At 39.1% G+C, this 288,358-nt stretch overlaps 3 protein-coding genes across 10 annotated transcripts in view; 2 read left to right on the top strand and 1 right to left on the bottom strand.

Moving 5' to 3' along the window:
* Nucleotides 1-18,081: 18,081 nt before the first annotated feature.
* clcn3.S (chloride channel, voltage-sensitive 3 S homeolog) lies at nt 18,082-65,409 on the bottom strand. Of its 4 annotated transcripts, XM_018234706.2 has the most exons (14): nt 65,158-65,409; nt 60,050-60,225; nt 47,090-47,247; nt 44,948-45,047; nt 43,572-43,759; nt 40,642-40,764; nt 36,245-36,451; nt 35,086-35,166; nt 34,266-34,811; nt 29,848-30,034; nt 27,794-28,192; nt 26,068-26,284; nt 22,095-22,170; nt 18,082-19,556 (listed from the first exon to the last, which is right to left on the bottom strand). In XM_018234706.2, exons 2-14 carry the CDS (start codon nt 60,207-60,209, stop codon nt 19,395-19,397), a joined length of 2,604 nt encoding a protein of 867 aa, XP_018090195.1. In that variant the 5' UTR covers nt 60,210-60,225; nt 65,158-65,409; the 3' UTR covers nt 18,082-19,394.
* Nucleotides 65,410-68,328: 2,919 nt separating this feature from the next.
* nek1.S (NIMA-related kinase 1 S homeolog) lies at nt 68,329-133,281 on the top strand. Of its 3 annotated transcripts, none has more exons than XM_018243209.2 (34): nt 68,329-68,589; nt 69,136-69,232; nt 71,325-71,422; nt 72,714-72,797; nt 72,925-72,992; nt 73,552-73,638; nt 74,920-74,974; nt 76,927-77,127; nt 79,284-79,353; nt 80,256-80,416; nt 82,172-82,231; nt 82,743-82,808; nt 83,220-83,267; nt 85,830-85,904; nt 89,256-89,434; nt 89,510-89,632; nt 91,951-92,053; nt 98,024-98,107; nt 101,413-101,496; nt 103,645-103,707; nt 103,862-103,957; nt 106,320-106,496; nt 108,084-108,149; nt 108,698-108,929; nt 109,320-109,463; nt 109,935-110,153; nt 111,481-111,598; nt 113,310-113,395; nt 114,691-114,905; nt 124,136-124,293; nt 125,740-125,981; nt 128,109-128,242; nt 128,580-128,712; nt 131,375-133,281. In XM_018243209.2, exons 1-34 carry the CDS (start codon nt 68,473-68,475, stop codon nt 131,386-131,388), a joined length of 3,957 nt encoding a protein of 1,318 aa, XP_018098698.1. In that variant the 5' UTR covers nt 68,329-68,472; the 3' UTR covers nt 131,389-133,281. The 3 variants fall into 3 exon arrangements, with proteins under 3 accessions (XP_018098698.1, XP_018098699.1, XP_018098702.1); XM_018243210.2 differs by having other exon boundaries at nt 109,947-110,153; XM_018243213.2 differs by lacking the exon at nt 98,024-98,107 and having other exon boundaries at nt 68,330-68,589; nt 109,947-110,153.
* A 63,923-nt stretch (nt 133,282-197,204) lies between these two features.
* Nucleotides 197,205-288,358, top strand: part of sh3rf1.S (SH3 domain containing ring finger 1 S homeolog) — a 101,678-nt gene continuing 10,524 nt past the window's right edge. Inside the window, exons 1-7 of one of the 3 annotated variants that reach the window (XM_018235930.2) lie at nt 197,205-197,505; nt 200,658-201,147; nt 260,722-260,997; nt 272,883-272,978; nt 275,608-275,904; nt 282,351-282,499; nt 286,735-286,905. In XM_018235930.2, coding sequence (XP_018091419.1) covers nt 200,725-201,147; nt 260,722-260,997; nt 272,883-272,978; nt 275,608-275,904; nt 282,351-282,499; nt 286,735-286,905 — 1,412 coding nt within the window. In that variant the 5' untranslated portion in view covers nt 197,205-197,505; nt 200,658-200,724. 3 annotated transcript variants of the gene reach the window in all.

Raw genomic sequence — 288,358 nt, forward strand, 5'->3', positions numbered from 1 at the left:
CCAAAAGGCCGAGAAACGATACTAAATACTAGATACAAAGTTTGAAAATAAAACAAACATTATTGACTAGCCCTATGAAGTATCAATAGGGAGATCAATACAACTTGTGGTGATCACAACCTAAAGGTTGGCAAATGTGTCATGAGTAGGGTCCTCAGCCCAAAACAAAGTATATGAAATAGATTTTGGCACTGATGAGCTCATGGTATTTACATAGTATTAACCTATTGAACAGGAGACACAGTTGACTACGGCGATTCTCTCCAGTCTTAGGGACATTCAGAGCCACTGTCAATCTTGTTAGCAAACTTGGTCATGAAAAGGGCACAAATGTCACACTCATTTTGCTATTATTTTTATTATTTGTGCATGCATCCCACAGCTGATTTCACTGGTCTCAAAGTTAATCTGCATGTTACCCAAGACCCAAATGTCTGGTTTAGCTCACCACACAAGTGGTTGAATCATGCAAAGGTACTCTCTTTTGGGAGGGAGAAGAAAAGGACTTTAAGGATAATGTAATAAAAGGTACAAAGTTTGCCCAGGTCTAATAACCCATAGCAACAAATCAGATATTTGTTTTGAAACCAGTTTTCTTTAAATGCTGTGGGTTGGGTGGTATTTCCTATTGATTAGCCTTTAACCCCGCGCTTGACCTTCAGCTAATCAAGTGATGCTACTACACTTTATGTAAAGTATCTAAAATTTGGAGAAAGAAAGCAGAGAAAAAGCAAATATAGGCCTGTAAGACTGGCTGAGCCAGCAACACATTGATAAGTGGGGTACAAATTAAAGGCCAATTCAAGATCAGGTCCCAGGCAAGGTCAAGATTTGAAACAACCAGAGGCACAGATATACATTCAAATACTCTACAAATGAGGCCTATTGTTGGAATAGAAGGAGTCTTACACTATCACTAAAGTATATCTAGTATAAGTAGTTCTAAAACAACTGGACTTGCTGAGTAATCATTGAAGACATTTCACTACTCATCCGAGCAGCTTCTTCAGTTCAACTGACTGGATTAGTGGAAGAGTTTATATGCTGAGGATTTCCCACACCAATCACAATGGCACATTGTAACTCTGAGAGGGGACATCTGAAACTCACCTAGGGTGATTCTGTAGGGTTACTGTGATAGGATTACAAAGATAACCTTCTGAACGTGCCAAATTTATGATGCACTGAATAGGCTGGAATCAATTAGCAGAAACAGGATCATATAGTGAACATAAGCCAGGCGACAGCCCTCTACACAATTACTAACCTTACAGAGATCAATGCAGTGGTATCTTTGCGTGTGTGTAGTCGATGTTCCTGAGTCTGAGTGAGCTTACTGCTACTACTATGCTGTTTATAAGCCCTTGTATCCAGCTACACCTTGTCTACACATAGGAACTTACTAAAAGTGACACATCAGCAAAAGATTGCATAATAATGGGGGCTGCAGAGACCCGTTAAACACGCCGTATACAGGCCAATAAGATACTGTCTGTCATTTTTATTGGCCAATACAGTACCATCTTTAATCAGTATACCAGAAGCAGTAACAACAATCTATACTGAGAGTATAATTAACTATTGAGAGATTAATACGGCAGTCTTGAGCCAAGGAAAATAAAGCAACTTGCACAGTCACAAGGAGCCGACACCAAAACAGAATGCAATGGTTCATCCAAGTGTCCTGTGTTCAATATATGAGAATAGCTTGGTATGGGGAATTATACTGATCGACTGCAGTTCACAATTAACGTTCAATCTCAGAAATTCTATGAACTCCCTCAGTGAAGTAAACTGTGAGCAGTATTTTTCCTTGATGTAAAATTAATAACCGGTGCTCTCCTGAGTCCCAGAACCTCCCGCTGTGTGTTCCTTTCTATAAATACAATCAGCTGCCCCGTTCCCACTGCACCTTATAACAAACACAGCACTGACATTATCTATCTAAGAAAAAGACTTTAGTTAATGAAAACATCACACGTCGAGGTAATGTATAGAAAGATGTCAAGCATTTTGTGAAATTAGAGAAATGTCAATTTAACTTAAATTCTGTAGTGCAGATCTTCCAATGCAATTCCTAATATAAGGTTATCACCTTATATTTTATTTTAAACTTTTACAAAAAAAACAATTGAAATACTCTGTGACAAACTGTGCAGCAGACTTTTTTTAATAGTCAAGAGCTTCTAAAATGATAAATGACCGTCTGGAAGGGGAAGAAGACAAGTTTATGAATATATATATATATATATATATATATATATATATATATATATATATATATATATATATATATCTATATATATATATATATACAGTATAGTGAATAAATTATATATATATAATACACAAAATACACAAAAGCCATGAATATCTTGTAAATTATATCCTTATAAACGGTGAGTTCTGATGTCATTTCTGTCACATGACTCACTAAAACTTGTGTATTATAATAAATAAAGTACCCCCAGTTGCAAAATATGAGGATATTATAAGTTACCGAGGAGTTTCATGACCATATAAAAACATGAGGCCGAAGGCCAAGTGTTTTTATACAGGTCATGGAACTCCGAGGTAACTTATAATATCCTCATATTTTGCAACTGGGGGTACTTTATTTATTATAATACACAAGTTTCAGTGAGTCATGTGACAGAAATGACATCAGAACTTACCGTTTATAAGGATATAATTTACAAGATATTCATGGCTTTTGTGTATTATATATATATAATTTTTCAAGGACCTGCACTCCAGTATTTAGTGAAAATATCAGTTTTTATTCATACTTGTGCATCAAGTATGCAGAAGTATTAATAAAGACTGATATTTTCACTAAATACTGGAGTGCGGGACCTTGAAAAATTCTGTCTGTCTAATTTTGACCCAGCACCCAAAGTGGACTAAGACTGGATATGAGTGCGAGCGCTTATAGGCTTACGATTAATTGTCAAACAAGGATACAAAAGCAGGATCAGCACTCACTGTTATTTGTGATATTGTGATTTCACACAAAATGGTCATCCTTGAAAAAGGTCTCCATGTGAGACCGAAACGTCAGATAAAATGCCATTTTGTGTGAAATAAATCACAATATCACAAATAACAGAGAGTGCTGATCCTGCTTTTGTGTATATATATATATATATATATATATATATATATATATATATATATATATATATATATATATATATATATATATATATATATATATATAGAAATCCGGTTGTAGTTAACAGCGCACACTGGAAATTTTTTAAAAGAATTAATTTATTTATCAAATGTTAAAATTCACATGTATCGACGTTTCGGTCCGGATCTTGGACCGTTTTCAAGATGCAACATGTGATCACAAACAGCATTTTTTATACCCACACCTATTGAAAATGGTTAACTAATCGTAAAACGGGATGTTTCAGATGTCCTACTTGTACATCTTGTAGGTACATGAATCCTAATCAGAGTTTTTTACATCCACATACGGGGAGAAGATTTGCCATTCGATTCCACATCACTTGCACTACCACCCATGTCATTTATTTAATCACCTGTCCATGCGGCCTTTCATATGTGGGAAAGACAGATCTTACTTTGCGGCTCCGGATGGATGCCCATCGGTCAGCTATCAGTACTGCCTTTAGGGACAACTGCACAACGAAACCAGTGGCAAAACATTTTTTGGAGAAGGGGCATCGTTTACCCACTTTCAAATATATTGGCATAGACCATATACCACCACCCCGGAGAGGTGGTGATAGGTCAAAAATGCTTCTCCAGAGAGAATGTTTTTGGATAAAAAAACTTAATACAATGATGCCAAATGGTCTCAATGAACAGTTGTCCCTCTCATGTTTCCTCAGTGAAAGATGAGGTTTATTTTGAAGTAATCATGCTTTTTTCTGCATTTTTGTTTTTGGTTTTAAAGAACATTAAGACTGTCGAATTATGTAATAATGATTGTTGAACTAAGGTATAATTGAATATTAATGTGCAACCATGTATCAACACCAACAGTTGGGTGGATACATCTTTGTGGAATGTTAACTATGAATTAATAACATTTAGCATTGAGACAGCCTTAATTGTTTTCCATGTGTGATATATGTTGGTGATTTCATTTCCTGTCTTTCAATAGGTGTGGGTATAAAAAATGCTGTTTGTGATCACATGTTGCATCTTGAAAACGGTCCAAGATCCGGACCGAAACGTCGATACATGTGAATTTTAACATTTGATAAATAAATTAATTCTTTTAAAAAATTTCCAGTGTGCGCTGTTAACTACAACCGGATTTCTATACAATGGACATGATAGCAGCACCTGGTTCCTGTTAGTTTTTGAAGGTGTGCGAGAGACCTTTTTCGTTTTTTCTATATATATATATATATATATATATATATATATATATATATATATATATATAAACACAATTATACATTGAAATATAATGATTCAAAATCTCTAGGCTAATGGGACATGGGTCAGTTTCCCCTGTCTATGTCACTGGAGAAAAGCCAATCCACAAAGTTCCACGCCATGTATGTGTAGTTATACAGACAGGATCAGAACAAAGTTTATTGAACACAGAATGTGGACACTGACATCTGCTGGTGGAAAATGAAACTACACATTGACACTGAAAGGAAGAGAAAAAGCAAATGAAAAAAACTTTGTTCTGATGCTTTATTTTGGACACATGACGTCAGTTTGGCGCCATTTTCACTAATGGGGGTGGGTATTTAATGAACACATCATTGTTACACAATATCCTTGAAAAAGGGCCCCAGGTGGGACCGAAACACCCGATTAAGATGTAAAATTACTTAGAAATAAAAAACGATTTTTTTTCATCTACAATATTGTGAGTGCTGATCCTCTCTACATCTACACTATATATATAAGCTGGGAGAAAGTCTCGCACTCACAGGGCTTAAAAATCCAATAAGTATTTTATTATTTTCCTCTGTGAAATAATAAATTTATATTTATATACATTTTTTTATATAATTGTTTTTTTATTTATTTACTTATATTTGTGTTTTTCGTTTTTGCACCCAGGCACAGCTGATCTATTTTTGACGTGAGTGCTGGTATCCCTTCAGAATATATATATATATATCTTCCAAAGTAAATGAGTGCACACTGGGAACCTATCGGCAGTTTAGTTTAAAAGCATAATTTTATTTAAATAATTAAAAAAACAGGCCGACGTTTCGGTCCGACTCTAGGACCTTTTTCAAGACCATTAATCTAATAAAGGTCCTAGAGTCGGACCGAAACGTCGGCCTGTTTTTTTTTAAATTATTTAAATAAAATTATGCTTTTAAACTAAACTGCCGATAGGTTCCCAGTGTGCACTCATTTACTTTGGAAGATATTGATTATGCGGATTCTGAGTAGCACCTGGGTTGCTTGCTGAATACAGTGGAGTGCGGATAACCAATGTTTTTATATATATATATATATATATATATATATATATATATATATATATATATATATATATATATATATATATACACACACTGTCAGTACATGCACACTTGCAGTTTCTTATGTTTAATAACAGTTTAAGCACTTGGCGGTGCCCCAAACAAAGCAGGAAGCTACAGAATGGTGATACTAATTATAAACATCATCACATTCAAGAAAAATGAATAAGGGGGATATTTACTAAACTCTGAAAATTTCTTACTATTTTCTTAAAACCACCGCAACCAAATTCCGTGCACTATGTTATCGTATCAATAATTCTTCATGAAAATATTCTGATGCAGGAAAAGACTCGATGAAAAAAAAACGAATCTTACATTTTTTTCGAATTTGTCACTGAAAACTGCGACTTTTTCAGATTTGATACCTGAACTGCGACTTTTTCGGATTATCGCCTGAAAATATAAAATGGGTTAAGACTTCCGGGATACCTTGGTAAAGGCAGATGTGGGTTCATTGGCGAAACCAGGACAAAGATTTTTAGGGGTACGTTCCCTTGTCTAAATTGTGTCAGTTGCAACAATATCACTAAAGGCTCCCAGTTTACGTACCCACAGACAGGAAAAAGGATTGATATTAAAAAGTATTTTACATGCAATTCAACTTTTGTGGTGTACCAAATCAAATGTCCCTGTGTGGGAGAAACCACACAAAAGGTCAAAGACCGTATTAAGCAACATAAATCTAATGTCCGCTTTGGATGTGTACACCTTCCAATCCCAGCACATTTTGCTGAAGCTAGACACACAGTGAGCCAGCTACGGTACCAGGTGATTGATAGCGTAGAACCCTTGAGACGTGGAGGCGATCGGACCCTACAGTTAAAGAAATTAGAGATGAAATGGATACAGAAATTAGGTACGCTGGAACCAGGTGGTTTGGACCGGGAGTATACACCAATGCTTTTTATTTAATATGGTTGACCTGATTTTGTGCTAACATTGTTTCGTATTTTCTTGTTTTTAGATCAATGCAGCTCACACCCTGGGAATGACTGTGTTCAACAATACATAGGCATTTTCGCCAGGGTAATAGAGCATACAAATTGTGAGTTATGATTTTAATATGCTGAATTGTTCATTCTTAACAAATGCTGAATTGTTCAATTCGATATACAATATTCGGCAAAGAGATGGACTTTTTATGAACACTGCACACTTCGAAGATGGATTTTAGACGCTTTATTGAATAATGATCAATTCACACAGTTTTAAGAGATATTTATTAAATATTTATTGCATTTATGTCACAAGGGTTAATATGAGGTAACACTAAATGGGAGGAGTGGATGTCCCCCTCCCCCTACCTAGCTATTTAAGGGCTCTTACTGACGAGCGTTTTTACCTGCGCTCCCCTGCGTTCCATTTTTCTGCATTCAACCACAGGGGAGCGCAGGGATAGACGCATTACATTTTTTCCAATGGGGCTTTACTCACACAGGCGCGTGTAAGCGCCGAACGCAGGTTGAGACGCAACATGCTGCATTTTTGCTGCGTTCGGCTCCTACACGCGCCTGTGTGAGTACAGCCTCATTGGAAAAAATGTAATGCGTCTATTCCTGCGCTCCCCTACGGCTGAACGCAGAAAAACCGAACGCAGGGGAGCGCAGGTAAAAACGCTCGTCAGTAAGAGCCCTAAGGGAGTTCATGTTACACTGTGGATAAGCTTGATAAAGGGCTGGTTATGCCCGAAATGTTGCTTCACTTGTCACACAAATCAATTATTTTTTCACTGAACTGGAGTGCTGCTGGAATATATTTTGGAGATTTCATTTGACCTGGGCAGACAGAGTCACAGTCGGCACCCGACGCTGCAAAGAGCGGTGAGAATGATCGTGTAGCACTACTTTCTATGTATACTATTGCTGTACACCACCACATTAGAATTTCAGTCTCATTACAGTTGGATCTTGTTGATGTGGGGCCATGTTGGCTTGTGAAGCAGGTAAACTCAACGGGGCCCAGCTAAGTAATTATTTTAATAATAATTCTTTTACTTGAGTGAACTCTAGGGTTTTAGAGTAGGGTTTATGTCAAACATAAAAGGGTCACCCAATGGTACCTCACCTTCACATTGGGGTTGTGGCCCATTGACAAATGTGTACTAAATAAATGCTACGATTGTGGACATGAACAAATTAATCTTTAATAATTTCTCAATTGCAGACACCATTAAAGGTGCAGCACCTAAACGAGATCGGGATCCAGTAGACCTTTAGCTGGTGATCAGTAGATCTCAAAACGCCGTCATCAAACAGCTTGACTAAATCACCCTCCTATTTCATGCTTTTCATCCAGATATTTATTACATTAAGGTAACAACAAATAGTTGTTTGATAAATAAATGTATTAAAAGTTGTATTTCGAATTCAAGATTTTTTTTTATAAAACTCCCCTAAACTCCCATAAATTTGACCAATCAAAATGTATTAATAAAATCAAATTATTCCAACTCAGACTAATTTAAACAACCTAAATATTTCTATGAAAAAAACTTGAATGTCAAACGACCTAAAAAATTTTAATCAAATTCGATCAAACTGGATTTGAGTTTTTCTATGAAAAAAACTTGTCAAGAAGGCTACAAACATCTCCAAATTGATCCCTGGACCTCTCTCATTGACTTAAAACAGCAATTCAGCAGGTTTTAGGTGGTGAATAGTCGAATTCCAATTACAGGGCCAGAATATGATAAATCTTGAAAATCAAATTTGAATAACTCCCTAGTGGAACTTTAACGTTTTGACCATTAAAAAAATTCTAAAATTTGAATTTTCAATTAGACCCTTAATAAATCTGCCCCTAAAAGTATACCAAGTATGGACACTCCTGACCTAAACCCTTGTGGGCAGAACCATAAAAGCTACATTATTATGGTTGCAATTCAGTGTATTTTCTCCAAGTTGGACTTTTTACACCTTGAACATGCTGTGGGGTCCATCCATATGACTCACTGCTCTGTTTTTATTGGTATTAGATTCGGCTGAATCCAAAATAGTGGATTCGGTCCATCCCTACAATAAACTGAATAAAACAATGTGCAACAATATACAACAAATGTGGAAATAGTTAGCCCTATAGAATGTCTCTCTCCTACCGTTCTTTTTCAGTCTCTCCACTGCATACTAAAATATCACAAAAAAGAAAAATATTGCTAATAAAAATATATATCCCAATATTTTCTTGTAGAACAGTGCCTAAAGCAAACGGAGAAAGCAAAAAAACAGGAACAAAATATGGTGTAGTATTTTTGATTATTCTTATAACACCCTTGTGATGAAAAAAAGAAAAACAAAAGTATATATATTTTGCTAGTGTGAGTTCCTTTTTAAAGAGACTTTTTCTTCCTGTCCAAAAATGTGCACAGTTTAGATTTGGTGTTTAGATTTGTTATTTCTGCAATGCCCCAGAATTTTTTGAGAAAGGAGTGGAAAATCATAATTTGTCAAATCATTGAAGATGTATTAGAGGTCACTCTATTAAAATCACCAGACATCAGGTCTCTCTACATGCAGAATATGTGCAAAAGGCAGTTATTTTGTAAGATTTTGTTTGTACTGGAATCAGTTATTTGAGTGAGCTCTAATACATCTGCTAGGAAAGGAGCCCCCCTATAAGATATATTGGATCTGTCAATGAATATCTGACACCCAACTGCTGCATGAAGACAGAATAAAGAGAAACAGATGCTGAGAGAGGAATCGTGAAGATAAATGATGCAGAACATGTAATTGATTGTATTTAGAAAGTTTTCTAAACTTCTAGAAAGTCTTCTTTCCGTATGATGAAGCTTATATAAAATTTTCATTTTGGCGATAGTTCCCCTTGAAACATCCAGCCTAGTTTGGCATATGTGGAAAAACCTAAACGTGACATTGCCCTACAGATTTGGCCTCCAGCTCCAAGGAATTTGACCAGATCCCTCATTCGACACATTGCCTGAGAAAGTGCCTAGATGAACTCCCCCCAGATTTTTTGGAATGCGTTTGTTGTCAGAACAATAAGTTGACTGAAAAAATGGTATTTTGGGAACGAGAGAGAAAAAAGTTTACAAAAAGAAGGTCCTAAAGGGTGGCAGTTTTTCTGTAAGTATATTTCAGGGGAGGGATGAGAATAGAAAGCAAAACCAGTGCAGAATGTATACAAGTAATTTGCATAAATGAACAACTATATCACAGAATCAACTTTTCAAACCAGAGGCACTGTGAATGCCACCCTCAGCATCAGGGCTGTAACTACAGAGTAGGGTTGCCAGGTCTCATTTTCAAAACCAGCTACAAAACCTGCCTACAACTAGCCAAGAGTCACTTCAAAAGTAGCCCAAAACTAGCATAAGATGTGCAGTGAGAAAAAAATCTAAAAAAATAAATATATGTGAAAATATGCCTTTTTCAAATTTTCAATGATTTGCAAATTTTTCCATGAAGTAAAATGCGACAGATTCACCCATCACCAGCGGCGTACTTACAGAGGGGGGCCCATGAGGTATAGGGGCCCTATAGGACCCTAATACATATACAATTTCAAAAAATATTGGTATAACAGGTCAACCTAAAGCCATTTTGGTGGCCAGTAGATTTTTGCCCCAAAATTGCCTAAAATTGAGAAAAGTCACCAGAAAATCTGAGAATGTTTAAGAGTAATGGGAGACTGGGGTACAGAGCCCAAAATCTGGTAACTTCCGACTTCTACACATGTCAGTCCCGTTGCATGTTGGGTATTGTAGTCTTACATTAAACTTGGCAGCCGGCAAATTGTTAGACAAAAACTATATTACCCAACATGCATTGGGAGATGCAGGCTTGGCACAAACTTTGGCTGGTTTCCAAACTACAAACCAGCCAAAGGCCGAAAAAGTAGCCCAAATCCATACTTTGGCTAGTTTGCAAAAATGCTGCTCCTGGTAATTTAAGAGCGAATTTCAGGGGGAGGGTGGGGCAGCAGCAACTGCTGCTGCCTCAGGCAGCGGAGGGGCCAGGATCGCCCCTGTGCTTCGTACAGGGCAAGTGATAGAGGAGAGGTGTATCTTACTAACCATCAGCCAATTGCCTGGGCATAGTAGAGCATGCTGGGAATTGTGCATATAAAGAAGCAGACGTTTAATAGGTACAATCTTGTCTGTGCGAGGCTCGAGGTGTCACTTTACATGGGAGTTAATTACAATACATAAATACCCTTACATAGTGATAAAAAAACTATAATAGACAATACACCTGGTGCTGTCAAACTATTTGTATTCATATTTTCTGGGCAGACGTCATTTATGTATGCCCAAGTATTGACATGTTGCTTGCCTTTTAAAGGGATCTAAATCCAAAATATGTATGTATAACTTAATATAGAACTAATAGGTTGTAAAATGCAGCACAGTTGTACAGTTTAGAAAAGTACTCCTAGGGAGGACAAGCAAGCATAACTATACAGAGATTAAGTTGTGGTAAGAGACAAAGTAGGAAGGAATCCCTGCCCAATAGAACTGTCTTACAGTGATTTTTATGTTTTGCCAGGTTTTTGGTGTTTACATCCCCTTTAACAAGACTTTCCTGAGATATTTCCCTGGCATTTATTCTTAAACTCTCAGGTTACAGATTAAACTCAGTATTTGTTTGCACACTTCCACATATTATTTACTTATACTGCCCTGAACATCGTCTAGAACAGGGGTAGGCAACCCGTGGCTCCGGAGCCTCATGCGGCTCTTCATCCTGCTTGCTGCGGCTCGGTCTTGCGGCTTTGCCTGTCATGCCGTCTATATAGCCCTCACACCTGCTGGTGGCTTCTTGAGTGTGCGACCACGGTACGCTAACAGTCAGCTTACCGCGGTAGCACACTCAGGAAGCCGCCAGCAGGTGTGAGGGCTGTATAGACGTCCCAGGAGTGACATGCAAGCCGCAGCAATATGATTCATCATGGTCCTTACATCGGTCACACACTCAAGACAATAGACGGAAGACCAGCATGGAGCTTCAGAAACAGAAGTCACATTAAACAGATGAGAACACTAGCATTTAATAGGGCTATTCATTGTTTAATTTATTTCAAAGTAGGCCTGCATGTACACACTGCACTTCTGTTTGTTGTATTCTGTTTGTTGTAGCAGTTACAATTAAAAAAAAAAGGTTAAAACTTTAAAAGTTTATAAGCTGTTATGTTTTACTGCTCCAGACTATTTTTCTTTAGTGGAAGAGGGGGCAAAATGGCTCTTTTGATAGTAAAGGTTGCTGACCCCTGGTCTAGAACAAATCTAGAAGTTTGCAGGCCAAATATGGCCCTTATGCCCTCTGCTTGATGCTGGTGTTTTAAAATCCATAACTAATACTACATGAGAAAGGATAAAAGGTGACAGCATGGGGTTCCTAAAACAGCCCTGTCCTAGAACACAGTGAGGATTTCAGCAGTGTTCGATGTTTAAAATGTTCCCCTTTACAGTGTGAAGAAGCACAAAAGGATGTCAAAAAGAGGCACTCGGAGAGGTCGGGGATACCAAAGGATATACGTCAAGAGGAAGAGACTCTGTATTGTCTCACCATGCCTGAAGATTTCTACCAGTTTTGGTCTTTTTGTGCAGATATTGACCCAGAAACACCCAGTGGTAAATTGTATTCCTGTAACTTTTCCAGTTTTATACCTAAAGTGCATTTATGAATAGTACAGCTGGGGAGGGGGTACAGGAGGGACTCCAGCAAGGGGGCTCCTTTACAGAGTGGGCTCAAAGAAAAAAAATGAGATTTCACAAAAGGACAGGGCTTGTCAGTGGAGTTTGGGAGGATCAGCAGAACAGTTAAATGAATTGTTTTGCTGGAGGCAGTTGAGGAAAAGATTTGATTAGTCTTGAGTCAGATGAAATGGATAAGAGCTTGTACAGACGACCACTTAAACCTTTGCTCCCCTGCGTTCAGAATCCTTCTGCCCAGCCGAAACCGAATCCTAATTTGCATATGCAAATTAGGGGTGGGGAGGGAAATCGTGTGACTTTTCGTCACAAAAAAAGGAAGTAAAATTTTTTCCCCTTCCCACCCCTAATTTGCTCGGATTCGGTTCGGCGGAATCTTTCACAAAGGATTCGGGTGTTCGGCCGAATCCAAAATAGTGGATTCGGTGCATCCCTAGGGGAAAGCAAAACCCAGTTTCATATGACTTAGTATATTGGTAGTATATTGGTATGTAGATTAGTCTACATTTACAAATAACTAAATGTTTTCATGTATACTGGAAAGTTTCATAGCATTCCATTTTCTTTTATTGTAAAGGCATTCTCCTTAATGCCAGCACTGGCTTACTCTTAAGTACAAAAACATCACCATTAATGTAACAAATCAGCCATCCACATGCTTTTATAGTTTTACAGAGACAAATTCATATTATGGAAATTATGCTGCTCTTATTTTCGTTCATTTTATTCAGGGACTCTCCCGAAGACCTCCCTGTCTTTGTTGGAGCCAATGAAGCGGCAAAAGGATGTTTAATTACTCAGCTTGGAGATCATCTATAAAGTAAGTTTCTTTCATACAACTGAGAACAGAATCAGCCCAATGTCCCTTTGTAGAACCATATAACATGTTTTCTACATTCTTTAGAAAGTAAATTGCCTTTGTTGTTTAAACTGATATTTTCATATTTGGCAAATACAGAAACCATTCATTTGCGGATATTGATATCAGTTTCAAGATAGTGACCCGTGCAGCTGTTATTATTCCTTTACAGCAATATGTAAAGGGGAACTCCACACAAACATAATTTAAAGGAGAAACAAACCGCAACATAAAAAACCCTACCCTTTGTAGACCCCCCCCCCAGCCTAGACAGTATCCGGGGCAAATGCCCCTAACTTTATACTTACCCCTCAGTGCAGATTCTGTCCCCCGCAGTTCACAACAGCCATCTTCTTTTCTTCGTTAAACTTAAGAAGCAGATCCTTCGTTTTCGGCGCATGCGCAGTTGGAGTAATTTTCCAGTCCCAAAAAACCGTGCATGCGATTAAAGCCGCGAACATTTCAGAAAAATGGACCAGAAAATTACAATGGGTAGGGGTTTTGTTTGTTACGGGTTTGTTTCTCCTTTAAGCTTTTTGAAAAGTAAATATAATTTCAAGCAAATTTGCAATATAAATCAATTCAAACATTTTTTTTTCTGTCTTCCAGGCAACATGCTTCCAACAAGCTCAAGGAAGTTAAAGATAGAAATCAATCAGGCACAATTAAAGATCTGATAGAGAAGCTAAAAATGTGGGTTACTCATTGGAGCAAAAGTCTGTCACAATGAAACGACGTGTGAAGAAAGTACATTGCGTTTCATCTCCAAACTGCTAAATAGTCCTTCCATTTCTGCTTATTAGACAAGTGATGATGCAGATATATTAATTTTATTAAGCTGCTCTTTGTTTCTTATTTAGGTTGTTACAAAGTCCTTCCATGGTGCAGGTCTTGTTGTGGATAAGAGTGATGTTGGGTATAAGGAGCTTCCAGAGACAGACGCTATGTTGGACACTTTTAATATTGGTCTACTGGAAACGTTGCCTAAAGAAAAGACATTTTATCCTAAGCAGTGTTCCAGTATACAATAAAAGAGATATAAAGTAATCCTAATATATGGTTTCTATGGACCTTTCACTGAAGCTGTGATACCCCCCTGTCTTTAGCAAACCTGAAAAAAACCTGCAAGAACATTGTGGAAGCTCCAAATGATGAGAAAAGAGTGAAAGCTTTTGCACGGATCCAAGAGATAATGACTTATGTTCAGTTTGCAAATGATGAATATGATATTGGATATGAACTTGGAATGGAACTCTTCTGTTATGGTTCCCCTGTAAGTAAATCAGCCCGAGACACTGAATCTTTACTTTAAACACAAATGAGGGTATTGGCAAAACTGGATATACCCTGAAATTGGAGTGAAGTCTTCTCACACGCGGTGATACGTTTTTTTTCTGGTCTTAACTTTTAGAAACTTTATACAGGTATGGGGCCTGTTATCCAGATTGTCGGGACCTGGTGTTTTACGGATAATGGATCTTTCTGTAATTTGGATCTTTATGCCATAAGTCTACTAGAAAATCATGTAAACATTAAATCGGCGGGTTTTGCTTCCAATAAGGATTAATTATATCTTAGTTTGGATCAAGTACAATGTACGGTTATTATTACAATTAAATTAAATTTTGGATTATTTGGATAAAATGGAGTCTATGGGAGACGGCCTTTCCGCAATTTGGAGCTTTCTGGATAACTGGTTTGCAGTTAACGGATCCCATACCTGTACCACTATTTGACATTATTCCTGCAAACAAAGTGAGGTAACTAAAACCAAAAGTTTACTTACCTGAAATTGTCTAAGTTTTTCTGACAGATCTTCTAATGTTTAAGGTTTCTGCACCAGCCACAATCCACCACAGGCAGCAGCAGCCAGGACAAGCTTTTTGTAGCTTGTAATCGTTCCCCCCACACCAATGTTACCTCACATACACAAAGTTTTTTTGAGCGCACACAGCAATTGATGCTGGTCTGGCTCCGATCACTCCAGCTTCTGCTCTTCTGGTGTCCAGGCTACAGGGGTGAGAGCAGGAAAAGTAGAAGAGCCGAGTACCGCATCAATCAAATGACAGACTTGCTGCCCCTAACTGATCTGAATTCCCTGCCCTCACAGACTCCTTTTCAAGTGGGAGGGAAATAATTATTTTTGACGATGGGCTCTGGACTTGCTAGCAGTTACTTTTCAGATCTAGATTTTAGATGGCATTGTCACCACGCTTATCAATAGTCATTATGTGGTTGGGAGTCCATCCAGCTGCTTACCATATATTTTCTAACTCAGCCAAAGGGACATGCCCCGGTTCAGAAGGCAATCAGCACAAAATATTTATATCAAACGAATTGTATCATATCCTTCACTACATATATTATTGGAAAATCCAGTAGACCTCTCTCCTTTCCAGAAGACTCAAATGACTCTGGAAAAGAGGGGAGAGATCATTTGAGTCATCTGGAAAAGGAGAAAGGTCTACTGGATTTTCCATCTAGGTACACAATTACCGTTAGGATTAAATTATGAATTTGATTTCACTTGTTATATCTGATCATCAGAGCCGGGCCAACCCGGCCAGGCGCCATAGGCAACCTGCCGGGCCACGGCGCCGGCTCAGTGCGCGCTCAACTGCGCATGCGCAAAACTTCAATCCAGTGCGCATGCACGAAACTTTGCTCCACTGCGCATGTGCGAAATGTGTTTGTGCAGAAGCACATTTAAGATGAAGACACCAGCGGCAGTCAGGGAGAGACGGGACCGGACACGGGGTAGGCGGCAGAGCAGGTACGTGCCTGGCGCCCCCTCAACTTTGCGCCCTAGGCACGTGCCTACTCTGCCTACCCCTAGTTCCAGCCCTGCTGATCATGGAGGTGACTAGTTACGTTTTTCAGGAGGTTGAGAGATTAATGGCTTACTGTACATCTGGAGGCTTTGGAGGGTATTCAGATACTTAATGTTTTTAATGGAACAAATACCTTAATCGGAGAATCGAAATTGGTTGAGTTAATGACGGCTTTTAGATTTATATATGTGCAAAGTGTTTTACTCGGAAAAACATTTTTTGATGCTCTATATATTTATATATTGTCTATATACACTGTTTTATATATAAAATACTATATAAAACCTTGATATGCATGTTGTATTTAAAATGAAATTGGAGCAAATAATATGTAGTGAAAAATATGATATGAATACCTCACAGGTGTTAATCTGATATCAGGATAGATGTGAGAGGGTTAATCCGTTTTGATCCTTGATTGGTTTTAAGTAAGAAATGGGAGGGATAACCTGGGTTTAAATTCTGGTGTGGAACATATGGCCATTAGAGACACCTATGACTGGTGCCGGAGGGTACGAAACGCGTAAGGTGAACCATGTGGGGTCAGTATGTATCTGTTTTTTAATATGTGAGCACTAATAAACAAATTGTTTTTACTGGATTCAAGCCTTGGGACATATATCTTTGGATATAAATATTTTGTACTACCCTTATCAAGACTAATGTTGTAGGGATCTGGCTAGTTCCACTCTGTTTTCCATAGTCACAACATTAACTCTTTCCTTTCTGTCATTAGTCAATTCAGCAGGAACAGTCCCCTAAGTTTGCTCATAGTCTGTACAGTGAGATCCCATAAAACTATGGCAGCATAGTAGGGATGGGCGAATTTGACCCGTTTTGTTCCGCCAAAAATATGTGTGTCTTTTTTTTTTGACGCACAACGCCATACAAGTCTATGGGCGTCATTTTTCCAGCGGAACAAGGCGAAAAAATTCGCACATCCCTACAGCATAGGTATTCCTCTGTACTAAGCACAATTCAGCAGGAACAGTCCCCTCAGTCTGAAAAAATTATTTGCTTTTCCTTGCTTTTATATCCCTGTTTTCCCTAATTTTACACCAACCTTTATTTATTATTATGGAGCCCCCCAAAATAGCTGGCAGTTCTCTGTAGATGTTGTTGGTGAACTTAAGAGGTCTCAGACATTTGCCATGGTTATGAATGTAATGTAACTGGCAGAGACCTTGCACATGCCCCCCATAGTGTAACATTAAAGGGGTGGTTCACCTTCAGGTTAACTTTTATTATGTTATAGTAACCAACTTTTCAATTTTTTTCTTTTAATATTTATTTATTTCTCTCCTTCTTTCCAGGTTTAAAATGGGGGTCACTGACCCCATCTAAACAACAATGAATTGTAAGGCTATACATGTGTTGTTATTGGTACTTTTTTTTCAGGCTCTCTGCAATTCATATTCCAATCTTTCATTCAAATCAATTCATAGTTGCTAGGGTAATTTGGTCACTAGCAACCAGACTGCTAAAAATGCAAACTGCTGAATAAAAAGCTAAATAACGCAAACCACAGATAAAAAAAAAAAAACTATTCCAAAGTTTCTAAGAAAATCCCTCTGTGCACCATATTAAAGTTAATTTAAAGGTGAACAACCCCTTTAATGCTGCACTGATTAACCCTTGTCATTTGCACAGCAAAAAATGTATTTCACACTCCTGTGCTTATATCCTTTGAGTACAGGTATGGGAGCTGTTATCCAGAATGCTCAGGACCTGGGGGTTTCCAGATAACGGATCTTTCCGTAATTTGGATCTTCATACCTTAAGTCTACTAAATCATGTAAACATTAAATAAACCCAAAAGGCTGGTTTTGCCTGTAGCGTATCGTTTTTTGTTTAATTCAGTGGAAATAACTTGGACCCACGTGGTGCAGTCATGGGTCAGGTAACTGTCACTCAAAAATACTGCCGACTGATATTTTTATGTTATAATTAACTGACCTGCAACAGAGCCACTAAACACTCCAAAACCAAAATGCCCAGAATTTCTGCATGTACCATTGTATTTAGGGCAATAGTAATTGTAAGCTTTTTGCCAACCATGTTTTTGGAAGCCAAAACACCCAAAGTGACCCTCTATAAAATCACTTGAAAAGCAACAATGTCAATTTTCAGATAATCATCCTTGAGGTTGATTTAAAAATCACCCAGAATCCCATTGCCCTTTCTACTCTTCTGTAGTCAGGAGGGGAAAAAATAGCTTGCCACCCACTTACAATTTGTTTTTAATCATATTACAGATTCACAATAAACGGATTAAATACACAATAATCATTTCCAATGTATTTGACGTTATACAGTAGGAACATACTGTTCTGAGATGACCATTTAGTGCAAATTTAATCATTTCTCTGTTCTAGTGTTAGAAGGATTACCAATTTCCCTGAAAATTCATGACTCGTTCAACTTCAAGTAGAATACAAAGCAAACACTTATGTCCAGTGTCCTAAGATGTTTCTACTATCATATAGGTACGAGTTGTCGTTATTGTTCTTCAATTCTAAATAGAAAACCTTGTTAACCAGAGAATTCTCTTTTTAGTTTTACAAGGTAAGAGAGTTCACAGAATGCAGATCTGCCATACATTACAGCCATGTGTAGCATTAGGGGGAAAAAAAAAATATTTCACAATTTTCAGGGCGGGTCCTGTGCAAATTGTGCCTTAGATGTGGATTATGACACAACACTGCAAAACATATGCAGATTCAAGGGTTGCAATACAAAAATAAAATTGCTAAACTTCCCACTTCACATCAATGGACAGAGCACAAATGGATGATCTGAAGCCACGCCATTGTTGTAAGCTGCTGAACTGACTAGTTCTATGCCCTGCGGGTATAAGCCACTTCTGCAGCCCATCAGGTACAAGCTCACAGCTATAGAAAGCACATTCTTGTGTGTGATGCTGCTTTTAAAAATCTACAGTCCCTCTCAATATGAGACATTACTGTTTTAAAAGCCTCCTCTGGGAATTGACTGAGGAATTGTGGGTAGGAAGAAGGGATAATAGAGTCTGCCTATCTAGGAATGTACGAAATAATCAAAGTGTAATAATCTGACAGCTGAAACATACTGATCTTTCCTCCAGTGATAAAAAGGGTAACAAGTCTTGAATAAAGATGGCTCAAACTCAGTGTAACCCCCATTAACAGGGATCTAATATGATGAGTCTTGAATAATCAAAGTGTAATAATCTGACAGCTGAAACATACTGTTCTTTCCTCCAGTGATAAAAAGGGTAACAAGTCTTGAATAAAGATGGCTCAAACTCAGTGTAACCCCCATTAACAGGGATCTAATATAATGAGTCTTAAACACTCCTGTGCATGGCCCATTCAACTGCTACATACAGTAATTACTGCTACATACAGTTGGCCTATTACACTTCCCTCTGGGACACAGGTGACTGTCCCATGTAGCCAAGGTAAGGGCTCTGCTTCTCCTGCAATAATAAAAGGAGTGCAACAATGCTGCGAAACACCTTGCTTTGAATTTATTCAACAATCCAGGTTACCCTCTGGTCAGGGCATTGAGTTCTTTAGCAAAGATACCTCCTCTTCACTTTCTTCCCTGTCTTCCTCTGAGATGTTGTTCAGTTGAACAAGATCGACTCGGGATCGTGATTTGCCATTTGGGCCATATGACGAAGGATATCTTTTTTTGTGATAATACCAAGGAGGCGCCTGGGAAGAAAAGACAAACAAAATCTCAGTAAGTGGAGATGTCTGCACAGCTAGATAGTCATTTGATGACCAGGACACCCCACCACCACCTTCAATAGCAAGTTTTGTATATTTACTGAAGAAACGCTCCAGGCCCTAGCAGCCAAAGAGGCTCCCGATCAAAAGGTGAGTTAAATGGAACAATAAAGAACATACTGAGTTCTACAAAGAAATGTCAAGAAAACAGTTTATAAAGATGAAATGCAAGTCAGAAGCCTGACCTGGAACAAAATATTTTATAGACCATTCCCAAGTAGGAAAATGGAACATCTGTAAATGTGCCATTTCTTCCAGTGTTAAATATAAACATTTTGTGCCCAAACAAGAGATGCAAGAAGGAAAGGAAGGGGTTGGGGTATAATAAGGAGCTAGAGAGCAACTAGGTTGTGATTAACAGTGAGTGATATTTTCCTGCTTGACATGGTTAATGGAATGTTATGATCAGCAATTCTTCCAATGCCACAGTTATATACTATGTATGTAATGTGATTTGGAGTTGGACAGTATACATCAAAGTGGCATGCCTGTAGTTAAAAGTAAACATTTCAGGGTTTCAGAGTGGGGGGTAAATATTGGAATACCTGCCACAAGGAAAATTTAGATTTCAAAAACGTTTCCCAGAGAAATCTAGCAATCTCCATTCCCCATGTTGCTGAAAGCATTAATGCTAACCAGGAGAATATCACAAAGTGGAACGAGTCGAGCAGATGCCCTTGCTACTTGGTTAGTACTGTTATTCTTCGAGAGGAAGCATGAAGGTCTTGTGAATTTAAGCACAAAGCAGAGAATGCCAAATGTTGTTAATGCTGGTGTGTAGCCATTATGTGCTACAAGCTGCGGCAACCAGTCCATTATCAGTAGCAAACAATGCCCGGGCTAATGCCTATGTGCTATTCATTTCATTACTGGTTATGTTTAACAGAGATGTGGAGCAAAATAGATACAGTTACAGCAAAATGCAAGCACCAGTTAGTGTTGTGGGGAACATAGTATATAAGAGAAAACATAAAAACAGTGTCTGTTTTGACTATGGCCTGCTGGTTACTGAAGCTCCTATCACCAAGTTAATTGGAGCATAATCTTACTGTATCTACTCATACGCAGTCAGATACATGTGCCACAGTTGTAGTGGTGGTGTGATTTTGGAGATCAGTAGAGAGGTCCCAGTATAAGCTTTATTTAACAATTTTTGGGGCACACAATTGTTTACTCATCCAAAGAATGGAAGCAAAGTACTGAGCCAGTGCAATGGCTGCTATGTTAGAGAACTATTGCTGTAGTATTGTTACAGAAGGCTGGGTACCCCTAATAGCAGCTATTCTGGGTTTCCTATACACTAGCCCTGCTTTATACAAAGGACAATCGCTACGGTTGGAGGGCTGTAATACTGGAAAGAACACCAGGCTGCCACAACAAAGCCATCAAGAATATAAAATGTTCGCTTACTTTTGAAATGAGTTTCACAGGTGCCTCAACCAAAGGCCATTTATTGGGTAAAGATACTTAAAGTAACAGTTCAGTATAAAAATAAAAACTTGGTAAATAGAAGGCTGTGCAAAATAAAAAATGTTTCTAATATAGTTAAGTTAGCTGAAAATGTAATGTATAAAGGCTGTAGTGACTGGATGTCTAACAAAATACCCAGAACACTACTTCCTGCTTTGCAGCTCCCTTGGTTTCCAACAAATTGGTAACCATGCAGTAACTTGAGGGGGGCACAGGATCATAACTGTTGCTTTTGAATCTAAACTGAGGATCAATTGCAAACTCATTGAACAGTTATGTCCCATGTGGCCCCCCCTTAAAGTCGCTGACTAATTCAGAGTTGGAGAGCTGAAAAGCAGAAAGTTGTGTTCTGTTATCTTATGTTAGACATCCAGTCACTCCACCCTTTATACATTACATTTTTGCCTAACTAACTATATTAGAAACATTTTTATTTTGTACAGCCTTGTTTTATTTTTACACTGAACCGTTCCTTTAACATTAAACAGATTATTACAGAAAAGCTTTAGGTTTGTTATAATAAAGCTCGGATGACTGTAATTAAAATTATCATCGGTAAATGGTACTTTATATTTCTACTTCCAGCATCCATTAGTACATATCCATATCCAGAGGCTGCAACAGGAAAGTGGTCAAAGATAGAAAAGACTGGTTTAGCTAAGGAAATATCATTTAAGAGACGATTGGAGATGGTACAGATGACACAGGCAATTATAACCTGGAAAATAAAAAGTCAACCCATCCTGCTGCCTACTGGCTCTTCCTATAGTCCAGATAACTTGACAGTCAAATGCGAATATGTATGGTGTTTGTGTTTTAGCAAAATGTAATGTAAATGTCTTTATCTTAGAATATAAAAAGACTAAACAAAATTTTAATGATAGAGGGTGCCACAGCTCAGCTGACTTTGGGATCACTAGGAACAGTTTACAAGTTTCATGCTTCCTGCCCTCTAAATAGTGTCTATAGATTAAAGGTGGTTTGTCTAATCACCAAGGGTTCCACGTGCTGCTTTAGGTGCTCGAGAAGTTCTAATATGTTCTTCTTTGTGATGATCCCCAAGACAGCCCTGAAACAGATCATGTTATGCTAATAACTGAGTTTGAACAACAAATGGAAAAAACAAAAACAATGAGACAACAGAAAATAATGACAACGTGGAAGTGGATGAAATGATATGATTGGCACAACAGATAGTTTAGCCCCCAAAATTAGCTAAGTAGGAAAAAGCCTAGCTTGTTTAATACAATGGGACATCACAATTAACAAGTGTGAGAATGCTCGGCAACACACTGTGCATGATATCTTTGCAGAAATCCTTCTGACAAACCAAAGTAGACATCAGAGAATTTAAAGCAAGATTATTAAACAGAACCAAATACATAGAATAAGTTATATGTCAAACTGCCAATACAATGGCAAATATTTCCTACTGATGTGGCCACTCCAGACCGAGTTGGCCCATATTTGAGGCAAAAATAACAGCTTGCCCAATGGATATCTATTCAGGTATTTGCCAGGTATTTATTGGCCAGTTTGAAATACCACTGTTAAGGATCACATCAAAATACTAACAGGTGTTATATCAAAAATACTGAAACCGTTGCACTTTTTTTTCTTCAAAAATGCAACATTTCTGTCAGAACAAATTTCCAGACAGATTCAAGCGGACATTCAAATACAATACCCAACAGTTGAACTCAGTGTCAAAAAGCTAGATTCGTCTACAGATTACGGTGCTCCAACAGGACAATGTTTCTAAGCACACATTAAAAAGGAATCAACTCCTTTCAAAGGGTGTGATTCACTACACACCGCTAGGGGTGTGCACCTTGCTCAGTTTGGATCAAAATCTGTCCTCCTCATCTCTGCACAAAGGGTGGCTTTCTCTCTTTAAAAGTCCCATTTCCCGGAAGGGCCTAAAGCTCTCGAAGTTTATGCCATGTTGGGCTGGGCTCATGTTGTCACTCATCTTCAGATCTTATAGCATCAGGGACCATCTCAGCACACATGATTCAGGCTACATGAAGGGCAGCTAGACATCAGTGAAACAGTTTTACAGAGAAGCTTCTTGGTTACTTGCTCCTCTATATAGTACAAACCTTTGGCTAAACTTAGCGTTTGATAGGTTCTCCAGGTGTCAGCAATTTAAGTTTCTGATCAAAACCCACCCCTCTTTAGAATGTCCCAACTGTGTTTGTGTCCTCCAAACCAGGAAAGAGAAAAGAGAATCATCAGAACTTATTTTAAGTTCCATTTCATTTCTATATTCTGGGGGCTGCACGACTTCTTTGCCTGTTTTGTCTTTCTAATCTGAAAAGGAACTGTGTATTTTATTCTGCATGGGGCATTTTCTTTTACTTTCTAAAGTTCCTTTTACTCATTATATTTTATCTTTGGCTCTGCATGGTTGCTATGGGCCTTGTTGTTATGGCTTTCCTTTTTGTTACTCCTCCTATGACATAAAATATGTATAAATGTATTTGTTTTATATCTGTACGTAAATGCTCTCGCTCCTATTTGCTGTCTAAAGTGATGTCAAGGTAGAGCCAACTTCTTGTTTTCTATGCATCTCACATACTGAAGTTTGCCATTGTGTTGCAAACAACAACATTCCAGATAAGAATTTTCGACATCTCCCTGTGTGATATAATATGACACTAGTTTGGTAATTCTAGATCAATATGGCTAAAAATCTCAGAGAAGGCTGCATCTAGAAAATAAACAAACTGGTAAGGCAGCTTTCAATGGTACAGGGCTCCCATTTACTCCCCAGTGGGACAAAACAATGCACTTCAATTGTGCCTTTAGTCAAAAACTATTGCTTAGGCAAGACCTCTTAAAACATTGGGCTTTGGTACCCAATAACATGTATATTGGATATGCATATAAACGGCTTCATAAAAAACACAAAGTTGGAATTACCAAACCACTTACTGGGCCACCATTGTTAATATGTGGGTCCTGAAGGCAGGTTTCCAAAACAAGTTTTAACGTTATAGCCCATTAATGTGGTTCATGTTTCCATTTACAAATAAACCTACATTTAATGTCATACTAATTATTTTCATGTTAACATGCCAGCATATTGCTATTCTAAGCTAAAATGTTTGCTAGAGAAAATGTTTAAAAACAAAAAAGGAACACTTGTACAGTAAATGTGAATTGTGTGCAAGCATTCATGTAACAGGACAGTGCATGCAGCAGAAAACAGCACACATTTTGCTTGTTAGTTATAGCAACTTCTTGATTTAGATCTGCTTAAGCCCCCTGAAATGCTGGTAAAGTAAGCAGAAGCCATGTGGTGTCTTAGTGTCCATGGATGTATGGAAAAACACAATGATTTTACCAAGAGAGAAGCAGCTATTTGCCAGTCAGCTGTTGCTAAGCAAGAATATCCTGAAGGCGTTCCAGTTCTTAAGCAACTGCTGTGCAAATGACTGATTAAGCTTTACTGCATTATATTAATAGAACTGGGGGTTAAAACAACAATGGCATATAATTGGAAGCTTTAGATGAAAAAAATTAAAATATGAGAAGTAAACCGTTTCTATATTTATAGCTGCTGCAGGAGCTGTGAAGATTATTGCTCTAGGAGGAAACTGCATTCAGGCCAGCAAAGTCCTGTAAACAGATGCTTGCAAGACATATAGCGTGTGGACCAAATCTCCCTAAATACAATACAAATATTAAGAGTGTAACAACAAGGATTCTGTACCAGTCGAAATTCAGCCAATACATGGCATGGACCATGTGTACAATTCTGCTCAGATAGCTCCATGGCACTACTTGCATACCCTGCTAGGAGGAGAAAGTAGCATAAACTGTGGTTATGGGCAAGTCCTGACTGACCCAGTGTGTGCATGCCTCATTACATCACCTGCAGATTATTTGCAACAGCAGTTTAAATGCTGATGTTCAGTGCATGAAAGGAGAAGGAAAGGTTGAATTTACTTGGGGTGCCGAAAGTTATGCAGCCCCAAGTGACTGTATTTACTTACCTGAATTCCAGGTTCGGTGCTCCTATCAGCAGAAAACTGTAACAGACTGGGGGTTCTTTCAGTGAGCACCATGGATCGATCTGATTCCTTCTTCTTCTTTCTTTCAGCGGGTGCTCATACGCAGTAGAGCAAAAAGTTGAACTTTAAAGAAGAAGTCGGCTATTTCATTCTACTGTGCATGCGTCTACCCCGGGAAATTTGAAGAAAGAAGAAGCAGGAAGCCGATCGATCCATGGTGCCCGCTGGAAGAATCTCTGGACCGGTGCAGGAGCACGGGCCCAGAGTTTCAGATATAATAACCCTAATTAGTTATTCACCATTGGTTATTTAAACTTGTTGTAATGAGAGGTGTGGTTGCCTTGAGAAAGGCCCTGAGAGGACCGAAACGTCACGATGGCTACATATGCACATGTGAATATATTGATTTTTCACCGAAACCCTGGTGTTGCTGGTCATTTCTGTATTACATATTATTTTACCTGGCACCCAGGTATAGAACTAGCAAGCGGTGTGCCACCCCACTGACTGTATGTGTTTTTGGCAATAATCATATGTGCCCAATCAAAATAAAGATTCTTCCAAAACAGTAGTAACACGAAAAGCCGAACTTTAACTAAGAAGTTGCCTATTTTGTTCTACTGCACATGCGTCTGCAGCGGGAAATTTGAAGAAAGAAGAAGAAGGAAGCCAATCGCTCCGTGGTGCTCGCTGGAAGAACCCCGGACCGGTGCAGTTTTCTCCTTATAGAAGCACGGCCCAGGGGTTTCAGGTAAGTATATATAACCACTTGGGTGTGCCTAACTTTTGGCACCACCAAGTAAATAGGCGTTTCCTTCTCCTTGAAGGAAGGAAGCACATTATATATGAGTTTGGGTATTTGTGTTTTTGCCAATAATCATATGTACCCAATCAAAATAAAGATTCTTCCAAAACAGTAAAGTATAAGCAAGTGGTTACCAACTCACCCATTGTGTGTCACAAGGCACTGTCTGAGCCCCAGCTTACGGAATATGTCCACCACTATTTCCATTGGTGTCTGGTCAGTCACGGTGAAAGGACTCATGTCAAGGATACTGCGTAGCTTAAGAGTGCGAGGACTTTCTGCAGGGAGGGATGGGGTGTGCTGGGCAAAGCACACTCGTGAGCTACCAACAATACCTTCTTGCTTTTTTCTTGCATTTTCTTAAATAAGAGAAATGAAAAGGAAGAGAGAAATTCGAGTTATAGCTATTTTCTTTTAATCAGTAAATGCATGAATATTGATAATAAAGAAGGTCATGTGCAGATGCCAAAAGGGACAGCGTTAAAGGTTCTTTGACATATTTTATAAAACTAAATTCCAGTTTTATCTCCCTGGTTTTTTTTTTTACTGTGGTCGGTACCATCTCAGTCAGGTACTGACCCAGTGTGTGCATGCCTCATTACATCACCTGCAGATTATTTGCAACAGCGGTTTAAATGCTGATTTTCATTGCATGAAAGGAGAAGGAAAAGCTGAATTTACTTGGGGTGCCGAATGTTATGCACCCCCAAGTGCATGAAAGGAGAAGGAAAAGCTGAATTTACTTGGGGTGACGAACTTGGAGTGTGTGCATCAAAATTCTGGACAGCACTCCAAGGCAACTTCATGTAATTAAAATTCCTTGATTTAATTGGCACATTCCATTACAGCAAAAGTTCCCTTGGAGTGCTGTCCAGAATTGTGAGGCTTTGTGACCTATGAAACAGTTGGACAAGAACCCATTTTAAAAGGGATTTAGTGTGTTGCCTAATTGCAGTTGCAGTAAGATAAAGTGTGAGCACCCACAGGACACATTGATTCCAGTTTTATCTCCCTGGTTTTTTTTTTTTACTGTGGTCGGTACCATCACTTCGGGTGCACATGCTTTACAGCTTGAAACTACTCACCACTGCATTTTTCAGTGATAAAGTGTGTGCATCAAAATTCTGGACAGCACTCCAAGGCAACTTCATGTAATTAAAATTCCTTGATTTAATTGGCACATTCCATTACAGCAAAAGTTCCCTTGGAGTGCTGTCCAGAATTGTGAGGCTTTGTGACCTATGAAACAGTTGGACAAGCACCCATTTTAAAAGGGATTTAGTGTGTTGCCTAATTGCAGTTGCAGTAAGATAAAGTGTGAGCACCCACAGGACACATTGATTCCTATGCTCTTCAATAAAGTATTTAAGTTGTTTTGTTGCATATGTGAGAGGTAATTGTGCACAGGCACCCCATCTAAAAAACAGATGTTCTGTAAGGCTACAAATGTATTGTTATTGTTACTTCTTATTACTCATCTTTCTATTCAGGCCTCTGCTATTCATATTCCAGTCTCTTGTTCAAATCAATGTATGGTTGTCTGGGTAATTCGAACCCTAGCAACCAGATTAATGAAATTGCAAATTTAAGAGCTGAGAATAAAAAGCTAAATAACTAAAAAACCACATATGATAAAAAATGAAAACCAAATGAAATATTGTCTCAGAATATCACTCTCTACATCATAAAAGTTTAACTCGAAAGTGAACAACCCCTTTAATGTAATATAAACACTGAATTACAGATCCTCTTTAACAGACACAGGGACTCACAAGTGCAGATCTGTGTTGTTAAATGTGTAGTACTAGTGTTTAGGAACGAAGAAAAAACTATTTACAGTAAGTTGTACTCACAAAAATCATCCTTACCAATGGCTAATGTCAAATCTCTTCTGAGAGCAAATCCCACAAGGCGCTGTGACTCCTTAGACATGATGACAGGGAAGCCATTGTAGCTGGTGTCATTGATTAGACTTTCAACATCATCAACAGTCATATCGTCTTGAGTTAGAACAGCCAATGGAGGATCGTTTCTTCTTGGTCTCATCACATCACGAGCTAGAGTTGTATGTGTGAATTCCTCCTTGGCATCCAAAAATGGATATCCATTCAGCCGTATATGAGCTTCATATATACCTTCCCTTCCAAAGGCATCCCCAACCCACTTACTGGTCATCACTGCTGCCATAAGGGGGACAATGTATTCCAGGCCCCCAGTTAGCTCAAATACTATGACTACAAGAGAGACTGTCATCCGGGTCACACCACCTATAAAGGAAAATATAGTATCATAAGTAAATATATATTGCTTTCCCATTCATATAGGTTTTAAAATCAGAATTTATAAAACTGGGGGATAACTGAAGCTGAAGTAAAGTGCTAAACCTGTTTTAAAGGGGAACTATCGCGAAAATGAAAAAGTTTTATAAATTTTTGCGATAGTTCCCCTTTAAGAACACTAACATGCTACAAATCTGACTAATCGTTATGTGCCTGGTGATGATGTGATCTTTGGGTGAAGCACAGTTGCAGAGATTGCAAGTAAGAATTTTCTGTAAGAACTAGGAATGCACCAAATCCACTATTTTGGATTCAGCCAAACCCCCGAATCCTTTGCGAAAGATTCGGGCGAATACCGAACCGAATCCTAATCTGCATAGGAAAATTAGGGGTGGTAAGGGGAAAAAAGTTTTACTTCCTTGTTTTGTGATAAAAAGTCATGCGATTTGCTTCCCTGCACCTAATTGCATATGTAAATTAGGATTCAGATTCAGTTTGACAGGGAAGAAGGATTCGGCCGAATCCGAAACCTGCTGAAAAAGGCCGGATCCCAAACCGAATCCTGGATTTGGTGCATCCCTAGTAAGAGCAGCACCGCTTTATGCACTAGGGTACACTCCAGGCTGCATCATTTACTTGCACAGGACTGATGCTAATGGAGCTTCATCTGTTTTAAGCTTCTAGTAGATTTACTGGGGAATTGTGACACTCCAAAAATACTGCAGTGTTAGCAGTGGTGTAACTGTAGTTGCCTGCAGGAATACATAACAGGCTAAAGGCAATATATAATTGAATGAAGACAGCAACATATAAAAGAATTATGGCAATGAGCTATCACGGACAACTAGGTATGACAGTTCTGAAAAGATTTAGATACTGATGGATCTATATATATTTATGCAAAGCAGAAGAACGGCACTCACAGGACTTGCTGAATCAATCTTCCAAAGGTTTATTTTGCTCAACGCTTCAGTCCCTGTTCTTCTGCATTGCTTGTGTTGTTTCTTAGCTCAAGCACCCAGGTGAAACAACTATGGTGTGACCTTATGTCTCTCTCTCGAGAAAGATTTATATAAATATAATTAACTGACAATGTATTATATTAATAGGTCTTAAAGGAATTTTCAGTATAAAAATAAAAAGTGGGTAAATAGGCTGTTCAAAATAAAAAATGTTTCTAATATAGTTAGTTAGCCAAAATGTAATGTATAAAGGCTGGAGTGACTGGATGTCTAACATAATAGCCAGAACACTACTTCCTGCTTTTCAGTTTTCAGCTCTATTGGTTTCCACTGATTGGTTACCATACATTAACTTGACTTGAGGGGGGGGCACATGGGCTCTAACTGTTGCTTTTGAATCTGAGCTGAAAGCCGAGGATCAATTGCAAACTTACTGAACAGTTTTGTCCTATGTGGCTCCCCTTTAAGTGGCTGACTAACTCAGTTAAGAGTTAGAGAGCTGCAAAACAGGAAGTTGTGTTCTATTCTATGTTAGACATCCAGTCACTCCAGTCTTTATACATTACATTTTTGGCTAACTAACTATATTAGAAACATTTTTTATTTTGCACGGCCTATCTATTTATTTATTATTTTCACACTGAACTGTTCCTTTAATATGTTTTTGGGTTAAATACATACCAAGACATGCAGCAGCACCAACCATAGCATATAGCCCAGGAGTTATACAGTCAGCTCCCACTTCACACCACTCCTTGAATATGAACCAGTCATGATGATAATAAGCCAGTTGTTCCACTGCAATGCCCACAATCCGGCCTGCTATGGCACCAATTGCCATGCTTGGGATAAACAGACCTGAAGGTACCTAAAAGACAGCGAAATTATGCACATTTAGAAAATAACTGCCTGATGTGTGCTTTGAGAATCCAGCAAGATAGTTCCCTGTATGAATATCTGAATATCTATATTCCAGATACAGGTATGGGGCCTGTTATCCAGAATGCTCGGGACCTGGGGTTTTCAGGATAACGGATCTTTCTGTAATTTGGGTCTTCATGCCTTAAATCTACTAGAAATTAATTTAAACATTAAATAAATTCAATAGGCTGGTTTTGCTTCCAATAAGGATTAATTGTATCTTAGTTTGGATCAAGTACGAGCTACTGTTTTATTACAGAGAAAAAGGAAATCATTTTTAAAAATTTGGATTATTTGGATAAAATGGAGTCTATGGGAGACAGCCATTACGTAATTCAGAGCTTTCTGGATATCGGGTTTCCGGATAAGGGATCCTATACCTGTACTAATAAATAAATAAAACACCTCTTGTGTCAATATGTACAAAACTGCATAATGGAAATAAAAAAAAATTGTGCATCCTGTTCTCAAAATATGTGTCCATTACCATGAGTGCACTGCTTAAAGGAAACATGCATTTTGACATTAGCTTATTGACTTGGGCTTACCGGTATGTAGAAAACGTTACATAAACACTATCTGAACTACCAGATATAAATATAAATGGATTTTTTTTCCTAACATACCCTATTCCACAAAGAAAACCATGATAAACTGTATGAGCAATTTCTCCAACATCCATTGGACACAAAATGTAATACAACTACATAACCATAACCTTGTTCCATTGAGAAGTGATGGGTCCTGAGACACCAGGCTGATTGTGCAGATAATTGCCGGCTGAGAATCAGCCCCTACTCTTACATTAGCATAATCCACGGACTGTACCAAAAGCCACCGTGTCGGTCTGGGTTCAGAACACGGAGGGAATTGTGCCACCAAAATTAATACTCACACCTGTGACCTGCAGATACACACAGACAGACTCAGCCTGCTGTGGCAGTGGGCTTAAAGGGATACTGTCATGTGAAAATGTATTTTTCAAAACGCATCAGTTAATAGTGCTGCTACAGCAGACTTCTGAACTGAAATCCATTTCTCAAAAGAGCAAACAGATTTTTTATATTTAATTTTGAAATCTGACATGGGGCTATACATATTGTCAGTTTCCCAGCTGCCCCCAGTCATGCGCCTGCAAGTTGGAGAGATATCATCCTCCCTTTTCCCCCCAGCAGCCTAACGAACAATGGGAAGGTAACCAGATAGCAGCTCCCTGACAAAAGGTAACAGCTCCCTGGTAGATCTATAGTAAAATCCAGGTGCCACTGCGACACATTCAGTTACATTGAGTAAGAAAAACAACAGCCTGCCAGAAAGTATTTCCATCCTAAAGTGCTGCAAGTTTTCGTTCTGAAAACTTGCTGGTTCAGGAGTGCAATTAGAGTGCATTATTTGCAGTGTAATTTAGAAATAAAAACGACACCATAAAAATCATGACAGAATCCCTTTCAGTCACTCTGGTTTGCATAGAATCTGTGCACCACCCACTACAGGAAGCAGAGGGGCTTCAAGTCCCACAATGGAACATAAAACATAGTAAGGGAGGAGTTGCATTGTTTGTGAAGCTTAAAGGAGAAGGAAACCCCCTGGGCGCAAAAATCCCTCCCCCCTCCCCTGTGTTGCCCCCCCTTCCTCCTCCACCCTGGCCTACATGTCCCCCCGGGACATGTGCCGCTAACTTGTTACTCACCTCTCTGCACAGGTCCTGTCCACGGAGTTCACAGGCTCCATCTTCTCCCAAGCGGTCTTCTTCCTGGATTAATCTGCATCTTCTGGCGCATGTGCAGTAGGAGCATTTACCGGTACGGATCTACTGCACATGTGCTGACTGTCGGAAAACTTTGTGACTTTTGGCGCACGCGCAGTATATCCGTACCGGTAAATTGCTCCTACTGCGCATGCACCAAAAACGCCGGTCAAAGCAGGAAGAAGACCGCTTGGGAGAAGATGGTGCCTGTGAACTCTGTGGACTGGACCTGCGCAGAGGGGTGAGTAACAAGTTAGGGGCATTTGCCCGGTGGGACAGGTAGGCCAGGGGGGAGAAGGGAGGGGGGGCAACACAGGGGAGGGGGGAGGGTTTTTGCGCCCAGGGAATTTCCTTCTCCTTTAAAGAGATACACCAGAAATTAAACTCAAGTGTCCTATAGAAGTAGTTTTTTAGTGCAAGTATCAATTTAAGGAGGATGGGGAAGTGATGCCTGTGAACAGAGATAGGTTATCATGGTTTCCTTCCCTGTCAGGTCAGATACGTTTGTGTAGAAAAAGAATACACTTATATTTATATCTGGAAGTCCAGATCACGTTTATGCACCTTTTCTACAGAAGCTCATGTCAAAACGCAGTGTCTATTTTCACTTTAAGTTACAGATGCCTGCACATTATGAGTAACTTTTTAAATTGTACTCTTCTGAGCAAGTCTTCTACTCAAATGGGCACATTTAAGTCTGCACTAAGTAGGTCTGAAAAATGAAAGATGGCAGCACAGTGAAACTTTTTTTCTAAAAGAAACAGCAGCCAAGAGAAAAAAACTAGCAAATTTATTCACTGGGGTGTGCCCAAGGTATCAGTATTCCTCCATGAATCCACCCCTCCCCCGAAGTTGACCGTCCTTTAGGGTTGGGGCAGACGAGCAGATTCGGGGCCTGGTGACTAATCACCTCTTCTGCGTGGTGACAATCTCCCCAAACTGCCTTCCGTCTGCTTGAATGAAGAATCGCCTGCGCTAATGCACTCACGACGCTTCGATTTCCGAAGTTGCCTCACGAGGAAAATTTGTGCAGAAATCGAAGCGCCGCGAGTATATTAGCGCAGGTGATTCTTCTTTGAAGCATACGGAAGGCAGACGGATGGCAGTTCGGGGAGATAGTCGCCACGCAGAAGAGGCGATTCGTCACCAGTACACTAAATCTCCCCGAATCTGCTCGTCTGCCCCAACCCTAAAGCTATAATTCTCTGAATGTAATCTACTACATACAGGCTATAGAAATACCCATGTCATACATACAAAAGTTTATTTTAAACACTATATTCATTTGAGTAATAAAGGTTAATCTTTTAATTCAGGAGTGACCTTTACCCTCTGTTTTTAAGTCAAGCACAATCTAAACAAATCACTGAACTAACCAGTGCCTGCACCCATGTAATGTTACACCTAATATTTTATTTAAGAAAAAAACCAAAAAGATTAGAAAAACAATGTCTACAAGATGTTTATTCAGGTCACGGGTCTATATTGTTCTCAGTAATGAATGTTTTATCCTCCACCTTCTTATTTATTCATGATTAACACATTAGCATTCCAATACTAGTCCTACATGTTGGTTTCTCTACTCTATTCAACTACAAGTGTCAAATATAAACAACTGTATTTACCACACAATCTCTGTGCAGTATATACCTACGTAACCACTGTTTAACTCGAACACAATAAATACAATGAATTAGAACTGTATTCTATCTATTGAATTGAAGTTCAACAGCCATTATTGTGGCACGATTCTGTGTCTGATTCAACTAGCGGCACTAAGAGCAGCATGAAAGTTGGATTAGTATCACAAAAAGTTGAATCCATTTTCACACCATAATGTGTATTTCTTTGATAAAGTAAATATAGTGTTTTGCACCTTATTCTAATATATATTGTTGCCTGGTTCCAATTTATTATGGAGGCAGCTGCTTTTATCATAAACTGCAGTACATAGACAATTCAGTCAGAAACACAGATCATAAGGTATTAAATCCAAAAAGAGTAAGATAGACCAAAAAAATGAAAATAATGAATAATTCATTACGAACAATTCATATCAACTTTAGATGCCTAGAAATCAAGCTTTGCATACTTGTGTGCATTGTTATCAATATATTTAAGACTCCAGTGTTGGACTGGTCCACCGGGATACCACCGGGATACCAGGAAAACTCCCGGTGGGCCCAGGTGTCAGTGGGCCCTCATGCTGCTAAACTTTTGGCCTATTTCATGGCCATTCCCTATTCTATGAGAACAAAGAGTGTAAATAGATAGAATAATAGAATATAGTATGTTAAGAAAACAAACTAAGAGAATAGAGGTTGATTGAGGAGATGAAGAATATTACTACTTAAGAGTGGGCCCCTGGTCTAAGGTTTTTGGGAGGGCCCCTGGAGTCCTAGTCAGACACTTTAAGACTCACAATATTTACCTTAATGCCAAAGGTGAAGACTGTCATAATAATCTTGAACACCAGAGCCAAGCACAGCTGCCAAATAGCGGAGTACACCCCAGTCCCTGCAGGGCGGTCAGGTATATCGTCCACAATTTTGCTGGCGTTCATATCATTTTTATAGTCACACAAAGAGGAGGATTCTAAAGGCCCACAGTCTGTAAATAACTCCTTTATCAACTGGCTAGTGTTGAACCGTGTGTACGGATTGGGAAAAGCAATAATCGCCGTGATGGCTGCCACGGCGATAACCTCCAATACTGGATACCTCCCAAATCTGGTTGATTTGCGCCGCCGGCACCAGGCAATATTCGCACGGATGAAAAACGCTCCCCAAAGTCCTCCAAATACACCCAGTAGAATAAATGGGATAAGTTCAAACAAATACCATGGGGTATGATATTCTACATAGAAAAGGACAAGACGGCTGTTCCCAAAAGGGTTAATTGACCTTAGAACAAATGCTGCTACTAAGGCTGCAAAGAATGATCTCCATAATGTCTTTAAAGGGAAATAGTAGCTCACCTGTAGTAAATAGAAACAAAAACAACAATTCTTAATTATTAAATATTAATATAGAAATAAATATATAAATATTATACATGTGTATAATATGTTTTTTGGGGGGTGCGATCTGGGTAAAATTACAGGAACAATGGAGTAACATTGGGATAGTCAGGAATTAGCTTTGACCAACCAGGTAACATAATGCTATATTACTTCTGCACTGCACTGGGGATGGGTAACCCATTTTCCAAAACATATGCACCAAACATTTATATATTTTAATATATTTTACCTCTTCCAGACTAAAAAGTACTCCACCTATGGGAGCTCCAAAAGCAACAGAAACACCAGCAGCTGATGCTGCTGACAGAACCTGTGAAAAGAATAAAACAGAACCGATGAACGAAGAGTGGACAAAACCAATATAGGCAGGAAAAATATACTAGAATAATTAAGAAATTATTATTGTAATTACCCAGGCCTTTATAATGCTTATGTTAAACACGTATCCTTATATTGAGGTCAGTGAACAACAATATACAGATAAATTTTACTGCTGCATTTCCCTCCTTAACACAAACATTGCTGATGAAACTATCCTTAGTTTTACGGACACGGACACACACATACACTCTCTCTCTCCCTCTACTGGCTTAAGTGTAAAAGTTACTGTAAGTGCAATTATACAGTGTTCACCAATGACTAATATAAGCAATGGAGCCAAACTGCTGGCTTTTATTTACCTATAAACAGATTACAAACTAGTGACTACGAGTAAAGATAGCCATAAATTAAGGCCGCTCAAATTAGAGGTTCTTTCACCGATATGCCCACCTTGAGGTGGGCAATATTGGGCTGACCTGATTGTATGGCCCTCAGGCCAACAATCAGATAATAATATACCCCAAACTCACAGATTTGAGTTATACTTAAAACTCGAATGTCTGGTATTTATTAAGCAGAAAAAAACTCGAAAATTCAAATGTCGAAATTTGCCATCTAAAAGCTGGCAAGGTCATGTGGAAGTCAGTGGGAGTTTTCCTAGGCAAAGCTCAAGTTTTTGTGTTGACTTGAGGGTTTTTATCCAAAAACTCGATCATTAGAGTTTTTTTCCCCATTGTTCTTCATTCTTGTTTTGTCATTCGGATTTTTTCATAAATACCCAAACATTTGAGAATCGAGTTTATCCAAGGTCGAAAAACCCTCACACAACTAACAAATTTGATTCTTGATAAACATATCCCAATGTATTGTAATGAATAATGCACCATTTTCTCCAAAATATAAGGATATATGAAGTCAAAATACAGTTCTTTGTTCTATATAAAGGTCAGGAGACTTTCTTGACTTATAATAACATTGTATTTATTATATTATAATGACTAATATCCTAATATTTAACAATAAGGATACATAAGAATTCATGCCATGGGTGCCAAAGACTGACTTACCTCTCTTTTCTTTGCCTCATTAGTGTTGTACTTGGGGAACAGGTAGGAAAATATGTTGCCACAACAGCATGCAACATGTACTAAGGGACCTTCCTTCCCTAAGCTTAAACCTGAGGCCACAGCAAGAACCAGCGTGATAGTTTTTATCATTAACGTCCATTTTCCCAGGTATCCACGGATGATGAATCCACTTAAAATAGTTTTAATCTAGAAACAAACAAACAAAATAAAACATTTGGTTATCACAGAAAAAAAACTTCCAGTTTGCCGCCCACGATTATTTGAGTGAACGTGGGCGACAAATCTCCCGAAAATGCCTCTCCATTGGAAATAATTGAAATCGCTGGTGTTATGACCCACTTATCGCTACGTCACTCATAAATAATCACAGGCGACAAATCTTCCCGTGTGCCACTGACCTTATTGTTTTCCGAATCAGTGCCCTAAATTAAGTTACAAATATTTTTATGGTGTAAAGATATAACTAGTCGGTGTCCACTTCTTTAATCATAGATCCAGGAAAGAAAACATACAGGAAGCACATACCACAAGACAAAAACTCCACACGAAGAAGAATCACTTTCTAGAATTAAGCTGGTAAACAGATTCTACCCAGGGTCAGTTTTGGAAACAGGAGTGGGGGAAGGAGGTGAATGTACGGTAACTACTAGTGTGTAAATTTACATACTTAAGGCAACTTAAGTCAACATACTTCAGTCTACATACTCTCCCTACAGTACTGTGGTGCATTTTTTGGGCTCATGTAGGACTCCCCTTGTTTACCAGCACTATGTAGTCTAAAATTTGGCCTCCTAATTCTTCCATTGCATTTATATCAGACAATTGATAACCCATATAAAGCAATCAGTTCAGCAGCACTGCAACCGTGTCACATAGTCCCTTTAAATTAGAGAAGATGTCATTTTGGGTCAGGGTGCACTTCACTGCTGGTTCAGATTCATCACACAGATGATAAGTACACAGTTATAAGAGCAGCCTTTCACAAGCTGATACTAATCCCATTTGTCCAACATGGCTCTGATAAGCAAATCTTTTAAAAATACTACAGTTCAGTAATGGTTTTGGTCATTTTATTTGTTGTTGTGTGAATAATGCAGGTATCCTATCATGTAAGCATCCTGCCAACATCACCATGAGCTAAAGCACTTTTTAATATTTTTTAATGAGTAGACATAAAGTATAAAGACTATTGAACATGGAGCTCACAGCTGTTCCTAGCCAGTTTGTTGCATCATAGGAACTATCTTTTTGAGAGCTTGAACCCGAACCAGTACCTAGCACAGGTCAGTCTCCCTGACAAATTATTACTAGTTCTAACAAAGGATATAAGAATAGGATTCCGTTGTTCTCCACTGGAGCATTGATGTAGCTTGTTTGGATAAGGACTATGCTGGGTAACTTAGATGTTCGTGTGGCCCTTGCCTTAAGGCGAACATACATAGAGAGATCCGCTCGTTTGGTGATGTTGCCAAAGGAGCAGATCTCTTCCCGATATGCCAACCTTTTGGGTGACAAATCTCCTCTACTGCGGGAGACTAATCTCCCAGAGCTGCCTTGGCAAGAATACGTATTGCCTGTGGGATCGTTTCGGATTTCCAAAGGCAACTTCAGAAATCCGAAGCGATCCCGCCGGCGATTCATATTCTTGCCGACCGGAAGGCAGTTAGGGGAGATTAGTGGCCCGCAGAAGAGGAGATTTGTCATTGGGCTTAGGGGTATATTTATCAAAAAGTGAAGTCTGAGATCGCCACAGTCTGCTATAGTGAAATTCCACCACTCTCCATTCACTTCAGGGATTTTTAAAAGAGTATTTATCAATGAGTGAAAGTTCACCCTATAATAAATACGCCTTTAAAAATGGCATAAAAATGAATGGAGAGTGGCGGAATTTCACTTTAGCTTACTGTGGCGATCTCTTACTTCAATCTTTGATAAATATACCCCTTAGGGTGAAGACACACAGAGCTACTAGTAGCAGCTACTTGTCACAACTATAACAAACAATAGTGATAATTGGCTTTACTACGCCAAGATGCTACATTTGTTTTAGCAGAGGCAATTCTCAGTATTGTCTATGGCAGAGCATTTTGTCGCCACAAAAAATAGCTGCTACTAGTAGCTCTGTCTTCAACCTTAAGCTGGCCATAGATGCAAAGATCCAATCGTTCGAATTCCCCATCTCCCGACCTGACATTAACCATCAAATAAAGTAGAAAAGAACAGATCAGCCGATGTTCTGCCCCTGACAGAAATCGTACGAAAGTTATGTCCGACAAAAGCTAGTGACAGTCTCCCACTGAAAATCATCTGATCGACAATACATGCAGAGATATTATTGGCAGCTGACAGAAATTTTGTAACCTGTCCGATAGACCAAACGACCGATCTCCGCCGGACGAAAAATGTCGGGACTTCTCAACACACGGTCCGAAAATCGTACGAATCATTGATTCGTACGATCGGATCTTTGCATCTATGGCCAGCTTAAGGGCAGAGACACACAGGAAGATTCTGGGAGATTTAGTTGCCCGGCAACTAAATCTTCGGACGACTAATCTCCCACAAAATGAATTCCCGGCTCTTCAGGCAACTTCAGAAAACGAAGCACTCCAAGTGCCATCTAGAATCTAAATCTCAGACGGGAAGACTTTTCGAGGAAATTAGTAGCCCGAAGGAGAGACGATTAGTCGCCAAATGCCTTCCTGTTGGCGGGATGGCATACATTTCCGAAGTCGCCTGAAGTTGCCTCACAAGGAAACTTAAGAAATCCGAAGCGATTTGTATGCCATCCTGCCTGCATTTTGGGGAGACTAGTCGAAAAAGAGAAGATTTGTCGCTGGTTGACTAATCTCCCCGTTTGCCACTACCCTAAAGGTTGGCTACTGATACGCTGGGCAACTAATCTCCCCCAGTACCTTTGTGTGCCCCTGAGACACACAGGAAAATTTGCCGCCGCATTTTTAAAAAGGCTACAAGTCACTCAGTAAAATACATGCAAAGATTTTTCTTCTGAGCGATTTCTATCCCAGTATGCACTGTAAGACTATCTCCGCCTACGGGGCGTACCGCAATGTATTAAGGGTAGAAGGGGCGTACCGCAATGCATTATAGGTATAAATCAATCAGCCTATCTGTATCAAAATGGTGCTTTATCAAATGCATTTTTTCTGAAAGTGTTGTCGCCAGAGTCTTTTTGTGTGGCGTTCTCTCTGAAACTTAGCTGGCGAATGATGATACAGCGCGTAGTCACTCGAGAAAACAATTAAAATTCGCACCCTCAAAATTACGTACGTACAACTTGACGCCGTAGAATCTACGTCTTGGCGTTCTTTTGTATGCGTTTCCACTGACGTCATTTCATGTGTACTACGTTTTGCATACTATCGCGGCTACTTATCTCCTCGTCTGTTTGCTATACTTTTTAATTACTATGCTATTTTTCATCTATCGCTCCAAAAAGGGTTTTCAGGCTACTGGCACTTTCAAATAGGATTGTGTGCATGGTACCTAGCGTTTTGCCCGTTTTCCTATGCTGCGATAAAACGAACGACTTGTCGGCGAGACTCGATTTTTTAAAACGTGGGCGACAAATCTTCCCGTGTGTCTCAACCCTTAAGGTAAAACCAGTTAACATTGCAACAGATCTCAGTAGCACATGAAATGGTGTTACTCCCACGACTGGTGCTCCAAAGAAAGGAAGCATTGTACAGCTCTGGAATAATAAATCTTACAACAGTGGCTATTGTTGTGCTGGAAGCTTTAGCATGTTTGGAATTTCAAAAACAGCTATACTGAAAAATAAGTCTACAGTCGCAAGTATTCCTCTGAAGTAGGCAACAATGCCTGCGTCAAATTAGTGTTTTCGTGTCTTTGCATGATAAGTATTCCATTTCAATAAGATACAGGTCAGAGAAAGAATTTTTATCAGCCCCACTCTTTTCCAGAAAAGCTGCAGTCATAAACTGATGAAACTGGTGCCAATGACCTTTCACTGTAGGAAAATGTATTCACCATTCATTCACCATTCATGGTGATTGCCCAGCAGGAAGACCCCTTACAGATAACAATCAATTGTGGAGAAAATATGCATAGTTATCAAAATACAAAAAAAAAATAAATGAATGGGGTTTGCAACGTAACCCTACATGCTAATACATATATTGAACATAAAAGTGCCAGCTCTATAGGATGAATAACAAAATTGGTGGCCTCTGAGTTCAACATGAATATCGGTTTTTAGTTATCACACGGATCAGTGCACTGTTCTGCAACCCAATAAGTTGGCAATTAACTTACTTAATCTTATAAGGCAACAAATATAATATTATATAAGTAAAAGCAGTAATAAACTAAAGGAATGTATTAAAATTACTCACCTCTGGTATTCCTGAACCACAAGCATAAGGGGCAAATACTTTCACAAGACACACAGCGAGAAAGGCAAAACTTAGGGCCCAAAAAATGTACATGAAATAATTCATTATATAAGATCCAGGACCCTAGAAACAGAAAACACTGATTTAGTCAATTGGTAGCTACTTCTATCTTATCTCAATTGATACTGGGTGAATAAAGAACTAAAGTTAAAAGAACGCTGTTCATTACACAGTTCAGAGACACATTTCCATATTTTTTATAATATATATATATATATATACACACATATAATATATATGATTTAATTCACCCCTCGCAGCCAACTCTGATGTGATACCTGGAAGTGCAACACCAACATGGCAAATACTTTATATTAAAGGAACAGTAACGTCAAAAAATAAAAGTGTTTTAAAGTAATGAAAATATAATGCAGTGTTGCCCTGCACTGGTAAAACTGGTGTGTTTGCTTCAGAAACTCTACTATTGTTTATATAAATAAGCTGCTGTGTAGCAATGGGGGCAGCCATTTAAAGGAGAAAAGGCTCAGGTTATACAGCAGATAGCAAATAAGCTCTGTCTGTCTAATGGTGTTATCTGTTATCCATTCGTTAACCTGTGCCATATAGCCGTTTTTCAATTTCCGCCATTGCTCCACAGCAGCTTATTTATATGAACTATAGTAGTGTTTCTGAAGCAAACAGATCAGTTTTACCAGTGCAGGGCAACAGTACATGATATTTTCATGACTTTAAAACACTTACATTTTTTGGTGTTAGTGCATTCTGTACCCCAAAGTCTATAAGAGCTAAGTAATAAAAGCAAACATCTGATGTTTGCGCCCTTCCACATATGTAATATTTTTCACTTATCTCTGAACCAGGAAAATATGCTATGCTGGTCGCTAACTTCTCAGCATATCTGCACCGTACCCAGGTATGCACCTTGCTGAAGACTTTATCTCAGACAGCCAATATTTATAAAAGGGGTTGTTCACCTTTAAATTAACTTTTAATATGATGTAGAGAGTGATATTCTAAGACAATTTGCAATTGGTTTTCATTTTTTTATTATTTGTGTTTTACGCGTTATTTCGCTTTTTATTCAGCAGCTCTCCAATGTGCAATTTCAGCAATCTGGTTGCTAGGGTCCAAATTACCCTAGCAACCATGCATGTATTTGAATAAGAGACTGGAATATGCAGAGGAGAGGCCTGAATAGAAAGATAAGTAAAAAAAGAAGCAATAACAATACATTTGTAGCCTTACAGAGCAGTTGTTTTTAGATGGGGTCAGTGACCCCATTTGAAAGCTGGAAAGAGTCAGAAGAAAAAGGCAAATAACCCAAAAACTATGCATAATAAGTAATGAAGACCAATTGAAAAGAAATAAGTAATGCATGGATTTGAATAAGAGACTGGAATATGCAGAGGAGAGGCCTGAATAGAAAGATAAGTAAAAAAAAAAGAAGCAATAACAATACATTTGTAGCCTTACAGAGCATTTGTTTTTAGATGGGGTCAGTGACCCCCATTTGATAGCTGGAAAGAGTCAGAAGAAAAAGGCAAATAACCCAAAAACTATACATAATAAGTAATGAAGACCAATTGAAAAGAAATAAGTAATGAAGACCAAATGAAAAGTTGCTTAGAATTCGCCATTCTATAGGATATTAAAAGTTAACTTAAAGGTGAACCATCCCTTTAAGGGTCGTTTAAAATATCCAGTAGCTACTGGATCATACCTTTGCATTAGTGAATCTGGCACACTCAGAAAATAAGGACAAGTTGAGGAAATGCTGAGAAGTGTGTAACCAGCATATTCATAGTAGAGTTACATAGACTCCACTTTACAGTCAGTGTAGGCAGAAAATGAGCAGCAAGCATGCTCTCTATTACAGGAGTTATAGCACAGCAATGTACTGTATGTGTTTCACAGTGCTGAGTAAGAGGACTGCTTATCGGTTCCAAATGTACGTTTTATTGTGCATTTGTTGGGGGTGTGAGATACCCCAGCATTCCCAGGCAGGCGAAAATAATGGAGATAATTTAGTTTGCTGTAGTTACAATACTCTATACAGGAGAAATGTAATGAACCATATTTCATAGTATTATGTTTGCTTTTCTCATGGACAGCAGTCCCAGTGCAAACAAATTACTTGGCAAAAACCCTCCACTGTGCTCCCAGGGATGCAATGTACAGTGTACATCAAATAACCTGCAACTTGTGCCACAAGAGTGACTATGTTCTGTTCTTAATGAGTGAAGAAGGGAAGATTATACCACTGCACTGAAGGACATTCAGGTGGCATGGGGCAGGATCCATTTTATGTGGTATAGGATGCTGGAGACACTGTTTAAGTGGGCCTTAAACAGGCACTAAAACATACATGTGTTGTAATATTTTAATAATATGGCTACAGGTACAATTAAACCACCACCAAGAAACGAAGTATGCAACAAATTCTGAATTCAGCTGAATCTGAGGATTTTTTTCTAATTCAAAGCCTGAAGCCTTAAAATCACATGAATATAAGACCACATGATAATAGAAGGTGTCTTTTTTTTGCACACTCAATATTTTTGGGGAATTCGCTGATTTTTATAAATCAATTAGGGTCTAGATTCGGTGTGGGATTTGGACAAATCCTTTGTAGAGGATTATGTATTGGGCTAAATCCAAAAAACTGGATTCAGTGCAATCCTACCTGAAACAGAATCTTCAGAGGTCTCATGGCACAAACAATGGAAAAATACACTATTTAAACTATAAATCAAAAATTGGCATAAAACACCTACAAAGCATGTTTACCAATACCTATAAACATAACAATTTATCTCCAATTTTAGCAAATGCCCCAGGTTCTACACAGATATTTTAAAAAAGAAAACAGAGCTAATTTATGTTTCTCCCTCATTCTAGATCAGACTTACTTCTGCTTGGCCAATTATTAGGTCTGCCCATGTCTGCCACTGAGGGCACTTGTCTCTCTCTTCAAATGTTGCCTCTTTGGAGTCCCAGCAGCACTGTTCATGGTTAAACCAAAAAGCGGTCATACAAATACCTTCTTTTAAATCTGCCATCCAGTCTGCAGCAATGTCTATAAAGCCTGCAAGGGCACCTATAGGCAAACATAGGGTTTACTATAATTAACAGTCATATGAAATATCAATGCAGCATAGATAACATTATTGCAAATTGTTAAAGGAGAATTAAAGCTTAATTAAAGAAGTGGGGCAAAAATGTTGTACATTATGTTTTGGCCTTCTGTACCAGCCCAAGGCAATCACAGCCCTTTAGCAGTAAAGATCTGTGTCTCTGAATATGCCCCAGTAGATCCCAAACTTCTTTTCTGCTGATTCACTGCACATGCTCTGTGCTGCTGTCACTTACTGGGCTTAGGGACCCACTCACAATATACAGTACATATAGAATAGAAATGTCACAATTTAAGGCTGATTAGTAATTAATACAGATTATTAGTAAATGGCAGCATAGAAACCAGTGCAACTAGCATCAGAATTTAAAGGAGAAGGAAAGTCTTCTTCCACTTGGGGTGCCAAATATAAGGCACCCCCAAGTGATTGTATATACTTACCTGAAACCCCAGGCTGGTGCTCATATCAGCAGAAAACTGCACCGGCCTGAGATTCTTCCAGCGAGCACCACAAAGAGATACTCTTCTGCCTTCTTCTGGCTTCTCGCGCCTGCTCATGGGCAGTAGAGCGAAAAGCCAAACTTTAACAAAAAAGTCAATATTTTGTTCTACTGCACATGCGTCTGCCCCAGGAAATTTGAAGAAGCCGAAAGAGGGTCACTCCGTGGTGCTCACTGGAAGAACCCCGGGCCGATGCAGTTTTCTGCTGATAAAAGCACAGGCCCAGGCCCAGGGTTTAATAGTCAGCCTTGTAGCATCAGCTTATATTAAAGGCCGACCTAATTTTCTGCTTGATAATTTACAACAACCCCTAAGCTTAGCTTCTCAACAGCTGCTCAGAGCCCACTGAACATGTGAGTGTCACAGACACTTTCCAAGATGGTAAACCCCTGTGACAAGTTTGAAGTCCTGGATCATTGCTGCTATTGACAAGCAGAAACTTTAGGCTGGTGCAATAAGTTCAGTATATAGAATATGGCATTTTTAGCCACATTCATTTTTAGGGTTTATTTCTCCTTTAAGTTAATAGAATGGACACAGATACAAAACACAGATATAGCAAATATGTTTATTTACATACCCACATGCACATACACAAACACACCAAGCTGCAATGCATGCATTTACAATTTTAGATAGAGCACTCTTTACCTGATGCTAAACCGGTTAGTGTGACTACCAGCCATCCAGACCAGGCATCGTACAGACTTTTTGCTAGTTCCCATGCAGATTCTTTCTTCTTGCTGTTTATCTGGTAAACAAATATAGTAATTGATTATACTACAACTACAATGATCTATGAGTAAATACTTTATTAAACAGTACTTGAAAAGCCCTCAAAGCAAGTATTTATAAAAAGTAGCATAGTGAACTGCTGTATGATGAATCAGTAAAAATATTCAGTATATATATATTCAGTATAAGTGTGTTCAGTATAAAGAAAATATTTACAAAATGTTGCTAAATTGGTATAATACCCTGGAGAAATTCCACAAAATATACCCCACAGTCTCAGACAGATGTTAATAAGAATGTGGACAGTTGGGAACACTCTCTCATATTCAATGGGACAGCCCCAAGACTGGCCCTTTTTGGGAAATGATGAGAGCGCTTTTACAGAAGGTCCTTTTGGCCAACATACAAAAGGCACCTTGGACTTTCATCTTGCAGAAACCCAAATTTGGCTATGCAAAAACAGCCAGAAAACTGATGAACCACATCTTGACGGCAGCCAGGAGGCTAATGTGTCAAAAATGGAACAAGAGGAACACTCCCTCAGGAATGGAGCTGCAAAATAAGACAGAGGAAGTAAAACGGATGCAATACCTGTCAGCTTTGCAGAATGGAACGATACCTAAATATGACGAGATATGGGGTAAGTGGAGTTATTGCTTTCGGAATGGATGTTAGGATCATAAACTGTCTTGGGGAATTGCATAACCTACTTTAGTACATTTATTAGGCTGTACTTTAGTTGTTTCTTTTTTTTATATGTTTATTTTTTCCTTTCTCTCTTTTTTTTATGTTTTAGATATCCTCTTTTGCAGGACCTATAATGGATAGTCACAGTGCAATAATATAACTGTACAATTAGACTGCTGATAACAGTAATTTCATTTGCACCAACTGTCATGGCTATATTTTCTGTCCTTGACTTGTCAAAAAAAGAGAAAAAAATTATTTTTTATTTTTAATTGAGGTGCAATCTTTAGCATTGTTGCCTTTCAGAACTATGTAGTAATGCTAATAAGGGCTCTATCTGCATGGAATATGTTTGCTCACCCTGTGTCTGCAGAGGATTCCTTGACCCCTGTGTGTTAAGTTTTTGTGTGCTATAGAGCTTAGAGTGACTTAGACTGTAAGCTCTACTGGAGCAGGGACTGATGTAAAATAGGTATCTCTGTAAAGCGCTAATAAATATGTTCACCCGTATATAAAAAGCATAACAACGTATTAAGGCAAGATTCAAGTTTCATTACTTGTGATCTATATTGTATGTTGAACGCAAACGTTAAATGTTCAAAGAATTCCAAAGGATGTTAAGAAAATAAGAATTTAATATGTTCCAGTGTCAGCTGGAGGGTATACAGAATCAGTTTATCATTGTAGAGTAGTGGTATATTGTAGTGCCCATTGTGAAGAAGCCCTCACTAAACTGGAACCTCCTCATTCCCTCTGAGTGTATAGCATTCAAATGCCACCAAATGTAAATGTATTTATTTAGTCCTTGAAATATACAATCCTTGCAATGCATGGAAGTATGAAAGTATTAAATGGCAACATTCTTAGCAAATTCTATATCCGTCTATGGTCAAAGTTTACGGATGCGTGTTCCTGCAAACATCATAAAAATTTCTGCTCTATAAAAAGCGACGGCTACAGATGATCAGCCTTTAGGGCCATTACATTCAGGAGTCACCATTCCCCAAGTAATGCAACAAGGCAGGGCAGTGCATATGAAAAATATGACAGTAAATAGACAAGACTGCTATATGCAGTTTACCTGTTTTTAGTTGTTTTAAATTTTTATGCATTTGCAAAGAAGAAATAACTAAATAAGCATTAAGCCAGTGAATTGCAACGCATTGATCAATCAATCCACTTTTCTTATGGATATGCATGTAATAATGAGGCACAATGGCAGCACATACCATTAGTTAAAAATCAATCCACCTACTGGGAGATTATTGCTGGATTACTCTAAATTCTACTACAGAAAACACTGTGCAAGCAAATTGTACTTGTTTTTGTATACACTGTGCAATATGAAAACAATGCAGCCCGGTTCCTTACCCGCCTGTGTCGCTCTCTGTCTTTGCATTTTTCCCGCACCCAGTCTATGGTATGAAAGTCATCATAGGTCCCGACTCCTGGGATAGGTTCATCTAGGAGATCCAATAGGTGAGTCGTGCTGTTAATTGCACCTCCATTTGTCACAGTATAATGTGTTCCTGGAAAGTAAAGCAGTAAATAAAGCACTAAACTTTGGAGACAAGGTAGCATAAAAACAAGAAAACACACCCATTTCATATTATAGCCTGTGCCTCTTTTCAAAACCCCTGGACCTGTGGACCATACAATGAATAATGAAAGTACAGCTTACTGTCTGTTTACTAATAACCATTGCTCCCCTCTGCTGGGGCATTTTCCATAAGTAACCACATACTACTTCTACAAGGAACACACCAAAATGAGCATGGAACATGCATTAAAATAGCATTCTTCCAAATGAATGTACTGTTTTTATGGATTCACATTAAAGGATAACATGGAAAAATTCCTTCCTGACTCCAAAATGGCAATCGGACTAGTCCCTGGATCAACTTGTACTATGAGCTATCTCCCATAACCCTGTATTCCCTCACTTGCTAAACACCATCCAACCCCTTCTTAAAGCTATCTAATGTATCAGCCTGTACAACTGATTCAGGGAGAGAATTCTTGGAAAAAGTCGTTATTTCTGGTGATCTGTCTGAAACCAACTAGTTGTTTGAAGGTGAACTACCCCTTTAAAAGGGGTGGTTCACCTTTAAGGTAACTTTTATTATGTTACAGAATGGCCAATTCTAAGCAACTTTTCAATAGGTTTTCGTTATTTCTTTTTTATAGTTTTAGATTTATTTGACTTTTTTTCTGACTCTTAACTAACTCTTAAATAACTTTTATAAACTTCAATAATAAAAAATTAAACAAAAATTAAAACAAATTGCGAATTGTCTCAGAATATCACTCTCTACATCATACTAAAAGTAATCTCAAAGGTGAACAATCCCTTTAACCTATAAATAGGGCTTTTGCTAACATAGGGTATATTAAAGGAGAAGGAAAGGCTAAAATTAAGTAAGCTTTATTAGAAAGGTCTATATAAATACACCAGTAAACCCTCAAAATAATGCTGCTCTGAGTCCTCTGTCAAAAGAAACACTGCATTTCTTTCCTTCTATTGTGTACTCATGGGCTTCTGTATCAGACTTCCTGTTTTCAGCTTAAACCTCCAGAGCAGGGCTTGAGCATGCTCAGTCCTCTCCCCCTCCCTCCTTGCTTTAATCTGAGCCCAGAGCTATGAGCGAGCAGGTAGAGACTCAGGCAGGAAGCGATGTCACTCCAAGCCAATATGGCAGCTGCTATCCTAAACAAAACAGAGAATACTTCAAGAGCTGTTTACTCAAGTATGGTAAAGCATTCTGCAGAGTAAATATAGTCTTATAGCTTGTACTATTTAGCTAATCTATTGAAATAAACTGCTTCTGTAGCTCTCCTTCTCCTTTAAACATGCTTTTGTTGAAACCATAATATGAGACGAAAAACAGCATATTTTCTACTTTTCAACAAAACATAAAAAGATAATTATTTTAGAACAGAGAGCACATTACACAAAATTTGTCGGCCATGTCTGATGTCAGGAATGCTTCTGCTAGAACACTGTATGTACGTGGTTTCTTATCAATCTGCCCTCTGTACAGACTCCCTTGTCTGTACTTTCACACACACAATACAATGCTGTACTGTGTAATAGTCTCATGCTGTAACAATACACTTAGCAGCAACTCTCAGCTTTCACTAGCAACAAGCTCCGTGTCAAGAAAAACATCATCCTCCCTATAGTGCAATGATTATCATTTCTCTTCCATATGTAATAGAATATGCTTTGCTGCCAAACAGCATGGCCTAATATAGAAGTGGTTATTTTTCACTACTTACTGTATGTAGTCTATGGTAGATGGCCTTTCTGTAATTCTAAGTTTTCTGGATAATGGGCAATTTGCACCCTAGAACCATATTGCTGAAATTGCAAACTGAAGAGCTTCTGACTAAAAAGCGAAATAACTCAAAAACCACGAATAATAAAAAATGAAACCCACTTGCAGATGGTCTCAGAATATCACACGCTACATCAAACTAAAAGTTATTGCCCTTTTACATAAAAAAACTTTATGGGGCAGTGAAAATAAGTATTAGATGTAGGTCATGGGGACACAGATAAAGAAGCAGCATAGGTGAAGGAAAAATAAGAACAGTACAAATGTTGATATATTCTGTATCAGAAGCACTTGAGCGTAATGTTACACAAAGGAGCTAAGTTTAGATTCCAAGAGGTTATGTAATAAAAGGCACTAAGCGACAAATCTCCTCTTCTTCGGGCGACTAATCTCCCCATAATGCCTTCCCGCCGGCAAGAATGTGAATCGCTGGTAGGATGGCACTCGGATCACTTCGTTCGCTTGAAGTTGCCCGCAAGGAAACTTCGGGCGACTTTGGAAAACTCAATCAATTTAATTCCCCTTCCGTCGGAGATTCACATTCTTGCCTACGGGAATCTGCGCGTGTTCCACCAAGTCATGTGACTTGTGCCTGCACTTTAGGAAAGACAATATGTCTAGCTCAGATTTCAAAATTGAATATAAAAAAATCTGTTTGCTCTTTTGAGAAATGGATTTCAGTGCAGAATTCTGCTGGAGCAGCACTATTAACTTATGTGTTTTGAAAAAAAAAAATTCCGATGACAGGATCCCTTTAACTAGAGGATCTGAATAGTTGTATGGTACAAGGTAGTGTAACACGATAGTTTAATGAGCTTAAAATAAACCAGTTTCTCATCCACTATGATAAGAAAACCAGGTAGACTGGACTGAGCACAATTTCTGAACTACCACAAAATTTCACAATAAAACCAAAGATCACACATTGACTGTGAGCAGGAATTCATTATAAAGCGATGTATGATCAGAGTACAGGAAAAAGAAGGTTGAATTTAGATAAAATAATCTCGCATTTCCTGCTGCCATTCTCTTTGTCTATGTGTGAAACCTGCTTGATGACCTGTACAGTGGGGCAGATAAAAACCGCTGTCCTTTGTAAAATCTACCCTTTCACCTTTTTATTCAACTTTCTACAAACAGCAAATAATGTAAATGCTCTGTTTTAAATCCAACCTAACCCACTCAACTCTCTCATTATCTTTCAGTCTCTACTGCCCTACCCCTTTTCCAACCTCCCCATCACGCCCCTCCTTTCTCTCCATAATTATTCACTCCACTCCCTCATTCCATACAGTTCTCTTCTGACCTTAAACACACACTTTTCTGGTAATTCCTATAGCTCTTTAAACGACACCATGGTTTCAGAAATAAATCAGAATAACATTATTATAGTTTAATATAGGCTATCTAACAATCAGTTGTTGGAGCTGGAGGGAATTCTGTTACAGGTAGGGGATCCGTTATCCGGAAATCCGTTATCCAGCTAGCTCCGATAGTCCCATAGACTCCATTATAATCAAATAATCCAGATTTTTTAAATGGATTTCCTTTTTTCCTGTAATAATAAAACAGTAACTTGTACTTGATCCAAACTAGGAAATAATTAATCTTTATTGGAAGCAGAACCAGCCTTTTCGGGTTTATTTAATGTTTACATGATTTTCTAGTAGACTTATCCAGACAACCCCAGGTCCCAAACATTCCAGATAACAGGTCCCATACCTGTAGTAGCAATTGCAAGATGCAGCAAGGCTGAGATTCTGGGTTCCTTGTTTTAGTACAGGTGTATATGAATATACATAATAAATACGGTCACCTTGAGAAAGTAACAGAATGTTTCCTATTAAAAGTGTTCAGAAATAACACTTTACTGTGATTCTAGTTGGTCTCAGGGAGATGGCAGGATTAGCCATCATCGCATTTTCAACATCCAATACTAAATGTAGGGCGTCAACACAGAAGCAGTGACGTTCTGGACACATTTCCATCACAAAGCTTGCGTCTGCCAGATAGCCCGAGCAGGTACCAATATACAAGGAATAGCTTGACTAAAATCAATAAAAAATGATTCCTGATATCATTATACCGATATGGAATCTATTATCCAGAAACCCATTATCCATAAATCTCCTAAGCAGTCCTACATAAGAAAGCAATCCTAGTTTTAATAATAAGACATAAAAAAATCCATATTCATGGAAAAAACATTTTTTTAATCCCTGAATGTTTTCAAATTCCCCAAATTATAGAAAAACCAGATGTCTGGAAAAGAGCAGGTCCCAAGAAAGCTGTATAATGGATCCTTCTAAACTATAAATATGTTTGTCAGAAAACTTGAATAAAACACCTAGTTATAATAATCTAATGTATGTCATTGGATTACAAGTACAAGCATTTGGAAGATTTATTTGAGAGAAACAGGGGCGGGTGGGGGAAGGGGCTGCTGCTTCATATGAAAATGGATTCCCAAGGCTAATGGAAGCTTATCCGTTGTAATCCACAAACAAAAGGGCAGCTACAAATAAAAAGTAGCCCTTATTTAAAGGTTTCAGGGAAACAGAACATAGAGAAAAGCAAACATGATGTGTGTTTATAATAGGAAATCCACACGAAGGAAACCCCTGGAGAAGGAGATGGAAAATCTACAACCCTACCTCTTTTATGCAGATCCCGGAGAGGAATATTGTCTCCACCTCCATCATAAGGCAGGTAGGGATCTGAAGAGATATCCATTGGTGAGTAGAAATGGAGAAAATGTCCTCAAATGCAGCAAATCATCCAGCTAATGTATGAGCAGCAGCCTGGGAAGAGCTTCCATGTTTGATCAGCACTAAGAGAGACTGCTGCCTCCTCACAGGGACTGCCTCCTCCTGCCACACTTGGTGACATCATCAGAGGGAAATGAATGCAGTTTGGTTGCTCTTGGCTACAGACTAGCTGTGACTAAGGGAAACAGCACTGCTCTATTCTACTGCTGCTGCAGAGCTTTCATAAGCTGATTGCACAAGTAATCCCTTTTCCCTCATATACACGGTATATACTGCTTAAGCAATAAACACACTGGCTCCTATAAATACCTGTGCAAGTTAACCCATTAAGGGACAGGGTTTAACTACTTCATAAAAGTTAATTCCAGTTATACTCCACTAGTCAACCATGCATTCAATTGGATGAAAACCCGAAAGATACGGTTGTAGCTTAAAGGGATACTGTCATGGGAATTTTTTTTTTTACAAAACGCATCAGTTAATAGTGCTGCTCCAGCAGACTTCTACACTGGAATCCATTTCTCAAAAGAGCAAGCAGATTTTTTTTTATATTTAATTAAAAAAAAATTTATATTTAATTTTGAAAACTGACATGGGGCTAGACATATTGGGGCAAATTCCCTAACCGGTCGAAAATACGACAGCGACGGCTTCGCAGCCATCGCAGCACTTCACCAGGTGTACATTCTCTAGGACAACGCTAATTCACTAAAGGGCATTCACCGAACGCTGGCTAATTTTTGCTAGCGTTACTTCGCCAATCAAAGCAAAGATGCGCTAGCTTTGCTTAATTTGCATACGCGGGAAATGATAAAGTTACATGGATGTATATGTTGCAGCAAATACATTACATTACACAAGTCCAGGGAACCTTAATAAATAAAATAGAGTTGTTATAATGCCTTAAACATGAGCCCACTGTATAGTTTATGTTCCATATGTTAGAAAATGGAGGGAGGAACCCGGTTACCCAAAAAAAATAATTTACGGACCTTTGCAGGCTACAAGGAAAAGACGTCAGCGTTTTTTGGGACAAAAATTTTGAAAGTCCTTTGCACTCCATTGTACCTCGCCTGGTCTGAGCTGGCGAAGGGAAGACTGACGAAATTAGGTAAAATCCACATTTTACTGAATTTGCGGAATTATGTCTGTTCGCCAGAGCGAAAATTCACCTGGCGTTAGAGTGCGAATCAATGCTAGCATCTATCTCCTTCGCTATTGAAGTGACGCCTGCTGCTGTTAGGAAATCGGCGAAGTTCCGAAATGACATCACGCTGGCTAATTTTCGCTAGCGTTAGTCACTTCGCCCTTTAGGGAAACTCAGTCATGTGACTTGTGCTCTGATAAACTTCTGTCACTCTTTGCTGCTGTACTGCAAGTTGCAGTGATATCACCCCCCTCCCTTCCCTCCAAGCAGCCTAACAACAGAACAATGGGAAGGTAACCAGATAACAGCTCCCTAACACAAGATAACAGCTGCCTGGTAGATCTAAGAACAACACTCAATAGTAAAATCCAGGTCCCTCTGCGACACATTCAGTTACATTGAGTAGGAGACACAACGGCCTGTAAGAAAGCAGTTCCATCATAAAGTGCTGGCTCTTTCTGAAAGCACATGACCAGGCAAAATGACCTGAGATAACTGCCTACACACTAATACTACAACTAAAAAAATACACTTGCTGGTTCAGCAATTAAATTTTATATTCTAGAGTCAATGATTTGCAGTGTAAACAGTGTCATTTAGAAATAAAAACGACATAATAAAAATCATGACAGAATCTCTTTAATTTATAGGAATACTGAATGGTTTAATATGGGTTCACTCATTCCATGCAACAGGGAGTCATGTTGATGTGCGGCCTGGCCATGTACATCTATCATCTTAGAGACAACAATGATAATTGCAATGAGACTGGGGAGCTCCTGCCATAAACCAAGGGGACTGGAGAAACTTGCCTCAGACAACAGTGCCTCACAGGTTACCAGAGCCTGCAATAAGCCACAGCTGCTAACTTTATCTCTTACCTAATGCTAACTGATGCTTACATTAGGTAAGAGATACATAAAGTATCTGCAACAGATGCACACAATCTGGACTGGGTTTTCTGAATTTCACACAAAACGAGGGCATAGTGGAGGGAGTATCATCCATTTACATTTTCCCAGATAACTGGATGGCATAGCCTGTGGAGAAATAAAGTAAAAGGTCTATATAAACCAATCAATAAGTAGCATTTACTTGTCACATGTTTCAAAACAAACATCTTATTAGCTGCTGTGGGTTACTGTACCTGGGCAAAATCTGTGCCTTTCAAAGGATACTGTTGCGGGAAAACATGTTTTTTTTTCTTTTTTTCAAAACTCATCAGTTAATTCAGCAGAATTCAGCAGTGAAACTTGTTTTTTAAAAGAGCGAAAATATATAATTTTTTTAATTTAATTTTGAAATTTGGCATATTGTCAATTTACCAGGTGCCCTCAGGTCATGTGACTTGTGCTCTGATAAACTTCAGTCACAGTGTAGAGTCCTGCGTGGGTCCATTTTCTGATACCCATACCTGACCAGTACCCCGCAACATGACCTGTATGTACCAACTACCCGGCCCACAATAGGCCAACTAAACTTCCTACCCAGGGGACAAGCAAAACCGAAAGTGATGTCACTCCAGTGCAGAATTTGCGCAAAAAAAGAAAAAAAAAATGCCAGAACCACAAGGGAGGGTAGGAGGGACCAAGCCTGCACCTTTGTTGGGTACCCAGCCAGGTTAGCCGCGAATTTCCCACACAGCCAAAGAAATGCAGACTTTCTGCCAGAAACCAGACATTTTGTGGGTATTCCGTGGGTGCCTGACCATATGCAAGGCTCTAGCACAGTAATCCCCAACCAGTGGCCCCTGAGCAACATTTTGCTCTTTGTGGCCTCAAAGCAGGTGCTTATTTTTGAATTCCTGGCTTGGAGGCAAGTGTTAGTTGCATAAAAACTAGGTGTACTGCCGAACAGAACCACCTGTAGGTTGCCAGTCCACATTTGGGCTAACAAATAGCCAAGAATACAATTTAAATGGTAGTATTGGAATAATGGAATTTAAAGAAAACAGTGTAATTTCAAATATAAAAGGTAAATCATAAAAATCATGACAGAATCCCTTTAATTGCACATTGGGATAATTCCTTCCCTGCATAAAATAGTTATAACCATTATGAAGACTAACTACTATAGGAAAGAACCCCAGGTAGCCAGAAATACATCATCCAGTTCTATAAAATTATAATACTATATAAGAAAAGATCCACATCAGGCACTCTAGCTCCCAGTGCAGGCAGCTAAGTTTGTGGGAAATGCATGCACATAATGTACGTGTACCAGCTCACTTGTTATGTATACACAGGGCCGCCATCAGAAATCACAGGGCCCCATAAGAATAAATTTCCTGGGCCCCCTGGGCTGCACCCACCACAAGCCCCACCTACAGGTCCACCCCCCACCACACACTAAAAAATAAAATAAACATTGGTAGCTATTGTTCCCACATGGGGAAAAACAATTGGTGGCCAGGCCCCCCCCCACTTGTAAGAAAATTGGTGGTCAGGGCCCCCCTTAAACATCCATGTAAAAAATCTTGCCCCCCCCCAGAAGTTAGTGCCCAGGGCCCCACCACACAACAGGGACCACAAAAGGTTACCTTTAGGGGGCCCCTGCCATGTTGTACTTACTTCATTAGTGTGACCCACCTGCTGTCAGTGAGCTACCAACTACAGAAGGGAGGAGGGGAGCACAGGTGGCTGCATCTTCTTCCAGTGACAGCATTTTCTTCCCTTATTGGTCACAGAATTTCAAGTCCTGGTAAAGCTGCATGGTGATTGGCTGAGCTGGAGGAGAAGTTCAAACCTCCGCTATCCAATCCCTGAGCAGCTCAACCAGGACTTAAAGGAAAACTATACCCCCAAAATGAATACTTAAGCAACAGATAGTTTATATAAAATTGAATGACAAATTAAACAATCTTACCAAACTGGAATATATATTTACAGAAATATTGCCCTTTTACATCTCTTGCCTTGAACCACCATTTCGTGACTCTATCTGTGCTGCCTCAGAGATCACCTGACCAGAAATACTACAACACTAACTGTAACAGGAAGAAGTGTTGAAGCAAAAGGCAGAACTCTGTCTGTTAATTGGCTCATGTGACCTTACATGTGGTTTATATGTGTACACAGTGAATCTTACGATCTCAGGGGGCGGCCCTTATTTTTTTAAATGGCAATTTTCTATTTATGATTACCCAATGGCACATACTACTAAAAAAGTATATTATTATGATAATGGTTCATTTACATGAAGCAGGGTTTTACACATGAGCTGTTTTACTCAGTATCTTTTAATAGAGACCTACATTGTTTGGGGGGTATAGTTTTCCTTTAAACTCAGTGACCAATAAGGGAAAGTAATGGACAGAAGATACCTCCCCTTGTGCTCCCGCCCTGCCTTCCCGAAGTCAGCAGCTCTCAGAAAGCAGGCTAATCAAGAAAGTGCGGCGTGGCTAGGCCCCCCTTACCCTCTGGGCCCCCTACAACTCTCCCCCCTGTCCCCCCCTGATGGCTGCTCTGTGTATATAGCAGGATTGGCTTCTGTTACCAAGTGTGTAACATAGGTTCAATATTCACTCTAAGCCAGCATACATTACAAATTCAGGTGTGAATTTTTTTTTTTTACTATTTAGTACTTATGCTGAGACAACCATTCTATGTGCACACAAAAATGTAGTTTTTGCGCACTGGGTTTTTAAAGTGCATATAAGAGATATTCATTTTTGCACAAGACCAAAACTAAATACAAACATCTATTGCCAAATCCCTTTCACTGAGGGGTTCGTTTATTAATAATGCCCAACAAAAGCCAGAGGGCTGACTGAGTACATAAAAAGTTGGTAAATGCTATTAGCAACGTATGTTTTTGATAAAAATGCCTTTTTGAAACAGGGTTTAACACATGGGCTGCTTTTTGCAATACAATAGAACCCCCATTTTATGTTTTTTTAAGGGGACCAGGAAAAAATTATGTAAAATCCAGAAAAATGTAAAATCAGGGAAAGTAATTTTTTCTTCAAGTACTGAAATGATATAAGCACAGGAGTCCGTTTTGCTTGAGATACAATATTTACTGTTAATAACAAAGGTTAAACATTGCTGTGTTACACTATGGGGGGCAAGGTCTCTCTGTCAGTCACATACACAATCTAAAGCAATAATTGGTGCAGGACAGTATCAGGGGCAGACTAATTGGAATGACCATTTACAGGCAGAACCATGGCAACATATACATCTGGTTAGTATTTTAACCCTCTTTATTTCACAAATAATAACATTCATAGAGGGGAAAAAAGCAGTTTTTTGGGTACATCATGACAAAATTTTGGGAAAACATTACTTAAAATTGGGGAAATGCACTAGTTGAAATGCATTATAAATTGGTGGGACCACAGATAAACAGGTAAAAGTGCAGGAAAACATAAAATCAGGGTACTCAAAATCAAGGTTTCAATATATATTTTTAAATATTTTTTAGATAGATAATGTTCAGAGGTATTGTTTCCCTTTAAAATTGTCACTTTGCCTAACTGCCTTTGACGAAAAATGTCAAGAATGCTTTAAAGAATATGTAACCCTTGAAAAAAGAATGCAAACTTGCTCACGGTGCTTTTCTAAGCACTTATACAACTTACATTTTTTTGTTCAAAAGCTATTACCGGTATTACAGGTAAGCCTTATTAAACTGCTAACATAGTGAAATATGTAACGCCACTGAATTATGTATCAACACCACCTGCTGTCAGTAAATATGCTTAGACTAAAAACAGAGAATTATTCTAATGCTGCTTTGCTCAGGAAAGAGATCACAAATCTCAGATTATTCTTCATGTATTTCCCCTGCAGAGCAATACAGAAAATTTCTGTTTTCCTTCTGAACATAGTTTTCTCGGCTGTAGGGTGAGAAAAATTGAACAGTAGGTGGTGATGTTGTTACAAAATTAATTATATGAGCTGGTGATAAACGACTTAACAGCTTTGAAATGAAAAACAGATTGCAAAAGTACTTACCGTACAAAAGCAACCTGAGCAATTTTTTTTAAAGGTTTACTTATTTGTTTTTTAAAGTGGACCTGTCACCTACACATAAAAAGCTGCATAATGAAAGTCCTTTGCAAATTAAATTTGGAACCCCAACATTTTTGTTCATTAAAACATCCATACCTGTTATAAAAGGTGTTTAAATATCTGAACTGTCAATCAAATATTACCTGCCCATCCTCTACGCCCGGGGCATAGAGGAGGGGCAGTCAATTATTTTTACTTTCCATTCAGCACTACCTAGATGTCACTGCTCTCCCCACATTCCCCCTTCCCTCCTCAGGCTCTATAATTGTGTAGGGCACTGCACATGGACATTAGGTCCCCCATTCTGGTGTATACACAAGATTTGGGGTGATATACAATTTCCCTTAATAACCATGTCCACAAAATGGCAGCTGCCTACTTGCTGTGATTGTATAATTCCAAGACAGAAGGAAACATCATTTAAATAATAAATACAGTGTAAGTAAAGTTTATTTTGCTCAACTAACATGATAGAAAAGAATTTGAAATTATTTCTTAGGGTGACAGGTCCCCTTTAATTTAAAGTGTTAGTGATTTTCAGTTAAAAAGGAAAATAACAGATGAAATGCAGAAATAGCTTTAATACATAGTCAATGCAGGAAGGGTTCCGTGGCAACATTTCACCAGTCAGCTGTGCCAGCACGAAACTCAGGTTACGATGCTATTGATAAAGCAGAGGTTTTTTTATATCCTTTCATGAACAATAAGTCAATAAGGATAAATAATTTGGTTTTGTTCCTACTTAAAAGGTATATGTTTAGAACTATTAAAAGAGCAGTTCACCTTTTAAAGGAGAAGGAAAGGCTAAAATTAAAGGGGTTGTTCACCTCTGAATAAGCTTTTAGTATGATGTAGAGCAGTGATCCCCAACCAGTAGCTCGTGAGCAACATGTTGCTCTCCAACCCCTTGGATGTTGCTCCCATTGGCCTCAAAGCAAGTGCTTATTTTTGAATTCCAGGCTTGGAGACAAGTTTTGGTTGTATAAAAACCAGGTGTACTGCCAAACAGAATCTCAATGTAGGTTGACAATCCACATAGGGGCTACCAAATGGCCAATCACAGCACTTATTTGGCACCCCAAGAACATTTTTCATGCTTGTGTTGCTCCCCGACTCCTTTTTCTTCTTAATGTTGCTCAAGGGTTCAAAAGGTTGGGGATCCCTGATGTAGAGAGTTAATTCTGAGACAATTTGCAATTGGGTTTCATGTTTTATTACTTGTAGCATTTGAGTTATTTAGCTTTTTATTCAGCATTTCTCAAGTTTGCAATTACAGCAATCTGGTTGCAAGGGTTTGATTTGCCCTAGCAACTCTGCATTGATTTGAATGCAGTTTGCATTTTCAGCAGTTGTCTGGTTTCTAGGGTCCCATTTACTAGAGCAACCAGTTAGTGGTTGGAAAAAGAGATTGAAAAATTAATAGAAAAGGACCTGAATGGCAAAACAAGTAATAAAGCAACAATAATAATAATAAAATGATAGCCTCCTAGAAAATATATTTTTGGCTGCCAGGGTCAGCACTTTGATGATTTTAGATGATCTATCCCTAGTTTTTCAGACTATTAGTCTAGTAAACTAGGCCCAGGCTCACTAACCTGTTACATTTAGCTACTTTAGTTGATATTTTATCTAGCAGCATCAGAGGAATGCCAGCAAGTAATACCAACAGTTGACATTAGTAAAGCGTGGGATTATGCTCACTTGGGTAGTTACCTTTCATACAAGACTCCAATTACCACAATGCCTAGCACTCTTCTGGGGATCTGTTAATCACAACATGCAAGACTCTATGAAAATTCACAGTTTGGTACAGTATGTAAAGCGGTTTTCACACATTTTAGCATTTTTAATTGTACATCTGTTAGTTAAGCATCTTGCATGGTGCAGTTTTATTAAATCTGTACTAATTATCGTTAGAAGTCTGGACCCCCCAGTTGAACTGAGTATAATCGAATTTAATAGAGTTTAAAAAAAACTCACATGAATTCGAAATGCGACCTTTAATAAATGTTTTCATCCACGCAAAAAAAAGCATTTTCATATGAACATAGCAAAAGACTCACCCATTGATGCATCACCATCCAACAAGTTGTCATCTTCCAACGTATGGAAGTCCATCATGCCACCGGCTCCATCCAAGAGCTCCTCGTCACTGCTTGCACTTGTAATGCTGTTGTAACTGTTGCGATAATAGCTCCGCTGAAACAGCTGCTCAGACTCCATTTAACAGCCAAACTACCTAAATGTGAATTTAACAACATTGTTACTGGCTACCATGTATGTAAAAAGGGCCGGTAAAGCCCTTAAAGGGGTAGTTCACTTTTAAATACAATTTTAGTATGATGACTGATATTCTGAGACAATTTACAGTTGTTCCTCATTTTTTTGTGGTTCTTCAGTTATTTAGGTCAGATTTATCTTAAAGGGATACTGTCATGGGGAAAAATTTTTTTTCCAAAATGAATCAGTTAATAGTGCTGCTCCAGCAGAATTCTGCACTGAATCCATTTCTCAAAAGAGCAAACAGATTTTTTTATATTCAATTTTGAAATCTGACATGGGGCTAGACATATTGTCAATTTCCCAGCTGCCCCAAGTCATGTGACTTGTGCTCTGTTAAACTTCAACCACTCTTTACTGCTGTACTGCAAATTGGAGTGATATCACCCCCCTCCCTTCCCCCCCCCAGCAGCCAAACAAAAGAACAATGAGGTAAGGTAACCAGATAGCATCTCCCTAACACAAGATAACAGCTGCCTGATAGATCTAAGAACAACACTCAATAGTAAAAACCCATGTCCCACTGAGACACATTCAGTTACATTGAGAAGGAAAAACAGCAGCCTGCCAAAAAGCATTTCTCTCCTAAAGTGCAGGCACAAGTCACATGACCAGAGGCAGCTGGGAAATTGACAAAATGTCTAGCCCCATGTCAGATTTATAACCTATGTGTTATGACACACGCATAGCTACAAGGCAGCCTTTCTCCAGCAACATCAAGTGGAAGTTCGTCCTTTAATAAATACAACCTACAAAACCCCATAGAAATGAATGGAGAGTGGCGGACTATCACTCTAGAGGACTGTACAATCTCTAACTTCACTTTGATAAATATACCCCATAATTGGGGGAAGGTTTTATATTAGGGATGCACCGAATCCAGGATTCGGTTCGGGATTTGCCAGGATTCGGCCGAATCCTTCTGCCCGGCTGAACTGAATCCGAACCCTAATTTACATATGCAAATTAGGGGTGGGGAGGGTAATCGCGTGACTTTGTCACAAAACAAGGAAGTAAAAATGTTTTCCCCTTCTCACCCCTAATTTACATATGCAAATTAGGGTTCGGATTCGGTTCGGTATTCGGCCGAATCCTTGGTCAAGAATCCAAAATAGTGGATTCGGTGCATCCCTATTTTATATCCACTCTCGAATTGACAATGGTCCTTTTAGAGAGCAACATGTGTCTTTTGACACCTAGGGGCAGATTTATCAAGGGTCGAATTGAAAATTTGAATTTTGAATTTTTTTATGGTCAAAACTGTCAAATTCGAATTCTTAAAAAAAAATTGAATTTGATTTTCAAAATGTATTATGCTCTGGCCCTTTAAGAACTCGAATTTGACTATTCGCCACCTAAAACCTGCCGAATTGCTGTTTAAGTCCATGGGAGAGGTCCAGGGATCAATTTGGAGGGCTCAGTTTAGAGTTTTCTGAGAAAAAACTCAAATCAAATTCGATTCGAGTTTTCGGGTCGAACTAATTCATCCGAGTTGTAATTTTTTTTTTTTTTTAATGGAATTTCGATTGGTCAAATTTCAAAATTACGGGAGTTTATGGGAGTTTTTAAAATCGCACATGAATTCGAAATTCGACCTTTGATAAATGTGCCTCCAAGTACTGTAATTTCAGTAATAACACCCTATTTCTGCAGTAAGTGACATTAATGGCACCAATTTGTCACAGCAGACAAAATTCACAGAGACAAGCTGATGCTATTGGCGTCACATAGGACAGACATGACTCCTACATAATATAATAATAATAATAGTCAGACGTCTGTCCAGGTGCAGTAGACCATAGGTTTTTAACCTTCTCACTGATTAACAGTGATAGAGGATTTTGGGCTTATCCACCTTTTATTACATGTCCCCAAACATGTGATATTAGCCTGTAGGCTTTATATTTAGTTCTACCTCCCCTTTAGCGGTCAGGCATAAAACAAATCATAACACTGTTTTAGACACTTAAAAATTTATTTGCGCTCATAGTAATAATATTCACCAGATATATACAATTCTCTATTCATTCTATTGCTGTGACAGGAGTGCTAGAACTCAGGAGAGAAGTATAAAAAGATGCTTTCTGCTTCAGTTTTTAGTGTCCCCAGGCTACAGGGTTGTAAAACAATAATCAGTTAACACCTTAACTCAGGGGTCCCCAACCTTTTTTACCTGTGAGCCACATTTAAATGTAAAAAGAGTTGGGGAGCAACACATGCATGAAGAAGTCCCTTGGGGTGCCAAATATGGGCTGTGATTGGCTATTTGGTAGCCCCTATGAGGACTGGCAGCCTACAGGAGGCTTTGTTTGGCATTACACTTAGTTTTTATGCAATTAAAACTTGATTTCAAGCTTGGAATTCAAAAATAAGCACCTGCTTTGAGGACCCTCGAGCAACATCCAAGGGGTTGGAGAGCAACATGTTGCACACGAGCTACTGGTTGGGGATCACTGCCTTAACTGAAAGGAGGGAGAAGTAGATTCCTCAAATTTTTGTAAAAACAAAATAAATGCATTCCTGTATCCATAGCTCCTGGCATTCTGTCTGGTCCACTCTCCAGCCAAAACTGTAGGGAGCACTCCTGTTACACAATTAAGATTTTAGTAGTGTAAAACTGCTAACATCATTTCAATTAAAAGAATAAAATAATGTAAATTTCAAAAGAGCTCTGAAGAGCAACTTGAGCAATTCTAAATTAAAGGGATACTGTCATGGGAAAACATGTTTTTCTGAAAACACATCAGTTAATAATGCTGCTCCAGCCGACTTCTGCACTGTAATTGGTTTTTCAAAATAGAACAGATTTCTTTATATTTAATTTTGAAATCTGACAAGGGGCTAGACAGAGTCTGTTTCCCAGGTTCTCTCAGTCATGTGACTTGTGCTCTGATAAACACTTTACTGCTAGACTGCAAGTTGGAGTGTTATCACCCCTCCTTTCCCCCCAGCAGCCTAACAAAAGAACAATAGGGAAGTAACCAGATTGCAGCTCCCTAACACAAGATAACAGCTGCCTGGTAGATCTAAGAACAGCACTCAATAGTAAAAATTCATGGTCCACTGTGACTTCTTCAGTTACACTGAGTAGGTGAAACAACAGCCTGCCAGAAAGCAGTTCCATCCTGGCTGAAACACATGACCAGGCAAAATGACTGGAGATGGCACATCCACACCAATATTACAACTAAAAAATACACTTGTTGGTTCAGTAATGACATTTTACAAAGTAGAGTGAATTATTTGCAGTGTAAACAGTGTAATTTAGAAATAAAAACGACACCATAAAAATCATGACAGAACCCCTTTAAGTTGTATGGGTAGGTATATACCCCCTTAAATATAGGCCTCCAGCACATTCAGTAGCCTTTACAGGTCTGGTCCAAACTTTCCCATGATGGAATCTATACAATCTTCACTCACTATCACTTATGTAAATAACATGGTTCATGCCACCTTACCCATAATATCCCCTCCTTTCTTTTTCTTACTTGTACCTACTTGACCAACAGTATGTGACACTACGTCACCACAATACAGTAACTATACAATTCACATACTATGCACTTTAATACTGTGTACTGTTACTGCACTTTTTATTTTTTTCTCATATTATTTCCTCATATTACTGTCCATTACATTTATTTCACCGTCACTTCATGTAATATGGTTATTTTATGTACTGTACTGCACAGCTGTGCTGTTTTTTATATTTTTACATTTTTATACAATCTTCACTCACTGTCACTTATGTAAATAACATGGTTCATCTTGCACTACATCTGCTCTGCTGCTATACTAAATTTAAACGTTTTCTTAGAACTCTTATTTTTTGGTAATCGTCTTGTACTAGTTCTAGCATTTAACTAGTATTTTTAATTTTGCACAGTCTACAAAAGTAGATCATGATGCATTTCACTGCATTTTATACCTGTATAACTATGCATGCGTCAAATAAAGAATCTTATCTTATTTATCATATCTATCTTAAATAAAAAGTATTCCACATTTCAATTGATTTGGACACCATTAGACACCACTGGTGGGTGCGGGTAGAAGGTCCAGGTGTGGGTATAGACGCGGGTCGGTTCTGCGGGTTTGCGGGTCGGGCCACGGGTCTGATCACACTTACTTCCGATGATGTCACTTTCGGTTTACAATGACAGTACTTTCTGATTCTTGATGGTCAGAGGGTCGTGGGTCCAGGTTGCGGATAAGGTACTTGCGGGTTGAGTCGGGTAGCGGTAAAAATGTGTGTTGCGGTTGCGGGTTCCAAAAAATAGACCCGCGCAGGACTCTAATGGCAGCATACAGTATGTACAGTATGTGGTTGGGCAACAGAGACAATGCCAGGACAGATGTGTCAAACATGGAGCTGGGAGTTTTTTTTATACAGTCGTAGCATCTACATTTGCAATAGGGTGGCACATAAACCTGTTTGGGCATCTCATTCATAGGACTTTATGTGCCTACTTAATATTTCAGCATGAGATCATTTTTTTCATCTATATGGAGCAGTCCTATACAGGGATTCCAAGCCAGGCTGGAATTTCAAGTACACATATGCCAAAACAGCCCCCCCCCCCCCACCACCAGGCCAATAAATAGTGACTGTCTATTTAGCAGAACTCACAGATTTCCAGTCCAGGCCTGCTGTACAGACTCAGAGTTCTATGATTTGGTATCAATAAAATGCAACCTGTTTAATAGATGTAGTGAATATTTCACAACACAATCTAATGCTGAGCTGAGATGAAGTTTGACCACAGCAGGAAAATCTCAGGCAAGGCCTCCATTCCTACAGGCTACATTTCATATATGTACTTTGTAAGGACTGTTCTTTGATAATATCCAACCCTATACCATTGACTCATCTTCTAAGCTCTCCTACCTGAGCTCAGATGCCGGAAACACCTCCCAATCCCTGTGGAGTAAAAGCTGCATCCTCCCTGGAGTCTCTCCGCTCCCAGACAAACTACAGCTCCCACTTCCAGGCCCACAAACAACTGCGCTCCGCTAACAGACTCAGCTTCACAATCCGCATGACCCGACAAACGCACCACTACCAGTCCATCTCCTCCGCTGTACCTGGAGGGGCGGTCGCAAACATCCGGGCACTGCTTCCGGGCAGCTGCTGAAGCTGTTGCTAGGGAGGAGGCTGCGTTGCTAAGGAAGAGCCAGCGAAAGAGTGACCCATTGGAGAGCAGCTGACTCTCACGTCTAGTTACCATTTCATCATCACGTAGGGGAGCGCTTAATTGGGAGACAGAGACTCTCATTCTACTACAAGTCTCTGATCCTTTCAACAAAAGTTTGAAGAACTAATGGGAACTGATGAAGAGTCTGTTTAGAAATGGTTTTTAAATTAAATATATTAAATACATTCATGTTTCTGTTGGGATGTCTTGTACTGCCCCGCCCAAAAAAACTGTACTTCACATCCTCTAAACTGCCCACAGGCATTCAACTGTGCTTGCACTACAACTCCCAGCAGCCCCTTCACTATGTCCCTATTACATTTGTCTGTGCTCTGCGGGGAACCATTGCCATTATTCACATGTATATCACAATAAGGAGCTTCTAATCAAGTTTTATGTATGACTGCTTCCAGTGTCGGACTGGGACACCAGAGGCCCACCCAAAAACCTTTAACCAGGGGCCCACCCAGTAATCTTAGACCAGGGGCCCACTCTCAGTACTATTATTCTTCCTCTTCTCACTCAACCTCTATTCTCCTAGTCTCTTTTCTTTACATACTATGATCTATTATTCCATCTATTTAGCCTCTTTGTTCTCAAAGACAGCACCGGATTTCTTCTCCGGCTGCCCCTAGGCCGCGCGGTCCAACCAGGCGGCCGCGCGGTCCTAGCGCCCGCCTTCCCAACGCGCCGGCGAAAAAACGCCGGCGCAGCTGGTGTAGTTGAACGGGGAAGCGAACGTCCCCATAATGCGGCTGGGCGGCATGCCGCCCCTATTTTTTGCCGCCCTAGGCCCGGGCCTATGCGGCCTTGCCGCAAATCCGGGCCTGCTCAAAGAAATAGGGAATGGCCATGAAATAGGCCAAATGTTTAGTAGCACAAGGGCTCACTGACACCTGGGCCCACCGGGACTTTTCCTGGTATCCCGGTGGGCCAGTCCGACACTGTCTGCTTCACTTTCATGTACTTGCCCAGACCATTCTGTAGTCACTGTAGGACTGTCTTATATCAGCTCTCCCCAGGCTCTGCTTGCCTGTAGTGAAGGGGCCGCAGTACTGACAAGGGAACCAGTTTATTGTTTTATCCCTTTTACTAGTCTATTGTAGGGATCTAGACCACACGAGGCACTGACAACCTGGAAGGTGTGCACTTTCAACTCCCCCTGCTATTACTTCAGTGGAGCCATTCTGTCTGTATCTGTTACACCTGTGACTGTACCTGGCATTATTCTAAACAACCTCATGTGCTGTCAGTATTTCTAACCCTGTGGCATTTTAACTGAATAAAGCCTGTTTTGTTGTTTTGCAAATAACACCTGGTTTCTTCTTTTTTTCCATTCCTTACCTTACAATTCTTGGCAGTATAGAGTAGGGTTGCCATCTGTTTGGTTTTGACCCAAACAGTTCTGTTTTTGTAAGGCCTGTTCGGGTCTGAACTTTCTGTTCGGTTTTCAGCCTTATGAAACCCCGAACAATAATCTGGCCAATACATCTGGCATTTAAATACTAAGATACTCACCTAAACATGGCTTAGTTACTAAAAAGTACAGTTCCTTTCTTATCATTACAGATACAAAAAAAAACAAATCAATCAAAAATAAGAATTTTTTTTCTAAATTGGCTTTGCTTTATTTCAGAGTTTTCTGGATACCGGTAACTGCTTTCTGTATAAAAGATCTCATACCTGTAATTAAAGGATTGGGCTTACTCATCAAGCAGAATATAGCTAGAGATAGGGTTGCCACCTGTGTGGTTTTGAACTGGGCATCAACACTTTAAGGGTAGGACTCCACAAGCGATTTTGTCGCGATCCGACGCACAAAAATAAGGCAAGAGATAGAATTGTCGCATGGTGTCACAGCGTTGATCCGACGCGACACGCAGCATCTACATCTGACAGTCGTGTCGCGTCGGATCAACGCTGCGACACCATGCGACAATTCTATCTCTTACCTTATTTTTTGCGTTTGAACGCGACAAAATCGATTGTGGAATCCTACCCTAAAACATTGAGAATACTGGATAGAAATTCAGCCAGTTGCATTTAAGTGAGTCAATAATCTTGCCCTGGTGTCATAACTCCACCAACATCACTGTGCCCACCTCTAATTTCATCATGCCTGTTCCTACATCACTGCCCCAGCCCCCATGTTATCTGCCTCGCCCGCCATGTTCGGGTTTAGCTATCAGCAAAGTTGGCAACCCTAAACCGAACTGTTTGGGACAAAAACCGAACAGGTGGCAACTAGGGTTGCCACCTTTTAATAAAATTGTCACCGGCTGGTGGTGGGGGCGGAAACAAAGGGGCAGCTGTGATGTTAAAAGAGGCGGGTCGTGATGTAAAGGGGCAGAGCCAGATTAGTGCGATTAGCCAGAAGGCAGCAAACAAGGTAAATTTTGAGTGGGTTGGGGCGGACAGAGGGCTTTTGTTAGGAGTATTACAAATTTACCAGCAGCTAAATTGCCGGTAAATTTGTAAAATACTGGCCGGGTGGCAACCCTAGTGGCAACTAGGGTTGCCACGGCCTGGCCAGTAAAAATGATGGTTGATCCCAATGTTATTAATAGGGAAAAAAGCTAAATATATAGGAAGGCCGGTATTTTTTTTCCAGAAAAGGTGGCAACCCTAAGTCAGAGACTCATTTGCTATATGGGGCTCTCAAAGAAATGTTTATTGCCTAATTTCCCTCAGAGCTCAATAAATTATTTGGCATTAACTGCAAGAACAGAATGCGAAGTCACGACCCTCAGCTCTATTTTACTTCGACTGGTATAACTACCAGGAACAAATATGGCTGCAGGTGCGCCACGATGAGTAATGGTGTGTGCAGCCAATAGACTAATAGAATTATGGAGCCGCTGTGACGCTAATTGTGTGCGCCAAATGATGGCGGGCCCGCTGCCCAGCAACAACTAACTTCACAGCCAGGAGGCAGTGACAGGGCGCTGTGCATTCCAGCATCCCACTCAGAGTCCTGCGAGCAGAGCCATGTCTTAGGGGCCCTGACCATGAACAAGTACGTGAAAGTCAACAAGATCGGGGAAGGTTCCTTCGGAAAAGCCATTCTGGTGAAATCTAAGGAGGATGGCAAGCAATATGTCATCAAAGAAATCGGCATCTCCAAGGTGGGTATCATTATACATAGATTTATTACCCTTCAGCTGTAGAATGTATCACAGTCAGTGTGATAGATTGTAATGTTTAATATATATATTACACACGTATTTGTGTTATATTTTATAATATATATATATATATATATATATATATATATATATATATATATATATATATATATATATATTATGAAGTAATATAAAACATCCAAGGCTGCAGGCAGTTCTTGTAATGAAAGTGTAAGATATGAAAGTAAACTGGCTACACCCTGACACAACTGAGGCAGAGATATCCAGCCTTTCACCAGGGAATCTTTACATAGAAATCTAGGCCTACCATTGTTGCGGGTTCAATATTGGACATTCCAGAATTCTATTATCGATGAATTGTAGACAGTAATCAAAAACGACACCAAAAAAAAAAATACACTGATCGTATTTCCATGTAGCTTGAGATAGTGACACAGATTGTTGCAATAATTGTTGCAACATATAAGGACTGAAAGAATTTCTGTTTGAGCTTATTTTCCTGACATTTTTTCTTTGCACTCCCAGATGTCAAGCAAGGAGAGGGAGGAATCTAGGAGGGAAGTTGCTGTGTTGGCAAACATGAAGCATCCGAATATTGTCCAGTACCAAGAATCATTTGAAGGTGAGGGATTCTTTTATGCATATTTCTTTGGCTTTCAAACATTGCATCTTGTAATATGCAGACTCAAAATATATATAACACAATAAGGCTTCAGATGTGTAGAGTGTATTTGTGTGATGGTTTATTTTTTTTTTTATATGTGTTACAATACTTCACAGCTCCTATGTTTATGAGAATGTGTATTACAGGTTTGGGATCCGTTATCTGGAAACCCATTATCCAGAAAGCTCCGAATTACGGCATTCATAGACTCCATTTTATCCAAATGATCCAAATTGTTAAAAATGATTACCTTTTTCTCTGTAGTAATAAAACAGTACCTTGTACTTGATCCAAACTAAGATTTAATGAATACTTATTGGAGGCAGAACCAGCCTATTGGATTTATTTAATGTTTACACAATTTTCTAGTACAGTTATGGGACTAGTTATCCAGAATGCTCGGGACCTGGGGCTTTCTGGATAACTGATCTTTCCGTAATTTGAATCTTTATACCTTACTTTTTTTCATGTAGAAAAATGATGCAATTTTGTATGCCGTGTTTAACACGACGATGCCTAGTGATGTGTTTGGGAATTATCCTGCCATTATTTACACCACATAATAAATCTGCCCCTAGGAGTCACCTTGATGTTCCATGACCTTTATAAAAGCACTCTGCCTGCAATCTTGGGCTTTCATATGGTCATGGAACTCCTTGGTAACTTATATCATCCTTTATCAATTTACAATAGGGGTACATTTTCCCCTATACAGGTATGGAACCTGTTATCCAGAACGTTCGAGACCTAGGGTTTTTCAGATAATGGATCTTTCTGTAATTTGGTCTGCTAGAAAATCTTGTAAACATTAAATAAACCCAACAGACTGGTTTTGCTCCCAAAAAGAATTAATTATCTTAGTTTGGATCAAGTACAAGGTACTGTTTTATTATTATTATTATTATTATTATTATTATTACAGAGAAAAGGAAATAATTTTTAAAAATTTGGATTATTTAGATAAAATTTAGTCTATGGGACACAGCCTTTCCGTAATTTGGATACCTGTAGTATGAAGATCCAAATTGCAGAAATATCTGTTATCTGGAAAACCAGAGGTCCCGAGCATTGTATTATTGCTCAATTTACTGTTTTATTGCCCATTTGTTTCTGTATATACTATGCATTAATGGATGAATCATGTATCCAAAAGTAGGGGCCTCTAAAGGAGCAATTGATACTTATATAACGTCTATTTATCATTTTAAAGGATCAGTAAAGTAATTGTGGCAGATGTGGCCAATTAAATCATTTATTCCTGATAATGTCTGAGCATTTAGGATGCACAGAAGGTGGGGGCTCGTCATTTCTCCTTGCAAACGTAAACCTTATCCTCTACTAATATGCAAATATTTAATTTTTTTAAATTTTTTAAACAACAATGTAAAGTGAGGGAAAACATAAAATCAGGGGATATAAATGGGGGTTCTACTGTATATAATGGTATATATTGCCCAAAAAGCATGAGATTGGAGTTTCCAGATAAAGGGGTTATCCCCTTGGCTTATCTTACCTTAACTCTACTAAAATATATTAAAACACTATCCTATTTAAATAGTAGGATTTTGTTTTCACCGATGTGAATTTATGTATCTTTATCATTAAGTATAAGGTACTGTTTATTCTTACAGAGAAAAAGAATAGATAGTAGTGGACTGCCCCTCTTGCCCATCTTGGACTTGTGGCAACCTTGTTCACTATGTATCACTGTATATTGGTGAGGATTAAATGGTTACTGTTAAGTCGCCTTCCAAGGACTAACTGTGGGTGTTTTTGACTAATCAAAATATTACATATGCTGCTGCCATGAGCTGCTGTAATTTGCATAACTGCAAAAAGCAATTAGTTCTGATTATCCAATTGTGGTAAGACTAATGAAATAAGAATGCTTCCTTGGAATAAGCTCACTGACTGAATGACCATTGGTATTTAGGTACAGATGTAATTTATATCATTTATGCTCTCCAGTAGTTACATTACTTCCTTTATTTCAAAGAATGCTAAAAAGTCTGCATTATCCAATTAGTATCCAATGATGTTTCTTTTCCAGAAAATGGATGTCTTTACATTGTGATGGATTATTGTGAAGGAGGGGACCTATTTAAAAGAATAAATTCGCAGAAAGGGGTTTTGTTCTCAGAAGATCAGGTAAACGGTATCTTTTTACTTTCTGTATTTATACATGCTTTAGTTTCATCTTACCCATAATCTCCCAAATCGCCCCCTTCTTTTCTTCACTTGCATCTATTTGATCTACGTGACACACTACGACACCACAATACAGTATTGCACTGCTGTTTTTTATACTGTCATAAATTGCACTGCTGTTTTTTATATTTCTATATTTTTTGTACAATTTTCACTCACTGTCACTAAAATAACATGGTTCATGTCATCTTACCCATATTCTTCCACCCCTTCTTCTTTTTCTCACTTGCACCTACTTGACCTATGTCACACACTACATCACCACGATACAGTACTATACAATCCACATACAATGCACTTTAATACTGTGTACTGTTACTTCACCGTTTCTTTTTCTTTGTTTTCTCATAGTACAGTCCATTTACATTTATTACACGGTCACTTCATGTAACATGGTTATTTTGTGTACTGTACTGCTGTTTTCTTTATATTTTTATGCAGTCTTCCCTCAGTCACTTATGTAAATAACATATTTCATCTTGCACTACATCTGCTCTGCTGCTATACTTAATTTAACATGTTCTTAGAATTTTTATTTTTTTGGTAATCCTTTTGTACTAGTTGTAGTATTTAACTAGTATGTTTTTAATTTTGCACAGACTAAAAAAGTGGGTCAGGATGCATTTCACTGCATGTTGTACCTGTATAACTATGCATGTGACAAATAAAGAATCTTATCTTACTTTATGATACTCACCTCAATCTGAGTGTCATAGTAAGAGTTGTACTTTTATGGAGTGCCAAAATAACACATGCAAGAAGGGTTAGCCATGTCCAAGTACTGGCATTATGATACTGTCAAGTTATTTTTGAGTATTGATGTGACTTTAACCCCCCAGGAGGGGACATGGCAGTTCTGTGAGTGAACTCCTATTCTCCTAAATCAGCTACTGTGTAGGATGACTTAGTAGTCTGTTTAGTGCCAACTAACAGCTTCTAAAACCTCAAGTAGCATATAGGGTTCATACAAAGACTATACAATGCAGCTAGCGTATAACTGCACCAATAACAGACAAAACAAGTGTAGTAGTCTTGTAGTCTGTTCCTTGTCGTTTTTTTTTTTTTATATATATTTCAAAAAAATGTTTACATTGTTATATATAAATAGCTTTTTTTTGCTCATGACATGGAGTGAGCAAGCCTAATGGTGACATTAGTATAAATCGTGTAAAAATTGACGTTTGGAACAAGTTGTATGTAGTAATGTAGATATTGTTCTCACCCCATCCAGATCCTGGGCTGGTTTGTGCAACTGTGCCTGGCTCTGAAGCATGTCCATGATAGGAAAATTCTACATCGGGACATAAAGTCCCAGGTAATGTGCACAGAATTACAAACAACAATGCAATTTAGTTAAATCTTCTTTTATCATTTATTTTAATATTTTTGTTTATGTATGGTTTGTATCTGTAGAAATGTTATCTTGTTCTCTTCTGTCCTAGAATATCTTTCTAACAAAGGGTGGTACAATACAGCTGGGTGATTTTGGAATAGCGAGGGTGCTAAACAGGTAAGCAACAAAAAAAAAAAAATGCAGTTGGCTGTGGTTTAGAAACAAAATAAGACTGAATGCAGGGAGAAAGATATGATATTGCATTACACTGCAAGTGGGATTTGGAAAAACTTCATCGTAGTATTTGGACCCCATGAATACAATGCTGCTTTATTCATGAGGGGCAGGTGGAGGCAAGTAGTTGTCCTACCTACTGCCCCTGCTGTTCCAGTGGTAAGAAAATAGCTGCCTTGCACCCACTGGTGCTGCAACCTCGTGGCAGCTTTTATACATACGACATGAGGTGCAGAGTCAGAACCCAGACAGAAGTGCTTCTTGAATGAACGCTAAGGGGCACCTTTCCTTGTAAACAGTCTATGTAGAATCCCTCTGCTGTGCTGAGCAATATGGCAGCCTCCACTGATAGGTATAACAAACATAGTATGAGAAGATTCTTCTGCACACTTGTTTTATTTAAGTGTAAAAATATACTTAGTAAAATGGTAAATCTTCTTGTTACTATAGATGTTGGAAAGAGCTATTTTTGTGATTTGCTTGTATTATTCCCATCATACAGCACTGTAGAGCTGGCTCGTACCTGTATAGGAACTCCGTACTATCTGTCTCCTGAGATATGTGAAAACAGGCCATATAACAACAAAAGGTTTGTATAAATCAAGTCTTAGGGCATAGTCTTGGTCTTGTGTTTCATGGCAGGTGCCAGAAGCTTAATATTATAACATTCCATGGTGTTTATAGACACAAAGCTCTCAAAGCTAAAATTGTGTAAAAGGCACACACGGACAACATGCTGAAAGCAAGCTTCCTAGAGGTTTTAAGGTCCTTTTCTAAGATTGGCCTTTAAAGGTTACTGTAAATAAAGTAATTTTAGCTTCATGACAGAAAGGAACTTTATATGAAGCAGATGGTCAGGTACAAAACAGGGAATCTGAGATGGCTTCTGAACAGGTGTATAGTAGTAGCCCATGAGCTCCTGGAACATAAAAGTTGACGCCCTATGTTGACTGAGTGAATTGGTGTCTGCTGAATTATTAATAGCCTTTATTCTTTACCTATGTAAAGACAAGGTCTTTTTATTCCAAAGAATTATTTGATTAACATCCTGCTTAACTGTGCCATTGGACAGCAGTTCTATAAAATATTATATATATATATATATATATATATATATATATATATATATATATATATATATATATATATATATATATATATATATATATATATATATATATATATATATATATATATATATATATATATATATATATATATTATATATATATATTTTTTAAAGTAGACTAGCACAGATTTGTACCTGGGCAATAACCCTTAGCAACCATTCAGTAATTAGATTTTTAAGACAATAGCTGGTAGAAGAATAAGCGCAAACATCTCATTGGTTGCCATGAGTTATGTGTAGTAATGCAAATTTGCCCAGTGGTTTTAAATGACCCCCGCTGGGTTCCACATCAAAATCTTTCACAGCAAAATCTGTCTTTCACCCAGCCTTGTTATCGATCTATTTTGTCCACACATACAAATTTTGTATCAGTTTGCTCTTCACTGGATGTGCATATACAATTGTTGTCGTGTGTCCTTAATCACAAGGAATCATGCAAATGCATCAGAAATATGATGTAAACACAATTTAAAAAGTAGTGCTTCTTTCTGTTTCACTATCTGAAAGATAGGCCAACGGTGGCATATAAAGAGGATCATGTTTAAAGCACATTTTTCAAAGCATTTAACTAGACATGACAAAGCATGTAGAGATAGTTCTGAGGGAGACCTGTAGTACATAAAAACCACCACAAGATGCCACACATACTTGCATATGGAAAGTAAATATATATGCAGTTATAGTAAGTTATCCTTTTATGCCAATATTAATAAACTGATGTTTCTGTTTTCCCTTTCATAGCGATATTTGGGCACTGGGCTGTGTTTTGTATGAAATGTGCACCCTCAAGCATGCGGTATGTATTTTTAAGATAACCTTTTTTCCTGGCTCTGACACTTTTAACCAATTCCCTGCTGCAGCGATTAGTAGCGTTATGAATGAGCTTAAAAGAATGCCCCCCCCATTCACTTACAGTTAGGTCCATAAATCTTTGGACAGAGACACCTTTTTTCTAATTTTGGTTCTTTACATTACCACAAAGAATTTTAAATGAAACAACTCAGATGCAGTTGAACTGCAAACTTTCAGCTTTAATTCAGTGGGTTGAACAAAAAGGAACTAAAGTTTTTTTGTTTTTTTTTAATCACAATCACTTCATTTCAGGGGCTCAAAAGCAATTAAACAATTAAAAAAACTGAAAATAAAATGTAATACTTGGTTGAAAACCCTTTGCTGGCAATGACAGCCTGAAGATTCTGGGTTTCCTCCTTTTTAATGCTCCTCCTTTTTAATGCTCTGCCAGGCCTTTACTGCAGTGGCTTTCAGTTGCTGTTTGTTTGTGGGCCTTTCTTTCCGAAGTTTAGTCTTCAACAAGTGAAATGCATGCTCAATTGGGTTCAGATCAGGTGACTGACTTGGCCATTCAAGAATATTCCACTTCTTTGCTTTTATAAACTCCTGGGTTGCTTTTGCTGTATGTTTTGGGTCATTGTCCATCTGTATTATGAAACGCCTCCCAATCAATTTGACTGCATTTAGCTGGATTTGAGCAGACAGTGTCTCTGAACACCTCAGAATTCATTCGGCTGCTTCTGTCCTGTGTCACATCATGGATAAACACTAGTGTCCCAGTGCCACTGGCAGCCATGCACGCCCAAGCCATCACACTGCCTCCACCATGTTTTACAGATGATGTGATATGCTTTAGATCATGAGCTGTTCCACGCCTTCTCCATACTTTTTTCTTGCCATCATTCTGGTAGAGGTTGATCTTGGTTTCATCTGTCCAAAGAACTATGCTGGCTTTTTTAGATGTTTTTTAGATGATTATGAGTGGCTTGCACCTTGCAGTGCACCCTCTGTATTTACTTTCATGCAGTCTTCTCTTTATGGTAGACTTGGTTATTGATACACCTACCTCCTGGATAGTGTTTTTCACTTGTCTCGCTTGAAGGGGTTTCTCTTCACCATGGAAATTATTCAGCCATCATCCACCACTGTTGTCTTCCATGGACATCCAGGTCTTTTTGCGTTGCTTAGTTCACCAGTGCTTTCTTTCATTCTCAGGAAGTACCAAACCGTAGATTTTTCCACTCCTAATATTGTAGCGATTTCTCCGATGAGTTTTTTTCTATTTTTGCAGCTTAAGGATGGCTTGTTTCACCAGCATGGAGAGCTCCTTTGGCCGCATGTTGTCTGTTAGCAGCAAAATCTTCCACATACAAGCACCCCTTCCTTAAATCAACTCCAGGGCTTTTATCTGTTTAATTGATAATGACATAATGACATTTTTATGCAATCTTTTTGTTCAACCCACTGAATTAAAGCTGGAAGGCTGCAGTTCAACTGCATCTGAGTTGTTTCATTTTGTACAGAACCAAAATTAGAAAAAAAGTTGTCTCTGTCCAAAGATTTATGAGCCTAACTGTATATGGTAAATACATCCCAGACATGTACAATATTTCTTAGGTTATTTGTTCAGCCAGGATTTGTTTTCCTGAATATTTATATAAAATAAAAGTGAAAACAAGGCCTTTTATTAACAAGACAAGTCATTTCTTAATGCAATTAAACGAGCGAGGAAGAGATGACTCCTCCCTTATTTATGTTGCTCTACTATGTTTTAGTGGCGAATCCAATGATTAGTTAAGCACTTACTAGGGATGCAAATATAGAGTTTTGCTGAAAACAGGGGCATTTAAAGGTGGATCAGAACAAATACTGACTCAACTATTAAGCACTTTCATTAAGTACTTTCATTGATTAATTAATAATTGTGTCTACCTCATGATATTTGTTTGCCTCCAGTTTGAAGCTGGCAATATGAAGAACTTGGTACTGAAAATAATCCGAGGTTCCTATCCCCCCGTATCTGTACATTATTCTTATGATTTACGCAATCTGCTCTCAATGCTTTTTAAGAGAAATCCTAGGGATCGTCCATCTGTCAACTCCATATTGGAGAAGCCTTTTATATATAGACGCATTGAGACGTTTTTGTCCCCAGAGGTAAGGTTTTTTTTTTAGTAATGACCATTTGCTTACAGTTTTGCTTCTTATATCTGATCATTCAAGCTTTTTAGGAATGTTTAATGATTCTTTCCACTGGCCCATTATAATTATCCAGGTCTTTCAGGGGTTTGATTTCTCAGCCCCTAAAAGAGTGAATGTGCTTAAATATTGAGTCTCATATTTAATTTTAGATAGATTCATTTTAATCAATACCGAGCAAATGAAGACATGGACAGCCTTTGCTTGCTGAATAATTTACATTTTGTATGTTGGAATAATTTCTTCTGAATTACTCTAATTCAGTCCAGTTTGTTTTTGCAATGGTGAATCCTTATGGATCCATCAAAATTAATTGATCCATAATTATCAGTACAGCTACATGATAATCTTCATCAAATCTCTGGGATAGTGATTTAAAGATGAGTTTCTAGAAACCATGAGACATTATTGCAGAGCCTAAAGTGATTGGGAGTTAATGACCCATGGCAGTCCTAAATTAAATATTTAATCACTTTAGTACAGGTTATAAAACAGTTAGACTTGTTTACGAACACTGAGCAAATTTTCAGTAATCTGTTGCAGCCAATCACATATTTGCCTTCATTGGTGTCTTCATCTGTCTGAACAAATTTATTGGACCTGTTATTCAGAATGCTTGAGACTGGGGGTTTTCAGATAAGGGATCTTTCTGTAATTTACAACTCCATACATTAAAGGGATACTGTCATGGGAAAAAATTTTTTTTCAAAATGAATCAGTTAATAGTGCTGCTCCAGCAGAATTCTGCATTGAAATCCATTTCTCAAAAGATCAAACAGATTTTTTTATATTCAATTTTGAAATCCGACATGGGGCTAGACATATTGTCAATTTCCCAGCTGCCCCAAGTCATGTGACTTGTGCTCTGATAAACTTCAATCACTCTTTACTGCTGTACTGCAAGTTGGGGTGATATCACCCCTCCCCCCCCCCCCCAGCAGCCAAACAAAAGAACAACGGGAAGGTAACCAGATAGCAGCTCCCTAACACAAGATAACCGCTGCCTGGTAGATCTAAGAACAACACTCAATAGTAAAAACCTATGTCCCACTGAGACTCCTTCAGTTACATTGAGAAGGAAAAACAGCAGCCTGCCAGAAAGCATTTCTCTCCTAAAGTGCAGGCACAAGTCACATGACCAGGGGCAGCTGGGAAATTGACAAAATGTCTAGCCCCATGTCAGATTTCAAAATTGAATATAAAAAAATCTGTTTGCTCTTTTGAGAAATGGATTTCAGTGCAGAATTCTGCTGGAGTAGCACTATTAACTGATGTGTTTTGAAAAAAACATGTTTTCCGATGACAGGATCCCTTTAAGTATATTAAAAAATCTTTTAAACATTAAATAAGATGGTCTTTAGTTTTAGTATTACAGAGAAAAAAGAAATAATAAAAAAAAATTAAATCTATGATTAAAATGGAATCTGTGGGCAATAGCCTTCCCGGAATTTGGAGCTTTCTGGATAACTGTTTTCTGGATAACGAATCCCAGATCTGTAATGATTTGTTGGTAAATTTAATTTGAGTCTAGCTACGGTATCCCTTTTATAACTTACATGGTTTTGTTTGTGTTGAATTTTTGTAAGGATGCATTAATGCATGAATTAAAAAGTGTTAAAAAACTGTCAAGGTAATTGTATGGAGCCATTTGGGCTTATTTGCTAATATTGGCCTAATTAACACCTAGGCAGTAAATTATAGCAGCATATTAGTTATTAGATTTTTTGAGCCATTTGCCAGAAGAATAATGAAAGCAGTGCAGTAACCAATCAGGGATTGCTTTTAAATTCTTACTTGACGTAGACTGTTAAAAACGAATTGCTGATTGGTTGCAATGACTTATTTTTACTTTTACTTGTATACAGGTATACAGCATGAAAAGAGACCTTCAAAGGCCAAGTTATCTCTATTCTATAGATCAGTTCTTCTTTTAGGTAGATCTAGGTTTTCAGCATCACTAGACTAGTTTCTACCTAGTTATTCTGCTATTGGAAATCTTAATAGTCATTTTATCTTTTATGTTCTAGAATTCGTCTTATGACCCTTAATTTTCTTGTTAATGTATATACTTAAAGTTTAATTTTTTTATTTTCTACTTCCCTAAATGCAATCAGCTTATTGCTGACGAGTTTGGTATGGGAGCTTTTGTGAATCACCCCAAACCTGGGATCCATGCTGCAGCAGGCAAGTACATGCATTGTTTTGGGGACAAGTGTTGTTTTTATCTGTCTTTGTGTTAACTCATTAAAACATATAATTAGACTGTGTTTATTTCAGTGACCTTCCATTATTCAGTTTGCTGTAACTGCCACAAAAGTTAAATCGTTACCATATTTAATGAGTTATACTTTTATGATGCTCTTGAAAAAAGAGCATTCGTCATGGGCTCTTTTACCATCACAGATTTACACTCATCTCTCCTCCTTTCTCTTTTAGACTACTAATATCTACATTATCCATGTAATTAAGTTATTTCATAAAACAATTCAGTGGAGCTTTTCGTCTGACTAGGTAGCGAGGAAACACTCAGCCAATGAACAACCAGTTGGACTGCCCTGTTTCATTATAGTTTATTTATATTTTAACTGATACACCTTGGAGTGCTCCCATAAACTCATTTGTAGACTGTGCAACAATTAAGGGCATTCTTTCTTTTATTTACTTACAGAAATGCTTTGTTAACCAGTAGATTATGAAGGGTCTATCTAAAGTTAATAAATAGAGGCAAAAGAAGAAAAACAATTGAAGGTGCAAAGGTGTTTGTTGAGAGGCAACCAAAGACTCACACAGCAGTTTGGAGTGAAGCCTTTCCTGTGTTGTGTTCCTCCACTCCTACCTGTATGTGGTGAAAAGGCAACTGATATCTGGCGAAAAACCAGGAGACTGCATTGACATGTTGATGTGGTTCTTGTCCAACAGCACTTGTGTGACCAAATGGAGCAAAGATCTGCTTGTTTGGTGCCCTAGGCAGCTTTACTCTGTCAACATGCTACATTTTACACTAGTCCTTTATCAGGGTTGGAAATAAAGACACCTACTGCCATAGCTTGATTTTAACATGCAGCATTTTTGTTGTCCTTAATCAGCCAAAAGACAAGCTCCAGCACAAGTGGTTCCTCCTACTTCCCCACCTGCTCACAAAATCACAAAACCTGCAGCTAAATATGGAGTGCCTTTAACCATAAAAAAATCTGCAGATGCTGCAAAGAAACATCATGATAAGAAGCCCCAGATCAGACACAGACAGGTGAGTGGTATTTTTTTACAGCTATCTACCATGTCTTGTTCGTACAAAACCTGGAGCTTTGCCTAATATTCGGCAGTCACTTTCCATTCTGCTAAGGCTTGTGCATTACAGGGAGTCCTCGAGTTACATACACCTGACTTACATTCTGCTCACACTTACAGACTGTAAACTCTACGGGGCAGGGACCTCCTTCCCACTACGTCTCTTACCACATAGCACTTAAGCTCCTTGTCCTGATATGATTCTATATATATTTATTATGTGATTTGTCTTCCCTGTGTATACTTAGCGCCAGATTTAAACACCTCACTGCAGATTTAAACACCTCACTGTGCACTGTGTTCTGTTTTTCCCTGAAGAAAGTTCCTGTGCGGAACTGAAACGTCAGATTTAATAAACCTGCTTTATTTGACACCTTATCTTGTTGCAAAATCCTTGGAGTGCTACCACCCTGCATTTGTATCCATTTTTATTCGGATTAGCACCCAGTTTGAGCCTTTGTATTTTCCGGAGTGCAGCACATGTGCATTATTTTTATATATAAATATATATTATACTTGCGACTCCTTAGCAACGCTTTACAAATACAGTTATACATACATACAGAAAGGGGCTGTTACAATAACATACTGTAGTTTGCTTGACTTTTATTAGCTTTAATAAACCCCCTGCCCTGATCCCCTCTGGTGTGTGTTGTCTACTGCAGAACACAGAAAGGTAAAAATAAATATGCACAGAAAGATAAAAATAAATATGCACAGAAAGGTAAAAATAAATACCATGTTAAGACAAATATCTGTCTAACTTGCATTTAATAAGTAAATGTACGTTTCAACTTACATACAAATTCAACTTAAGAACAAACCTACAGATCCTATCTCGTACGTAACCCGGGGACTGCCTTTACTACCAAATGTAAAGGTGACTATACATGGGGTAATCACAGCTGCCAACTCTACCCCTTCAGATTAAGTTGGCATTTTATTGGCTCATTATCATCCAGACTATTTTGTTGTTGGCTAAATCATTTGTTTTGTGACCTAACTAAACAAGGAAATCTTATAATGCATGACTAGCTCAAGATTTGTTTGCTAAAGCATCTCCAGTGCCATTCTGCTATAGCTCTTACTCAGCTCTTTTTCATATTCTCTACAAATAGTTTGTACGTCCCTAAAACTGTCTTTCAGGGTAATTGTGTTATCTAAATAAAATGGCAAATTATGTAGAAAATATATAACTCAACATTCTTTATGACTATTGGATAAATGTATACTTATACAGTTATTGTCTCATTTCAGTACTCACCAAATAACTGCTGATGAGCCTTTCTGTAGGAAGAGTATTTGTAAAACTGTGCTGGGTGCAGTGGGAAGTAGTTGGCGTTACTGCTTGTTTGTATTGTCTAAATACACAGCTGATTATGGTTTACTTGGTTTTTGAATTACACATTGGAATGGCCTATCTGTACATACCTTAAGCTATATTTCTGAGCTGAAAATTATGTTTTGACTACCATTGTGGTAACTGGAGCTTACTTAATTTCTGTGTTACAATGATGTTGATTTAATTATTGATTTCCCCTCATACTTATTAATTATCTTTTTCTATATGGTGGAGCTGTACTGAAAATTTGTGGCATTGCCAGTGCCTTTTTTTTTTTTTTTTTTTAATTATTCCAGTGTTTCCTATCTGCCATGAAGCATGCAGGGAACATTTGGAATTCTCACCTAATTTATAGTTTCACTCTTTGTCCAGGCCCCAGCAGTGCCACTGAAGAAAGGGAATCCTGTAGACGAAAGGAGGAAAATGTTTGAGGTATACAGAAAATTTCTTTTCAAGCTTGTCTGGTGCAAACTGTCTCAGAACCGACAGCTACCAGATTAGCTGCAGAATAAACTTTCAAACCTTTCCTCCTTGTTAACCTTGAGTCACTTCTTCTTTTATGAGCCAGCCATCACTAACCTGTTGGATTAGATGAAGTACTGGTATGGGACTTACTATCTAGAAATCTTGGAACCTGGGTTTCTTTTAGATAAAATATATTTCTGTAAGTTGGATCTCCATATCAAAAGCTTACTAAAAACCATGTAAAATTGAATGAAACCCAGTAGGATTGTTTTACCTCCAATAAGGATTAATTATATCTTTGTTGGGATTGAGTACAAGATACTGAGAAAAAGGAAATCACTTTTAAAATGTGAATAATTGGTTTAAAAGGGAGACTATGGGAGATGGCCTTCCAGTAATTCAGAGCTTTCTGGATAATGGATCCCATACGAATCCAGAAGTTGCTGCAATGAGTTATTTAGAATTGCATTTCTTGCAGGAAGTGGCTAAGAAAAAAAGAATGAATATCAGACAACTGGAGAAGGAAAAAAGACAAAGGGAACAGGTATCATTTGTGGTTCATCTCTCTACTGGCTCTAAGGGACACTGACATGTTCTCACTAAAAACATAATTTTGGCAGCAGAATCTTAAAACTTATCAAGGGAGATGGTAGCTTGTTTTGTCCCTTGACCTGTTAATTACTTTTTGTAACTAATTGGCAACTCTGTACTTTTTTTTTTGGCATCCACTAGGTGGAGTTCAGTGTCGAGTGTATACAAAGCATGTAATAACTCCACTGCATGTGATTGTTGCGACAGATATCATCTCTTTATCCTTACCCATTACTCCAGTTTAATACATAGACGTTGTCTAAAGCAGTCCTTGGACTTTTAAATAAAATAGATACACTAATGGTTCCTGTTTTAAAAAAAATGCTTCACTAAAAAGATTATGTTTCTAATGTTGCCATTTTAGATCGATCTGCTAAGGGCCGAACAGATGAGGAGACTAGAAAAGGAAAGGGTAAGATTATGCAAATTCTGCATCATGTTTTTAAATGTACCTATTTATAGACTGTATTTTTCCTCCTTGGACATGTGGGGCATTCTTGGTTATGTAAAGCCAGTTTCAGACTGAGGTGACGGGCTCACCAGATAATCGTAGACCGTGGACCAACTCTCTAAACGATGTTTCATCTCTGTTCACCTTCTGGGGGTTTATGTAAAAACAAAAAAACACTGTCTGCCCATGAGTAGTACCTCATAGCAACAAATCAGCAGGTAGCATTTACTGGCCACCTGTTTAAATGCAAATATGTTGTTGGTTGCTCTGGGTTACTGCTCCTGTGCAAACTTATTGCCTTTTATTTATTTTTTGTTCTCTAGCTTTACCTCCCCTCCATTTTTACTTTTTATTCTTATACACAAATGATGATGGTATAGTCCTATAACACCAAATTCATATACATTACAACATATGACAATACTTTACTTACAGGATTGTTTTTTTTTTAATCTTTATAAGTACTGCTCCAGGGGGAATATGTGCCACAAATACATTTTGCTGAATACTACTTTATATACTTTAGGTTTCAAGCTTGTGCCATATTTGTTTCTTATATACACTGAATTTTCATGACCAGCAGATGTCACCAGAGTTACAGCAAGGTCTGAAGGAAATGTGCAACTACAATATGCTTTATGTATGAATGTACAAAACTGCCTGTTCAAGTAGCATTCTGTATATTTTTAAAATATACATAAAAGCAATACATTAATGGAGTATTGGGGCAATACAATAATAGAAGATAAATAGCTAAATACAATATATACAATTCCATTAAAGAATAAGTGTCAAAGGCATGAACCACAGAGGTCTACTAGTGATGAACAACATTTTTTGCCAAGTTTTGCCACAAAATTGACACCCATATACGCTAATGGGTGGAAACATTTTTCACCCTTTACTTCAATGCAATGCTGTAAATTTTCACGTTTCGCAAATTTTCAACGAAGCGAAGCAGGTGCGTTTCGCCCATCACTAGTCCTTACTCTATACAGCTGACAGATATTGAGTGTATAACATAAACAACATACAAATCAGCTCATATTAAATTCTGCAATATCTGTGGTAGAAGCAATACCTCATTAGTACCAAGAGTGAAACAGATCTTATGCCAGTGCTGCAAGAGCTTCGAGTTTGAGGGAGTATTATATATATTAGCTTTTGTTATCCCATCTTATGCAGCATTGTAGGTACTATAGTACAATGTAAGCTGTTTTTATATTGAGGCCTGAAAGTACAGTATGATTCTCTTTGACAATTACAATTACTAGTATACATGTATACTAGTGATGTGCGGGCTGATAGATGCCCGCGGGACCAGCAGGTTTACCCTTGTGTTTCGGGTCGACCTCTTCTGGCTTTATAGCCGCGTGCCTGCTCACCCCGCCCCTTTTGTAACGTCATCGGCGGGGCAGGGCAGGTCTATAAAAGGAACCCGAGGGCGGGTTAAGGTCTGGTGCGGGTCGGGAAAACTCAGACCCGCACATCACTAATACATACAACAGCTCAGTGATTGAGAAGTCTATATATTTTTGATCTTGGTAGATCTGCTGCAGAGCTAAAGAGACAGATTAACTCATATACGTACCAACCATCCCTTTTGTATTCCATCAGTGCACTTAGTCCATGCAGCTTCTGGATTCACTGTACAAGTATTTTGATAGGAAGGTGCAAGGCTTGTAGCCACTTTTTTTTGAAAAAGAGGCAAGTGCACAACTTTTTAGGATTAAATCTCTTGTGAAACCAGGTACCATTTTAGGGCTGCTCCATTGTGTTGTTGGCGCCGGATTTACATAGCACGCGCCCGCTGTCGTTCGTCGCCTCGTCCCCTCCCTTTTATTCAATCAAATTTTCATCATTGGGACCAGAGCAATGGGGATTGGCGAACAGGAAATTCTAAAAACTATCGTATCTCCTGTGCTTCCCCAGTGTTTCTGAACCAATATGGGTGTGGTTGGGCAGCATGCCGTCCCCTAAGATCCTGTCTCCTCCTAAGATCCTGCCGCCCTAGGCCTGGGCCTTGGTGGCCTCTCCACAAATCCGGGCCTGTTTGGCACTTTACATGCTCAGCAAGCTTTGGTCTGTAGCTTATCACTGGGAAGGTTGCGGAGTTAACATTTTCTGCACCCAAGTAATGGCCACAGTATGCAGCCAAAGTATCCATGAGAATATGTTTGTTGGAAGAGTAAAGACTTGTATAGGCAGTTATTGGTCTGGTTGAACTGTGGTGCCTTAGTATGGGTTTTTAAAACATAGCAGACACATTTCCGTTACACTAAATAGTTGATGTAGCTAAAAATGAATCCTGTGGTTAATATTATTCAGAAACTGCTAGGAAGTATGGTTGCAATTAACGCCTCGTTCTGAACTGTCCTTCCAAAGATTATATGAGAACTTACTGCATTGCTAGCTCTCCCAGATGACATTTTTTCAAGAGTCTTATTGCTTGTTTATAAGCCTAGTTCAGATAAAAACACAAAATGTCAGGCTGCAGCACTCACACCATATTATTCTTTATAGCTGGATCGAATAAATCGTGCACGAGAGCAAGGCTGGAAGAATGTAATCGGCTCAGGAGGAAGTGGAGATAGTAAGGTATCTGCTTACAAAAGGGGACTGATACCTGAAACAATTATATATTTCATGAAATGTGTGCTATTGTGTAACCAAATATTTGTTAGTAAGAACATTTTTTAAACATACTTAGGACAAGGTTCACATATCACATTATTAACAACATTTAAAAAATATTATAGAGCCATTATTCCTTTGCATTTGTCTATATACAACCCCATTTAAAAAAAAAGTTGGGACACTGTAAAATATATTTTAAAAAAAAACAGAATGCAATCATTTGCAAATCATTTAAAACCTATATTTAATTGCAAATATTGCAAAGACATCATATCAAATGTTGAAAATGAGAAATTTTATTGTTTTAATAACAATATTTGCTCATTTTAAATTTGATGCCATCCGTATGTTTCAAAAAAGTTGTGAGAGAGACGTTTGCCACTGTGTTGCATCACCTATTCTTTTATGGATAAACATTTGGAAACTGAGGAGACCAATTGCAGTAGTTTTAAAGGGAAGTGCTTGCCTGATATAGAATGTCCACAGTTCAGAGTTTCCTTTGTCTTATTTTTCATTTCATAATGTGCCAAATGTTTTCAGTGGGTGATAGGTCTTGGATGCAGGCAGGTCAGTTTAGCGCTCTGACTCTTTTAATGTGGAGTAAAAGAGTCAAGGTACTGTTGTAATACTTGCAGAATGTGGTTTGGCATTGTCTTGCTGAAATAAGCAAGTTGTTCCCTAAAAAAGACATTGGGGTTGAATTATCAAAGGGTGAAGTAAGAGATCGCCACAGTCCTCTAGAGTGAAATTCCGCCACTCTCCATTCATTTCTACGGGATTTTGAAAGGTGTATTAACCAAAGGATGAACTTTTTTTTTTTTTAAGATAAATACTCTTAAAAACCCCATAGAAATGAACGGAGAGTGGCGGAATTTCTTTTTAGAGGACTGTGGTGATCTCTAAATTTACTTTTTTGATAAATATACCCAATTGTCTGGATAGCAGCATATGGAACTCAAAAACCTTCAAATATAGGACAGCATTAAAGGTGCCTTCCCTGTTGTGCAAGCTACCTATGCCATTTGCACGAATGTACCCACGTAACATCCCACATGTTCGAATGTACACCGATAACTAACAAGCCGGATGGTCCTCTTTAGTCCAGAGGGAGCAGTGGGCAAAGAAAAATTAAACCTTTGATTCTTCATACCACAGGACAGTTTTCCACTTCATCTCAGTCCACCTTAAAGGAACAGTTACACCAAAAATTTTAAGTATTTTAAAGTAATGAAAATATCAATGTTGCCGTGAACTGGTAAAATTATCTGTTTGCTTCAGAAACACTACTATAGTTCATATATATAAGCTGCTGTGTAGCAATGGCAGACATTGAAAAAAGGCTATATGGCCCAGGTTAAGTAGTGGATAACAGATAACACCATTATGTTCTACAGAGCTTATCTGCTATCTGCTGTGTAACCTGAGCCTTTTCTCCTTTGAATGGCCACACAGCAACTTATTTATATAAGCAATAATACTGTTCCTGAAACAAAACACAGTAGTTTTACCACTGCAGGTCAACACTGCATTATATTTGTATTAATTTAAAACACCATCGTTTTTGATGTTACTGTTCCTTTAAATACCCGAAGAAGGCAGTGGGGGTCCTGGATCATGTTGTTTATCTATGGTTTTAACAGACCGAGGTTATGAGAATCATCTCTGAGACCATGCAGTGATTCCCACCACAGAATCATGTCTGTTTTTCATGCTGTGCTGCCTGAGGGCCTGAAGATCTGCCATCCAATATTAGCTTTCACCTTCCCCCTTGTATACAGAGATTATTTACAATTCTTGTTATTACTGTATGTGCTATAGATGATGAAATCCCAAAATTCTTTACAATATAAAATTGCCGAACTTTATTCTTAAATTGTTGCAATGTGTCCCCGTGGTGGTTTCACTGAGTGGTGTTCACCTCCCCATGTTCTTCTGAGACTCTGCTTCTCTGGGATTCTCTTTTTATACCCAGTCATACTACTGAGCTGTAACAAATTGGAAAGGTGTTCCATCAGGTTTTTCTTTTACTGTTACATGATTTTTCCAGTTTTTTGTGCCCCTCTGCCAAAATTTTGAAACATGTTGTTAGAATCCAATTCAAAATGAGCACATTTTTTATACAAACATTAACAATAACATTTCTCAGTTTCTGCATTTGGTATGTTCTATTTGCACTTTATTATTTGCAATGAAATGATTTGCAAATGATCCCATACTCTTTATATTTATATTTTACACAATGTCCCACATTTTTTAAAAAAAAGGGGCAAATTTACAAAGGATTCGAGGTAAAAAAACTTAGAATTTCAAAGGTTTTTTTGGGTACTTTGACCATCGAATAGGCTACGTCGACTACGACTTCGACTCGAACGATTCGACCTAAAAATCGTTCCACTATTTGACCATTTGATAGTTGAAGTACTGTCTCTTTAAAAAAAAAACTTTGACTACATACTTCGGTAGTTTAAACCTACCGAGGTACAATGTTAGCCTATGGGGACCTTCTCCATTACTTTTCTAAGGTTTTTTTGATCGAAGGAAAATCCTTTGATCGATGGATTAAAATCGATTTTCCTTCGATCGTTCGATCGTAGGATTTGCGGTAAATCCTACAAATTCGATATTCTAATTTGTAGGATTTTACCTCAAGGGTCGAATTCGAGGGTTTATTAACCCTCGATATTCGACCCTTAGTAAATGTGCCCCTAATTGTCATCTTTGTTTGTTTTTTAGACAAAATATTTTCTTTTCTAATTGAAATGTATAGTATCCCTTTATTTAACCAAAAATGTAACATGCAAATAAGCACAGAGTGAATGTCCTGTGCATTGATATCCAGCTGAAACTAAGAATTAGGGTTCTGTGCACCCCTGATTAAAATAAGAAATTTAATTTAAAAATAGGGCACATTTTCTATGTAAGTAAAATCTCTTTCTTTACACAAATAAAACATTTATTTACAAGGTTCTATACCTGACTATGTTTGCCTTATTCTTTTGTATGACTAGCTGTAGTCATTTAGGGTTTGCTTTGAATCCATACATGTTATCTTCTACCTGATTCTTTATTAAGATATGATTAAATAATAATTACTGAGGGCATTTTAAAACATGACTGAATCTATGGATAACTCTGGTTGACACCTGCTTCAGTGGGTACAGTATATCCCCCTACATACATGTGGTGTTCTAGATAACCGATGGGACCACTCTGCTGTTTGTACTTATAAAATGCCTCCAAAGAGATGCCTCTATGTGTTAATATAGTATACTCTGCAGCAAGTATGATATTATTGACCATCTCTTTTTTCAGGCACCTTATTTTGGTGGAGGAGGTGGTGTAGCGCCTCCACAAGGCATGGGGTGGGGTCCCTATGACCATTACCATTCCATTTTGGATCAGAAGCAGCAGCAGAAGGAAAACATTAAGGGAGCGGTGAAAAAAGAGGGGAAACTGAAAGCAGAGATCCGAAATCCGGACCCTTTCAGCAAGTAATAATGTCTATTAGTTGGCTGGTATGCACAGTTGTGGAGAAATAGAAGAATCTCACATTTTGTTCTTTTCAGACCTTCTATGCATCAGGAAGCAGCAAACATCCCTTCAGTCCACTCTCCATTCCCAGACAGCAATGCAGTGAAAAGGGAACTGAAGAGACTGCAGGAAGTACACAATCAAGCCATTGGCAACAAGTTGGTTTTTTGCTTAATAAGTAATGATGTATTGTACGTTGAATATTCTCCTTTCCAGTTTTTTTCTTCTTAACTTCAATACAGTACATGGCTGTGTGCAGCATAATGCTGTTATCTGTAAACAGGGCTGCCATCAAAAATCACGGGACCCTGTACAACAAATGTTTCTGGACCACACATAACCTTAAAAAAGCCACAAAGACATGAGTTATAAAACCCCATTGGTAGCCAGGGTCCTACAAGTTAATTAAAACATTTGGTGGTCAGGGCTCCCCCTACAAGTTTAAAGAAAATAATTTGTAGTCACTACCCATTAAAAAGAAACATTGGTGGTCAGGGCCTCGCACAAGTTAAAAAAAAAAAATTGGTGGCCATGGTTTAAGATAAAAGAAGATTATTGGTGTTCAGTGGAACGTAACTGTTACGATTGGTATCCCAAAACCAGAACAATCCCCAATGTCCCGGTAACGGCTCATTTTTCAGCCTTTAACAGCCACCTTTCAATTTGGGAGGAGCCCTCCGCTGCATGGGTGCTGCCAGGTCTTAGCGTGAGAGGACCAGGGAGAGAGATCTGGGCAGGCAAGGGAACCGCTCTTAGTACGGAATTGGAGAACAAAAGGTGTAGTTGGAATCACAGGCCGTTTCAACACCAAACGTGCAGAGCAGTAGAGTTTCAGGAGACAAGAGCGTAGTCAGGGTCACAGGCCGGATCAGAATACAAAGTATACAGCATCAGGACGGAATATGAAAGAGTGGTCAAAGTACAGGCAGAGGTCGGGATGGGCAGCTTACAGGATTGGTCAAGATCAGGCAGGGTCAAACAACTTAGAAGCACACAGAAATATATATATATATATATATATATATATAGATGTGAAAATCTTACACACCCTTACACTTTACAGACAGGCACATCCCTAGTGATATGGACACCTTAGTGGGTCCTTATGGGGACCTTGTGCTTATGTAACCCCTGCAGTTCACACAGTGTACTCTAGAGGCACTGTGCCAGAGTATAAAAGGTTTAGTAACCATGTGCTCTGGGTCCATTGCTTTAGCCCAACCAAGCAGGCTGGAAGGGAATGGGTAGTGCTGACCCTAGGCGCCCTGGCCCTAGTAATTAGACAGCTATACTCGTTTTATAGATCGCTCTAGGAGTGATAGAGAGGTTATTTAGTTGAGCAGCTCAAGGCTCGGCCGAGGAGATTAGACGGATTAAGATCCCAGGGTATTACTGACGCAGAGTAAGGAACCAAGTGTTGAGATAGGGATGTCAGGAGTTCCCCTAGTCTGCCACTGGAAGATATCCTGAAAACTGGGCAATACCCATCACATGCTGTCAACTTACTCTCTGCTGTATATTCCCTAGCCTGTGGGGATTCAGCCTATACGTGCTGTGAGTATATGCTTCCTTTATGCTGCTGTGTATGTTCTATACTCCATTGTGGATCAATGTGCTAAATGATCTCTGTGCTATTGTTCAATAAATATTGTTCTTGGTTCAACTGTTAAAGAACTACTGGCGCCCATCATTGTGCTATCACACCAGGTTACAGTTACACTACACCCTTGCCTCCACCCCGCTGCGAGGGCTTACCCCTGAGAAAGAGAGCTCATCGGTGGTCTTAGCCCACCAAGGAAAGTATCTAAACTGCCCTAGCACAAGTCAGTTTACTATAGCGCTATATATATATATATATATATATATATATATATATATATATATATATATATATATATATATATATATATATATATATATATAATAAATATATATATAATAAATATATATAATAAATATATATAATAAATATATATATATATATATATATATATTCATACACTTTATGGGATACCTGCTAACCAAATCTAGTGCCCAACCTTTATAGAATTTGAATTACTTTATTACCCCTCCATTCCAAGTATCTTTAGGAAAAAGGAGAAAGGACCATATCCAATCTAGATCTGAGATGAGGCCACATCTAAAGCTTATGACTACTTATATTCATCTAATGACAGGCTGATGCAATTTAAAATACTCCCTCAGCTTTATTATTCGCCCAAGCCTATAGCCAAAGTTGGACAAGTGGAAAGAAAAAAATGATCCAAGGCCACATTTATACATGTTATTTTGTCATGCTCCTGTATACAAACTTACTGGAGCAAAATTATATGTGAACTCCACAACAAATTTAATACCACCAGGTAATTTCCCCAGAAGTGTATCTAATGGGAGTAATAATAATAATACCGGTAATACAAAGTAACCATAACAATAATGGCAATATATGTATATTCATAATTTTTTTTGTCTTTAGGCTTCAAGTGCATGTTTCTGCAGAAAAGGCAAGACAGGTTGAAGATTTCTTGCAGCGAAAGCGTCAAGCAATGCAAAATAATGCTCGTGCAGAGGGACATATGGTAGGAAAACTGCATGTTTTTACTTTACTTTATAGGGCTCATTTGCAAATGCAGTGCAAAATTAAGATGAAAATTGCCATGTTTTTACCCACAGTGCAGAGAGAATTTTCTGTAATATAGAGCACCCTCAGGGCCCACCCACTATTGTCTGCTGACAATAAATATATTGTAAATGGGAATCGATTCTGGTAAAAAATGTTTGTCTAAATATGTATGGCTTATGTGCCCTCCTTGCATTTTATTGAGCCAAAATATGGCCTGTGTGTGTGCATAAGCCTACAGAGTGACTGTCATTACAGTTACACCATGTGGATGTGGATGGGAGTTATACGCATTGGTGGCAGTAGCCTAACTATTATTATGTCTTGTAATTAAGTGTTGCCTCCTGTCCAGCTGTGAACCAGGCAGACCAATTTTTCACTACTGGCCATTTTTTATAAAATGCAATGTCTATGCCCCGCCCATCCCAACATCATTTCCCAACCCCCTGACATCACCCATTTCCTTTTGTCTGGGTTTCACTGCCTTGAAAGGTGGCAACCCTATGTATTTGTATCTCTTGACTCTCAAAAGTGTGGTAGACAATGGCACTGTACAATTTAATGAATGCATGCAATGGCACACAATCCACCAGGGCAGGCCGGGTGGGTACATTGGTGGTCCTTTTTTAGCAATTTGCACTTGTACTGATAAATGAGCCCTTGTATGGGAAAGCTTCCTTGAAGTCGCTGGTTAACTCAGAGTTAGAGAGCTGAAAAGCAGGAAATTATGTTCTGTTCTGTTATACATCCAGTCACTCCAGCCTTTATACATTACATATTTAGCTAATGAACTATGAGAAACATTTTTTATTTTGCACATACTATCTATTTACCCAGTTTTTATTTGTACACTGAATAAACCTTGACTGTATGCAGTGAAATGCCCCCTTCGTTTTACTTGCTCTGACAGCTGCGGGTAGGAAAATTCAGACCGGCTCTAACTGCTCTGCAGGGAAACTGATCATACTTTTAAACAGCAGGGGGAGCCCCCCCCCCCACCTTACAGCCAGCGACTGTGTAGAGATTTGTATCCGTAGACCCAGTGCAATCTGCATATTCTGATTATTAATCAGTCTTGCTGTATTGGCTTCTATGGCAGATATTATTTGACTTGTGCTGTTTTGATAATTCATGGCAATCCCTAATCTTAACCTCCCAAGAGAAGCCCAGACCACACTGAGCATGTGCGTAGTCTTGGTCTTGCAAAGATGGTTACAAGATGATGATCCCCGTGGCCAGCTTTGAAAAGATAAATTATTTGTTTAATTAGGCTTGTGGTGCAGTAAGTTTATGTTTAGTAAACAAATTACAGCATTTCTAGCATTATTCTATTTGAGACTTTAGTTCCCCATTTTCTAGTAGACTTAGAGGCACATTTATCAATATTCTAATTTCAAAATCATGAATTTGATTTTACTCGAAATTCGAATATTCGATTATTTATTATAAACATCTGATATCTTAAACTCTGACTAATTCAAATTCAAATCAAATCCGAATCAGATTCATTCAAACTTGATACAAGTTGAATTGCTCACTGGACTTCTCCCATTGGGGCAAATTCACTAAGATGCGAAGTTGCGCCAGGCGCAACTTCGCCGCACTTCGCCTGGCGTAGTTTCGCCAGCGCTTCGCAAATTCACTAAAATCCGAAGTTGCGCACAGGGGTAGCGTAAGGTTGCGGAGTTGCGCTAGCGTTGTTTCGCTATATAAAACGAAGTTGCGCTAGCGAAGGCTAATTTGCATACGGCGCGAAATTCAAATTTCAATGGAGGAACACGTATCTGCACTACAAATGCCTAGAAAACCTTCAAATCTGCAAATAAAATTTTTATTTTGCCCTACACATGTGCCCACTGTCTAGGTAAGTTGCCATGAGTCAGGAAATGTAGGGGGGAGGAAGGGGAGCCCCAAAAAATTTTCAATCTTTTTCAGCCTATCAGCCATCATGTAGAAAACACGCCAGCGTTTTTTGGGACTTAGAAAAAATTTTGACTTTTTTTGAAACAATCCCTATCTACTCTATTGCGCTTCGCCAGGTCTGAGGTGGCGAAGGAAGTCTAGCGTAAAAGGTAGCGTTCAGTACACTGCGCAAGTTAGTGAATTTGCGTAGTTTCGTCGCTAGCGAAGATTCGCCTGGCGTAAGGTTGCGAAGTAACACTAGCGAAACTACGCCAGCGTTCGTTAGTGAATTTGCGCAGTAGCGAAAATGCCAAACGCTAGCGAATTAATGCTAGCGTTTGGCGCTTCGCGCCTTGGTGAATTTGCCCCATTGACTTTAGGTTGCGAGTAGTCGAATTTGAAGCCTTAAAGGGCCAGAGTATGATAAATCTTGAAAATCAAATTTGATTTTTTTTAAAAAACTCAAATCGAGTTTGGATAATTCCCTAGTCAAACTTGACAGTTTTGACCATAAAAAAAAAAATTTAAATTTTGAATTTTCGATTCGACTCTTAATAAATCTGCCCCTTAAAGTATGAAGATCCAAATTATGGAAAGATCCATTATCCACAAAACCCCAGGTCCCGAGAATTTTGGATAACAGGTCCCATACCTGTATAATACATTACACAGTTGAATTAATACCTACATCCTATAAAACATGTTTGAATTTGAACAAGGTGTATCAAAATGAATGCATCAGGGTGTATCAAAATCTAAATTCTAATACATGTACCAACTTTAGATGAGGTTTAACTCTTATGCTTTTTGTGGTTTGTACTTTCTCATTAAACAATTAATTTCCTTTAGTTAATAGGCAATAAATAGTCCTGTACAAGCCAAATGTGTATGCCTCTGGCAAGCTTGTTATACACATATGATTCCTCTGTGCTAGCTGTGGAAATATGAATTATTTTATTGTGTGATAAATCATAACATTTGTAAAGTGTATGTGGGTGGGTGTCTTGAAAATCCAATGCCAGATGTAGCAAGGTGGTGCACTTTATAATTCATTGCCATTAACTCACTCGTCTTTGCTGGCTTTGCTAAAATAATTCATTGTGTTAATCTATGGTTTTATGTTTAGTTTAGCAAGGAGACTCAAAGCCCTGGAATTCTGGAATTAACCCACTAAAGATATGCAGGTTACTGATAAAACTACTGACAAATGTACAGCTCTGCTCAGGCTGCAAGATGTGGCTGTAGTTAGTGTGAGAGGCTGTTTTGGAATTCTTGGCCTCCTGCTCAGCAATCAGGTCAGCCTCTACAATCAATGACAAGCCAATTGGGCAACGTTAGGTCTTTCACAGGGCCATGCAGTCATCTGGCACAATTTGCCTTTCCACATCCTTCTGTTTCCTTCTCCAATGCAGCTTGGCCAGAAAATGCATGTTGCAAATTAATTTGACAGTATCTCTCTGCGCTGTGCAACATTTTTCCAGATACTCTCTTTCAACACCCCCAGTCCATGCTACACCCTACTGATCTTGAAGGGTTAGGATTCCTAGTATTCTAACAAGAATCAGTCAAAGAAGTTTTTTTTCTTTCACACAGTCTGAAATTAATCAACCTGTTTATATTAAGGTGGTTTTGGTACTCCAAAACATCATTTCAAAGCACTGCCTTTTCCACATTCAACAGTCACTATATAGGAGGGATAAGTAATCCAAACTCTCCCATAATAGTGCAACTATGAATGCTTGACAAAGTTCTACAAAAGTTCTATATATTTAAACATTTTCCACTGAATTCTACCTGTTTTTAAGGTGCTGATGTGGGAAAAAAAAGCAACAAACCAGTGGCACATAGGGTTGCTGGATTTCTTTGAGGAAATTCTGGGGATCCAACTGTAAGAACCACCGCTGATCATATTTCATTTTTCTGGAAAATTAACTTTTGTATAGTGCTTGTTGCTTTAAAAAAAAAAAAAAAAACGGTAACCCCCCAAAAAATTAAAGTGTTTTATAGGAATACCAATATAATGTATTCTTGCTCTGCATTGGTAAAACTGGTGTTGTTATATAACAAGCTGCTGTGTAGCCAAGGGGGCAGCCATTTAAAGGGAACCTGTCATCGGAAAACATGTTTTTCAAAACGCATCAGTTAATAGTGCTACTCCAGCAGAATTCTGCACTGAAATCCATTTCTCAAAAGAGCAAACAGATTTTTTTATATTCACTTTTGAAACCTGACATGGTGCTAGACATTTTGTCAATTTCCCAGCTGCCCCTGGTCATGTGACTTGTGCCTGCACTTTAGGGGGCAAATTCACTAAGGCGCGAAGCGCCGAACGCTAGCGTTAATTCGCTAGCGTTTGGCATTTTCGCTACTGCGCAAATTCACTAACGAACGCTGGCGTAGTTTCGCTAGTGTTACTTCACAACCTTACGCCAGGCGAATCTTCGCTAGCGACGAAACTACGCAAATTCACTAACTTGCGCAGTGTACTGAACGCTACCTTTTACGCTAGACTTCCTTCGCCACCTCAGACCTGGCGAAGCGCAATAGAGTAGATAGGGATTGTTTAAAAAAAAAAGTCAATTTTTTTCTAAGTCCCAAAAAACGCTGGCGTGTTTTCTACATGATGGCTGATAGGCTGAAAAAGATCGAAAAATTTTTGGGGCTCCCCTTCCTCCCCCCTACATTTCCTGACTCATGGCAACTTACCTAGACAGTGGGCACATGTGTAGGGCAAAATAAAAATTTTATTTGCTGATTTGAAGGTTTTCTAGGCATTTATAGTGCATATACGTGTTCTCCATTGAAATTTGAATTTCGCGCCGTATGCAAATTAGCCTTCGCTAGCGCAACTTCGCTTTATATAGCGAATCAACGCTAGCGCAACTTCGCAACCTTACGCTACCCCTGTGCGCAACTTCGGATTTTAGTGAATTTGCGGAGCCCTGGCGAAACTACGCCTGGCGCAACTTCGCATCTTAGTGAATTTGCCCCTAGGAGAGGAATGCTTTCTGGCAGGCTGCTGTTTTCCCTTCTCAATGTAACTGAATGTGTCTCAGTGAGACATGGGTTTTTACTATTGAGTGTTGTTCTTAGATCTACCAGGCAGCTGTTATCTTGTGTTAGGGAGCTGCTATCTGGTTACCTTCCCATTGTTCTTTTGTTTGGCTGCTGGGGGGGGGGAAAGGGAGGGGGTGATATCAATCCAACTTGCAGTACAGCAGTAAAGAGTGATTGAAGTTTATCAGAGCACAAGTCACATGACTTGGGGCAGCTGGGAAATTGACAATATGTCTAGCCCCATGTCAGATTCCAAAATTGAATATAAAAAAATCTGTTTGCTCTTTTGAGAAATGGATTTCAGTGCAGAATTCTGCTGGAGCAGCACTATTGACTGATTCATTTTGAAAAAATGTTTTTTTTCCCATGACAGTATCCCTTTAAGCACTGGATACACAGTAGATAACAGTTCTGAAGAATCCCATTGTATACTACCAAGCTTATCTGTTATCTGCTGTGTATCCTTTGCCTTTTCTCCTTTTTCAGCTTTGAATGACTGCTAACATGGCTACACACGCTTGTTATAAAAACTGTAGTAGAGTTTGTGTAGAAAACACACCAGTTTTACCAGAGCAGGGCAACACTATTTTTTGCCGTTACTGTTCCTTTAAAACATGAAAGTCTGCATTCTTCTGCAATAAGAAATATTTTAACGGACAAAGGCTCCTCCTGTTGAATTTCTTGGTTCTAAATTGGAAATCGCAAGCTCACATACACAATGTGTACACTTTAGTGTAAAGCTTTTAATTTCAGTTGTGAGAGTTATTTGGTCATTGAGCATAACCAGCACTGGGATCACTGTTTAGCTTTATAGGTAAATGGAAATGACTAGTATTACTATTTCAAAACAGAGTATATGAAGGGAAGTGAGGAAAGGGGTTTGCAGTAACATAGTTGATTGTAGAAGGGGTGTAGCTCCTTTGTTGTAGCTCCTGCTATTCTTACATGTGATGCATTGAATGGTGAACAGGACGCAGTGCACAACGGGGCAGCTATCTGTGGAGGCAGACCAAATTCTGCAGGAGGAGGCAAGGCACCCAACAGAGAAGAAAAGGTAGGCTTCAGCATTCCTGAGCCCCCTCACTGCCCAATCACCTGACACCGTCATATCCTTGTGCATGCTCCCCAAATGTTGTAGAAAGCTTTGGAGGAGTCCAAGATTTCTTTAACACATCACTGCTAGAGGCTGAAAATGCTAACCCATTTAATCCCCAATGGATCAGGAATGTGCAAGAATCTTTCTTTGCCTATCACTGCTGTTTGTCATGTTATGCTGTCTGTCATTGTTCTGTTTTTTTTTTTATGTTTGTTTGCTAACACCTCATTATTTGGATGAACTTATGGACTTTCTGTAATCAGATCAATGTGTTGTGAGAGTCGGTTGTCCCTTTGCTACTTTGCATTTTTTGTTTCCATTTTTGGCTTTTCTGTGGATAAAGTTCTACTCGTTTGGGGGTAGGAAAAGATCTCAGCTGATTTTGTTTCAGCTGTTATCACCCTAGCTCATACATAGTTATTTACCTTTTTTATTTAAAGAAAAAATCCCAATGTAAAACCCAAAAAGGTTATTATCTCACCAGTGATACATGGGGTCTGGGTGCTCATGCCCCAGGCCTACAGCTAGAGGTGCAGGTATTCAACCAAAGGAGAAAACAGCAGGCACTCACAGATCCCACAAACAGGCTTGTAAAAAAACTGAGAACTTTATTTAGGCCACAACGTAAATTAATACATAGCCTTACGCCTTTTGTGCCATCCGGCACCTACCTTTAATTTAAGACATGAACAGTCAGTATAAAGCACATTTTTCTATGGCAAACCTACATGCAACCAGTTAGTTCCTGATGTTTATTTAGACATTATTTCTAACTAGTCTTAATTAATTGTTACATTTGCGAAGGATTTTTTATTTTGATCCAATAGAAGGCAAACCAGCCACCCCATTCATCACCATTTCAATGGGCAAGCAAGACCATAGTTTGTCAACTCCTGCAATAAAAATATATTTTTTAACATACTGTGAAAGCATCTCTTCCATATTTAACCTGCAGAAAAGAATTGCCTTACTCCTACTCGCAATGTGATTCTTTTATACGAACTTCACTCAACACCTGTATAGATCATTTCTACCAATCTGAACAAATTCAATTTGTCTAACATTTCATTGTCTCTTTACTCGGGTTACCAGATTGCTTGTTTCTGAACCCTTTCAGGCTCCCCTAGATTAGAAGCTACCCAGATTTTTAAGCAATTCTGAGGATCGCATACAACCAGTCCCAAAGGGAGCTTTGCACTTATTGAAGAGACTAGGATGCCTAAATGACACTTACCTGAGTGACTTCAATTTGCACTAATCATATTTAACAGCTTTTTTGGTAATAACCACCATTGAGTGCCATATAGTGTAGCAAGCATCCTTATGTTGATGTCTGCAGCAATGAGTTGGTGTAATTGTTTTTGCCTAATTACTTTAATCATACTCTTAAATAATCCTCAGACCGTTATGTAGCTTCACCATTAATGTGTTTTATGTCAACAATTTCTTTTTGTCCCCTTCGCCTAAATTTATGGAGTTCTTATTGGCATTTCATTCTGTATACAAATGAATAATAAGGTGGCAGGCCAGTTAAAGGATTTCAATACTTTGTCATTATCCTAAACTGGGCAAGACCTATTCCTACATTACAGGGATTAATGCACTTAAAGAGGAACTCTGTGTAAATGCGTCTTTTCTGCATTCTCCCAGAATTAAGTTAGATCTGTTGCCTGCGGGAAAACTCTTTGGGTTTAAAGGAGAAGGAAAGGCTAAAACTAAGTAAGCTTCATCAGAAAGGTCTATACAAATACACCAGTAAACCCTCAAAGTAATGCTGCTCTAAGTCCTCTGTCAAAAGAAACGCCCAATTTCTTTCCTTATATTGTGAATACATGGGCTTTTGTATCAGACTTTCTGTTTTCAGCTTAAACCTCCAGGGCTAGGGCTTGAGCATGCTCAGTTTGCTCCTCTCCCCCTCCCTGAGCCCAGAGCTGCGAGCAAGCAGGGATAGAGGCAGGAAGTGATTTCACACCAAGCGGCTATCCTAAACAAACAGAGTGAGTTTTTAGAGCTGTTTACTCTGGTATGGTTAAGCATTCTGCAGAATAAATATAGTGATCTTGCACTATTGTGGCTAATCTATTGACAATAAACTGCCTCAGTAGCTTTCCTTCTCCTTTAATGAAAATCACCTGTGCTTACCATAGTTACTGTATTTATACTAAAAACAAGAGAAAGCAGTAAAACTCCACACTACCTTACTAAAATTAATTGAGATCTAATTATATAAGTGCTATTATAAACATATGCTTAGTTCTCAATCAATTTAGCACCAACATACAATTAATGGTATTTAAATCGATTGTGTTAATACAAATAATTATGATTAAAGTGCTTAAGTGCTATAAATTAGGTGCTGTGACCTTCAACCAAATGTATCTACACACAATTGATGAATAATCTAAAAGTTCATGGTTCTTATATGAATTAAATAAGGTGCTAGTGCTGTAGTTATAATTTTAAAGTGAGTTCATGGTATCAAACAATTAAAAATAAAGCGTCAGCAATTCATGAATAAAAGTTAGAAATTAGAAAATAGTATAGAGGTGGAGTTGTCCCGAAGAAACTAGCTGCGTTGTTCTAAGCCCTGGGACACCACACGTGGGAGAAAGGCAGAACACTGAGGACTATGGTCTCGTTGCTACGTTTAACTGTCTTGTAAGGAGAGCTAACTTTGCTATAAAACCAACAAATCCTCAGTGCCTTAGAGATAAAAGAGAATAAAAGGAATGAATGCTGCGCTAATAGCGCTACAATTCCATTAAATTTCTCTAGATCCGAGATTCAATTAAAGTTTAAAAAGGTAAGATTTCAATAATGAGCTTTTTTTTTAAAAAAAAAAGTGTTTGAAGGCTCGCCCTACTATATTTGTGGCACAAAGTTGTTGGATTGCTCCAGTTTCTCTTGTGCACACTGCTGGCAATGATACAGTGGAAACCATTGTGGATCAGTTCTCACAGTTGTGTCTATGGTAGTTGTAGTTTTTGCTTGAGTCCTAAGCCAGAGGACTCTTACAATGACAACTGTCAGAAGTGTCCCTATTGCAATTGCCAAGAAGTTTTTAAAGGAAAATTGTGTTGATCCAACAGTCCCATAAGCCATTGATTTAAACCCCTGCTGGAATTTCTGCATTCTGCATTGAAATCTAATGCTACTGTACATGTATTTGGTTAATGTGAAAAAAATCAACTATTTATCTCTGCACAGGTATTAAAAAGGAGACAGTATAACATGTATTCTGTTACCTTTTCTGTGTATTTTAGGAGTATTTGGCAAGACTTAGGCAGATCAGACTCCAGAATTTTAATGAGCGACAACAAATCAAAGCCAAGCTGAGAGGGGAAAAGGCAAGTATTAAATATCTCACTCTGCATAATTGAAAAGCAAAACTGATATACTGAAATATTTACGCACCAAAATGTGTAGCTTTATTAGGCTGATCATGGCTAATGTTTTACTACTGTTCAGTGCATGTCTTCCTATTACCAGGAACACTCTTTTGCATGCCGCTAGTTGCCATCCTTCAAATGTGTTGCGGGGTGTCCCTTTTGGTCAGTTCCTGCGGTTACGCAGGATCTGTACCACTTGGGACTCCTTCAGCCAACAGGCAATGCGTTTATGGGACAGGTTCATACAGCGGGGGTATAAATTTTGGGACGTTAAGAATGCATATGACAGAGCTGTTGGGGCCAATCGACAAGACCTTTTGATCCCTAAAAAAGACAAAAGAAACAGAAAAAATAGACTACTATACAGGGAAGTTCTAATTGCAGTTTGAGTGTTTTGGGACAATCTATCGAAATCAAAAAGGAGTGTCCACGGATAGTTACAACATATTCGCGTAATAGCTCACAACTACGTAGGATAATTCAGAAACATTGGAGAATTTTGGGATTAGATCCTAAACTAAAAGATATTTTGCCTACACAACCAAATTTCGCATACAGGAGGGGTCCCAGTTTGGAATCCATTCTGTCTCCCAGTCTATTTGTAGATACCAATGTCCCTAGTTCCACACATTGGCTAACAACTAAGGGCTGCTATAGATGTGGTGGAACTCGTTGTGGCACTTGTCGTTACATGAGGCCATCTAAGACTTTTAAAGGCAGACGTGATTCTAAGGTATATAATATTCAGTTCTATGCCAACTGTGGGACTAGTAACATCATTTATCTAGTTACTTGTGAGTGTGGTCTCCAGTATGTTGGTAAAACGACTAGACCTTTCAGAAAGAGACTTTCTGAACATTTGGGGTGTGTAGCACGTCGTGATTGTTGTTCTGCAGTTGCTAAACATTTGATTGATTGTCATAATAGTGTTTTAGTGTGTCCATGTCCAGATTATTGATAGGGTGACACCAGGGGTACGTAAGGGCAGTATTGATCTACCACTCCTTAGGAAAGAGGCTATGTGGATATACAGGTTGGGCACTGTGGCTCCAAGTGGGCTCAATAGGGAATGGGAGCTTAATTGCTTCATTGATCGTTAGGAATGCGAACAGAATACCTGGGACCTTTTTGCCTTTTGTGCCTTTTTGCCCTTTGCTTTGTCCTAGCCCCGAAAAAACCCCATAACATACATGGGAATGGGAGCCAAATTGCTTCATTGATCACTAGGAACACGAACAGAATACCTGGGGCCTTTTTGCCTTTTTTGTCTTTTGTGCCTTTTTTGCCTTTTGCTTTGTCCGAGCCCCAATAACCTCCTGACACCCCTCCCCCCCACCCCACATTAAAATATTAAAATGATTATTGTTTCATTTATATAGTTAATCATGCAACACAATCTTTATCTTTGACGTTGTAACATGTTTTTGATTGATGTTGGTTCTGATACATTTGTGGGTGTTTGTACTGCAAAATAGTCTCATTATGAGCATATACTAATTGACACACAATACTTCTTTATTTTGTGCGAGTGCACATTCATGTGACTTTTTAATCAGGTGTTTCTCTTTGATTTTAATGATATGTGTTATTTTAGTGTGAGCCCGTTAGAGGGCACCCATGCTTCTGATGAAGTGACATTAAGGTCACGAAACGCGTCAAGCACACATCCCCTGCCCACATGTGATTTTAGATGGATGTCTAATAAAGTTTATACAATTTTATCAAGTCGGTTTCCACATGGTTATCATGTTGTCCGGTGAAGTCCGTCTCTCTACTTTTTGAATTGTTTGTAAGCCGCGGCCAGAGTGGTTCCTCTTGGATATACCGGCGTGCAGATTCCCTGCACATGGGCTCACTCTACCGGTTATCGACTGCTCCTAAACCTTTTCAGTGCATGTCTGTGCCTATTATTAAGCGTAGAGTATTAGATTCATTGATTTCAAAGTGGCTTTGTGTTCTTCTACACTTTTAGGGCAGTGGCACAAAGCATGTTTGATTTCTGTGACTCGTAGCATTGATCAAAGCGTGTGCCATAAACCCTCAGATCAAATTGTATAAATATAATCTTTGTAATATGCTGAATAATCATGAAATTCCGTATCCTAGGGGGATAGCAAGGAAAACAGTGAGGAAGCTGAGCTAAGGAGAAAGAAAATTGAAGCTTTGAAGGTAAGCGAAAATAAAACCAGATGTCTCTGCACCCCTAAATACTGCAGTATTGGGGTAATGGGTGTTTATCAAGAGATGTATGGGCTTCTAGATTATGTTATTTCTGGGTTTACATCCTCATTAATAGGCAAACCTGCCCCATTTCTCTCTGCAGGCTCAAGCAAATGCAAGAGCTGCTTTATTAAAAGAAGAACTTGAGAGGAAGAGGAGAGAAGCTGATGAAAGAGAGAAGAGAGCATGGGAAGAGCATGTAAATAATTTATGAAAATTGTAACTATACAAAGAGTGTTGTTCAGCTTTTCTTTACTCTGTTATTAAAGAGTGATTTTATTATTTTAAGGAGACCTGTAATTACCTCTCATTCAGTGAAGGTAATAGTAAATTGTTGATGGGGCGAACAATGAAGTTACATGAATGGGCCCAGGATCAAGTTACTTCTCTGAAAAAGTTTAGGAGCCAGGCTTAAAGGGATCCTGTCATCGGAAAACATGTTTTTTTCCAAAACATACCAGTGCTGCTCCAGCAGAATTCTGTACTGAAATCCATTTCTCAAAAGAGCAAACAGATTTTTTTTATATTCAATTTTGAAATCTGACATGGGGCTAGACATTTTGTCCATTTCCCAGCTGCCACTGGTCATGTGACTTCCTAATTCTCTTTCCACCGCAACTTAATTGATGGATGTGGTTTAACATTAAGATAACAAGATCCCATTCGTCAGCGTGTTTGGGTCTCAACCTGGTTACCTTACTGTTTTGCTATAGGTTAAAACTTTATTCCTCCCATGCAATACTGTTTTGTTATGCATAGTAAGAGAATCATAAGGAAGCCGATAATGAAGATGGGGCTAGCAAACCATTGCAGATAAACAAACTAGAGAGAAGACTGGACCCAATTAGAGTTGCGGGATGGTTATCTGGGTACAAACAGATTATTGCTTAGGCTTTTAATCTGGAACAGTTTGTGGGTTTTATAAAGTCTTATATGTTAATTATAAGACTTTATATAATGATAAACTTCCCCTTTAATCTTATTTTAAGCTGTTTTTTTCCAATTTACTTGCCCTTTATAACACTGCCCGAAATCAAATCCTTCGCTAAAATAATTCCCCCAGAATATCAGTCGAGTCCATATGGTAAAAGGTTAATTGCAGTTGAAACTGCAGGGTTAGAGCAGCTTCTGTGTGGTCTCCCAGGTGTACTACCTGTTTACTTTACATGTGCAGATGAGGAAACATTACAGCCACCATTAACAAGTATAGCTGAGTAGCAATCCACTTCTGCTATTTAACAAGTCAGTGCTGTTTAGCCTTTGGTGCCTGGGGGTACAAGCTTTGTAGAAATGTGAAGGATGTGGGGATTTAATATTTTTTAAGTGGAAAGAGTTTATAGCAAACGTTCAGGGATCATAAGAGCGTGCGCTGTTCAGTACTGTGCTCACGTAGCATTTTACAGAGCTTTGCACTTAAGGGGAACACTGAGCTTTGTGTTCTTACGGAAAGCAGGTGTGATGGTCTATAAAACCAGCAAGTTTAAGCCAGTATAAACATTCTCCAGATCTGTTCAGGAACTGTTACCTTGTGCCATATTTGTGAGGTTTTTTATTTGGGAAAATTTGGCATTTTAAGAAAAAAAATCTAAATTTGATTAGCTACAGTCTGACTGTAGGAAGAAAATGCTCTGGCTTCTAATTCTTTCCATGTAGGAGCTTGTAATGCAGCATTTCATGCTAGCAGTATTGTTTATACTAATGAGTCACCATACCTACATTTAGAGGAATATTTATTAAAGGTCGAATATCAAATTCATTTTTTTAAAAAATCTATTAAAGGAGCTGTCCACTTTTAAATGAACTTGAATATATTATAGAATGGCTAATTCTAAGCAACTTTTCAATTGACCAACCTCTTTTTCTTCTGACGATTTCCTGCTTTCAATTGGGGGTCACTGACCCCATGTAGAAACATTTGCTCTCTAAGACTACAAATGAAATGTAGTTTTTTTACCTGCTGCAGAATGCATACACTTCTCTTCTATCTATTGTTTCTTGTGCAGTGGCTTTTTCAGCTGCATTTGGTCAGGGCTTCCCCTGGCTCATAACAAGGTTATATAAACATTAAATGATGTTCACATGCAGAAATAATTCCATGAATAGCTAGGGTAGAAAATAAGTATTCACCCCTAAATCTCAGACTTTTTCCTTTATATTAACTGGTTTTCATGGATGCAATCCTAGCTAGGGGCAGGAGGGAAAAGGGAGGGGGAGAGGGAGAGTGGAGCAAACTGAGCATGCTCAAGCCCAAGCCCTGTGGGTTTAAGATGAAGGCAGGAAGTCTGATAAAGAAGCCCATGTGTACACAATAGAAGGAAAAAAATGCTGTGTTTCCTTTGACAGAGGACCTTTCTGATAAAGCTTACTGAGTTTTAGCCTTTACTTCTCCTTTAATAAAAATAATAAAAGGTAAAAAAATCATTCATGGGAAAATAGATTACTGCATGACCCTCTCAGGATGTTGGGTAACCATGAATACATGTTCCTGTGCATTGCTCATGAAGGCTTGGCAGGAGTTTTTGATTCTGTTTGCACTTCAGAACAGTGTTTATTTTTTACAGCTGCCTGCCCGAGGGTTAAGAAATCCTAATGTGCCTTGTAATGCAGCTGGGGCTGCACCCGGATCCCCCAAACATGCGCATCTTGATGTCGGGGGATCACCTGTCCGAGGACAGCCTCATGTGAAACCCAGCACACCTGCCATATCTATGACATCAGCACTACGGAATGTTGGGGCTGTACGTATATTTCCTTTGTGTCTTTGTGTTTTCTCCCACTGCTGCTCATCCATATCATAAATGATAGGCTTTACTAAAGTGATCTGCTCAAATAGAGCACCTGCAACTTGATGCCTCCTTGCATTTGTAAATTCATACATGTGGTGGGTTAAAGGGATTCTGTCATGATTTTTATGATGTAGTTTTTATTTTTAAATTACTCTCTTTACACTGTAAATAATTCACTCTACCATATAAAATTTGATTTCTGAACCAAGTGTATTTTTTTTTTAGTTGTAGTATTGGTGTGTAGGCAGCCATCTCGTGTCATTTTGCCTGGTCATGTGCTTTCAGAAAGAGCCAGCACTTTGGAGGGAACTGCTTTCTGGCAGGCTGTTGTTTTTCCTACTAAATGTAACTGAATGTGTCTCAGTGAGACCTGGATTTTACTATGGAGTGCTGTTCTTAGATCTACCAGGCAGCTGTTATCTTGTGTTAGGGAGCTGTTATCTGTTTACCTTCCCATTGTTCTATTGTTAGGCTGCTGGGGGGGGGTGATATCACCCCAATTTGCAGTACAGCGGTAAAGAGTGACTGAAGTTTATCAGAGCACAAGTCTCATGACTGGGGGCAGCTGGGAAACTGACAATATGTTTAGCCCTATGTCAGATTTCAAAATTAAATATAAAAAAATCTGTTTGTTCTTTTGAGAAATGAATTTCAGTGCAGAATTTTGCTGGAGCAGCACCACGAAATTATGCGTTTTGAAAAAAAATTTGCCACGACATTATCACTTTAAGGAACCAGATCACTTAGGGCCCCCAGTACTGATAACACCAGCTGATAATCACATACTTTGCACTGGTATCATTGGCTCATGTCATTTTTTCAGAATAACTGAATTCAGAATAACACAATCCATTCAATACCAGATGGGTTTTATTATAAGGGTGGTTTACCATCGAATTAAATTTTAGTGTGTTATAGCTTGAACAATTTTTAGAGACTTAATTTGGACTTAATTTAGAATTTTTACAATGTTTTAATTATTTGCATTAATTGTTCAACTCTTTCCAGCTCTAAAATGGGGGTCATTGACCCCACAAGCAAAAAAAAAATATTGCTTTGTGAGGCTACAATGTTGTTGTTATTGTTACTTTTTATGAATTGTCTTTCTATCCAGACCCTATCCTATTCATATAGTTTCACTCACACCACATCTTGGTGCTACTACAATTTGGACGCTAACATCCGAATTGCTGCTTTTGCATTGTTTTGCCTCCAATAAGGGTTAATTATACCTTAGTTTGGATCAAGTACTGTTTTATTATAGAGAAAAAGTAAATAATTTAAAAAAAAAAGGAATTGTTTGCTTAAAATTTAGTCTATGGGAGATGATCTTCCTGTAGATTTCTGGATAACTCTTTTTTGGAAAACAGATTTATACCTGTTAAACTGAGGGCATCACTCCTCTTCAAATATGCCTTTCCTTTGTGTACATTGCCAGGACAACCAAATTCATTGTTTTATATGTTTTAGACTGAGATTTCTGACCTAGTTCCTTGTATTTTATGTTCATTTTTATTAATTTTCTACTGCTGGTTCTAGGATGGTGAAGATGCAAATATCAGGGATCTGACGGAGGGCTCAAAAACATCAGAAACCTCAGTACAAGCAAGTACCACTTTCTCATTCACTAGCTGTATACAGTTCAGCTATATGTATTATATTATATGGCATTCATGTTTTATTAAAAAGCATTGGGGTTTAGATTTCAGTAGTGGGCACTGAAGTTGCTTATTCTGTTATTCAAAAAATAGAATTGCACCCTTTATATCAAATAAAAGGGTTTTATTAGTCAAAAAAGAAAAGCGGTTACAAAATCAGGCCTTTTTGCTTGCTTGATTTTCATGTTCTATGCCTCTGATGAAGACCGATTTACAGTCGAAACTGGTAGGGTAAAGGTTCCGCTTTTGTAACCGCTTTTCTTTTTTGACTAATAAAATCCTTTTATTTGATATAGAGTGTGCAATGCACTTTCCTATTTTTTGAGTATACATATATTGGAGACTTGGATGGAGAACCTCCTTCTGGATCAGCACCCCGCCTTCCAACATTTTGTACCTGCTTATTGTGTTATAGTCTGAAGACTTTCTTTTATGTAACTAGGTGACAGTTAAAAATAAAAGAGAAAGTTTTTGATCAACTATGCATTTTCTTAGAATGAAAAGCAGCAAATACTCCGTCGATTAAATCATAATCTGAAATCTCAGGAAGAAACAGAACCCATAACCGAGCCAATAGAGGAAAATGGAGTGCAAGCCAACGGAGAGGCACAACATCAAGAGAGTGAGTCTCTGCCAGCAGACCGGAAGAAGTGGCAGGCTGAGCCGCCTCTTGTTATCCCTCTTTCCCAGCTCACACTTGTAGAAGATACTGTGTTCCCATTGGACAGTAAGTGTGATCCATGCACCGTGGTAGAGGGCTAACTAGTTGCTGTGTGAAATAAAGCAAGAATTGCTTTACTTTACCAAAAATGATCAGAAGTCTATATCTGGCTGTACACCATCAGTCTCGAGAATAGCAATGACACCCTGCACATCTCTGACCATGATATGCCCATGTTTATGTTTGTATTTAACTGCTACTTTAGCCACACTGCTACTTTTGGTTGTGTTTTTGTGTTAACAATTTGATTATCTTGAAAGTTGCCTCTCCATGCAAAATAATATTTGCCCTTGCCCTGTTAATATAAAAATCTCTGATAAAAAGGTGGGGTTACATTATAGTTCATTACAAATAAATGAAAGCCTCCCATATTGTCCCAACCTTCTGTTCTTCCAGATCTGACAATTGGAGATGTGATCAAACTGGATGTGGAGGAGCCCCAGAGACGACTGTGGGGGAAAGATCCTGCTGATTCTTTGTTAAAGGTACTTGGTGAGGCCAAACTCCAGCTTGAAACAGAATTGCTTCAAGTCACAATCGGTGAGCAAACTTTAGTATTAGGGCTATGACACATGGAGCTACTATTAGCAGCTACATGTGCAGTAGTATCAAGGCTGACCCATGTGCACCCAATAAAAAAGGGATGAGCGGCATTTCATTGTGTTTTTTTAATATATATATATATATATATATATATATACACATATATATATATATATATATACACACATATATATATATATATATATATATATATATATATATATATATATATATATATATATATATATATATATATATATATATATATATATATATATATATATAGACTTCAAATTGGACCAGCCCCACATTGTGTCTTTTGCCCTCCAATCCATGTAATACAAACAAGAAAATGAACTGTGGTACTTCAATCGCAATACCTCTTATTTCCCAATGTATTTTGATGGTGATGTTTTCGCTGGTCATGAAACATATGTCCTTATATGGCATAAGCTTACATATATATAGATCCCCATATAGATGAACGGTGCCATGAAGAAGCAGGTGAAGAGAAGGAAAACACTGAGGCACAAGACAATGAATTAAATAAAGTTTCTGCCACTGAAGGACAGACTTTCGTTTTATCTAATAGCGAGGAAATGCCACAGCCAGCAGTGTCTCAACCTGTAGAAGAGGAATCCTCTGCCCCCATGGCTACCTTTGACAAAGTAGAGATCCAGTCTAATGGTGGGTTTTGTAGAGAACTGTATAAGATGTATTTAATATTAATAAAGTTGTATGTATGTGAAGTATTGTGTAACATCAGCAGCCTGCAACTTTTTTGTACCACTGACCAGTTTCTAAAAAGACAATTTTTTCGTGTTCCAGGGGGAGGCGCATTTCAGGCTTACCAAAAAAAAACCTGCCCTAACAGTATTTTGGTCCTTGTTGCGATCATTAGAAAGCTTTCTGGGCTTTGTCACAGCTGTTGTCTTGGAAATGCAGCATCAGGGATCTGGGATTGCAAATAATTGGGGACTTTTTCATTGTTTTTGCAGCTATTATAAACTGCTGCCAGGATCAGAGGCGACCCAGTTGTGGTTAGGGTCCCCTGTGTTACATTTTTATGTATTGGGTATTTGATGATAATAATGTGCTGTTGTCCCCTTGTCCGGATTTTGTGCTATGTTCTGTTGCATGATCTTATTTAGCTGTTAAATGTATGTTCTCTACTATTAAGGTAGCCAAGTCCAAGTCACTTTTAGCTTTCTTGTCCAGTAACTGAATCCGTATTCACTGTATCACTATAGCAAAATAGTAAAACTACTACACATTCTTTATTGGGAACAGAAAAAAACTCTTCCTTTCCATTTTCCTGTCACTTCTCCAAGGACTCATGCGCTAAATTTAGTCCTCCCCCATTGCCATTGCCCGTTGCCTTGTACCACCTGACCACAATATCGCCGCTCGCATGGGGGAAGAAAAGGATATAGTACGCATGCACAGGGCTTACCAAATTTTTACTGCGCATGTGTGAGCCCTATTAGAACAGATTTGGATAGCGAGAGGAATGGATTTTTTTTCTATGCACCTTACAAAAATTTTTACTACGATCTTGGATTACAGAAAGAGGGGAAAAAGTATAGAGCAAAGAATCATGTAAGTCTCTCTCAATTTCTTGGGCAATCTATACAACTTTATTTGTTTTTTTACCTTTCCTTCTCATTTAAACAAAGTTCCCATAACTTCCATACAGACACATTCATCATCCCTTGTAGAAATCTGACCCTTTTATTTTATTTTTTTGTCTGGCGCTGGATTTTAATTGAGAAGCATAGGAAGCAAAAGTAAAACTGCAGAAGCCCTTCCTGGAATTGTCACCTAAAAAGTTCTCAAACTTGGTTTCTGACAGCCTGTGCTATAAAAGTTAAAATTTGTACAGATAAATCAGTTTCTTCACACAAGTATACATCAACTTTCTACGTGGCTTTGGATAAATGTCTTTGTGACCATAGTGCTTTTATCACTCACATTTTATATATTTAATATTTTATACCTGTGTGTTTTAAAACAGATGATCCTGAAGATTTGGAGATAGAGATACTCAAAGAAATAAGAGGGAAGGAGAAAGAAGACAATGAGCGCCCAGTCAAGGTTACAACTGTTTGGACTGAGAAGGAAAAACAAGAAAGGTAATTTAAACCTGCAGCAACTACACTCTTGTTTTGGTTGTAATTACACATATGGGGTTATTAATCCCCTCCTCCCTCTTTTCAGCCTAGATGAATTGCTCTCTGTTTTGGAGCACAGAGATCTGCATCTAACCCAATGAATACAGTGTAGTGTTCATTTGATATCACTATATTTACATGGGGGGGGGGACAGTAGGTTCTTGCATTTCTGTCCTGGTTTTTCATAAATTAAACCATAGAGATCTTCCCATCAGTTTTAAAGGAGAAGTAAAGGTTAAAACTATGTAAGCCTAATCAGAAAGGTCCACCTAAATACACCAGTAAACCCTCAAAGTAATGCTGCTCTGAGTCCTCTGCCAAAAGAAACACAACCTTTCTATTGTGTACACATGGGCTTCCTGCCTTCACCTTACACCTCCTTGCCCCAGGTGTGAGTTTTCTTAGTTTGCTCCTCCTCCCCCCTTCTCTGCTATAATCTGAGCCCAGAGCTATAAGTGAGCATGGAGAGACTCGGGCAGGAAGTGATGTCACACCAAGCTATTACTGCAGCTGCTATCCTAAACAACAAGCTTTTTACTCAGGTATGGTAAAACATTCTACAGAATAAATATATCATTCTATCTTGCACTATTGAAGCTAATCTATTGGCAATAAAATGCCTCTGTAGCTTTCCTTCTCCTTTAAACTGAAGCCAAAATCAACCCTATTGTCTAATGCCACATTGCTGATTCTCAGCCAGTGGAAAAACACAGACTTGGTTGATTCTCGGTCTGTAGTTTTCTGCAGGCAGAGAATCAGCGTTTTTGGGCTGGCATTAGCCTTCTTCCTTGTCTATACCCGGAAACACTGCATCGGCCCTGGTGTAGGCATATGCAGCTGATTTTGGAGCCGAAACAAGTGTGTCTGCACCAGCCTCACACAATGGTTTTGGGTGCAGGAAGGAAGAAGGCTAATGCCAGCATAGGGGCTGATTCTCGGCCTGCATTTTGCCACAGACTGAAAATCAGCCAGTGTGGCATTAGCCTTATTCATTCAAAGGTGCAAGCATGCATGTGTACCTCAACCTGCCTTGGTAGACTCCCTACTTACTGAGATATAGATCTCGCGTTATATTATCCTTATGGATAATGGCCACAAAATATGCCATTTTCAGCACATGTGTTTTTGCTTGAACCCTTCAGGAGGCAACAGTAGAGACTTTTTTGGGGGGTTACTTTATAGACTATATAAAAGCAATGTCACGGCAGTGGTATTATGTGTGACACTTATCTCTCGAACATTGCCCATTGAGTCTAGAGTGAAATAGATAAGTCAAAAGAGTTGAAAGTGGGAGAGGAGTCACTGTCCTAAATATATTGATATGGGTGATTGCAGAGGATTTCTTGTTTTTGTTGGGTTATGTGGTCACACCCTCATTGCCCTCCACCCAATAATTTCAAATTATTTAGTGGTGAGTACAACTTTCCTTTTTGCTGTAGTCCAACAACACCAGATTACCCAAGGTTAAGAAACGGAAAATAAATATACCCAATGGGTAAATGTGATCACAAAACCCTGCAATATAACAGTACTTTTTTAAAATAAAAATGCCATGGTTTGCTGTACTTTGAAACTGCAGGCACATTGAAAATATATTTAAAGTGCATATGTGGCGTTTTCATTTCTCTTATAAGTTAAGTTGCAAAAAATAATGAATTCCTTTCTGTTTCAGTGAGGGACAGGAGGCCGTTGAATGCAAACAAACAAATGAAGATGCCAAATCGGAAGCTGAATGCTCAGAACAAGAGGAAAATATAGGTCAGTAGACTTCATTACAAAATAGCTTTGTTGTAAATCTGTGTAAAAAGCTCCACCTTCTCCACAAAAAAGTAGAATTTACACTGCAGCTGCATTGTGACTACTTTGTGTATATACTGTAGAAAGTATCTGCCTCTGTAACAGTGTTACAATTTGTACATCACCCAGTATTGTGGCCATGCCTTAATACAATGTGCAGTTACTAAGGTCAGATGGATGTGCAGTGTAATTGTATCACACTTTGTGAATGCAAGCTTTTACAAAAGAAAATTACATGTCATCATCAAGCATTATATATTCACAATGTTACCTGGCAGTAGTGACTTGTTTTGTCTATTTAGACCCTAAAAGGCCAGTAACACCAAAAAGGGACCAAAGGGTGAGGAGTTTTGACTGCCACAATTGTATTATTAACAAATATTTATAAAGCACCATCATATTCTTTTTACAATAAATGGAGTGTAAACTGAACATACAGATTACTTGATGCAAGTGGTAAAGAGGGCCCCACACAGAAGAGCTTACAATATAAAAATGCCATAAGTGGCATTGGCCATAGAGAAAAAAATATTTTATCATTTAAACATTATATTTGTTTCTCCTGCACTTGAAAATAAAAATATTGCATGGCAGCAACAATCCTGTTTTATATGAGAAAAGTTTTTAAAGGGGCCAATAAATGACATCCATTTTGAAAGAATCTTATTAAAGTTTTCCAGATTACAATATGACAGTTTAGAAGAGTGTCAATATCAAACAGTGACTCAAAATCAACATCTCCATAATCCATAAATTAAGGACTTAAAAAAAACCCTGAAATAATGAACATTTCAATATTTGACCTCTAGTTATCTCCACACACAAAACTATTGCTGATATTATTCTTAACAAAAGAATACGTACAGTGGGGCTTTAATGTTTGTGAACCCTTTTAAATCTTCTATATTTTTATATGAATGTGATTTAAAAATAAAACATCATCTGATTTTCAAACAAGCCCTAAAATTAGATGAAGAAAACCTAGTTAAACAAATAGAAACAAAAATGATTATATTTGGTAGTTTGTGTTGAACTAGATCTTCTTCATCTACTTTTAGGACTTATTCGAAAATCAGATGATGTTTTAGGTCACATTCATATAACATATAGAAAATTTTAAAAGATTTGCAAACTTTCAAGCACCACTGTATAATGATTTGATATTTGTGTGAAAATGTAAATATCAATTTAGGAGGGTTTTGTATCTTGGTTTTCTTTAATTTGTAATCCACAGTTTATTTTTCTCTTTTACACAGAGAATCGCTCAAATAGAGAGTCAAGTGTACCCAAAACTTTATTTGAAAAAGTGCCACTCCCTCAAAGTATAGTCGCTCCAACATTCTCTGCCCAGTCGTCCTTTGATGGCTCCTTACCACCTTGTTCTCAATCAGCTTCTCCGACCAAAACCAAAGGCAAAACAGCACTGCTGATTGGACTCTCTGCTGGTTTATTTGATGCAAACAACCCAAAGGTAAAACATATGGTTTGCTACGCTTTGGAGGCTGATAAAGTGCCAAATCAATAGTTTATTTCCAGCAGTAAGTTATAATATGAAATAGAAAGGAATAGGAAAACAATATACAAGTAAGAATTTAAATTTCTTTTTATTGTAGTAGTCCCATCAGAGTTAAAAAAAAAAAAAAAAAAAAAAAAAGCAGAATGGGCTGCACTACAGAAACTTTCCGCACAAATTAGTTGTGTAGTTGTGTTATTGTGACTAAAGACAATGAAATACAGTCCTCTTGATATCACTGTGCAGTGTAGGCTGGTTAATTGGGTTGCAATTGCCATGGTTTTGTGTAATGGTAAAAGAAAAGAAAACATGTTTCCAAATAAGGGGTGTTATACCTGTACAAGGATTCTTGCTGTGCATTATTTCATGCGTATTGCTTTATAAGTTAATACATTTCTTAAAGTGGACCCGTCACCCATAAAACGCTGTATAATAAAAGTATTTTTCAAATTAAACATGAAACCCAAATTAATTTCTCTAAGCATTCTGTTGTTAACTTGTTTAAAAATCTCAGCTGTCAGTCAAATATTGCCTGCCCCTCCTCTATGCCTTAGGCTTAGGGGCAAATTCACTAACCGGCGAAAATTCGACAGCGCTGGCTTCATGCATATCGCAACACTTCAGCAGGTGTTAATTCGCCTGTACAACGCTAATTCACGAAGATCCAAAGTTGCCCACAGGGTACCGAACGCTGGCGAAATTACGCCAGCGAAATTATGCTCAGCAGTTCGAAGTTACACTAGCGTTGGCTAATTTGCATACAGCGTGCAGTTAAAGTACAATGGGCGTATGTGCTGTAGCAAATACATTACACTACACAAGGCCAGGGAACCTTAATAAAAATATAATAAAATATATAAAGTTGTTATAATGCTCTACACATGTGCCCACAGTATAATTTAGGTGCCATATGTTGGCAAATGTAGGGGGAAGGAGGGTATCCCAAAAAAAAATTTACGATCTTTTTCAGTCTATCACCCTTTAAATAGGAAAAATGCCAGCGTTTTTTGAGACTTAGAAATTTTTTTTTTTGAGGAACGCCTATCTACTCTATTGCACTTTGTCTGGTTTGAGGTGGCAAAGGCAAGTCTGGCGATAGAGGTAACGGTCAGTAAAATCAAAAACTTAGTGAATTTGCGTAGTAACGGTCTTTCGCCAGACCAAAAATTCGCCTGGCATTAGAGTGCGAAGTTGTGCCAGAGTCTATCTCCTTGGCGAAATTACGCCAGCGAAATAAAATCAAATAAAACCAAATACTAAATAATGTTGTTTTTTCAACTTTATCTTTTATTTATAATATAATTTTGAAATGTGTTTTCTGCAACTTTATAATCGTGGGTACATATTAATGAACCTACAATTCTGGTCCAGATTCCACATATAATTATTGGATTTTTGTCATTTAGAATTCAATGTATGTTGCTTAACCCCATCAGGGCAGTTACATGGGTTAGGGTACTTCCTGGGATGAAATTGCACCGCAGAGTTCTAGATGTGAACTAGAGGAAGTGTAAGCTCTGGAGATCATTTGTACTTTAATTAACCACATTGGCTACCTGATGATGCTGTTTGATAGTACGAGGGGATAAAAGCTGTGTAGAGTCGATAATAATAATGTCAATAGAGTTGAAAGAAAACAATAAGGACTGCTTATGCTGTGAGTTTAAAGGAATTGTTCAGTGTAAAAATAAAAACTGTGCAAATAAGCTGTGCAAAATAAAAAAATTTTTTAATATAGTTACTTAGCCAAAAATGTAATGTATAAAGACTGGAGTTACTGGATGTCTAACAGAATAGCCAGAACAATACTTCCTGCTTTTCAGCTCTCTTGGTTTACACTGACTGGTTACCAGGCAGTAACCAATCGGAGACCTTAGGGGGGCCACATGGGTCATATCTGTTGCTTTTGAATCTGAGCTGAATGCTGAGGATCAATTGCAAACTCACTGAACAGATATGTCCCATGTGGGCCCCCTTCAAGTCGCTGACTAGCTCAGAGTTATAGAGCTGAAAAGCAGGAAGTAGTGTTCTGTTATCTTATGTTAGACATCCAGTCACTCCAGCCTTTATACATTACATTTTTGCCTAACTAACTGTATAAGAATTTTTTTTTATTTTGCACAGCCTATCTATTCACCCAGTTTTTATTTTCACACTGAACTGTGCCTTTAAGAAGAATCAGAACCATTGGCTGGATAATTTCAGGAAATAATCTGCTTTGCCGTTTTGAATAATTAATAACAAAGGGTTCTGGGAGGGAAAAAATAAAATAATGTCTAGCTTGGTGGGCCTTTTTTATTATCCTATATTTAAATAGTTTGGCACGTTGGCAATAGATGAATATGTTCCTTCAGCCGATACCAGTGTTCCTCTAGAATTCTTTTGGCAGTAGGTAGTTCCTGAATGCCAATATAATACTAAACTTCTTTTGAGATAATCTTTGGGAAAAACAAGTTAATTGCCCATCCCTTTCATGGCCACTCCATCTGTATTATGAGGGATCAGCAGGGTTTGTTAGAGCTCATTTATGGTAGTTGCAGTTGTGCAAAAATGTTGCCTAAATAAATCCCATTTATGAAATTTATTTGGCACTTCCACTTGAAAAGTGTGCCTATTGAGGCTGGGGATCCCAAGAGCGTCAGGGCAAACTGTGTTGATAGGAGTATTGTACTTGCACCTGAAGAATCACACATAAACGTCCATTTTGCCACTGAGCACCAGAAATTGTGAAAAATTTGAATGTAAAGGTTGTGTCTGATTTGTGTTAAGTGCAAGCACATTTGCAAGATCTTTGATGAATAGGACACAATTGCATCAGGTGCATTTTACCCTCACAGCCACAGTGAAGCCTTCACATGAGCATTCAGCTCAACTCAATGGCAGTTTATAAATGCTTGTGTTTTAACACCGAGTGCCCATTGCTCATTGTTGTGTTTGAAAATTGGTCTCATTGTTTTTGCAAATGCTATATACAATTCTTTGTTTCTTTCCTTCTGGTGTAACTTTATCAATGAGCCTGAACACTTAGACAAGCGAGTCTGGAAGTGGTTTTACAGCAACTGATGTATTAAGTGTGAGAAAGTGAGTGTGAGCTTTCACAGCTTGGTAAATACCAACAAAGATGAAAATCTTCCCAGTGACCTGTCACCTCCGACATAATTGCTTCCATGTTTCTTTAAATGACTTCATATGTCACTAGAAAGGAATATGGCTGCATTGCTTCAAGAATATACCAACAATCACAAAATAAGAAATAATAATCTCAGTTGCACATAAATTCATTGGTGCTGAAATAACCGTTCTGGGCCGGATCAGTGGGATTTTATTATTGGTGTTCATTTGACTGGGAGAGGCATACACATATTTGTCTCTAATAAGAAGGTATCACTCGTTATTTCTGATGGGACAGACCAGGTGCCTCTGAGTGGACTGAGCTGAGACACTTAAATGAACAGTAACACCAAAGAAATGAAAGTGCTTTGAAGTAATGTAAATATAATGTAGTGTTGCCTTGCATTGGTAAAACTGTTGTGTTTGCTTCAGAAACTCTACTATAGTTTATATAAACAAGCTGCATTTTAGCCATGGAGGCAGCCATTAACAGCTGAAAAAGGAGAAAAGGCACCGGATAGACAGCAGATAACAGATAAGCTCTGTAGTATACAATGGGATTCTTCAGAACTTATCTACTGTGTATCCTGTGCTTGAATGGCTGCCCCCTTGACTACACAGCAGCTTGTTTTTATAAAGTATAGTAATGTTTCTGAAGCAAACACACCCGTTTTACCAGTGCAGAACAACAGTTTGTTATATTATCATTCCTTTAAAGCACATTCATTTTATGGTGTTACTGTTCCTTTAACTGGGAGAAGCAAGGAACAAAGCCATGCATTTCAAGCTGATTTTAATTAAAGCTTATTGTTTTGTCTACTCCTTTTGATAAAAGACTTTAGAGGTTTAGATGTTTTGCTATGAAATAGTAAACCACAGCAATACTTTACTTTCATTAGCCCTGTAACAATTCACTGTTCAGAGCTAGTTGCTGAAAATGTAAATCACTCCAGGGTTGTTCCCTTCCCATATCTCTAACACCAGAATTCTGTGATCTAGCTGCACTTTCCAGGCTTTAGGACTGAAACTGTTTGAAAGTTGTTATGGGTTATCAGCTGGGCTGGGGGTTAGCAGTTTACCAATCTGTATTGGTTAGAGTGGTTAGTGGATCACATACAAGCAGCTCTGGAGGCCTAAGTTAGATAGTTCTTGTAAGTCAGCTTATCAATGTAGTTAAATCTATAGTAAGCGTAAATAAGTTAAAGGAACAGTAACCCCAAAAATGGAAGTGTTTTAAAGTAATGAAAATATATAAACAAGCTGCTTTGTAGCAATGGCGGAAATTGAAAAAAGGCTATATGGCACAGATCAAATAGTTGATAACAGATAACACCATTATGTTCTACAGAGCTTATCTGCTGTGTAACCTAAGCCTTTTCTCCTTTGAATGGTTGTCCCCATAGCTACACAGCAGCTTATTTATATAAACAATAGTAGCGTTTCTGAAGCAAACACAGCAGTTTTACCAGTGCAGGGCAACACTGCATTATATTTTTAATACTTTAAAACATTTTATTTTTTGATGTTACTGTTCTTTTAACTGTGCATATAGGATTGCAGTCTGGGGACTTTTGATGATTGCCTCTTGCTAATGAAAGAGTTGAAGAATTGAGCTGAAGTTGGTTGCACCATGTTTTGCCAACTGACTGTTAGAATTAGGGTTGCTACCTGTTCGGATTTCACCCGGACAGCATGATTTTCAGAAAGGCTGCCTGGGTCAAGACGGTGTGCCCCATTCACAGTAAACTTTGCAGAATCTCCCCTGATTGACATGGCAGTCATCCAATCGCTGATCGCCACATCATAGCCCCACCTGCAACATCACTGACCCGCCCTGGTGACATCATGGCCCCGCCTGGATCATAAGCCGCAAAAAGGTTGCAACCCTAGTTAGAATTGATTTGAAGTTGTTTGGAAAAAAATTGAACATTTGGTGCTTTGCAAGGGACACATCTTAAAAGACAGTCTAATAGAATACAGAATATTACAACAACATATTCGTTTTCTATGACCGAGCATGTGAGTAGGGTTGCCACCTGGTCGGTATTTTACACCTGCTAAGGCCGGGGCCGGTATCACAAAATTACCGGCAATTTTGATGCCGGTAATTTGTAATACCCTTTAAAAAAGCCCTTGGCCCGCCCCCAGTTTGCTCAGAATTTACCTTTTCTTCAGCCTTCTGTAGATCGCGCAATGTTGCTCTGCCCCCTTTCTCGTCACAGTATGTGGCTCCGCCCCTTTTGCATCACAGACCTCCCCTTTTGTTCCCTCCCCCACCAGACTGTAAATTTTTTCAGAAAAGGTGGCAACCCCACGTCTGAGGCAATGGTATCAATTTCAGTGGGATTACTGTGCAGTTTTAGTTAAAATTAGTTAAAGGGATACTGTCATGGGAAAACATGTTTTTTTCAAAACACATCAGTTAATAGTGCTGCAGAATTCTGCACTAAAATCCGTTTCTCAAAAGAGCAAACAGATTTTTTATATTCAATTTTGAAATCTGACATGGGGCTAAACATATTGTCAGTTTCCCAGCTCCCCCCAGCTATGTGACTTCATGTTTTCCTATGACCGTATCCCTTTAAGTTAATTTAGTTCAATTTGGATACATCTGAGACAAAATAACTACAGGTATGGGACCTGTTAGTCAGAATGCTCGGGTCTTAGGGTTTTCCGGATAACAGATCTTAACGTAATTTAGATCTTCATACCTAGTCTTCTAGTATATCATGAATCAACATTAAATAAACCCAATAGGCTGGTTTTGCTTCCAATAAGGATTAATTATATCTTAGTTGGGATCAAGTACAAGGTACTGTTTTATTATTACAGGGGAAAAGGAAATCATTTTAAAAAATTTGAATTCTTTCATTATAATGGAGTCTATTAGAGAAGGCCTGTCAGTAATTCGGAGCTTTCTGGATAGCTGTTTTCTGGATAACAGATCCCATACCTGTTTTAGAAAAGCAAGGAAACAATGGCAGTTGTTTTATGGTGTTGGGGAAATGCATTTTTTTCAACCCCAGTTTGCAATCTGTCATATAAAAGTTGGTGTTTCCAAGGGTTCATTCAGCAGCAGCAACTCTCGTGTATGAAAGTAGAATTTTTCCAGATAAATGTCTGTATTAAATGTCTACCATTATTTTATACCACTTCAGACCTCGCGTGAAAAAAATTCCCGTGGAAGTCACTCTGAAAAAAACCTGTGTGGAAAAAATGTGGTTGTACAAGACATAAACGGTCATTTTATTTGAATAAAAGTTGGTATAATGCAATTTTTATGCTTCAAATCTGTATTAGGAATGTAATTGAATGCTGAGTGACTTTGTTGTTTAACTGCTGCCATAATGTTGAGGAATTTTAGAGAGGATCTAGTCGAATACTGTTTGAATTTCTGAATTAGGAGCATTCCAGAACTATTCCTGGAGGCCTGATCTTTTGTAATCAAATTGTCATCAGTGTTAAAGCCCAGCTGTTTCTTTTACTTTGATCAAACCTTCAATATTAATGGCAGTCATTTCTGTTTCCTAGTTCAGTGTATGTGCTGTGCTTTGTAAAACTTGTATTTAAATGATATTCTACGTATGGAAAATTTTAATTTATGATTGTATTATTGCGTATTGAGGAAACTTTTATTTTTATCGGTCGCACGCATTATGCTGGACTTGTATTAAAGGGAAATGACAATTCTAGATCAGGGTAGTGATGTTAGCACATTAGGGTCTATCAATTTTTACACTGTAAGTTGTTTGTATTAAACACAAAAGTAGACCTATATTGCTGTCAGGTGCGCAACTACAGAGGAAGCAGACCCAGGGCTGCAGGGGGGCCCAGGAGGAATAGGGGCCCCATGAGACCCTCATTCATATACAATTTCAATAAATATTTGTAAAACAAGTCAACCTCCAGACATTTTGGGGGCCTGAAAAATAATTTGCTGTGGGGCCCAGTAATATCTAGTTACACCACTGATTGCTGTAACAGTAACTTAAATTAATGTAGTGTTGCCCTACACTGGTAAAACTGAGGTGTTTGCTTCAGTAAGACTATTATAGTTTATATAAACAAGTTGCTGTGTAGCCACGGGGCAGCCATTCAAGCACAAGAGAAATAGTAAATAACAGATAAGCTATGTAGAATCACATTGTATACTACAGGGCTATATATTTATCTGTTATCTGCTGTGTAACCTGTGCCTTTTCTCCTTTTTCAGCTTTGAAAGACTACCCAGCAGTTTGTTTATATAAACCAGGGGTCCCCAACCTTTTTTACCCGTGAGCCACATTCAAATACAAAAAGAGTTGGGGAGCAACACAAGCATGAAAAAGTTCCTGTAGATGACAAAAAGTGCTGTTGATGGCAATTTGGTAGCCCCTATGTGGACTGGTAGCCTACAAGAGGCCCTGTTTGGCAGAACATCTTTTTTTTATGGAACCAAAACTTGCCTAAAAACCAGGAATTTAAAAATAAGCCCCTGCTTTGAGGCCACTGGGAGCAACATCCAAGGGGTTGGTGAGGAACATGTTGCTCGTGAGCTACTGGTTGGAGATCACTGATATAAACTATAGTAGAGTTGTTGAAGCAAACATGCGTATGAGAGATATCAGTAGGCGAGAGAAGGCTCTGATGAAGGTTACCATACCCTGATTGATGGCTCAACTGTAATGATGGGTTTGTTCACTGTTGTCAATCTGAGTATTTGTGATAGGGATACTGTCACAGGAAAATATTTTCTAAACACATCAGTTAATAGTGCTGTTCTAGCAGAATTCTGCACTGAACGCGTTTTTCAAAAGAGCAAACCGATTTTTTAAATATTTAATTTTAAAATCTGATATGGGGCTAGACGTGTTAGTTTTCCAAGTGCCCTCAGCCGTGTGACCTGTACAAATAAACTTCAGTAACCATAAAAATCACGACAGAATCCTTTTAAGTGCGTTGATGGAAGTTTGCTTATTACAACTGATATAAATGACAGCAGCAGTTAGAATTTCACGGTTTTGTCAAAGTATGGGAATCACACGCTGTAGGCAGAATAACTGCAATTAGGATTTATTAAGTATCCACACAACAGGTTTCGGGCACCAAGGCCCTTTCTCAAGTGTCAGAATGCGGCTAATGAGTGTAAACTTAATATAGAGTAGTTTGAATTTGTTGTGGCTGAATGTACACAATGGATATTATGTGCTAAAGAATCTTTAGGCACTTTGTGTTGGGTTGTAGAGGTTAATGTCTTTGGCTATATAAAAAGGGGCTTTAGTGTTAATCTGGTCATACAAAAAGTGATGTGAGGGGCAACCCTTTGTGGCAGGCCATTCTGCAAATGACTATTAAGCTGGCTATACAATGGCCGATAAAAGCTGCCGATAGACTAAATCGGCAGCTTATCGGCCCGTGTGTAGGGCCCTCCGATGGGCTTTCCCGATTGATATCTGGTGAAAGTCGGGCAGATGTCGATAGGGCAGGATTAAAAATCGCATCGGATCGCGGCCGCATCTATCTGTTGATGCAATCTGACCACCCATGTTGGCTACATTATTATCCGATCGTGGGCCCTAGGGCCCACGATCGGATCAGCCTGATATCGACCGCCTCAATGTGGGCATATCGGGGAGGGATTTCACCAAATGAGTGGATCTCTATGTGTATGGCCACCTTTAGTCTTTTCGATATGTCTCCATCCTTCACTCCATAAAGCAGCAGTTTAGTCATACCAGTACCAGATTCTAGTTGTCACTATAAAAGGGCATCTTGTCACAAACATTATGACCCTCATCCAAAATATATTTATGATGCTGTAAACTTTAGGGCACTGGCACGGAAACCTTCTAAATCCTGTTATCATAAATAGTCATTTTCAGGCAACAGATGCATATTAAGCTCTGTATAGTCCATTACTAAAATGGGCAGTGTTATGGACCACACTAGGTTTATAGTATTTACTAGTACGTAAAAAAAGATCTATAATGATTATTTTATAGTTTTTTATGCAATGGAATGAGTAATGCAAGAGCACACACTGAAATCAGTTAAAATTCCTGTGTGGTTATGAGTGGTGCTTTTCCCTTTGCATATAGATGCTGCGCACATGCTCCTTGCCAGACCTCAGCAAATTATTCAAGACCTTTGTAGATGTCCCTGCAGTGGCTGATGTGGAAGGGGATGAGCAGTTGGAAATAGAAGACATAGAGGATGAACCTGTTCAGGATGCAGATCACTCTGATTCAGAGGACACGTAAGAGAACTGCACTTATGTTCCGCATGTAGGGTGAAGTGTTCATAAAAGAAGGGAAACTATTTTATATAGTGTTTGTGTCCCATGGAACTCAAAGCACTTTACAGATATCAAGGCTGCCATGATAGGCTCATTAAGATTGTTGGGACTCCAGGAGATTTGGAGGCACATTTATCAAGGGTCGAATTTAGAATTCATGTGATTTTTTTTTTTTTTTTAAACTCCCCCAAACTCCCTTTATTCTAAATTCAACTAGTCGAAATAACATCGAATTTTTTAAACTTGAATGAATTTAAACCTGAAAACTCGAATCGAATTTGATCTAGTTTTTAAAAACTCGATTTGAATTTAAAAAGCTCGATTCAGGAAGGCTACAAACATCACCAAATTGATCCCTGGAACTCTCTCATTGACTTAATCAGTAATTCGGCAGGTTTTAGGGCCAGAGTATGATAAATTCCAAAATTCGAATTAAAACTTGAATCGAATTTGGATAATTCACAGTTCGAATTTAAGAGGCTTGACCAAGAAAAAAAATTTTATTCGAAATTTTCGCTTCGCCCCTTAATAAATCTGCCCCTAAGCGACTTGTTTGGGCTTACAGGGAGTTGCCATAGGGAATCAATCACTTAGCCTCCCAATCAATGTGTGCCACGTGTCAGTGCATCCAATTACAAGCAGTAATGTGCAGACAAGTAATAATGTTGCAGCTGATTGTAATATCCACACATGGAGCACAAAGGCAGTCGTGAGCATCTCAAATCAATCCGCATACACACACACCTACACAATTCTTAAAAAAATATCCACAATGCAGGGCTGGAACTAGGGGTAAGCAGAAGAGGCTTTTGCCTAGGATGCAAAGGTATGGGAGAAGCGCCTAGTTAAAACTGAGGGGGCAGCCAGGTTGCATGCTTATTTGTATCCACCGTAGCTTAACAATTTGCATTTTTTGGTAAATTGCATGCATTACAGCATGTTTTTCCCCATTCATGTGCAGTACCTTTGATGATGATATTGCCTCTAAAGGTGGCCATACACGGGCTGATAAAAGCTGCCAACAGACCAAGTCGGCAGCTTATTGGCCCATGTATGGGGCCCCCCGACCCGTTTCCCCGATCGAGATCTGGCCGAAAGTAGGCCAGATCTCAATTGGATAGGACAAAAAATCCTGTCGGATCGCGGACGCATCTGTTCGTTGATGCAGTCCCGCGATCCGACCCCCGTTCCCATTTGTAAGGATCCGATCATTGGGCCCTAGGGCCCGCGATCGGATCAGCCCGATATTGCCCACCTCAAGATGGGCATATCGGAGAGAGATCCGCTCGTTTGGCGACATCGCCAAACGAGCGGATCTCTCCGTGTATGGCCACCTTTAGAAGGTGATCGATGATATTCCTTCTAAGAGGCAAAATCAATTAAAAGCTAAATTCTTTTTGTTTGAAGCATGTTTGGGGAGACAGACAGAGATTTACAGGAATTGCAGGCATCAATGGAAAAATTATTAAGAGAGGAACCTACAGAGGATTACTGTGCAGAGGAAGGAACCCACTTAAATGCAGAACCACCAGCAGGAAACAACGAGGAAAATATGGAGTCTGTCATTATTAATGGGGCAGAGGAAGAAGAGGAAGATGATGGAAATCAGCCAAGTGGAGAAAGTGTCATTAATGAAGAATGGCATTCAGGTAAATACTACTTGCATTTGTGTGTAGCAATCGTACAAATTGCAGAACCCTTACACCTGCAATTATGTATGTAGGGGCCACACTTCACTGCATGCTGGATCAATATTATTATTCACATCCACATAAAGTCATATATCAACATGTAATCCCTTATCTCGTGTTTTTAAAAAGATGCCAAAAATGAACTACCAAAGGATAATAGGCTTGTTTTGACAATTCCTTTGCCTTGTAAATGTAGAATCTGCAGTTACAGAGCACTTGATTTAAAAGATGTTTTGAAAGGTTACGTGCATCCTTAATAACCTTTTAAAGAAGAACTAAAGCCTAACTAAAGAAGTAGCTTGAAATGTTGTACATTATGTTTTGGGCTTCTGTACCAGCCCAAGGCAACCACAGCCCTTTAGCAGTAAAGATCTGTGTCTCCAAAGATGCTCCAGTAGCTCCCCATCTTCTTTTCTGCTGATTCGCTTATTGCTTGAGAAATTTACAGTACTCACAGAATATAAATGTCACACTATAAGGCTGATTAGTAATTAATACAGATAACTACTACATGACCAGCCCTGCAGCATCAGCTTATATTACAGACCAACCTAATTTTTTGCTTGAGTGTGACAACCCCTAAGTTTAGTTTCTCAACAGCTGCTCAGAGCCCACTGAACATGTGAGTATCATAGACAGTTTCCAAGATGGTGACCTCCTGTGACAAGTTTGAAGTCCTGGATCATTGCTGCAATTGACAAGCTGAAACTTTATAGGAACAGTTCAATGTAAAACTAAAAACTGGGTAAATAAATAGGCTATGCAAAATAAAAATGTTTCTAATATAGTTACTATATGGTTACTATATGGTCACTAAATGGTTACTGCCTGGGAACCAATCAGTGGAAACCAAGAGGAAGTAGTGTTCTGGCTATTATGTTACACATCCAGTCACTGCTGCCTTTATACATTACATTTTTGACTAACTAACTATATTAGAAACATTTTTATCTTGCACAGTCTGTCTATTTACACAATTCTTATTTTTATACTGTACAATTCTTTTAAGCTGGTGCAATAAGTTTAGTATATAAAATATGGCATTTTTAGCTCTATTCATTTTTAGGGTTTAGTTCTCCTTTAAGTACTATTGCAGCTATATTGTCCGCGTTTTCTGCCAGCTACCCAACTGGCAGAATTGAAATTCTCAAACTTCCACAAGGAATTCTGCTTCTTTTGATTGTTGAAAAGGACCACAGAAAAACTGATAAACAGTTCCCATGGTTCACTTGTGGGTATTTCTAACTCCTGTTCGTGTATTGATGTTATACTTTTGATTGACAAGGACACCACCAATTCCTCTTACTTAAATTGATTCCCAAACTCTTCAGACATGCAAGGATTATTAATTCAATTTATGATTAAAAAGAGAGATAAGAAAAGAAACCTTGTTTGTGACTGTTTAATTTCTCTTAATTACCAACACCCAATAAATTTCAATAAAACTTGGATGAATTTCTCCTAAGGACCAATTAATTCCACTGATACTAACTTAGTTCTGGATATCCATTTGCCACTTCTTAATTACAGTACCTTAAATTAATTTATTGATCAAGTGTATAAAAATCATTAAACAATAAATAAATTAAGTGTTTATATAAAATTAATTAAACTTGATTCAAGTTTTAATTCGAATTTGGAGATTTATCTGGCCCTATGAGAACTCGAATTCGACTATTCGCCACCTAAAAACCTACAGAGTTCATGTATAAGTCAATGGGAGAGGTCCAGGGACCAATTTGGATGTGTTACTAGCCTTCCTGACATTCAAGTTTTTTTTTTCGGAAAAAAAACTCGAATCGAGTTTAGTTGAATTGTCTTCTAATTCAATTTGAGTTTATGGATCGGAAATTTTACATATTCGATTTTTTTTTTTATAAATAACCCCGACTCGAATCTCGAATATGTTAGAATTCAATAGAGTTTTAAAAAAAAACTCACATGAATTTGAAATTTGACCTTCAATAAATGTGCCTCTAAATGTCTGCCCACTCCTGACTCTGGGTGCAGTTTCTTTTTGTACCCATTAAGGAATTATGTGCTAGTTTAATTAGTCACTTGATGTCTCCTTATTTCTCTCTCAAGATGATAGCAGTGAGGACTTTGCCAGTGAATGTGATGACGGCGATAGTGTTTTTGGTCATCTGGAAGAAATGAGGTTTAAACTGGAACAAGAGATTGGTTTTGAGAAGTTTATAGAAGTCTACAATAAAATCAAGGTAAGATCTTCTCTGCAGTCTCTATCAGCAATGAAAAGGCTCTACAGGTGTGCACTTGGCATACGTCTAAATTTATGATTTTCTCATGAAAGTGCAATAAACAGTGTTAGAATGGACTTTGCACCTTAAATTTCACCATCGTTTTTTCTTTTAACCCGTGGTTTGCTTGGTGGCACATACTACTTCTTCAGGCAGGAGAACAAAGGTTTTATCACAAAAAGCTCTCCTTTCATAGCACTGGGAGATTTTTAATAATAAGGCAGGATTATTAGCTGATGAGAAGGGAAGTAAGATAATATAACCACAGAAATACTTTGGTTTTTTTTTTTTACTTTAGGCCATACATGAAGACGAGGATGAAAATATTGACAGTTGTTCATCAGTTGTAGAGACTATTCTAGGATGCGAGCACCAGCATTTGTATCCCAGAATACTTCGCCTAGTGATGGCAGATGGTGCTTACCAAGAAGGTAACTGTTTATTGTATTAAGGTTTTCTCATTTCTGTTTCTGTCCTATGCTATAGAATAAAAATTAAACTCTCTAAGACTGCATGTGATTAGTCTTGCATGCAATGGTTTCATAGCTTTTCTTACCAAAACCATAGAAACCATAGGCTTGTGTGAGTCTCGGTGATCAGTTGGCAGATAACCTACCATGTGTTACACTCGCCTCAAGGAGTTTTGCTGTTCATAAATGAAATATGAAATGTTCAGTGTATAAAGGTTCAGCTGCTATTCAAACAGCAATCTAATATATTAATGTTCCACTTTTGACTCAAGCTCTTCTTGCTCTTGTTTATCCTCAGTAGGATACTATGATCTAAGTAATGAAATGATGTTCTAAGTTGCTTGTGTGTGATTATCCAGCCTTCCATAATGGTATTAATAAATGATATATCGTGACTCCATTACGTATTCCCTAGTGTAGTGAAGGCTTGTCTCATCATCGCTAAATGCTAAATATTCTTCTAAATTAAAATGAGAGTTGCTTATTGTGTGAGCCTGTGGCTGAATCCTATCATCATCTTAGCTTGTCATTACTGAAATGAGTGTGGATTTATTCATTGTTGATGTATTCATGAAGCCATAATAAGTATTACATTCATACACAAACCAATACACAGCCATGGCTGCTTTCTTTGTATCAGTAAAATTAACTTAATGTTATATACAGGGGCTGATAGATTCCCCTTCATATACAGGTATGGGATCTGGTATGTTTCCAGATTTTTAAAAATGCTTTCCTTTTCTCTGTAATAATAAAACGGTACCATTTACTTGTTCCAAATTAAGATATAATTATATAATCTGCAAAACCAGCAGATTGGGTTTATTTATGGGTTTATTAATTCAAAATCGAATTTGTCCGTTTTTTTCTACTTCAATTAAACTCAGATTTTTACAAAACTTGAATGTTTGCTTATTTATGAAAAAAATCTGAATGTAAAAAAACTCGATTGAATACAATTGTGGGAAAATCTTGAATACTTCAAAAAAAATTCAAATCAAGTGTATAGGTTTTAAGAACTCGAATTTGGGAGTTTACAAACTCGAAAAATCTCAAATAAAAAAAGCCTAAATTTGGATTATTTGTGTAAAATGGAGTCTATGGGAGGTGGCCTTTCTGTAATTTGGAGCTTCACAGATAACGGGTTTCCAGATAACGGATCCTATACCTGTACCTTGTCAGATCTAGATTTAACTTGCAGTGAAATACCAAACAATACCTATACTACTTTTGTTTCTTGTGCAGACAGACCCAGAGGTAAGCAGCGTGGGGAAAATGGCATTTATTGTTAATGGAATTTGTAGTGTAGCATCAGGACTGCCATAGGATTCCTTTTTGATTAGGGCTAGAATAAGTGGCATCTGCCATGCCAGAATTGGTGTGAAAAATGTTTGTTTGATTTATTCTCCAAAGCTTAAATTGTTCAGTGTAAAAATAAAAACTGGGTAAATAGATAGACTGTGCAAAATATAATATATCTAATATAGTTAGTTAGCCAAAAATGTATAATGTATAAAGGCTGGAGTGACTGGATGTGTAACATAATAGCCAGAACACTACTTCCTGCTTTGCAACTCTCTTGGTTTCCACTAATTGGTTACCAGGCAGTAACCAATCAAAGACTTGAGGGGGGGGCACATGGGTCATATCTGTTGCTTTTGAATCTGAGCTGAATGCTAAGGATCAATTGCAAACTCACTGAACAGTTATGTACTATGTGCCTCCCCCCTTAAAGTTGCAGGAAGTTGTGTTCTGTTATGTTAGAGATCCAGTCACTCCAGTCTTTATACATTACATTTTTGCCTAACTCACTATATTAGAAACATTTTTTTATTTTGCACAGCCTATTTATTTATCCAGTTTTTATTTTTACACTGAACTGTTCCTTTAATGATAGTTTACACCAGCAGACACAGTTCTATAGTTAAACCCCTGTCCCAGTCTAAAATTGGCCTCACGGTGCTGATCATCTCATGTAGATCTTGTCACCTAAACTGGATGACTATGTAGGACATGGAGTCGATCGCCTTACCTGCCTGCAGTCCATTAGCATCACTTTTGAACCTAGAACTGAAAATCCTTCTTGACCACAAGTATGGCGCATCAGTCATCCATTATCCTTTACAGCCTTTGCCTTAACATCAGGCTGGTGACAAGATTCACAGAGGCCCTTCTGTCTTCTCTCAAGGACCATGGGGGAAAGTTTCCAAAAATTCCAGACACTATGGTAGTGTAGCAGCAAGTGTACATCAAAATGAGCAAATTTCAGATAAAACATTAGCTGCTTGCCAGGAATTTTCAATGTTGGCCTATCAGGTGCTTTAATGCTGTGCTTTTGCTGCTAAAGCACTCAGACAACCCATTGTGCCATCACCCTAACACAAACCTCTACTGCACAGGTTTCTTTTTAGAAATAAAACTTTATCTGAGGTTGGTTTAGTGGATGATGAAGCTGATTTTATCTCCCTATATTTTAATAGGATATTGATGATAATTGATCTGGGTCCAGCCACCATTGCTTGTCAGAGGTGCAGCAGAAGAGCAAATTCCAATAAGTGATATTTGTTGTTTTTATGCACAGTCTTTTTCTGATACTTTTCTTTTTCCCCTCTTTCTCCCACAGATAATGATGAATAAACCCAACTCAGGAATCTCACATACCCTACATGCTGCTTTAAACAGAATTCGGCTCCATGATGATACTCGGGTTTACTGACTTTATATGGACAGTTGATGAGAAGATATGTTTGCAGTCTGCATGTCTAGGGGAAATATCCTTTAAATATCCTAGTGTTTCTGTTCATTTTGGTTGCATTATGCTATAAATAGCAAGTTAATAAAATACTTCCTGTAGCATTTTGATTGTTTCTAAACTAAAATGAATAGTTAGCAAGCCTTATATAATAACTTGACAAGTTTGCCGCAGTGCATTAAAGGGCCACTACATCCTTTGCAGAGAAATACTTAAAGGAATAGTTCAGTATAAAAATATAAACTAGGTAAATAGGCTGTGCAAAATAAAAAATATTTCTGATATAATTAGTTAGTCAAATATGTAATGTATAAAGGCTGGAGTGACTGGATGTGTAACATTACATTTTTGGCTTACTGACTATATTAGAAACATTTTCTAGTTTGCACATCCTATCTATTTACCCAGTTTTTATTTTGACACTGAACTGTTCTTTAAGCTTGTAAAGTATTAACATAGGAACAAAAACATTAAGCAGGCACTTGTAAAATCCCACATAAACAGGCCTTGCTCAGCATTTTTGTTCCTGATCCATCACCTCTTGCTGAAGTTCTGGTGCAAGATTCAACTGCAAACTCTTCTCTCTCTCTCAGGCAGAATATATAAGAAGATGACATTTTATTATACAGCAGTTAACTTCTTTCCTCCTACAGCTATACTGGTCAGTATAACAAATACCAAAAGCTTTAACTGTTTTAAGTTAAAATAACAAGCAGAACACGTTTCCAGTACCTTTTTTAATGGACTCATGTTGAACTCATACATATTTTGCCCCATAAACTTATTTGATGTGCACGCTGAGCTAGACTTAACAGCATGAAGATTTCTTAGGTTTAATGTGATTGTGGTTCAGTACTGCTTTTCACCTGTTGTCGGCAGCAAATCACCTGCATAGGCAGCCACAGAACAGTGTCTAATGATTATCTGTTGGTGGAATACTAATGAATTTCATGCGGGAACAATAGAAAGGGGAATCATACATCAATGACATTATTTGCCACTTTTTATTCTACTGATCCCCTGGATTCCATCAACACCAGTAAACAGGCTGTAGAACTGCATCATATACATATATATATGTTTAGAAATGAAAGAACCTGGTGGATAAGACAAGGGATGGGGCTAAGGAAGCATACCTCTCCTGCACTCACATATAATTATAGAAATAAAGAGAAAGAGGTTTCTAAGTACATAATAAGAAATAACTTCATGAAGAAATATATTTTGCCTTTGCTTTGCAATAATGTTTATTTGCTGATGTCAGGAACAAAGATGGGGGAGGCTCAACCAAACTGCTTTCCATGTTTGTGCAACTTGATCTAGTCTTATTTGTATTCTTTCTCTCAACTTTATTTTTTTTATTTCTCCCAGTCTAATATTCTTCTTACATTCCATTATCTCTACAGAACAGCTCAGCCTGCATTCAGCTGTCTTTCTTCCCACAGAATAGCTCCCCACCCTCACTGTCACTTTAGCTGATGCCATTGAATTGCACTACTGCTTTATGCCCTGTGTTCATTCCCAGCCCCTCTTCAGTATTCAAGGTGTATGTTACAATCACAATCCGCCTGTTACACCAGGTCTAACGTCATACCCACGCTGCTTTAAATCCTATAAGAGTAGAGCTTTTGGAAATGTACGTTTTTATAGAACAGAATTACTTAGGCTTATGTTACAAAGCTGAAAGTAAAAGGTTTAACTATTTAAGAATCTTGTAAAATGAGTTGATGAAAATGATTTCTAACATTTCAAAATAAAGGCATCATTTTGTTATGTAATCTGGGTTTGAAGTGTCTGCCTGTTCATCCTAACTTTATTGGTGTTTACATGCTGTAAGTACAAGTATGGGACCTGTTATCCAGAATGCTCGGGACCTGGGGTTTTCCGGATAAGGGATCTCTCAATATTTGGATCTTCATACTATAAAATCATGTAAACATTAAATGAACCCAATAGGCTGGTGTTGCTTCCAATAAGGATTCATTATATCTTAGTGGGAGTACAAGGTACTGTTTTATTATTACAGAGAAAAGGGAATTCATTTTTAAAAATGTGGATTATTTGGATAAAATGGAGTCTATGGGACACAGCCTTTTTGTAATTCTGAGCTTACTGGATAACGGGTTTCCGGATAATGGATCCCATACCTTTATCAGTAACAAACAGTAGGGCAACATTGCCCAAAATGCATTTGTTCCTCTATGTAACCTATAATCGGTTTTCTTACAGCCTGATATTCAAACCTCCACTTAGTAAGTGATGCACAAGCCATGGCTACTAATACCACAGACAGTCACCAGAGGAAACAGGTGAACATATTCCTTCGTACTCATTCAGGCTTATTCATCCTTGTGATAAAGGTCTCATTTACATTCCTGTGTGGCTGGGGTTTTTGTAAGCGTTTCACTGCACGGGTACACAGGAGGCAATTAGCCACATTATTGTTTATGGGGACAATACTGAAACAACTGCACAGGAACCCAGCCCTATTCTTCCCTATGGGGACTGTAAAGAGGGGAGATAGATCAAGCCCCATATACATAATTCTGTGCAGTTGAGGAGCTTACCCCATTTTTTTGTATCCTCCTGCTCATCAAACAACCTGTCAAAGGGTGGTTTGTGACCCTAAAATGTTGATGCACAGGTGGTTACAGTAAATGGGGTAAGCTCCCCATTATAACTGTATAACTGTGCAGAATTGCATATGTGACTCCATTCCATCTTTTAATCCACGGTGAGGACCTTGCCGGTCATACAGGGGAACAGCAATATGTTATATACAATAACTTTAAAACTATATTGGGCTGTAAAGATGGGGCCACACAGGAAAACAGGAGTTAACTTGCTGTATTCTCCATTATTGGGATTTTATTGACACTACTGTGTTGAAAATCTAAGCTCAAGAATAAAGGTGCATGTTTAGTTTTATCTGTATCAGTCTGTTAACCAATACGTTTCCATGCAGTGGCCAATAGATATCTGGCCAAATATCTCTAGGGAATGAGGTCAAGTAGGACCCAAAACTACGAGCAGATAAACTGCCCACTTGCACTGAAGAGACCAAATCAGCAGCTTAAAGCTAATGCCACACGGTGCTGTTTCATGTCCCACGATACAGCGTTTCTACTCTTGAGCATCTGTATCTGGAGCCAATGCATCAGGTTGGTGCAGACGCACAGAACGGATTTACATTTAACAAGGTAAAGTCTTACAATTGTGTTCAGAATAATAGCAGTCTGACATCACTAACCTTATCAAACACTGTTTTTTTGTAGAAATTATATTTCTACATGGCAAATAATTTACTAGTAGGTATAGTAGAGTAATGGAAATTCAACAGTCATGACATGCATGCTGCTGATTCTGTGTGATTGAATCATTAATTGAGGCTTGGTTATAGTGCATTTCTCTCTGAAAATCGGAGTAAAATGGGTTGTTCCAGACATTGTTCAGGAGATCAGCGCACTTTGATTAAACAGTTAATTGGAGAGTGGAAAACATATAAAGAAGTGCAGCAAATGATAGGCTGCTCAGCTAAAATGATCTCAAATGCTTTAAAATCACAACCAAAACCTGAAAAAACTAGGAAGAAAACTGAAAACTACCATTTGAACGGATAGAAGAATAGCCAAAATGGCAAAGACTCAGCCAATGATCAGATCCAGGAAGAGAAAAGTTACCTGTGATACTGTTACAATTAGAAGACGCCTATATGAAGCCAAACTATCGGCAAGAAGCCTTAGCAAAGTCCCATTGATGAAAAAAAGACATGCTGAAGAGCTTACAATTTGCCAAAGAACACATTTTGACTGGCCTAAAGAGAAATGGCACAACATTTTTTGGACTGATGAAGGCAAGATTGTTCTTTTTAGGTCTAGGGGCCATAGACAGTTTTTTAGACGACCCCCAAACACTGAATTCAAATCACAGTACAGTGTGAAGACAGTGAATCATGGTGGTGCAAACATCAAGATACATCTTGGTTCCAGACCAACAAGATTGACATTATGGAGTGACCAGCCCAATCCCCAGACCTTAATCCAATAGAAAACTTGTGGAGTGACATCAAAAATGCTGTTTCTGAAGCAAATCCGAGAAATGCAGAAGAATTGTGGAATGTAACACACATTTGATACATTTTTCTTCATGTTTTGATTGGGATTAGAATGTGCAGTGTTCCCAATGCATTTGTGTGTATGGAAATAAAAGCTATTATAAGGATTTTGACATTTACCGGTATTCACTTTTTAAAACACACTGCTGTTATTCTGAACACAACTATTTCTATATACATGGCATTCAATCTGCTTCATTTTATAAGTGAATAACCATGAGATCATAAAATATGGATGTCGGTTCACACAGTGTAGCTGTTTGGTATTTATTGTAACTGCAAATAAGATTTAACATTTTAAACATACACATTTGTGGTGTGTAGACAATCGAATAAAAGAAAAATCTGCATTGGAATGCATAAAATCCTTATGGAGAAGTTTTTCTCTCCATTTTTCTAAGCCATCCATGTGCTGTTTTCCATGGGCACATTTCCCAGGCAGGTTGTGCAGAGTCCTCTGATCTCACTGCCATAAATGAAAGGTCTAACATCTCAAGAAGAATGAATATTTGATAGCAAGGGTGTCTGTTCTGTCAAGGCCTTGTGCTGATGTTGTAGTTGAGCAAGGAAATTGATATGATGTAAGCCTTTAATTATTAACGAATTACCTGGATATGGCTGCATTATATTAAATAGACAAGGCTGTGACTAAGCTGATAGAGAGCTTTCAAGCTGCCCAACTAAACTACTTCCATGTGATATTATTGCTGGTCTCCTGGGACTCTTGCTTGCTAATGCTACATTAATCTCATCCTATTTATAATGCATTGCATGTTATAAACTTTTTCCCATCCTTTTCTTGTCTCGTGAGGCACAGGACTTTAATGAAATGTGCAGAGAGAAGCATGGTGTTTCCAGTGGGCATTTTAAAGGAACATTAAGATGAGTCAGTGAATATTTCTAGTGAATACGGAGGCTGAGCATCAGACATTGCTTGCGTTGGTGAGATTGGACACATTAGGGTGACCAACTGGGAGAATTGTTGCCCGCGTTTTTTAAAATTGAGTTTCGGCGACAAGTCTTTCATTTTGTCTTGCCATAGAAAAAAATGTAAATTGCCAGCTACTACACACACACACAATGCTATTGGAAATCGCCTGTAGTCCCAAAACGCACAGAGACCCTGTTTGGAACGATTTATCAGAAATAACATGGCTATTCAGAAGCCGTGAAAATCTGCGCTAGCAAAACACACAAGGAGATTAGTAGCCGCGATGGTATTTATAATCTTATGTGTGTGGCATGTCGTAAGTACATAAGAATGTATGGACGGAATTTCTATGGTGGCAATTTTGCATTCTTTGTTCCAGTGAGCACACGCTCACTCATATTTCACATACGAAGATACACACAATATGGGTGCCTCAATACGCCACAGAAAATGCCTTTTTTAAAGCATTTCTTTGACACAAGTTAATTGATCTTGTTGAAGAAAGTCCAGCCCGTGTGGGCGGAGAAAGCACGTTGGTGCACTACGGGATGCAAATCGCTCGAAAACCAAAGTTGCCTGAAATCTTTGCTTGCAAAAGACCTTGTCGCTGAAACTTGCTTTTTAGAAATTGTGTGTCACTACCCTTAGAGTGCATACTGGAAAACTCAAATGCAACTTTACTAAGGATCAATGAAAATGAGTGCCATGCTGGTTTGTGCAGTCTAAGGGAATACTGTCATGGAAAAAAAAAATTTCCAAAACACATCAGCTAATAGTGCTGCTCCAGCAGAATTCTGCTCTGAAATCCATTTTTCAAAAGAGCAAACATATTTTTTCAATATTTAAATTTGAAATCTGACATGAGGCTAGACACATTGTCAATTTTCCAGCTGCCCTCAGTCATGTGACTTGTGCTCTGATAAACTTCAATCACTCTTTACTGCTGTACTGCAAATTGGAGTGATATCACTCCCCCCCATCAGCCTAACAACAGAACAATGGGAAGGTAACCAGATAACAGCTCCCTAACACAAGATAACAGCTCCCCAGTAGATCTAAGAACAGCACTCAATAGTAAAATCCAGGTCCCACTGCGACACATTCAGTTACATTGATTAGGAGAAACAACAGCCTGCCAGAAAGCAGTTCCATCCTAAAGTGCTGGCTCTTTCTGAAAGCACATGACCAGGCAAAATGACCTGAGATGGCTGCCACATACCAGTATTACAACTAACAAAATTACACTTGCTCGTTCAGGAATTACATTTTATATTGTAGAGAGAATTATTTACGGGTGTAAACAGTGGAATTTAGAAATAAAAACGACATAATAAAAATCATTACAGAATGCCTTTAAGTGGCTGTAAAGGTAATATGTCGGGTGATAATAAGTCCAGAAATTCACACCTAAACAAGTTTTAATGAATGCATACACATATGGTTTATGGGATGTCCTGCTTGGATATATTTGTGCATTTGGAACTCAAGTGTGACTTTGAATCAGTATTGTATTTAAATATTTGGGGCCCCCGTGAGCCATCACCCAAAGGTTCACCAACCCAGCCACTTAGGGTTCACACACCCTTTCACCTCATTGCTTCCTCCACCACCTTATTACATACCTCTTCTGGCCGCCGATCTCCATGCACCACTTTATGTGAACAACAAATAGAAAAAATATTTAGCTCCATGTTCTGAATCGTTTTTCTAAATCCATGGATTATTAACAAAATGTTAATTAGTATAAATTGCTTCATATCACGGAACAATAGTTTATAACAATATAAAGTGTTGCAAGTTTTCTGAACCTCTGTAAAGTCTCCTAGAATTCCATCAGGCACGTTGCGGGTCTGCCTATAAATGTCAGCTCTTTGAAGATGGATTTGTGTCAAATCCTGGAAGATTAACTGCACCTCAGTAATTACAAAAATACATCAGTGTACCTTTGTGTCATGAAATTGCAGGTACTGTACATGCTTTGAAAAAGTTCTAAGAAGTAAAACCTGTTCCAAAGAAGCCCGCGGGAGTCTGCTGCCTTCCTGATGGAGCTTTCTGAGGCTAAGAGAAATCTAACATGTCTGGAAACTGAAAATCAATGTTGCACTCCTGACGAGGGAAAGATAATGCCAAGACCTGAGATGGGAGAAAATTAGGCTTTAGCTTTTCTCTGTAGGTTTTTTCCCTGAAACAAATGTTACAGTTTTCCATCTGATTATGATTACAATAATAATTTATTAATAACAAATATGCAAAATACAAATTGGGCTACTAATTTAAAGCCCAGGCGGAGTTTGAAAGTACAAACTAACCAATGTACGGATTTGGGCTACTTTTTGGACCTTTCGCTGGTTCGTACTTTGGAAACCAGCCAAAGTTTTTCTTGCCATAATGTGCCAAGCCTGCTTCTCCCAATGCATGTTGGGTGATTTAGTTTTTGTTTAACACTTTGCCAACTGCCAAGTTTAATGCCAAGTTTAATGTAAGTTTAATGTAAGTTTAATGTAAGACTACAATACCCAGCATGCAATGGACTTGTGTAGAATTCAGGAGTTACCAGATTTTGGGCTCTGTACCCCAGTCTCCCGTCCTAAAGCATTCTCGCATTTTCTGGTGACTTTCAGACCATTGTGGGGCAAAAATCTGCTGGCAACCAAAATGTCTAGAGGTTGTCACGTTTTACCAATATTTATTTAAATTTTATATGCAGAGCCGGGCCAACCCGGCCAGGCCCCTAGGCAACCTGGCGGGCCACAACGCCAGCTCAGTGCGTGCAAAACTGCTCATGCGTAAAACTGGGCTCCAGTGCGCATGCTCAAAGCTTCGCTCCAGCGCGCATGCGTGAAATTGCGTGCGCGCATGCACAGAAGCGAAAGATACACGAAAATATACACGCGGCAGTCTGGGAGAGACGGGACCGGACACGGGGTAGGCGACAGAACAGGTATGTGCCTGGCGCCCCACCAGCTTTGCGCCCTAGGCACGTGCCTACTCTGCCTACCCCTAGTTCCGGACCTGTTTATATGTATTTATGGGGCCCCTAAATCTCCTGGGCCCCCCCTCTGTAATTATGCCCCTGATGATGGGAGATAACCATTTTGCTTCATGGAAAAAATTGCAAAACAGTGAAAATTTGAAAAAGGCGTATTTTCACATATACTCGTTTCTTTTTTTAGACTTTTTTCACTGCATATATTGTGCTATTTTTGGGCTACTTTTGAAGTGCCTCTTGGCTAGTTTTGGTTTGTTTATGTAGTTGACTTTGGCTGGTTTTGAAATATAGAACTGAAAAACGGGCAGCACTGCAGAGAACAAGCAGCCTGAGAACAGCGTTAGGCAGCGGATGAGGTACAGTACGTGCCTGGCGCCCCCCTGCCATGGCACCCTAGGCTTGTGCCTCTTTTGCCTACCCCTAGTCCCGGCCCTGTTTATCTTTAGCCACATTGCAAAGTGCAGACTGTATGGATGTGACTATTTTCTTTGTCAGACTGCCAGTCCATGCTATGCCTTTTTTCCTCACCTACTTTCTCAGCCTGTCACTTGTTTGCCATTATAGCTCAGTCATTGTTTTGTGGCAGATATATTTGGTGCAATTGGGGCTGGGGAAGCCTTCTAGAATATGACCTAGTATGCACATATATATTGAACAAATATACATTGAACCAATTTCTGAAACCTCTGTAAAATTACATGTCTAAGGATCCCTGCACCAATGGTCCCATCCCATCCCAGTTTGTCCAAGGCACTTTCCATTTTACTCCCTATGGGCTGCAAACAAGACCTGAATATGAGGGTGATCCAAAACCTGCACATTTCTATTTACACTTTTGACTTCTATTTACAGGGGGAATATCTTTGCAAAATGTCTAAATGTTATTCTTTCTATATAACAGATCCAATACATGTGGTTGCAAGTGACCTTGATGATTTAGGGGCAGATTTATCAAAATGTGAGATTACAGCTCACCACAGAAAATCTCACCTACTTTTTATTTATTCCTCTGTGATTTGTAGAAGTGTGTTCCAATCGTGAACTGAACTCTAACTTTCACCCATTGGTGGATGTGCTTTTAAAAATCCCAGAGAAATTAATCCTTTTTCTTTCTGCGGTGAACTATAATTTCACATTTATAAATCTGCCCCTTTAAGGGATTCTGTCATGGGTTTTCAAAACACATCACTGATGTGTTTTCAAAACACATCAGTTAATAGTGCTTCTCCAGCAGAATTCTGCACTGAAATCCATTTCTCAAAAGAGCAAACAGATTTTTTTATATTCAATTTTGAAATCTGACATGGGGCTAGACATTTTGTCAATTTCCCAGCTGCCCCTGGTCATGTGACTTGTGCCTGCACTTTAGGAGAGAAATGCTTTCTGGCAGGCTGCTGTTTTTCCTTCTCAATGTAATTGAAGGAGTCTCAGTGGGACATGGGTTTTTACTATTGAGTGTTGTTCTTAGATCTACCAGGCAGCTGTTATCTTGTGTTAGGGAGCTGTTATCTGGTTACCTTCCCATTGTTCTTTTGTTTGGCTGATGGGGGGGAAAAGGGGGGGGGGGTGATATCACTCCAACTTGCAGTACAGCAGTAAAGAGTGATTGAAGTTTATCAGAGCACAAGTCACATGACATGGGGCAGCTGGGAAATTGACAATATGTCTAGCCTCATGTCAGATTTCAAAATTGAATATAAAAAAATCTGTTTGCTCTTTTGAGAAATGGATTTCAGTGTAGAATTCTGCTGGAGCAGCACTATTAACTTATTCATTTTGAAAAAAATGTTTTCCCATGACAGTATCTCTTTAAGGGATATGACACACGGAGCTACTTGTTGTGGCTACAAAATGCCAAAAATACCCTGCCATAGACAATACAGAAAATTGCCTCTGCTAAAATGCATGTCGTGCCTACTAGTAGCTCCTGTCATTGTGCTAATGGTTGATAATCATTGGCCAAACAGTAGAATGTTTTTAATGAATAAAGAGACATTGATGAGCTACATTGGCTCTTGTGGTCATGATCTAATATTTATATATTTATAAAGATGTTTACAGTGTCCCACAATCCATGAGATATTTCAAGAGAATCACGTTTGAGCCTGTAAACCAATTTCCTGGAATCTGCAAGGGTGAGATCAGATCAAGGTTTACATTTTTTTTGGATTACTGTACATGGTGCATTTTGCCTAAATATCTGAGCTGGTGAAGAAGCACTGAAAGTTTCCCTGCTGTTTCTCATTGTATTGTGAACAACCTGATAATACATTGTAGAGCAGTGATCCCCAACCAGTGGCTCGTGAGTAACATGTTGCTCACCGACACCTTGGATGTTACTTCCAGTGGCCTCAAAGCAGATACTAATTTTTGAATTCCTGGTTTGGAAGCAGATTTTGGTTGTATAAAAACCAGGTGCACTACCAAACAGTCCACATAGGGGCTACCAAATGTTTTAGAACAGTACATTGCAGTTAAGAAGACACATTGATGGTGCTTTTGGACAAAATATACCTAGTATATTCAGCCCTGATGCACAAGGAGATTAGTCAACCCATGATTGTTCTCCTCTAGCACTGCGTTCGGGTATCTTATTTCCTCCAAATGTTTTCCCACTGGCTATAATGTAAATTGCCAGTGGGAAAACATATGAGTTGCTTTAGCTTTCTGAATTTGCCTCATTGGTTTGTTTGCTTTGTATCAGGAGATTCTTCTTATCACTAATGCTTTTCTGCATACATATATTTTTTATACTACTTTCTAATGCTATCATGTATATACTAACATCATGCAATGTATGGCAGTAGCAGACAGTGATTTCTCTTTAATAACATCTCTTGCCTTACCCATAGCAGTGCTGTAATATATCTAAACCTGTCTTTGTCTGCTGGTCAAAGTGATCCCTTGGCATCACTTTTTCTAGCTCAATTCATCAGTCACCCTCCAAACAAAGTAAAAATCAGGAAATAAATGATGATGGGATAAGGTTTTGCCATTCATAGAGTTCAGTGCGGAAACCTTCTCTGAGATAAATTAACTAGAAATAATCTGCTAGCAAACTGCAAGCAAAGCGTCTCCCCAAGATGCATGTTTTGGGTGACATATTTAAATAACCAGACAGTTCATGACTGGGAAATGCAATAGGGGCACAGGGTTGTTAGATTTTCCTTGGATAACAGAGCTATAGAACTAATTGCCATTGGCCAATGGAAGGGATTATTACCTAAAATGCAGACGTCTGCAAAATACTGGACTTCTAGATAACAAGTAGTCATTCTAAGGCTCTGCAAACTGTATTACGTTTTTAGGCTGGTGGCACACTGGGGGATTAGTCTCCAAGTGATAAATCTTCGCTGCTGCGGGGCGACTAATCTCCCCGAAATGCATTCCCACCAGCAAGAATCCCCAGTAGAATGGCATTCATGTCGCTTCATTTTCTAAAATTGCCCGAAGTTTCCCTGTGAGGATGACTTCAGAAAATGAAGTGCTACAATGCCATCCCACTGACGATTCACATTCTGAATCTGAAAACTGCTCTATTTATGAGGTTGGATGTACTGCAGCAGATGCCAATGGGTCTATTTATTAATCAGCAATGCCCCCCCCACCAAAAAAAAGAAAAACCCTTAATGGGTCTATTTGTTACGCAGTGATTTCCAGCTGGAGACCCTAATTGGCCTAATTATTAAGCAGTTATTTCCTGCTGTGTATTCACTTCATCTAACTTTACCGTTGTTATCATTGTGGAATAATTTAGATAATAATTTCCCAGGAACATCTGAGTAGTGGGGTGTTTTCTGAACAAAGATTTTTAGTGAAGCAGTATTCAGTTGTATGGGATTAAATCAAATGTGAAAAACTGGCTGTGCAAAATTTTGGGAACCCTTGTAATTTTGCTAATTTGAATGCATGTAACTGCTCAATACTGATTACTGGCAACACCAAATTGGTTGGATTAGCTTGTTAAGCCTTGAACTTCATAGGCAGGTGTGTCCAATCATGAGAAAAGGTATTTAAGGTGGCCAATTGCAAGTTGTGCTTCTGTTTGACTCTCCTCTGAAGAGTGACGGCATGGGATCCTCAAAGCAACTCTCAAAAGATCTGAAAACAATGTTTGCTCCGTATCATGGTTTAGGTTAGGGGAAGGCTACAAAAAGCTATCTCAGAGGTTTAAACTGTCAGTTTCAACTGTAAGGAATGTAATCAGGAAATGGAAGGCCACAGGCACAGTTGCTGTAAAACCCAGCCCTGACAGGCCAAGAAAAATACAGGATCGGCATATGCGGAGGATTGTGAGAATGGCTGAAGTTATGCAGGGGTTGGATATTCCAACAAGACAATGACCCTAAACACACTTAGAAATCTACAAAGGCATTTATGCAGAGGGAGAAGTACTGGAATGGCTGTCTCAGTCCCACGACTTGAATAACATGGAAAATTTATGGGATGATTTGAAGCAGACTGTCCATGCTCAGCAGCCATCAAATTTAACTAAACTGGAGAGATTTTGTATAGACAAATGGTCAAAAATACCTCGATCCAGAATCCAGACACTCCTCAAAGGCTATCGGAGGCATCTAGAGGCCGTTACATTTGCAAAAGGAGGCTTAACTAAGTATTGATATAATATCTCTGTTGAGGTGCCCACATTTATGCACCTGTCTAATTTTGTTATGAGGCATATTGCATATTTTCTGGTAGTACAATAAACTTTATGTCACTGCTGAAATATTACTCTTTCCATAAGGCATGTTATATATTAAAAGGAAGTTGCTGCTTTGAAAGCTCAGCCAATGATAAACAAAACCACAAAGAATTAAGAGGGGTTCCCAAACTTTTTCATATGACTGTATCTGGCTTTAAAAGGATGACTTTAAAACTCTGTGTGCCTCCTATGGAAAATTCAATATTCATGACTGAAACCTCTCTAAAGTCCAGTTTAGTTATATTTCCTTACTGGTTACATTATTATTATTATTATTATTATTAACTGGCAGCCTACAGAATTAGTATTTGCCTTGCTCTGGTGGTTCACCTTTAAGTTAACTTTAAGTATGTTATAGAATGGCCAGTTCTTAGCAACTTTTCAATTGGCCTTCATTTTTTCTTTTTTAGAGTTTTTGAATTATTTGCCTTCTGCTTCTGCCTCTTTCCAGCTTTGAAATGGGGGTCACATGTATTGTAATTGCTACTTTTTATTACTTATTACTTTCTATTCAGGCCTCTCCTATTCATATTCCAGTCTCTTACTCATGGCAATGCATGGTTACTAGCTTAATTTGGACCCTAGCAACCAGATCGCTGAACTTGCAAATTGGAGAGCTGCTGAATAAAAATCTATATAATTCTGTATAAGAATCAGGTCCTACAGTTACAGAGATGTCCTGGACAGTTCTGGTTTAGCCAAGTTAAATGTTATTGCTGAATAAAACAGGTGCTTTGTGCTACATCCATACATATCTGATTTTATCCTGACGATGGCAAAAACAAAATTGGACAGAAATGTAACTCTTGAGAAATGTCATCTGATCCAGCTGCATCCCAAAGCTATTCTGATTGCATTCATTCCTAGTGATGTACATAGGGGTTTTTTTTTATATTCCAGCCGCTTTATTGGAATGATTTTTCATGGTAAATGACATTAATCCGTCGCAGTTATAGAGGATGTAATCATAGTAAATGGAATATTTTGCTCTCATCCTCGGCATGATAAATAGGCAGATATTGCTTAAAGATGATCTGTTGGTACTGATTCAGAGATATAGAAGTTAAGTTGCCCAAGTGCAGTTACCCGTTGGCAACCAGTCAGGTATATGCTTTCATTCTGCAGCTGGTAGTAAAAGGTTCATAAGTAATTGCAAATTGGTTGCATCTTCTAGTAAAACATATAGGCAGATTAATTGGCTCCTGATAATAATTGGCCCTAGTATGTGTGAATGTGATAAGAACCTTAGACCCTGGGGCAGGGACAATCTCGGTGCTGCAGAATATTTGGCACTGTAAAAATAATAATAATAATCAAATAAAATCAGCCCCACTGTTTAACTGCATCTTTATGCAATTGGGAAGGTTAATTCGATTATTGTGCAATAGTCTCTCTCTATTAGAATCCTTCATCGTCTTCTGGAAATGGACATTCCGCGCAAATTGCATTTTCCCTTGTATAGATACGGAACCTGTTATCCAGAATGCTCGGGGCCTGGGGTTTTCTTGATAATGGATCTTTCCATAATTTGGATCTTCATACCTTAAGTCTACTAGAAAATCATGTAAACATTAAATAAACCCAAAAGGCTGGTTTTGCTTCAATAAGGATTCTTTATATCTTAGATCAAGTATAATGTATTATTTTATTAATACAGTGAAAAGGGAAATCATTTTTTAAAAATTTGGATTATTTGGAAGAAATGAAGGACAGCCTTTCAGTAATTTGGTGCTTTTTGGATGACAGATTTCTGGATAAACGGTCCCATAACTGTAATGCAAGTCCATCAAGTTCATAAAGTTTATTAGTTGACCCAGAATTAAAAAAAACCCAGTCACAAGTTGTCTCCAGGTTGTCTCTATGTATCTAATGTATCGGAAGTCCAGCAGTTGCAGGGAAAGAACTCCCCTACTTTATAGCTCTCACCTTTTCTTCATGGGGTGTCCTTGCATCTTCATATATGATCTACTAATAAGATATCTGGGGGTTTATTGTATGGGCCCCTTCTACATTTATACATTAACACTATATCCCCTTTAAGCTCCTCTTATTCTTCTTGCCTGACCTTTCTTCATAACTGACCTTGTCTATATATGTGTATACATATCAGACACCAAAGATCCCTCCAGTCCTTTAACATGGAAATGTCCCTTGTGAGTACTGGGGAACACAACTCTTCTGCATATCTGAGAATGGGTTGAGTGCAGAGGACCTTTTGCCTTTGTCTATTGCAAGTAAGGTCATGATGATTATTTCTTATTCTGCAAGTTTCCAGGACATACTCTTTATTGTGATCCCTTAACAAACCTTCAGATAACCTACAAACGACAAGCCTATAATAGCTGGGCGGAGGTTGAGACCATAAACCCTTTTTAAATACTTCAATCATGGGTATGGAAATCAGAGGCAAACAGCAGAATACCTGCTAATCAGTGCTTTATTGTGCATCCACACTCCTTTTTAAATACTGCAATGATTTCAGCTTTCCTTCTGTCCGTTGGTACCATGCCTGATAAAAGGGAGTCTGAGATCATTTCAGATTATGGCTAGGCTAGCATTAAAGGAACAGTAACACCAAGAAATTAGAGTGTTTATGGGTTCAAGCACACGGGCAGATTCCTCGTGAGGCAACTTCGGAAATCGACAATGCGCCGCGAATGCATTGGCGCTGGCGTTTTGTCATTATAGCAGGTGGCAGGCAGGGGGAAGGCAGTTCATCCTGCAGAAGAGGCGATTAGTGGCCAGGCGACTAAATCTCCCCGAATCTGCCCATGTGCTTGAACCCTTAAAGTAATTAATACATAATATACTGTTACTCTGCGCTGGTAAAACTCGAGGATTCGAACGATCGGATCTTTGTATCTATGACCATCTTAACACAGCCCTAAACATTCTCATTCTCCCATTTCCCTGTGATTGTCTTTCCCCGTATCGTGCCCTTTTCCCAGATATGTTGCTCCCTTTGTTCTATGTCGGGATTTGTCCCATTAGCAAGTGACAGAGAAGAGCTCCACAGGGGGGGATGAAACAGCCAGAGAGCAGATGAGAAACGTACATAACCCCAAGGTCATTGGCTTGTGTTTAATCAACACACCAAATGGGAGAAATCTGAGCTGCTTGAATGTGACCCCTCCATAGTCCTTTTAGTGGGGGCCCATTTGCCAGCTGTTCATTTATCCACAGTGATCAGACACAGAGTACGCACCTTTCTCATCCCATGTTTATGTTCTTTAGTGTATACATCATTTGTATTTCTAGCTTCTGTAAGGCAGGATCATATCTCACTCAACAGCATTAGGAAAGCTGGTGTTATCTATGACTGTGAGGGTGGTGACACATGCTAAGATTCCAGGGAGATTAGTCGCCAGCGACAGATTTCTTCTTCGGGCAACTAATCTCCCAGAAAAGCCTTCCCGTCGGCGTTGCCTCATGAGGAAACTTCGGACGACTTCGGAAAACAAAGCGATCCGAGTGCCATCCCACCACCGATTTACATTCTAGCCTTGGCCTAGCTGGTAAAACACTTGTACTCAGATGTTATGTTTTCCCAGATACAACGTCTATTTTGTGGTCTGGCACAAGTAAGCTGTGTTCTTTCATTCCTGGATTTTATAATTTCACAAATGTTACATAGATTTTATTCAGTCCCCAGAAATATTTAATAGCAGGGTACTGTACTACTGTACTTGATTGTGGACTGTTTCATTGCTAATTTCTTATATCAAATCTGTATCAGTATTTTCATGTACAGTGTGAAATATGACCCTTTCTAATGCATTTTAAATAAATCTGCAAGGGCAGTCAGTTTGCTGTGGGCCATTGTGCCCCCAAGGCACTACAGATATGGGACCTGTTATTCAGACTGCTTGGAACCTGGGGCTTTCTGGATAATAATAAATAAACCCAATAGGCTGGTCCTGGTTCCAATAAGTATTATGTATATGTTAGTTTGGACCATGTATGATGTACTGTTTTATTATTACAGAGAAAAAGGAAATTGTTTTTAAAAATCTGAATTATTTTGATAAAATGGAATCTATGGGAGACGGCCTTTCCGTAATTTCGATCTTTCTGGATAATGGATCCCATATCTGATCCAAACTCATGCGCAGTCATTCATCTGCATTACTGGCCAATATCTGACATAGCAGAGTTTGAACAAACTCAGCTTCCATCCTAACAAGCAAGTTCCAATGAATGGTATGAATTATGTATGTGTATGTGTATAATAATGAGCTTGAAGTAAAATAAAGATAAACAGTTGATCAGAGAACTGGAGTGCTGCTTCTTCTATGAATCATATACAGTGTACTATAACCATGAACTCAGGAATCAAGCAGTCAGAATGTAGACACGTCTCATTATATATATATATTTTACATAGACATCTCAGTCTGAATTGTTCCAGCAGAGACCTGGGTCATTTTATTTATAGCAACAAATTATTGGTCAGCCATAAGACTTAGGGGCCAATTTAAAAATATTCTGGGAACTTCTGTTTATCCGATTCAGGCTTTTTAGAGCAAACAATCATATTTTTCTCATACTTTCTTAATTTACGATTTATTTGTTGTTTATGAAGGGTAAAATCCATGAATACGATAGTACGGCAAGTGAAAACTGACAAGGTCACGTATAATTCAATGGAAGTTGCCCTTCTTTTTTGCAAATATCTGTCCTTGATTCGTAGTTATAAAGGTTTTCGGAGATCAAATCGTTCGTTTCATGAAATAGCTCAGTGGCTATTTTTGTTGGTGCTTTTTAATACACACGTGTAGAGCTGAATTGTCAGATATACAGGTAGATATAAAGGAAGAAACAATAGAATTCTACTTGTATCTGACGATTCAGCACTAACAATGGCCGATGTTTAGATGCCTTCAAAGGCACCCGATCAAAATTTTCCGTCCAGCCCGATCGAGGAGCCGACCGATATCCAAGTCTTCTGCCGATATCGGTCGGCTTTTTTCCACCATTCACGCACCGAATATCGTACAAAAATTTGTGCGTCTATGGCCACCTTAAGTCTCCATGCTGATTTTCTGCAGCCAGTGAGCTATTCTACATCTGGTTAAGAGAATTATTTTGTGCATCTCAAGGATCTCTTCCTTCTCTGAGTTCTCCCTCAATTGTACATTATGCCTGGCACATAAGTGTAAAAACGAGTTATATAATTATATACTGTACACATAACATTTCGGTTGCGATGTGTGTGAGTGGATCATTTTAGAGAAATATAACACGTGTTTCACCACTAGAAAGGCAATGGGCGGCTGTGGTTTGGAGTAATCTTTCATTTGCAGGAGGAAAAACATTCTGGTGGTAAACCACAAGGAGGATGAGGAACCAAGAGAGGAATTACATTTATAGAGTAATACCTTTGCCCCAGGCTACTGTAACAACCCAAGGCACTTACCTTCTGTATTCCATGCTATCCTGATGCCTCGGAAACAGGGGTGTAACTACAGAGGAAGCAGACCCTGCAGCTGCAGGGGGGGCAGGAGATATAGGGGGCCCCACAAGGCCTTAACAATAAGCAATTTCAACTAAGGATGCACTGAATCCACTATTTTGGATTCAGCCGAAACCGAACTGAATCCTAATTTGCACATGCAAATTATGGTGATTAATTTGCTGTGGGGCCCAGAAACATCTAGTTAAACCACTGCTCTGAAGAAGTGATGGGACAAAGTGGAGGTCAAAATTCACAACTTGGAGAAATTGGAGAAATGGTCTCCAAAAAGATCTTACAGAAAGAAAGGAATATAGGATTAACACCTTTGAGAAAAGGTACACTTGGCTGTGTACAAAACTAAACTTTAGAGAAAGAAGAAAAAACTAAACAGGAAGAAAATAATGAACGGTTCTCTGAATTATCTGCTGAAAAAAATGTTTTTTTTTTTATAATAAACATACTGTTTCTCAGGTAAGATGGACTGTATTGGAACAGGTCAATCCTGGGAGAGGGGGAGGGGAAATATGCGGAAACAGTTGCTAAGAAAAGAGGCAGCATGGATAAAAAGATTAGATTCTCTTGTGCCTAAAGGATTGAATGAGAGTTTTTGTTTACAATGCTTTTTGTAATGTATTTATTGTTAATAAATGTTTTTAATGGTTTATTAACTATTGTTATATCGCAGGCAATGAATTTTATGCATCACTATGGATTGGGACTTTCATGCTGATTAATGATCGGACATGTTTGAAACTTTGTATAAATTGCTGTTGATGGGTTAACTGAAAAAAATGGCCAATCACATGGGGTTGAAGGGTATTTAATGCTATGGGGCACATTTACTAAAGGCCGAATTTTGAATTTAAAAAACTTTGAAATTCAACCATCGAATTTGTAAGTCGAAGTATTTTTTCCATCAAAAACGACTGTTTTAGAGCGAAGTAAAAATCGTTTGATCTAACAATTTAATCCTTCGAGACAAACGATTCAAAAGATCATACCAAAAAAAAAGACTTTGACTTCTAAAAACTTAGCCAAAGAGGTTCTACGAGGTCCCCCATAGGCTAAACAGCAATTTGGCAAAGTGTGAATTTTGGCCTATTCGATGGTCAAAGTACCCAAAAATTACTTTGAAATTTTAAGTTTTTGAATTCGAAAATTCACTTTGACCCTTAGTAAATGGGCCCCTAAGTGTTCACTAAGGGGCATGTTTAAATTTTGACTTGAAAAAACTTTGAAATTCAAAAAAACCAATCAAAATTAAGTCAAAGGTTTTTTTTTGGTCGAATAGGTCCACTTTTGATCGAATAGGTCTCTATTTGGCCAAATTCAAATCGTACTAATCGAATTAATATCGCATTCGATCAAATTCGATTCAAAGTTTTTCCCAAAAAAAACTTTGATTTTTTGAAGTCCACCAATTGACTCCAAATAGGTTCTAGGAGGTCCCCCATAGGTTCAAACAGCAATTCGGCAGGTTTTAGATGGCAAATGGTCGAATTCCAATTTTTGAAGAGACAGTACATGATAAAATTCGAAAATTTTAATTTTTTGCAAATTCAAATCGAATTTGGACTATTCCCTAGTTGAGGTACACAAAAATAACTTGAAATCTGATTTTTTTTAATTTGAAAATTCACCTCGACCTTTGATAAATCTGCCCATAAGTGTGTAATGAACCCGAGGAAGGGGTTGTCCCTGAAAACTTGTGCCACATCTCAGATGCTGCAATAAAATGCTTTGAAGGCAGAATCCGAAGTATGGTGTGCTTCTTTTTCCCCTTTTTCAAGAGATTACTGCGTTAGGCCTGAAGCACCCTGGGATTGAATGCACCCTATAAATATCAAGTAAGTGGTGTGCCGAAGAAAAACTGTATTTGGTCAAAATTCACAACTTACAATACCTCTACTTCAGCCCCCCATTGCCGAGGGTAGTCTCTTCCAGAGAAGCAAAATGCTACAGCACAGTCTACAATTCACACTAGAAAAAAATGTTGGGCCTATTAACCCAACTAAAAAGCTGTCCCACTGTGCCCCTATTTCTCTAAAAAAAAAGTTGAGAAAAAACGTAATTGCACATGGAAACCAATTCACTAATAAGAATTCAACTGACCGAAAAATGAATTACAGATGCAAGAGAATTGACCAATGAGAACTCTTATCCCCAGCACTATGCCATCTATCTTGCTCTTGTCTTACATACAGAGATTCTTGTGCCATTATGAGTGTTTCATATATTACACTGGGATTAGACATGGAGAGGAAGGACAGACTTGTTCAGTGCTGGGAAACTTTTGTTAATGTTTCTAACTCCAATGAACATGGAGCCAGATTTACACAGATCAGCTGGGACTCTCATTGGAGGATTATTTTGCACATAAGTGTGTAATGAACCCGAGGAAGGGGTTGTCCCTGAAAACTTGTGCCACATCTCAGATGCTGCAATAAAATGCTTTGAAGGCAGAATCCGAAGTATGGTGTGCTTCTTTTTCCCCTTTTTCAAGAGATTACTGCGTTAGGCCTGAAGCACCCTGGGATTGAATGCACCCTATAAATATCAAGTAAGTGGTGTGCCGAAGAAAAACTGTATTTGGTCAAAATTCACAACTTACAATACCTCTACTTCAGCCCCCCATTGCCGAGGGTAGTCTCTTCCAGAGAAGCAAAATGCTACAGCACAGTCTACAATTCACACTAGAAAAAAATGTTGGGCCTATTAACCCAACTAAAAAGCTGTCCCACTGTGCCCCTATTTCTCTAAAAAAAAAGTTGAGAAAAAACGTAATTGCACATGGAAACCAATTCACTAATAAGAATTCAACTGACCGAAAAATGAATTACAGATGCAAGAGAATTGACCAATGAGAACTCTTATCCCCAGCACTATGCCATCTATCTTGCTCTTGTCTTACATACAGAGATTCTTGTGCCATTATGAGTGTTTCATATATTACACTGGGATTAGACATGGAGAGGAAGGACAGACTTGTTCAGTGCTGGGAAACTTTTGTTAATGTTTCTAACTCCAATGAACATGGAGCCAGATTTACACAGATCAGCTGGGACTCTCATTGGAGGATTATTTTGCACATAAGTGTGTAATGAACCCGAGGAAGGGGTTGTCCCTGAAAACTTGTGCCACATCTCAGATGCTGCAATAAAATGCTTTGAAGGCAGAATCCGAAGTATGGTGTGCTTCTTTTTCCCCTTTTTCAAGAGATTACTGCGTTAGGCCTGAAGCACCCTGGGATTGAATGCACCCTATAAATATCAAGTAAGTGGTGTGCCGAAGAAAAACTGTATTTGGTCAAAATTCACAACTTACAATACCTCTACTTCAGCCCCCCATTGCCGAGGGTAGTCTCTTCCAGAGAAGCAAAATGCTACAGCACAGTCTACAATTCACACTAGAAAAAAATGTTGGGCCTATTAACCCAACTAAAAAGCTGTCCCACTGTGCCCCTATTTCTCTAAAAAAAAAGTTGAGAAAAAACGTAATTGCACATGGAAACCAATTCACTAATAAGAATTCAACTGACCGAAAAATGAATTACAGATGCAAGAGAATTGACCAATGAGAACTCTTATCCCCAGCACTATGCCATCTATCTTGCTCTTGTCTTACATACAGAGATTCTTGTGCCATTATGAGTGTTTCATATATTACACTGGGATTAGACATGGAGAGGAAGGACAGACTTGTTCAGTGCTGGGAAACTTTTGTTAATGTTTCTAACTCCAATGAACATGGAGCCAGATTTACACAGATCAGCTGGGACTCTCATTGGAGGATTATTTTGCACTTCAATGCATCTGCGGCCCTGGAGAGCTGAGGAGAATGTTTTATTGAGCAATATTGCTTTAAGAATACAACCCTGATGTTGCCGGACTACAGTTCACAGCATGTCTTAGGGTAAGGGCACACCTAGCGATTCAGAGAGATTTAGTCGCCTGGCGACTAATCGCCTCTTCTTTGGGTCGACTAATCTCCCCGAACGGTTTCCCCCTGTTTTCCACCGGCTATAATAAAAAGTCACCTGCGGCATGGCACATGCGGCACTTCGTATTCTGAAGTCCCCCGAAGTTTCCTCATTAGGCAACTTCGGGCAACTTCGTAATACGAAGCACCTCTTATTTCTTTAAACCCTAAAATCTCCCTTCACTGATTAACTATAGGAACTAGAGGATTGGGCATCTTTAGATCAGAATGTATAGGAAACCCACAAAGTGCAATGGATACAGTATACTTTACACTCCATCTGCGATTATAAAAATTAAGCAGTTCCAGTCCATATAATCAGTTTGTCAAAAAACATTATGGGAGTCTGAGATTTAAATGGAGTGGGGCAGTTCCTTTAAGCAGCAAACCAAAGAATAGACAAAGCAAAGAGGGAATTACTTAATAATATTAAGAGCCAGAAGAGTAACTCTGTGACCCGGGCCCCCAGCAACAATTTTATCATTTTGATCTAAGGAGGAATGCAGAAAAACAGGCTACAAACTGGTTAAAAGTAAACATGTACCTTTTGTAACATGGTATTGTCATTTCAGGTACATGGGCAGGTAACTGAGAGGAGCTTCATAGTAACATGGCACGCATGGGCCGGAGGGCCACTACTTCCTCATCGCTGCATTATTTGCCATCACACAAAATGGAGGGGGGTAATGTGAAGCTACTTTCATGGAATGTTCGTGGCTTGAACTCTAAATTCAAACGGGCTTTAGTCTTTGATTATATCAACAGATACAAACCGGATCTTCTCCTCTTGCAGGAGACCCATCTAGTTGGCCAAAAGCTCCTGTCCCTCAGGAAAAGATGGGTTGGGCACACATATCACTCCTCTTATTCTACCCACTCAAGGGGTGTGTCCATTCTACTCCGTAAGAGTTTACGCTTCGAACACCTTGATTTATCCACTGACCATTACGGGCGCTATATAGTCCTTCATTGTAGGATAGATAACCAGGATATGATAATAGTCAATCTATATGTCCCGCCCCCCTTTGATAAAGAATTGCTTGACCTGGTATTTGCTAAGGCCTCCGCGTACCTTCCTTGCCCGATCTGCTTCATTGGGGATTTCAATACAGTGTTAGACCCGCAACTGGATAGATTCCCTTTCACGACTCAAAGAACTGGGCCCCTGAAACAATGGATAGAAGCCTTAGGGCTGGTGGACGCGTGGAGGCACGCTCATCCCCACGATAGACAGTTCTCCTGTCATTCAGCGGGGGCTCACTCCCTATCCCGGATTGATATGGCTACTGCCTCCCCGGATTTCATGCAAGGGATCCGCAGCATTGATTTTCTTCCCAGAGGCCTTTCTGATCACGCCCCCCTCCTGTTAGAGCTTCACTTCACCCCCAAGCTAAGACATTCCACTTGGAGACTTTCTCCTATGTGGCTCGATAACGCAGAAGTGGCAGAAACATGCAGTTTGGAATATGGTCTCTATTGGGATGTTAACGCAGGCACCAGCAACTCGAACATAGTCTGGGAGGCGTCTAAGGCCTCTGCCAGAGGCACGCTTATTTCGGCCATCTCCAAAGTTCGCACCCTAGCCAAACAGACTATGGTCGAGGCTGAGGGCATGGTCCAAGCGGCTGAGAAAGCTTACTGTGAGTTAAATGATGATGCTACTCATCGTTCGCTGATGGCAGCGCAGAGGGATCTAGAACTTGCGCAGGTAGCTATGACCAGGAAAAAATTGCTCTATGCAGCACAAAGAATATTTGACCAGGGGGATAGGAATGGTAGAACCCTAGCTTATCTAGCTAAAACAGCCCAGTCGACTACGTTGGTATCCAGAATTAAGACCCCGGCGGGTACATATGTAACAGACCCGACTGACATAGCCAACACCTTCTCTGATTACTTTGAACAACTTTACTCCTCGCAGGTGCAATACTCAGATCTTGACTTGGAACAATTCCTGCAACATATTCCCTTTCCAAGACTTACCAGGGAGGAGGCCCTTTATTTAGATGGCCCGATTACCCTTGAGGAGGTTACAGAAGCCATTGGTAGTCTCCCCTCTGGGAAAACCCCAGGCTTAGATGGTCTGCCCGTCGCTTGGTACCGGCTACTCAGAGACCAACTCGCCCCCCACCTACATACCACGCTTCTCGGAGCGCCTGACATAGGTTCTCTCCCCCACTCCTTTTACTCAGCTTTAATTGTTCTGATATTAAAGGAGGGGAAAGACCCGGACCTGTGCGACTCGTACCGTCCTATTTCTCTAATAAATACCGATGTCAAAGTACTTGCTAAAATACTGACTAGGCGCCTCAATAAAGTGATATCCTCGATTGTGCACCCGGATCAAACCGGTTTTATGCCCAATAAGAGCACCTCTATGAATCTACGCAGGCTATTCTCCCACCTACAAACTTCACATACAACTCAGGGCTCTAGACTTGTGGCTGCACTTGATGCCACTAAAGCATTTGACTCAGTTGAGTGGCCATATCTCTGGAAGGTATTGGAGAGATTTGGTATAGGACAGAATTTTATAGGATGGCTCCAGTTACTCTATCGAGCTCCAGTCGCACAGGTCCGGGTCAATGACACTCTTTCCAGGAAATTCTCCTTGTTCCGAGGGACTAGACAGGGTTGCCCACTTTCCCCTCTATTATTCGCCTTGGCAATAGAACCCTATGCTTTAATGATTCGGAAATCTGAGAGGATCGTGGGCCTTCAGTGTGGGAGAGTGGAAGAAAAAATCGCATTGTATGCGGACGATCTCCTCCTATTCCTGGCCGACCCGCAGGACTCTCTTAGGCACGCTCTTGACTTGGCGGATCGATTTGGTATTTATAGTGGCCTAATCATAAATAAGAGCAAATCTGTTCTCTTTACTCTAGAAGATGATCAGAGGGAGGGTGACATACAGGGACTGTGTTGGGTGTCCCAGTTCCGGTATTTGGGTGTTCAGGTTTCTCATAATGCTCTAGACTATGTGGCCAAGAATATTGACCCGGTGCTAACCAAATTCAAAGGTGTAGCCGCTCAATGGATAAATCTCCCATTGACGGTGTGGGGTAGGGTGAATCTTTTCAAAATGATTTATTTGCCGAAATTCCTTTATTTCCTACAAAATGCCCCGGTATGGATCCCCCAACAGATTTTTCAGCGAATTGACACCGTTCTTTTCTCTTTTGTCTGGGCACATAAACCTCCCAGGGTTAATAAGCTGACTCTTCTGGCCCCAATAGATAAAGGAGGATTGGCCCTCCCCCACCTTAGACTCTATTACCTCGCAAGCCAACTGTCTTTTATCCACAACTGGTTCAACCCTGATCCTGAGAACCCATTGACCGCATTGCATGCCACTCAGGTTCGTTTGAGGCTATTCGTAATGCTCCATATAGGAGAGTCAAGGACACACCAGAGCTCCCACCCACACTGAACTGCCCACAAAGGGCTTGGGCGCTTGCCAATAGAATGCTGGCGCGGCCAACCCCTTTGCCCTCCCCGCGCGCTCCGTTATGGAGGAACTCTAATTTCCCGCACCTGCGACTACTTCAAGACTTTGCCTATTGGCCCAAGCTGGGAGTGAAGCATCTATCTGCCTTACTAGCAGATGGTACCCTCCTGACCCAGACCCAACTCACCACTACCTTGGGGTGTCAACGCATTGACTGGCATAGGTACTTTCAGCTCCGTCATGCTGTCACTGCGCAGTTTGGCTCTCTAATTATTCCCACGGCCACTATGCCACATGAAGACAGATTGTGGGATCCGAACCCCCAGAAACTAGTATCTAGCCTGTATCGCATTTTAGTAACTTCCACGGGTAGCCCCTTTGCTAAAGCCAGAACGAAGTGGGGCACGCTTATTCCCGATCTGGAGGATGATGTGTGGGAGGAGGCAACTAGTGAGATCTACAGCTTTCTGATTTCCACTAAAGATAAAATGGTACAATTTAGGATAATGCACTGCACCTATATTACGCCACTTAGGCTTAAGATCATGGGTAGGAACTCTGATGCTGACTGTCCCAAATGTGGGCGACCGGATTTCTTTCACTTATTATGGTCTTGCCCTCTGATCAACAGTTACTGGGCTAGGGTGGTTTCTCACCTCTCTGATGTGGTCCTGCTTCCTGGGGTGCTTGCACCAGAGGTTTGTCTCTTAGGGGTAGTGGAGGCCCTAGCGCCCCTCGTCAAAACCAGATGCTTGCTGCGCACTCTACTTTTCTATGCCAAAAAGCTGATAGCCATTAAATGGATGAGCCCCCTGCCCCCGACAGTCAAGCAATGGCAGAAACTGGTCAATGATCGCCTTCCAGTTATCAAGCTAACGTACTTAGCTAGGCACTGCCCACAGAAATTTGATAAGATTTGGGGACCGTGGCTAGAGGCTCATGATGAAGTGGTCTTATGATGCAACTCCTTAGGGATGCCTTCTGTTTTTTGAGTTCGGTCTGCTCTATTATAATGTTTCGCTTGGGGGGTGGTGTGCTCGGGCTATGTGAGGTCGATTGAGGATTTTGTTGTTTCCATGTATGCCTGTATCATGCTGAGTTAAACTGATACATGTATGGAGTACTCTTTGCTACGATGCACTGTAGGGGTCCTGCGAGACCTCGAAGTATTATGATCACTGCCTATGTTACCTGACATATACTTTAACCCTTTAAGTGCCAGCAGAATTGACCAATTTGGTTACGCGAAATGCCAGACGTTTTTGAAACATTCTGTGCTCTCTCACTTTAGGGGCATTTTCTGAGGGGAAACCTATAGTTCAGCTAGGAAAACTATACATTGTTTTTTTCGGGAGAAACTGAGCTTTCTAAATCTGCCTGAGTTTTCTTGTATTTCCACCTCTGCAAAAAGATTTATAGTGCTAAATACAAAAAAAAAATGAAAAATTCCTATTTTTCACAATATATGAACTTATACCTGAAAAATATTTCATTTTACGCATGAAAATCCAACTGATTTGGAAAGCCTCATGTCTCTTGAACATGCCAATACCAAATATGTATAGTTTTAGGAAGATTTAGGACATCTGTACAGCAAAAACTACCGGCAGTATATTACCGAATTTTGAAAGCAGAAGGCAGAAAACGGCATACTTTTGATTCCAAGGCCACAAAATCCTGAAACAGTATGTTTACCCCAGAAGACCATATATTTTTGGAAAGTACACATTCTGCCGATTCCAAAATGGGTAACTGTGTCTCTCTACTCCTAACTACCAAACATCAAAGCTTGTCTGAACATAGCGTTTTTTTATCAAAATGTATCAAAATTTTGAAAAATCACTTCAAAGGTTTTATTTTGCTGCTCCGCATATCACACACTATATTAGATACCAAGAAAAAGCACCCTGAATATGATTGCCAGGGGTCCACTGAACAGTTTGATCCCCATTGTGCATAGGATTACCAAAGTACCTGGCATTTAGAGACCCCAATATGAAGTTAGCACATCCAAATTGTCCAGGACTTTACTTCAGCTACTGAAAAATCAACACACTGACTGCATTTTTTGTGGGGTAAAAACACCGAAATATACGTTTACCCCCCAACACCATATATTTTTGGAAAGTACACATTCTACCGAATCTAAAATGAGTACCCATGCCTTTCTGCTCCAAACTACTGAGTCGCAAGGCTTTCCCAAAATTGTCAGTTTTGGTGAAATATCTGAAAATTTCCTAAAAGCTTCAACTTCCCAGCACCATATCACCCATGTATCATTACATACCAAGAAAAAGCACCCTAAATATGATTGCCAGGGTTCCTCCAAACAGTTTGGTAGCCATTGTTCATAGGTTTACCAAAGTATCTGGCATTTAGAGGCCCCAAAATGAAGTTAGCGCATACAAATAGTCCTGTGGGTAACTTCAGCTAATAAAAAATAAACACATTGACTGCATTTTTTGTGGGGTAAAAACACAGAAATATACGTTTACACCCCAAAACCATATATTTTTGGAAAGGACACATTCTACCGAATCTAAAATGGGTACCCATGCCTTTCTGCTCCAAACTACTGAGTCGCAAGGCCTTCCCAAAATTGTCGGTTTTGGTGAAATATCTGAAAATTGCATCAAAGCTTCAACTTCCTAGCACCATATCACCCATGTATCATTACGTATCAAGAAAAAGCACCCTAAATATGATTGTCAGGGTTCCTCCAAACAGTTTGGTGGCCATTGTTCATAGGTTTACCAAAGTATCTGGCATTTAGAGGCCCCCAAATGAAGTTAGTGCATACAAATAGTCCTGTGGGTAACTTCAGCTAATGAAAATTCAACACATTGACTGCATTTTTTGTGGGGTAAAAACACTGAAATATATGTTTACCCCCCAAAACCATATATTTTTGGAAAGGACACATTCTACCGAATCTAAAATGGGTACCCATGCCTTTCTGCTCCAAACTACTGAGTCGCAAGACCTTCCCAAAATTGTCGGTTTTGGTGAAATATCTGAAAATTGCCTCAAAGCTTCAACTTCCTAGCACCATATCACCCATGTATCATTACGTATCAAGAAAAAGCACCCTAAATATGATTGTCAGGGTTCCTCCAAACAGTTTGGTGTCCATTGTTCATAGGTTTACCAAAGTATCTGGCATTTAGAGGCCCCCAAATGAAGTTAGTGCATACAAATAGTCCTGTGGGTAACTTCAGCTAATGAAAATTCAACACATTGACTGCATTTTTTGTGGGGTAAAAACACTGAAATATATGTTTACCCCCAAAACCATATATTTTTGGAAAGGACACATTCTACCGAATCTAAAATGGGTACCCATGCCTTTCTGCTCCAAACTATTAAGTCGCAAGGCTTTCCCAAAATTGTCGGTTTTGGTGAAATATTTGAAAATTGTCTCAAAGTTTCAATTTCCCAGCACCATATCACCCATGTATCATTACGTACCAAGAAAAAGCACCCTAAATATGATTGCCAGGGTTCCTCCATACAGTTTGGTGGCTGTTGTTCATAGGTTTACCAAAGTATCTGGCATTTAGAGGCCCCAAAATCAAGTTAGTGCATACAAATAGTCCTGTAGGTAACTTCAGCTAATGAAAAATCAACACATTGACTGCATTTTTTGTGGGGTAAAAACACAGAAATATATGTTTACCCCCCAAAACCATATATTTTTGGAAAGTACACATTCTACCGAATCTAAAATGAGTACCCATGCCTTTCTGCTCCAAACTACTGAGTCGCAAGGCCTTCCCAAAATCGACGGTTTTGGTGAAATATCTGAAAATTGTCTCAAAGCTTCAACTTCCCAGCACCATATCACCCATGTATCATTATGTACCAAGAAAAAGCACCCTAAATATGATTGCCAGGGTTCCTCCAAACAGTTTGGTGGCCATTGTTCATAGGTTTACCAAAGTATCTGGCATTTAGAGGCCCCAAAATGAAGTTAGCACATATAAATAGTCCTGTATGTAACTTCAGCTAATGAAAAATCAACACATTGACTGCATTTTTTGTGGGGTAAAAACACAGAAATATATGTTTACCCCCCAAAACCATATATTTTTGGAAAGTACACATTCTACCGAATCTAAAATGAGTACCCATGCCTTTCTGCTCCAAACTACTGAGTCGCAAGACCTTCCCAAAATTGTCGGTTTTGGTGAAATATCTGAAAATTGCCTCAAAGCTTCAACTTCCTAGCACCATATCACCCATGTATCATTACGTATCAAGAAAAAGCACCCTAAATATGATTGTCAGGGTTCCTCCAAACAGTTTGGTGTCCATTGTTCATAGGTTTACCAAAGTATCTGGCATTTAGAGGCCCCCAAATGAAGTTAGTGCATACAAATAGTCCTGTGGGTAACTTCAGCTAATGAAAATTCAACACATTGACTGCATTTTTTGTGGGGTAAAAACACTGAAATATATGTTTACCCCCCAAAACCATATATTTTTGGAAAGGACACATTCTACCGAATCTAAAATGGGTACCCATGCCTTTCTGCTCCAAACTATTAAGTCGCAAGGCTTTCCCAAAATTGTCGGTTTTGGTGAAATATTTGAAAATTGTCTCAAAGTTTCAATTTCCCAGCACCATATCACCCATGTATCATTACGTACCAAGAAAAAGCACCCTAAATATGATTGCCAGGGTTCCTCCATACAGTTTGGTGGCTGTTGTTCATAGGTTTACCAAAGTATCTGGCATTTAGAGGCCCCAAAATCAAGTTAGTGCATACAAATAGTCCTGTAGGTAACTTCAGCTAATGAAAAATCAACACATTGACTGCATTTTTTGTGGGGTAAAAACACAGAAATATATGTTTACCCCCCAAAACCATATATTTTTGGAAAGTACACATTCTACCGAATCTAAAATGAGTACCCATGCCTTTCTGCTCCAAACTACTGAGTCGCAAGGCCTTCCCAAAATCGACGGTTTTGGTGAAATATCTGAAAATTGTCTCAAAGCTTCAACTTCCCAGCACCATATCACCCATGTATCATTATGTACCAAGAAAAAGCACCCTAAATATGATTGCCAGGGTTCCTCCAAACAGTTTGGTGGCCATTGTTCATAGGTTTACCAAAGTATCTGGCATTTAGAGGCCCCAAAATGAAGTTAGCACATATAAATAGTCCTGTATGTAACTTCAGCTAATGAAAAATCAACACATTGACTGCATTTTTTGTGGGGTAAAAACACAGAAATATATGTTTACCCCCAAAACCATATATTTTTGGAAAGTACACATTCTACCGAATCTAAAATGAGTACCCATGCCTTTCTGCTCCAAACTACTGAGTCGCAAGGCCTTCCCAAAATCGACGGTTTTGGTGAAATATCTGAAAATTGTCTCAAAGCTTCAACTTCCCAGCACCATATCACCCATGTATCATTACATACCAAGAAAAAGCACCCTAAATATGATTGCCAGGGTTCCTCCAAACAGTTTGGTGGCCATTGTTCATAGGTTCACCAAAGTATCTTGCATTTAGAGGCCCCAAAATGAAGTTAGCGCATATAAATAGTCCTGTATGTAACTTCAGCTAATGAAAAATCAACACATTGACTGCATTTTTTGTGGGGTAAAAACACAGAAATATATGTTTACCCCCCAAAACCATATATTTTTGGAAAGTACACATTCTACCGAATCTAAAATGAGTACCCATGCCTTTCTGCTCCAAACTACTGAGTCGCAAGGCCTTCCCAAAATCGACGGTTTTGGTGAAATATCTGAAAATTGTCTCAAAGCTTCAACTTCCCAGCACCATATCACCCATGTATCATTATGTACCAAGAAAAAGCACCCTAAATATGATTGCCAGGGTTCCTCCAAACAGTTTATTGGCCATTGTTCATAGGTTTACCAAAGAATCTGGCATTTAGAGTCCCCGAAATGAAGTTATTAGCTGAAGTTACCCACAGGACTATTTATATGCACTAACTTCATTTTGGGGCCTCTAAATGCCAGATTCTTTGGTAAACCTATGAACAATGGCCACCAAACTGTTTGGAGGAACCCTGGCAATCATATTTAGGGTGCTTTTTCTTGGTACGTAATGATACATGGGTGATATGGTGCTGGGAATTTGAAGCTTTGAGGCAATTTTTAGATATTTCACCAAAACCGACAATTTTGGGAAGGCCTTGCGACTCAGTAGTTTGGAGCAGAAAGGCATGGGTACCCATTTTAGATTCGGTAGAATGTGTACTTTCCAAAATATATGGTTTTGGGGGGTAAACATATATTTCTGTGTTTTTACCCCACAAAAAATGCAGTCAATGTGTTGATTTAGCTGAAGTTACCTACAGGACTATTTATATGCGCTAACTTCATTTTGGGGCCTCTAAATGCAAGATACTTTGGTAAACCTATGAACAATGGCCACCAAACTGTTTGGAGGAACCCTGGCAATCATATTTAGGGTGCTTTTTCTTGGTACGTAATGATACATGGGTAATATGGTGCTGGGAAGTCGAAGCTTTGAGGCAATTTTCAGATATTTCACCAAAACCGTCAATTTTGGGAAGGCCTTGCGACTCAGTAGTTTGGAGCAGAAAGGCATGGGTACTCATTTTAGATTCGGTAGAATGTGTACTTTCCAAAAATATATGGTTTTGGGGGGTAAATATATATTTCTGTGTTTTTACCCCACAAAAATCTCCCAAATGAAAATAGTACATATGAATTTTCACATATGACACTCTGACTGCTACAATACAAGCACCTGGTATGTGCATTATGCACCATAAGACCCCCTAACAGTATAGAGACCCTAGAAAACCATATATTTTCTGAAAGCACACATTCAGACGAATCTAAAGCAAGTAATTACATCTTTCTACTGCAAACTACAAAACCACAAAGCAATGCTAAACATAACGCTTTTTATGGAATTTCTGAAAATAGTCACAAAGCTTGCATTTTACCCCATTATATACCCCACATTTTGTAACGTACCAGCAAAAGTCATCCTCAATATGAAAGCCAGGAGTGTACTGAACAGTGTGATGCCTGATATGAAAAGATTTACCAAACTAGGTGGCATACAGAGACGCCCAAATGAAAATAGTACATATGAATTTTCACATATGACACTCTGACTGCTACAATACAAGCACATGGTATGTGCATTATGCACCATAAGCAGGCCCGGACTGATAATGTATCAGTTCGGGCAAATGCCCGAGGGGCCGCTCTACCCTCCATTCTAGTGGGCTGCCCGCTGCCTAATTAGATGCGGTGCTCGCTGCACTTGTCAGCTAGTAATCACTCACACCAACGTACACGGCACGGTGGGACCAGCTAATTAACTTATCTTTCAGCCCCGCACCACGGACGGTAGGAGCTTTTACTTTCTTCCCCCCCTCCCGTTTGCAGTCCTACCAGTGCCTGTGAACGTTTAGGAACTCCCTGTCATTGCTGATCTATTCATGCTGCTGACTTCTGTTATCATGTGAAAGATAGACGCAAGCAGGCACGCAGCAGAAGTCTGACCCCGTGACCTAGGAGGAAGTGATCAGCGGTGACAGAAGAATTTGAAGCCCCCCACTGACTGAACATCCATGCTGCACTGAAGCTGAGTTATAAATTATTGTAAGAGCCGGCTGTAAACTTTATGTTTATGATGAGGGGGAGTTTATGATTTTGGAATTATATTTACAGAAAAGTAGAGGCTAACAAAGAGCAAACAGTAGTAACCCCACACTATCGGATTCTTTTATTCTAAAATGAATTTAAAATTATACAGTACCCTTGAGGTGCATCAATCAGTGTTTCGTGTTTAGTGTAATCGATTCAATACTAACTTAGCGACCAATTAATTTATAGATAAAAACCTTCAATTAATTTATGAATTCATTTAATCAATTTGTAGTTCATTAATTAAAGTGCCTGTGCATCAATATACAATCAATTAACTATGAATTCATTTTAGATCATCAAACAATTAAGGTGCCAGTGCTAATAAATATCAGTTTTAAAAATGATTTTTTTTAAAATAGCTTTTAACCATTTGCAAGCAAAATAATAGAAATAAAAGAGATTGAAAAGGAAAATAGGAGAGGCTGCCAAACAGAATGCAGTGTTTAGTTTACAGACAGAGCAGGGAAATCATAAACGTAATCAATGTGGGGCAGACAGGTGAGAAGGGACGAAAAAAAGGGAGGTGAGTGGGAGGCAAATCAAGAATAATGACAAATGCAGAGATTAAACGAAGAATGGTATTTGACCTAGTGAGTATTTATATGTTTTCTTTCATTAGTATTGCTGAACAGTAGCCTAACCTACCTAACTGCTAGTTGACCCAGAGGAAGGCAAAAAACCTTCCTTATTGACTGTGAGGTGCTGACTTAGGAAACAATCATTTCAAGCTGGCAAACCACTGGTGCTGCCTTCTACTTGTCTTCTTACCTGCTGTATTGCTCTGTGGGCTTGGTAGGGTTGGGGTGGAGATTAAGATCTTAGCAGAACAAGCAACATGTAAAAGTGGGGAAATATAAAGCATTTGGGCAAGGGTACAAAAATACACTTATGTATTATAAGGGATCATGAACCCCCTACTGTAAATAAGGATATATATATATATATATATATATATATATATATATAGATATATATATATATATATATATATATATATATATATATATATATATATATATATATATATATATATATATATATATATTCAACCGACGTAGAGCCGGCACTCTCGAATAAAGTGTTCATTTGCCTGGGTGCACAATCAATAAATTATCTCCATATTTTATATATACATATATAAAATATATGTGTGTATGTGTAAAACACCAGCATGCATTTACATGTGGGCTGCTTTAATTTTTTTGCCTGGGCTGCTTTTTACTCCCAGTCCGGCCCTGACCATAAGACCCCCTAACAGTATAGAGACCCTAGAAAACCATATATTTTCTGAAAGTACACATTCAGACGAATCTAAAGCAAGTAATTACATCTTTCTACTGCAAACTACAAAACCACAAAGCAATGCTAAACATAATGCTTTTTATGGAATTTCTGAAAATAGTCACAAAGCTTGCATTTTACCCCATTATATACCCCACATTTTGTAACGTAGCAGCAAAAGTCATCCTAAATATGAAAGCAAGGAGTGTACTGAACAGTTTGATGCCTGATATGAAAAGATTTACCAAACTAGGTGGCATACAGAGACGCCCAAATGAAGATAGTACATATGAATTTTCACATATGACGCTCTGACTGCTACAATACAAGCACATGGTATGCGCATTATGCACCGTAAGACCCCCTAAAAGTATGGAGACCCTAGAAACCCATATATTTTCTGAAATTACACATTAAGACGAATCTAAAGCAGGTAATTACATCTTTCTATTGTGAAACTACCAAACTGAAAAAGCAATTCTAAACATAACTCTTTTATGGAAATTCTGAAAATAGTCACAAAGCTTGCATTTTACCCCATTATATACCCCACATTTTGTAACGTACCAGCAAAAGTCATCCTAAATATGAAAGCCAGGAGTGTACTGAACAGTTTGATGCCTGATATGAAAAGATTTACCAAACTAGGTGGCATACAGAGACGTCCCAATGAAAATAGTACATATGAATTTTCACATATGACACTCTGACTGCTACAATACAACACCTGGTATGTGCATTATGCACCATAAGACCCCCTAACAGTATGGAGACCCTAGAAACCCATATATTTTCTGAAAGTACACATTCAGACGAATCTAAAGCAGGTAATTACAATTTTCTACTGCAAACTACAAAACCGCAAAGCAATGCTAAACATAACGCTTTTTATGGAAATTCTGAAAATAGTCACAAAGCTTGCATTTTACCCCATTATATACCCCACATTTTGTAACGTACCAGCAAAAGTCATCCTAAATATGAAAGCAAGGAGTGTACTGAACAGTTTGATGGCTGATATGAAAAGATTTACCAAACTATTTTGTACACAGAGACCTCCAAATGGTTATATAGCAGACAAAATTTCCAAGGTCAAAATGAAGTAACAAAAATCCCTAAAATCCAACAAAACCGCAAAAATCAATGCTTTTTTTTTTTTCGCCTACTGTAATCAGCAGTCAGAATCAATTTTTGATAATTTTAGCATGGCCAAATAGGTTTTACAGACAGAAAAAGGGGAACAACACCTTTGCAAAGCTGAAAATGTAATAAAATGGCAAAACATGCAATAAAATGTCTAAAAATGCACCAAAATCACCCAAATTGCAGTATAATCACCAAAATAACATACAAAAGGTATTGCGCAGTGCAATTAGCGAATACGCTATTCGCAATGGCAATAAAACAGTTTTTTCAGCAAAAAAAACAGACGATGCGATAAGAAAAAAAAAAAAAAATACACAACACTGCAAGTGTGTATGTGTGTGTGTACAACTGACCAATTGCATGTTGTGTGTGTGTGCAAGCGTGTGGGGGTGCTGTGAATGTGTGTGACCCCCCTGATCCCCCAAAAATGTATGTGATTGTGTGTAAGTGTGAATGTAAGTGTGTAATGGGAAAATAAGTGTGTGTTTGTGTGTTTGTGTGTGTTTCTGTGTGTGGATGGGCACTAACCTGGGGGAAGCAGGTCCAGATCGTTGTGCAGGGCTGGAGGAAGAAAATGCTGCATCACCCAGGAAGATCCGTTGAGAGGGGGCGGAGCTTCGGCTCAGGAAGTGAAAGCAGCAGCAGGACACGCAGTGTGCACGTGTCTGCTGCTGCATTTGGGGCCCCTGGGCGATCGCGCCTCAGGGGCCACTCGTTCCCGGCCCCTGCTCGTTGCCTGGGGGCTGGGGAACGAAGAGGAACGGAGCAAGCGGCTTGAAAAGCCGCTCCTCCGTTCCCTAACCCTGAAATGCTGCAGAACGTAGAATCTACGTTCTGTGGCATTTCAAGTGCCATCCCCACAGAACGTAGATTCTACGTGGGGTGGCACTTAAAGGGTTAATGTTGTGTGTTATGTTTTGAATGTGAATAAATAAATACCTTTCAAAAAAAAAAAAAAAAAGTAAACATGTACCTAAAGAAAAAGAGAAGGTTCAATGGATGAGAGAGAGAAGTAATATCACAGAGAAGTGACAGAGAGGTTCCAAGGCTGCTTTGCAAAACATTTTCAGTTTTATATGTGTTTTTGTATTATGAGATCACAATTAATTAGTGAAACATAGGAAAGTGATAAGAATCACAGGACTTAATTCATCCCAAGGTCCAAGGTGAGGGGGTGAAAGATTGAATAGAAATATAGCAGCAGTTATATGTGGTTTTGTTGGTGCCAAAGGTGAAACCATGTAAACAGTGTTGGACTGGCCCACCAGGATACCAGGAAAACTCCCGTGGGCCCAGGTGTCAGTGGGCCTCTTGCTTCTAATCATTTGACCTATTTCATGGTCATTCCTTATTTCTTTATGAGAATAAAGAGGCTTAGTAATGTAAGAGTAGAGTATAGTATGTAGAGAAAAGAGACTATGAGAATAAAGAGGTTAAGTGAGGAGAGGAAGCAGGGCAGCCAACAGGGGGGAGGGTAAGGGGGCCCGGCCACGCCACAATTACTTGATTAGCCAGGCCCCCCCAGGCCCGGATTTGTGGAAAGGCCACCTAGGCCCGGGCCTAGGGCGGCAGGATTTTAGGGGGACAGCATGCTGTCCAACCACACCCACATTGGTTAAAAACACAGGGGATGCGCTGGAGATACAATCATTTTTTAAATTTCCCCGTGGGCCAATCTCCATTGCTCCGGTCCCCCTGGAGGGGACAGGGATGACAAACGGTAATGGGCCTAGGGGTGCCCACTATGTAAATCCTGCCCTGGGCCCCCCATCTTTCTGAAAGCTGCTGACTTCGGGAAGGCATAGACGTTTAAGCGGCCCTGGCCACCAATTTTCTCATAATGTGGGGGGCCCTGGCCACCAATTTTGGCCACCTATTTTTTTTTCTCATGTGGGGTCCTAGCCACCAATATTTTTTAATGGGGTGGCCCTGGCCACAAATGTTTTTTTATGGGGGGCCCTGACCACCAATATCTTTTTATTTTCTATTAACATGTGGGAACCCTAGCCACCAATATTTTTTTTGTTTTTTTTACTGTGTGGTGGGGGCGGACCTGTAGGTGGGGCTTGCGGTGGATGCAGCCCAGGGGGCCCAGGAAATTTTGTCGCCCAGGGGGCCCAGGAAATTTTTCTGATGGCGGTCCTGAGAGGAGGTATAGTAGTTTGGAAAGTGGACCCTCAGCCTAAGGTTTTCTGGTGGACCCCTGGCATCCCAATCCAACACTGTGTGTATATCCCGCTGCACTCCAGTCACTTCTTTACATCTGTGTATTGGTAAAGCACCGGTTTATGCTGGGTCACTGCATTGTGAGCCATAATGAATTCTGCTAGACCATTTTCTTTGGATTAACATGGATTGGGTTTCACACAGGTCGACCTTGAAGACATGTCTTTCTCAATCCTCATTTGTCATCTGTAAATGTGACAATACATGTGTACTTCCCTTGTATTGATCCTGAAACTGTGACAATATTAGCATCCAATTATTTCTCCTTTATATGTATTTTCCACTTGGTTTTTTCTAGAATGCATATCTTACTAGTTTCATGTTATTGCAGGAATTCTGTAGAATTACGTGTTGTATCTGACGACTGCTGCCAAAGTCTTTTCTTTTACATATTTTCAGTCGGTCGGCTAATGAATCGTGTTATAAAGCTGTGGATTATACCATGGAGTTCTGATCTATAACCACAACAGAGACACAACAGAAATGCTACTTTAGGAAATTCTACACAATGTTGTGGATTCAGAGAGATTCATCTTTTAGACCAGCAACTTCCACATTAATTTGAATAGGAAACAGTGCCTATGGCAGGTGCTTCAGTAGTAGTCAGGTAATGCTTGGAAATCCCGACTGCCATGTTCCTGAAGGATTCAGTCTGAAATCAGTGGAAGGCTCTGCAATAAACTGCATTCAGTTCAAGTTAATTTTAATTGCTGTCTTCCACTTTGTGCCGTGCTCCTTCCCTTCACCCTTTGTTGTGACTGTTCTGTCAGCAGAAGTTTATTATGCAGGGGATTATTTGTAATTGTAATAGAATTATCTATTGCAAAAGGACCAAACATGGAGTAGCTTCAATTGCCCTTCTTTTGGGCTTGTTTTGCTCAAGAAATTAATACAATAGGCAAATGTATGGTCAGCATTTTATTAAACTTAGGTTAAAGAAGCGGGTGTACTGCAAGAATTTTTTTTTTCATTTTTAAAGCACTGCTAGCAGAATTAAATAGAGTGCTGTTTTTTTATTATAATACACAAGTATGGGATCAAGAAACCCATTATCCAGAAAGCTCCAAATTACAGGAAGGTTTTCTCTCATTGGGGGTATATTAACTGTAACTTCAAACAGTGAAGTTAGAGTTCGTCACAGTCCACTAGCGTGAAATACTGCGTCTCTCCGTTCATTTCTATGGGATTTTTACAGGAGTATTTATCAAATGGTGAACTTTCATTTTCACACTTTGATAAATATGCCTTTAAAAATCCCATAGGAATAATTGGAGAGAGGCGGTATTTCACGCTTGTGGACTGTGGTGATCTCTAGCTTCACTCTTTGATAAATACACCCCATAGACTTAATTTTACACAAAGAAATCTAATTTTTTAAAAATTATTTTCTCTGTAATAATAAGGCATTAACTTATATGTGATGGTAACTAAGCTGCATGAATCCATATTAGTGGCTCAACAATCCTGTTGATTTTTTCTTTATGTTTTGAAGGGGTTGTGCATCGTTACGTTAACTTTTAGTATGATGGAGAGAGAGTGAAATTCCGAGACAATGTGCAACTGGTTTTAATTTTTTATTGTTTGTGGTTTTTGAGTTATTTAGCTTTTTATTCAGCAGCTCTCCAGTTTGTAATTTAGTTAGTACACTAGCAACCATGCATTGATTTGAATAAGAGGGCTTGGAATATGAATAGGAGAGGTCTGAATAAGAAGACGGGTAATACAAATTAGCAATAACAATACATTTGTAAATTTACAGAGCATTTGTTATTTAGATGGGGTCAGTGACCCCCATTTGAAAGCGGGAAAGAGTCAAATTACTCAAAACTATAAAATATATATATAATGAAGACCAATTGAAAAGTTGCTAGGAATTAGACATTCTATAACATACAGAAAGTTAACTCAAAGGTGAACCACCTCTTTAAATGATTGTTAGCAGATTTAAGGTATGATCCAAATTACGTAAAGATGTGGGAAACCCCAGGTCTCAGGCATAATAGATAATAGATCCTGTACCTGTATTATATTCTCCAGCTACTTTGTTTCCGCATCCACCTGCGCCATCTACTCTTACTTTAGGTGGATTCATAATAACACACGAGAAATGCTGAGTTCATCTGTGACCGCAAACTTTGTGCCAAAACAAAGCCTGGAATGGAATTCCAACTCAATTTATTTTGTTTGCCTTTGAGACAAAATCCCTTTTAGCGTCCGTGCCCCTCCTCAGATGTTCAGAGAGCTGCAGACACACCTTGCTACTAATGTTAACATGAATAAACAAGGAAACAGCTCTAATCACCTGTGTGTAATTAAACACCAGTGCCACCTCAATTAAACTGCCAGCGATGCAGTCGGTACCTGGCACGCTATGTTTAGAGCCATTCCTTATTCAGTGGAGCATTAATGATTGTTATTTTTAGGCCAACAGATAATCCAAAAAGAGTAACAATTTGTGGTTTTTGGTCTCAAAGTTCCCTTGCTTTTTCCCAAGACACCTGTCTCTGTATAATCTACTATAGGGTAGACATTAGGTTCAGGGCTGGATTACCTGCTAAGCGCCCTAGGCATCTGCCCTGGATAACAGAAAAAAAGCACCTAGTGGATCTTTCTGGGTTCCGGGCCCCCTAACATGGTGGAACAGTGACATCACGGCCATTTCTGTGCCTGGTCCGTCTGTGGTGCAGCAAGTGTGTGGCAGTGCCAGTGCCTCTGTGACTGTGCAGCAAATGTGGCAGGGCCTGCTGCAGGCTGAGGTTTTTTTTAAAATTACTAAGAGTGGTACTGTCTGACTGGCTTGTGATGGGGGAGGAGGGGCAGTGAAAGTGATCTGGGGGTAAAATTGAAAAGGGTCTGTGGGGCAGTGGGTGTGGGTCTGTTGAACTGTTGCAGGGAGTGAGGGAGGGAGGGTTTCAGACTACAAAAAACCCCCACAAAAAACTACAAAAAAAACCTAAAAAAAAATTATTTGGGGGCAAAGTAATTTGTAAAGGGTCTCTGGGAGTGGGACTGTGCAAAACTGTAGTAATTGGAAAAAACCCCCACAGAAATATGTTCAAACTTTCATAACCTGCCAAATTTTGTAAAATGAACATGGTAATTAGAGGGTGCTACGCACGCCAACTTTTTTTGTCCCTCTTTCTATTTCCAAAATATTGGGAGGTATGCGCTAGCATCGCAGTGCTTCTTTTACAACTGTAACTTTAGGTGGTTACAGGGCCCTGTTTAGTCTTAATCCAGCTCTGGTTAGGCTATGGGCACACAGAGCTCTAGGTAATGCTGGTATTATAACAGGCTGAGAGAATAGCGGAACCTTTATGTTCCTCATCGTAATTAATTCTTATTATGTCCACTGCGCTCACACTCAGTGGAGCAGAAGTGGAGGTCAGTAAAGATGTGTGAAAGGAGGCCTCTTCAGGCTGACCAACACTCCACTACATGCAAGCTTAGATGAATGGAGTAGGGACCCCTCCCAACATTTTGGAAATAGAAAGAGGTACAAAAAGACATGTTTGTGACCATGCCCATTTATGTGGCCCCACTCTTAACTAACATGTTCATTTTACAAAATGTGGCAGGTTATGAAAGTTTGAACACATTTCTGTGGTTTTTATTTGTTATTACAGTTTTGCTAATGAAGGTGAATTGCCCTTTAAGCTGCAAGTCACAGTTTCGCCAAGAGACCTGATTATCTAAAATTGTTACAATTGTTTCTTTGCTTATCCATTTAAAACATATTTAGTGACCTATATGATAACTGGTGCTTTATTGCTTCTGCCTCAGCCACAGGTCTCATTGGATGGGCCCCACAGATGCCCTAATTAATTTGTGGTGGTACTCAGTGTCGGTCGGACTGGGATGCCTGGGGCCCACCAGAAACCTTTGGCCACAGGTCCACTCTCCAAACTATTTTTCCTTCTTTTGTCATTCACTTTATTCTTTTAATCACCTCTCCTCAAATATTATCATCAGTCTCTCCCTCCATTTCTTCTATTTCTTCTTATATAGAAATGCAATTGCTGTTGTATAGGCATACGAGGCAAATAGATGGGTAAGCAGAAGGTGAGTTCTTCCAGTGAGCACCACAAAGTGATCGGATTTCTTCTTCTTCTTTCTTCAAATTTCCCAGGGCAGATACATGCAAAGTAGAACAAAATAGCCGACTTCTTCGTTAAAGTTCTGTTTTTCACACTAATGCGCATAAGCACCTGAGCGAAGAATGAAGAAGCTGGAAACTGATCACTCCATGCAGGCCTGGATTTGTGGTGAGGCCACAAAGGCCGGGCCTAGGACAACAACTTATTAGGGGTCTGCATGCAACCCAGCCGCTTGCTGAGGAGCACTGAGGATGCGCAGATCCCCAGTGCTCTGGTGTGCCTGCACTCGCTAGAGTGTTTCAGGCGGTGGGCGCTAGGACTGTGCGGCCCGGTGCTCGGACTGTGCGGTCTACGGGTGCCTGCCGCTTAAGTCCGGCACTGACCCCATGGTGCTTGTTGGAAGAACCCTGGTGCAAGTTTTCTTCTGATAGGAGCACCAGCCTGGGGTGTCAGGTAAGTAAATACAATCACTTGGGGGCCTAACTTTTGGCACCCCCAAGTAAACCGAGCCTTTCCTTCTCCTTTAAGAAGGCTGGTTCCATTAAAAAGTAAAAAAAAAATCTTTTGGGAATTCCATTGTCCTGTTGGGTCCTTGGCCTCGTTTCTGTTCTGCATGCTGAAACTAAAAACAAAAATAATTATACACACATATATATAATTTATGTACAGTAATTATTATAAAATTAGTAATAAGACACCCAGGAACTTCTATATCGATGCTGAATTCATTTGCTTCTAGTTCATGAAATGGAAGCAAGTTTTGTGCCAATACCAATGAATCGGGCCCCAAAAAAGGCACAATTTTGAGGAAAGGTGCATTCAAATTATGGCTGTAGAAAAAAAAATCTACACTATTTTGCACTTTGCACATCGAATTAAATTCAAATAGAATTTTCCTCCAAAAAAAAAAAAAAACTTGAATGTCAGCTAACATCTTCAAATGGTTCAACGGACTTCTGCCATTGATTACATGAACTCGGCAGGTTTTAGGTGGCGACCTATTGAATTACAACTGTTTCCAGAAACAGATAAATCTTAAATTCTAATTTGTGAGTTTTGACCAAAAAATAAAAAATTCATAAATTTGAATTAAAATTTACCATTCGAACCTTAATAAATGTTCCCTTAAAAGTTAACTCAAAGATGAACAACCCCTTTAAGGGGCAAATTTACTTACCTGCAAAGTTGCGCCAGCATTGGCTTCGCCAGGGCGCCGCTAATTCATTAAAATCCGAAGTTGTGCTCAGGGAGGTGAAAAGTAGCAAAGTTGCGCTAGCGTTAATTTGTCAAGCAAAGCAAAGTTACGCCTAATTTGCATACGGCGCCAAGTTAAAGTACAAGGGATGTATATGTAGCAGCAAATACACTACACTACACAAGCCTTGGAAAGCTTCATAAAATAAAATAGAGGTGTTATTTTGCCTTATACATGTGCCCACTGTATAGTTTAGGTGCCGTATGTTAGGAAATGTAGGGGGGAAGGAGGGTACCCCAAAAAAAATTTACGATCTTTTTCAGCCTATCACCCTTATCAAAGTAAAAGACGCCAGCGTTTTTTGGGACTTAGAAAAAATGTCAACTTTTTTTGAAGCAAGCCCTATCTACTCTATTGCACTTCACTTGGTCTGAGATGGCAAAGGCAAGTCTGGAGCAAGAGGTAATGTTCAGTAAAATGCGCAAGTTAGTGAATTAGCGTAGTTACGTCCCTTTGCCATAGCACAGCTTCGCTTGGCGTAAGGGTGCGAAGTAGCGCTAGAGTAGGTCCACTTCGCTAGCGAATTTACACCAGTGCCCGTTAGTAAATCGACGAAGTAACGAAATGACATCACGCTGGCGAATTGTCGCTAGCGTTGACCACTTCGCCTTTTAGTAAATTTGCCCCTAAATCTCTGTAGCTACATACCACCTAATCCTATTGGTATGTAATAAATTATTATTAATCATCAAATATGCACCTCTCCCCTTTAAATTCATAGTGTCTAAACGAAATATTAAAGTACAAGTTTAAGAACTGCATTGTTTAACATTATGTGCATTTTTATTCCCTTGGTGGCTGTCCTACAAATGTGTGCCTTATTCTTTCTTTCTTACTCCCATTCTGTGTTGCATTCTTTGCTTGTCTCCTGTGGGCTGTGGTTTTTTATCAGCCTTTCCTTCAGGATTCTGTATTGTGTGCTGCCAGTCCCAATACCTCCATACCATTCCTGGTTTATATATTATGCAGTATACAGTCTGTCTGGCCTCTTTGCCTGTTTGGACGATGATTCCTTCCTACTTCTTCCTGGGCTCAATTCTAATCATTCCTCTAAATCTCACATGTTGCCCTTTTTCATTCGACAGTGAATTATGGCATAGGAGGGCCAGTGTATAGCATGATCTTTTGTTGCTTCTAGTCACTTTTACAAGGGTTAGGACTGTTCTCGTAGGGGGTTATTTACTGAACTCCAAATACAGAAAAATTTGCATTTCTTTAGTATAAAATCTGAATTTAAAAAAAAAAAACACGAATTTTTCTGAATTTATTATACCCAGAGGATGGAAAAAGTCAGAATCCGAAAATCCGGCATGTCAGACCTGCCCAGGTAGCATATAAGTCAATGGAAGAAGTCCCAAAGATTTTTTGATCTGCGATGGGTTTCGTGCAATAATCAGAAGTTTTCAGGAAAAATTAGTTAAATTCTGATTTTTTTCCCCTCAAACAAAATTTTCTGCAAAGTGTTTTGATAAATACAGAGAAAAAAACTGTACGGATTTGATCAGAGTTTTTTTCAGATAATATTGAGATAAATTCGGACTTTGATAAATGGGCCTCAAAGTGTTTCTTGAAATAAATGAATATATAAAAGATAAAAAAAAGAAAGATTATATTATAAGGTTTGGTTCTTAATCTTCTATTGCCAATAAAGCTTTAGTAAACTCCAACAGTTATATTGTTTTTACTGAACAAAATGAAAAAGAACCTTTCATACAACACCGCTAGCTTTTCTGTTATTCCACAAGTATTATCTATAAGGAGTCAACAATCTATATAGGATGCTCAACTTAAAGCCTTCAGCCCTAATTGTCTTTATAGGAGATGCTTCAACTCAGTAATGGTTGAATGCTAACGTGTTCTTAAAGGGCATATAAAGTCTAAAATAGAATAAGGCTAGAAATGCTGTATTTTGTAAACTAAATATAAACATGAATTTACTGCACCACAAGCCTAATCAAACAAATAATTTATGCTTTCAAAGTTGGCTACAGGGGGTCACCATCTTGTAACTTTGTTAAACATCTTTGCAAGACTAAGACTGTGCACATGCTCAGTGTGGTCTGAGCTGCTTAGGGCTCGTCATAAACAAAGCTGCTTGAGTTCTGCATGGCTGGGAAGTAAGGCGAGGCTCCCCCTGCTGTTCATAAGTATGATTGTTTCCCTGCTCAGCAGTTAGGGACCGTTTGACAATTCCTATCCACAGCAGTAAATGAAGGGAGAATTTCACTGCATACAGTCAGGTTTCTTATAAAAACAGCTTCTTTTTCATTAAAGAAAGTAAAAATGGGCCAATAAAGCAGCAAGAATGTCCTGGACCACCCTAACTGCCCCTAAGGACAAAGGAGGGCTCGCTCTCCCCCACTTGCAACACTATTATTTTGCCTCCCAACTATCCTATATACACAACTGGTTTAATCCAGATGAAAGCAACTCCTTAACAGACTTACATGCCACAATTTTGGGATCTCTAGAGTCCATTCGCAAATCGCGGATCGCAAATGGGCGGATGTGTGACCTCCCCCCATTGCCAGGAGTGATTACTACCCCCATCAAAGTATGGGCAAGACTACAATCCAAAATACGTACCCCTCTACCTACAGTGTCTGGTAAAGCCCCACTCTGGAGGAACTCTAACTTGCCCAATGTGAGAAAGCTGGCAGATTTCCAATATTGGCCACAAATGGGTATTAGACATCTAGAAGACCTAATGGTGGAAGGTAGTTTTGTCTCCCTAGACCAATTAAAAATCAAATTGAATCGGCAAGACATGCAACATTACTTCCAAATTGACTTACAATGCTAGAGGAACACCCCGGAAATTTGAGAAAATGTGGGAACCTTGGTTAGAGGTCAACCCTCATGTACTCCAACCAGATGACTGAGTGCTAGACTGGCCCAAAGTATATGCTGATAACTGGTGAATATGTTACTTATTTTGTACATATTGGAACTGTCCTTAAAACACTAAATAATTGAAAACAGTAGTCATGCAAGTGTCAAGCCTGTTGGTTTGCTTTATTTGTGTATGTTGTTTGTTTTGAAAATGCAAAATAAAAACCTTTACAAAAAAAAAAAAAAAAAAAAAGTAAAAATGGGATTTTATTTTTTTGCCTTTGCATGCCCTTTAACGCATATAAACTGGTTCTCAATAGATATTCCTTAATTAACCTGCAAAATTGCAATTGCATTGGGCTGAGCTTTCCTGGTGACTAGATAAAAACATATGTAAGAAGTAGGATCTGCTTTGTTATCCTATTCCCTTCTATCCTAACCTGTAAGAATATGAATCATAACACGCTGGGTAAGCAACACACAGTCTGATCTCTGACATGTTTTTCTTATTGTGCTGAGTAGATTTCAGCGCAGCTGGTGGGTGATATCTAGGTGGCCCATGGCAAACAGAGGTTATGTGCTAGTCATTCAGCTGTTCTTGAGATTTATCTGATTGTCACAGAAATATGTAGTCGTTGTTGGATCTGTCATGCTTAATGGATAGAAAATATTCCAAGGATAGAAAAGGTTACTTATTGGGCACAGGGCAACATATCTGATATGGCGCTAACTGAAATGTGTGGCATATTTTTGTTAGGTGTGTTCATCCCCCCTCCCCCCTCATACAAGTAAGAGAATGTTGTCTTGGTTCACTGATTCCCTTTAAGATGGACAAAATGAGATTGTACATGGGGGGATGGCTCACACTCATAGACTAGACTTTATAAAAGGAGCCTTTTATCTACACATGTTCACACTTCTCAACCCTGCTTTCTCTTTATGTCAACAATGATTTATGGTCCAACGCCTATAAATAAATAACATTATAATAATAGAAATGGCACTAACAGCCAACACACACTTTGTATAACAATGGATTGCAGTCTGGTTATATACACATCACTGCATTTTGTTGAAGTACCCCAATACCAATGTGTAAAATAATGCAAGGCCAGTGCTCGGAGTGATATTAAAAAAGGTTGTGATTTAAAATGCAGGCTTTATAATCCAATGGCTGCTAATGGCATGAAGGAATTATCCATTTGTTACTGATTTGGGAAAGCAAGGATGATGCACACTCCTGCATGTGTTCTTTTTTCCTCATCCCCTCCTCTCTCTCTTTGACAAAGTCACGTTTTCCAAACATCCAGTGCACAATGGGGCAAAGGTCCTAATCATCATAAATCATCATACCTTAAGTTTACTATAACATCATGTAAACATTGAATAAACCCAATAGGCTGGTTCTGCTTCCAATAAAGATTCATTGTAGCTTAGTATGGATCTTGTTCAAGTTACTGTTCTATTCTTACAGAGAAAAGGGAAAATCATTTTTAAAATTTGGATTATTTGGATAAAATGGAGTCTATGGGAGACAGCCTTTCCGTTATTTGGGTCTTTCTGAATAACGAGTTTCCAGATAACTGATCCCATACCTGTATGTACTTGTATCCTTAGTTATATAGCTGAAACAGTAAACCGATTTATTGGTTAAATTGATAAAAACGTTGAGAGTGAATTTAATTAATTAATTTAATTTTATATAATACTGAATTAAATTGATTGAATCAGGAGTAATTATCTCCGAATTTTGTCTTTAGTGGTTATTGATGTTGTGGGTTAAACCTGAATAAAATAACAAACGATATTAATTGATAAGTTTCTTTTCATTTAAAAACGTTTATTGTGGGGTCTTTGAATGTTGCACGTGGCACGTTGTATTTAGCAGAGAGGAGTTACATTTACCTAATCCCAACAAGAAGCAACATTGTAATTTGATAGCCTGGTGTTATCGGTTTATCTTAAAGACTGCAAACAAAGTATCAAGTCGGGTAATTGAAATAAGATAAGGGTATCCTTTTTTAAACCATACAACGAATTGAAACTTAAGTATCTTTGTGATAAATATTGAGGGAAATGTTCGATATATAGAGGTTTGGTGAATTGATACAAGGTTCTTTTTCTTTCTCTCTTTTTCTTTATAATTGATTAATATTCCTTGTGTGGCTGTAGTATTTATTTAATTTATTTTAAGAGTTAATTTTTTTTCTTTCAAATAACCTTATAGCAACCCCTCTGTCCAGAACTCACAGATTGCCAGTCCGGGCCTGCCTAGTTGAATTTGACAGTTTTTGTGGTGTTTATACAAATGGCCTGTAGATGTCATTGTGCTCAAGGCTTATACTGTGCATACTTCCTGGACAGCTTAAAAAGTGCTAGAGTTACTGCTGTGTAATGGCTGCATGAGTCTGCTAATAAAGCACTGTTATACTCTACTCATCATCGGCTACCCAAAACATAACAGTTTTGACCATACAAAAATTATGAAAATTCGAAATTTCAATTTGACCCTTGATAAATCAGCCCCTAAGTGCCCCAATGATCAGCAGAAGCAAACATTGCAGTCCTACTTTTCAGAGAACCTGTGCACCACCCACCATGGAAAACAGTGAGGTGCAAGTGCCCATAATGCATCATATCAGCATGGAATGGGGTATGGGCAGGGTTAAATGCTAGGCTTAAGGGGTTAGGAAATGGTTCATGTGATTTAGAGGCAGACTGTCATGATTTACTCTTTGTAATCAGTTAGTCTATAAAAATATATTTATTATATATTCATTGTGCTTATGTATTGTTATATAATGAGGGAGGAGATTATATTTTCCTTTAAAAAAATATGAGTGGATTGGAAATCACTTTAGAGTTTCATCTATATAAAAGCACTTGGGCTTTACATGGTGAGCCTCCTATGATTATATTTTACAATATGGGTGCATTATTCCCTATGTAAAACTATTTTCCATCTGGATTTGTACTAAACTCTTGTAGACAGGGACCCCTGTTACCTATATTATCAACCTGTCTATATCTTTTTGTATGTCTGTTGTTAAGTACCCTTATGTACAGTGCTTTACAAATAAATGTATTAATAATCAACGTCATCATCATAATCAAAAGGAGGAGATTCATTCTGACATTAAATTACAATAAACCCTTTAGTATCCTATAAGCTCATCTTTTAGTTTCAGTTTCCCTTCAAGCAGAATTTTCTCTGCGAGCACAAGTCAGCTCAATGACTATTTATTTTTTCTGAATACAATTGCCCCCTATCTGACCAGGCTTCCCACTTCTGACTGATTTGATTTGAACAAGATAATCTCATTGCAAAGACATCCGGGGCATAAATTTAGAATTCAGTCACGGATGAAAAACAGGTCAGAGCAAAAGCAAATATTGGGAGAATGAGTTCTTTTTGGCTGCATCTCTGAAGGGTGTTGTTACTTGTATTCATGATACTTTATGGCTCATTAGCAGAATAATCTATTTCCTACATATTAGAGTTAAAGTGGGTGTGCTTCTGTGTGCAGATGGATTTGCTATTTCAACTTGTAATTTCCTCTGAAGGAACATGATTGGATTAATGACGAGGGGGCCAGGACCGCCATCAGAAATCGCAGGGCCCCGTACGACAAAATTTCCTGGGCCCCCTGGGCTGTGCCCACAGCAAGCCCCACCTACAGGTCCGCCCTCCCCACCACACAGTAAAAAAACAAAAAAAATATTGGTGGCTAGGGTTCCCACATGTTAGATAAAAAATAAAAAGATATTGGTGGTCAGGGCCCCCCATAAAAAAACATTTGTGGCCAGGGCCCCCCCATTAAAAAATATTGGTGGCTAGGACCCCACATGAGAAAAAGAAAAATTGGTGGCCAGGACCCCCCCCCCCCCACATTATAAGAAAATTGGTGGCCAGGGCCCCTTAAACGTCCATTCCTTCTCGAAGTCAGCAGCTCTCAGAAAGATGGGGGGCCTGGCTAATCAAGTAAGTGTGGCGTGGCTGGGGCCCCCTTACCCTCAGGGCCCCGTACAACTCTCCCCCCTGATGGCTGCCCTGGAGGGGGCTCTCATAGTTAGGCACAAGTCTTCAGACCTATGTGTTCCCAGAGCACTATTTAAACGGTAAGTAATTAAATGTTCCGCTATATATCCGCTCAGCCTCTTCCACGGATTTCCATTGACATAGGGGGTGTATTTAGGTCTGATGCCTATGGCAGCATCAGACCTAAATACAGTTCTGCCTACACACAGTATATATATATATAATGTATAAAATCATAAATATCCTGTAAAATACATACATATTGATGTCATCAGATGGTGGCTAGTGATGTCATTTGTGTCACATGACATCACTGCAACTTCTATAATATAAAAAGGTAAAATCGTAAAAATTCCTTATTCTGCATTGTTCAGAGATGTCAACAGCGAACAGTGACATCTTCGGGAAATTTGAGGTGAGTGTAGCGCACTGCAGCAATTTGTGGCATGGCTTCCAGGGGATCCCAATGACATCACTGTGCATGTGCACAAAGTTCAGTGATGTCACTGAATGCTTCTCTTCACAAAAGACTTCTTTATGGAAATGAATACTGGGAACCCCTCTGTAAGCCAGACAGGGATATGTAAAAACAGGGAAAGAACAGGAAGCCAAAGGGAAAAGGATCAATATTTTATAACTTTCAAAGAAAACGGGGGAGTTGACAGCTCTGTTTGTTGCGCCATTAAGTGATACAATTCAATTCCTGTGGTTAACAATTACAAGGTATTTTCAGGTGTGAATTCATGCAGGCAATAAAACATCCCGCGTAACATTAGACTTTGGTTTAGGGCTTTTATGTGTTCATGGAGCTCCTCTGTAACTACCAATTGCCTTATATTTTACAACGGGGAGTACATTATTTCTTATATCAGGGCTGGCCAACTGTCCAACTCACATTCAGACATTTAGCTCATGCTTTGTTCACACCTGTAATCCCCCTGACAATGTTCACACCTGTGACATCTCTATTGTTCATAAGACCTGTACTGTTGACACCTCAGACTGAAATGCCTACATTTTCACCAGTTCACACTTCAGACAAACTGCTGAGAGGCACCAGCATTGTGTCACTGTTTGTTGCACAGTGTGTACATAATATGTACTGTCAATCTCAGACTCCTGATATGTTTCCCTGTTTCCTGCTCTATTCTGCCTGCCCTATGCTCCCTGTGTGTGCCATACTCTGCCTGCCCTATGCTCCCTGTGTGTACCATACTCTGCCTGCCCTATGCTCCCTGTGTATGTCCATACTCTGCCTGCCCTATGCTCCCTGTGTGTGCCATACTCTGCCTGCCCTATGCTCACTGTGTGTGCCATACTCTGCCTGCCCTATGCTCCCTGTGTATGTCCATAGTCTGCCTGCCCTATGCTCCCTGTGTGTGCCATACTCTGCCTGCCCTATGCTCCCTGTGTGTACCATACTCTGCCTGCCCTATGCTCCCTGTGTATGTCCATACTCTGCCTGCCCTATGCTCCCTGTGTGTGCCATACTCTGCCTGCCCTATGCTCCCTGTGTGTACCATTCTCTGCCTGCCCTATGCTCCCTGTGTATGTCCATACTCTGCCTGCCCTATGCTCCCTGTGTATGTCCATACTCTGCCTGCCCTATGCTCCCTTTGTATGTCCATACTCTGCCTGCCCTATGCTCCCTGTGTGTACCATACTCTGCCTGCCCTATGCTCCATGTGTATGTCCATACTCTGCCTGCCCTATGCTCCCTGTGTATGTCCATACTCTGCTTGTCCTCTGCTCCCTGCGTGTGCCATACTCTTCCTGCCCTATGCTCCCTATGTATGCAATACTCTGTCTTCCCTATGCTCAGTGTGTTTGCCATACTCTGCTTGTCCTATGCTCTGTGTTTGTGCCATACTCTGCTTTCATTATGCCCCCAGGGCTGCTCCAGCCATGTGGCAAGGTGAGAACCTTGCCTCAGGCGGCACGGAACGGCCAGTTACCTGGGGCGGCAAAAAGCCACATTTGGTAACTTTAAGAGCCTACTTTCCATTTTATAAAACGGAAATTCGGATCGTGGGGGGCGGCATCGGCGGCAGCAGCAGCCCCTGAAACGCCCCTGTATGCTCCATATGTGTGCCATACTCTGTCTGCCCTATGCTCCCTGTGTGTGCCATATTCTGCCTGCCCTATGCTCCCTGTGTGTGCCATATCTTGTCTGCCCTATACTCCTTGTGTGCCATACTCTGTCTGTCCTTTGCTCTATAATGTATGTGGCATACTCTGCTTGCCCTGTGCTCCTTGGTGTGCCATACTCTGCCTGCCCTACTCTGTGACCTGTGGGCAGGCCCGGAACTATGGGTAGGCAAAGAAAGCAAATGCCTAGGGCACAAAGCTGAGGGGCGCCAGGCGCGCCAGGCACGCACCATCTCTGCTTCTCCTACCCCCTCCAGTCCCTGCTCGCTGCTCTTGCCGGCATGTGCTGTCTTTTTCACACATGCGTGCTGTTCCATTTGCGCCGCATTTTATTTCCTCACATGTGCGGGCGTTTTTTTGCGCATGCGCACCTGCTACCAGCTAGGCTACCTAGGGCACCTGTGGGATGTGAGCCTGGTAGGGTTTGTTCTGGGGGTAAGTTAGCATTTGGAAATTGTTGTTAGGAGCCCCTAAAGTGTTTAATTATGTGTTGGGGGGGGGTGCTGTGTTATCCACAGGGGAGGATGAGGCATATAGATTTAAGGGTATGTCTTAATATGATTTAAATTTTTCACACATGCAGTGAGCACCAACCATTTGGTTTTTTGGTGTGTTCCACCATTAATGTGGACATGGTCTTAAAGTTATTGAGGGGGAGTGGCCAGCACTGGTTTCCATTATCAGCCCTCCACCACAAGTATAGTACCAGAAGTTGGATGGCACTGCCTTATATAATACTCAAAACACATCCAAATAAACAAAGCTTTGTGAAGGGCCATATTTATATATTGGCAGCCAATGTGTTGTGCCTAACAGCTTTATGGGGGTGGCCCTCGGGTGCCTAAATAATAGATCATTTTAGTTCTAATAGGTATTAAAAATCTCCCCAGCCGCCATCACAAACTTGCTATTCTAATCCAGTGTTGGAGTTGGAGGGGGGGTGAGGTGTTACCAGGCACATTTTTGGCAGAAGTGACGTTAGATACGACGGAAGTCGCATCACACATAGTTGAGCGCTGTTCCGCAAGACATAGGTCTAGTGCCGAACTGAAATGCAGCGGTGATTTTGTCTGCCTACCTATTTTATTTGTCATTTGACTCAATTCCTTTACAATAAATACTGTATATTAAAGGAATTTTAACACATTATCATTAATAGTTACATGATATTCAGAGTGCAAAATCACACTGGTGAAATTGGCACCTTAAGAATTTAAGAATTTAAGTAAAGGATATATGTTTGTCACAGGCATTTGCTTCTAACTTCCAGGCAAATTAACATAGGAAGGACCTAAGGGAAAATGAAGCCAGTGGGTAAAAAACGCATTATTTTGGGAAATATTTCCCTGCTTAAAACCACAAATTCTATGCCTTTGTGGTGCAAGAGCGGCAGTAGAACATAGGATGGGGCTCAGAGTGATAAACTACCAACACAACTGTATGTCCAAGGCATTCATATTAGACACCTGCTTTCAACTGATACCCCTTTTCAGGAGACAGAGAGGAGATTAAATCATAACCTTAAATCCACTGCTTAAAAGAAAGGCTATAAATGCATAAAAAGATGCCTACTCAACTCTGACATTATTTCAGTACCATAGATAAGAATCCTTCTAACATGCTGTATGATGTGTTCTTAGAGGGAGACACGTTTGTTTGTTAAGTTCAATAACTAAGCTAAGTGGCTAAATTGTGCACTCTGGGTTCTCGATTCCCACTAAGTGTCAGGTATCTAGAAAAACAGCAGTCTCCCGCCAGGCTTTGACTGGGCTGGGAATTAACATGACAGCAGACAAAGAGGTTTGTAACCTGTCTGTGTGAATTGAAAAGTTCAGTGTATTATTGACTGTTGTAGTTAGACTGAACATTTTGCTTGCGGCTAGAAAGATTAAAAAGCAGACCGTTAAGCTGGCTAAAGCCAATATTTGCCAAAGAGAGCTGAAACCATGTAAAGCAGATTCTATGGCATTTGTTATACCAGGTGGACAAAGTAAAGTCTTGAAGCTCTCTTAGATGTTGGCTATACAATCTACATTGTAAGCTGTCAGGGCCATCCAACGCCATCTCTTGAGTTATTCTTCACCCATTTGTTTGTATTTTGTGTTCTCCCCAGTACATCATACAACACTGCATATATAAATGTATATGTGTATGGGAAACACCATCCATCTCCCAAAGAAGTTCCCATCTTGAATGGTTAAGAGGTGGGCTCATTCTCAAATAGTAGGAAAGAGAACAGGTAATATTAAAAAATGTAAATATTTTATTGATATTTATAGTTGAAGTAGATACCCAGTCCATGCTGATAATATGTGAGGCAAGATGCTGTCACCACTTTGATTGAGGTCAATGTCAAGACGTAGATTTTGCTACAAATACTGCTTTGAACTTTGGCCAAAAAGCTTTATCTTGGGTTCATCAAACCTCAAAGCATTTTCCCACATTGCAAATGCAAATGCGTTGCAAACTCCAGCTATGCTACTGCAGGGTTCTTTGTGAGTAATGGCTTTGTATGTGCTACTCTTCCATACTGGCCAGTGTTATGCAGAGATATCGATATTGTTGACTGGTGCTTCTTCACTCCAGTCTCAGTTACTGAATGCTGTTAAAATTGATTGTTTGTTTCTCTGTGGCTTTTCTCACAAGTCTCCTTGTCTGAGCTAAGCGTTGAGAGGAATCCTTTTCTAAGCAACATTTAGGTGGTTTCACAATGCTTCCACTTTATGGTGGAACTACAGGAACATCAAAACATAAAGATATTATACTTTGTTTCAAGGTATGTATTATGTAGCCAAATACTTAATGCTTCACAGACAATTAATCTATATCTAGACTAAAATCCAAACCCAAATTTGTCTATTCAATTGTTTTTAAATGTTGAGCCAATAATGAACAAACTGGGCAGTGTTCAGTTGTTTATAGCTTTATACTCAAATGACTTTTAAGGTTTGAGTATGATTTTTGCTGAACAACATTTCACGGTAGGATTTGTTATGCAGTAAATTGAGAGCATTTGTCAAAGGTTTGAACATGTGGCTAGCCATAGGGGGTCTTCATCCATGACTTGAATTTTCCCTACAGCTTCAAGGATTGTTGTAGGTGCGACTGAGATAAAGAAAAATATCTGATTGTAATTAAAATTTTGTACGGATAAAATATCTGCTAACTGGGTTTTCGGCTAGGTCAGGGGTCCCCAACCTTTTTTATCCGTGAGCCACACTGAAATGTAAAAGGTACTGGGGAGCAACACAAGCATGAAAAAAGTCTCCAGGCAGCGTCGTAACAACACCTGGCCAGGTCCCCTCACAAAAAATCTTTACAGGGGCCCGGCTGGCACAGACTGCAACTTCCATGGCTCTCACCTCAAGTGCACCTGTAAAGAATGCAACTTCCTCTGGCCCAGGCTCTCCCCTCCCAAGCATGCACAACTGCCATTGCTGGCAGTGGGTGCGAGTATCTACAGTAAGTGGCTAAATAGGAAGTTTACCCCAGGTCCGGGCCCCCATTTTCCCCGGCACACTGGGGTCTGCTTCCTCTATAGTTACCCACTGTCTACAGCAGGGGTCCCCAACCTTTTTTACTTGTGAGCCACATTTAAATGTAAAAAAGAGTTGGAGAGCAACACAAGCATGAAAAGGTCCATGAGGATGTCAAATAAGGGCTGTGATTGGCTGTTTGGTAGCCCCTATATGGACTGGTAGCCTACAAGCAGCTCTTTTTGGCAGTACACCTGTTTATTTATGCAACAAAACTTGCCTCCAATCTAGGAATTCAAAAATAAGCACCTGCTTTGATACCACTAGGAGCAACATCCAAGGGGTTGGTGAGCAACATGTTGCTCGCGAGCTACTGGTTGGGGATCACTGGTCGACAGGGATGGCAAATAAGGTATGTGATTGGCTATTTGGAAGCCTACAGAAGGCTCTGTTTAGCAGTAAACCTGGCTTTTATGAAACGAAAACTTGCCTACAACATCCAAGAGGTTGGTGAGCCACTGGTTGGGGATGACTGGGTTGTGAAAGATACAGAGAGCACTGGGCAGCCCTGTTTGGTGCCATGCTGAATGACACACTTTATGCAGTGGATTGGTGGATTCCCGCTCTGGACCTGGCAGTTTAGTGGCTGGCAATAATGTGTTGCTGGACTCGAGTTGTTCAAGAATTTTATAATTTCTGTTTAGTGTAAAATATTTTATCTTACCCGTGGGGGAACAAACCCTGCACATTATCATAGTCATTACCATAGAAACATTACACACAAAGAACAGATTATGGCTTCAAAAAATCCATCATTTTAATAGAATATTTGCCTTTGTGTACTAAAAATCACATATTCCCTATTTCACCATAACAGAGACGTGTTGTATATAAAAAGAGTTCATAAAAGTGATTTATTTTCTGTAATGTAGATATCATAAAGAACATTGTTTTAGATTTTCGTTCAGGCCTCTTCCCAGCAACACGTAACAGACATCTGTTTGTGTTTTCCAGCTTTTAGCTCTGTTTACTTCTAGTGTCATGTTTATCATATATTTACATTAAAATGTATTTCAAAGAAAAACATACTACTGAATACTTCTTATTTTAGGCTTCCAGGAATTATGAAACAAATACTGCAGCCGTTAACATCAGTTAGGGTATCTGTAATTAAATGGGTTGTAATCTGAAATGCTTCCGATCTGGTGTTTTCTTGACAATAGGTTCCTTCAATAATGTCAAGCCACATAACTTAAGGCAGTTGTAAGACATTTAAATATTATAAAATTAATAGTAAAAATGTATATTTTTGATTGACATGGTTACACATTAGCTTAGATAGTATTGGGGAGAAAGGAGAATGTACTATTACAGAAAAATGTCAGATCAGTCAAAAATGAAGAATTGTTTGTTTAAATAGAGCTTTTATTAATAAAATATATTCCATATTGTAGTATGGAATAAAAAATAGTTGCATTGTTGCAGTGGATTGCCATCTTTACAAAACGTGTATCCTACATGTTAGCACCCTTAGGGGGAAATTTACTAACCTACGAAAATTCACCAGCGACAGCTTCGCACCCATCGCTACACTTCGCCAGGCGAAAATTTGCTCAGACAACGCTAATTTACTGAAATGCAAAGTTGCGTCCAGGGCACAGAACACTGGCAAATTTTCGCTAGTGTTACTTCGGCAATCAAAGCAAAGATGCGCTAGCGTTCAATTATGCCTAGCGCAACTTCATTAGAGGTCTTTGCTTAGGCTAATTTGCATATGGCATATGTTAGAAAATGTATGGGGGAACCCGGTTACCAAAGGACTTTTGCAGGCTATCACTCTGAAAAAAGGGAAAGACGCCAGCGTTTTTTTTGGACTTTTCTTTTCTTTCCACTAAAAAATATGATGTAAGTAACAGAAGAATGAGGAAGATCTATGCACTCCATTGCACTTTGCCTGGTCTGAGCTGGCGAAGGCAAGTCTGGCGAAAGAGGTAATGTTCAGCAAAATCCGCATCTTAGTGAATTTGCGGAGTAACATCCATTCGCCAGAGTGAAAATTTGCCTGGCGATAGAGTGCGAATTATTGCTAGCATCTGTCTCTTTCGCTAGCGAAGTTACTCCTGCGCCTGTTAGTAAATTGGCGAAGTGCCTATAAAACGGTAAGTATTCCATATCCTAGGTTAAAATATAAATAAAAAAAGGAAAGGTAATATTGTTTCCCTTGGAGATTGAGTCGGCAGCTTATTAGCCCAAGCATGGTGCATTTCAATTGTAGGTCAGACAAGAATTGTTCGTTTAGGTTTAACAATCCAGTCAGATGAGAACCCCAGCTGAGTATTGATGCTGTCCCAATGGATCACCTTAGCCCCTTCTGTTCATCCCATCACAGGATCCAAACAATAGGATCATCTTGATTTGGTCCACTATGCAGTCTATGTAAATGAAATATACACTCATTTTACACCTCACAAAATGGGTGGATCTATCCACATTGGCCTGACAAGTCTGGCAACCCTATGAATGGGGTACAGCCAGTGCTTTGGCTAGGTCATAAACCATTAATACTATATTAATATTATTTTTAACTCATATTTATAAAGTGTCAGCATATCTGCAGCACTAAATGTATATATTGAACATACAGATTGCATCTTAAGAGTGAGCCCTGGAACTGCTGAAGGTAGCCCCAATGTGTATGGAATGTAATAGCAATCAGTTGTGAGTATCCTTTTCGAAATTTTTTACTGAATGTTACTGCGCCAATGTGTTTGCCTCATCTGTCCATGAAAGTGTTATTACTTGGCTAAGAACAGATCCTTGTAGATCCTGAGTGGGTTACCTATGCACACTGGTTAGAGTATTAAAGACTACAATAATGCAAATGCTCAATGACGAGTGCACGGGAATTGAAATGTAACCCAAGTACTGCTGGTATTTGGTGGTCATTCTGGAGGCATTTGGTGTGTTTCCACTACAGTACAACCCCAGATTTAAAGGAGCTGTAGTTTAATGAAACTATAATGTTGCCGTGTCATGAGTATATCACCACTAACAAACAAGGGAAAGTTGTGCTCACCACTAGTTTTTAAAATCATTAGGCAGGGGTGCAATGAGGGTGTGACCACAAAATACATATAGTCAAATACAAGAGTCCTCTGCACTCAACCCATTATCAATATATTTAAGACAGAGACATTATATGCATACGGCTACTGAAAAATGCCTTACCCTTTAAACAAAACAGGGATTGTTTGTCCATATATTGCAATATATTTAAGCTGGCCAACTACGTCAAAGTCATCCCATATCTGGCCAGTCCTATGCTCAATTTTCATTTGATTCATTAAGAATTCTATGGTTTCCTTATACATTTTATAAAAGGGACGAATACGTTTTACCTGCAACTTACTAGCTGCTTTCAAAGTAAAACTCCCAAACTTGGCTGCCCTTTTATTAGACACCAGTGGGATCATCTGACTATAGTTGGAGAGGGTGGGAGCTACAACATGGAGCTGGTCACTGCTCCTGTATAACTATAACAAACAAGGGAAAGTTGTGCTCACCACTAGTTTTTAAAATCATTAGGCGGGGTTCCTAATAAAAGGGCAGCCAAGTTTGGGAGTTTTACTTTGAAAGCAGCTAGTAAGTTGCAGGTAAAACGTATTCGTCCCTTTTATAAAATGTATAATGAAACCATAGAATTCTTAATGAATCAAATGAAAATTGAGCATAGGACTGGCCAGATATGGGATGACTTTGACGTAGTTGGCCAGCTTAAATATATTGCAATATATGGACAAACAATCCCTGTTTTGTTTAAAGGGTAAGGCATTTTTCAGTAGCTGTATGCACAAAATGTCTCTGTCTTAAATATATTGATAATGGGTTAAGTGCAGAGGAACCTTGTATTTGTCTATATATATCACCACTAAGCCTTCCCGCATTGCTATGAAAGCAACAGTGTATAATCATTAGTAAGATTATTTCTAAATTACTTATACCAATGATCACTAATTGATTACTTAACCATGCATCACTCTATCCATCTACCCAATGGCTACATTTTATGTTGCACTTAATACTTCCAAAATAGAAGTATTAAGTTCCATACACAGTGAACTTGGTGTCTGTAATATAAAGTGATGCCAAGGGCCTCCATGTCTTGTCCTACCCATTGTGGTACTTCGCCATACAAAAATGAGATAAAATCTGAAACATTAACCATGACTTGCTTTCTTGCTCTGACTTCAGTAGTGCCCAACCAACATTAGGTGGAATGAGTATTTGCAATGAAGCACTGCAAGACAGTGAGTGAAACTCATTATACCATGTGAATGAGAACACACCAGTGAGGTAATTGCTAAGAATGAAATGAGGAGCTGACAATATGCATTTGGCTGCCAGGCATTCTTACCAATTCTAGTTCTGTATTTCCTGGACAAACATTACATCACTGCGTGAGGAGACATGAGCCTGCTTCTCTCATTAGCACACAGCTAATATCTCACACTTATTAGAAACTTGGAAGAACCTAAAAGCTTTTCTGATTGTAAATTTTTAGGTCTATGGTTGTAGTTCATTTACTGTACGCAGAGCTATCAACTCCCCCCAACTTAATTGGGAGTTATCAGATTTTAAGCTGTGTCCCCTGGTCTCCCATCCCATCCAACGCAATCCCCCCCCCTGACGATGTCGATGAGGATTCTCCACCATGTGTTGGCAAAAATCGGAAATGTATTGGAATTGGAAATTGTATATTGGAAATGTGGACTGGCAGCCTGCAGGAGGCTTTGGCAGTACATTTGGTTTTTAAGCAACCAAAACTTGCCTCCAAGCCAGGAAATCAGAAATAATCACCTGCTTTGAGGCCACTGGGGGCAACATCCTAGGGGTTGGTGAGCAGCATGTTACCCACAAGCCACTGGTTGGTGAATCACTGCACTTGAATGTAAAGACATTCAGGATATGGTCAAGTCAAGTCCACTTTATTACCTTAATTAAATCCCAGAAAATCCTAGTGGCCACTCACACTGAACCAACTGCTCAGTCAGTTACAGATTCTGCTCTTTTTCATATATGATATGGGATCTAATATACAGAAACCCAGTATCAGAAAGCTCAATATACAGAAATTCTTTAGCTTAATGTCCTATTTAAACAAACAATTCTTAATTTTAACCAATTTGCTTTTCCTCTGATTAAATAAGCCTGTACCTTGTATTTGATATTAACTAACTCTAACACTATCAACATTCATGTCGATGGCAAGAAACAGTTTTTCTCTTTAATGTTTTTCGGTCATGGTGCTAGACATTAACTGCAAAAAACTGTACCCATGATTTTTGTATAAAAGGTCCTATACGTACCTGTACCATGGAATTTTAATTTCTCCAGCAATGCTTACACCCCCCTTGCATTTTAGCTGTAGCTAATGCATGTGTTTTCCTTAGGACTGTGAGCTGAGGGTTAGTGGCAGACACAACTGTTGCCTATCAGAGATCCTATCTGCCTACATTTGCTCCTGCTGCAGGTTGGAGGGGGAGAAGGTGGGGTCTGGTTTAGAGTTTTCCCCTGGGGGCACTAGGGAAGGTCAGTGGATAATAAGTATGCAACTCATATCTGGCAGAAATGCTATTACACATTGCTAGCTTCAGCTACTCATACAAATTGATCATCTTGCAGTATTTCTGTTTCCTACGCTCCAGATACTGGAAGCAAATATAGCCAGGAAAGTGGATAAAATGGAGGGACAGGGCTTCTACCAAAACAGAATAATGCAGGGATATTGTGACAGTAGTTTATTTACTGGCGATCAAAGCTCCATAATGTGCCAGCCTTTGAAAAAACCAGGGCTCATCCTACTAAAATGGAGAAAGTTAGGTGCTGTCGGCCTACAAATCTGGGGTGTATAACCTGCGTTGCAGCCCACTGCATAAAATAACATTAATGCCTACCTTCTAATTTCCTGCATTGCTTCATTCTGTGCTGTTACAGGACCTTATCTCCCCATCAAATTAGGTTTCAGCTCATTAGATGCCTCAAGTCCTGCTGGGGGTTTTTGTTTAGTCCGGGAATTATCTGGAAAATCATTGGATGGTTACTTTTCATTTCCTTAAAGTTTTCATCCTCTCATTTTGTCTTGCTTAAGAGAGCCAGAGAGTAAAGAAAGGGAGGGGGAAAACTTAAAGGGATACTGTCATGGGAAAACATGTTTTTTTCAAAATGCATCAGTTAATAGTGCTGCTCCAGCAGAATTCTGCACTGAAATCCATTTCTCAAAAGAGCAAACAGATTTTGTTATATTCAATTTTGAAATCTGACATGGGGCTAAACATATTGTCAGTTTCCCAGCTGCCCCCAGTCATGTGACTTGTGCTCTGATAAACTTTAGTCAATCTTTACTGCTGTACTGCAAGTTAGAGTGATATCACCCCCCCCCAGCAGCCTAACAAAAGAACAATGGGAAGGTAACCAGATAACAGCTCCCTAACACAAGATAACAGCTGCCTGGTAGATCTAAAAACAACACTCAATAATAAAAGCCAAGTCTCACTGAGACTGATTCAGTTACATTAACAGCCTGCCAGAAAGTAGTTCCATCCTAAAGTGCAGGCACAAGTCACATGACTGGGGGCAGCTGGGAAACTGACAATATGTCTAGTCCCATGTCAGATTTCAAAATTGAGTATAAAAAAATCTGTTTGCTTTTCTGAGAATTGGATTTCAGTGCAGGAGTCTGTTGGAGCAGCACTATTAACTGATACGTTTTGAAAAAAACATGTTTTCACATGACAGTATCCCTTTAATAATAATAAGCACAGTGCCCACACAGATAAATTCTTGATGGACCAAATTGCATACAGATTTCACACATACAGTAGATATAACCAATAATTGATACAAGAGACAAAGATCATCATACAAGAAATCACATGATAATCTAGCCTACTTTATTGTGGTTTAATACAAACAAAATGAATACTGAATAATCCACGCTTAAATATGTAGTTACATTGTACAATCGAAACACAAAACAAATAGAATCTAACAGTATGGACATTTCAACTATCCTGTCACATTTGGAAGGAAATTATCCCATGGTGACCAAGACCAAGTTCATCATCCAAAAGGGCTGAAAGGTAATGCATTGATTGAGTGAATTTAAGACTGTCTTTAACTAAAGTTAAAGTTAAGAGGTCGCTAGCCAATAATCTAGCGAGTGGCTGCTAATATTTGAGAAACAAGTTTGCGTGGTTTTCTTGTAAGCTTGTGGTAAGGTAGGAATAACAATGCTAACTCAATAATAGGTTTGATGGCTATATCTATAATCTGAAAGGCCATCTGAAATACCTTTTCCCAAAAGACTGAGACAATGGGACAGTGCACCAAGTATGAAGGTAGTCACCCTTAGAGGAGCAGCCCCTAAAGCATGTCAAGGGAAATTTCAGCCAATAGTATGACTGCGGGTTGGGGTGAGATACCATTGGTACATTCATTTATATGCTGTTTGTTTCTTTGACTTCTACAGTAGGGTAGGTTTCCTGATGGATAACCAAATCATAACAACTTGTATAGAAAAGCTTTATTTTTTCCAAAGCCCAATCAATTTATACATCCACATATGGACTTTCCTTCTATATCTGCCTCTCATGCTGATTAAGGTATTTATAGATTTGCAAGTAATTGTAGGGCTGTCGAAAAACACTGATTCATTTTCAGGTCTGTAATTTGTCCAGGATTCCTACTTGATTACATTTAATGACAATGAATTGGGAGGTGATTACAGGTTCGGCTGGTAATGGCAAGAGGAGCCTTTGTGTGTGTGTGTGTGTGTGTGTGTATGTGTGTATGTATGTATGTATATATATATATATATATATATAAAACAACAAAAAGTGGAACACATTACCATAAGTGGTAATTAAAGCTTGGGTGCAAGTCCATATTAAATGCAAATATTTCCACAGATGACAGCACTCCACAAAGTATTCCAACAAAGCGAAAATTAAAGCTAAGGTAAAGGTTTATTAAGTCCTAGGTTTCAGTTCCACACAGGAACCTTTGTCTCCCTGAGGAGCCAGGAGTAGTGTAGATTTTGGAGTTGAACACACTGCATTCTTTTGCACAGGGCTCTGTTATCCCATTAGCCACCCTGACACTGTAAATTGCTCTAATCCTATGGCAATGGGGGAAATAAGAGAGGCTTACTTATCTGACAGCTAGCCACTGCACACAACAGCACTGATGTCCAACGGGCTCACATACAAGCATGCAGGTAAGTTGTGCTGACCAGTAAGAACTGCTGACATTTTATTTGTACAGAGCAATTGATCTAAATTGGTGCCTGCCTTAGGCAATGTCCCTCTAAATTATGGTAGGCCATGCGTACAAATGGTTATGTAAGCATTTTTTAAAAACTGTTTATTTAGGCTAATAGTTCCCAAACTATGGTAGTGGTGGGGGAGACCTAGAGCAACAGAGCATGAAGGTGAGGAAATTCTATGTATGCAGATTCCCTGTGACCCTACTCCTTGACTTGAATTATGTTCAGGTCACTACTATCCTGGTCTTGAGGGCAGAGCTACCTGTTTGGGCTATAAGAGCAGTTCATTGTTTTAATGTGCTGTGGAGTGATACTGTATCTCTAATGCCCTCCAATCAGTATCTCCCCTCACTCCTGTACTCATATGTTCTCATGTCACATGTTCCCAAGTCTACAAAAACCCTGTGATATATTTGTTCAGGGAGCTGACTCTTTCTGAGCTCAGAATCCACTGAACTTGTGTCAAATACATTTTGTGTTTTATTTCAGTTGATCTCCAGTTCTTGAAGTTCTATAACAGAGGTGAATTAGGATAAAATTTGGGTATATCTCCCTCTTAAACAAGCCTTAAGGGCTAGTCCACACGAGGAGATTTGGGGAGATTTTGTCGCCTGGCGACTAATCGTCTCGTCTTTTGATCACCCCGAACTGCTTCAGTGTTTTTCCCCATACAATGAAAAGTCGTCTGCACTAATGCACACGCGGCGACGCGTTTTCAATAGTTGCCCAAAGTTGCCTCAGTGAGGATTGAGGCGTCAAGGATTTGTACGATTTTCGGAACGTGTGTGGAAAGTCCCGTCATTTTTCGTCCGGCGGAGATCGGTCATTTGGTCGATCGGACAGGTTAGAAAATTTCTGTCGGCTTGCGGGTAATATCTCTGCGTGTATTACCGATCGTACGATTTTCAGTGGGAGACTGTCACTAGCTTTGTCTAGCGTACGATTGCTGTCAGGGGCAGAACGTCAGCTGATCTGTTCTTTAACTACTTTATTTGGTTGGAATGGTAAGACTTTGATCTGAATGGTAAGTGGCAGGTCGGCAGATGGGAAAGTCCGATCGTGCGTCTGTGGCCGGCTTTAGAAAGCACAAAGTGTTATATCACTCTCATTTTCTCTGTATTTCCATACATTTATTTCTTAATTCCTTTCTTTTTTTCCCTTCTCTTCCTTTTCTCTCTCCTTCAAGCTGGGCCGCATTCATATCCATCCTGGGCCTGCAGGTTGGACACCCCTGGTCTAGAGGTTGACCTGTTTTACCAATATTACTATTAGGGCCTTATACTGCAAAACAGTGAAAAATTGAAAAAGGCATATTTTCACATATATTCATTTATTTTTTAGACTTTTTTTTTTACTGCACATATTGGGCTATTTTTGAAGTGCCTCTTGGCTAGTTTTGGGCTGGTTTTGTAGCTGACTTTGGCTGGTTTTGGAAATGACACCTGGCAACCCTGCTGGATCATTCACAGCTTGTTATCAGCAGTGAGCTTCGTGAGGCGAATTTAGAATGACGCTCCATCCCCACACAGTAAGTACAGTTGGTATATCCCACGGTATCGCTTCACAATCCCATCTCTCTCTCATTACACATTGAGCAGCAGCCCATCTCCTCCCCCTCGTTCCCCCCTCCCATGTCCGTGACGTGCTCCTGTCGGATGGCAGGGAGGAGAAGGAGGGAGTTCATGGGAGAGAGCCAGGCACACACTCACTGATATTGCCGCAGGGACAAAGGCACGAGAGACACCGAGGGGCTCAACCGACCCCCACAGTCCGCTCTTGGGATTGAACGTCTTTCCCCGGTTCTAGGAATCCCCTGAAAGAAGTGAGCGCGCAAACTGTGCAACTCAGTTCCAAGCCCTGGGCTTCCTCTGCTGCAGGTCAGTGCTGACTCCTGGGTGCTGCTCGCACTGTGGCAAGACAAGATGGGAAGTGTAATGTTAGCAGGGCTCATGGGTGAGACTACTTTGGGGTGAGGAGGGGTGTCACTGCCTGTTCTCACTAATTGGGGTTCAGATGAGCTGTTTACCTTCCTAATCATGTAACTATACAGTTACAGAGATTCCTAAAAGCTTCCCCCAGCTAATGTGGCACTGGTATCTGCTTCCACTGACTGCTGGAGGGCTGCAGCTGCTTGGACCTCCCTTGCCTGATATTTTCACCCAGTACCATTTGTATGACATTGGCACAGCGCTGTGCTTGATTTTATTATACAGGCATGGGATCCATTATCCGGAAACCAAGTTCCGAATTACGGAAAGGCCGTCTCCCATAGACTCCGTTATAATCAAATAATCCGAATTTTTAAAAATGATTTCCCTTTTCTCTGTAATAATAAAACAGTAGGTTGTTCTTGAGCCAAACTGAGATATAATTAATCCTTATTGGAAGTAGAACCAGCCTGTTGGGTTTATTTAATGTTTACATGATTTTCTAGTAGACTTAAGGTATGAATTACAGAAAGATCCATTATCCGGAAAACCCCAGGTCCTGAGCATTCTGGATAACAGGTCCCATACCTGTATTCCAGCAGCATTCTCAAGCTGATTCTTCTCAGCTGTTGTTGTACTGCAACTCCCAGCATTCCCCTTGGGACAGAGGCTGATCCTGGAAGTTGTAGTTTACTGGACACATTGATACAGCACAGGGGTGCCCAAAAAGTAGATAGGGATCTACCAATAGACCTTTAGCTGGTGATCAGTAGATCTCAAGACTCTGTCAACAAACAGCTTGTCTAGATGACCCTCCAGTTTCATGCTGTTCATTACAATATTTATTATGTTAAGGTTACCTAAGAAGTAGATGTTTGTTAAATATAGCAATATACATTTTCTCATGAATCAATATTTAAGTAATATTTTCTATGGCACAGAATGCTAACAATGCTCTTATGGATGTAGATCATAATGGGACAACATCACTAAAAGTATTAGTAAAGTATGGGCACTACTGGCTTAAGATATACTGTTAAATATCCTACTAGTCCTTTACAGGTGAATTCTGTCCTTTAGGCACAATCCATTACAAAGAACTAATTGTTATATTTAGAAAGGTGTGCCATTTATTTAATGCCAGCCTAACACTGCTAATTACATCATTATTTTACTCCTCCTCAGCCCCGCAGCAACCCATTGAAGTAAATGGGACACTTTCAGGAGGCAAAGAATTTGTGGCTCGAAAAAGTGGCGTATGATGGGTTAAAAAGTGTCAATGACAACTGATCTGTACTAAATCACTGCGCATGCATTATAAAGATGTGTTTATAAATACGCAGGTTTATAAATGCGCCTGTGAGTGACAGTAAACAGAGCTGTAAACAAGGATATTTGTCTGCTCAGCTGCTGTAAGGAAGGAAGTCAGAGCCATAGTATCATCCCCTGGCAGAGCTCATTAAACTTTAATCTTATTGCTCCAGGTGAGAAGAGGAGAAAGCGATATGGAATTTTCACTAGACGTGGGAATGGCTCCACCCCATTCACTATACTCACGCTCCAAACATGTAGCAGGAAGTGCTCTGTGTAACGCTCTCCTCCTCACACATTCCCCTGCATTACCATAGCAAAAGGGAAAGGCTGCTCTATACTACAGCTGGGTTAATGGGAGGGATTAACCCCTATGCTGCCCCAGCCTTAACTCTCTACTAAACAAACCCTGGATTCTTTGGCACTTGCACATCTGTGAGTGTCTTACTGTGTGTCTTTCACTCTCCACTCTAGGTCCTTTCTTTTGTGGTGAAGGGTCTTTTCCTTCCATACGGACGGACGGGCTAAAAACTGGAATCTTTGTTCCTGTGACTGGTTTCCATAGAAACAGCTAAATGCATTTATCTAGTCCTTCTGGTTGCGACTTTCAATCACTTGGTACCAAATGTCATCGGTATTGAGTGACATTCACATTCTGTCTATAAAGTAGCAACATATTCCAATGCGTTGTACAAGCATGCTTCTGATAAAGTGACACTTACGTCACGAAACGCGGCGAGCTGTTCCCCTGCCTGCTATTTTGCTATTTTTAAGCGTCTTCAATAAAGCCGTATATGTTTTAATTCAATGGGTCTTACCCGCATTATACTTGGAACCGGTTGAGACACACCACTGCTTCATTCCTTGATGATTATTTCACCGCAGCCAGATCGGATTTTGTTGCTCTACCGGCGACGGATTACCTATGAGGACTCAGTCCCCGCCAGGATAACGTCTCCTTTCTTCTCAATTGTAAGTGCATCAGTGCAAGAGCGACAAATCTCCCCGTGTGTCACGACCCTTACCAGTGCAGGGCAACACTGCATTATATTTTTATTACTTTGAAACACTTATTTTTTTGATGTTACTGTTCCTTTAAAGAGATATATGTTATCATAAGTAAAGGTTCTGGAACTCATATCTCTGTGATCAACAACTTAGGCTTTATATTGGACATATTGGGTTTAGGCCTAAAATGGAAGGACATATTGGGCTTCGCTTAATATGGAAGGATATATTAAGCTAAGGCCTAATATTGAAGGGCATAACTGTCGGATGCAGACGCAGCGCGCAGCGTCTGCATCCGACAATCGTGTCGCATCGGTTCAACGCTGCAACACCATCCGACATCTTACCTTACTTCCGTCGCATCCGTCTTGTCGCCTGTGTTCTTGCGCAGCGCGTCGAATCACACAGAAAACGCTCGTGTTGTCCTACCCTAGTCTTGTCCAAGCAGTTAGAACAGAATTTGCAACACAATCATTTGTGTCTTGTCAAGTTGCATGTTAATCTGTAGGACATCTTATTTCCATAAATGCTGTTTATTAAATGAAAAATCTTGCAATGTAACTCCTTTGGATATGATTTTCACCTTCATAAATAGGAAAACAACATGCATCAACATTGCTGTCTGAAGTAACATGAATGATGCCTAAAGCTCATATAGTGTGTGTGTACATAATGCATTAGGATAATGCATTACTTTCTAAAATCTATACTGAAAAATAATAGGAACACTATTGCACAATGTTGAATGTCTCAAGGCTTCTCTTTTCCTTTCTATCTTTAAGGTAACGAAGAGAGGTATGGATATCACATAATCAGCTTTCATCAAGACCAGCTGTGAATATTTCACAAATGCTTCTTTCCATGCAAAACTGTGTAGATAAAACCATGGATGAGTCGGCATTATTGGACCTCTTAGAATGTCCGGTTTGTCTTGAGAGGCTCGATGCCTCTGCTAAAGTCTTGCCATGCCAACACACATTCTGCAAGCGCTGCCTTTTGGGCATTGTGAGCTCTCGGAAAGAGCTGCGCTGCCCGGAGTGCAGGACTCTGGTGGAGTGTGGGGTGGACGAACTTCCGAGCAACATTCTACTAGTGAGACTATTGGATGGAATAAGGCAGAGGCCAAGAAAAGCAGGGGACGGTGGAAGCGCTGGGAATAGCACAAATGCGTTGAGAGCACAAGGCAGTGTAACTACTAATGGTGGCTTAAACGATGCACAGAATACTCAAAGTGGGCAACAGAGAATACAAGCACGAAGTCCTCCAGTAAGGGTAAGTAGAATCGTAATCTTATTTGATCATTGTTTTCTTAATATCACCATTCTTTTTGACCTTACAAATGCACAAGATAGTGTGAGAATACAAAACCGCTAAAAACTGTTTAAAGGCAAACTACCTATTTAAGTTTAAAGAACAAGGAAAGACTTAATAAATGGGGGGTGCCAATTTATTATGTGGTTAACAGTAACCTCCGATCCTACTCACCTTGACGGTAGAGCACCCCTGCCTGGTTTGTTCCGTTCTAGCCAGTGCCGTTCCACTATGTTGCTTGCTGCTGCTCTGGGCTGTGTGCTTAATCAGCGCAGCAAAAGTTCTGCTTTTAATTTTACTCTGCCGAGCATGTGGACAAGCCTCCCATTGATTAAGCCTTTCCTTGTTCGTTACAATTTTAATATTATGAGACCAGAAGAGAAGCTCAATAACAGAGGGCCAAAATGTAATCAATTATAAATGAGAACAACAGTAAAACTCTATTTATAGCGGCACAGTTGATCTTTTCTTTTGATGCTAGAGTCAGTGACCCCCAACCATAGCCTATATTATCAGATGCAGACTAGAAATATCCATAATAGATTCTGCCACCATACAAAATAAATAATGGACGCCAATTTTAAAGTCCATCTATAACATGCTAAAACTTAATTTAATGGTCTTCACTTGATTTAAAAGGTACATTAAATATTAATATAGCAATCATTTTTGTTTTCTCTACTATTTTTATTTTTAAATTACATTCCTTCTTTTCTGCTCAATTTCGTTTACTAAAAGAAACCCAAAACAGAAACTATATTAAAACTATGAATATTTACAGTTAACCTATCAGTATTTTTTTCTATATATCAGTGAGTAAGTAAAGAAGTCATTTACTTTCTATGAAAAGTAATCTACCATGCAGCGCTAAAAAGTTGCTTACAATTTTCCTTGCCCTGCTTCCTTCTTTACTCTTTATTACATGTTGTTTGGAGAAGCTTTTTATTATACGGCTGTATTCCTTTAAGTCACAGTTTTTAAAATTGGACAATAAAAGATGTTTATGATCCCATGTTAATGCTTATTGCCAAGTCTTGGAAAATAACTCTCCCAGTGTAGAAGCCACATGGTTCAGAGAGCTGTGGTGTGTGCAGATATTGCTGACATTTCTGTTTCCATTTTTGTTACTCTTTGTAATGGAGGGGCGGAAGTCTTGACACATGTCCCTTTGGGATGTAACGTCAGGATTGAGCTAAATTCGCCCACCTTTGACACTGCTAATCTCGCTACAGATTTGTTTGAATATCCAAGGATTTTCTGCTGCAATGGTTTGTCAGGATCGGAAAAGTTTTTTTTTTGTAAGTGTGATGCCAAACATCTGTCCGGTGATTGCGTGAAAAGGCGTTTGCTTATTGTGAGCAGCTGTCTATGAGGTCTGTGCTAATGTTGGATTCATGCTTTTATTAGCTTGTCTTTGTAATGTTAACCTAAAACTCATTTTACAATAGTCTGCATTTGCTTTAATATCCATGCATGTGCAGCTTACATTCTGGATATGACTTAAATTACTCTCTCTATATATATATATATATATATATATATATATATATATATATATATATATATATATATATATATATATATATATATATATATATATATATATATATATATATATATATATATATATATATATATATATATAATTTTGTAAACGTTGTGTAATTGGTGCAACATGTCTCTTATAGGCACTAAGCTACATGCCAATTGCACTGCATAAAAAATTACTGTGTTGTTATCACAGTATCTATATAACTTATTAGGAATGGGGTACACCATCGATCCTGCAGTTATTGTTAATCTACAGCTCCGTGTGGGGTGCTAGAGGTTTGGGCAGCAATTGTTCCACCGGTTGGACCTAGGTTCATCCGATCATTTTGTTTCCAGGCAGCTAAGGACAGGACCCTGTTTGGGCCTGTCTGTGTCCTTTATCAGTTCCTATGATGTTTGCCCAAGTGACATGCAAGTTAGAAGACAGGTAGGAGGTATGAGGGGTGCCTAAGTGTCATTCCCACACTTCTTGAACAGGGACCAAATGTAGGCAGGACCTACGCGGGTCTCTGTGCTCTAAAACAACGAGCATAGACCAGTAGCAGAACAGTGTGCATGAATCCTAATTTTTTTTGTTAGAGAGTGCACACAGATGTATCATAAAATTCATCCATAGATAATCCTTTATAGCAGTGCTGTCCAACTTATTACATGTAATGGGCCAATTCTATGCCATATAACATGTTGGAGGGCCAGACTGAATTAAAATTATGCCATACAGTGGTCTATGGAGCCTGTGAGCAGACTGGGGGCCACAATCTTTTGGAGAGCAACATCTGGCCTGCGGGCCTCCAGTTGGACAGCTCTGCTCTATAGTAAGAACATGTCAACTGGAACATGTGAGAATATGGTGGCCCTTTAATTAACTGTTGAAAGTCAGGATAATGTCTGTCCATTAAAACCTCTTCAAGAGAAATTGCATAATGAGGCTCCATATGTGCATGCATTCTTTTATAATCACAATGCATGGTTAAGCAACTGATGTGCACAATGTCATGGAAGAATCCTGAGAGCCAGCAAGCAAAGTGTTAAGGAGTTCCCCCTTTTCCAGAGATACCATAACTGTTTAGTTAGCTGTAATATCCGCTCTTCCTTAGCAGTGTTGCATATATGGCTTCATTCTCATTTTACCACATTCCCATACTCTCTGTGGAGCGCAGCAGCAGCGAGCAGAATTGTATACAGACTTGTATTCTAGACAATAGCGGGCGCTTGCAAGTGGAAAAATACATAAGACAGCTGTGTAGAATTTGCTTGGCATAACAAAACTAGAACTGACTGCACAGAGCGCTTAATAGTAATGGAAAAATCACACTTCAGGGCATATTCATTAGAATCAAAAGACATATTGCAGCATATTATAAAGTTTATATACATATTGCTAGACTAGTCACAGAACAAAACATCTCTTCAAATTTCCATGGAAATCAGTGAAAGTAATTATTTCCTTTTATCTGCACTCCAATTTGCTGCACTATAATTGGAATATGGTTCACAGGTGTCATTACAGCAGAAATATTGTGCCAATGGCTAATCCATGTTGAATAACCATGTTTTATAGTAAAGGTATGGGACCTGTTATCTAGAGTGCTTGGGACCTAGGGTTTTCCTGATAATGGATCTTTCCGTAATTTGGATCTTCAAGTCCGATTTTATCTCAACATCTTCTGCTACAAACTCCGATCAAATCCGCTTGTGTTTTTTACGCTTATATTTTATTACATTTTACAGAAAATTTGCTTACCGGGGAAAAAAAAATCAGATTTTAACGTTTTTTATTTTTCACCCAAAAACTCAGATTTTCTATGCCTTTTTGCCAGAAAACTTCGGGGTATTGCACGAAACCCAGCGCACTTTAAACAATCATTGGGACTTCTCCCATTGACTTACTTATATGCTGGATTTTCTGATTCAGACTTTTCTATCTTTGGGGTTTAATAAATTCTGAAAATTTGTGATTTTTTAAAAGTTTGATTTTATAAAAAAAAATCATGAATTTTTTGGGATTTTTGCATTTGGAGTTTAGTAAATAACACTGCTAGAAAATCATGTTAACATTAAAGGGATACTGTCATGGTAAACATTTTTTCCCCCAAAATGCATTAGTTAATAGTGCTGCTCCAGCAGAATTCTGCGCTGATATCCATTTCTTAAAAGACCAAACAGATTTTTTTATATATCTAATTTTGAAATCTGACATGGGGCTAGATATATTGTCAATTTCCCAGCTGCCCCATGTCATGTGACTTGTGCTGATAAACTGATAAACTTCAGTCACTCTTTAATGATGTACTGCAAGTTGGAGTGATATAACCCCCCCAACTACCCCCCTCCCCAGCAGCCTAACAACAGAACAATGGGAAGCTAACCAGATAGCAGCTCTCTATCACAAGATAACAGCTGCCTGGTAGATCTAAGAACAGCATTCAATAGTAAAATCCAGGTCCCACTGTGACACATTCAGTTACATTGAGTAGGAGAAACAACAGCCTGCCAGAAAGCAGTTCCATCCTTAATTGCTGGCTCATTCTGAAAGCACATGACCTGAGATGGCTGGCTACACACCAATATTATAACTTCAAAAAAATACACTTGCTGGTTCAGTAATTAAATTTTATATTGTAGAGTGAATTATTTACGGGTGTAATTTAGAAATAAAAACTACATCATAAAAATCATGTCCGAATCCCTTTAAAATAAACCCAGTAGGCAGGTTTTGCTTCTAGTAAGGATTGATTATATCTTAGTTTGGATCAAGTACAAGCTACTGTTTTATTATTAGAGATAAACAATTTTTAAAAATTAAAATTTGGATAAAATGAAGTCTGTGGAAGATGAGCATGGGTAATTCGGAGCTTTCTGGATGACTGTTTTCCGAATAACGGATCCCATACCTGTAATAGGAAGCAATACATGGAGATTCCCCATCTAACCTTTTGGGAAATGTATGACTTGGAATGCTTATAGGTTTCTAGAGACAGACCCTATGTAGAGGAGTAGCTGAAGGAGCCAACATGTAATGATCATGGCAGCCAGATTTACTGTTTTCGTTGGAATCTCATTGAATGTGTTTGTTCAAAAGAAAACCCAGCTAGCCTTTGATCAACTCCATTAACACATGTTTTGGGAACCTTCTGGTCTGGGGGCAGATAGAGCCAAGCCTCTCTTGCTGCCCAGTTATTTGTCTAGTAGGGTTGGTTGGGTGTTGATTAACCATGTGAATGGCTTTAATACATGGAATGTGGATAATTCCTTTTTCTACACTGTGCCATACTTTAAGAATATACTCTTCTAAATTTAATGGTATGTGCTAAATTCCCAAAGTGGAAAAATCAACTAGAAATAAAATTAAAGGGGTTGTTCACCTTTCAAACACTTTTTTTCAGTTCAGTTGTTTTTAAATTATACCCCAGAAATAAAGACTTTTTTTTTCAATTACTTTCCATTATTTATTCTTTACTGTTTTTCCAAAATCTAAGTTGAAAGTTGAATGTTTGTGTCTCTGGTGTTTGTCGTGCAACTCAGTAATTCAGATGCAGACTTTAAACTGCTACAATTTTGCAACATTTAGTTGATGCATTTCTCAGCAGCATCTATGGAGTATTAGCAACTATTGTATCAATTCTAACAGCGGCCTGTAATGAAATCCAGAGATTCTGCTCAGCAGGGACAAAGATAAGAAATGTATCAACTAAATGTATCCATTTCGAATAGTGTACAGGGTCGGCGACCCCCCTTCCCAGAGCTGCTTTAGAAGGTGAAAAATTACACTTTAGACTTAAATATTAGAAAAACGGGCACACATAGAAAATAATTGGAAAAAGTCGTCATTTCTGGTGATCTATCTGAAAACAACTAGTTGCTTGAAGGTGAACAACCCCTTAAATATTAATAATATATATAATATTCTGACACCCTAGCTGTCCCCATATGACTAGAGCTTTCTCTTCAATATTGGGAAGTTTGTATTTTCAGTATTTCTGTAGTTTAAAAGGGTATATTTTCCTGTTAAATTGTGCATATGCTGCTATAGTCTTATGATATGTGCAGGCTATTCGTTTCTTTAGAAGGCACATGTGATGTTTTTTGGCCAGCCTTCCAATTCTGCTAAGCTCTGGCACATCTTTTGTCTGCCACCAAATGATAGGAAAAGCCTCCTCCCTCTGATGAACATAAAGCGGTGAGAAATGGACCTTAGTTTATACAATCAAAAATATGGAACTGAAAGAAAAAACACTTGTGATCATTTAAACGTTGGCACCCCAGCAATAAGCCAGTGCATGTAGTGTAAATCTTTACAGAGCATATCCTATGATTGTGTATTTGACCTGTTTAAAGGTCTCAAAGTCCAAACGATATCTAGCAATCATTATCTTAGCTTGCGAAAACAGTCATTAAGGTTTTATCATGAATTGAAAACCATAACCATTTTGCCATAAAGAGCATGCAGTGGTTTAAGACATTTTGCTGTACACGTAGGCTTTGAGGGCAAATGAAATGTCTCTAGGATCTCCCTTCACAAATGGATGTATTTTGTTTTACCTAGTGGTGGTTTTAGAGAAAATATCAATAATGTTTTTCAAGTATGCTTACTGAGGCTTAGCTCAATTCTATGAATGCCGATACTGACATGCTATCATTTTCTTTTTCAAAGGCTTCATTTAAAGGATCAGTAATGCAAAACAATTAATGGATTTTGCATACACTGAATGACCATTGCTACCCAAAAACAATTTTTGCATCATAGAAGAAAATTTACTTCTAAGTACTTTTCCTATTTACATTAAGCATGTTCAGATGTTTTAGCATTATTTGTAAATATAATTGCTTTTGAAAGCAGTATCTGTCTATTTACTGTATATTCTCTACCCTACTTGTTTTGACTCCAGAAACAATGTACCAGAAGCCAGCAGATGTATGCACTAAAGTGCCCTAAACAGCCTCAAAGAACTCATGTAGACTAATGAAATAACCCCCCTTATGCTTTTCACATGACCTTACAAGCGCTTGTACAAGTTTTAGTCTATGGTTGTTGTGGCTGTCCTAGTGCCACCAGCCCTTTGTAATATTCTCCTAACAGGCACGTAGGAAAACTGACTTTTACTACATTGTTTCAAGAACCAGAAGGCAACCATAAGTTACCAGAAGGCTGTAGGACTGCCATTTACAAAGCTGAAAACAGATAAGGTTTTAAAGTTACTGTATATACATTTTACAATAAATAATATACCCATATGGCAGAGTCCTGTGCGGAACCAATTTGTTAAACCCAACCCGTAACCCGCAACCAAAGTACCTTATCGCAACCTGATCCGATACCCGCTGACCATCAAGAAACAGGAAGTGCCATCATTAGAAGTAGGCGTGATCAAAAAAAAGGAGTCAAACAGGAAGTGCTGTCATTGTAAACCGCAAGTAACATCATTAGAAGTAGGCGTGATCAGAAAAAAAGGAGTAAAACTCGCTATTGAGAAGACCTGCAAACCCGGAGAACCGCCGACCCGCGTCTATACCCGCTCCCAAAACTTCTACCTGCAACCCGCAGGGTACCGCAGGTTTTTGCGGGTAACCCGCGGGTACCCGACTTGCTGCAGGACTCTACCATATGGCAAACAACTGGCAAAAAGCATTTTCAGCACAAACCCTAATATTTATGGCTTTTGTTATTTTTTGTACTAAAGAGGGCAAAGTGCTTTTAATTTGCAGCTTCCTAGTTGTAAAGAACGCGTAGAAAGAGGATGGGGCAGTTAAAAAAAGACTCTTCTTAGTTAAACCCCTGACTTTATGATATCCTCCATATCTGTAAGCTTGAGAGACAGGTTGCCGCTGGGGGGGGGGGGTGGTTTGTAGGGAGGGTTGTTTATTATAGAGCTCTTTATCCTGGCCTAAACAAACCTTCTGTTTACTGTGGAAGGTAAAAATAGTAAAAATAACAGAAAATAATAGACAATAACGTATACTGCTCAGTTTACAGTGCTTCTAGTACTAAACTTGAGATTCACAGAGGTCAGATGTCATTTATGTCTCTCTACACACATTTGGGGTAAAAAACTTGCTATAAATTAGGCTTTTACTGACAAGGGGTATTCAATTTGCAGCTGCTGGGCAGAAAGATATTATCCGTAATCTTTTATAACACTTTTTATATTTCTGTGAGTTTCTGTTGTTATCCATTATTTGTCTAGCACATACCCCAGTGGAAGTAAGTTTATGATAGTAATAGGTACATTTTCTTGTCTGTGTTTATGGCACAATGTGGCTCGGTTTCCCATCTGTACCATAAACAGCCTGTGCATCAGTGTTTTTATTGGCTTTGTGCGCAATTTGGCTAATGCACTGGAGTTGTAAACAGGACAGCAGTGAACCTTGATGATGAAAAATAAAGCACCAAATGTTCTGACAACATTAACCTATAAATCTAAGACAACTTGGAAAAAAAACCAAAGATCAAGTTAATGGGCAATTTATTAAGTGCAGATCAGTTATAAATGTAATGTGTAACACATGTGCTTAATAGAGAACACGTCTTTTAAAGCATCTGATTTGCGGGACAGGGAACGATCTCTGGTTTGTAGCCTCTTGCACAAATAGGCAGTTATTATAGTAATTAGCTGATTGTTTCCACAAGGATTTTAGCTAAAAACCAGAGTTTTAAATGTAAAGGCCATTTACTGTAGATTTCTTGGAAATTCTGTTCCCACGTTCATGTAGGGCAGTGATAACATCTGAAAGGCAAATTGTATGCAATAAGTAATTTGCTGCCCTGTGACATTGACAGCGCTGACCATGTGGGGTGATCCTCAAGCCAAAATAAGATGTGCTGAGGAACTCTAAGCATAGATTTGCTGCAAGCATCTGTTTCCCAGAGTCTAGGGAATGTCATTGTACAGGTATGGGACTTGTTATCCAGAATGCTGGGGTTTTCCGGATAATGGATCGTTCCATGATTTAGACCTAGACTTCATGCCTTAAGGGCTCTTACTCACGAGTGGTAGTAGCTGCGCTCCCCTGCGTTCCGTTTTTCTGCCACAGGGGAGCGCAGGAATAGATGCATTAAATTTTTTCCAATGGGGCTGTACTCACACAGGCGCGTGTAGGTTTTGCTTCCAATAAGGATTAATTATATCTTAGTTTGGATCAAGTACAAGGTATTGTTTTATTCCAAAACATATTTCAGCAGCACTCCGATATAGTGAAAATATAATTTATTTGTGCAACAAATGAAGCAACGTTTCGGGCTTGACCAGCCTAACACAAATAAATTATATTTTCACTATATCGGAGTGCTGCTGAAATATGTTTTGGAGTTTGAACTGGACCTGAGCAGACAGAGTCACAGTTTGCTCCTGACGCTACAAAAAGCGGTCAGAGTTATTGTGTAGCACTACTTTGTGTTTTTGAAGGTATTGTTTTATTGTTACAGAGAAAAAGGAAATCATTTTAAAAAATGTAGATTATTTGATTATAATGGAGTCTATGGGAGACAGCCTTTTCTGTAATTCTGAGCTTTCTGGATAATTGGTTTCCCAATCCCATACCTGTATTGCACAGAAGATGTCTTTGCTGCATGTTGATGTCTTTACACATCACTGAGATTTGCTGCTTGCTTCACTGAGTTACTGGGGGAAATCTATCAATACAGCACTACTCTTTTGCATTTTTTTTGTGGCATGCTTTATGCTGTGGATGGATTGGCCTATACATTATTCATCAATATGCTCAAATATGCAGGCATCCTGTGTGGCTAGTTGTAATAGTGCCCCATGCGTACAAAACCCTACTCAATATTTACAGCATGATTTACAAAGACATACGTTATAAGAATTAATGTACAGAAGAATGGGAACATCTCTGGCCCTTATTTTAGACTCTTTTAGATCAATCTCACGAGCAAGCTGTGGAGCCACATTGTGTGTTCTTTTATGAAAATGACATTTGTTCACTAATATAGATATACAATTAACTAGCGCACTAGCCGTAGCAACTTGTGGTCAATTATCATTGATCTACGTAATTCAACTAGAAAATTATTTATTTTGGTGCTTCTTTTAATCTGCCCGGTTACCTGTAATTTGCACAAACTGCTTCTCAGGGCTGAGTTCTCGTTTTAAATGATATCCTTCAGTTCTGGTTTTTGTTCTGCCGTAACAGAATCTACTAGAAATGTAAATACAGTATGCGTATTTTAGGCAGACAGTTTGATTTTAGGTTTCTCTTTAACAAACCACAGTCTTGGTCAGTCATAACATGTAATGTAAACTAACCCAAAAGTTTACATAGCCTACTTAGCATCAATAATATAAATTGAATATAATTTTGTGCCATCCATTTGTGTTATGTATTGGGCTGATTATTTGGTTCACAAAATGTTTTTTTTTGTGGTTATATTATATTCTAAATTAGGACTTTTGTTGAGCTATAATTTAATTTTGAAGGGTTGCGCCAAACTGTTTGGCAGGTTGTATATAGTCTTACAAGGTTGAACACGATAGATGTTTGTCTTTTTGCAACCTAACTTACTATGTTAATAAGATAAAGGATGTGCCAAATAAAGGGCCTATTTGAGTCCAAATACTGCAAAAAAAAAATGCTTGGGAATTGAGCAAATGCATTTGGAGCATCCTTAATATCAATAATAGCTGGCAAACAGAACGCTGATCCCTTGTTCTTTAGAAGCTAATCAGACCTGTTAGGGGGTTATTTATCAAAGTCCGAATTTATCTCAATATTTTCTGAAAAAAACTCCGACCAAATCTGCACAGGTTTTTTGGCCTTATTTATTAGTACACTTTCCCGACAATTTTTTTGCAGGAAAAAATCCAGAAAAATTTTCTGATTTTTCATCTGATTTTCAATGTTTTTTCGGATTGTTCACCCGAAAACTCAGAATTTTTCCCGAAAACTTCTGGATATTGCCAAAAACCCAGCCCACATCAAAAAATCATTGGGACTTCTCCCATTGACTTATATGCAACCTCGACAGGTCTGAGTTGCCGAATTTTCAGATTTGGACTTTTCCCATCCTCGGGGTTTAATAAATTCCGAAAAGTTTGTGAGTTTTTTTAAAAGTCAGATTTTATAAAAAAAAAAAAATCACGAATTTTTTGTGATTTTTGCTGCATCACTAATTTATGTTAATAACTTTTAAGAAAACATGTTTTCAAACCAAATAAAGTATAAATTTCAACCAAATTAATGTGAATGTGTGCAAATAAGCAGATGGGAATTACAATGAGACATCCCTTCCTGCAAACTCTTAGATTTAGCAGGTGACTCCCAGGCTGGGGACTAATGAAAGATTTAATCTAAGAATGCATGTAACAGTGGTAGCACCTTAATGCGGAGGGCTATCCCAGGGGATTTTCTGCAATGACTTTCTGTGAAAAGGATCTTTCAGATTTCACACACTGTGTTTAGAATCTTTGCACAGTTTAAAGGGGTAATTTATTTGCATTGCAGATAACATACAGTGCCCTCCATAATGTTTGGGATAAAGACACGTTTTTTTGATGTACCCCTCTGCTCCTCAGGGTAAAATTTAAACAATTCAGACTGCCATTGTCAACCATATTTGGAACTGTGCCTTTGTGTGTGTGATTTTCTTTTTTTGTTGTACCTGGATTCTAACTGTGTAAACATAGTTAGCACAACCTATTTTTGGCACAAACATTCACAGACAGACACACACAAAACAGACAAGAGCTTGCAGGTAATTTGTTTTTAAAGGAGGAGGAAATGCTAAAAATAAGTAAGCTTTATCAGAAAGGTCTATATAAATACACCAGTAAACCCTCAAAGTAATGCTGCTCTGAGTCCTCTGTCAAAAGAAACACAGCATTTCTTTCCTTCTATTGTGTACACATGGGCTTCTGTATCAGACTTCCTGTTTTCAGCATAAACCTCCAGGGCTAGGGCTTGAGCGTGCTCAGTTTGCTCCTCCCCCCTCCCCTCCCTGCTGTAATCTGAGCCCAGTGCTATGAGTGAGCAGGGAGAGACTCAGTCAGGAAGTGATGTCACACTAAGCTAATATGGCAGCCGCTATCCTAAACAAACAGAGAGCTTCTAGAGCTGTTTACTCCAGTATGGTAAAGCATTCTGCAGAATAAATATAGTGTTATAGCTTGCACTATTGTGGCTAATCTATTGGCAATAAACTGCTTCGGTAGCTTTCCTTCTCCTTTAAGTCATTGAGAGTGATTTAAGTCACTTTGATAATGCAGAGAGGGCACAAGTTTCATATCCTTACTTTATAATGCAAAAAAAAGCAGGGCATGTGTAACTGCCTCTATGTCAGCATTATGTTTATTTTCGGTGGGATTTCTATCTTACGATTGCATTGCCAAATGTTTCCCATTGTGTGTTGCTTGTTTGTCCCTTCCAGTGCACTGGAAATTTGTTACATGTAATTTTAATTTCTCTTTTGCATCAGATACCCCTAAGTAATTAGTTTAGTGTTATAATTAAAACCAGCACTTGTAAATGTTAGATCTATGATAACACATGTTAATGTTGCTTTTTGTTTTTAGTTTTAATCCTTCGGTAAACAGTTCACATCAAAAAATGAATCAGTTTACATGCTGTCCACGAGCGCGTGTTCTAAACTGTTACATGCCGACCACAAATGAATATTCTTGATCTAGAAACTGTTACATACCAGCCAATAATATGTATTTTAAACTTACATGCCAGCCACTCATTTTTATACTTAGCTAGTACATTCCAGCTACTGATGTTTTCAATTGTAACAATTACAATTTAAAGTCACAGCGCAAGCTCAGTCAGGGATAAAGAGACTACTGCTGACATATGCCAGCAACAAATGCAATAAGAGTAATAAAAAAAATTTAATTACTGGGAATCCTTCTAGATTTATAAAACTGGCCCTAATGGTGGCCATAGACACACAGATCCGATCGAACGATTTTCGGATCGTGTGTGGCGTGTGCCAACATCTTTCGTCTGGCGGAGATCGGTCGTTTGGTCGATCGGTCAGGTTTGATTTTGACCTGACCGATCCCGCCGGAGCCCATGGCACATTATGGCCGATCCCGCCGGAGCCGAACAATCAGATTACCGCCGATATAGCCATGCCTGTTAATGGCATATCGGGGAAAGATCCGCTCGTTTGGCAACATCGCTAAACAGGCGGATCTTTGCATCTATGGCCACCTTAAGTTTTGACAAGTTTTGATAAAGTGGATTACCCATTTGAAACATTGTTTCATACCTTCCACCTTTACGAGTACCCTGATAATCTTTATTGATCCTTCAACAAGAGGCTATAACTTTGCTTATGATCACTTATCAGCGAATAGGGATAATGTGTAGTTTAACTTGAACACCTGACCTAAAGGACAATATTTTGTATATCCAGTTCAGTGTCTTCGAGTGGTGAAGCACACTGGCAGACAGATTGTCTTTTTCTGTAAAGGAAACCACCTTTTATCCATGTCACTGCTTCAATGTTCTTTTCCACAGGTGAGGTTTCCTTGGGAGTTGGGATGGATCAATTTCTTCTCTTATCCCCCATTTTTCTATAGTTTGTAGGAGCTGCTTCTTTTATGTTGCATCTTTGTAGAATAAGACTAAGAGCCTACGTGCACATTAAAAGCTTTAGCAAATCCACTGTCAAATCTTTGTGGCTTGTGAGCCATGAAGCAACAATCGGACTGTAGCAATTGAACAGTACAGAGGTTTTTTTCTCCCTTTTTTTTGCTTGAACAAAGAAGCCAATGTCTGCAAAAGATCTTTCATGGAAGCAAGTAAAGTGGCTAGTCCCAAGCTTCAGTTTTATCCTTACTGAGTGATTGTGTATCTGACTTCAGGTAATCACGACTCCAGGTATTTCTGCTATTAAAGAACGTTCTTACATTGGCAAAGTTAAAAATGTGTTTGTTGCATGTAGTACAGGACTAGATAAAGTATGCAGACTTTTCCTTATGACATAAAATCAGCCATAAGCTGGTGCGTATATACATTTGCTGTATTTATGACTGATATGTTCTCTACTACATTGATGTCTGCTGTCAGAGAGCTGCGTTGGGTTTGGTACCCATGGTTTACCTACAAAATAGTCTGCTTGTTTGGGAAAAAAAGACCTTGATTTCCCAACCATGGTCCTTGGACAACCCAAGTGGGGAACTGTTGGGCTTCTGTTTCATTTTACTAGAACTTTAGATGACAAACAAAATCAGAAATACGTTTAACTGCATACATTAGAGTTACATAACTTCGAAGTTGAGTTTCGGGAAAAACTGATGTAGGTCAAACAGTGGGCCTAGTTTGGATAAAAATGTGGGTTGGAGATCACAGAGTCTTCTGAAATAAACACACAAAGGTCTCCATCTTTTGTTTGTAAATACAACAGCTCTGTTTTTAGAATGTAATGAATGCTTTTCAGGTGGCTGGCTGGGGATAGTTTAAAGGGATACTGCCATGGGAAAAATGTTTTTTTTCCCCAAAACGCATCAGTTAATAGTGCTAGTCCAGCAGAATTCAGCACTGAAATCCGTTTTTCAAAAGAGCAAACAGATTTTTTTATATTTAATTTTGAAATCTGACATGGGGCTAGACATATTGTCAGTTTCCCAGCTGTGCCCAGTCATGTGAGTTGTGCTGTGATAAACTTCAGTTTACTGCTGGAAACAGTGTAATTTAGAAATAAAAACTACATCATAAAAATCATGACAGAATTCCTTTAATTAGGTCTTACTTTTGTTTATTCTGAAGCACTGGTGGGTCTTAATATCAGTGGAATAAATAATTCACCTATAACTGTCGCAGTTTACAAGGTTAGGCTGTGCGTGCAGGGGAAGAAGTGTAAGGAATTGTACGCGTTTCTTGGCATTCAAAGGGTTAAATTCCACTATATTGTGCTTCCCAGTTGTTATGATTATAGCATAGCATAATCAGTGGCATGAAGTACCAGGGTAGTGATGCCTGTCAGATTAACTGGGAGCCCAGGACCTGTCTGGACCCGAAGCAAAACATGAGCTGTCCTCATTGAGTGCAAAGAAAACACAGAATGTTCCATAACATCTTCAGGCGCTACTCATTAATAGTGCGTGGGTGCGCCTTAGCATCTTATGTTATCAGTCTGGATGACACTGTATGCATGACATATGGAGGGAGCAAAGCCCAAAATAAAAGGCCCTATTAAGTGGATAGTTTTCAGCAGCAGACTTTAATCTTTACATGCCACTGAGGTGTAGGCAAAACCTACTAAACTTGTATTGACACGTCTCTGTTGCTTTCCTGCATGCTGCAAATGATCTTTCTCATTCATGCTCTTTTGGGAAAGAGCAGCCAGCCTTTGGATTCCGTTGGAGCCCTCGCTGAATTTGGAAGCCCCCCTTGTGAAATACGAGGTGTTGAGCGAATAGAGTACACTGGTTTCGCAAGGCAGTGTAATTCTACTGAGATATATTATTTACTGAATGGAGACTTGAATCAGCATGTCTGTCAGTGACTATCGAGCTGGTCTTTAATTAGTCCTGGCTCTACTATAAGGTGCATAGGTTGTCTGTGGTGAGAGGTGCCTTCGAGTAATTGCTTCCGTGCTTATTGCCAGAAGATATAAACATCCTTTTCTCTGTGTCTGCCGCCAAATGTGTTGTCAATGTTTATAGCAAGAATGGCCAGCCTCTCCGTTGTTGTCGAACTACAGTTTTCTGGGATTGTCAGACGATGCTGGGAGTTGCAGTTTACGCAATAGCGGACTGGATAACTGTCGAATAGACATTTGTGCTTAAGCACATTCAGACAATGCTGTATTATTTCTATTTGTGCATAACATAACTTGTTTTTAGCGTTTTTAATAAAAGAAATCTAGAATTTGCAATGTAATTCTATGAGTATGAGGGGAGCTATTGCAGCTAAAATGATAAGCGGAATACAAGATTTGGCAGTGGTTAATGAAACCACAACCTGTTGAAAGAACAGCCAGAGAGGGCGTCTTACACACAATTACCACTTTAAAATGAACTAAACAAAATGACCTTGAAGTCTTTTTAATAGGTAATTATCAGCAATTATTTGTACCCTTTGTGGTTATGGCCGACACACAACGATGTTATTAAAATAATTGTTCATTATAAAATAAAAACTGTGTAAATAGGCTGTGCAAAATAAAAATGTTTCTAATCTAGTTTGCCAGAAATGTAATGTATAAAGGCTGGAGTGACTGGATGTGTAACATAACAGACCAGAACACTACTTCCTGCTTTGCATCGCTCTTGGTTTCCCCTGATTGGTTACCAGTCAGTAACCAATCAGTGACTTGAGGGGGGAACGCAAGGGTCATAACTGTTGCTGAATGCTAAGGATCAATTGCAAACTCACTGAACATTTATGTCCCATGTGGGCTCCCCTTAAGGTCCCTGATCAACTCAGAGAGCTGAAAAGCACAAAGTAGTGTTCTGTTATGTTACACATCCAACTCCAGCCTTTATACATTATATTTTTTGGCTAGCTAACTATATGAGAAACATTTTTTCATTTTTAATTTTGCACAGCCTATCTATTTCCCCAATTTTCTTTTTTACACTTAACTGTTCCTTTAAAACTAATTAAATAAATGGTTTCTAAATATATTTCAGCTACAGCAACCCATCAGCAGTTAGCATTTACTGGTTACCTGTTTAAAAGCATACATCTTTTTGCGAGCTGTGGGTTACTGCACCTGGATAAACATCATCTTTTGTTTTATATGGTGTGCGAAGTGCCCTTGCCCAAACTTTTGGCGTGGAATGTGGTCCCAGCTCCATGTTTTTGCTCCCTGTCCTGCAGTTTGTTCCCTGAAAGTGCAGCTTTTTGCCTTTCCAGAATGGGGGCTGAATAATGGGAAGCTTGTGGGCATTCCCTTTAACTCTGCTAGCTTGTGTGATCAATCAGAGCATGGTCTCTGATTTTTTTTTTTGTCCAAATAAAAAAACAAGTCAGACGATGGGGGCCTGAGATGTGCATGGTCATTGCATATGGTGGCTCATTGTTTTTGGACCAAAAGGATTTGTTGACATATTTGCAAGTGAGAGGATAGTCCTTGATCCTTGAGAAGTTTTCTTGCATTCAACCATAACATAAAAGACCCAGACAAATTTGCAACCTTCTATGTTTATATTCAGGAGATGGAACTTTTCTGGTAGCGTAGATGGACTGCAAGACAGCATCACATGGATATGGATACACCTGAATGAAATCAATTGTATTTTGAACCCTGGAATGAAACCTCTTGGTTTTGTGTGATCATAACTACAGAATACAACTATGCTATTGAGGGGCAGGGAAAGTGTTAGAGTGGGGTGCAGCCTGCAGTTTTACTAGCTATTTGCTGTAATGGTCTCTGTACAACTGAAGCAGAGGTTGTCTACGTCTACTTGTACAGTACTTGCTTGTGCTGTTGGCTGAATAACCTGAGCAAATACTCGTCATCCAACTATACACGTCTTGTTATATAAAAGTATTGCAATTGTTTGGGTGTCTGTGTATACATGCTCTTCTGGGACTCTCCATTTCTGTGTGTGTATCTGAACCTTCTCAGTGAGGCTTATTTAATGACGGCATTAATCATTTGAGCCAAAGTCAAGTGTCATACTGTAAGCAAGTTTCCATTCATGGCGTTGGCAGGTAGAACAAAGGGGGTTTCTCTGTTGCTGGAGAAATATTTTTTTTTGTGCCATAGACCTGAAGCACCCAGCAAAAGAGAGCAGGACAAGGAAACTATATAGGGCTCAATCATTCAACTATTTGGTGTTTAGTTTGTCTTTACATTTATTCAACTCTGTCTCTTGCCTAGAACAAATGTAATTTTGGTGCTCGTACCACTTAGTACGAGCACCATAAAGGGCTTAACACATTTCTGTTTGTTCTGTATGTATATTCACATGTATTCCATGGCGAATGCAGGCACCTGCAGAAATAGTCAGCAACTGGATTAAACTTGATGTATGTCTTCATACCAGTGAATCTAATTGGTTGTGGATCAGCTCCCAGAGACTTTTCACCGAGTGTAACCATAGTTCAGCAAGGGCATAAAAGCCCACAGATTGACTCTTGCTCAACTGTGTTTACATATTTCTGACATTATTACTATTAGCAGTGCATAGTTTGCAGTCTTTGGCCATGAATCATACAGAACGCTGAAACTTGGGCTGTTATCTGATTGCTGGATGTTGGTGAGTTGGTGCATGACTGGATTGGGGATGGATGGCTAAATGCCAAAAGCAAAATAAACCAATCTTTAGTACCCCGGTTGTGTCAGATCTACAGCATCCTTTGTCAACTTCAACATTTGGCTCTATATTTATACAGTAAATGGTGTGCTAATAGTGTTTGGCCTAAAGTTTCAACTGATTTTGAGCAGAAAGAACAAGTAGAAGAATCACAAAGGGCAGGTGTTAGGGTCATTTTAAAGGCAGTGTCTAGATTTTTCTGCAGATGGCATTGCGTCTTCAAAGAGTTCAGCGAAGGAAAGTTTAAGCAGATGTGTATGTATTTAAAGACCCTGGCATTTAAAATGAAAATTTTCATTGTAAACAAAGCGTTTTATTCTATTTTACGTAGCCTTTAATGTATTTTGATCTCAAATCTGCTTGGAAGTTGTTACCTCAGATGCAGAACTTGCCGTGTCTTGTTCATAGTTACCGCTGCTGCTGTATGTAATTAGTCGGACAAACAACCTGTCTCCTTCAGTTCATTGCCTCCAGCTTTATTGCATACAGATAAGTAAGTATGGCATTTTGAATAGTCGCAAAGACTATGTGCTTGAGGCTAATAGGGAAACAAGGCATGCACATAGGGAGCCGGTGGCAAATGGGCAAGGATTGTGCAGGAATTGGCACTATACTGTGTACACATGTTTTAAAGTAAAGAAAAGGTTTGTCCTCTATTAGGACCATAGCCCACTGAGAGATTAGTTGACCACGATAAATTTGCACTACCGCAGGTGACTAATCTAACCCCGAATTGCTTTCCCAGTGGTGATCATGTAAATCGCCAGTGGTTATTGATGTGTGTGCTTTCTCACTGGCGATTTACATGATCAACATTGGGAAAGTATTTCAGGTACCCTGTTTCTGCCATACATTATTTTTGTATTAGAACAATTAATTGAAGTTTTTGGAGTGTACTCCATACTGGAGTGTTATAATCCAAGTAATACCTGTTTGAACAGTTCCAGGCAGTGTTTTTTTTCCTTCTGCAAAGTTTTCATCGTTGTTTTTTGCTGTATAAAGAGGCTAAAGGAATAAAAGATGCAACATTTGCTTCAGCAGAAAGCCTTTACTGTTACAGCTGTTTAAAAACAAAATTCTGCTTGGTTTCTACGGGTTACTAGACTTCAGAAAACATTGCTTCTTTTATTCGATTAGCCTGTAAGGGTGCTGGCACACGTAGCGTTCCGGGGAGATTAGTCGCCCAGCGACGAATCTCCTCTTCTTTGGGCGACTCAAATGAAATGCCTTCCCACTGGCTAGAATGTGAATCGCCGGCGGGATGGCATTCGGATCGCTTAGGTTTTCGCAGGGCGACTACTTATCTCCCCGGAACGCTACATGTGCCACCACCCTAAAGTTTTCTGCTTTCTCCATGTACCGTGTGTTTGCTTTGCTGCCTTTTGCAGAATACAGTGTGAGATAAACAGTAATTTGCTGTCTCTGACTGGCACTAAAATTTGTTGGAATTGACAGCAAATCCTATTGCAGCTGGTTTCCCCACCTGATGTAAGGAAGTGAATAAGGCTCCAGATTTGCACTGAGAAGCACAACAATTATTTGTTTATTCTGCGCTCCTGCCTAGCTGAATTAATTCTGAGCATAATAACTCTTGGCAGGACAAATAGCAGGCTTCAGTGAATCAATGAAATGTATTGCAAATAATGCTCAACTGTTCATCTATGCCAAGTTTAGAGGATTTATTTTCATAACATGGATTAAAAGCCCTTGCACTACACAAATTGGACTGCAACAAATGAACGCGATGATCCTTGCATAATAAATAAATGGTACTTTGGGCATGAAGCAGTAGTTCATTTGCTGGAACTGATCAGTAGATCCCATCCCTGTTGGGAACATGGATCCCCTATTGTCAACAGAGATAACTAGGGTTAGAGTTGATATTGGCAATGGTCTGAAAATCACAAAATACAAATTGTGCTCTGTTGACTAAAGCTGACTAATATAATATAAGATTATAGTTTATTTTGTTCACGTTTTATTAGTTTTTTTTCAAACTATCTGTTATGGTCTATGGGCATTTTTTCTCAGCAAAACGTGGTGAAATGTGTTGCTCATCCCTATATTCCAACTAATAATATTGTTATTTTTGTATTGTGGAATATATGTACACTGTGCTATCATTAATATAAACCTGTACCGGATGCTCAAAGCTAATGGCACATGTAGCCCCCATTATATAAGATTAACCAACTAATGCTCTGGGAGGAACTAAAAAGCTCTGGTCCAGCAAAGCATTTTTCCCGGTTGACCAAATCAGTCATGGTAAAGACAGAGAAATTAAATTTGTTGAACTGCTGGAATGTTTTAAATTACTTACATTCATCTCTGCATTAAAGGAAAACTATACCCCCAAACAATGCAGGTCTCTATTAAAAGATACTGAGTAAAACAGCTCATGTGTAAAACCCTGCTTCATGTAAATGAACCATTATCATAATAATATAATTTTTTAGTAGTATGTGCCATTGGGTAATCATAAATAGAAAATTGCCATTTTAAAAAATAAGGGCCGCCCCCAGAGATCGAAAGATTCACTGTGCACACATACAAACCACATGTAAAGTCACATGAGCCAATTAACAGACAGAGTTCTGCCTTTTGCTTCCTCACTTCTTCCTGTTACAGTTGGTGTTGTAGTATTTCTGGTCAGGTGATCTCTGAGGCAGCACAGATAGAGTCACAAAATGGTGGTTCAAGGCAAGAGATGTAAAAGGGCAATATTTATGTAAATATATATTCCAGTTTGGTAAGATTCTTTAATATGTCATTCAATTTGATATAAACTATCTGTTGCTTAAGTGTTCATTTTGGGGGTATAGTTTTCCTTTAAGTCATGCGCACCCTGTGCCAGTCTGTTATTCATTAGAATATAGTCCTATGCCTAATTTTAAGGTCAAAACTACTCATGCTTTTTCCAAACATTTAGTACTAAACATTTTCATGTAACAAATCTGTTCCCAATTAGTTTTGAGTTTCAGGTACTGTTTAATTATGAAATAAGCAAGAATGAAGTCATAGTTTTTATGACTCTCAATAAAACATATATGGGGATACTTTAAAATATAAGTATATTATAGGTCACAGAGGAGTTTCATGACCATATTATAAGGGACAAGGCCAAAGGCTGAGTGCTTTTATGCAGGTCATGGAATTCCAAGGTGACTTCTAATATCCTCGTGGAGTACAACTACACATGTGAGATTTTTATCAGATTTTGTGGGTCAGCTTTGATCTGATCTTGACATCCAATACCACACAACAGCATGCACTAACTAGAGATTTGTAGGATCCTGCAAATTCGGATCCCACTATAGCTAGAATGTAAAGTCGGATCAGATAGTCAGATGATGTAATTTGTTCATGCATCTACATCATGCACTCAATGTATTTCAATGGAGATAAAAATGTTGGTTATCCATCAGATTTTATCTTGGGGGATTAAGATGCACCATGCTGTGTTCCCACCGAACAGGCGTGTTGTGTGGGATGGCAAATGTTTTATGTCAAATATTTGTATCAGTCCCATTATATTTTGACCCATGGGACTACATCTGACTTGTTGAATGTGTTTTGTCAATATGATAAAAGCACTTATGGAGTTAAGCCCTTACGTTAAAACATTGCACACAAATTTTAGTGTGTAATGTGACAAAATGACATCAGTAAGCAATGATTATAACCCATGACATCACTGTTATTAGGATATCATTTGCAGGATAGTTGTGTCTTTTGTGTATGATACAGATATATAAAGTGTTACTGGACAAGGGGACAATGTAATGTGACAACAACTCATTCAAAGTAGGACTATATATAAATGTTAAGATGTATCATTTGTCTAAGAAGGGTTTTGTGGGAGCAAAAAAAGTTGTAATCCAGAGGGGGTAGAGTTAGATATAACCTTGAACTGAAAATAGTGTTTGGAAGGTGAACAACCCCTTTAAGAGGTACTGTAATGTAACCAAAGATAAGAATTTAGGGCAGGGGCAACAACTAGAGCCTCAGCATTATGAGCTATACTGGAGTTAGTGTGTGACTCACATCTGATTATGTTTTGATCGATTTTATATGTACATGTATTTTCTCTCCTGCTGAGCACATATCAAATAATTTTTTTCTTTTGCTATACATATATGTACCTACAATTGAAGAGCAATTCGATTTTTGAAAGTAGACATACGAATTGTTTAGAAATAAAACACATAAAGGAAAACTTAAAGATCATCTGTTAAGATTTAATGCTTGAAAACAAGAACAGCAGGAAATGCTTTGTGCAGAGATTTTTTTTTTTTACTGAATTTTAATTAAGCAAATGCTTGCAGTGGAAAATTCCCAGACAAAATGAGCCCAGGTGACAAAGCCTAATGAGGTTAAAATGTGACCCTTGTTAGGATTTGGAAGACTGGAATAACCATTGTAAAGGTACATGAATTTTTTCTGCTATCTTTGTGTTATTTTTATAATCAGTTTAATCTGGCTCTGTTGTAATCTAATGTCATTTTTTTGGAGTTTTGTGCAAGGCTGAAATGGAAGCGCGGACATTAACCCCATTTATAGGCAAGATGAAAATGAAGATATTGCCTCTTAATATTTTCATTATACAAATGCAAAAGGGGGAATAACAATGCTATATAATAGAATAAATATTCTGTTTATATGGAATTCTACTGGAAATAGTAATGGCAGTGACTCACAAGGCAATTTTTTGAGCAATTTTGGGCTTTTTTCCCGTGCTAAAAATGTTATGTCAGTTGCCTGAATTTGCTAACCATTGCTCCCTAAGAAACAGAGGCAATTGTCACAATTCTCACTAGAAATAGAAGATTTGCATACAATCACAGTACAGTTATAGGATACAATATCCAGATACCCATTATCCAGAAAGACCATCTCCGATAGAATCTATTTAAATTGATTCAGATTTTTAAAAATGATTTCCTATTTCTCTGTATTAATAAAACAATGTCCAAACTAAGATCTATTTTATCCTTATTGGAGGCAAAATAATCCTGTTGGGTTAATTAACACGTCAATGATTTTTGGCAGATTTAGGTTTTGGTGATCCAAATGATAGAAAGACCCCTTATTCAGAAACCCCTGGCCCTAAACATTCTGGATAACATGTCCCAAACCTGTATAATTCTTATAGGGAACAAGAGTGCAAGGGCCTGTTTTTGGGGGATGACCCGTTGGTCATGGATCGCTGGTCTTCATCACACTTGATTTTTAAAAATATTTTCCTTATTTTTAAAAGCAAGCAACATGGATATTTATATAGGAAAAGCTGCAAGTGAAGACCGATAGTTTTTGAACTTTATATTGAATCTCAAAATGTGATATTCTTCAGGAGTCCATCAGCTCCAGCTCCATGAATATGTTTGCTTGGATAGAGCAGAAGCAGTGATATGTATGCTTGGGTTTTTGATTAAACTTACCAGTTTTGCCTACAGTTTAATGTTTTCTGACTTTTCCTACATGACATTCTTATTCCAGACATATTTATGATCTGTTTAGTCATGTGACTCAATGTGCTTGGGGTACCTCAGAAGGGCTAATAGCATCCTGATGATGTCACTGTGTATACTGATGACCTGACAGACAGGCAGTTCACCATTATGGACTGTTCAATTTACTTCACCTGAAGCATATTTTTGTTGTCTCTATTTGTGCCAACATTTACAATTTTAATAATATTTAATCAGAAATGGCCTTGTTATAAAATATCAGCTTCTTACTTAAATGTTTTGATTAAGCTCTTAAAGGGCATGTAAAGTCTAAAATAGAATAAGGCTAGAAATGCTGTATTTTGTATACTAAATATAAACATGAATTTACTGCACCACAAGCCTAATCAAACAAATAATTTATGCTTTCAAAGTTGGCTACAGGGGGTCACCATCTTGTAACTTTGTTAAACATCTTTGCAAGACTAAGACTGTGCACATGCTCAGTGTGGTCTGGGCTGCTTAGGGATCGTCATAAACAAAGCTGCTTGAGTTCTGCATGGCTGGTAAGTAAAAAAACATGCTCTTTAGCTACTTATTGGCACGCTTCCTTTAAAAACACTGAGGTTGCCAGAATTAGAATGTAAGGGTCCAACATTGGTAATGGTATTTGTTAACACAGTTGAAAGGCTTAATGGTTGTATTGTTTCTGGAACAACACTCTGGAAATGAAAGGAGTGTTGCGATGTCTTTCAGTTTCAATTAATAAAGATTTAAGCTGAGGTGTACAAAAGTCAGTCTTTAATGATTTTGAGCTGCAATGTATTTGGCTATTTCTTCTAAGCTCCTACAAGGAATATTAGATTGGAGTTATTGTGGGTTTTGATTATGCTGTTTATGCTGTCTGACATCTACATAGGCTAGAAGCACAGTGTTTTTCCTACTGGGATGTCCAGTAGACTAACAATTTATTGAGCCATAATTCCTGTTATTTTGGTCCTTATACCTCCTGGACCCTCAGCAGTTGCAGGGTCTGTGTCTTCCATAGTAACGGTCTGGAAACATGTATGTGCTGAATAGAATTTGTCATAGAATGATCCATTCTTAGCAACTTTTCTATTGCTTTTTACTTTTTCTGAATTATTTGCCTTCCTCTTCGGCCTTTATCCAGCTTTCAAATGGGGGGGGGGGGTCACAGACCCTGGCTAAAAGATTATTGCATTGTAAGGCTACAATATTACTGTAATGGTTACTTTTAATTACTTCTACTCAGGTCCTCTCCTATTCCCATCTCACATTTAAAGAAGATTGGTTGCTAGGGTAAATTGGAACTGGAGAGCTGCTGAACAAAAAGCTAAATAATTAGAAATCACAAAAGTAAAAATTGAAGACCAATTGCAGGTTGTCTCAGAAGACCACTGCCTCCACCATTGAGTATCTCTAAATCTGCAAAAAGACTATAGATAAAAAGTATACATAATACATATAATACATAAACAATATATATTATTACTGTATATATATTATTATATATATTATTATGTATAATACATAAACCATTTAAGTCTGAATATGTCCATAAGTACCCCATTTAGGAGTGCAAACAAAAAATTTTACTGCAGGAATTTATGGGCTTTCTGCTAAAAAATATTATTTTGGTCTCATCATGCTTTGCTTCACATGAGCATTCATAGAAAGAGACATCTCAAAGATCCGTGGGAAACCATTGGGATTGTACATTCAGTTTTGTTTTCGAAGGAATGCGGGGGTATTGGTGTGTTAATTGCACTGAAATAATGACCGAGATTAGTCAGACCAGAAATGACTGAACAATTGCACAATTTATATGTACACAGCAGATCTAGAAGGTTGAGCTCAGAGTAGGCTCTTCAGTTTGTATCTTGTGAAGGAGAAATGACTTTGAATCTCTTCCGTTGTGTCATTTGGTTGTAAATTTAGCTTTTGTGTCTTTTTATTAATCCAGTGTATTTTTAATTTTAATGTATTTTGTCTGTTTACATTTCCAAGCAAAATACAGAAACTGATTTTAAAAAAAGTCAACAAGACAGATGAGTGTAAATCGCCCCACTAATACTTATTCTTATGTTAGGGAGACGGGGTCTTGCTTAGCATTCCATACATGTGCACGGGGAGCTGGGGAGCTGTTTGTGTTGTGTTTCACTGGTTTTTGGGCATACAACTGACCTTTATGCTGTTATTTTCATTACATTACCTGTGTCAGCCTCAGGCCCATCTGTAAGTGTGCCTACCTGCTGTCACAATGTACACCGCAAATTACAGGAACCCTAAAAACAGACTATTTCATACAAGTTTTTGTCCTGTTGATACAACTAAGGAATGTTTGTTGCTCTAGTCAAATAGTATTTTCTTTGTCTAACATTTGTTCCATTTGTTGCATACTTTTAATGGGGAGAGACTACAAGACATCTTGCCAACAAGCCAGTTATAATGTCAGATTAACAGATGCTGGTGAAAACAGGCCTCCATGATAAACTGCACAGCTAGAGAACTGCTTTGCAATTTTTAGAATCAAACACAAAGTTATAAAGTGATGCATGAAATTTATGGAAACACTGCACAAATCTGACCTTAATGGACATTACTAGCACTTGTATAGCATGTTACTAGCTGAGATAAGCAACCATATCATAGAGGGGTGATGAGACCTAATACCAACATGTAGATTAGCTTACTTCAGCCTTATCATATCGCCTCTGTATGAGATATGGATGTGTTTTCAGCATAGTGAGACTGTGGAGCATCTATGTAGTTAGTTAATCACATCAAGAGCTATCTATAGTGTTTGGAGGGATCTTATTGGCTATAAAGTCAAAAAAAGATGGTTGGTGAATTATTTGGGGCATTTTTTCAGTTTGTAAAGAAAATTCTATGCAGAATTCTCCAAAACATGCATTGTTACAGTTTGTTTCAAGATTACAATTGATTTTCTCGGACTCGTCAGCATGCCTTGTTACTCCAGGGCATAATTGAATTGATATGGGGCATTTGTCCTGCTTCTCCTGGTCTTTATATATACTGATTAAATATGAGTTAATGAAGGTTTGATTTTTCGTCTCAAGGGGGACACAGGGAACGAGTGGGGTTAAGCTCCACCCTCTAGGAGGCAGGACACTTAGTTTAATGAAGGGGTGTGCCAGGTAGTCTGGTTTAACCCCACACCCAACCAAACACATCAGTTTGTACCAAAGAGACTGCTGAAATAGCTATACACATTTTAAAACATAGAACTGCAGAGCTGGTAAACCAGGAACTTTTTCCCATGTACACCATTTCATGATATTCTCTGTAGTGCCTCAGAGATCACCTGACCAGAAATACTACTACTCTAACTGTAACAGGAAGTGTGAAGTAAAAGACAGAACTCACTCTGTTGATTGGCTCATTTGACCTAACCTGTATGGTTTGTTTGTGTGCACCGTGAATCCTTGGATCCCAGGGGGCGGCCCTTATTTTTTAAAATGGCAATTTTCTATTTATGATTACCCAATGGCACATACTACTAAAAAGTATGTTATTATGAAAATGTTTTATTTACATAGTTTTCCTTTAAATATACAGAGCAAGAATGTATTCTCCAGCTAGTGACAGAAAGATATTTAATTTTACTATAAGCCCTTGTTTATTGCAAGTTAATTTTTGATTATAAAATCCACTATCGGATGCTTGCTCTAGTCAGATTCCGTAATTGTATTGGAGGTTGTTAGTGATATCTAAAACCTACTGGGAGATGTTTAGCAACTGAAACAAATGCTTATAGTATCTTAATGGAAATGGGTCACCTACGAAATAGTATCTAGGCCTTATTTCAGCAAAGCAAAGAGTTAAACAGTTAGCAACTGTGAAATAAGTGTGTGGGGGGGGGGGGTGAGGCAGAAAACGAATTAAGCACCACATATTTTTTTTTAAAGGTTGATTTTTATTGCATTTTACAACAGAACAAAAATTAGAAGGAAAGAAAGTTAGGTAGAAAAGGAGGAAAGAAGAAAGGATAGGGGAGAAGAGAGGTGGCTGAAATCATCGGTCTGTCGAGGTGGCTGGCGACTCAAGCCATGGTTTAAAAATATTCTCGAATTTTTTTGGACATCCACGTGCTAAGTAAGTGAGCTTGTACAGTTCCAATTGTGAATTAATCAGTCCAATCCATCTATTCAGAGTCGGTGGCGAAGGGCCCATCCAGTGAAGAGCAACAACTTTTTTTGCGTAAAAGAAAAGCAACCGCATCAGACACCTAGTGCTTACTCTAGGAACCACGGAGTCAAGAAGACCCAAAAGACAGGTAGCCGGGTTAAGTATCTGGGGAAGCTCCAGTTCGGTAGCCATGAAGTTCACAATTGCCCTCCAGTATCTAAGTATCACCGGGCAATCCCACAGTAGATGTATAAAAGTAGCAACAGGGGCACCACACCTTGGGCAACCAGGCGAGGCCAACCTTCCCATTGTAAATAGTTTCTGGGGAGTGAGGTATGTTTGATGTATAATCCTAAACTGTATAAGCCTATCTCTCACACTCACCAACGGCACATATAAATTGTCTATGATTTCTTCCCAATCATCTGGGTCAACACGAACCCCACTACTCTCCCACTTATATTTCACCCTGGGTCTGGGATCATATCTATTAGAAATTAAGTGCTTATAGGTATTAGATAAGAGCTTGACCTTAGTGGGCTGGGCTATCAATTGTTCTATCCCTGTACATTGTAGATGTAGGAACTGCGCTGAGCAAAGATGGCTAATCTGGTTGTATCGGAATTCAGACAGGTCGGGCAGAGAGAGGATCTGGCGAAGCACCACATATTTAAACATTAAGGTAAACACCCATTGTAATGTGAATGACTCATTGGGAGGTGTTTAGGGAATTAGCTCAGCTCTTTTTATTGCACAGAACCTTGCATGTTGCAACCTTTTCCTTGTGCATTCTTATCTGCCTCTTCTGGAATTTCTGATTTGTTATCAGAGTAGCAGTGATAGTCTGTATTTTTACATACTCCCTACCATTATAAATTCAAACTGTAAGTTTCAGAGCAACGGGAGATGTACAATCGGTTCATTTATTGACATAGGCAACAGCATCTGTGCAGTAGCCCATACAAAGCGATCCAACCAATCGGCTGTTCATTTTAATCAATATATGCTTTAATTGATTAAATATGTCTAAAGCAAATTAGCTGCTACATCTATTGATTTCAAAGTCCAAATCCCATTTTAAAGTATATAAAAATATGAAGAGTTGTGCTATTAAAGTACCATTTCCCAACCAATACCCCACTCTGTTGCAATTACACTATTCATGAAGTAGTTGGACCTGAGCTCCCAAAATCTCTAGTGTTCTCCGTATTGTGCTGCAGTGCGGGCTCTGTCCTGCCGAGCATGGGGACACAGAGCAAGTGACATTTAATTGATTCAAGCTGGCGGAGGCAGACAGCTCAGAGGAGGAATTTCAAGCTTAGTTACACAAATTATAGAAAAAGAAGATTTATATGGCAAGCAGAACAGCAAGGAATGTCACCTGTGGAACTTCAGCTGTTAATAAATTACTGGATAAATAAGCGCTATCTGCTAATGAGAGAATGTGTTTACTCAACACACATAGTGACAGGTAGGTGGAAACTCCTTTTTTTTCCAGAACAGTTCATAGAGTTTTCTTCCAGACAGGAGTCTTTCCGCTTGTTTTTGTGATGGAAAATCAAGGTGGAAAACCAAGTGTATCCAATCTAAACAACGTAGTGTGTAACATTCTGCACATCTGTGTGGCTCAACCTGGTTTCCATCCACTGCATTTTACGGCTCAAAATAATCCTGTTGTTTTTTAAAGCCCCCAAAATTAAGCTTTTAAGTGCAATCAATTTACAGGAGTGTTGTGCTGGCACAGGTCATTCACATCAAGCTCAGACCTATTAGTGTTGCTGCTCAGTTGTCCTAGTTATTTGTAAACACAGACATGACTGGATGTGTAGTATATATGCATGAAAGACTGGTTTAGCAAGGTAACAGTACTGATATGCCTGGAGGCATGTCCTGGAAAGCTGTTATTTAAAGATCTTTTTTCAAGAATCTGAAGGCTTAAAAATTGCTAAGAAAAAATTACTTTTTTTCTGCAAATTGTATGGGGTGAAAGGGATGCTGTCATCCTTAAGGTGGTCTTAGAGCGTTTTTCGTCAGATTGATGCCCGCCGACGCAGAAAGCAGCGTCTGCATCAGACATTTGGAAGGTGTAGTTGTTAACTCCAACTTTTCATTCAGTCCAATTAAATCTTCACGCATACTACTCCATCCGACTTGTCCCGTGTGTTTTGTCGGAGGGCGTCGATCCGACAAAAATGCTTGTGGAGTCCAACCCTAACAATGGCGATGTTCGAGTGCCTTCATAGGCAAATTTTTCAGTCCGACTGGCAAACCGACCTATATTTGTCATTTGCCGAAATTGTTGGCTTGTCTCCCACCATACACGCACCGAATATCATACGAAATTTTTTTTCATGCAATATTATCGGTGTGTCTATGGCCACCTTTCGTATATCAACTTCACGACTGATTTTCTGGGGAAGGCAGTTTTTAAAGGGGTCGTTCACCTATTAGCTAACTTTTTGTTTGCTATACAAAAAAAAGTTTACTTTTTTTACAGCTTTCAAATGAGAGTCACTGACCCCAGCAGCCAAAAAACTTTTGTTCTGTGAGACTTATTACTTACTTTTCTATTTAGACCCTATCCCATTCATGTTCCAGTCTCTTGTTTGTAGCATAATATGGAACATAGCAACGATTAGTGACTGGCGAATTTAGGGCGTCTCGCTTTGCCTAAAAAATTTGCCAATTTCCAGCAAAATTCATGAAACTGCTGGTGAATTTTCGCAACGGTTTCGCAAATTTATTTGCTGCTGGCGAATCGCAGGAATTCACCACTAATTTGCGCCTGGCGAATAAATTCACCCATCACTAGCAACGAGATAGCTGCTGAAATTCCAAACTGGAGAGCTGGTTTATGTATGGCATAACCATCCCAATCAATGTTAAAAATTCTAGCGGCAAGTAAATTCTACCTGTAAAAAAGTAACAATGGATGCTGCTCTTATTTACACTTATGTGAAGTGGGAAAATGTAATGGCAAAAATAAATACTTTATTATTTAACGTGACAATCCCTGGCGATCAGATGGTGACAAAAACCTGTCCAAAGCTTAATAGCAGTACCAATAGCAGTACACTGCTGATGATCTAGCCCATTATAAGCAGTTTCTTTGAGACACATTAAAAACTAATGAACACAAATGGAAACCTGAAGGCTACTTCTAATGATTCGTTAGTGATGCAAGTGAATAATACAAAGACAAGTGAGCTATGGCTATACGTGCCATGTTTATTTATTTGGTTGGATCGTACTAAAAGAATGAATGAAACACATCTGCTTGTGATTATGGAAAGGGAAACAGAAATGGACCCCAGGAGACATACATTACTATGGAACTAATGTGCTATTCACTGGCCTTTCAACACCTTTCTACCCACTGAAGCTAGACCTTCCTTCTCTTTCCCACACCTACTTCAGCTGATGTCACTGACACCTCCACCTCACCAGTGGATTACTTTTTAATGACAGCTATCTGACTAATACAGTGACCCTGTAGGCTGCAGTACGTTTTAATAATGCTGTATAATTTATGTCAGCGGAGCTGCCTCTTCTACCCTGAAGGCCTGGGAAAGGACTAGCATCCTTCAGGCATTCCTGGATTTGTTTAAAGGGCATGTAAAGGCAAAAATATAAAATCCCATTTTTACTTTCTTTAATGAAAAAGAAATCTATCTCCAATATACTTTAATTAAAAGATGTCTACAGTTTTTATCATAAACCTGACTGTATGCAGTGCAATTCCCCCTTCTTTTACTGCTGTTGATAGGAATTGTCAGATGGTCCCCAACTGCTGTGCAGGTAAACGATCATACTTTCAAATGGCAGGGGGAGCCCCCCACCTTACTTCCCAGAACTCGAGCAGCATTGTTGGATTCCCTGTAGAGATTTGTATCCAGAGACTCAGTGCAGTCTCTATATTATGATTATTAATCAGTCTTGCTGTATTGGCTTCTATGGCAGATATTATTTGACTTGTGCTGTTTTGATAATTTATGACTAAGCTTAACCTCCCAACTGAAGCCCAGACCACACTGAGCATGTGCGAGTCTTGATATTGCAGAAATGTCTAACAAAGTTACAAGATGACAGCCCCCTGCGCCAACTTTGAAAGCATAAATCATTTGTCTTATTAGGCTGCTGGTGCAGTAAGTTCATGTTTATATTTAGTATACATAATACAGCATTTCTAACATTATTCTATTTTAGACTTTAGTTGCCCTTTAAAATTAAAAATGTGCAGATTGCAGGGACTTTGGATATTGTGTGTTTTGTGTTCCCAAAACATTGCTTAGGAAACAATCCCGATCACAGAATCATTAGCATATATATTTTATACAATATTACTAATTCCAATGGTTTAGCCCTTCATTCACTTTTATGTTAATGTTTATTATGTTATAGAATGTTCTATTTCTAGTAACTTTGCAATTGGTCATCATTATTTATATTTTAAAGTTTTATGTTATTTACTTTCCTCTTCTACATCTTTCCAGCTTTCAAATGGGGGTCACCAACTTCGGCAGCCAATAAACTATTGCTCAGCAAGTTTACAATTTTAATATTTTTGATACTTTTATTATTTTTTTTCAGTCCCTCTTCTATTCAATTTCCAGCCTGTCTGGTTGCTAAGGTAAACAAGACCCTAGCAACTAGATGCTGAAATGCCAAACTGGAGAGCTGGAGATCAAAACGTTAAATAATTGAAAACCCATAAAAAATGAAAACCAGTTGCAAATTGTCTCAGGATATGAATGTAAAAGTTAATTTAATGATAAACTACCCTTTTAATTTGGACCACTCTATGGAAACTTACCCATAAAGATAAATGATTCGTTACACATGTAACCCTTGTTTGTTAAATTATTGTTAGACCCCAGTTGTTATAAATTATAGTAAAATGATTTGCTGATTCCACATAAATGAAATGAATGATAAAGATTATAACAAAACTTGAGTTTGTAGTTTAGCATTAGAAATACTCCAAAACTGTTTTTGTAGTAACGTAAACTGGTCACAAGCGGTCACTCCCAAATTGGCTCATAAAGATGAGTACAAAATAGGCAATATCAAGAGAACCTGTTATTTTATGACTTCCACCTCTAGCTATCTGTGACCCACATAAAGGCAGCCTCTACATCCTTTTATTGTTACTTCAGGCAAATGACTGTAAGAGGCTTGCACTTTATAATGAGGGTGTATGTATGCCTTAAGGGAGTAAATTGACAGTAAAGATGGTCCCTTTAAAGGAAAACTATACCCCCCCAAACAATCTAGGTCTCTAAAAATATATTGCATAAAACAGCTCATATGTAAAACCCTGCTTTGTGTAAATAAACCATTTTCATAATAATATACTTTTTTAGTAGTATGTGCCATTGGGTAATCATAAATAGAAAACTGCCATTTTAAAAAATAAGGGCCGCCCCCTGGGATCCTATGATTCATGGTGTACACAAACAAACCATACAGGTTAGGTCACATGAGCCAATTGACGGACAAAGTTCTGTCTTTTGCTTCCACACTTCTTCCTGTTACAGTTAGAGCTGTAGTATTTCTGGTCAGGTGATCTCTGAGGCAGAACACGGACCATCACGAAATGGTGGTTCAAGGCAAGAGATGTAAAAGGGCAATATTTATGTAAATATATATTCCAGTTTGGTAAGATTCTTTAATATGCCACTTAATATGATATAAACTATCTGTTGCTTAAGTGTTCATTTTGGGGGTATAGTTTTCCTTTAAGAGGGCACTGTCACTCTAGGGATAAATGAGATTCTTTAGGGAAACAGAGTAGGCGAAAGGTTAAAGATTAATTACACTCCGGACAGTGTGTTATTGTCTCAGGCTGTTTGTGTTTGCCACAACAGACTTTGCGGGAAGCAAGGGAAAACAAGGACAAATGTTATGTGTTAGATTTTCTCCCCATGGCAGCACCACTTTGCATATTTTTTGGCCAAATCCATCCATTTTTTACTTCCTTATTTTGTCACAAAATGTCACGCGATTTCCCTCTCCCTCTCCTTCCTGTTTCCAGAGCCTTTGCCAGTCCTCCAAGTTTGAGCGCTTTACTTTTCCACCTAGAAGGATGGCGATTTGAAAAGGATTTCCATTCCGCTTTGATCAGCTAAATTCTACAGCTGCCTGTCTCCTCTGCAACCTATGCAAATCCATCACACTGCCCTGTCAACTCCTTAGCAAGTCAGGTGGCTAGTGACTCATTGCTGTGAATGGCTGATGTAATACACATGGGTTTCATGCCATGAGAAGTCTGGCCACCTTGTCGTAACCTACACACATTAAGATCACATTATTTTCCAATAAAAGTCCAAAAAAACAAACAAGCATGGGCTATTTTGCACAGCGGGATTTATCCATGTTATTTATTTATAGAAGTGGGAGAAGCCATGATTGCTTGAACCGGTAACCTTAAAGGAGAAGGAAACCCCCTGGGTGCAAAACCCCTCCCCCCTCCCCTGTGTTGCCCCCCCCTCCCTCCTCCCCCATGGCCTACCTGTCCCCCTGGGCAAATGTCCCTAACTTGTTACTCACCCCTCTGCGCAGGTCCTGTCCACGGAGTTCACAGTCGCCATCTTCTCCCACGCGCGTCTTCTTCTGGAGCATGCGCAGTAGGAACAGTTACCGGTACGGATCTACTGCGCATGCGCCGAATGTCACGAAAAACTTTGTGACATTCGGCGCATGCGCAGTAGATCCGTACCGGTAACTGTTCCTGCTGCGCATGCGCCAGAAGATGCCGGTCAAAGCAGGAAAAAGACGCGCGTGGGAGAAGATGGCGACTATGAACTCCGTGGACAGAATCTGCGCAGAGGGGTGAGTAACAAGTTAGGGGCATTTGCCCAGGGGGACAGGTAGGCCAGGGGGGAGGAGGGAGGGGGGGCAACACAGGGGAGGGGGGAGGGGTTTTGCACCCAGGGGGTTTCCTTCTCCTTTAAGGTTACCGGTTCAAGCAATCATGGCTTCTCCCACTTCTATAAATAAATAACATGGATAAATCCCGCTGTGCAAAATAGCCCATGCTTATTTGTTTTTTTGGACTTTTATTGGAAAATAATGTGATTTTAATGTGTGTAGGTTACGACAAGGTGGCCAGACTCCCTGGCCTACCTGTTCCCCTGGGCAAATGCCCCTAACTTGTTACTCACCCCTCTGCGCAGGTCCTGTCCACGGAGTTCATAGTCGCCATCTTCTCCCACGCACGTCTTTTTCCTGCTTTGACCGGCATCTTCTGGCGCATGCGCAGTAGGAACAATTACCGGTACGGATCTACTGTGCATGCGCCGAATGTCACAAAGTTTTTCGTGACATTCGGCGCATGCGCAGTAGATCCGTACCGGTAACTGTTCCTACTGCGCATGCGCCAGAAGAAGACGCGCGTGGGAGAAGATGGCGACTGTGAACTCCGTGGACAGGACCTGTGCAGAGGGGTGAGTAACAAGTTAGGGGCATTTGCCCAGGGGGACAGGTAGGCCATGGGAGAGGAGGGAGGGGGGGCAACACAGGGGAGGGGAGGGAGGGGTTTTGCGCCCAGGGGGTTTCCTTCTCCTTTAAGGGTCAGGGCACACAGGCAGATTCAGGGAGATTAGTCGCCTGGCGACAAACCTCCTCTTCTTCGGGGCGACTAATCTCCCTGAACTGTCTTCCCGCCGGCTAAAATGTAAATTGCGGGCGGGATGGCACTCTGTTTCCAGAGCCTTTGCCAGTCCTACAAGTTTGAGCGCTTTACTTTTCCACCTAGAAGGATGGAGATTTGAAAAGGATTTCCATTCCGCTTTGATCAGCTAAATTCTACAGCTGCCTGTCTCCTCTGCAACCTATGCAAATCCATCACACTGCCCGTCAACTCCTTAGCAAGTCAGGTGGCTAGTGACTCATTGCTGTGAATGGCTGATGTAATTCTCCCTGAACTGTTTTCCCGCCGGCTAAAATGTAAATTGCGGGCGGGATGGCACTCTGTGTGATTCGTTTTCCGAAGTCGTCCAAGTTTCCTCGTGAGGCAAGGCATGGGAGGCAATTCGAGGAGATTAGTCGTTACGAAGAAGAGGAGATTTGTCACGGGCGACTAGTCTCCCTGAATTTGCCTGTGTGCCTTGACCCTAATAAGACTGCAATGAATTATTCCCTCCAATGATACAATTGTTCTCTATGACCACATCTGAACTTTATCATGTTCTTTATCATGTTCTTACTACTATGATATCACAATGATACACTCATCATGTCTGACGTTTGGCATTATTTACTTAACATATTACATCTGCTAAGTCTGCACTGTCTTGTCCTGTCCCTGCACCTGCACCTGTTGTGCAGGAGTTGCATATTTTTCTACTTGCACTTTTTGTCTGTTGTCCGGTACATCTATGTTGTGTGTAGCACCATGGTCCTAGAGGAACATTGTTTTGTTTCACTATGTACTGTACAAATGTATATGGAGGAAATGACAATAAACTCACTCTTGACTCCTGAGTCAATGGTTCATGTTATCATGAAAAATGGCAAAATGCTTGTTCTCCTCCTCATTACTTTCTGTATTACTCCAATTCAGCCATCATCATCATTGTGTTTTGCAATAATGAAACATACAATGGTTACGGAATAAAAGTAACCTTCCTTCTCCTGTCACTCAGTTTTGCTCTTATACTCTAAGGGGCAAATTAACTAAAGGGCGATGTGGCCAACGTGACGTAATTTTGTTACTTCGCCGATTTACTATGGGCACTGGCGTAAATTCGCTTGTGAAGTGGGCATACTCTAGCGCTACTTCGCACCCTTTGCCAGGCGAAGTTGCGCTATGGTAAAGGGACGTAACTACGCTAATTCACTAAAACAACGCTAGCGTCTTTTACTTTTTTAAGAGTGATAGGCTGAAAAAGATCATAAATTTTTTTGGGGGTACCATCCATTCCCCCCTACATTTCCTAACATATGGCACCTAAACTATACAGTGGGCACATGTATAGGGCAAAATAACAACTCTATTTTATTTTATGAAGCTTTCCCAGGCTTGTGTAGTGTAATGTATTTGCTACTACATATACGTCCATTGTACTTTAACTTGGCGCCGTATGCAAATTAGGCATCGCTTGACGAATTAACGCTAGCGCAACTTTGCTACCTTTTATCTCCCTGAGCGCGACTTCGGATTTTAGTGAATTAGTGGCGTCCTGGCGAAGTACGGCGAAGGCGTCCCGAGTGCATTTTCGGCGAATTTGCCCCTTAGAGAAAGGCAGCCACTCTAGAGAAGCATGGAAAATTGAGACTGGTCAAGCTTAAGTTGTTATGGCTGTTTTTTAGTGGCTAGCAATACAGCAGGCCTATGTATTTATACAAATATAGGAAAGCTACTTTCATGCACCTTTTGCTGCTTTTAATTTCCTTATTGCCATTTCTTGGCACAACTTCTGTAAAAAGTACTTCCATCATGTGTAGTACCTGCCCCATTTTAATTGCATAGAAACGGCACATTGTTTTAAGTTGATCTTTTTTAAAAAGATTTCATTTATTTTTCTTACACTGGAATCCTAGAAGTCTGATTTCTAGAATGATACAATCGGGTGACAATAAAAGGAGACCAATGTATTGAAGGACAATGCACCTCATGTAAAAATTAATACAGTTAGGTTGAAAATATTTGGACAGAGACAATTTTTTTCTAATTTTGGTTCTGTACATTACCACAATGAATTTTAAATGAAACAACTCAGATGCAGTTGAACTGCAGACTTACAGCTTTAATTCAGTGGGTTGAACAAAAAGATTGCATAAAAATGTGAGGAACTAAAGCCTTTTTTAACACAATCACTTCATTTCAGGGGCTCAAAAGCAATTGGACAAATTAAAAAACTGAAAATAAAATGTTTATTTTGTAATACTTGGTTAAAAACCCTTTGCTGGCAATGACAGCCTGAAGTCTTGAACTCATGGACATCACCAGATTCTGGGTTTCCTCACTTTTAATGCTCTGCCAGGCCTTTACTGCAACGGCTTTCAGTTGCTGTTTGTTTGTGGGCCTTTGTGTCAGGTGACTGACTTGGCCATTCAAGAATATTCCACTTCTTTGTTTAATAATGTTTACAGATCTGTTATCTGGAAAACCCCAGGTCCCGAGCATTCTGGATAACAGGTCCCATACCTGTATAATATTTCCTCTGTACAGTAGAGGGTGTGGAATAAAAAAATCCAGTATTGGGTTCGTGATTTGGCCAGGATTAGGGCTTTTCTCAGATGAATCCTTCTGCCCGGCCGAATCAAATCTGAATCTTAATTTGCATATGCATCATAGTGGGTTGAATTTCCATCCTAGATGGCACATAACAATAAATCCCTAGAGGCAGCTCCCTTCTTTGGTTCCTTTATTACTGCTAATATAGAATGTTTATTTTGTTAGTTACACACAACATACACTATATTGTGGTGGGGAGAGCAGATGTATTGTGCTGTATGTTCCTTCTGTCATTTGCAGCCAGCCACTTCTGCTGTGCATTAAAGCTCCCCCCCCATCTTTTCAGTGTGACATTTTTTGAACCAGAAAACCTGCATCAGTTAAAGTCCCGGTGGCAAGGAGGCTTGACATTTCCATTAAAAGGGCTCACCAAACATACTGAAACATAAAGCATTGAGCACTAGTGATTATTACAGATAATCACCTTTGAACTATTAGCAGAAACTGTAACCACACTGTTTTCCGCTCTGGAGACCCCAGAGTATCAGCATTTCAGTAGGTTCTATTCTCTAAGTTATATTGGCTATTATCCAAGGATAACTTTGACCAGAGTAAATTTTATGGTGGTTTCAAGTTTTACCACTGCTGCTTTCTGTTGAATCGGTCAACTGGACATATGATTCTACTTTCTGCCTACTGGCTCTTAAAATAGTTTAGCTGTTTAGAAAGTGAGAGGGCCCCAGAGCAAGGAAGAGCATGGAACGTCTCTGTTCTGGAATACCTTCAGGTTTCAATTATGCAAAGAGGAAAGTTCAGCACTTGTCATGCAGGGGACACACATAACATGGAATCACTTCAGGAAACTAGAATATTCATTGTGCCAATGAGATATTTTTCCATAAAATAAAAGTCAAAGTGACATTTGAGATAAATTTCTGACGTTGTCAAGGTTTAATCTTTTGTGGAACGTGCCTTTGTAGTCTGTGGTAGCATCTGTTCTTGAAAGCTCTGCTTTGAGAATCCCTGCCAAGGTATATGTCGCTTGTTCTACACAGCACCCTACTATTGCATAGACTGTATGTAAAATTGTATGGTACAGATAGGTAGCCCCCTCGCCTCCCGAGCTGCTGAGAATTATAAATCAAGGATTCCCAAAGCAACCTCTATGTTCATGCTGGAGTTGCTTTGTGCTTCGTCTTGTAGAATGCCTACCATGGCATGGTATCTCACATTCTACAGGGAATCATAGGTTCTGTTGCAGCTTGCTTCTTTTATGGAGCCAGATACATGGTTTAGTTTAAAATAGGTCTGATCCAGTTTGTTCCACTGAACCCTCAAACATGCACTTAGGGGTCGTGAACCACTTCCAAGACTCAGTATCTGAATAAATCCTGATTGTATATCAGTCATGGAGACAGTTAGTCAATACAGGCCAAGTCAGCAGCCAATACTTTCCTACAGTTGGGAGATTTAGCACCTATGCTGGTAAATAAGCTATCATATAGTTAGAGGCCCATTTATCAATGGTCAAATTTCGAATTCAAACTCAGATGAATTAAATCGACCCAATTCAGGTATTTTCTCTGAAAAAAACTCGAATGTCAGGAAGGCTGTAAACTAGGGATGCACCACATCCAGGATTCGGTTCGGGATTCTTCCTTTTTCAGCAGGATTCAGATTCGGAGCGAATCCTTCTGGCCGGCCGAACCGAATCCTAATTTGCATATGCATATTAGGGACGGGGAGGGTAATTGTGTGACTTTTTGTCACAAAACAAGGAAGTAAAAAGGTTTCCCCTTTCCCACCCCTAATTTGCATATGCAAATTTGGGTTTGGTATTCGACTGAATCTTTCGCAAAGGATTCAGGGTTCAGCCGAAATCAAAATAGTGGATTCGGTGCATCACTACTGTAAACAACTTCAAAGGTGGCGAATAGTCTATAAATCTCGAAAATCTAATTCGAATTTTTTTGAAAGCACAAGTCGAATTTGAATAACTCTGTAGTTGAATTTGACAGCTTTGACCACAACAAAATTCTAAAATTCTAATTTTGATTTATTTTCAATTCGACCCTTGATAAATCTGCCCCTTAAAGTCTAGGCACCAATGTTGTATATCATATTAAAAAGTCAATCACTACATAATTGCTTCGAATGCTCTAGTCTGTGTCAAAGAAAGGGTCACTAAAACAGCAAAACAGAGTAATTCAGTGTTGTACTTACCTGTACATACAGTAGATATGTTGGGAAGAGTAGCTTAAAAAAAAAGCAACTCTATATGCAATGGCTTTGATGCACTTTGTGTCTATTCTTCTTTGCCCCACTTTGCATTTGCCTCAGGAATATTTGCTAGGTCATAAATTTTTGAACCTGGGATATAATTCCCCCTGGAGAAGGCAATGCTCATTGAAATGCGCATTTTAATAAATATGCCCCAAACCGTGACCCTTTGTATTTTTTTTTTTTAATCATCTGTTCCTATCTTTAAAGAAAGCCAATAACATGCATCCGTTTCACTCCTTGTGGATTTTTTTAAAATATACTTAAATATTTATTTGAATTTGTATTCCATATTTTTATATCACTGTTTAGAGAAAACCCTGGAAGCCCTTATTAGCGTTAGCAAGCAGTATGTCAAATATAGAATGTAAAGGGGGAGAATAAAACAAGATCTGTTGGAATGGAAGTATTGGATACATCAAATGGTAAATATCAATGTATAGCAATGTGTATTTCGGACATGAACTGGGCAGTTCCAAGAATTTTATGCGATCCTTTATCCCATGTTTAAAGGGATTCTTTCATGATTCTTATGATGTCGTTTTTAATTCTAATTTACACTGTTTACACTGCAAATAATTCACTCTACAATATAAAATTGAATTCCTGAACCAGCAAGTGTATTTTTATCTAGTTAGAAATATTGGTATGTAGGCAGCCATCTTAAGTCATTTTGCCTGGTCATGTGCTTTCAGAAAGAGCCAGCACTTTAGGATGCTTTCTCACAGGATGTTGTTTCTCCTACTCAATGTAACTGAATGTGTTGCAGTGGGACCTGGATTTTACTATTGAGTGCTGTGCTTAGATCTACCAGGCAGCTGTTATCTTGTGTTAGGGAGCTGCTATCTGGTTACCTTCCCATTGTTCTGTTGTTAGGCTGCTGGGGAGGGGGGTAGTTGGGGGGGTTATATCACTCCAACTTGCAGTACAGGAGTAAAGAGTGACCGAAGTTTATCAGAGCACAAGTCACATGACTGGGTGCAGCTGGGAAATGAACAATATGTCTAGCCCCATGTCAGATTTCAAAATTAAATATAAAAGTGGAGCAGCACTATTGACTGATGCGTTGAAAACATTTTTTCTCAAATACTCTAAAGAAGAACTAAACCCTAAAAATGCAATGTTTTATACACTGAACTTATTGCACCAGCCTAAAGTTTCAGCTTCTCAATAGCAGCAATGATCCAGGACTTTAAACTTGTCACAGGGGGTCACCATCTTGGAAAGTGTCTGTGCTCAGTGGGCTTTGAGCAGCTGTTGAGAAGCTAAGCTTAGGGGTTGTTGCAAATTATCAAGCAGAAATTTAGGTTGGCCTATGATGTAAGCTGATGCTACAGGGCTGATTTTTAAATCCTGATGCTAGTTGCACTGGTTTCTGTGCTGCAATGTAGTAATTATCTGTATTAATTACTAATTAGCCTAATACTGTGACATTTCTATTCTATGTGTACTGTATATTGTGAGTGGGTCCCTGAGCTCAGTAAGTGACAGCAGCACAGAGCATGTGCAGTGAATCAGCAGAAAAGAAGATGGGGAGCTACTGGGGCATCTTTGGAGACACAGATCTTTACTGCTAAAAGGCCTTGGTTGTCTGGGGCTGGCACAGAAACCCAAAACATAATGTACAACATTTCTTTAGTTTAACTTTCCTTGTCCTTTAAAGACGTACTTGTTTCCTGTATCCTCCCAAAGTGTTTAAATGTTGTAATGAATAATAACTGGTTTCATTGTGTGCAGGATGGCTGCTCATTTGCCATTGTTCCTCAGTGTTGCCTTCATTTAAGAAATGTTGCTGTTCTTATCTTTATTTGCATGTAATTGTTAGTTAAAAGCTTGTGTATCCCCTCCCAATAGTACATGTTCTTCAGTGGTACATTATGGGTTCATAACTAGTGAAATAATAGGAGCAAGGGCTTTCACCCATTTAAATAGTCCGCTTTGGAAATGTTCTATCACAATGCCAACTCATTTTCCCCTTCCTGTGGAAAGCAAGGGTTTCCACTATGATTAATGAATAATTCCATCATATAGTGTTTATGTGGGCAGATGAATGGAACAACCAAAAAGGAATAAAAAATGCAAATTGATTCAACTGGAAAGCGGCACATATTTTACCAATGTAACCGCAGGGGACAACCTGAAAGTTTGGAGGGGGCTACTTTGTAAATGATTATTTGGAGCTTTTGTCTGTACTAGAGTAAAAAAAAGAAGCAAACAGTTAGACCATTTATATTTTTATTTCCTGTTTCTTCATTATGCAGCAAAATCAGTTTTTCTGAAAGATGAGTGCAAAGTAAAGCTGGCAGTTATTGTTGGACAATTTCAATCAAACATGTTCCATTGCCATCTGCTTTGAATCATGCAGATATGGGCAAGGAAGATTTTTAACTAACCGCTAAAAATGCCATATTTTATATACTGAACTTATTGCACCAGCCTAAAGTTTCAGCTTCTCAATAGCAGCAATGATCCAGGACTTCAAACTTGTCACAGGGGGTCACCATCTTGGAAATGTCTGTGACACTCGCATGCTCAGTGGGCTCTGAGCAGCTGTTGAGAAGCTAAGTTTAGGGGTCGTCGCAAATTATCAAGCAGAAAATGAGGTTGGTCTGTAATATAAACTGATGCTACAGGGCTGATTTTTAAATTCTGATGCTAATTGCACTGGTTTCTGTGCTGCCATGTAGTAATTATCTGTATTAATTACTAATCAGTCTTATATTGTGACATTTCTATGTGTACTGTATATTGTGAGTGGGTCCCTAAGCTCAGTAAGTGACAGCAGCACAGAGCATGTGCAGGGAATCAGCAGAAAAGAAGATTGGGAGCTACTGGGGCATCTTTGGAAACATAGATCTTTACTGCTAAAGGGCTGTGGTTGCCATGGGCTGGTACAGAAGCCCAAAACATAATGTACAACATTTTAGCTACTTCTTTAGTTAAGCTTTAGTTCTCCTTTGACCCATATCTATTTCCTCACATTAAAGGGTATTTTCCCTTTAGTGCGAGTTGTCTTCTACAGAGACAGTGTTTCATATATATAGTACATCCCCAATGTAATTCCAATAACAAAAACATAAGTGTGGGATGCCTGTTCACAGATAGGGAGGGGTTCAAAATAAAACTCATTGAGGGCAGCTGCAGGTTCAAGAACTCCAATACATTTGCCAACTGTTGGCGCTGTCATGTGGTCACAAGACCGACTATGCCAGGGAATTAGAGTGCTGACTCTTACTTGTCTTGGGGCCCCACAATGATGAAAGATTGTGGACCAGGATAGAAAGTAAGTATTTATAGGGTAAACTAGACATTAAGCCCGTTAAATTAACGGGCGCTAGAGGTCCGTGGGGCACATGCGCAGTAGCGCAATCCCACGGACACAGGGACTGGACACAGAGACACTTGGACTTTATTATATAGGATAATCACTATATAACCAGAAAGAAAAACATGCACAGGAGGGACAGGCTTGTATTGAAGTTTTAACTTGTAACATACAGTGAAACCTCAATTTTACATCCCCTGATTTTAAAGGGGTGGTTCACCTTTAAGTTTACTTTTAGTGTTTAATGGAATGTAATTCTAAGCAACGTTTCAATTGGCCTTCATGTTTTTTTGTTTTGATTTGCCTTTTTCTGCCGACTATTTGCAGCTTTCAAATAGAGGTCACTGACCCCATCTAAAAACAGATGCTCTGTAAGACAAATGTATTGTTATTGCTATTTTTATTACTCATCTTTTTATTCCCACCCTCTCCAATTCATATTCCAGTCTCTTATTCAAATCAATGCAAGGTTGTCAGGGTGATTTGTACCTTAGCAACCAGATGGCTATCTATAGTAGAAACATTATTTATTTTGCACAGCCTATTTATTTACCCAGTTTTTATTTTTTATACTGAACTGTTCCTTTAAAGGGGTTGTTCACCTTTGAGTTAACTTTTAGTATGATGTAGAGAGTGATATTCTAAGACAATCTGCAATTGGTTTTCATTTGTTATTATTTGTGTTTTTTTGAGTTATTTTGCTTTTTTATTCAGCAGCTCTCCAGTTTGCAATTTAATCAATCTTGTTGCAAGGAACCAAATTACTCTAGCAGCCATGCCCTGATTTGAATATGAGATTGCAATAGGAAAAGGGTGGGGAATGAATAGAAAGTTGAGTGATAAAATGTAGCAATAAGAGTAAATTTGTAGCCTTACAGTGCATTGATTTTTTAGATGGGGTCGGCGACCCCCATTTAAACACTGGAAAGAGAAGAAAAAGGCAAATAATAAAAATAGAAAAATAAATAATGAAGACCAGTTGTAAAGTGGCTTAGTATTGGCCATTCTACAACATACCAAAAATGAACTTAAAAGGTGAACCACCTATTTTTTCAATAAAGATAATGTGCTCTGTATAAACAAACCCCTCTATTCACCCTCTCTTGTGACTGTTTTGACTGATAGAAAAGCAGAGGTAGATCTGTGCAGTGGAAATCAAATTATCCACCTTGCAAGAGCCACAGGGTTGGAGACATGGAGCAATTTTAATGCCTTCATTTGCCTCGATCAAGAAATAACAAAAAAAAACCATAGATTTTTGAGGCAATTAAAACAATAGGTAAAACCATATTGAGCGCAAGCTGTGCGCATTAGTATCTTCTTTGTTGATGCTGCACAAGGGCCACACGGCTCCTTTAAACCCCACAACCAGGTGGTGACACATTAGATAGCTGCTGCAGGCTGCACTGATTTATATATAGGCATGCAGAAAGCAGGTTTCGGACACAGAGGCTACGCAGCATAGGAAGTCAGTACATTTGAAATATTGAAGATCTCAGTGACATCTTATTTACGAACTACCCAGGAATGCAGCGTGTTCTTTACAGTGGGGCTGGGTCTCTGTGTGTCCTCCATACACCGACCTTTTTATCACCACCACCATGTACAGAACAAATCACCTAGAGCTCCCGTTTCACCCCAAACCTCTCTTCCCTCAATCTCACCTGCCCTCTCTGGGCGCTGATACTCGTTGCCATGGCTTCTGAGCAGCGCTTATCTCTCCGGTCTCGTCTTCTCTCAGGCACTTCCGGTTCTAGCTGTTGCACCCACGAAACACATCTGTCACCTGACTTGTCGAGCGCACGCATGCGCAGTAAGGCAACAGGGCGCCAACAGAAGCCTGCTGTTTCAGTTATCGAACTCAACCCTGACCTGTCGTGCATTCGCGGAATGCCTAAGACGTCTGTTGTTGTCGCAGGTGGACTTTGCTTATCCTATATAATAAACTCAAAGTGTCTCTGCTGATTATAAATAACGGGCGCTAGAGGTCCGTGGGGCACATGCGCAGTAGCGCAATCCCACGGACACAGGGACTGGACGCAGAGACACTTGGACTTTATTATATAGGATAGCATATTAGATGCCACTGAAGAAGAATGTGCTCATGATATAGCTTGGCTTATACTTTAGTTTGTTTTTTTGCATTAGGGCGAACATGCCCTTTAACTAAGATGTTAAAGGCTAATTCACCTTAAAATTAACTCCCAGTCATCTAAACAAGGATGGTTGTGGTGACGGGGGATTCCTAGCCTCCCCCGAATTTTTACTCCAGTCCTGTAGACTGGACATGGTAAAAGGAGGGAAAATGATTTGCCCTCCTCCTCTGCTTCTTTGCAGCTTGCAATTTAAAATGCTGTTTTTGGAGATCTACGGCAGCAATAAACGATTCCACTGTGAGGCTGTTGTTCATGTGACTTTTTACCTGGTGTTTTCTGGGTAAGGGATTTTTCTGTAATTTAGATCTCCATACCTCAACTGTTAAAATATAATTTAAATAGTAATTAAACCTAATAGTATTGTTTTTCCCCCAAGGATTAATTATATAGCTGGCCATAGATGTTGAGATTTTTAAAAGATCCGATCCTCATCGTGAGAACATGATTTTTCGGATTGACCATCAACTAAAAGACCAATTTGCCAGAAAAAACAAAGGGGAAGATGTACGATCGTTCGAATCTCACTAACCGCACGATAATTTCGAAGGATTGGTCGGACTTCCCTAAAATCGGTCGTTCGGCAAGAATAATCGTCGCTTGGATGGGGACACTAATTGAGTCTATGGAAGACAACCTTTCTGTAATTTGGAGCTTTTTGGGTAACTGGTTTCCAAGATAGCGGATCCCATACCTGTACTGAAAATACATTTAAAGATGAACTTACCCTTATGCCTTCTATTTCTACGACTACAGTTACCAGCCAGTAGGTACTGCGTTATCTGGAACCCATGATTAAGTACCTTGGGGGTACGAAACGCTTAGGGCCTATGGAGATGTGTGAATATTTTTAACTTTGACTAATAAAGACCTATTTTTTAACTTATTCTTTTGGCTCTGTGGATTCCTCCGAGTGCCGGATAGCCCTGTTTTTCTTGCTGTATATTCTGATCCGGAACATTGCCAGGCCATTAACATGACAAATCACTGTGTGATCCATGTCTTGCTTTGCTGACAAGCTTCAAGTGGCCAATTATAAAGAATAAGCTTGATGATAGCATGCTAATTTGTCTATGTTTTGTGCAGAATGGCAAGGCAAAGTAATCCCCAGATACAACTTGTTTCATTTAAATGAGCTGTTTTTGATAGCCGTCTCTCATTTTAAAAAAAGTACTCATTTGCTTTGTGATGTAATACATATCTGTTTGGTTGCTTTTAATATTCACATCACATGCTTCAGCTGAAACACTGAGCCCAGCTCTAGGGAAAAAGAGAAGCTTGTAATATTAACACTTTCCTTGCTAGACAAGCTGGCAAAATAATTTTGTTGCGGGATCATGTATTCTGCTCTTTCTGAATTCCTAAGGCTTGGAAAATGATGCTCCTCATATCCTTGTCATGATTAAAGGCTGAGATTCTAGATACCTTTATATCAAATAATCTGAAACCCATGAGCTCTTTGGTTTTCACTTGCCAAGATAATAAGTTAGAGTATTAACACTGTATATATTTAATATCAGACAATCTCATCATACTAATATATCATGCACAAAAAAACAGTGCTAATGATGACAGGAACCCTTTTTGTGTAACCCCATCGTAAGTGGAGTGAGCAGATGGCATAGCAAGGTAAGCAAGATATGATGCTGTGAATTGGGATGTTGTGATGGATGATAAAATTGTAATTGATCTGTTGCATGTGATTGAGCCTGGATGAACAGCTGTGATCCAGAACATGAGAGCACTGGTGCGTTAAATGATATGGGGTGGGAGGGCAGCAATTTCCAGGTCTGCTTGGAAGCAATTTAAAAACCAGCATATCCATCATATTTATGCTTTACTTTAATAAAGCATCTTTCTGTTACAAACAATTAAGGGAAAATAAAGGGAGACAGACCAACATTTTGTCACCTATGGCCAGTATATATATATATATATAACTATCTTTGAAAAAGGTCCTAATTAGGACCGAAACGTTGGAACACTAATATGTGTATTTAAATAAAGATCAATGGTTTCACAAAGGAAAGTGCTGGTCCAGGGATAATTCATTCCAAATTGAAGTGTGTATATATATATATATATATATATATATATATATATATATATATATACCCTGTGTTTTGTATTCCTTTATTTAATTTTCTTCTTTGTGTGATGTTTGATCATATTGGTTCTTTTTCCAGTATCAATCAGCAGACCCAGACACTCCCAAGTACATTTAGGGGCTTTTATCAAAGGTCGAAGTGAATTTTCGAATGAAAAAACTTTGAATTTCGATAAAAAATTAAAACCAAATGCAAATTGTTTCAGAATATCACTCACTACATCATACTAAAAGTTGTCTGAAAGGCGAATCACACTTTTAAAGTAACTTTAAGTATGTAATAGAATAGCCAATTCTAAAGAACTTTTCCTCTGGTATTCATTCATTATTTATTTTTTATCGTTTTATAATTATTTGCCTTTTTTCTTTGACTCTTTCCAGCTTTCAAATGGGTGTCGCTGACCCCATCTGAAAAGCAAATGCTCTGTAAGGGCTCTTACTGATGAACGGTTGAAGCTGCGCTCCCCTGCGTTCCGTTTTTCTGCGTTCAGCCGCAGGGGAGCGCAGGAAGAGACGCATTTAGCTTTTTTCAATGGGGATGTACTCATACAGGCGCGTGTAGGCGCCGAACGCAGGAAAAATGCAGCATGTTGCGTCTGAACCTGCGTTCTGCGGCTGAACGCAGAAAAACGGAACGCAGGGGTGCGCAGCTTCAACCGCTCGTCGGTAAGAGCCCTAAAGCTACAAAATTATTGTTATTGCTACTTTTTATTTCTCATCTTTCTAGTAAGGTCCTCTCCTATTCATATTTCAGTCTCTTACTCAAATCAATATATGTTTGCTATGGTAATTTTGACCCTAGCTACCAGATTGTTTATAATGCAAATTGAAGAGCTGCTGAATAAAAAGCTAAATAACTCGAAAACCTTAAATAACAAAAAATGAAAAACAATTGCAAATTGTTTCAGAATATCACTCTCTACGTCATACTAAAAGTTAACTCATAGATGAACCACCCCTTTAAGTGTAGTTGAACGGCGTTTACAGTTTATCTGAATTCATACATTCATAATTAAAAGCCATGCTCTTACATTAAGGGGCAGATTCACTAAGGGTCGAATTTCGAAGTAAAAAATACTTCGAAATTCGACCCTCGAATTGAAATCCTTCGACTTCGAATATCGAAGTCGAAGGATTTAGCGCTAAACGTTCGTTCGATCGATCGAAGGATTTTTCGTTCGATCGAACGATTAAATCCTTCTAATCGAACGATTCGAAGGATTTTAATCCAACGATCGAAGAAATATTCTTCGATCAAAAAAACTTAGGAAAGCCTATGGGGACCTTCCCCATAGGCTAACATTGACTTCGGTAGGTTTTATCTGCCGAAGTAGGGGGTCGAAGTTTTTTTTAAAGGGAAAGTACTTCGACTATCGAATGGTCGAATAGTCGAACGATTTTTCGTTCGAATCGAAGGTCGTAGTCGAAGGTCGAAGTAGCCCATTCGATGGTCGAAGTACCCAAAAAATACTTCGAAATTCGAAGTATTTTTCATTCGAATCCTTCACTCGAGCTTAGTGAATCGGCCCCTAACTGTCTGTATAAGGAAATGGTGGCCAGCAGGTGCCAAAATTCTATTGTCCACCTCTTTGCACCACTTCTCATGTTATAGTGAGCTCAACAACTGTCTTAGATCTCCACGCAAAAAAACTATTATAGATTTTCATGTAACAATGGCAAATAGTTTTTTAAAGTTACATTGCATAAAAACTTGTCACATAGCAGACTCTAATAGCATGCGTTGGCTTTATTCTTGGCACATACGGTACCAAATGCTGCTGTCTTTGACTGTTTTATGTTACTTTTTTTTGTCTACTTTTTGCCTGGATGCCACTAGCTAACCGCTTTAGAATAGGAATAAAAAAAAGGAATTAGTGACAACTATTAGTGATGCGGTGATGTGCTGTTTCCTCAGTAACTCGGTCCCAGGAGTCAAGACCAAAACAGGTGCTGCATATTTATCATTGCAAAGTGGGTAAAGCCGCCAAGAACTCTCTCTAACTGATGCGTTGTCCATATTCCTTTGGGTAAGGGTGTAGCAAAAGAGAGGCATATATATCGGCCACTCATTAGCAACATTGCTCTAGTTGTGCTGCCTTGATGTCTACCGTAACTCTATGTTCTGCAGACGTCGCTAATATACAGACTTCGCCAGGTGTTAAGCAATATTTATAGGCATGTAGCTAGTTGATAATGCCTAACCAGGTCAGATTTAGGGTGCTAAAATTGAAGTTTTATATCTTGTTCTACTATATCTTTCTCTTTCATATATTATTTCTTATAATACACATAATCCATCTGGCACAAGGAATTTCATCACCCACTTACAGATAAAGGTAGATAGGCGTTTTACTATTTTGATAATTCTAAATTTTGACTCTTTGTGCTTATTTCTCTTTACATAAGCCATGAGTTGGCACAATGCAATAGCCAGAGACTTTGGGATCCAGATTTATGCTTGGGTCTCACACAGCTGCAGTGAGAAGCACATATTAAATAATCCGATAGATTCGTCACTGCTGGAACATACCCTGTGTACATTTCTTGGCCCTCTTTTCTAGCAGCTGACAAAATGTTGTCGCTTCTCCAGTTCCATATAGCGAGTATTTGCTATGGTTGGGGATACATCTGTCTCACTTTTTAACATGAAGAAATGTGTTTAATTGGTCTCCCAGCTCTCGTGAGGTTGCAGTGCTAACCGAACTCATGGTAAGAGTTTATGTGCTGTTTTGGGAATGTAAAACACACACATAGCATAGTTAATAGCTGTAAATTCTCCATCACTGTTTATTGGGTTCTTTACATTACAGAAGGTCCTTAAAGGGGTTGTTCACCTTCCAAACACTTTTAGTTGAGTTGTTTTTAGATTATTCACTATAAACAAAGACTGTTTCCAATTGCTTTCCATCTTTTTTTTCCACAGTTTTCCCAAAATATAAGTTTAAAGTTTAATGCATCTGATTCTGAACTGTTATAATTTGCTACATTTAGTTGATACATTTCTCAGCGTTTCTCAGCGTTGCTACATTTAGTTAATACATTTAGTTAATACATTTCTCAGCAGCATCTATGGAATATTAGCAACTATTGTATCAATTCTAACAGCTACCTGCTCAGCAGGAAAAAAAAACAAGAAACCTATCAACTAAATGTATCAATTTAGAACAGTTACGGGCAGAAACACGCAAAGATTTGGGGAGATTAGTCGCCCGGCAACAAATCGCCTCTTTTTCCGGGCGACTAATCTCCCTGAACTGCCTTCCCGCCATCTAGAATCTAAATTGCCGGTGGGATGGCACTCGGAGCGATTCGTTTTCCGAAGTCACGAGCATTTTGAGTGGCATCCCTCTGGCAATTTACCGTCAACCCGGCGGGAAGGCTTTTCGAGGAGATTAGTCGCCCGAAGAAGAGGCAATTCACCGCCGCGACTAAATCTCCCTGATTATTCACGTCTGTCTCTGCCCTAAAGAGTCAACACGCTGCCAGAGCTGCTTTCGAAGGTGAAAAAGGAAACTTCACACTTCAATATTAGAAAAAACGGTCACAAATAAAAAATAGAAAGTAATTGGAGAAAGTCTTTATTTCTGATGAAATATCTAAACCATCTGATCTGAAAAAAGTGTTTGAAGGTGAACAACCCCTTTAAAAACTCGGATCCAATGCCCTGACATTACAGTTATGGACACTTTATTAGTTTTCACATAGAGTTCAAAGATGTAATGACTTACCCCTCTTTCGGTGTTGTGACACAGCTCACCCCTCTAATTAGAACCAATGTCTGCTTCTTAATTATTCTGTTCAAGTGTAATTCTCCCAAATTATTCTCCTCAGGCACTTCTAAATTAATTTAACAAGGGATATGGATATTAGGTGTTACAGAGAAGGCACCGGATTTGCATAGAAATTGCATTTGTTTTGCACCGCTGAAACGGCAATTGGTCTCAATAACCAGTTAAAATCAGAGCAGATAATGGCCTATGAGCAGTGTACATTTAAAATGCTAATGACATGGCATGTTTTAGGCCTTTTATTTGCATAGGGCCATAAAACATTAAGCTGGATCTTGTTAGTAGCATAAATATTGCCAAGAGGGTTAGGCACTCTAACCCTTTCCTTTTGTGTACCTCTTCCTTACTATTATATAATGAAATATCAAAAATGTAGCTTCACTCTGCTTGGAGTTCTTCTCGTGCCCTAAAAAGCAATGAAGCTTGCCTCCGAAAACCATCTTTTCAGTCTTCATTCCAGAATTATTGGTATCTGCATGGTATCAGTAATAGGGCAATTGCACATGAAGTGATGCTGTGCCTGATATTTTATATCCCCATTGCCTGCTATAGTATTTGTCTTAAAAGAACATAGTAACGTAGTAAGTAAGGTTGAAAAAAGACACACGTCCATCAAGTTCAACCTTTTTTTTGTTTGTTTTGTTTTTATTTATATCTGCCTAACTGCCAGTTGATCAAGAGGAAGGCAAAAAACCCTTCTGAACAGTTCCTTCTAAAAATAAAAACTGGGTAAATAGGCTGTGCAAAATAAAAAATGTTTCTAAGATAGTTAGCCAAAAATGTAATGTAATTTTGCATAGCCTATTTATCCAGTTTTTATTTTTATACTGAACAATTCATTTAAACTGCTAGTATCAGCTACTCTCTGGTCATTTTTGCTTGAAAACTTAGCAGCCAATCGTCTAAAAGCACTTGCGCTTTCATGTGATTACCATAGCAGAAAAAGTGGGACAATTTGGCAACAACTCCCAAAAATAGCCCTGTGTGTCTTTGCCTTTTGCTGTGTGTTTATAACCTACTTACAGTAAAGCAGTGGTGGGGCTGCAATGTATGCAGTGGAAAAAATAGCATAGAACAGACACGTAGTAGCAACCAAAAAGTCTGGCATGTACAGACATTCAATCTGTATCTAGCATGTGTACCAATCACTAGCTAAGTTTGGTCATTACAATAAAGTTCTTTCTCTGACACAGGTTTTTTTTTAATTATGAGAATAACATCTCCGTATGTGTGGATAGTTGTGGCTGTTTGGATTACTTTAGAATTACAAGTCAATAATTGTAATTGATGGATGAAACCAGGTGGGGGTAGCCCTGCTTAGTATGCTGGTTATATAAACCTTTGCCAGGGAATAGTTGAAGTGCTTTGGGTGCCTCAAACTAATGCTACTGAGACTGCGGAAAATCAGATGTTATTAGTAAGTAGTGTTTGACACATCAAAATGTTATTTAAGATAGATAGCGCAGCACCATTGATCATGTTTATAGCCTAAGGAGTCTGTGCCTTGCAAACCCATATTAGCCTGGGGCTTCCCAAGTTCCCAACTATGGAAAGGAATGGTTTTCACCAAAATGTTCAATGGTTCATCTCCCAAGAATACAGGATTTCTTGCAGAACTCAGACTTCTTATACTTTCAGAAAATAAATGGCATCATATTTCAGAGATGTGAGACACAATAATCATTTCTTATTCCCCAAACACTGGACAACCTGGAGATGCAATTTTAAGACAATATTGTCAGCTTGATGTTATTACATTTTCACTAGCTTGCTTTCAAAGAGAACGTAATTGTGGTTGTACTTTGTGCAGCTCAAAAGCTCCCTTTGTTTCTTACAGGTTCTTCTATGCCTTGGGATGGCCGGAGCAGCCATCCTTTTATGTCCTTGTTAGTGATTTGGTTTCAAAGGAAGAGGACGTGGAGCTGTTACAGCTGCTCTATGCACCCAGTATAAATTGGATGTCTCTGTGAAATGCTAACAGTCCTGACTGTAGGTTGCAGAACAGTCTGTTTCAAAGTGCAACAGTAGCTGTAGTATTGAGTAACAGATACTGCCAGAGTAGTGTCTCTCGTTGGCTTCAATAAGTAGACAGTGATCTGTAAAACTAATGGCACAAGGAACTGAATAGGAGAGCCTGGGAAAATATGAGATGCAACATCTTGCTTGAATGCTTTTTTAAAAGTGGCATCCATGTAAATGCAATGGCATCCTTGCTTTAACAGCAGCATCCAATAGTTTTATGTCAAGGCACACAGGCAATTTTTTTTTACCTTTTTCTCCCTGCTGACAGCATGATTTCAAACACCAAACTTGTTGCCTTCAGTTGTGAAATTGTTCCAAAGCACCAACACATAATAACTAATAATAATTTCCCGCACGCTAGTGCAACTTCACCAGAGTTTGGCGCCCTGGACGCAACTTCGGATTTAAGTGAATTAGCGTTGTCCTGGCGAATCTACACCTGGTGAAGTGTTGCGATGTGAGCGAAGCCGGCGAATTTCAGCAGGTTAATGAATTTGCTCATTTGCCCCTATAAGTTGCCATGTGTGTCCCAATAGCAGCCCCCCACCCTTCCATTCCTTCCCATCAAAACTCTCACATTTAACCCTATTGCTGCATCCCCCCTGCCAGCAATAGAAGGTGCCACATTTGTGGGTAGATTCAGAAAAGGTCAAATTTCAAATTTATGTGAATTTTTTTTACTCTAAAAAATTCGAATATATTCACAACTCGAATGGGAGGTTATTTAAGAAAAAAAATTAAATGTCTAATATTCAATTAAATAGTCCCGACCGAAAATTTGAATTGAATTTGAATCAGATTTGAATCTAGTTTTTCCTCTGAAAAAACTTCAATGTCAGGAAGGCAATAAACATATTCAAATGGTTCAACGGACCTCTGGCATTGACTTGTAAATGAACTCGGCAGGTTTTAGGTGGCGAATAGTCGAATTAAAACTGTTTCCATGGTCGAGATGTGATAAATCTCACATTCAAATTTACGTTCAACACCAAAAAAATTTGAGAATTAGATTTCAAATGTACAATTTGACCCTTAATAAATCTGCCCCTGTGTATTTAAAGCCATGTTGTCTGCAGGAAAATTTAACATATGTATCTACTAATGTTCCAATATTTCCTTTTAATATAATGCCATCTTTAAATACCAATAATGTTCCATTAACAAAGCTGCACGGAAGAACTCCAGCTCAGGATACAGTTTAAATTGTTTGTTTCCAGCCAAGCTAATGTAGGTCTTCAGCAACACCTAAAAGCTATCTAATCACGCATTGGCTCCAGATGATTTTGGAAAAGATCTGAAATTTTCCTGTGTAGCTGGCAGAAGAAAATGGCAGATGCAAGCTTGTGGGTAGACTGCTGGGAGTTTTTTTCCCCTTACTTTAGTGCTTTCCTTTCATGTGAAGCCAAGTAAAAGGTTTGAAGTGAAATGTAAACTCAGCAGATCTTCAGGGGCCCGATGAGCAGGCTTTGAGAGCAGATACAGCATGTACGTCTGTTACATTTAGTTTAACATTTTTAGTTTCTGACCTGGCTGCCATTTACATTAACAGTCAAAATATGCATAGCAGGCTTGATCTTAGAAAACAACCAATACCCCCTAAGCTTTTTATTCTAAGTAAAAGAAAAGTAAGACATATTACTCATAAAACAGCGCTAGAGTTTAAACAAATTAACTTCTGGAGGACACTTCCCTTCAGTCTATAAAGGAGTTTTCATGATGTACTCATCATAGCAACTAGTATATGAACTTCTAGTAAATAGAAAAGATTTTGATTGTGTATGAAACCCCTACTTTTTATGCTTGCTTAGTAATTAACTTTTTGTACTTTTTTTTTTTTACCCCTATTTCCCTAGTCTAGACATTATATTCTGATTTTAAAATTAACCAATCCCTATATAGAAATAATAGACATTTATATATTACAGCCCAAAGATGACTTTAGATGCTAGTTTGGCCACTTGAGACTGGGGATGCACCGAATCCACTATTTTTGATTCGGCCGAACCCCCAAATCCTTTACAAAAGATTTGGCCGAATACTAAACCGAATCCTAATTTGCATATGCAAATTAGGGGTGGGAAGGGGAAAACATTTTTACATCCTTGTTTTGTGACAAAAAGTCACGTGATTACCCTCTCTGCCCCTAATTTGCATATGTAAATTCCGTTTGGCCAGGCAGAAGGATTCAGCCGAATCCCGAACTGAATCGTGGATCCCTACTTGAGACTGATTTGGCAGAAAATCCAGTTGGGTAAGGACTAGGTTATAAAATCAGTCCGTTTCAAACCCACCTCCTGGACCAAAGAGGCCATTATTTAACAACCAAGCAGATCTTTCCATGTATCCCCCTACTTCAGGGTGTTTTTGGTGTTACATTTAAGATCAAGCTACACCAATTCTATGCCATTTTTATTTCTTGTTGCCACCTGGGCCCAAGTGAGAATGTTGCCCTGTCTGCTTAGATTTTGTGATTATAACCGTTCAATTGTGCTTGGAATGTCACATATTATTAAATATTATTTATAAAAGACTAGGTGATGTTCACCCATGGCTAGGTTTGCGATACCAGCAGATATTTACATGTATGGTCAATTTAAGATTGGTCTGCTGGTTGAAAAAATAACAATTCGATTATAAAGGAGTTGGGGGGAAATGTTCAGCAAACATTATTCTGCATGGAAGGTATGAAATAGCACTGTGTTTTTACTCTATTTTTCAGTTGGCAAAAAGCAGCATGTGGCTGACCTCTTTGTTAACATCAAAACCACAGACAGTGACTTCTAAATAGAATGATATGTGGGGATGTCAAATCACTATTTACAGCTGCTATGGACTATACTAGTGTGTGTGTTTTTTTAAAATTACCCTTAAATCGGTGTCTGATTCCCCCCATACATTCCTATGTGAAAGTTCAGCAGATAAGACCACCAGGGAAAAAGGTGATCCCCAGGGAATGTGTCCAGCCATCAGATAGCAGAACCCTATTTTTTTTTCTTTTTTTAAAGAATCTGTTTTGTCCTGCAGATCTCTTGAAAGACTCTTTCAAAGCTGTTCCCTTTTAGAGAAGGCAAATATGCATCTCAATGCTTCTATTCAGCACAGATTTCTCTTTTTACACAGAAAGCACAAAATCGAAACAAGAATATAAAAAGAGGAGAAAAGAAGCAAAATACCAGCCTGTTAATAGCCAAATCACTTTGGCTTCCCATGTCTTTCTTTATTAGACATGTCCCAGTGAACTGCGAGCAGGCGGTGAACTTGTTCTTCAGCAAAGCAGGTCTCGGTGACACGGAAATAGCGATTGTTTTCCTTCCTTTCACAGCGCAAGTGCATTCATTTGTACACTTAGCAATACACAGGCACATGGGAAGAATAATTCAGCAGCTGTGCTTTTTGGTATTCATTCCTTATATATCAGTTTATTGCATTCTTTGCCATTCTAAGTGATGATTTTTTTCCCCATGACTTAGGAAGTAAATACCAGAGGCTGCTTAGGGCGTTAAAGTGTTGAAGTGATCAGTATGTACAGTACTAAACAATAATGTTAGGAGGATAACACTTGAAATTAGAAGGATACAAGAACAAAATGAAATGAGACAAAATGCTTAGAACATTTCTAAATTAAAGATAAGTTTGTGAGTCTTACAGGTCCCAGCATTCTCCGGTTGCTACAGTATATGCCTAACTTGCCTAACTTAAAATAAAGATCAAAGGAAATCCTCCTAGTCCTCCACTTTCTTAATGGTAGAAAAATAATGGCATTTTTCTTAAAGGAAAACTATACCCCCCAAAATGAATACTTAATTAACAGATTTTTATATCAAATTAAGTGACTTATTAAAGAATCTTATCAACTGGAATATATATTTAATATATATTTAATACTGCCCTTTTACACCTCTTGCCTTGAACCACCATTTCGTTATGGTCTCTCTGTGCTGCCTCAGAGATCACCTGACCAGAAATACTACATCTCTAACTGTAAAGGGAAGAAGTGTGGACGCAAAAGACAAAACTCTGTCTGTTAATTGGCTCACGTGACCTAACATGTATGGTTTGTGTGCACCGTGGATCATACGATCCCAGGGGGCGGCCCTTATTTTTTAAAATGGTGGTTTTCTATTTAGGATTACCAAATGGCACATACTACTAAAAAAGTATATTATTATGAAAATGGTTCATTTATATGAAGCAGGATTTTATAATGAGCTAATCCTGACTGTACCACATGTGGAAATCACATCTAATATGTGCTAGAAAATAAATGAATCCTGGGAGTTATGATTATCAGTTTTTTTTAAAGTTATTCTTCCAAAAGGTGTCTGTTTTTTTATTCAGGTTCCCTGGTCAAAGGGTTAAGGGTCTTTTTATGCTCAAATGTGACTTTGAGACAAAAAGCAATAACAGCACAGATGGTATAAGCAGTGCATGGGCCTAGCTTTCCTCGTGTATCTGTGTGGCAGATGGAGAGCCTAGATGTAGCGCAATGTATCTCTTTCCATTTATTCAGCCATAATCTCTGCATAAAATACTGCACTGTGGCTTTTCTTCACAAGAGAATTTTCTATGAGCCCATGCATGGTGGCACAGTGGTCAGTATTGCTGCTTACTTGTGCTGGGGCCCCAGGTTTCATTCCAACCAGGGCTCTGTTATATGAGTTTATATGTTCTTTCCCTTGTTTTTATGGCTTTCCTCCAGGTACTTTGGTTTCCTTCCACACTCCAAAATCATACAGGCAAGATAACGGACGCCTGATAAAAAGTGACTCTAGTGTGTGGGATTGGGACTTCATATTGTAAAATGCGCTGGGGCAGGGACTGATTTGAATGTGTATAATCTCTTAAAGCCTTGCCAAACATGTCAGCATTATATAAATAAAGAATCATTTTAATCAGGCACTGTACAATAACTGCTCTGTCATTATACAGTGAAATTGACCCTGAAATATAATAGTATCTGGCATGGTACAACCTCTGCTCTGTCATTAAAAGAGAAAGCAAAGCAGTCATGTACTGGAGGGCTTGCATGATCGCTGGTGAGAGCTCAGGAAGCCGGTATTACACTCCTGCACACAGTGCAGCTACTTGATAAAAAGGATGAATTATAAATGCATAGAAACAGATAGAGGATATGCTTAGGGCAAAGTTAAATACTCTTTTATGAATACATTTATTGTACTTTCACAAATCTGTTAAAGGCATTATGCACACTGGCTCAGATTATAATCTGTGTATAGAGTGAGTGCCTGGCAGAGTGCAAAACTAAATTCTTTGTTGTGGCCAGGCCCGGACTGGCAATCTGTGGGTTCTGGCAAATGCCAGAGGGGCTGCTGTATGGTTCCATAGAAAGTTAACATATAGTGGGCTGGAAGGGGGGTTGTTTGGGCTGGTAGGGGGTCTGTTTGGGCCTATGTGGACTTGTAATGGCAGGGCCTAATTTGACTCCCAGTCCAGGCCTTGTTGTGGCTTTATAATCCTAACTCTTAAATCAAAACTCAGCAGTACAACACAAGCTATGAAGAGGTGGTATCTATGGCAGGAGTGAGGATAATAGTTTCTGGGAAGGGAGTGTGGCTGTGGGATAGCAGGTATAGTAGAGAGAGATGGTGCCTATAGTAGCAGTGGGATAATAGTCTATGGCTCCCCAACCCCTTGGATGTTGCACTCAGTGGCCTCGAAGCAGGTGCTTGTTTTTCAATTCCAGGCTTGGAGGCACGTTTTGGTTGTATAAAAAACAGGTGTACTGTCAAACAGAGCCTCGTGTAGGCTGCCAGCCCATATAGGGGCTACCAATAGTCAATCACAGACCTTATTTGCACCATCCATGATCATTTTTCATGTTTGTGTTGCTCCCCAACTCTTTTTACATCTGAATGTTGCTCACGGGTGATAAAGGTTGGGGACCCCTGGTCTATGGGAAGGGACTGTGACTGTGGGATAGCAGGTATAGTAGGGAGAGATGGTGCCTGAGAATTCAGAACCACTGAAGGCGGACTGCTTTTTATAGTAGAAATGGGACATCACAGACTATGATGAAGTAAAGTGTTACAGTTCCAAAAAAGTGGGGCAGTATAGGTAACCTACCATTGACAGATTTGTCAGAGTATCTTCATATGGTTTCATTTAAAATGAATGGCATTTTAATGTTTCCTACTATAATAAGATCCTTTTAATGTACTCAAATGGATGCAGGTCCCTAAAGACAACACTTTCTTATTTCTATCACGATAATCTCTCCTTTGCTAGTTATTTCACAAAAGCCATGCCTCTCCTTGTTTTATAGGGTGTTCCTCAGTTACCATGTGCCAAAGCTTTGTACAACTACGAGGGGAAAGAGCCTGGAGATCTCAAATTTAACAAGGGAGACATCATCGTGCTTCGCCGTCAAGTTGATGAGAATTGGTACCACGGGGAGATTAATGGCATCCACGGCTTCTTCCCAACAAACTTTGTGCAGATCATAAAGCCTTTACCTCAGCCGCCACCTCAATGCAAAGCACTTTATGACTTTGAAGTGAAAGACAAGGAAGCAGACAAGGATTGCCTACCCTTCTTAAAGGTAAGAACCAAGGAGCAGCTCTGGCCTAGGGATTAGGGATGCTTTCAATAGCAGAAGTCAAGCCGATTTCCATACAATATACATCAAGCAGTTTGTGTCAGGGCATGACAAGGACTGTGTGACAATATATAACATTGAGTGGAGCCAGCATGTATCAGAGCAGACATAAATCTAAGCAAATGGCAGCCCTAATTGTCACATTAGCCACAGTGCAGCTTTCTCCATCTCTGCTCACTATTGTGCCTTTCCCCGTTACTAGTAAATAGCTTTATATTACTATAAACTTGAAATCAACCCCATCTCCGTAGGTTTCTGCCTTTTGGTTGTTGTGATGTTTGTCCCTGGTATCATATCTGTGTTTTTTTGTTTGCCCTGACATCCAGTGGTTGGTCAGATTTTACTTACACAAATGGAACTTCTTGTGCCAGCCAACAGTTAATAACCGTGTTTATTAGGAAATACAAAACAAGTACAAAGCATTTTTAAAGTTGAAGTAAGACCTAAAAAGGCAAACAATGCTGTATTTTATATACGGAGCTTACTGCATCAGCCTAGAGGTTCAACAGCCCTATAACAGTAGTCTGCAAATAAAGTTATCCACAGGAGCTTCCCATCTTCTGATCTCGTTAGGGCATCTTTTGTCTGCCAGTGGCTCTGCACATGCTCAGCTGTTGCAAATCTGTAAGAGATCTTCAGAATGTTAGCTGAAAATGAGCTTATAATTTTCATACTAACCACAAACTACTAATCAGCTTTGTGTGGTGAATTTTATACTGTAGTTATATACAGAATATTGTGAGTTGCCCCTAAGCTCATGTAACTGACAGCAGCCCGGAGCAGATGCAACTTGGGGTATTTTTGGAGGCAACAAAAGGGCAAAAACACATCAGTTAATAGTGTTGAAATCCGTTTCTCAAAAGAGCAAACTGATTTTTTTATATTTAATTTTGAAATCTAGACATATTGTCTGTTTCCCAGCTGCCCCAGTCATGTGCTCTGATAACCTTCAGTCACTCTTTACTGCTGTACTGCAAGCTGGAGTGATATCACCTCCCCCAGCAGCCTAACAACAGAACAATGGGGAAGGTAACCAGATAGCAGCTCCCTAACACAAGATAACACCTCCCTGGTAGGTATAAGAACAGCACTCAATAGTAAAATCCAGGTCCCACTTCAACACATTCAGTTACATTGAGTAGGAGAAACAACAGCCTGCGAGAAGCAGTTCCATCCTAAAGTGCTGGCTCTTTCTGAAATCACTTGACCAGGCAAAATGATCTAAGATGGCGCCTACATACCAATATTACAACTAAAAGATTGTACTCTTCAATGAGCAGGGCCACCTTTCCTTTCTGCATTGATCAGCATTTGTATTTATTTTGTCTGTTTGATGTGTACCCCATTTTGTTGTACAGCGCTGCAGAAGATGTTGGCCTCCTGATTGCCATGAACAGCAGAGCTTCTGATTAATGTCAGAAGACATGGCCTGTGGCTAGTAATGAGCAATAGATAATTTACCACGTCATAAATAATTGGCTGTTAATACACCATTAGGCAGATAGTGATAAATAATTTGGCACTTAACATATCCCCCTTAGACAAATACAAAGGACAAATGAAAAATGAAGTTGTTAGTTGTAAATGATAGGGTGCCTTGAAAAATATTTGCTTTTACTGATGACAACACCTAATTGCTTTTAAAGCAGGTGACACTTTTAAAATTGGAAATGGAGTGCATGTTCCATTTGGGATTACTGCAGTAGCTCTTCTCTTATACTGTAATTGCCCTGGAGGTGAATCATGGTGACTTAATGTGAAGTTATTCTGAAATCATTAAAATTGTGTCTGTCTCAATAGACCCTTCCAAACATATTTAATTTTGGAATTTTGGGATTTTTTTCCTGAAGTGCATGAGGTTTCCATGAGAACACAATGTTAAACACTCTTTAGCTTTAGGCCATGATTTCAGAGAGCCCTTCTACCTAATCTGACACATTCATAAGGTGAGCACGGCATAGACCCAGTTGTGAGTCATGGACTGACTATGCTAATGCTCAATACTAGCCAAGCTGGGATATATAGAGCCCTGCTAAGGTGTGTATGGCTGTACACGCACACAGTGGCCCAGAGAACATATATATATATATATATATATATATATATATATATATATATATATATATATATATATATATATATATATATATATATATATATATTTGTAATGTTCATCCAGTTCTAAGTGCCAAAGCAAACAGGGCTCAGTAGGCCTGTGGCGAAGGAAATCTAATCCATCTTGGAAAATATGCATCAGTAAATCCATGAAGGAGTTAGCTGTACTGCCTGTGCCATGCGCTCTGCGCTTTTTCCAGTTTTCCTACTATTTATGTGACAATGCAAGTACTGAGACCGACAGAAAAAAGATTGATTCTTCTCTTTGATTATTTGACATGTAAAAGAAAAATCATTTCTCCACTTGGGGGTGGGGGGCAAAACCTATATATTAGTTTGTATTTGAAGTTCAGATAAGGTACAGAAATGCAAATATATATCATACACAAGCAACTGTTAAAGGAGAAGGAAATATACCAAAGCCGTTTATTGCCAATAGATTAGCCACAATAGTGCAAGCTATAACACTATATTTATTCTGTAGAATGCTTTACCATACCTGAATAAACAGCTCTAGATGCTCTCTCTGTTTGTTTATGGTAGCAGCTGCCATATTAGCTTGGTGTGACATCACTTCCTGCCAGTCTCTCCCTGCTCACTCATAGTTCTGGGCTCAGATTACAGCAGAGAGGAGAGGAAGGAGGGGGGGGGATGTAAGGGGGAGAGAGAGAGGAGCAAACTGAGCATGCTCCAGCCCTAGCCCTGGAGGTTTAAGCTGAAGGCAGGAAGTCTGATACAGAAGCCTATGTATTCACAATAGAAGGAAAGAAATTCTGTGTTTCCTATGACAGAGAACTCAGAGCAGCATTACTTTGAGGGGTTACTAGTATATTTATATAGACCTTTCTGATAAAGCTTACTTAATTTTAGGCTTTTCTTTCTCCTTCAACATTTTAACATTACTGCACCTTTAACCCCTTTTCAAAATTGTGCTGGTTGATTATTGCTGTACAGATAACGTAATACCAAGAGCAGCTTGCTATGAGGCTCATATCTCACTATGGGTGGCAAACTCTTTCACAGGGAACTTCTCATACCAAGTAAAATATGAGGAGCCATCAGGAGGTTATGGGACTGTGTGTGCTATCTCATGAGTGAGTATCACTACTACCAGCCCTAACATTCAAAGACATATCAAACTAATAGTAATAATTATGCTCTATAATGTTTAATTTACAATTTCAGCTGCGTGAAATCATTTTATTGCATACCGTACATATTCAGAAAGATATTCTTTTCCTGCTGCTGGAAAATAAATATCCAGTTTTATCTGAAGCACATGAGAACCCTGTAGAATATACCCAACGTTAAATCTGAATGCTAGCTGAGGCCTGGTAACAATTGGCACATACATAATGGAAAACAATACAGTTTTGCAATGCTATGCCTTCCCCTTTCATTTGAACCCCAGCCATAATAACAAACAGGCTGATAAAGAAAAGCTGTTGAGTTATCATGATGTTGCTGTAGAATGAAGGGGCACCCCACTTTGATTTAAACACTACAGGCCCTGGGTGACTTCCTGTTCCTCATCTGTTTATTCATTGTTTAGCCTCACTTGTTGTTTACATGAATTGATGGGTTTCTCTAGTTCTCCGAATGCTGCTGCTTTTGTACTGGCAGTAATTCTAGACGCTGAGAAATGATGTATTTAAAAATAGAGGCCACCAGATAAACCCCCCCCCCCATTGATGTGGCTGTCTGTCTGGTCTGATACCATATCCTTAGGCCCTAACCAGTCTTCTACTTTATCACAAAATCATCATACCCTCATTAAAATGCAAATATGTTACAAAATATTTGTGCAGCCAGCAATATTAGTATATGTGCCACCTGAATAAGGAATTCCCTTGCTGTAGTTCTACCACATCAATTATTTTTTCAGGATCCCCAGTTCCTGTTCCTGTGTAAATATTTATACATTTAGCCCAATTATCATCCCTCACCATTTCCTTACAGCCTTAGGACAAGTTATGTGAAAAGTAAAGAACATTAAGCCTGTTTGTGGTTTTTATTCACATCTCCTGCATCCCTTAGGGCAACCATTTGAGTCCTGCTGCAAAATGTGGTCACTGTATCATTGCTGTCCCCAGAGGAGTGGGAGGAGGTCCTCTAGTCATAGCTCACCTCAATTGCCTGCACTGTCTGCTGATCACTGGAAGTAGAGAAATCAGCAACTGCCATTTTACCTTCTACCTAAAACTAAAACTTGCTCTTCTGGCGAGGTCATAAAACGAGCAGATCTTTTATCGATATTCCTACCTTGACAAACACACAGTCGGGGGAAGTACCATATCAACCAGCACCTCACCTCGCAGGGATTTTTTTTAAATGGCCCCATCGATACTTGGCCAATTTATGGCCAGATAACAGTTGGGACCTTCCAATCGACCAATTAGTGGCAGCTTTTATCGGCCCACTGTAATTTCAATATCAATAACAGATTAGGCAAGTTGTTTATAACTGTTTTACCACAGTATAGTTGGTAATCTAGTTTTAATATCAGTGACACACCAGGCATTGTTTACTGAGAATCATTGTATATGTATTTGGAAACTCAAACCAATATGGGAAAAATATAGATATCCATGCATATAATTTTTAAAATATACATGGTGTAAAAATATGCACATGCACTGCAAGTCATCAAGACAAACTTTGCTGATGTGCTTAGTCACTTTGCTAGCTACCAACTGTAACCACACAGACAGAAAATCACCCCGTATGTGCACCCTAAAAAACAGGCTTGCCTGACAAGGTTTGATTGTCTATCTAGTTTAAAGGAGAAGGAAAGGTGCTTTTTACTTGGGGGTGCCAAAAGTTAGGCACCAAGTGATTGTATATACTTACCTCACAGCACATGCCGGTGCTCCTATCAGTAGAAAACTGCACCGACCCGGGTTCTTCCAGTGAGCACCACGGAGCGATTGGCTTCCGGCTTCTTCTTTCTTCCCATGGGTGTGCATGTGCAGTTGAGCGCAACCAAACTTTAACGAAGAAGTTGCCTATTCTACTGCGCATGCGTCTGCCCCGGGAAACTTAAAGAAAGAAGAACCCCCGGACTGGTGCAGTTTTCTGCTGATAGGAGCCCCATCCCAGGGTGTGAGGTAAGTATATATATATATATAATCACTTGGGGGTTGCCTAACTTTTGGCTCCCCCAATTAAATATGCCTTTCCTTCTCCTTTAAATGGCTGTAGTATAGGAAGGCACTAGGACATTCCGGTCAGGAATCTGGTACCTTGAACCCTGTGTCGTGGCCCCTTAAGTCCCCTGTGTGCTGCCCAACTATGAATCATTTTCTGGGGTTCATGGGGGGGTTGTTGCTGAGTTTCTTGCACATAGCCTTACACACTTTGAATAAGCACAGCACAACGCTTTGTGACATTTCATCTTTAATGAAATAAACGAGCAGCAGAACAGCCATGTGTAAAATGCCCCTGTGTTCACTCACAAATCATTTTAATGATTTACATTACAATATATCTAATTAGCAATGATTGCTGACTAATGATCAATGTGACAGCATTAGGCTTTGTCTACATAATTATAGTGTTAGAACATCTGACTTCCCACTTATTTATGTGAAACAATTCCATGGGCTTCCGCAGTACTGCATTTAATTGGCAGATAATGGGATCAGGATGCACAAGGAAGGGATTCTCCTTTGCCTCTGGCTACTCCAGTGTCTGAAGTTTTTTAATGTGACATACAAAGGCTCCAGTAGCGCTCACTTTGTGCCACAGATTCCTAGGGGCATTATCTGCCCAGGGCATCTCACTAGTGGTAACTACTATATGCCTGCAACCTTTAGGATTGGCCGATGCACCCGAAACACAGGGTGGGCAGCATTCTGCCAGTTTAGGTTTACAAGGAATATATATGGAAAAAGTCTAAAATAAATTTACAATTTAAACAGCAATATTTTTAGTGGTCGAGGGCTGTAAGTAATTTCTTAAAAGCAAACAGAAACATTCACCCTCTTCACTAAATATTATTATTTTAACATTAGGGCTGATAGAACATGATTTGTTTCTGATGATTACTGAAATGTTACAATTAACACTTGACATGTGCAGTTGGCTATGCTGCCTTTAAATGTGTGAAACTGGGGTATAATTAAGGGCTTCTGCACGCCCATGCTTTTGGTCTGATTGTAGTCAGACAGCTGGTATGAAATGTAATTGGCTCTGACTGGCTAATTATTCTGTAAGAACTGGAACTCCTTGCTAACCACAATAAAACTCACTCACTTTATAGTCATTACTATAGGATTTTTAGAATTGTATTTATCAATGGCGTTCACCATTTGATAAATATAATTTTAAAAATCCCATAGGAATGAATAGAAAGTGATTGAGTTTTATTGTTGTGAGTTCTAATCTCACATTTTGATATACACTCGGGGAGATTTGTTGCCCAGCGACAAATCTCCTCTTCTTCAGAGCGACTAATCTCCCCAAACTGCCTCCCGCTGGCTAGAATGTAAATCGCCAGCGGGATGACAATCGGTGCGATTCGTTTTCCGAAGTCGCCCAAAGTTGCCTCACGAGGAAACTTAGGACGACTTTGGTAAAGCACTCCGAGTGGCATCCCGTCGGTGATATTGATTCCAGCCGGCGGGAGGCAGTTCGGAAAGATTAGTCACCCTGAAGAAGAGCCAATTTATCGTCGAGCAACTAATCTCCTCGAATCTGAACGTGTGTCTCTGCCCTAAGTGTGTAAGGCATAAAATGAAGGCTTCAAAAATGTATATGCAGATCAGCGCCTACGGCAACAGAGAAAGAAACAGGAAAAAAATAGTGCAATATGTTTCAATATCACACCAACACCCAGGGGCACATTTACTAAGCTCGATTGAAGGATTCAAAGTAAAAAAACTTCGAATTTTGAATATTTTTTTTGGGTACTTCGACCATCGAATAGGCTACTTCAACCTTCGACTACGACTTCAAATCGAACGATTCGAACTAAAAATTATTCGTCCATTCGATAGTCGAAGTACTGTCTCTTTAAAAAAAACTTTGACTGCCTACTTCGCCACTTAAAACCCTACCGAGCACCAATGTTAGCCTATGGGGACCTTCCCCATAAGCTTTCTAAGCAATTTCTGATCGAAGGAAAATCGTTCGATCGATGGATTAAAATCCTTCTAATCGTTCGATTCGAAGGATTTAATCGTTCGATCGAATGATTTTTCCTTCGATCTAAGTAAATGCGGTAAATCCTTCGACTTCGATATTCGATATTTGAAGGATTTTACTTTGATGGTCGAATATCGAGGGTTAATTAACCCTCGATATTCGACCCTTAGTAAATGTGTCCCCCATTGTCCAGGTTTTTTTTAGGTGTATTTCCCCTTTAAAATCCCACCTGCTAAACACTACGAGCCATGTATTATACCTACAGTTTGTAAGTAGGCAATCCAGCCAAAAAGTGGTGGAAAAATTGGAAAAACTTTGCATGTCACCAATAAGAGTGGAAATTTAAAGGGGAAATACCTCAAAAAAAACCTGGACACTGGGTGTTGGTGTGATATTAAAACATATTGCACTATTTTTTTCTGTTTCTTTCTCTGTTGCCGTAGGCGCTGATCTGCATATACATTTGTGGATCCTTTTTTTGCAGCTGAGAGAGTGTGGGAAGATTGGCAAGAGAAAGGGATTTTAAAGGACTATTTTCATTTTTCTTACATATTTACTGATAAATAAAATGAAGGCTGCATTCAAACGGGCACCAGTAAGCTGTTCAGTCCCACTCAGCTCTTCTTCCAAAATGTAAAGCCAGACAGCACAATGTGTATCTTTTTGTCCATACTCAACTGACCATTCAGCTTTACACGACTTCATCCCTTACCTACAGTTAATTGTATAGGTTTTCTCAATGTGCTTTTACCTGCCATCAACACTGGCACGACCTCTTCAATGTCCTTGTATCTACATTCATTCATTTCCTTTGATGGGCATATATGGGCACAATTGTTTCAGAGTAGAGTACATCACAGGTGAGGGTCTTACCTTTATATAAATACAGGTATGGGACCTGTTATGCAGAATGCTCGGGACCTGGAGCTATCTGGATAACGGATCTTTCTGTAATTTGGATCTTCATACCATAAGTCTGAATAAAATCATGTAAACATTAAATAAACCCAATAGGCTGTTTTTTGCCCCCAATAAGGATTAATTATATCTTAATTGAGATTAAGTACAAGGTACTGTTTTATTATTACAGAGAAAAATCAATGTAAAACATTTGGATTATTTGGATAAAATGCAGTCTATAGGAGACGGCCTTTCCGTAATTCTGAGATTTCTGGATAACGGGTTTCTGGATAACAGATCCCATACCTGTGTATACATTATTTATTTCTCCATGAGCTTTCTCCTTTAAGGTGTTGCTATAAACTCATATTCCTCTGCTGAATTGTGCTTAGTACAGGGAATATCTATGTCAGAAATTGGGTTTATACCCTGTGTGACTAATCGCACCTTCTTAAAAATGTCCTGTCTTGAGCCTAGGGTGCTAGGCCATGCCCTTTCTGATTTGTTTTAATTAAAACAGAATCTGTGGCAGGGTAATGAGTGAGCCCGAGCAAAAGCTGCAGCATAGGCAAGGCTAAAACTGCAGGCTGAGCTGATAAAATCTTTCTAGAAACCAATGAGGTAAAGAATAGCAAATGACATTATATACACCAGGGGTCCCTAACCTTTTTTTATCCGTGAGCCACATTCAAAAATAAAAAGAGTTGGGGAGCAACACAGGCATGCAAAAACTTCTGGGGTGACAAATACGGGCTGTAATTGGCTATTTTGTGGCCCCTATGTGGACTGGCAGACTACAGTAGGCTCTGTTTGGCAGTACACCTGTTTTTTTATGAAACCAAAACTTGCCTCCAAGCCTGGAATTCAAAAATAAGCAGCTGCTTTGAGGCCACTGGGAGCAACATCCAAGGGGTTGGTGAGCAACATATTGCTTGCAAGCTACTGGCTGGGATCACTGATATACACCAATATAAAATAGTAGGGATGCACCATATCCAGGATTCGGCCGAATCCTTATTTGCATATGCAAATTAGGGTTGGGGAGGAAGTAAAAAATATTTCCCCCTTCCCACCTCTAATGTGCATATGCAAATTCAGATTCGGTTTGGTATTCGGCTGAACCTTTCTCATTTTCCCCGAGTTCCCCAGGGTGTCCTTGTCTGACAGTGCTGTTTACATACTTAGCAAACTCCCATAATTAAAGAAGAATTCAGTATACAGTAATTTGTGTTGTACTGTATCTACTCGCTTGCAATCATTTGCATTCCATTAGTATATAAAAAAAACTATCCCAGCAATACCCTGATGTTACTAAACAATATTGTGATGCCACTGATTTGTTTGCCTGGAGTGGCGGAATGCTTGCTGCTGTTTGTGTGCTTTCCAGTGTTCAGTAATTACAGTGATACTCGCACAGCGCCTGAGGGTACATCATTTGCACAGATTTTTTTTACTGGATTGCTTTCCAAGCAGTCTTTATATATGGAAAGAGAAGTTGTATGTTAGGGCATTTGGCCCATACTCCTAATTATGTTTAGTTTCCATCAAGATGTCTTATACCCTTTGCCAATCACTGCCCATAAATAAAGTTCCCTAGGGTGCAAGATCATTTCTTTATGTGTGGGTTACCGCCTTATCCTACAAAAGGCACTTGCTTCACAGCTGCAAAAGTCAATAGGTTAAGCTGCCGTGGATTATTAATGGGTACTGCAGGGTGTGCATTTTATAGGCTGTTGGTCATATCAACTTGCTGCTCTTGATAGGGAGCCTTGTTTATATTGACTGAACCCGCCCTAAATTTTAAGGTGATTTCCTACTGAGCACCCAGGAAACCTTAAAGGGATACTGTCATGGGAAAATTTTTTTTTCCCAAAACGCATCAGTTAATAGTGCTGCTCCAGCAGAATTCTGCACTGAAATACATTTCTCAAAAGAGAAAACAGATTTTTTTATATTCAGTTTTGAAATCTGACATGGGGCTAGACATTTTGTCAATTTCCCAGCTGCCCCTGGTCATGTGACTTGTGCCTGCACTTTAGGAGAGAAATGCTTTCTGTCAGGCTGCTGTTTTTCCTTCTCAATGTAACTGAATGTGTCTCAGTGGGACATGGGTTTTTACTATTGAGTGTTGTTCTTAGATCTACCAGGCAGCTGTTATCTTGTGTTAGGGAGCTGTTATCTGGTTACCTTCCTATTGTTCTTTTGTTTGGCTGCTGGGGGGGAAAAGGGAGGGGGGTGATATCACTCCAACTTGCAGTACAGCAGTAAAGAGTGATTGAAGTTTATCAGAGCACAAGTCACATGACTTGGGGCATCTGAAAAATTGAGAATATGTCTAGCCCCATGTCAGATTTCAAAATTGAATATAAAAAAATCTGTTTGCCCTTTTGAGAAATGGATTTCAGTGCAGAATTGTGCTGGAGCAGCACTATTAACTGATTCATTTTGAATTTTTTTTCCCGTGACAGTATCCCTTTAAAGTGCTAGCCTTAAAGGAATTGTTCAGTGTAAAAATAAAAACTGGGTAAATAGATAAGAGTCTACTGTGCAAAATAAAAAATGTTTCTAATATAGTTAGTTAGCCTGAAAATGTCATCTATAAAGGCTGGAGTGACTGGATGTGTAACATAATACCCAGAATACAACTACCTGCTTTGCAGCTCTCTTGGTTTCCACTGATGGTTACCAGGCAGTAACCAATCAGTGACTTGATTGGGGGCCACATGGGACATAACTGTTGCTTTTGAATCTGAGCTGCATGCTGAGGATCAATTGCAAACTCACTAAACTTTTATGTCCCATGTGAGCCCCCTTAGTCGCTGACTAACTCAGAGTTAGAGAGCTGAAAAGCAGGAAGTTGTGTCCTGTTCTTTTATATTAGACATCTGTTCACTCCAGCTTTTATACATTACATTTTTGGCTACCTAATTATATTAGAAACATTTTTTATTATCTATTTACCTAGTTTTTATTTTTACGCTGAACTGTTCCTTAAAGTCACCTGCTCTTGACTATTAAAGGTACCAACCCACATTGTGGACTGATTGTTTTGTCAAACAACATTATATTGATGAGATGATGTACAAGAGCCTAGCCACTGAGAGCATGGTATGACATATTAAAATCACGGAAGTGTATATAGGGGACACTTCATACATTATAATACCGTGATATAACTAGCCTTTATTTACCCTTCAGTTCCCCAGTTCCTGCTCTCCTAAAGTGATCTCCACCAGTGATTAGCTTGGCAATATTCCATCATATTAAGAGTACTCCTGCGTGACTATATTTTTTGCTACAATCTGATAATTTATGTATTTGTTTAAAAATATTTCATGCGAGTTAGCAAATCCAATACACATGTTGACTGCAAAAAGAAATGTGTAAGGAGATTATCACCTTCTTTAGTTCTCTGTCCCTGATGGATTATCATATTGGTAAAGTGAGATTCCTTGTGTGCAATGAATTCAAACCTTGCCTACTATTAGCATGCTCTACTGCCACATATGTAATTCTCATTATAGCTCTATGTATTTCAGTCCCATGCATTAGAGTTTCCTGTTACTAGGTATATTACCTTTATAATGTTTGTAATGAGGTTTAAATGATTGGAGCAGGGAGTACATTTAAGTTCAACCAGTTGAAATGATCATTCCTTATCTACGCAGGATGACATTCTCACCGTGATCCGACGAGTAGATGAAAACTGGGCAGAAGGAATGCTGGGGGACAAGATAGGAATATTCCCTATTTCCTATGTGGAGGTAAGTGCTATCGAGTTAATGTACTGAAACAAATATTTAAAATATATTATCTTTTCAGAATGACTACAAACAGCGGATCGGAAGGAATGTATACTACCCTGTAGATGAAAGGTTTCTTTGTACTCCATCAAGCAGGATGTTTAAATGTGGATATCTTTAGTTGCTTGATGCCGGAGTTTAAAGCAGAAGGAAAGGCTAACATTAAGTAAGCTTTATCAGAAAGGTCTATATAAATACACCAGTAACTCCTCTAAGTAATGCTGCTATGAGCCCTCTGTCAAAAGAAGCTCCACATTTATGTCCTTCTATTGTGTACACATGGGCTTCTGTATCAGACTTACTGTTTTAGCATAAACCTCCAGGGCTAGGGCTTGTGCATGCTCAGTTTGCTCCTCTCCCTCCCTCCCTCCCTTCCCCCACCTCCTTCCTCCCTTCCCTGCTGTAAGGGAAGAGACTCAGGTAGGAAGTGATGTCACACCAAACTAATATGGCAGCTGCTACCCTAAACAAACAGAGAGAGACTCTAGAGCGGTTTACTCAGGTATGGTAAATATAGTGTTATAGCTTGGACTATTGTGGCTAATCGATTGGCAACAAACTGATTCGGTAGTTTTGCTTATCCTTTAAAGGAATCTCAATCTCCACTCTAAAATGAATGTGTACTGTAAATTTTCTTAGTTACAGTTTCTTTCATTATGCAAAAAAACAAAACTTTTTTGGTAGAGATTCTTTTTTAAAGTATCCCTTTAATAAACTGTGCTTTGAAGGGCACTTAACATACTGTGCAACCCATACATGCCAAGTATCTGTCACTTTAAAAGGAATCACTATCGTTGCAATAGACCTTTATCTTCTCATATCTACTCCTTGCAATGCTATCCTGTATCATTCACGGACTGGAACTATTTCATAAATATTTGTGCTTTATAAAGAGATATGTAGCAGCTACAAGCATTTATACAGTACATATGTTCAGCTGCAATATGCCTTGGCATGCTCTGCTGACTTCATTGTGAGTCGCTTGGCACAGATCAGTTCATTGTGAACTTAGATGCTCTTGCTCTTTGTTCAATAAAGCCTTGGCACCTTGTGTTTTGTTCCTTCAGGTTAAGCTAATTAAGCAAGGACAGAACCATCTGCTTGCTCTTTGCATCCACATTATAACTGGCCAGCCTGGAGGAAACACCTCCCTGGCACCTTGTTCAGATGGAGCCCAGGGGACAGTGAATCCCTTCCTGAAATAAAACTTTGCCCGGCAATCAGCGGGTGCATTCTTTCAGCTGTAATCATTCCAAGCGATAAACAAATATCTTAATTAAGTGGAAAAACAGGCTGCGGGCAAAACGCGAGGGGGAGGATTTCTTCATTCTTGTTTAATTGTTCTTCCCCACCAGGCGACTTTATTAAAAGAGTAGGGATAGAGCCTCAGGATATTTCAGGCAACCAGCTACCGTCTCCTAGGTGGTGGGAAAATATGTCTTCTGACATGCTGTTAAAATCTTAAACACCATTGACTATGAATTATTTGTCTGTTTACAACTGTACAAATTGCCTTTAAATTTTAAGTATTTGAAAATGCCCTTTGTTTCCAGCTTGTACTGAAACGGCAGTTGGGCTCTACTGGGTTGTTCAACAAGACCAGACCTTGCCTGTTCACTGCTTCATACAACTTGTTCCAGGTGTACTTGCCCATAGCAATCACCAGAAAAGCAGTTACTATCTGCCAAAATATTGCAACGGGATTACACAAGCTAAAACAAACTTAAACTGACTACAAAATATGTTATATAATATAGTATATTAGGTTACATAAAAAATGGGTTTCAGTGAGCTATTACATTGAACTGTAGGTAAAACCCTTGGGATCCACCAACCAGAATGCATCAAGTATGGGAATGTGAAGTGAGTAAAGTGTATTTGTGTTTTTATTTTAGTTTTATTCCTTTTAATTACTTGTTTTTGTGAGTTAAACATTTTTTTACAGGGATTCTGTCATGATTTTGATGGTGTCGTTTTTATTTCTAAATTACACTGTTTACACTGCAAATAATTCACTTTACCTGTAAAATGTCATTCCTAACAAATGTATTTTTTAGTTGTAATATTGGTGTGTAGGCAGCCATCTCAAGTCATTTTGCCTGGTCATGTGCTTTCAGAAAGAGCCAGCACTTACAGATGGAACTGCTTTCAGGCAGGCTGTTGTTTTTCCTACTCAAAGTAACTGAATGTGTCGCATGGGAGACCTGGATTTTATTATTGAGTGCTGTTCTTAGATCTACCAGGGAGTTGTTATATGGTTACCTTCTCATGGTTCTGCTGATGGGCTGGTAGGGGGAAGGGGAGGGGGGGTGATATCACTCCAACTTGCAGTAAACAGTGACTGAAGATTATCAGAGCACAAGTCACATGACTGGGAGCAGCTGGAAAACAGACAATATATCTAGCCCCATGTCAGATTTCAAATATAAATATAAAAAAATCTGTTTGCTCTTTTGAAAAACTGATTACAGTGCAGACGTCTGCTGGAACAGCACTATTAACTGATGTGTTTTGAGAAAAAAAAAATTTCCATCATAGTATCCCTTTAAATTGTTTCTGTACATATACTAACTGTCCTTATTTCTTATAGTTCAATTCAGCAGCTAAGCAGCTGATAGAGTTGGACAAACCATCAGGAGCAGACACTGGGGAAGGCTCTTCTGGCACATCGCATAGTGGCAATTCTCAAAAGCAAGCAGATGCAAAGAAGAACACCAAAAAGCGTCACTCCTTTACCTCCCTCACCATGTCTAACAAGTCATCGCAATCTGTGCAGAACCGTCATTCAATGGAAATCAGCCCCCCTGTACTCATCAGCTCCAGCAACCCCACCGCTGCTGCCAGAATCAGCGAACTCACAGGCCTCTCTTGTAGTGCCCCGTCTCAGGTAAGAATGATATAACTCCGAAAAAGATTCTGCCATTGGATTACAGTTTTTTGGCTGCTTTGTTGTTGCGTCTTTGTGTGAGAGGGAAATGGATGTGTGTGGTGGAGGGAAAGACGTTTGTTAGGGAAGATGTATGAGTAGAGGAAATGTATAGGCATGGCAAAAGGAACTAGTTGTTCCCCCACATCTGCTGACATGTTGTGTTTCACTTCTGATATTGACAATAAATATAGGACAAAAAAATACATTTTGGGGGCTCGGGGTCAGTCAGACTAGAGAGCCAATTGATATTGGTGGCTGGACTAGCAGATGAGCCACTTTAATGTAATTTCTACCTTTAGCAGACCTTTTCAAGTGGCTGTCCAATGATAAAATGCAGCACACAATCGGTTAGTATGACATTATGGCTGGGGGTCCATGTTGTTTGCTAGTCTCATTGACCTGGGGACATATCCGTTTTGTTGAGAAGATGCAGCTGCCTGTGTTCAAGTCAGAGGAGACATTTTAGCTACCCCACTTGGAGCTTTAGTGTGTGTTCATGTGAAAAGTAAAGGAATGAGGAAATGTTGGGGTAGAAATTGTGTACCATTCTAAAGCCATGTGTTGCTCATATATTATGAAGAACATTTATTCAACGAATTGACATATAAAATCTATTGTTTCGCCTGTTTATTTTCAACATGCTGTTTCCATAAAGAGAGGTGAGTGCGCGACACCCCTTCTCATGCTAATAGCCCAATATGCATCTGTGTATGTATCTGTTGGCACACTCATTAAGGACTACCAACTTAGATTTTGGGTGTCCCTTCTTTTGATAGCACTTGTGTTTTTTGATTGAATTGGTACCAATGTGACACAAACATGGCAAGACGTTTCTTTGTGCTCTGAAACCAATGCTCCCCAATACATGCCCATATGGACGTATTTTCATAGGAAATGTAATGTTTAAATACAATTTATGCATTCATTTCTTTAAGTGTGCCAGTGTTTGGTGTGCCTGCCTGTTTCACTGAAGTGTTGGTGCATATCTGCTCCCTAAACTGTAAGGTGCAAGCACAGCTGGACCTCAATATTCACCTTGGTGAGTTTTAAGGTGGCAATAGACCTTAAGGTTTTTCTTCTGATGTTTTTTGCCTTCCAACAGCGGTCGGTTAGTCAAATTAGAAGAGTTTCATTGTTCACAGTGAACTGTATCCATTGTCCAATTGTTTGCAGGGCCAAGCAAACAGCTACCCACAGTTTTCCTGACCAACTAGACGATATAGCTTGAAATAGTCGTTTTTGTTGATGGACAAATCTTACATTTAGAAGATTGTGTCACAATAAGCTTGCTCCTACATTAACAAAAAGATCTTTGAAAAAACGTAACGTCTATAGCCACATTTACTGTTTATTATTCCCAAATGGACCAATCTATATAGGCCTAGAAAGCATATCTGTCATGGAATACAAACTCCCTGTAGCCGCATTGCTGACTGGGGGCAGGTGAATTCCAGTTTTGCAACATGCCTTTTTTTCATTTAATCTGATTAACATCTGTTCTGAACTCTGACTCACAACCGTTGTCTTTATCATCCTCACAAGTAAATCTCTGCATCAGGCAGCAGATAAGGCAAGGCTCCCAAACTGCCTGTTTCTTCTATTTCAATGAGGACACTTGGCTAACCTGCACATGCCAAAGGCACATTTTACACGAAAATGTGTTTTTTTAGATGGGGTCAGTGACCCCCATTTGAAAGCTGGAAAGAGTCAGAACAAGAAGACAATTCAAAACCTATAAAAAATTAAATAATGAAAAGTTGTTAGCCATTCTACAACACTAAAAGTTAAGGTAAATGTGAACTACCCCTTTAAAAACTCTGTAATTCTGTAGCTATTGTTGAATCCAAGATTCATTGTTGTGGCCGTGGTGTATCAGTACTCACTGAGCCTATGGCCTTGAGAAGTCATGAGTCTGACATACACATCTCCCATAATCCCTCTGCTCAAGCACACTCTCTCTTTCACATTTTTTACTTATGAATGCCTTTTCAGCGATGAAAAAGTCAAGTTGATTAAATATCATGTGCATACCTACAAACAAGGATATAAGATTACAGTGGATTACGCAAGCAGTGGGAGATAAGGTATCATACCTGAGGCAGAGGGGAATTGAATGAAGAGGATCTCTAGTTGGGATACTTGCGTCAGACCAAAAGTGTTATTCACTTCCGCCGCTCCCTTCCTCCCTGCTCTCATTTTGTTCTTCCACGTAATCTGCTTCACTTATTATATTCACACCTAAACCTTTGCTTTTGTGTCATATGACACGTGGCTATTAAAACTTAAACTTTCCACAATCGTTTTTTGTTGGTATGTAAGTGTGGTAGCTCCTATCATTTATCCCCCCAGCTAGAGGCCTTCCCTTCTCAGTAAGTCATTCAGCCCACCTATGTGCCACTTGCCACTACTGTACTGTAGAGACATTTGATGCATAATCAACCGCAGATTTGTATTTGATTTCTTTTTCTTGTGCCACTGTACCAACCAATTTGTTATATTATACCTTCCAACTGTCCTTTTTTTCACGGGACAGTCCCGATTTTGACAGCTCAAGCCGGATTGTTACAGAAATGTCCTGGCTTCTCTTTGATCTGCACTGAACAGCCAGAAAAGGATACAAAGTTTCTAAAACTAAATTGGCTTTTGGCAGAGAGCCCAGAATACGTGGCAGGTGCACTTAGATACATTTCTAACAATTTAAGACAAGCAAGAAGTAGGGAACCTCCGAATCCTTCGCAAAAGATTTGACCGAATACCGAACCGAATCCAAATCCTAATTTGCATATTCAAATTAGGGGTAGGAAGGGGAAAACTATGTTACTTCATTGTTTAAAAAAAAAGTCACGCGATTTCCCTCCCTGCCCCTAATTAGGATTCGGCAGAAGGATTCGGCCGATTCTGAATCCTGCTGAAAAACGCCAAATCCTGAACCGAATCTTGGATTCGGTGCATCCCTACAAAGAAGCAATTGTAACAATTTAAGATAAGCAGGTCTCTTGGGGAAACTGTGATTTGCAGTTTAAAGGTGAGATGATGTTTCATTATGAAAATCTGTACTTCAGTTTTTATTGCATGTGGTTTGCCACAGAGGAAGCAATAGTTGCACGTGGTGTGTCTACTAAGCTATGCACCGCTTCTCTCCTGTATGTTTTGTAGGCTGGCAGAGAGAAGTGGCTCCTGTACAATTCTTTTATTAGCTGCACTGATAGACACAGTGTTGGCCTGAGTGCAGTTACACTGAGCGGAGTAGAGATTATCCTGAAAACCAAATTTTTTTTGGGGGGGGGGTGCTCTGTATTGCACTCAGGCCAATCTTCACTCCACTCAGCCAGGTGGTGACTCTGAAGGAAAAGAGAAGTCAGTAAGGAATATATGAAAGAAATATAGAGGTGCAGGGGAATAAAGAGCTTTGTAAATTGTGATTTCCATGTGTGATAACCATGATGATCGACAGATTTTAAACAATGGCCAGCCACTTCTTATGACAGATTATGTCAAAGGCATCTCCATTTCTGTTTAGTTTCATGTAGGGATGCACCGAATCCACTTTTTTGGATTCGGCCAAACCCCCGAATCTGAATCCTAATTTGCATATGCAAATTAGGGGTGAGAAGGGGAAAACATTTTTTTACTTCCTTGTTGCGTTGTGACAGAAAGTCATGCAATTTCCCTCCCGCCCATAATTTGCATAAGCAAATTAGGATTCGGTTTCGGTTCGTCCGTGCAGAAGGATCCTGGCCGAATCCCGAACCGAATCCTGGATTCTGGGCATCGCCAGTTTAATGGGAACTGACTGTCAGCAGCGCTGGGTATTTGGGTCACCAGCTCATCTGTGGGCATTTTCTTCTGGAAATCTGACATTTTACATGACACACAATATGAGTGAACAAAAGAACTTAAAGGAGTAGGAAAGCTACCGAGGCAGTTTATTGCCAATAGATTAACCTGAGTAAACCGCTCTAGAAACTGTTTCCGTTTAGGATAGCAGCTGCCATATTAGCTTGGTGTGACATCACTTCCTGCCTTAGTCTCTCCCTACTCCCTCATAGCACTGAGCTCAGATTACAGCAGGGAGGGAGAAGGGAGGGGGGAGAGGAACAAACTGAGCATGCTCAAGCCCTAGCCCTGGAGGTTTAAGCTGAAAACAGGAAGTCTGATACAGAAGCCCATGTAGAATGACAGAAATGTGGTGTTTTTTTTCAGAGCAGCATCACTTTGAGGGTTTACTGGTGTATTTATATTGACCTTTCTGATAAAGCTTACTTAATTTTAGCCTTTCCTTCTCCTTTAAAGCTGTATTTGCATAGGCCCTAACTAATTTCTTCTTGTACCCCTGTATCTTACAAAGAGAATCCACAGGGAGGTTGCCGTACTGCAGCTTTATGAGATAATGTGTTTCGTGTAGTATTTTCAGTGTGATTCACATAGAAAAGGAAGTGGTCTCAGTCTGGACACATTACTGGGATACACGGGAACAAATAAGACCAGTTATCAACTGTAACCGAATAGTCCCAGGAACTCCTCAGAACAAAACAACTTTGATTAGCATGCCAGGGCTGTTGTCAGGGGCTGAATGGAGGCACTCATCAATTTGCTAAAATTAAAACTACATTTGTCTATCGGTATCAGGAATACTTGAATACTTTCCAGGGTGCCTTTAAATTTGGCTGCTGGACCGTTGCAAATGTTCCCAAACAAAGGCTTGTGCATGGGGGCCTAGAAGAGAAGAAAAGAGGCTGGTTGTGTGTCTATTTAACCCCCTTTCTACCACTGAATCAATTCATAAGGCAACAACCATATGAAGGTGAAGCTCCACTGATTCAGTTCATCCTGGTTGCTGGAGAATGCTGGGAGTTGTAGTTAACAGGAGCTGCATTCATTTCCCTGACATAACTAGCTTTTGGAAATAGATCTCACACTTTTCATGCCGGAATGAGGGCCGGACTGGCGATTGAAAACCATATCCTTCTTCTTACCCAGACAAGCCTTAAGCTTTTGGTTTAGCCTGGAGGTGCACAAGTGCCACGTGGATTGTAATATTTTATTTCAATTCTCATTGTTGAGGAAAATGTATTTGTGCTTTCCCTAATTAGATTGTCTTTCTTATTCTCGGCAGCAGGGAGCTGTAAAGACCCAGCTTAGAGACGTGGCTTTGAGGCCAGCCGGCTATTGTTTGTCGGTTTTCTCTGGAGTGTTGGTATTATTGTCTGATGTTTTATGGATTACAGCGCCAACAATTGCACTGCTGAGTTTCAAAGGCAATCTTACATGCTTATTGAAGGTTTCCTACCCACTGATACATTTCAAAGAGTTGTCACTTTAATAGAGAGTTAAAAAATGAAGTCATAGTGGAAATGGAAGCACAAACCCCACATCAAAAGGCTTTTAAATCCCCCCACAGCAGTGTATTCAGGTGTTCTGCATTGCATTACAAGAGATCACTCGTATAGCCAATATGGCTGTCATGGGGTGCTGGGAATTATGTGTACAGGCTGGATGTGCTGGGAGTAATCCATGACAAGCAGGGTTCAGTTTACTGGCAGCAGCATATGTTGCATAATTTTTTTGTTATTTATGCATTTATAACATAATACAACATTGGTTCAACAACTTATTGCATTCTTATTTCCAATATATCTCCGATACATCTAAGTTAATTCGATATTAGCAGTCTACACCTGATATCGTCTGGCAGTTGGATCTTGGGGAGGTGTGTCGGTTTCCCTTCTTAATCTCAGGGGAGCGGCAAGATGGCATTAGTTTATAGTTTCCACCCACTCACCCCAAACCTTATCATATTTATGCGGGCAGGCATCCTCTTGCCACATGAGTAAGTTGTATCAGTGGGAGATGCCCTCTGATTGAGCCAACTGATGAGTGATGAAGAGGAGTAGAATGAATGATTGTAGAAGAATAGATTTCCTTGCATAAAATAACAAGATTCTAAACAGAATACGAGCTGCCGAGTCTAAACCAATATCATCTAAGATACTAAAAAGGCAAGTCTTGGGTGAGAGTATTTTCGGTAGGGACGTTGTGTTCTGGATGAAATTTAGGACTCGTTCCCAATAGTGGTAGATTTGTGGGCATAACCATATTAGATGGAAGTAGGCATTGCATTTAGGGCAGCAGAAAGAGTCCAGGATTCCCATACAATGTAGTCTTAGGGGGGTCAGGTGGCGGCATATGTTGCATAATTAGTGCCTGGTATCTGCTCCACCGTCACTCTTGAGTGGGCTGGTTTGTACCCAGGGAAACCTGCCAATCATATTAAAGACAAATGACCAGCTATTGACTACCGCTTTTTATGAGAAATATGTTATTAGTGAGTGTGTTTATATAATTGCATATTTAGCTACGCAAATAAAAATAACATCTAGTCTTCTACTCTCTGCTTCTTACAGGATATGAATCCTCCTCTTCTTCCTCCTCCACCAATGGCCACTCCTGTTATCACGTCGGCTTCCTCCGGAGCTGCTGCCGTGGCCCAGAGAAATATTATTGGTCCTGTTGAGCAAGTTCCACACTTGAGGACATCTGCAAGACCCAGTGTGTAAGTTAATGCTTATGTATACTCTTTTATTCTACAGATGTCATCAGGTTACTGATGTGCACAAAGCACAGTCCTAGCCATCGGAGCCCCAGTCTAAAGTTGCTGTTGGGTTCTGGCTTTACACTGACACTGAGGCATTGCAACCGCCACTTGTGTCTACTGTAATGGTGCTGCCACTATCTTCCTTCCATGTTGCCTTCTTCAGGGCAATTAGAACATCTTAGTGTGATAATAGAGTCTTATGACATACCAGAAAGGTGCCTCAGTTACAAAATGTTTCTTTTTTATTTTCTTTTTTATACTCTAAAGTATAAAATGTAATTCCTAAACCAGCAAGTGTATTTTTTTTAATTGCAATATGAGCTTTCAGAAAGAGCCAGCACTTTAGGATGAAACTACTTTCTGGCAGGCTGTTGTTTTACCTATTCAATGTAACTGAATAAGGGATGCACCGAATCCACTATTTTGGATTCGGCCGAACCCCCGAAAGATTTGGCCGAATCCGAATCCTAATTTGTATATGCAAATTAGGAGTGGGAAGGGGAAACCATTTTTTACTTCCTTGTTTTGTGACAAAAAGTAATGCGATTTCCCTCCCCGCCCCTAATTTGCATATGCAAATTCGGATTTGGTCGGGCAGAAGTATTCGCTGCGAATCCGAATCTTGCTGAAAAAGGCCGAATCCTGGATTCGGTGCATCCCTAAACTGAATGTATCGCAGTGGGACCTAGATTTTACTGTTGAGTGTTGTTCTTAGACAGTGATCCCCAACCAGTAGCTGCTCTCCAACCCCTTGGATGTTGCTCCTAGTGGCCTCAAAGCAGGAGCTTATTTTTGAATTCCAGGCTTGGAGGCAAGTTTTGGTTGTATAAAAACCAGGTGCACTACGAAACAGAGCATCAATCTAGGTTCACAATCCACATAGGGGCTACCAAATGGCCAATCACAGCACTTATATGGCAACCCAAAAACATTTTTCATGCTAGTGTTGCTCCCCAACTCCTTTTACTTCTGAATGTTGCTCACGGGTTCAAAAGGTTGGGGCTCCCTGTTCTTAGATCTACCAGGGAGCTGTTCCCATTGTTCTGCTGAAGGGCTGTTGGGGGGAAAGGAGGGAGTAATATCGCAGCAGTAAAGAGTGACTTAAGTATTTCAGAGCACAAGTCACTTGGCTGGGGGCACCTGGGAAAGTGACAACATTTCTATCCCCATGTCAAAGTTCAAAATTTAATATAAAAAAATCTATTTGCTCTTTTTAAAAATGGATTTCAGTGCAGAATTATCTGGTTACCTTCCCACTGTTCTGTTGTTAGGCTGCTGGGGGAAAGGGAGGGGGCGATATCACTCCAGCAGTAAAGAATGACTGAAGTTTATCAGAGCACAAGTCACATGACTGGGGGCAGCTGGGAACTGACAATATGTCCAGCCCCATGTCAGATTTCAAAATTAAAATAAGAAAATCTTTTTACTCTTTTGAGAAATGGATTTAAGTGCAGAATTCTGCTGGAGCAGCACTATTAACTGATGCATTTTGGGAAAAAAATTTTTTTCCCATGACAGTATCCCTTTAAGGATGAGACATTCTGCTGTTTCTGGTGAGTGCCCTGTAAGAGGTTGCTGTGTTGCAGTGGAATAAACATATATTTAAAGGGAATCTATTTATGGCAAGCAAGTAACTGTATTTGCACAAGGTTTTGTGTATGTGTTTATGCAGCCAGAGCGAGATGGGTAGTGAAGCCTTTGAGCAGTACATTGATATTTCAGAGATATGTCTGTTCAGTGCTGCCATGTGGAACAGAACAACATTATCTATCACATAGTAGCACAGTGCTCTGAGACCGGCTCATATCCCAAAATCTGCTGGATATTTCCTTCTTCCTTTAACTAATGCCTCATCCAGTTTTATTTTCCTGATCCAGATGTTCAGTAGGAATATCTGTTCCTGATTATCCACAAGGTAGCTATTGATCAGCCAAGCAAATATCTTCCTAGAATATTGGCGCCTCCATTTCATAAAGATAACCCAAGGAAAGTGGATTACGCTGATTGGGTGAGAGCATTCCTGCTCCATGTGTTTATCATTATATGCTGCGGGCAGACTTCAAAGTTTGCATTTGAATGGAAACACTTGGACTTGTACAGTACAAACGCTTACTATTGAAAATGGTTTGGTTTAAGAAGTGAGACATATTATTGTGTCTGGTAATTTCAGACGGCATTAAAGGCAAACTATGGTTTGTAGGCGATATTTTCCATGGCGAAAGATTCCAGGTGCTTGGCATGATGTCCTTACAGCCTAAATATTTCCTGAATCAGTGCTATTGAGGTCCAGGCCCAGGTATATATAATATTATGGCTGGCAGGGCCTGGAAGTAGTGTATGAAGTGATTGATATGTCTATCTAAAGCCCATCTGGAGCATATTTGTGTAGGCCTCATCTGTATACTCAATGTACACAATATCATGGCTCTCCCAATGAAGAATGGATCTCCAATCATTACAGTCTCTAGCCCTTTCACTGCTTTACATCAACACCAAAGAATTGGACAGCACTCCGATCAAAAAGAAATACAGGTTTATTGCATACTCCTGCAGGGATCCTACGCCCTACCTGTTTCGGGGAATCAATCCCTTAATAATAGGCATACATCCTACATCCTTTCACTGCTTTATGCTCCAAAGAATCCACTGTTTTCAGTAGTCGTACAATGTGGAATACAGTGAATCCTCGATTTTAAGTACCCTGATTTTACGTTGTCCAGCATTTACATTTTTTATTTGTGGTCCCACCAATGTATAATGCATTTCAATGGGTGCATTTCTCTGATTTTATGCAGTGTTTTCCCAGATTTTACATCAAACTTTTGTCCTGATGTTCTCAAAAATTACTGTTTGTCCTCTATCAATGTTATTATTTGTGAATTAAAGAGGTTTAAAGGAAAACTGTACTCCCAAAATGAACACTTAAGCAACAGATAGTTTACATCATATTAAAGGGCATATTAAAGAATCTTACCAAACTGGTCTATATATTTAAGTAAATCTTGCCCTTTTACATCTCTTGCCTTGAGCCACCATTTTCTGATGGTCTCTGTGCTGCCTCAGAGATCACCTGACCAGAAATACTACAACACTAACTGTAACAGGAAGAAGTGTGGAAGCAAAAGACAGAACTCTGTCTTTTAATTGGCTCATGTGACCTAACATATACAGTATAGTTTGTTGGTATGTTTGTGTGCACAGTGAATCGTACGATCCCAGGGGGGCAGCCCTTATTTTTTAAAATGGCAATTTTCTATTTATGAAAAGTATATTATTATGAAAATGGTTTATTTACATGAAGCAGGGTTTTACATATGAGCTGTTTTATGCAATATCTTTTTATAGAGACCTACATTGTTTGGGTCGTATCATTTTCCTTTAAAGAATTGTTCAGTATAAAAATAAAAACTGGGTAAATGGCTAGGCTATGCAAAATAGTTAGGCAAAAATGTAATGTATAAAGGCTGGAGTGACTGGATGTCTAACAGAACACTACTTCCTGCTTTTCAGCTCTCTTGGTTTCCACTGACTGGTTACCCTGGTGACCAGGCAGTAACCGATTTGTGACTTGAAGGGAGGCCACATGGGACATAACTGTTGCTTTAGAATTTGAGCTGAATGCTGAGGATCAATTGCAAACTCACTGAACAGTTATGTTCCATGTGGTCCCCCTTCAAGTCGATGACTAACTCAGAGTTAGAGAGCTGAAAAGCAGGAACTTTGGCTAACTAACTATATTAGAAACATTTTTTATTTTGCACAGCCTATCACATATTTATCCATTTTTTATTTTCACACTCAACTGTTCCTTTAAAATACTAACCAGATGTATATTTTCCCATGGTTCTGCCTGTAAATGGTCAATTCCAATAAGTCTGGCCCTTATACAGTCCTGCACCAATCACTTATTGCTTTAGGTTGTGTATGTGACTATATGACTTGCACACGCCCCCCATAGTGTAACATTAACGCTGCAATGTTTAACCCTTGTTATTAACCCAGTAAATATTGTATCTCAAAGTAAATTGGACTCCTGTGCATATATCCTTTCAGTACTTGAAGAAAAAGTTACTTTAACACATTTCCCTGATTTTACATTTTCCTGGATTTCGCTTAATTTTTTCCTGGTCCCCTGATAAATGTAAAATGGGGCTTCTACTGTAGTTGTAAATAGTGAATTTGTCTCTCTTCAGGTTCATTGCTATCTATCCTTATATCCCACGAAAGGAGGATGAGCTGGAACTGAGGAAAGGTGAGATGTTCTTGGTGTTTGAGCGCTGCCAGGACGGCTGGTTTAAAGGAACTTCCATGCACACCAGCAAGATTGGCGTGTTCCCTGGAAACTATGTGGCACCAGTCACTAGGTGAGTTTTTAGTGTAATATGTGAATTCAGATTAACAGATGTTTCTGACCCATGTTCTCTGAAGCAGTCACATGGGACAGTCTGTGGCTAAAGCAGGGCCCATGGCCTTACCTGATACGTCAGTGGCAGCTTTAAGCACTGTAGATGAAAGGCAGACAGAGGCAACCCCTGCAATATTGTTCTGATGGTTTAAAGGAACAGTAACACCAAAAAATGAAAGTGTTTTAAAGCAATGAAAATATAATGTAGTGTTGTCCTGCACTGGTAAAACTGATCTGTTTGCTTCAGAAACACTACTATAGTTCATATAAATAAGCTGCTGTGTAGCAATGGCGGAAATTGAAAAATGGCTATATGGCACAGGTTAACTAATGGATAACAGATAACACCATTAGACAGACAGAGCTTATCTGCTATCTGCTGTATAACCTGAGCCTTTTCTCCTTTGAATGGCTGCCCCCATTGCTACACAGCAGCTTATTTATATAAACAATAGTAGAGTTTCTGAAGCAAACACACCAGTTTTACCAGTGCAGGGCAACACTGCATTATATTTTCATTACTTTAAAACACTTTTATTATTTGACGTTACTGTTCCTTTAAAGGGGTTGTTCACCTTCCAAACACTTTTTTCAATTTAGTTGTTTTTAGATTGTTCCCTAGAAATAATGACTTTTTCCAATTACTTTCCATTATTTATTTTTTACGTTTTTTCCAAAATCTAAGTTTAAAGTTGAATGTTCCTGTCTCTGGTGTTTCAGTCTGGCAGCTCAATAATCCAGGTGCAGATTCTGAACTGTTACAATTTTGCAACATTTAGTTGATACATTTCTCAGCAGCATCTCTGGAGTATTAGCAACTATTGTATCAATTCTAACAGCTGCCTGTAATGAAACCCAGAGATTCTGCTCAGCAGGGACAAAGATAAGAAATGTATCAACTAAATGTATCAATTTAGAACTGTTTACAGGATCGGCGACCCCCCCTCCCAGAGCTGCTTCAGAAGGAGAGAAATGACACTTTATACTTCAATATTAGAAAAACCGTGACACATAGAAAATAGAAAGTCATTGGAAAAAGTCGTTATTTCTGGTGATCTATCTGATAACAACTAGTTGTTTGAAGGTGAACAACCCCTTTAAGGCTGTGTGCTGCCTGGCACTGTACATTATGGAACAACATTCTACTAGAAAATCTTGTAAAAAGTAAATAATCTCAATGGGCTGGGTTTGCCTCCAATAAGGATTAATTCTATTTTAGTTTGGATCAAGTACAATGTACTGTTTTATTATTATAGAGAAAAAGGAAGTCCTTTTTAAAAATGTGGATTATTTGGAGTCTATGGGAGAGATCCATTCCGTAATTCGGAGCTTTTTGAATAATGGGTTTCCAGATAATGAACCCCAAACCTTCAGTTTTCAGTCTGGTTTGGATTTATATCAGGGGTGCTCCT

This window comes from Xenopus laevis, chromosome 1S (genome assembly GCF_017654675.1).
Source record: "Xenopus laevis strain J_2021 chromosome 1S, Xenopus_laevis_v10.1, whole genome shotgun sequence".
NCBI classification, from domain to species: domain Eukaryota; kingdom Metazoa; phylum Chordata; class Amphibia; order Anura; family Pipidae; genus Xenopus; species Xenopus laevis.

What these genes read in the sequence shown, in the direction of transcription:
- nek1.S (XM_018243209.2), top strand. Translation starts at nt 68,473, where the DNA reads ATGAACAAGTACGTGAAAGTCAACAAGATCGGGGAAGGTTCCTTCGGA. An exon ending in TTTTGTTCTCAGAAGATCAG is followed by an intron (nt 71,423 to 72,713) that starts GTAAACGGTATC and finishes CACCCCATCCAG; the next exon opens with ATCCTGGGCTGGTTTGTGCA. An exon ending in AATCCGGACCCTTTCAGCAA is followed by an intron (nt 89,435 to 89,509) that starts GTAATAATGTCT and finishes TGTTCTTTTCAG; the next exon opens with ACCTTCTATGCATCAGGAAG.
- clcn3.S (XM_018234706.2), bottom strand. Translation starts at nt 60,209, where the DNA reads ATGGAGTCTGAGCAGCTGTTTCAGCGGAGCTATTATCGCAACAGTTAC. An exon ending in ACAGAGAGCGACACAGGCGG is followed by an intron (nt 45,048 to 47,089) that starts GTAAGGAACCGG and finishes TTTGTTTACCAG; the next exon opens with ATAAACAGCAAGAAGAAAGA. An exon ending in TCTTCACCTTTGGCATTAAG is followed by an intron (nt 30,035 to 34,265) that starts GTAAATATTGTG and finishes GCTGTCTTTTAG; the next exon opens with GTACCTTCAGGTCTGTTTAT.